General features: G+C 34.1%; 17 protein-coding genes and 1 long non-coding RNA gene across 24 annotated transcripts; 11 read left to right on the plus strand and 7 right to left on the minus strand.

The window, feature by feature from the left end:
* Positions 1-7,020: 7,020 nt before the first annotated feature.
* LOC123694190 (splicing factor 3B subunit 3) lies at positions 7,021-16,019 on the plus strand. Of its 3 annotated transcripts, XM_045639546.1 has the most exons (17): positions 7,021-7,185; positions 7,456-7,703; positions 8,008-8,178; positions 8,428-8,622; positions 8,796-9,270; positions 9,508-9,665; positions 9,763-9,939; positions 10,353-10,660; positions 10,967-11,122; positions 11,312-11,496; positions 11,680-11,846; positions 12,154-12,358; positions 12,539-12,678; positions 13,166-13,392; positions 13,846-14,293; positions 14,482-14,756; positions 15,820-16,019. In XM_045639546.1, exons 2-17 carry the CDS (start codon positions 7,478-7,480, stop codon positions 15,958-15,960), a joined length of 3,654 nt encoding a protein of 1,217 aa, XP_045495502.1. In that variant the 5' UTR covers positions 7,021-7,185; positions 7,456-7,477; the 3' UTR covers positions 15,961-16,019. The 3 variants fall into 3 exon arrangements, 2 of the variants coding, with proteins under 2 accessions (XP_045495502.1, XP_045495503.1); XR_006751781.1 differs by lacking the exons at positions 12,539-12,678; positions 13,166-13,392; positions 13,846-14,293; positions 14,482-14,756; positions 15,820-16,019 and having other exon boundaries at positions 11,688-11,846; positions 12,154-12,290; XM_045639547.1 differs by lacking the exons at positions 10,967-11,122; positions 11,312-11,496; positions 11,680-11,846; ... (4 more) ...; positions 14,482-14,756; positions 15,820-16,019 and adding an exon at positions 10,187-10,239 and having other exon boundaries at positions 10,353-10,483.
* Positions 16,020-18,352: 2,333 nt separating this feature from the next.
* LOC123694191 (myb-like protein X) lies at positions 18,353-26,856 on the plus strand. The gene is made up of 5 exons (XM_045639548.1): positions 18,353-18,434; positions 24,012-24,420; positions 24,715-24,868; positions 25,055-25,209; positions 25,297-26,856. Exons 1-5 carry the CDS (start codon positions 18,368-18,370, stop codon positions 26,813-26,815), a joined length of 2,304 nt encoding a protein of 767 aa, XP_045495504.1. The 5' UTR covers positions 18,353-18,367; the 3' UTR covers positions 26,816-26,856.
* A 254-nt stretch (positions 26,857-27,110) lies between these two features.
* On the plus strand, positions 27,111-28,909 carry LOC123694195. Its single transcript, XM_045639553.1, has 4 exons — positions 27,111-27,257; positions 27,346-27,596; positions 27,819-27,973; positions 28,633-28,909. The coding sequence occupies exons 1-4, from the start codon at positions 27,117-27,119 to the stop codon at positions 28,848-28,850; spliced, it is 765 nt and encodes a 254-aa protein (XP_045495509.1). The 5' UTR covers positions 27,111-27,116; the 3' UTR covers positions 28,851-28,909.
* Positions 28,910-35,995: 7,086 nt separating this feature from the next.
* On the minus strand, positions 35,996-39,955 carry LOC123694194 (neurofilament heavy polypeptide-like). The gene is made up of 5 exons (XM_045639551.1): positions 39,613-39,955; positions 38,798-39,262; positions 38,100-38,228; positions 37,653-37,752; positions 35,996-37,256 (listed from the first exon to the last, which is right to left on the minus strand). The coding sequence occupies exons 1-5, from the start codon at positions 39,802-39,804 to the stop codon at positions 37,195-37,197; spliced, it is 948 nt and encodes a 315-aa protein (XP_045495507.1). The 5' UTR covers positions 39,805-39,955; the 3' UTR covers positions 35,996-37,194.
* Positions 39,956-42,897: 2,942 nt separating this feature from the next.
* Positions 42,898-43,677, plus strand: LOC123694196 (uncharacterized protein C7orf50 homolog). Its single transcript, XM_045639554.1, has one exon. It carries the CDS (start codon positions 42,995-42,997, stop codon positions 43,673-43,675), a length of 681 nt encoding a protein of 226 aa, XP_045495510.1. The 5' UTR covers positions 42,898-42,994; the 3' UTR covers positions 43,676-43,677.
* On the minus strand, positions 43,258-44,545 carry LOC123694197 (thioredoxin, mitochondrial). The gene is made up of 2 exons (XM_045639555.1): positions 44,202-44,545; positions 43,258-44,043 (listed from the first exon to the last, which is right to left on the minus strand). The coding sequence occupies exons 1-2, from the start codon at positions 44,384-44,386 to the stop codon at positions 43,785-43,787; spliced, it is 444 nt and encodes a 147-aa protein (XP_045495511.1). The 5' UTR covers positions 44,387-44,545; the 3' UTR covers positions 43,258-43,784.
* Positions 44,546-48,163: 3,618 nt separating this feature from the next.
* LOC123694193 (eukaryotic translation initiation factor 3 subunit L) lies at positions 48,164-52,829 on the plus strand. Its single transcript, XM_045639550.1, has 10 exons — positions 48,164-48,332; positions 49,053-49,151; positions 49,323-49,487; positions 49,711-49,934; positions 50,279-50,411; positions 50,501-50,641; positions 50,878-51,165; positions 51,611-51,796; positions 52,133-52,366; positions 52,645-52,829. Exons 1-10 carry the CDS (start codon positions 48,306-48,308, stop codon positions 52,777-52,779), a joined length of 1,632 nt encoding a protein of 543 aa, XP_045495506.1. The 5' UTR covers positions 48,164-48,305; the 3' UTR covers positions 52,780-52,829.
* LOC123694192 (pentatricopeptide repeat-containing protein 1, mitochondrial) lies at positions 52,825-55,601 on the minus strand. The gene is made up of 4 exons (XM_045639549.1): positions 53,915-55,601; positions 53,483-53,652; positions 53,177-53,348; positions 52,825-53,081 (listed from the first exon to the last, which is right to left on the minus strand). The coding sequence occupies exons 1-4, from the start codon at positions 55,466-55,468 to the stop codon at positions 52,845-52,847; spliced, it is 2,133 nt and encodes a 710-aa protein (XP_045495505.1). The 5' UTR covers positions 55,469-55,601; the 3' UTR covers positions 52,825-52,844.
* Positions 55,602-66,769: 11,168 nt separating this feature from the next.
* On the plus strand, positions 66,770-70,421 carry LOC123694438 (glutamate-rich WD repeat-containing protein 1). Its single transcript, XM_045639879.1, has 7 exons — positions 66,770-67,091; positions 67,540-67,708; positions 67,900-68,118; positions 68,303-68,439; positions 68,558-68,712; positions 69,810-70,024; positions 70,258-70,421. The coding sequence occupies exons 1-7, from the start codon at positions 66,778-66,780 to the stop codon at positions 70,393-70,395; spliced, it is 1,347 nt and encodes a 448-aa protein (XP_045495835.1). The 5' UTR covers positions 66,770-66,777; the 3' UTR covers positions 70,396-70,421.
* LOC123694437 (mismatch repair endonuclease PMS2) lies at positions 70,412-74,231 on the minus strand. Its single transcript, XM_045639878.1, has 8 exons — positions 74,099-74,231; positions 73,862-74,021; positions 73,621-73,764; positions 73,335-73,536; positions 71,454-73,163; positions 71,179-71,377; positions 70,816-70,968; positions 70,412-70,577 (listed from the first exon to the last, which is right to left on the minus strand). The coding sequence occupies exons 1-8, from the start codon at positions 74,180-74,182 to the stop codon at positions 70,509-70,511; spliced, it is 2,721 nt and encodes a 906-aa protein (XP_045495834.1). The 5' UTR covers positions 74,183-74,231; the 3' UTR covers positions 70,412-70,508.
* Positions 74,232-74,412: 181 nt separating this feature from the next.
* LOC123694464 (WW domain-binding protein 2) lies at positions 74,413-81,728 on the plus strand. The gene is made up of 9 exons (XM_045639911.1): positions 74,413-74,477; positions 74,562-74,697; positions 75,191-75,365; positions 76,359-76,518; positions 77,727-77,857; positions 78,085-78,340; positions 79,014-79,096; positions 79,765-80,481; positions 81,083-81,728. The coding sequence occupies exons 2-8, from the start codon at positions 74,642-74,644 to the stop codon at positions 79,810-79,812; spliced, it is 909 nt and encodes a 302-aa protein (XP_045495867.1). The 5' UTR covers positions 74,413-74,477; positions 74,562-74,641; the 3' UTR covers positions 79,813-80,481; positions 81,083-81,728.
* A 2,140-nt stretch (positions 81,729-83,868) lies between these two features.
* LOC123694547 lies at positions 83,869-85,906 on the plus strand. Its single transcript, XM_045640011.1, has 3 exons — positions 83,869-84,663; positions 85,178-85,390; positions 85,815-85,906. The coding sequence occupies exons 1-3, from the start codon at positions 84,618-84,620 to the stop codon at positions 85,904-85,906; spliced, it is 351 nt and encodes a 116-aa protein (XP_045495967.1). The 5' UTR covers positions 83,869-84,617.
* Positions 85,907-86,309: 403 nt separating this feature from the next.
* On the plus strand, positions 86,310-131,086 carry LOC123694520. 4 transcript variants are annotated; one of them, XM_045639976.1, is made up of 23 exons: positions 86,310-86,715; positions 94,844-94,938; positions 102,483-104,007; positions 107,199-107,422; positions 107,985-108,181; positions 108,853-108,873; positions 109,659-109,784; positions 110,292-110,502; positions 110,768-110,856; positions 113,945-114,123; positions 114,447-114,583; positions 114,998-115,149; positions 115,425-115,551; positions 115,890-116,045; positions 116,426-116,581; positions 117,608-117,719; positions 117,833-118,097; positions 118,369-118,576; positions 127,406-127,498; positions 127,902-127,992; positions 128,658-128,912; positions 129,461-129,588; positions 130,242-131,086. In XM_045639976.1, exons 3-23 carry the CDS (start codon positions 102,513-102,515, stop codon positions 130,476-130,478), a joined length of 4,659 nt encoding a protein of 1,552 aa, XP_045495932.1. In that variant the 5' UTR covers positions 86,310-86,715; positions 94,844-94,938; positions 102,483-102,512; the 3' UTR covers positions 130,479-131,086. The 4 variants fall into 4 exon arrangements, with proteins under 4 accessions (XP_045495932.1, XP_045495935.1, XP_045495936.1 ...); XM_045639979.1 differs by having other exon boundaries at positions 129,485-129,588; XM_045639980.1 differs by lacking the exon at positions 128,658-128,912.
* On the minus strand, positions 97,466-102,061 carry LOC123694521. The gene is made up of 7 exons (XM_045639981.1): positions 101,647-102,061; positions 101,371-101,455; positions 100,854-100,930; positions 100,282-100,464; positions 99,580-99,751; positions 99,107-99,186; positions 97,466-97,804 (listed from the first exon to the last, which is right to left on the minus strand). Exons 1-7 carry the CDS (start codon positions 101,870-101,872, stop codon positions 97,611-97,613), a joined length of 1,017 nt encoding a protein of 338 aa, XP_045495937.1. The 5' UTR covers positions 101,873-102,061; the 3' UTR covers positions 97,466-97,610.
* LOC123694522 lies at positions 120,518-126,555 on the plus strand. Its single transcript, XR_006751820.1, has 2 exons — positions 120,518-120,710; positions 126,357-126,555. It is a non-coding gene; the product is annotated as an uncharacterized LOC123694522 (long non-coding RNA).
* Positions 131,087-134,997: 3,911 nt separating the features above from the next.
* On the minus strand, positions 134,998-136,456 carry LOC123694232 (p21-activated protein kinase-interacting protein 1-like). The gene is made up of 3 exons (XM_045639607.1): positions 136,282-136,456; positions 135,900-136,191; positions 134,998-135,787 (listed from the first exon to the last, which is right to left on the minus strand). The coding sequence occupies exons 1-3, from the start codon at positions 136,348-136,350 to the stop codon at positions 135,003-135,005; spliced, it is 1,146 nt and encodes a 381-aa protein (XP_045495563.1). The 5' UTR covers positions 136,351-136,456; the 3' UTR covers positions 134,998-135,002.
* A 6,046-nt stretch (positions 136,457-142,502) lies between these two features.
* LOC123694428 lies at positions 142,503-150,172 on the plus strand. Of its 2 annotated transcripts, none has more exons than XM_045639863.1 (9): positions 142,503-142,642; positions 142,740-143,014; positions 143,290-143,452; positions 143,540-143,711; positions 144,031-144,153; positions 144,450-144,651; positions 144,938-145,143; positions 147,878-147,974; positions 148,446-150,172. In XM_045639863.1, exons 2-9 carry the CDS (start codon positions 142,776-142,778, stop codon positions 148,495-148,497), a joined length of 1,254 nt encoding a protein of 417 aa, XP_045495819.1. In that variant the 5' UTR covers positions 142,503-142,642; positions 142,740-142,775; the 3' UTR covers positions 148,498-150,172. The 2 variants fall into 2 exon arrangements, with proteins under 2 accessions (XP_045495819.1, XP_045495820.1); XM_045639864.1 differs by having other exon boundaries at positions 144,031-144,141.
* A 4,519-nt stretch (positions 150,173-154,691) lies between these two features.
* On the minus strand, positions 154,692-200,142 carry LOC123694461 (protein-L-histidine N-pros-methyltransferase). Its single transcript, XM_045639907.1, has 5 exons — positions 199,804-200,142; positions 184,038-184,228; positions 156,593-156,823; positions 156,118-156,293; positions 154,692-155,646 (listed from the first exon to the last, which is right to left on the minus strand). Exons 1-5 carry the CDS (start codon positions 200,119-200,121, stop codon positions 155,435-155,437), a joined length of 1,128 nt encoding a protein of 375 aa, XP_045495863.1. The 5' UTR covers positions 200,122-200,142; the 3' UTR covers positions 154,692-155,434.
* Between the last annotated feature and the right edge of the window lie 17,126 nt (positions 200,143-217,268).

Consider the following 217,268-nt stretch of genomic DNA (forward strand, 5'->3'; position numbering starts at 1 on the left):
AAAACAGAAAACTACGACTTTGTACCTAGTTATTTTAAATAAATTATTTTAGAGTAGCAAATATTGTAGTTGTAATTGAACTTATTTAACAATTGAAATAAATTCGTTGTTGGTATATTGGGATAAGTTTTAATGTTATAACTAGGAATCATACCGGCCTGTCTATTATTGTAAACTTATATCTTTGTTACACATTTCAACATTACACGGAATCAGTAGTCATTATTTCATAGTTGTATAGAAGATAGTATGTTATGTAAATTGCGTAATGAAATTCGAAAGTTTATGACTAATTGTCCGTAGATATCTTTAATGTATTCAATACCGTATATTATATTATATTCCTGGAAACATACCATATTTTTTTTATCCTGCAGATTTAAGTTTGAATACAATTGTTTAAAGTTTTTATATTCATATCATCCAAACATAAGATCGAACTATTTCTTAATATACATTCCAACACATGTTTAGTTATGTAAGCCACAACCCTGTAGCGGCTTAATATTCAACTAAAGTTTAAAAAACTACATGAAATGTGTAAATTCATCTTTTAATAGGATTAGATGGTACGTTAAAAAAATTAATGGTCATTCCTAAATATTTAAGCCTAATTTAAATTCCGAAATAATCCAGAAAATTATAATGACTTTGAATGACTGTTCAAAAGAAACGACGACCGAATCGACAATCAATAGAAAAGGTTCCGGATAAAATGATACATATTGGAGAATATGAGGTTGAATTGTGAAATTGTTAGGTAAGTAAGTACTATTTAATTGAAACATAACTTAGGAATGGATATCTATAATACCTAGGTGTTTTATAGCTATCATGACATGAAATAAGAAAGCACATAGAAGGTATCTTACATTAGACAGGTACTGAGAGAACTGAAATGGTTTCTTTAAAAAAATGGGAATACTTATATAATTTTCTTAATATTGACATCATATTGAGCAATTTTTTATTTAAAAATATATTCTACATTACAATACCTATAAATACAAACCAATTACCAACACTCGACTGCCTTAGTTACCCGAAAAGCATAAATCTTAAAAATCAACAATACACTAATAAACGGAACCCTAAAATGACTTATTATCAAATCTTGGGAAAAGTCTTGACATTGTGAAGGCTTTTAAAACACAATAAAAAACATACAAGTTTCTTCAATACAAAAATGCACCTGAGAATGAAGGCGGACCCACTTGACTAATACTTCGATTAATATACATCAAAGTGTATCCACCAAATACTAGTGTCACGTATACATTGAAGGTAAAGTTAGGAGCTCTTAAATGTGTTGGTTCGTCAACAAAGCAATGAAAAATAAACCAGGTAAAGAATCCTCAAATTCTAACGTAGAACGAAAGGAAGTCGCAGGTAGTGGTTAATAATTCGTTTAGTTGAAGGTGCGCCCACATTTTTTTCTGAATGTTGGGCCACACAGGTGCACTCACATCCTAATTTACTATTCTTCAAACGGTACGGGATCCATGAGATTCGAAGGATTTAATAGCTCTTTGTAACTAGACGTGATAAGATTTTATCATCGTATATTTTAATATTAATGTGTTTGAAGGATATAATTTGTCAAGTTTAAGTAATTTTTATATTTATATGCCCAGTTTGTTTGGTAAATTTTGGATAGTGTACCTATGTTGCGTTATGTGTAGTAACTAGTAATGAATTATGAGAAGACCTAATTTAATTCAAAAAGACAATTTTTTGAGACTAGATAAATAAAAGTCTTACTGGGTAAGAAACATGAAATGATGCAAATCTGATGAATCTAAATCAAATCTCTGTTTGAATTCGTGAAGTGTTAATGTTTTAACGAAGCTGAAGACTTGAAACTTGAGAACTTGAACTTGCATAGCTTCGTGCCATATTGGTTATTTTAACAGCATACAAAAAATTCCGAACGACTAAAATAATATAAAACCAATTAACACTGTCGATTGACCGCACAGATATGCAGCAATTAATTCCACTGCGGACACCCGGTAGATGACATCAGAGTGAAGAAAAGTTAATTGAGCAAATTGCTAGACAGAATTCGTGAGCAATCTTAATGGATCAGCATCTGATCAATTAGTTTTGATAAGGTCGTTATCTAATCACTTTACGGCTCTCCTGAGGTTTTTGACGCCGAATACAGTATTCTTAAATATTTCCAATCACCTCGACTAATTTTGAAGACCGATTTAAAGCTTTTGATGATTGAATTCCCATGTTAGCTAGATTAATTTGTGCGGATTTTATAGCTATAGCTTTAGATAACTCAAAATCGATGTTATTTTTATCTTGCGTCTACTAAAATGACTTTCAGATAATAACAAATATAGGTAATGACCTTTATTACCGGGTCTAATGAGACTTAAAACGTGCGGGTCGGTCATGGACCTTCAATCAAACGATTTGGAACGTTTGAAACGTGATATAATTACGCTATGGAATTGTTTAGTAAAACGTTTTTGCGACATTTCCTTAACTAACCTATAAAGATAAATATAATTAACTATAGTACATGCAGGTCCTTTATAGAAATGGACCCTGTCCACTTTCGACTCTTGTCTACAACTTAATATTCATTATAAGCTGCAGCATTAATAACAGCATTGTAAAGGAAGTAGTTGAAATAAAGCCTCCTTAGCACGTCTGTTAAGTAATAAAGCAAAGAGGCGCCATTTTGAATTCGATTCGATGCAATCGTCGCGTCGCTGGGAGGTCTATATCCGGCGCCGGCCATTTGCATCGAACGCGACAAGAATCAATTAAGTATTTTAGTGAAAATGTCTTTACTATTTCATTAATGGAATATAACAGTACTGTTCAGTCCAGCTCAGACTTGATTAATTTAGCGCATTGACAGTGCTTAGGATTTGCATAATCAATCCTTGGGACCTTCAGCCTTCTTTTACAACAATACAACATTGGACAAAGTTAAATGCCTATGAAATAATGAGCACTGACTTAACAGGAGGTCGTTTTAAATTTATAACATGGATGACTATAATTAATAGCCACAGGTTTGAGTTAATCCAGCAACCAGTTCATATAAACAACTTTTAATAATAATAAGAAATTAAATCGATGCAAATATAACAAGATTGTAAAGCCAATTATTTCCTAGCTACAATAATTGCTGGCTCTGTATTCATTAATGCTACACGACTTGTAAGTGCAGAATCTACGACAGGTGGCCACGCACGTGCCGCCTCAAATAAAACGCAATGAATGTCAAACGTAGGCATAATCCATTTTCCCAAAAAACCTAAGTCTGCGCATAATTATACAAAAATATACCCTCAAAGATGATAAACAAATTGCACTTTCCATCATCCGACTATCTGACTTACGACCGTTTTCATTGTGACGTCGGGAGATACTTTCTGATTCCATATCATTAAGATATTTATTGCAATCTGTGGGCCTGGTATCGTTTAATTTTGAAAATTGTGCTAGAGGTCATAAAACTTAGTTTCGCATAGCGGAGGGGCCATTTCTCTCCGAGGGCAATTCGCCACCCTCTCTGACTGCCTGACTTTTCATTATCGAGATGTTTTATTAAGGAAGGGCTGGGTGCGCTGTCTGGAGGGGCACTATAGGGCTATCTCTGAAAATTTTCAAATAATTAAACCAATGATCTAGGTTATTTTTCTGCGTTGTAATATTATTTCTAATCGCAGCATCACTTTCTATAACTAAATTCTGACATTAGGAGTTAGGACCAATCCTTTTTCATTTATTTTAATTACATAGTTTATTAACTAGACTTTTTATTAAATTAAGAAAAGTATGTTGGTCTATACAATTTTTAAAAAATTTCTATCATTGACTTTCATAATAATTGTTATGTTTTATCACAGCCCTATATGAGATCAATGCAAAATATTGAGTTACTTGTTCGCGGGGTGTGGGTGGAATATTTACATTGGGATTTAGGGTTGGCAATATTGCATTCCTGTACACAATAACGGTTTAAACATTGGCGTAATGCCTTATCCTTCATGTTTTTAATTTTTCATTTAAAATGGTAATAAATGCAGTCGCAAGATTATAAAATCATGCAGTGTAGCGAGTTTTGTAACAATAATAAAGCATATAGGTATGTAAAGGTTTATAAATTAGTACCTATAGATAAGATTATGTACTTACTTAGCCTTCATAAAATTTAATAAAGCTTTTATAAACCTACAATTTGAGGCTAAATGTATATAAATCCTGATGATTATGAATCTTTTAAATCTCAACAGGTACCTTTCGAATGAATCACTCGGACTTTTACAATATTTGCTTTACAAGTACATTAAAATATACATATTATGCTCATTTATTAAATACATGACAATTAGGTCACATTACAATTATTCTTACTTGTAAATTTTACATTAGACAATATTATTCAACGCATGTAGTACTTACTTATAGTTATATAGAAAGAAAATAATTTCAAATATAATCCCTTTATTTAATACCAGACTGAAAGAGAGATATCAATGTAAGCATATTTTGTTATCTATTTATTAAGAAATTTAAGTTTAAAATATCCACGTACTAGGTACAATCAGTCATCTAGCTGTATTTGCATTGATGAATCAATCAGTCAATCGGTCATCAATCAAGACAAGTTTTCTTGTTAAAATCACATCATAGAGGAAATATATATAGATTATAGAGTTATTGATGAATATATTTTAATGTGATGATGTCAAATAACGCCTTATTAAATTTGAGACAGAAAATAGTAGCATTACGGCTCTACCATATTTTTGTTACCTCAGGCGCCAACGCCATTTTAATGTATTCGTAATTAGGTTGTAGGTATTTACTAATTACCTACCCACACTTTATGCTTTGTAGGTACATAACTCTATCTATTGTGATACTTTATCATCGTATATAACATAGTCTATATCTACTGTTACTTTTCTTAGACAATACGGATTCATTGCCAATTCAATTTTATAAATAAATCAAATCAATACGATTGTTATAGCTCTATGTCATACGCACGAGTTGACATTAGCCTGCATTCGGTAATAAAACAAGCTATTATAATTTATAATGGAAGTAATTTCTCGAAAGTGTTTTACAAAACGTTTGAGACAATGCCACGCGCCAAGTATAAACATAATACATTGCTCATCTTCTTTGATTGAATTTGTATTAAACATAACACGATTTATGTCTTATTATGATAATGACAATTGAACGTAAGTACGTCGTACTCGATTTTCCGTTTATACATAAGTGATTTGTGATTATTTTTTTTTAAATGCATGAACCATGTCAACATTGATTTAAGTTTAACATACATGGCAATTGGCATATAAATAAAAGTCTAAATACAAGAAGTACTATTAAAGGTATGCAAAAAATCGTACCTAAATCACATGATCTGACGTTTCATTTAAAAAAAAAGAGGCTTATGTTTACTGAAAGTCTGAAACGCTATATACCTAACTCTATAAGCCCTGTTATTTTGTATTTACTGTAGCTCATAAACTATAGTAGTAGCATTAGGTATCAGTATGTTACCTTTTATAAAACAGATAGAGCTTTTTTTATAGAATATAATGGGTAGGTAGTAGGTACAGGGTTGCCTGGAAGAGATTGCTTTAAAGCAATAAGGCCGCCTTTTCGTACGTTGAATTATTATATATATCTTGTTATTCTCTGTCTGGTATATATGTACAATAAATTAATAAATAAAGTAAAGTAGGTATTTTAAATTTTTTTTTTTTTTTTAATTTATACATACGGTGGTCCGGTTACGGTCCATGCAATAAGATAATATACCTAATACGTTCATAAAACCTTTTCTCATTTTCGCTAAGAATACAGAACACACGTGCACGATGAACATCGGAGTCCGGAGAACATGATTCATGATTGTCAGGTAAACGCAATTCAATGTAATAACTTCCCTATAAGTAAGTAGGTATATTGTTAAACTGTACATTACCTCAAATAATTTATTTTTTATTTTTATATTATTTATATTTTCTTTATTATCGGAATAAGTAGTTATAAACCAATTGTATAAGTATATCAATTGTTAACTAGGTACTATATACTTAATATTATGTATTATAATTATATTCAATCAAAAAAACAAATTTCTATTTAGACTAGAAAAACAATAGGTACCTACCAATTGAAATCATAAACATTTCTTCCGCAATATAACACAGAAAAAATCATAATAAAATTAGATTCAAATCAACCGTGGGTATCCAGCCCACCGTAACTTGTATTCATCGTCCAGAGGCACGGTATACCAAAAAATATATTCAGTTTCTTGTCGACTGATGATCCAATAAAGAACGCGGCGTCTCAAAGTAAAATGGGTCCAAATACTCAGGTGCGCTTGCGTCTGAAGAGATACATTGTGAAGGCGCGCCGCGCCGCGCAGCCAGAAAATAGAATTAAAAGACACACCACAATGGACCAAAGCCCTTTTTATGAATACAAATACGTGCGACGGCAATAATCCACAGAAATATTTTGTATTTTCTTGTACAAGTCTCATGACATACCTACCTATATAGTATATTGATAAAATAATTTTTTTACTAAAAAAATTACTAAGTAATCTATGTAGATATTTATTTTTCAAAGTTTGTATATTATTCCGAATCACGTTTATCGTAAGGTTTATTGTGGTTTTCAATAAGCAACCGCCTTCTATAAATAATTAATTATATTATATCGACGACGACCACAGAGCACGACGACGACGTCGTTCCAATAATATAGTCCCGAAAAGCCTACAGCGACATCTCTATTTTATTGTTTGAAAATCAGTTCATTAATTCAACACTAGGTGCCATTGCAAGCAACAACTAGAAGAGCCATCTAGTATCCAGTAGAATATGCAAAATTGTTTTCCACGCCATCTAGCGTAATAGTTTTGTAAATTATTTTAGTTTTATAAATTATTTTTCTGAGTATGGCAATACCATATCTATATAAATCGCCGCCATTGCGTCAAATGCTCTATTTTGATTGGTCAGATTCAGGCGCCGGTCCAAACCTCAACAATCAACATGCATATTGAAGAAGCGTCAATTCTTTCGCGAGCCGCCATTTTGAGCTACGCTCATAGGCGCTTTAATTTATCGGCAAATTTATCTAGCCGCATCGCGGCAATCCCTCGTTTAATTTACTCAGGTATGTGAAATAATTAATTCTTATAATATTTTGAGTAATGTGATTATTGTATTTGCACTAGGTATCTCCACGATAGATTTTAAGTATTTGTCGTGGTCGTTTTTAAGGTGCGAAATTATACGTATGCTCACCCATTCGGAAGCACAATATTTTTCTGCTTTCGTTAGTTACGAGCTTCACATTTTACTACTACTAGACTAACTTCAATGTAAGTTGTTAAGATAAATGGTGTCCGACCACTCCCATATTAATTTTGTTTCCTATTTTTAGGGACTGATGAGATAAGTTCAAAATGTTCCTGTACAACTTGACTCTCCAAGGCTCAACAGCCATTACTCATGCGGTGCATGGTAATTTCTCTGGAACAAAACAACAAGAGATAGTAATATCTCGTGGGAAAACATTAGAGCTTCTTCGCCCAGATCCTAACACCGGGAAAGTGCATACCTTGATGAAAGTAGAAATATTCGGTGTCATAAGATCTATGATGGCGTTTCGACTCACTGGCGGCACAAAAGGTAAATAACCTCTAGAACCACGTGCGATAATGTCCATGAAGGAGATTGTTGAAAACCGGCGATCGGCCGGTTACTTTATAACCTTAAATTCTTTACATATTGCATTGTCTTGCTCCATGGCTCTTATTATTGAAGGGTGCATGGTATAACTAGATGCATAGATAGAACACCCATCACGTCGCACTTGGCAATTACAGTGATTGCTGGGATGTATCATGTTCATGGGACAGTTAAAATTACAATAAATATGCCACTAAATCTTTACATGACCGCATGCAAGATCTAACAAAACAATTATTTCCAGATTACATTGTCATTGGTTCAGATTCTGGTCGAATAGTGATATTAGAGTATATACCAGCTAAAAATATACTGGAGAAGGTGCATCAAGAAACCTTTGGCAAATCGGGATGTAGACGAATTGTACCAGGACAGTATCTAGCTATTGATCCCAAAGGAAGAGCAGTTATGATTGGTAAGATTTTCTTTTTAATATTCATTGATATTGTCATAGTTTGTGATCAAATGTAGAAAGAGGGTTTTTTATTTTAGGAGCAATCCAAAATACTACTTTCTTCTATCTATATATTTCTATCTTTTTATTAAATCCATATTTTCTTATGACTATTTTGCAAATGAATACCAAATGAAATATTTTTTTTCAACTTACAATTATTATAAAAATTCAACAGTATTAGTTAATTATAAATTATTATTATTTTAGGTGCTATCGAAAAACAAAAATTAGTTTACATTTTGAACAGAGATGCTGAAGCGAGATTAACTATATCTTCTCCTTTGGAAGCACACAAGTCTAACACATTAGTATATCACATGGTTGGAGTTGATGTTGGATTTGAAAATCCAATGTTTGCATGCTTGGAAATTGATTATGAAGAAGCTGATTCCGATCCTACTGGTATGTATATACAAACTATTTTTAAATGTTTCCATATTCCAAAGTAAATGATTAACTTGAGGTCCGTGTTTCTGACTGACAGTGACGCTAAATCCTCCCTGTATGATATAAGATTTAATTTAAATAAAGTGTTTCTTATTCTTTAAGATTCTAATCTTTTCTTTTATTTATAGGTGAAGCAGCTCAAAAAACACAACAAACATTAACATTCTACGAACTTGACTTGGGTCTCAACCATGTAGTAAGAAAATATTCTGAACCCTTGGAAGAACATGCAAACTTCCTTATCACAGTTCCCGGTGGCAATGATGGACCTTCAGGAGTATTGATTTGTTCAGAAAATTATTTGACTTACAAGAATTTGGGAGACCAGCATGATATCAGATGCCCTATTCCGAGAAGACGTAATGATTTAGATGACCCAGAGAGGGGAATGATTTTTGTGTGTTCGGCAACACACAAGACAAAATCCATGTTTTTCTTTTTGGCACAGACTGAACAGGGTGATATTTTTAAAATCACCATAGAAACTGATGAAGACATGGTCACTGAAATCAAACTCAAATATTTTGATACAGTACCAGTAGCCACATCTATGTGTGTCTTGAAAACTGGGTTCTTGTTTGTTGCATGTGAATTTGGCAACCAGTAAGTATTTTATAATATTTTCACTTTCATAGATCTATGCATGTGAGCCTGTGTCATAAGGCTATCCCAATGACACATTTATATAACTCGTGCTATATTAAATATCTCAGAACCAAGGTCCTGCCTTATTAATGGGGCAGGTGCACACTGATGTGAGATAAACATTTAAAATTATAAAAACATTATATTAAAAAAAAAAAAAAAAATATACATATTAATATAATTTGTGCTTTTCAGTTACTTGTACCAAATTGCACATTTGGGTGATGAAGATGATGAGCCAGAGTTCAGCTCTGCAATGCCTTTGGAAGAGGGCGATACATTTTTCTTTGCCCCAAGACCACTAAGAAATTTAGTGCTTGTTGATGAATTGGATTCACTTTCACCCATATTAGGTAAATGTCAGAGTATCTAGCTTTCGTAAAAGTTCTTTAGTCTGAAACTGTTATTTGTCTCATAAACCCCATAATTAAATTAAAATTTTCATTTTAGCTTCTCAAGTGGCAGACCTAACTGGTGAAGATACTCCTCAAGTATATCTTGCGTGTGGAAGAGGCCCCAGATCATCTTTAAGGGCCTTAAGACATGGATTAGAAGTTGCAGAAATGGCTGTTTCAGAATTGCCGGGTTCACCCAATGCAGTATGGACTGTCCGCAGGCATAAAGATGGTGAGTAAATATATTTTTATTCACTTTCCTGCATTTAATTCAAGTAAAATAAAAGTCAAGCCCATAAAACAACAATTCACAGGAAAGTAGTCTCTACAGGAGCTAATGATTATATTTATTGGTCCGTGTTACTGAAATACCGTGACGCTACCTAATAACCACTTATGAATGCTCCTTATTATCAACAAGTTACTAATAAAACCCTGGTTGTTTGTCATACATAAACACCAGTGGTTTTTCTTTTCAGAATCGACTATCGGGCGATGAGCAAATGAGATGGATTCCTCAAAACATGCAAAGGTAGGCATCATGGAATCCATTTTCGTCATTGGAGGCTGCTGTCAAGAGGAATTTTCTTTATTCAAAATTTACGAAATTTCTCTATCCTATTAGTGTTTTTCTTTTGGTTGCAGACGAATATGACTCTTACATCATTGTATCGTTCGTTAATGCTACGCTTGTGCTCTCTATTGGTGAAACAGTTGAAGAAGTGACAGATTCTGGCTTTCTCGGAACAACCCCCACATTGAGTTGCCATGCTCTAGGCAGCGATGCCTTAGTGCAAGTGTACCCTGATGGTATTCGTCACATACGCGCAGACAAGCGTGTGAACGAATGGAAGGCGCCTGGCAAAAAGTCGATCGTAAAATGTGCCGTAAATCAAAGACAAGTAGTAATCGCTTTAACTGGCGGTGAATTGGTTTACTTTGAAATGGACCCCGTAAGTTGCTATTGTATTATGAAAAATATTTTTCGACGTGTTTGCAAAGTGCGGCTTTCGGGCTGCGCTTTGTGAGAGTGGTGCGTAGCTGTAGCATGCAGTGATAAGCCCACAACGTCGTAGAGCATATCCAAACTCCTGCTTGCAGTTGAGTGCGGAACTCGGCATATTCCATAGCCTAACTGGAGTCGCTCAGGTGATGAAGGTGGCAAAACCATGCCGTGGACAAATTCATAAAAACTACTATGAAATTGTACATTAAATAATGTTGGTTGACAATTTTCTGACCTTTACCTTGCATTTTAGACTGGACAACTCAATGAATATACTGAAAGAAAGAAGTTATCATCAGATGTATCTTGTATGGCACTGGGATCTGTTGCAACTGGCGAGCAAAGAGCTTGGTTCTTGGCTGTGGGCTTGAGTGATAACACTGTCAGAATTATTTCATTGGATCCAGCTGTAAGTATAAATAGATGTATTAAAGATTTTTTACTTAAAATAACTTATTATGATGATACTAGGACACCACTGAATGTATGTGATTACAACAACCTAAAATGCGTTATTCAATAAACTTCTGAATTAGTACTAATAAAATTATTTATGTAGTCTCTTGGAATATCAATTAATCATATTTCTTTATTTCAGGATTGTCTTTCACCAAGATCTATGCAAGCTTTGCCAGCCAGTCCAGAGTCACTATGTATTGTAGATCAGCCTTTTGAATCGGGCGCTAAATCTGCATTACATTTGAACATTGGACTGAGCAATGGTGTATTGTTAAGAACAACGTTGGATTCTGTTAGTGGCGATTTAGCAGACACTAGAACGAGGTAATTATAATTTATGTTGAGTCCTTTATTATTTATTTTTTAAAATTACCAATGATGTCAACTTTTTCGCTCCCGTGTTTCATCTGAAATTCATTGACGAGTCTTAACCAGATCTGAGATAATTCAATGTTATTTTGTAAATTATTGCTTTTTCTTTGATTTTAACAAAGTATAATGTTTAAGGTACTTAGGATCACGGCCAGTAAAACTGTTCAAAGTGAGAGTACAGTCTGCAGAAGCTGTACTTGCTGTATCATCAAGAACATGGCTTGGATATCAATATCAAAATAGATTTCATCTCACACCACTTTCCTATGAATGCTTGGAATATGCAGCAGGATTCAGTTCAGGTATAATAGTTTAGTCTTTTCGAACCATATTTCGATCGACGTGTTTGCAAAGTGCGGCTTTCGGGCTGCGCTTTGTAAGAGTGGTGCGTAGCTGTAGCATGCAGTGATAAGCCCACAACGTCGTAGAGCATATCCAAACTCCTGCTTGCAGTTGAGTGCGGAACTCGGCATATTCCATAGCCTAACTGGAGCCGCTCAGGTGATGAAGGTGGCAAAACCATGCCGTGGACAAATTTACCTCCATAAATATTTTTAGCAAGTATAACAGTTTGTGTATGAAAGTTCTAAAGATTTCATTCTCTTACAGAACAGTGTACGGAGGGTATTGTAGCGATTTCATCTAACACTTTGAGAATTTTGGCCCTGGAAAAGTTGGGTGCAGTTTTCAATCAGAACTATGTACCCCTTGAGTATACGCCGAGAAAATTCATTGTCAACCCGGACACAAATCACATCATAATCTTGGAGACTGATCACAATTCATATACAGAAGAAATGAAAAAGCAAAGAAGGTAAATAATAAAAATATATTTGTATTTGATTTTCAACAAAAAAATATATTTAACTGATGACAATAACACACTTCACTGAATTAACTGTGGATACTCCTGCAGTACTGATTTTATCAATAACTATTATTTTTCTTCAAATTTATAAAACACAAGTTAACAGTAGGTATATTTATTTATCAGGGTACAAATGGCGCAAGAAATGCGAGAAGCAGCTGCTGGCGGTGGTCCTGAAGAACAACAGCTAGCTAATGAAATGGCAGATGCATTTTTATCTGATGTTTTGCCAGAAAACATATTTTCATCACCTAAAGCTGGAGCAGGTGTGTAAAAAAATAAAATAATTTTATTCTGCCACATTCTCTGGGCAAGAGTGGTTTGCATACAAGCAAACATGCTCTAATCGATTGTGGCTACATTAAATCTATGCGTTAATCCCAGATGATTTCTGTAAATCATTTGATTCAAGCATTAGATACAAACATATTCTAGAATTAGTAAATTACTAAGCATTGTCTAGAAAAAATAATTTTATGTTTATTCCAAGTAACTGGATGTATAATCTCTAGAATAATAGTTTACATAAACTCGGATATTTATTAATCAATTAAGACTTCTTGTAGAAGCCCATTTGAATTCTCTTAACATAGTTTTACCATTTACCACAGATACCATAGGCATTGAACTAATAATTTAATAAAACTAAATTGAAACAGGTGTTTAAAAGTTTCTAACATACTTTTTAGTTTATAGTACTGAACTACAACTTTAAAGCATACAACAAAGGTAATAATAACGTCTGACAAACAGGTATGTGGGCGTCCCAAATCCGCGTGGTGGACATGGGCACGAGCGGCGGCGGCGCGAGCACGCTGTGCCGCGTGCCGCTGGAGCAGAACGAGGCGGCCGTGTCGCTGTGCGCGCTGCGCTGGGCCGCGCACGGCGACCACGCGCTCACGCACCTCGTGGTGGGCGTGGCGCGGGACGCCGTGCTCTCGCCGCGCTCCTGCACCGAGGGCAGCCTGCACGTGTATAAGGTGAGGGTTGGAACTAAATGTAGTGTGTGGTCTTTAACATTTTTAGCACTAATTTATTAGATTTACTTAATTTTTGTATGTAAGTCTAGAGTTAGACTCTATTTTAACACACTTTAAATGGACAGATTACAATACAATAATTTCATGATTTTATCTTATTTGTAAGCACCATTTATTAGCCAAATGCAAAAAACAGTAGCTTATTTATTAGTCTGAATTGAAATTTTAGTAAAGTTACTTAAAAATTTAAGTGCTGGTAGGTCTCCTGATGCATTATTTATGTATTTTAATTAATGTTTGAAAATATCAATGATGTTACCTATTCCGTGTTTCATCTGAAATACATTGACGATTATTTAACTAGATCTGAGATTGTTTTCATACAAGTTTCACATTACCCATTTAATTATTACGAAATTATTTTACGTATACTACATTTTCATTTTTTTTCAGATGTACAACACAGGAAAATTAGAATTGGTCCACAAAACTCCAATTGATGAATATCCTGGAGCACTGGCCGCATTCAACGGTCGTCTCTTAGCTGGTGTCGGTCGCATGCTCCGACTGTACGACATTGGCAGGAGAAAGCTATTGCGGAAATGCGAAAACAGACACATTCCAAACCTCATTGCAGACATCAAAACTATAAGACATAGGATTTTCGTGTCTGATGTTCAAGAATCTATATTCTGTGTGAAATACAAAAAGAGAGAGAACCAACTGATTATATTTGCAGATGATACAAATCCTAGATGGATCACAAATACGTGTATTTTAGATTACGACACAATAGCTATGTCTGACAAGTTTGGAAATATTGCTATTATGAGACTGCCCCAATCTGTAACAGATGATGTTGATGAAGACCCTACAGGCAACAAAGCATTATGGGACAGAGGTGAGTTATACAATGAAGTTTAAATATAATTATTTTCCAACAACAGTTTATTTTAAATGATGATACCATTTCAATTCACACATGCTAGACTAATGATTTCAAGTGATTACTATCCTTTATCTGAAGATCCATTCAAAATATAATTAAACCTCTTTTATTAGCACCATTATAACTAAATTAATTTCCAGGTCTATTAAACGGAGCATCACAAAAAGGAGACATGGTGGTCAACTTCCATGTTGGAGAAACAATAACTTCATTACAAAGAGCCACTTTGATTCCTGGAGGTTCTGAAGCATTATTATATGCAACTGTTAGTGGATCTTTGGGAGTCTTGTTACCATTCACGTCGAGGGAAGACCACGACTTCTTCCAACACTTGGAGATGCACATGAGAAGCGAGAATCCGCCGCTGTGTGGCAGAGATCACTTGTCATTCAGGAGCTATTATTATCCGGTTAAGGTGAGGTTCTTTGTCAGACCATCTATTTAGATATTTATGTTTTAATCGCCTTTCTTGTTAGTTAAATTCATTCAAAATTTTATGTAAGTTTTCACTTTTCAATCATAATTGTTACACTACACATTCTACTGTTAGTTGTAGGATTTAGAAACCACACATAATTAACTCATCATATTTACAGATAACACAAATTACACTAAAATTATAAAGCTATATAACTTTATGATGTTGAATGTATTAATTAATACAATTCGAAAGTTATGTCATGTTATAAAAAGTCTGATTGAAAGAAAGAAGAAATCTTTGAGTTTAGTAGTTATACAAAATTCAAATTCTGTTAGTTTGCAAGAATGCTGTTACAAATATAGGTGTAGGTGTACACATTTACCATTTGAAAATATTTAAAACAAATGGCACTTTACACATTATCCAAACGTGCAAGTCAGCAAGCGCGTGCCTACGCGGTTGTGTTACACGGTTGGTAGAGCGAGCGCGGCGTGCGGCCCCGCGCGCCCCGCCGTGCTGGCGCCGCGCGGGGCCCGCACACCGCGCGCGTCCCCGAGAGTCGGACGTGCTGTGTATAGTACTGCCGTAGTGTGTGGAACGAACATATCAACTAATTCATTAGGCACTTCTGTAGTGTGTGGAACGAATAGTTTTATTTCCATCTTTGATTATGATTGATTGATCCTGCGGCGTCATTGGTGTGATACTCGGGTAGCCGTTCTTGTTAACTAACAAATATAGTGCATTTGCCATTCGGTAGTTTTTTAGCTAAAGGATAACAAAGATCTGTGTCCTTATATTATTAATCTATAAACATCTATCCTTGAATAATTTATGAATATATTTCAATATATTATAACGACTAGTTAATTGTAGCTGCACTATAGAGTAGTCTGGATGGATTAACATGAAATTCTATTCTTCCATGTACCACACGTACACGAGCGAAGCTACGGGATGAACCTTGCATTACACACATAACATTTAAACCTAGCATGCTAAGATGAAACTAGTCTTGATGTCATTTCTAACTTTCTAAAACGTTTAATTGTTACAGAACGTAATTGACGGCGATTTATGTGAGCAATTCAACTCGCTCGAGACGGCCAAGCAAAAGGCGATAGCGGGCGACTTGGAGAGAACTCCCGCAGAAGTGTCTAAGAAACTAGAAGATATTAGAACTAGATACGCCTTTTAAGTATTTCTGTGTGGTTATTTAAGGTTATTTCATAAGAAAATAAAAATAAGACCAAGTAATTTTTGTTTGTTTTAATTGCCTCCTTTAAATTTTCTAGCAATACTTATTCTAATATCACTCATATTCAGTAGATTTTGTAACACAAATGGATGATAATTAAAATGAGTGGTTCAACATAAATTGATTTCACAGAGTACACAACCAAAATTCAACCCTTATTCAATAATTAAGTATACATACTTCTAATTAAAGTGAGGCACTAAAATATTAATTTCCATATAATATTTAAGTATGTTAGAGTAGAACTCGCGTGTCAGATTAGTAATTGAACTTCTCGGAAACGACTTCACCAATTTTTATCAACTTATTTTATTAGGGTAGGTCTAAGAACGGGTCGTTATGTAGCCCTAAATGACACGTCCTAGTAATCAACATGTGTGGGGTCGGGTATAGACTACATAATATTATTATAATATGTAATTATATGTTCTACAAAGGAAAGATAGTTTGTTACAATTTAATAAACTCAAATAAAATAACTGCACATAGATCATTTTTATCCAAACATCCGAATAACTGATGATTTTTGACAACTTTTTTTATGTACATGAAAACGCAAATGACTGTCATACATTAGAAAATCCTACTACTATTATAAAGGCGAAGGTTTGCAAGTATAGATGTTTGTTACTCTTTCACGTAAAAAACTACTGAACCGATTACAATGAAATTTAGCACACATATAGAGGGTAACTTGGAGTAACACATAGGATAGTTTTTATCCCGGAAATCCCACGGGAACGGGAGCTATGCGGGTTTTCCTTTGCAAACGCGGGCGGAAATCTAGTTTACTATAATTACATAACTCAAAGGAAGTACATATATATGTAAATGAGCCTAACTAATTATGCTACGCAAGTGACAGCTGAGTAATTATTATTTCATTCGTATAATAAAATGACCACGTTCGCATGAAGTGCTGAACAGCCTCTGGAGTATTATTGGCAAACAATACCTACGTAGTAAAAGCAGTGAAAATTGATCATTTGTTGATAAGTCCAGAATATTCAGATATTCTATTTCAAGGCTTATTTTGACTTAATTTAATGAAATGAATTAAATAAGACCTTATATTTTGACCAAACAAATCTATACATATAATAAATCTGTAGAAGGGTCAATTCTGTACATTGAAAATATTGAAAAAATAAATAGCAGGGGGTGTTACTGGATCGATACCAAACCCAAATATGTGATTAAAAAATTTTTTGTCTGTCTGTCTGTCTGTATGTGAAGGCATCACGTGAAAACTAACGGTTCGATTTCGATGAAACTTGGTATATACCTTATTATCCTGGGCATAAAATAGGATACTTTTTATCCCGGAAAAATACGTAGAAAAAAAATAAATCTTAATTTTTCTTAATTTTACCGCGCGGACGGAGTCGCGGGCGGAAGCTAGTACATAATATGTATGTTAATATTCGTCTCTTTTTCTTTCCTTTACTATGTTAGGAAGATTCATGGGGAAGAAAAGACTACTCACACTTTCGTATTTATTGTAGGATTTATGTTCCTATGTAATCAGTATTTCTCTTAAAAATATTTCAAAATGTAAAGCGCGTGCGTGAATACGCGCAATTTTTACGAGCATTTAACCTCATTTATAGATGGTAACTTTCGATATGTTTTGATTTCGTTTTCTAAGAGAAAAGTCAGTTTCATAACTGTAAATCATGAGTTTAGACCTCGTTATTATTATTTACTTTAGGTTTACTATTATGAAGTAATTTACTTTCCCCGAGGTGTTTCTACCATACATACACTGATTTATTGTATCGTTCGTGCATATATCTCTCGGAATGAGAATTCCAACAACACGCTACGTTAGTAGGTTAAAGTTAAATTTTATAACAATTTGCTGGCGAGACACGGTGGCCTAAATGCAAATGAGAAAAAAGCCACACTTCCTTCGAGCACGTGAAACAAACGTTTCTATGACTACCATATCGATTGGCGGCTTTTCCGAGGCTTTCGTTCACATTTACGTGACACGCTGAAACAATGAGCTGAAACGTATTTGCACGCATAACGCCCTTACCCTACCGACGCGCCGTCTGGGCGCTCCACGAGCATATCATTTGCATTTTGTTAGAGTCGCAGATTTGTACTAGTCTTATTTAGCGAAATGCTATTTGTTCGAATCGTGCAAGCGCATCAGTCCAGAAGATACGAACAATGAATGCACGCGCGAAACGAACCGCGACGCGCGACCGTCGATGCGCAAGAGTCCATTTTTAAAAAGCACTCGGGAGCGCTCATTAGCCGGTGCACCGTAACTCCGCTGCGGTTGGAGGAAACGTGTGCAATACGGGGCATTAGAAAGTGTAATGTATAGTGAGGTGCGATGCTGTCAGTTAGCAAGCCGGTGTCATTAGTTCAGCAGAAGAAACAGCAGTGGGCGCGAGAGAGAGGTAAGTGCCGGATCCATCTCTTGTCTCCAACTGCCTGCTTTCCTCTGTAAACAAACAGAACGACACTAGTTTTTTTCAATCAATTCATGAATATTCCACTTATAAGTGCTCCTTTCCTCTCATGTTTCATAGCATTTAGAATTTATAAAATCGGTCTAACTAGATAACAATAATTCCGGATCTCCTTAAAAACTGGATAGCTGATGGAATTACCAATCAAGATAACAATTATTTTTAAATGTAATAGGTACCTATACCTAGTTGATGTGGACCCATTTGTGCAATTCTTCAATTGCATATTGGGATATAGTAGGAAGTTATACCTACTTTGGAATTTAAATGTGTATTATAATGATATCATATATCACAATAAAATAACGGCAGTCGTATGAGGAGAAAGGAATCTGTCGTAAAAAATATATATATATGCTAAATCTTGCTTGTGAAGAAACTGCATTATAATTGGGTAGAAATTAAATACCTACTTTAGATAAACATAAAAATATTCATTCATAACTTATTAATATTATGTAACTAAGTACTTACCTATATTATCAATATTTAATTTGATAATAAAAAAGGATAAATTATATCCGAAATTGTGTTAAAAAAAATAGATTTATTCAGGAAAATCATATCATCTGAATAATTAGGTATCAAATTAAATTTCGTAGAATTTAACAGTATCAAGTAGGTATTTAAGCTAAGCAGATGCCTATTAACAATCTATTTGTGGTAGGCGAGTAGATAATTTCTAACTAAGTAATGGTATATTTTTATTGTAACGCTCTCATGCGCTTTAAATCACTGACCGTAGTGTTTTTGTTATATTATGTTAACGGTACGGTGAGTCCTTTACGTAACGAACGTAAAATTTTATCCAATAGGTATTTTAAGTCTAACAAAAATTTACGAAACTTGCTTATGACCGATATTATTTACAAAAATTGTATCTAAACGTTTCCGGTCGAAAAAGTACTTATTCGCCACGAAAATTATTTTCTTTTTATTTAGGTGGTATTTTACCACCCTTTATCCGACTTGAGGTATAGCGTATGTGCAGACCATGCAAATTGGACTATCTTGTTTTGTAGAAAATATGATCCACACATGACAAATCCATACTAATATTATAAATTCGAAAGTAACTCTGTCTGTCTGTTACTCATTCACGCCTAAACTACTGAACCAATTTTCATGAAATTTGGTATGGAGATATTTTGATACCCGAGAAAGGACATAGGCTACTTTTTATCCCGGAAAAATGACGCAATCCCGTAAAATCCCACGGGAACGGGAACTATGCGGGGTTTTTCTTTGACTGCGCGGGCGGAAACCTAGTCATTTATAATTTTATAAACGTTTATTAATTTATTTGATAGCCAGCGGTAGTAGTGCTATCAATGGCCACCTGACATAAACGGCTTCGATTGATTTCACGGCTATTCAGCGAATTTCTAAAAGCGCAAGGCGGATCCGTGAAATGCTGTGAAATGTCTTAATTCGATAAATCATTTTTTCTTCGCAAACGTGAACTTGTCATTGAAAAAAAAAATATTTTTAGAGAGGCTGTTACTATATTAAAGGCCAGACGATAAATCACTATTTTAGAATACTTAGTCACTTATTTACATATAGGTACATACACAGAACTATATTAGTTCTGTGGGTACATAGACCCCTCTTTATAGAAGAAGTAGGTATTTAATAATATAAGCTACAATAATTTATGGAACCTATCACGCAAACGATACTGTCGGTTTAAATTTCATCGGCAGCTAAGCAATAGCTCAATTATTAATAGAATCCAAAATAAAAATAATAAAGCTTTACACTAATAACTATACCTAAGGAAAAATTCAAGAAAGACTCATTTTGAATTATCAGAAATCAAAATCATTGATCCCCGAAAATATTGATTTTTATGGCGGTCATTGCCTTCAATGTCAACCTTGTGGACGAACTGTCTGGCACTTTAACCATATCGATCGTATTTCGTAAATATATTATATTCATTGTCTACACACTGCTACTTCTACTAAAATAGGCGCCGTGAATATAGCGTAAGAGTTAATGGTATAGGGCAGGTGACCCGGTTTTGGCCATTTTAAGAATTTTGTAGACTTTGAGGCTATATAATTTTACAGTTTTTGTTATGACGGACATATTTCTTGTAAAAAGTGATTAAATATGTATAAATCTAGCCTAAAGATATTTTTTTTTTCATAAAGATTCAATGGAAAAATAATCCTGTAGGAAAGAAAAATAAATGGGAGTTTGTGCCATTTTTGGCCAGATTTACCCTATTTCTGGCCATGTCATGTGCCAGTTCTGGCCATCATCAAATTCATCAAAAATAAAAAGCAGATAATTCAAAGTAATGAAAAATGTATTCGAAAATCGCATATTTTACGACCAACAATATATAAAATAGCTAACATAATATTGACGACATAATTATATGAAATATAATATCTCAGCTTGAATTAAAATTACAATTAAGGAGATCAACATTAATCTATACGAGGTAGATATCTATAATCTAACACAAGAGATCCTTTTGGAGCTAGAAAAAAAGCTGTTTCATCACAGTTCCAAACTCTCGCAGGGTTTTCTAGAATTTTTAAATTTTCGTCACCGAGCAATGAAGAAATTTCTTGGAACCAGTTCCGAATTTTCTCTTCAGTTATTAAGGCACGAGCTTTATTAATATACTCGGTATGTTTTTGGCTCAAATCAGGATGTCTCGCCATAAATCCATCGAACCAGGATCTTGAAGTCTATCGCATTTATAAAAGGTGTAGCAATTTTGCCCTTCACAACAATTTTCTTAACAGAATCCAGTAAACCTTCCTTAATAATAGGAAATCCAGCGCGAGCGCAATCTTTGATCCATATGACAAGTTCGTTTTCTATTTGTATTCCAAGAACTGACTGGGGCCCTACATGTCCAGAAGTTTCAGGTGCTTTTCCAGAAATTTTGTGACGCAATGTCGTTCGAGGTACATTAAAATCTCTACTTGCAGTGGCAACGGGCATTCCATTCTTTATTGTAACTCTGAAAATGAATAGATTACTTGTATCAAAATAGTTTAGTAATTTAGTTGAAAAATCACGATAAAAACTAAATGGCCAAAAGTGGGGTTCTACGTGCACCACTTTTGGCCAATCATGTGGCCAAAGATGGGAAAATTGATTCATTTTGGCTCCATTAGTGGCCACCTCTCATAACCTCACTTAATAAACAAATAGCGATAAAATAACATTAGTGTGTTATTAGACAGTGTATTCTTTATGAAGAATTAACATAAACATTTAAAAAATAAGAAGGATTTAAAGAATAATTATTTATTACTCACCCGCTCGCCTTACCCGTTTTGCTAAGGCTTAGAACAATTGACGCTCTTCAAAAACTAACGACTTGTTGGATTGAAGTGAAGTTTGAAACATCAGAGCTTTCAACGCTATCAGTGCTGCCAATAATAGATCTTTTTATTCCCGTAAACAATAGAGTAAAATATTTGTCTTTGCCTTAGTTATAACGATTTGAAGTTCTAAATGGCCACAAAGGGGTCGGTGGCCACAACCGGGTCACTTGCCCTATATTTAATTATTTACTGAAGTAACACAATTTTTCTAGCTCAGTCCCGAAAGGTAGTTACTATGTACCTACTACCAAAAGTTGTTTACGACAAAACAAAAATATCACGGTCCAGCCGTTTCAGAAGCTTTAGGTTGCAAACATAATTCAAACTGTTTTTATTTTAATATAATATAATACTAGCGGTCCGCCCCGGCTTCGCCCGTGGTACATTTTTACGTTTTCTCTCCATAAGAACCATCCTCGTACTTCAAGAAATGTAATAAAAAAAGAATTAACGAAATCGGTTCAGTTGTTCCCGAGTTATGCGCCTACCAACACATTTTGCGATTCATTTTTATATTATAGATTATCTGCAATGAAAAATTTTTATGCGTGGCATGTGTGACGGTATATAATGATCTATTAGGACCTAAGGACCTCAACGTAATTAGGTACTTACAATTTTTTATATGTATGAGGTATGAAAAATAGAGATAATAGTATAAAAGTAGAGAGAATAAAAGTAGGTATTACTTGAAACGTTATTTTACTTTTTGAAAACTACAATATAACCACCGAATAATAATAATTGTAGATTGAGTAGGCACTTGATTTTTTGTTAGACAAAGGAAGTCCGCCATTGTCAATTCTGTTTGCCAGGAAATAATACAATCGTAAGCTTGCCTATTGACGATTATTGAATAGTAAATTATTTTTTATATGCCAAATGTTAGCGCAATAAGTAGGTATGTCCCTATGGTATGTCCGTACTAACATACTTACCTTACTTGGTTATCTTACTTTTAAACGGGAGTAAAAGCAATTTAATTTCCTACGGTTTATAATTTTGATTTATTTCAATGACTGAAAAAATGGATGGTGGGATTTCCGGGATAAAAAGTACACAATCGTTGTAGGTAATCGGTGCAGTAACTAGTTCGTGAAAGAATAACAAACATCCATCCATCCATCCTTACAAACTTTCGCGTTTATAATATTAGTAGGTACCTAGTAACTATATGGGTCCATATAAATACAGAGATCCTGCTTTTTTATTCCAAATCTTCCACAACAACATATATTCACTAGATCCGATAGTAAATAAATACTTACGTTATACGTTTGCAATATCTTAATTCTTAATATAAATCTCGTGTCACAATGTTTGTCCTCAATGGACTCCTAAACCACTTAAACGATTATAATAAAATTCGCACACCATGTGCAGTTCGATCCAACTTGAGAGATAGGATAGTTTAAACATGTAGGTACCACGGGCGAAGCCGGAGCGGACCACTAGTCTAATATATATATAAATCTCGTGTCACAATGTTTGTCCTCAATGGACTCCTAAACCACTTAACCGATTATAAAAAAATTCGCACACCATGTGCAATTCGATCCAACTTGAGAGATAGGATAGGTTTTATCCCGGAAATCCCTCGGGAACGGGAACTATGCTGGTTTTTCTTTGTAAACGCGGGCGAAGCTGCGGGCGGAAAGCTAGTAACTTATAGATTTCTATAGCAAAGGTAGGCAAAAAAAGACAAATAAGTAAGTAGGTTACATAATTAAAAATGTGTATGAATGACAAAAACAGTGTAAGTTTATGGACTGGGACTTTAGTCTAAAGTCCCAGTCCATAAGTTTCCTAAAGTCCATAGGAAACTTCATACTTAACTATGCTATAAAATATTCTTATAACTAGGTAATTACGTACCAATAAATTTATAAAGACTAAGTATCTACGTACCTATTCTTAACAACGCTGTAATTCACAACGTGCATGTTCACAATATAGGTTATCGACAAAACTAAAAAACCCTCGAGTACCTAATCGCATAAAGGGGAAAATCTTTTACATTTTTCCGTTACCGAAAACTAAACTTAGCTCATTATTATTCCACTTGCAGTCATGGCAGGTACTGTTATTCCCATTTTAGAAAAATATTTTAAATTGTGTTAGTTAGCTAATTCAACTCAATTTGTTTTAGAGGAAATGTCACATCTGTATCTACCTTGGGGGTCCGGTGAGCGATACACAAATCGCTTAACGGTACGGAATCAATTTGCGAGTTCACTTGAACTGCATAAGCAGGCTTATGAATACACAGAACCTATACAGAGACAGAGAAGCCCCAGTTTGCCGCCAATTCATCACATCGACGTGAACAAAACTATTCTAGATGACAACAAGAGATCTAAGGAAACTGTAAACAGGAATATTCCGAGTGCGAAGAGATTCGCTTTTTACGACGAGGATGCGGAAGGTGATACGTCTGGCTACGGCAGCGAGACGGTGAACCACATGAACACAAGAAGCCAACACAAAAGCATGCAAGACGTACATAATCATAACCCAGATATTGTAGTCGCGTGGCAGCAAGATGGAAAAGATAATAGGTAAATTACGTGTTAATATTATAATTTGCCGTTTTTAAAATTTAGCTAAGTAGGTACTTAGTTACTTAGTTACCTTTAAATTATGTCATCTAATTTATGATTGTTTGATATTTTTAAATTAAATCATTTTGTTCATTGAAATTAGAATTTAATTAGTTATTTGTAGATCATCGTGACATACGGTAAAAAAAACAACTTATTGATTGTTATGTTAAGTATATCCATGGACGAATAGTATATCTATCGCTAATAGGTTATTCGAATATTATATTTAAAATTAAATTTATTTCAAAGGAAACAGTCATCTAGTGATCGTTCAGGCGGGGCGGAAGGCGCCTGGTCTGCAAGGAGCTCGGGAGCTGATGAAGGGCGGCCGAGGTGGGGGGACCGCGGGGTTGCTACGGGTCGTTTGTGGGAGCCCACCCTGCCCACTGCTAGACTACCACAGGTATGTTTCATAGTTTAGGAAACTAACATCTGTACTTTAAACCGGGAAACTAAGTAAGTATACTTAATTAAAATGAGGGGAATGTTGTGTACTTATACATAAAATACAGTGATTATTATGTTTACGATTCATTTTTTTAGTTGAGTAAAATTGTGCATAGATGAAAAAAATGCTTCCTTCTTTTAGATGCCGAATCAAAAGAAAGGTACACCGGCATGGGTAGAGCGCGGATTAAATATGATAGAAAGTGCCTCAGATGTATTATTGATAGACCAAAGAAGTTCGACTCATTCTGGTTTAGATTTTGATAAGTCGTCGTATAATGGCAGCGATGAAGGAAGGTGCGTGTGTATTTTTTTTTATTATTACCTATATAAATTTGTCATATTATTAAAACTGTATTTTATGATACTTCATAATTTCAGCAGATCTTATCTCAGGGGGCAAAATGTCCCTATAGAACCTGAAATAAAAGCCCAAAGAGAAACTAAGAGGTTAAAAGCATTAGAGTTACAAACAGTTATTTTAAACCAGTTGGAAGAACGCGAAAAACGGAAACAAGAGGAGAGAGAGAAAAAATTAAGAGATGAACGATTGGAAGAGTTGAGAATTCAAAGACAACAAGAAGAAGATAGAATACGTTTAGAAGAAGAAAAACGACATACTGAAGAAAAGCAAAGGCTAGAGCAACGGAAATTGGACGCTTTAAAAAAAGCTCTTGAGGATGCTGAAAAAAAGGCAAGACAAGAAAAAGAGAAAAGGTTCCAATATCATAAACAAGCTGCTAGTTCAAATGTATGCAACGAAAATAAAACTTGTATAGAGGATAAAGCTTCATTGGAATCTGTTAGAATAAGTCCAACGAAAACAGTCAGCCCGGCAAAAACTTGCAGAACGTATAATATTAATTCAGCACATAGTCAAAAGAAAGATAATATTTCTTCACAGCAGACTTCTACGTTTAATTCGCCACGATCCGTCGCAAATGGAAGTGTAAATTTATACATACATAATGTACCGCCCCTAAAATTAGCTGATAATCAATATAATATAGTTCCCATCGGAATTAATGGGTCGGGTGAAATCGTTACAGGCCAATCAAATAGTATACAATTAGCTGTATTAGTTCCACAAAATCTCAATAATAACTATTATAGTGTTTCCGTTAACTCTAACTGTGGAAATGATACTTCTGATTTGGGAAAAATTTTAACACCCCGTAAGTATCGAGAGTTAAGAACAAAAGATGTTGCTACACAAACTGATAACGAGACGTGCATAAGCGCAAAAACCAATAAAACAGAGTCTCTAAACGAAACTCAACGATGTTTAGACAAAGATTACTCCAATATTGATGAAAATGCTCCTCAAGAAGACCATAGAAATAGCATGAAAAAAGATAGACGTTTGCGGTCCGAAGAAAGATATAAAAAGGATATAGAAAATCGTCCAAAGTGGGGAGCAAACCGACCTCAAGCACAATACAAAAAGCAAAGTGAAAAAGATCCGTTTTATACTCAAAAGAGAAAATTACGCCATAAACATAGGCCCCCAATTAGACAATATTTATCTCAATCGAGTGACGATAGTAGATCTCCGAGCCCACCGACAAGGTCGGATAAAATTTCGGAATCTAGTAGCAAACAACGGAATTCGCTTAGTCAGTCTTACTGGAGGAATAAACAAACAGGTCAAGATGCATCAAGAATAAACAATGAATGTGAAAACGAAAACGATTCACGAGAATTTATTTCTCTGTCACAAATAACTAAACCAGATAAAATTGATAATAAAAACTCCAGCAAATTTTCGCCAACAAAGCGGATAACACTCTCTCAAAAATTTATTAATGATAAATATGGTAGTAGGAAGTTGTGGCAAGAAGAAAGCATTGAAAGAAATCCGAAATACGTAATTGATACGGAAATATCGAAAAAAACTTTATAATAATTAAAAGTTAAGTTATTAAATCGACTGATATAAATTATACATATCAAATTATTCTTATTAAGAAATTTTAAATGTAGGTAAATATTATTCATAAAATTAGTCAAAAAAATATTTAAGGCCAACAAACCATACTGTTAGGTACTTACAGTGAAATCGTATTGTTCATCAAGTACCTAATGTTATTTTGTATTGATCTAAATTCTAACGGTTTCCATGGGACGTAAGGGGTTGAATCAATACTACAAACTGATAACTAGTAACAGTTAGTCTTGAAGATATATCTTAAATTTATTTAAATATGTCAAAATTAGACGATTTGTTTGATAAAAAGAAAGATGAAGCTCCTATGTTAGACCTGTCTAAAGTAGTAATAAACACCGCGGAAGAGTATAGAGCTGTTTTGGACAAAGTGCCGGATTTTAAAACACGCCCAGAAAAGGTAACAAAAAACTGATTATAAGTCATACTAAACAAAAAAAAACATTCTTGGTTTATACTGCTTTCTTTGTACTTTTGATGTTCAATAGGTGAGAAGTGATGACATAAAAATAAAAGATAGAAAAGAGGACCATAAAACTAAAACATCGAAAAAAGAAATTCGTGCATATGAAAAGTTGGGGACTCGTGGTTACGAAGAAAAACAGTTTACGTTTATGGATCCTATACCAGTGGAAATGCAAGGATTGAAGTTCGATGAATTGTGTGCTGTGCCGATAGAATGGAGGATGCTTACTTCTATTCGCCCTAAATCAAAATTAGATGAAGAATATTTTAACAGGTAATTTTAAACATACATTGACATTATTTAGTAAACCATTTATTAAAAAATAATGCGTTATAGTCATGTTACCTACTAAACTGTTTTAACAAATTTAGCAGCAGTTTCCAAGTTTACACCAAAATCTCGATCTTCTAGCTATTGTAAATATAATTCTTGGCTCAGATGTAATTACTAATTACGAGAATCATATGTTAGATATAGGTTTGTACGTACTTTCAGGTTGATAGAACTAGGCAAGTCAGAGTTAAGGACCAAAGCCAAAGAAAAAAGGGAAAACGTAAAAAATAATATGGTTAGAAGAATTAAAAATCGTTCAGGAGTTACAGAGACTCGTATTGTGTCGTGTGCAGAGTGTGGAGAGGAATATTGCAACGGTAATAAACTTTTTGCTAAATTAAGACAGATGAAGGTCGTTAGATTAATTTCAAGACAAAAAGTGTCGCTTCGGTTACTGAGAACATTCAAGGTGACGATGTTGTAAACGAATTTTTTTTAGTATCCTACGTATAAAAAGAAATATTTGCAGTATCTAAACTACCTATACTATCTACTTATCTAGGTACTAATACAATAATCTATACTTATAAATAAAACTGAAGAATTTGATTCAAACACGAATCTCATGAACTACTGGACCGATTTCAAAAATTATTTCAACATTGGATATGTTTATTTGTTAGGATTACCTGAAGGAGTACCTTTGCGGAAAAACTGCTGAACCGATTTTTATGAAATTTGGCACACACATAGAGGGTATCCTGGATTAAGGCCGGTTGCAGAGCTTCACCGACCATCAGTGCGTACGTCAGTTGCGCTTGTCACACGCTTATCATATGTACCTATGGAAATACGCGTGCGTATGGTCGGTCTAGCTATGAACGGTTTTATGAATTTCCATACATAATATGACAAGCGCGACTGACGTACGCACTCATAGTCGGTGAAGCTCTGCAACCTCTGCTAATAACATACTATCTAATATACACATATCTACGAAATGTTTATGCTTAATACTATTTTAACATTTTTTCAGGTAAAATGTGCACAATAACAAATTACGACATGTTCGCACGTATAAAAGTGGAAGTCGAACAGAAGCCGCGTCGAGCGCAAGCCGCCCCGGTGCAAGCTAACAAACTCCGTCGAATGCGCCGCCGCCCCCGCCGCAAGCCCCGTAGCAAGAGCGCTGCGCCATCTTACCAAAAACCAGCTGCTGGCAAACATGGCGCCAAAAGTGATTCGGAGCTTTAGATTATCTGTATCATTCCAAAAGGCAATAATCTCATTAGAGCTTTAGGCTGGTTGCAGAGCTTGACCGACCGTCAGTGCGTACGTCAGTCGCGCTTGTCATATGTATGGAAATTCATAAAACCTTTCATAGCTAGACCGACCATACGCACGCGTATTGTCATGCGCATTAGTGTCATGTTGATGCGTATCGTCAGGACCGACGGTAAGCACTGACGGTCGGTCAAGCTCTGCAACCAGCCTTAGATATTATCTGTATGATTCCAAATGCAATATTCTCATTTGAGATTACCCTACTAATATTTCATTGTACACGTTGTACAATTGTAGATTGCTGATTAATGATAATTGATAATGTTTACACACAACCGAATTCAAATTCCTTTGTAAACTTATGTAGTAATTTCATTGACGTACAAAAAATAACTACTCACAATCACGCTCAAAAATTGTCCGAAACAAAACTTTGCCTAGACCCCATAGAACAGCCGTTAAATTCAAACGTTACTTCCACGAAATAATGTGTTTTATTTACCTAATGTGAATGTGACATTTTTGGCGACCTTTTATTAGATGATTGCAATGAGTGAATCTATTTTTTAGTACCTCAATTTAAAAACAAGGCGTTCAATTTTTTAGCAAACTACTTAATCCCCAAAATCAGGTTGTGCATTTACACGATAATTACTGTACCTAATAAGATATTATCACTTCCTTAATATTATCATAAAATTAATCTCTAGTCGATATTGATGCAATTTATTAAATACAAATTTTGTACTATTTGAATTATTAATAAAGTTCCTTTTAGAAAATATTGGTGTTTTCATACTGTATTATTATGAGTGCAATATCCCTCTCCTTACATATAAGGCATATTATTTACAAACTGCGCTCCGCGGTTTCACCCGCGTAGCTCCGATTCTGTTGTTCTTAGCATGATGATATTATATAGCCTTCCTCGATAAATGGGATATCCCGACACTACCACCAAAATATTTTTTCAAATCGGGCCAGTAGTTCCTGAGATTAACTTCAGCTTTATAATATTTGTATAGATAAGTAAAGGTGTAGACAGAATAAAACACTTCTATATCAATATCACTCTTTATTGGATTTTAAAAAAATATTTATATTATTACACATTCAATGTTTAGAACGTATGAACAGTAACATTATTATGATACGACATCGTCTACTTCCGGTAATTCTGTTTGCATTGGGATGTCCACCCAATATCTACTAAACTAAGAATATGAAAGCGAAAGTCAATTTCCACGTACTTACATTCTTTCCCCCAATATAAGGTAAAGATGTGAGCACATCGTTCAAATACTTAGCCTACATTATATAAAAAAAACTTAGGCCCTAAGTACCCACGTCTATTAAATAACTGAGCACAAAATAGCAGAAACAAACTGGAAAATAAATTTTTAAATCTCTTTATATAAACTCAATGAGGAATAACAATAAAAATGGTAAATTGTAGAAGTACAAGCTGAAGAAATTCGTAATATTATTAAAGATAGACTAACCTTAATACTATTGCAACATTCCTAAAAGTAACCCCGTTGGAGCAGATAAGAATAAAATAATAAGAAATATTTTAAATAGAGCCGCGATGTAGTTACATACATGTTTCATTTCATAGTAGTAGAAACAGTATTTTAAAACGTCATAGCGACAAACGTCTTAACGAACTTCAAAAGGTAGAAACCATACAGATATACACCTCTATTACACTCTAGAACGCCTCTATCTATGTATTGTTTTCTTAATTGCTTTTAATTTGCTGTCACTCAAATCAATGATTGCTCATGGTAAATTACGTTGCCATACTTACGTTGATCTAAATATATACCCACTCATAGTATTACTTAATGTTAAACTGTATTATCTATTGATAACCTCGCCACTGAACATTCTATTTCATTTGATTTTCAAAAACCTAAGTCGTTATGTAAATTCTAAAAAAAGAAATTTATTATGCAATATTGATACCTCTACTTTGCACAATTACTTTTATAATGGATAAAGTTGATTCATTAAATACAATTACAGAATTGGATCAGACTGAATTTTTTACGCAAGTAAGTTGTGATATTCAGGATTTAGAAAAAAACATATGTATTAAAAAGAATGACCTGACTATAATATGTCAAAACATAAGAAGTATTTATCGTAATATAAATGATTTCCTAGTTACAATGTCGCTTCTGAATTTTGACTGCGATGTATTAGTGCTGACGGAATGTAGACTGGACAAAGATAAACCTATACCTCAAATACCTAATTATGTTGCTTTGGAATCAACCAAATATTTTAACCAAAATGATGGTGTTGTAATTTACGCTAAATCTCATCTTAAACCAGAATTAAAAGAAGTTAAACTTCAACATGCCTCTTGCATACAATTAATGATTACTGATTTTACCTTATTGGGAATTTATCGCTCTCCATCGATTCAAAATGCGTCGGCTTTCATTGAGTCCCTAAATGATTACTTAGAAAATATAAATTCATCTAACATAATTATCACCGGAGACATAAATATTAATCTTATCCAGAGTGCTAACGAACAAACATATGACCGGAATAATAAAAATTACTATTTAAATATGCTAGCTACTCATGGCCTAGTTGCTGGCCATAAGCTTCCCACGAGGGAAACCAGCTGCTTAGACCACATCATATTGAAGGTAAACAAAGAAGTGTTTCTTGCTAATATTGCCGTATTAAATACTACCGTAACTGATCATTTATCTGTATTTATGAGTGTCTCAAAAATTATTAAAAATTCAAAAATAAAGAAAAAAAATTGTTGAATATATCGACTACGACGACGCTTATAATAGCCTTCTTAATAAAAATTTAAAATCATTGCTTTTTTGTGATGATCCTAATATAGTAACAGAACGTCTACTAAAGTACCTTTCAGAATCATTAGAAGAAAGTAAAATTTCTAAACATCTTCCGAGGAACCAACGCACTGTAAAGCCTTGGATAACAAAGGGCATTCTTAGATGTATCCGTAACAGAAACAAAATGCAGCTTAAACTTCGATCTGATCCACACAATGAAATTTTGAAACTTACCTTTAGACGATATAGAAATCACTGTAACAATTTAATAAAAAAATTAAAACGTAAATATGATAGACAATTACTTGCAAAATCCGCTAAGAACTCGAAGAAATTATGGAAATCTATTAAAGAAATAACTCACTTTAAGACAAATAAATCGCATTGTAAAGACCTACTTAACTTAGAGCAAACGTCTATCGATTCTCTTAACTCTGTAAATTACTTTTTTGCGAATATTGGTAAAACTCTGGCAGATGAACTTTTGAATAATCCTCCATCCGTCTCTCCCGATAATAACAGTTTTTGCTTGCCTGCTCAGCAAAGCACATCTTTTGTACTTTTAGAAACAGACCCTGGCGAAGTTATAAGTGTAGTTATGTCTCTTAAATCTGACAGTGCCCCTGGCTGGGACAACATACCAACAAAATTTTTGAAATTATGTATAACTGCTATTGCCCCTCATATTAGCCATCTTGCAAACTTGTGTTTCAGGCAGGGCGTTTTTCCACTATTGTTAAAAAAATCAATTGTTACCCCCGTGCACAAGGGTGGGGATAGGGACGATATCAATAATTATCGGCCAATCTCAGTTTTACCTGCTATATCTAAAGTTATTGAGAGACTTTTAAATAATAGATTGTTAAACTACTTTGAAAAAAACTGTATAATCTCGAATTCACAGTACGGATTTAGACATGGGTTATCCACTGAGGATGCAGTTTTGGCTCTCACATCTTCTATCATAGACCAACTTGACCTAGGAAACAAGTGTTTAACTGTCTTTCTGGACCTAAAAAAGGCCTTCGATACCGTCTCTTTTCCCACTCTTGTTCAGAAATTAGAGCGTGTAGGAATTCGGGGAACACCTCTCAAATTGTTAACGGATTATTTATTAAACCGCACCCAAAGAGTTAAAATTGATAATCAAGTGAGTCGGGATATGGACATTACTTTTGGTGTACCCCAGGGTAGTGTCCTTGGCCCGACTCTGTTTCTAATTTATATTAACGATCTTACTAACCTTGCTATTGATGGTGGTAAAATCATTTCGTACGCAGATGACACCGCTATAGTGTTTTCTGGGCGCTCATGGAATATAGTGTACTCTATTGCTCAACTGGGTCTCTCAAAGATTTATAATTGGCTTAAATTGAATTTACTTACATTAAACGTTAAAAAAACGAATTATATTTGTTTCTCAATTAACAATAGAACTCAACCTAATAATAACTTTACTTTAAAACTACATGAATGTAATAATACAAATGATTTGAATTGTAATTGTAATTTAATTGAAAAAGTATCTTTTACTAAATATTTAGGTATAATTTTAGATTATCGCCTCTCTTGGTATTGCCATCTAGACTATATTAATGAAAGAACCCGAAAATTTATATGGATTTTTAAAATGTTAAGACATATTACAACTCCTGAACTCATTAACCAAATTTATAAATCTCTTGTACAATCTGTAATTAGCTATTGCATCCCTATCTGGGGTGGAGCAAATAAAACTAAACTCTTGGACGTGGAACGTGCCCATCGTTGTCTACTTAAAGTGATGCACTTTAAACCGCGAAGGTTTTCAACTTCGGAGCTATATAAAGTCTGCGATGTTCTAACAGTTAGACAGTTGTACATTTTTTCGGTTACTACTAAAATTCGTAAAATATCTCCTTTAGACAAATTAACTGAAAATAAAAGGAGAAAGAAAGACGTTTTTAACACCATATGTACTAAAACAGTTTTTGCTAAACACCAATTTAAAGCTAGGTCCATCTACCTCTATAATCGTCTTAATAATATTTTAGATATACATAGACTTAATCATCGTGATTTTAAAAAAACGGTTATTCAATATTTGAAAACACTCTCCTATGAGGATACTGAGGCGCTTCTACACTACATTTTATAATTTTTAATAGCTCAAACATACCCAAACATAGACACACACACACACACACACGCGCACACACACACACACACACACACACACACACACACACACACTCACACACACACACACACACACACACACACTCACAGACATACATCTGCACACGTTTTATATTTGTAATATTAGTTAAGGAAGAGCGGGTCCTCCTGACACAGGTTTTTGTAAACTTACTAGGAGGACTCATCCATTTTCTGTATATGTAAACTGTGTGTATGAAAATAAATATATTTTTCATTTTTTCATTTTCAGAAACCAAGAAGCTTATATCTAATACACTGGAGATTGCACTATGACCAATAACTTGTAACAAGAAAATATGACCTAGAATGACGTCAGTCATGTTTTTTGTCTCTTTCTGTTGAGTGACCACGCTGGTTTGTAAATTCAGGATTTTTCAAAATAGAAAAAACTAAAAATCATGGTCTATAAATAATAACGACATAGGTATATTTTTAACAGTATTTATATTATAATATTATGGTCATACTTTATAGGTACATACAATTTTAATTGGTATAGAATGATAGTTTTAAATAACTTTTGGCTACAAAGCTTGGATATGAACCGATATATAGCATTAACATCCTTTGTAAATAGGGGAAAGTTGTGATTTGCATCAGATGCTGTTTACCAAATTGTAAGCTACTCAGATCTTCTTTTTAAACGCATTGCTTCGACTGGTCAATTTCAAGCCAAAATCATCAAAGAAAAACTGTTTAGCGGCCTTGCACAAATTTCAGCTAACTTTACAAAGTTTATTTTTCAAAAGGTATTTTTTTTTCTGGGTCGTAATCCTCAGTAACCTTGATGGGCACATATATTTCTTTTTATTTTACTTTTTGGAAAGCTGAAATACGTAAAACAAAAAAATATAAGGTAAGTTAAAAAAGTATAAATTTCAATGTAAAAACGAACAATCTTATAACTACATGTGAGTGCAATACCGATGTCGTGTGTTGTTTCATTACTAGTAACAATCTTTAAAATGGTGTTCTAAATTTTCATCATAATATTGTTATTACAATATATTATTCTCCTCGCTATCCATAAAAACTCGTCATCATGGTTACCTTACTTGTTAAATTTGTTTATTGAAAACTTGTTGAAAAATGATAAAGTATTGGGGAAATAACAAATTTAACATGACTGCTTACTAAAATGATGCTAAATTAGACAATTTTTGCCATTGAAATGTTTCTAAACAGGTAAATGCAGGAGTATTGAGGAATATTGTAAATAACGTAAATATACACTTGCCTGTGAAATTCTATGCCAGAATTTGGTGTCCAAACACTTCTGCAATTTTGCACAATACATTGCATTCTTTATATTCGGAAAATATTCATTAAATAAGCAACAATATTAACTTAAATATGTGAGAGTTGCTACAATTTTATTATGGTGACTACCCATAATCAGGGAGTATCGCTTTGTAATAATTGGTTCAGATACTTATTTTATTTAGCATAAATAATAATTGTCTCATCCAACAATGCTTCTGAATGACGTTTTTGGCAATTTATCAACAAACTCATGTACAAAAACTAACCTCGTATTAACAGTGGCAATACCAAGTTAGGTGTGAAAGTGATAAAAAACATGAACTGGGCAATATTTTTTTGTTACACGTCAATGTTCATACCGAAATCTCCAGTGTACTAGATATAAGCTTCTTGGTAGAAACTGTGGTAGAAATAACATTACAATTTACAAAAGGATAAACAGTTTTCTATTATTATTGTACTTAACATAGGTATGAGTAATGAGACGATACAGAACTGTTATCAGATAAAAAAAGTTTAAGCGATCATAGTCCAAATTTTCAATCGCGACTCTAAAACTGGGTTAAATACACAAAATATAACAAATAAACAAAATCATCTGATCCAACTATAAGCGCGTGCATATAGTACAATGTATTTATGTACTGTATTCTTAAATACTATTATTGGCTCAGACAATTCGTATATTATAAACTTTTTGCCACAAGTGGATATCAGCGAACCGGTTTAGAAATATTATACCAGTTCTCATTTCTCGTTTCGTTAATAATATGTAATATTAATTATGATTACAGAAAATGTCAATAATGCGAACTGGCATACAACTCCCAAAAGGCACCGTTAAAACTTAGAAGGGTATATCGAAAATATTATCTCCCTCTTTAACCCAGTTTAACTCTAAAAACTTACAATAAAAATTCGTAATTTTTAAGCTATTATATATTATTACTCTTTCTATCGATCTCACTCAATCTATTTCAGGTATTTCGAAATAAGAGTGTACAGAACATTTTATATTAATTACAAATATACTTCTTGATCATTCATTTCTCTTACATCTAAATATACAAAATAGGAATCTGCAATAAAACATGGTCTCTTAATCATGCATGCAACACCTTTCTATTACGATAGTATAAGAAGAACTTTAAGATATGTATCAACACTTAAGATTTCCAGCAGAGAAAGATTTAATGTTATCTGGATGGACGGCAAATATCCTTTGAAGTTGTTTTTTCGCTTTTTTGAGATCTGCATTAATGACATTATTATTATGAAAATTTGGTCCAAATTATCATATTTTGTTGTCTACTACTAAGAGATCTGTAAAGGCTAGATTGAAAAATACAAGTTTTACACTACATTGGCTACAATTAAAAATCTGAATGGAATGAATTAAGGATAATATTACACTTACTACTAGAAGCACCAAAAATTCTCCAACATTTAATATTATGTTAGTATTATGAGGTGATATATTAACTACAGAGGTACTGTACATAAGCAACTATCGTTTATTACTACAATACCTTTTACATACGAGCGTCGCACAAGAATACGAATTTTTTAGTAATATCAAATTTAATTTTTAAACGTCTCACCAAAATATTGCAGATTCCACAAACTTATGGAAATATAGTGACTCTTATAACAAAATTAAAAAAAAAATCATTATGCTCAAGGGAAAACAATAATTAAATTATTAAAAAAAAACAAAGTCATAACATAAAATATGTAACTAAAACATGGACGAATGAAGTATGAATATTATGCAATGTTAGGTAAGTTACTTAAGATAAACCACGCCTTATAAATCCACGAATCAAGAGTATCACTGAGATAATGTCAATAATAAATATGTTGTTTTTTTTTTTTATTTTCGTAAGTATTCCTTTATCAACTAAAGAAAACATAATTATAATTAAATGTCATGATAAATATGAAATGAGTAGTTTTATAAGTGTGGTGAAAGGCATTGAGCTAAGTTGGGGCGGTGCCCACACTCTGTGTGCTAACGTCACACCTCACTGGTCTTTGCGTGCTTTCTTTTTGCTCTTCTTGGATACTTTAGCTTCGGTCCAAGTATCTGGAAGAAAGCATGGAAATACTTTTAGTGTTAAAAAAATCTACTATTGTAATCTAAATTTATATAAACGTAAAATTGATGCAACAACCTTATTTTTAATGACACCTCAAAGGACTGATGTGTTGGTTAATCATTATTGTAATTTGCAATTGAATTATTTATATTGTAGTGTAATATTCAGAAATTGCAGTACAGGCAGAAATTTAAAAATGCAATGCAAACTAAATACAAAAACTAGACACAAATAAGTTCACACATTAATTGTGTAGTTAGGCATTAAAAACTAGGTTATATGCCTTTTTTACCTACACAAAGAAAAATATTTTGAAATTTTAATACAAAAGCAATGCTTAATCTTTGTTAATATATTAAACTTGTTTGAAAAAGAAAACTTACCACCAAGTTCATCGAATACAGGGGCAGAAGTTTTTTCTTCTTGTTTATCGGAATCTGAATTCTCTTCAGATTTAGACACGCTCTTGGCAACAGCTGCGGCCTGTAATCAATTGTTGTTATTACATATTACTATCTTTAATACATTTAAAATAAAGTTATGTCAGTTACGCTATTTATAGCTCAAGACAAGCTTAACTGATTTTGCTGAAGTTGAGCTTAGGGAAAACTCAAGTATAACGTAATGCAATTTTTGAAGAATTTTGACCCCACCTCCCTCCCCTTGTAGCATACCTAAACATTTTTTCTCTAACCTAGTAACGCATCGTAACCCCCCTTCCCCCAAATTGCGTTACGTAATGCCCCCTTAGGGAAATTTATCAATTACTTTCTATTTCACACAAAAAAATTCAATTAAGTATTTAATCTCTTGTTACGTATGAAACTTACCTCCTTCTTCTTATTTTGTTTTTCCTTATTTTCCTTCTTCTTGTTGCTCCTCAAATCTTTCACTTCAGTCAATTCCTTTTCAGGTGCCTCTTCTTCTTCAGGAGCCAAACCTTGGTCACGGCGTTCAGCCTGATATGAAACAAATGAAACCATAGATAAAATAAAATAAAAATTGTGTCAGTTTACAAATACTTCAGCATTTTTTACATAGAAACAAAAAAAAAGCTTTTAAAAGATAAAATCATTATAAAGACCAGCTTTAGTGAATGTTTTGTGTCTTCAGTTGAATTCAAGAATTATTTTCAATATGAGTGTGATTCAAAGAGGCGAGTAAAAGCTAAAATATAAAATAAAAATCAAATCTAAATATAAACAGGAATCAATATAAGTAATTATACTTCAATATTTCTAGTTTTGAAGGTTAAACAGACTGGCTTAGAATCCTTAAATAGGATTGAAACTGACAGGTTTCATAATAGGTATTTTAAAAAGATTATCTTGAACCTTTACATTCAATGAAAAAATTAACACTAAATGTACCATAAGATTTATTTATACTTAAAATATTTACTTTCTATTTTTTAAACTTAAGTATTTGTAAATAGATATTTTGTTAAATTAATATGTATCATAAGAGTAAAACAATGCACTAATATTGTCAAGTCGTCTATAACTTTCAGATAAACCATAGATCATACCTCCTTAAGAACTCGTTGCAGCTCTTCCACCTGAGCCTGCAGAGCCCTTGCAGCCTCCTCATCAACTTCTGGACCAACAGCGCTAATTACTTTGAATGTCTCCTCTGGGGCATCATCCTTAGCAACCACTGAAGCTGCTTCTACAACACTCTCTTTTCCCTTCTTCTTATTCTTCTTAACAGGGCTCTCTTTCTCATTGCCCTTCACTTTCTTCTTATCACTTTTCTTTGGCACTTCTTCCCAAAGTCCATCATCAAAATCAGCAGGCTTCTCAACTTCAACTGCCTTGTTTTTCTTGGATTTCTTAGGTTCAGCGGCAACTTCCTTCTTAACAACTTTCTCAACCTTGGGTTTTGGCTTCTCTACTTCCTTTTTCTCCTCTTTCTTCTCCTTAGCAGGAGATTTCTTGGAGCTCTCATTTTTTGATTTACTCTCATCATTAGATGAACGGTTGGGTGATGATTTCTATAAAAATTTAAGGTAGGATTAAATTATTAAATCTAAATGGGCATTTATAAAATTTTGTCTTGCTATTAAACACAGCTACAGATTTAATTATACCGTTATATATTTTAGATCTTTTCCTATTAGAAATGTGCTAAGCTAGCAGTAATTATGATTAAGTATACTTGATTTTATGAGAAATGATTGAAATGAATTTAAAAACATACATTAAAATCGAAATTGTTAAAGGTAAAGAAAATTAATTGAACTAAATGTCTTAATGAGTTAAAAATAAAACTAGCTAACTAGCGCTTCGGTCTTCGACATACTTATGAGCCCTGTGATTGTAAATAGACTAAAAGTGGACCCACCTTCTCCTTTAATTTCTTTTTCTTTTGTGTTGACTTTCTTTCATCTAAGACTAGAGGCAGCTTGTCGAATTGTGGCTGCTCTGCCGTGTGGAAACCGAACATAAATACGAGAGCCGCACATACTAACACTACCGCAACAGCTGCCGCGGGAAAGAAAAACTGTGTGCTAGACACTTGCCTTAACAGCTCCATATTTTTTTAAATATATATTTGCAACAGTCTTTACTTTACAGCCCGCATATAATGTAACGATAAGGTATGATAATGTCGAGTAAATTAATTCCACAGTGATAAAAGCAGACACGGTGACACGATGACGCGGCTGTGACGTGCCAAAAATCGCGATCAAATATTACCATCAAACAAAATTTTATAAATTTTCATTATTTTTTTCACATATTATATAATTAAATTTAATTAATAATACTAAACATTCAGTAAAATTGTAGTAATTAAATATTTATTTTATAATAAGAACTATTATTAGTTTTAGATACATAAAGTAAGTATATTAGACTTGTGATTAGACTACACTTATGAGACTACATATTAAAAGATTTTAATTGCGTAATATTATAAAGAAATGATCTTGCTTTTATATGTAAGGACAAAGTACGTTTATTACCCTTATTTTCATTATTCAATTACTATTTAAAAAATCAAAATAAATATGAACAAATTATATGCGGCGAGAATGTCCTCTGACAGGTCAATTTTTAGGTTAGAATTTAGATTTTTACATGACGTAAACAGTGTGACCAGATTCAGTATTTTAATACTTTTTCAGTATATTTCATCGATTTTTCCGAACATCGGTATATTTTCAGGTATATTGCTGGAAGTCAGTATTTTTGGGTATATTTTGGTTGACGTTATGGCAACACCGTCGTGAGTGATCGTCTTTGCCTCGTCTTTGTAGTACGAGATCCGGCTGCAGGATTAGTGCGTTCATCGGTTTTTTGCTGAAAACCGAATTTTTATGTATATTTATAATTAGGAGAATATATATCGACTAGGTTGCCAGTCAAAATTTGGCCGCAAGCATGTTTAATTAAAATTTTTCTAATCGATTTTTGGGAAAAAAATTCGTTCACTTGTTTTTTGAATAAAATGTAGTCTACATCACGGCAAATGATATAAAGATTCAAAAAAATCACGGTTGCCGTTTTTCACCTGGCCGCAACATCTTGGCAGCCTGGTGCAAACAGGTATGATTTCGATTAATTTTTACGTTCATAACGTACATTTATGAATCATATATCAAATTAAAGCTAATTTTTTTCTATTTATTATCATATATGGTTGCCTAATTAAATCCGGCCGCAAATAAGGGTTGCCGGCTGTTAAAAATTATACACCGACGCATTCGCGTGCGGCAGCGAAACAACGAGAAAAAGAGAGGATCGGCTGTTAATTATATTAAATCAATATTACTTTTTAAATTTGTCATTTTGAAAAGGACGACATATTTTCTTTCACTCAACCTTAAATATTCAACATCTTTAACAGCCGGCAACCCTTATTTGCGGCCGGATTTAATTAGGCAACCGTATATGATAATAAATAGAAAAAAATTAGCTTTAATTTGATATATGATTCATAAATGTACGTTATGAACGTAAAAATGAATCGAAATCATACCTGTTTGCACCAGGCTGCCAAGATGTTGCGGCCAGGTGAAAAGCGGCAACCGTGATTTTTTAGAATCTTTATATCATTTGCCGTGATGTAGACTTCATTTTATTCAAAAAACAAGTGAACGAATTTTTTTCCCAAAAATCGATTAGAAAAATTTTAATTAAACATGCTTGCGGCCAAGTTTTGACTGGCAACCTAGTCGATATATATTCTCCTAATTATAAATATACATAAAAAGAATGCGTCGGTGTACTAATAGGCGTAAATATTTATAATTTTTAACAGCCGGCAACCCTTATTTGCGGCCGGATTTAATTAGGCAACCATATATGATAATAAATAGAAAAAAATTAGCTTTAATTTGATATATGATTCATAAATGTACGTTAAGAACGTAAAAATGAATCGAAATCATACCTGTTTGCACCAGGCTGCCAAGATGTTGCGGCCAGGTGAAAAGCGGCAACCGTGATTTTTTTGAATCTTTATATCATTTGCCGTGATGTAGACTACATTTTATTCAAAAAAACAAGTGAACGAATTTTTTTCCCAAAAATCGATTAGAAAAATTTTAATTAAACATGCTTGCGGCCAAATTTTGACTGGCAACCTAGTCGATATATATTCTCCTAATTATAAATATACATAAAAATTCGGTTTTCAGCAAAAAACCGATGAACGCACTAATCCTGCAGCCGGATCTTAGACTATTGCGACAATGTTTGCGGAATTCCCCGGAATTCGTTATCTATGAGCAAAGATGAGTAAGTTACAGATATGACAAGAAAGACGGCCGTCGCCGCGCCGGCGTTGTAGTATTGTCATACTACCTATACAATTAACAATCAATACATAGTATAAAATATCAGAGTTGCAGAATGTATGTTCGCCTAAAACTTTACAACTGCTGGACCGATTTTAATGCGGTTTGCACCATTAGATAGAGCGTAATTTCCAGATTGCATACATTGAAATCCGTTGTGTTTCATGAATATCAGTTTACCCGGACGAATTCGGGACGGACCGCTAGTTTATCTATAATTTTCAAAACAACGTCTAGTTTTTAAGTTTTCAGTTGGATGAATAGGTAGTAGTTAAACATATAAGATATTTTATTACTAGTATAAAATCGTCTAATACGGTTCAAGTGAAATTATTGTCTCTTCTGCACTCGACTTAATCTTTGAGGACTTTCTTTCGATTTCCCCAAAATAGGAGGTGTTTTTGTCATCATTTAAATAGAACGCGATTTTCCTTGTTTTTATTTACTCAGTTGCATCCGGTGTCGAATGCTGCATGCGAGCGCATATTTTCACAGATAAATTTAATAAAAACGGACCAAAGAAACTTGCAAAGAAACATCTAAGAGAAACAGATTTATAAACAAAAATGTGTCAGCAATTTTAAAAACAAAGCAAGGTGTTAAGGATGAAGGAGGTTGTGTAAATTTTAATCCTTCGAAAAGGATGTTAAAATATAACTCTAACATTTATTGTGAGGATGAATAAATAAAACACAGAAATAAAACGTGTTAAGAAAATCAGTATTTTTATTGGTATATCTGTCCTATGTAAGTCGGTATATTTCAGTATTTTTTTGAGGTGCCTCGGTATTTTTGTAAAATTTAATCTGGTCACACTGGACGTAAAGTTAGAGGTTATGTTTACAAAATTTGTGTGGCCACCTTGCGCGTCTATAGAATCAATATAGCTTCATATTATAATATAGACCTCTTACAATAAAAATGGGAAAACGTAATAAGAAAAGGGATAAGAATACCAAGGATACTACTGAATCAAATTCAGACATAAGTCACAACATTGAAATTGAAGAGGAAGATAAATCTAACATTACTGATGAAAGTTTGTCGAACAAAAGGCCACTAGAAGAAAGTGACGGCGACAGTGATACGGAAACGAAGCCCAAGAAACCTAAAAAGAAAAAGAAACAGCCTGTGCCTTCAGAAGAAACTGAACCTACAAGTAAGAAAAATAAAAAGTCCATTCGTCAAATGAAGAAAGAAAAGTTTATTCAACGCCAAACAGAAGCAGCCGCAGCAGCAAAAGATCAGTTAAAGTCACAATGTCTCAATTACTTATCACAGTGGAAACATGACAAACAAAATTGGAAGTTTATGAAAGCTAGACAAGTTTGGCTTTACAAAAATAAATTTTCAAAACTTCTTATACCTGAAACTTCATGGCCTTTATTGTTAGAATATTTTGAGTCAGCACAAGGCAATATTCGAAAAATGTTATTAGATGACGCCAACAAAATAATTAAACAAATGGATGAATGGACAGAATCACAAGATAAAAACGATAATGACAATGAAAATGAAGAATTAGAAGAGACGGACCAGGCAAAACCGGATGATGTCATATATAATAGGGCCCGAAGTTTAATACAATGCTTACAGGAATAAAACAATGTCTTTTTTTTCTTTGCTCTATTAATCCCAACTAGTAAAACATTTCAACAAGAGTAATATTATTATGGTTATGTATTATAACATATAAATAAAATTATTATTGTTAAGCTTGAACTTTAACTTCTTCAGAAGTAAGCTGTCCAATCCACTTTCTAAGCTTGTCTGTGTCTTGTAAGCCGACCAAACGCTGCTGTACTTTTCCATTCTTTATGGCTACTAGCACTGGGACTGAACTAATATCATAGTCCAGAGCGAGGTCAGTTTGCTCATCAATATCCACTTTAGCCAATACAACTTTACCCTTATTTTCAGATATAATTGACTCAAGGCGTGGAGTTAAAAGTCTGCATGGATTACACCATCTAAAAATAAACAATTTGCCTTTTTATAAAAAAAAATATTAAAACTTTTATGAAGATAATATAACATTTAAAAAAATCATGTTTTCTAGTAGAACAAATAATGGCATAGAGTTATCTACAAATTATCACTGATTAAAAAGTATGTAATAAGATCTTACGTCGCAAAAAAATCGACCACAACTGGCACTTTGCTATTAATAACTTTATCTTTGAAATCCTCCGGGCTTTGAATTTTTACAATTTCCCGATTTACTGGGCTAATCGAAATCTGCCTAATAATTGGAGTAGTTTTATTAAAATAACCACTGCGGGAAATTAATGATTTAGTATGACGGGTAAACATTTTTAATCAAAAAATTATAAATTATTCACAGCTAAATACTCTTGCAGTTATAGCAAATTAATTTTGTTGCTTTATTTTTTTATTCTTTTCTAGAAGTTTATCGGTCTTCAGTCTTCGAAGTCCGAATACGATTTTCTTCTGCCAATAAATTGTCAAACTCAAATTTCAAAATTTCGCAAAATTTTCAAACTTCAATGTCAATATTATGCCAATTTAATTTTCGGCATTGACAAATTTATGGTGTTCTGTGACGATTAACTTGCGATTAACAAAATAGGACAATTATTTTGGATCTCCATTAACCGGGATCTTAAAAAATTGGTCTTGGAATTTTGGGTTGAAAATGACCTTGATCGATAGGTCTCTGTTAGGTCCTTTAAGGTACCACAATTTTTTCGTTAGGTCCCCTTTAGTTTTTTTTTTTAATAATTTTTTAAATTTTGGGTATAAAAAAATACACTTTAGCACCCCATCCATAGAATTTTGGGTCAAAAATGACCTTAATCGATAGGTCTCCGTTAGGTCCTATAAGGTCCTACAATTTCTTTGTTAGGTCCCCTTTAGTTTTTTATAAATATTTTTTTTTAAATTTTGGGTATAAAAAAAGTTGCACTTTAGCACCTCATCCATAGCAAAATTGGCGAATTTTATCAAAATCGTATTCTTTACCGTTAGGTCCGTATAGGTCCACCATTGAAATTGTTAAATTATTTATTTTATTAAAATTATAAAATAATTAAAACCTGCGCATATCGATCTGCGAATCGTCGATGTATCGTTTAGCGACTTCAATCATTAAGTAATGGATGGAGTACGCTGGCAAATGTTCTAACTAAACTTTCTGCTGATTTTGGTGCGGGGAGGGTAACTCACACTATTGAAACACCATCACACATTCACAAAAATAATTTGTGTCACGAAAGTCGTAAAAATTTACGACCTTTTAAGCGACGAGTTTTTAAAATCAACTCTATCCCTAAGTTCATAAAGATTAAATTTTTATTTCATTCCAAGTTGTCTTGTGGGGAGTGCGGTTCAATATCGCGTTCTAAATTCAACTTTATAACTTACGACATAAAGATTAAATTTGTATTTCTTTAAAAAATAGTTTCGTTAGGAATGCAGTTCATTATCGCGTTTTAAATTCAATTTTATCTCTTAGATCATAAAGATTAAATTTGTATATTTTCTTTCCATGATGTGAACTTAGTGATAGAGTTGAATTTAAAAACTCGTCACTTAAAAGGTCGTAAATTTTTACGACTTTCTTAGTGACGGACTACTTCTAACTATCGTTGTCGTTAAAAAATATTTTTACAAGTATAGGGTTGATGTACCACTAGTTGACCATTTAAGCGGTTTTATCTTTAGCTAGGTATATATAAAAAACGGGTTATTTGTTTTACGTTCAATGTTATTTTTGGGACGCAGATAATTGAATAGTCACTGCAACTATTGTACTTAGTATCAATTTGATAACCTTTAAAGGTTTTATGAAAACTACTCTGAAAGTTACTTCTGCTAAAAGTACCATTACCTGACCACTGATCACCAATATCTGACCATCATTGCTCTAAAAGTTGACCATTTTCAAAATGGACAAAATGTCCTTCTTCGAACATTAGTTTTGTTTAATAAATAAAAAAAGTCTGTATTTAAATTGAAGTTTTTTTTATTAAATGTTATAAATCATTCTTACAATACTTTTTAGCAACAAGCGTAGTCTTTGATAAACTTTGGGAAGACGTACCTGCCTCTTGCAACCGTTAAAGGACGTATTTTCAACACAACGTTTTCTGGTCTTATTAACTGTTCATCTTGTTTTCTGTTCTGTTCAACTTGAGGGAACACAAAAGTGTTTTTCTACTTTAGGAGATTTCCTCATGAATTTTACTAACACGTGAGACCCTTCGAGAGCTTCAATAACTTGGCCTATGTTTTTTTTTTTTTTTTTTGAAGTTCTACTTCTTTTGGCGCGATGGAGAAAAATGATGAGAGTGAATTTTAACGATGCGCGAGATGCATTGTTGGTGTTGGAATAGGACTTAGACGGCTTATATAGTTTGTTAAATTAGGGATAAGCACAAAACAAAGCAAGCCTTTCTTAGCAAAATATAAAGAACCAAGAGCTGACCATACTGGTCAACAATAGGCAAAAAATTGTTTTTGTTGCTCCAAAAGATAACCAGGCCGCTAAAAATCATGAAAAACTGTTCATGCTAAAAATGAAGCCGAAAGTCTATAACAGAATGGTTCAACATTATGCCTTTAACAAGAGATATAAAAAGTAATCGATTGCATTCAAGATTAATTAAGATTTCCCAATCAACTCCCGATAAAAAGCTCTTAGTAAAAAATGTGATTACTTACGAATCGATAAAAAATGTGATTAATTACACGAAGATCGTGTTAAAAAAATGTCAATATTTCTGACCAATGGCAGCAAGGTTTTTTTTTAATAGGTAGATGATGTTGCTATACAGAAAAAACAATAAACTATCATCTGGGGCTGCCGTATTTTATTAATTGGCGCGTATATTTGAATTTTGGTCATGTATTGGTGCTTGGTCAGCTAGTGGTACACTGACCCTAATTTGAAATGAGATGAGAATTAATAATCTTTATTATATTAAAATTTTACACAACTGCACAAAAAGGAGAATAATGTTTATTTTGTAAGTATACATTTATTAAAATTTTCGCTCGGTTACTTTTAACTGGCAGAACATTTAATGGTACGGAACCCTTCGTGCGCGAGTCCGACTCGCATTTAGCCGTTTTTTTGTAATGTTAATCTTGTAACCTTTCTATTATGTAATTTGTTTATGTGTATGTATTAATATTGCGTATGTTTCAGATTATATATTTATGTCATTTCGTTCAGACTGTCATAAACTTTTAGTACTACTTTTGATAATGTTCTTGAATGAATACATATTCAAATACAAATAAAATGGCTTTTTATTGTTTTTTCGTATGAATATAATAATGATGAAAACGTTACTAATGACCTGTAGTAGTTTTTATGAATATAATAAGTATTATGTTATTTCTAATTTCAAGTAAATTATTATTTTTGTAATATCGATATGGTTACATCCCTTTAGAGCGATGGTATTAATAGGTATATGTACAGAGATTTTTCTGTGTGATCGATGTATGTGTGCAAAAACATGCTAGTGTGTCAATAATTTTGTAATAGTTTGAGTTTGTAAAGACACAAATTATTTTTGTGAATGTGTGATTGTGTTTCATAGTGTGAGTTACAGTTAAAAAAACTAAAGGGGACCTAACGAAAAAATTGTGGGACCTTAAAGGACCTAACGGAGACCTATCGATTAAGGTCATTATTGACCCAAAATTCTATGGATGGGGTGCTAAAGGGTATTTTTTTATACGCAAAAATTTAAAAAATTATAAAAAAAAAAACTAAAGGGGACCTAACGATAAAATTGTGGGACCTTAAAGGACCTAACGGAGACCTATCGATCAAGGTCATTTTCGACCCAAAATTCCATTGATGGGGTGCTAAGTTTGCATTGGTACTGTTAATAAACTTATATAAAAGTAAATTTGGACGAATTAATAATATTAACCATAACCACACCATAACAGTAGGAAAATTCAAAATATATGTAAATTAATTATTAGTTGTTTCTAGCTAACTTTATCGAAAAAGAAACCATTAATAATTTGCAGAGAAATCATAGAGAAATGCTGTTTCTTGACGTGTGAAAATTTGACAACTTTTGAAACTTGATTCCGATTTCTGATTTCTGGAATCTTTGTCTATGACTCTCCTTAAGGTTGGCATTTTAGCACCGTGGATTCTTTTTCATATTATTTCACTGCAAATTGTTAGTTTATCTTATATTCATATGAGTTTTTGAAAAAAGTGCAGTGAAAATAGTTTAACATCATGTACTCCAGTGACGATTACAACGAGGTCAGTAACTAATGCAATATTCTTTAACTACACATAACCTTTTAAAAACAAGTTTGGTTCTTATATATTTTGTGAAAATAAAACACCCCCTCTGTACACTTTAGAAGTAGTTGTACTGAATATTATGTGCTTCCATGTCATATTTAGTAACAAAAAAATCCTGCCTGCCTGTGTCTTGGATCTCAGAAACGGTATACATTTATGTTGAATTACATAGGAACACATCGTCATTAGAATAGGAAAAACGTAATTATCTAACAAATGTGGAGTTGAGTGTAATAGGGTTGTGTGTGAGGGTGAGTGTTGTAGTGTGTGTGTGTGTGTGGAAGTGTGTGTGTGAGTGGTAGTGAGTGTGTTTATGTTTGTGTGTGATCAATACTTTAATCTTATATTATAGTAAATGAGTACCTTTTATATTCTGAAAAGTAACCAGAATAAAATTTATCCTTATTGTATTAGTTTAAATTATTATATTAAACCAGATCTTCGGTATCGCTGTAGGATACTTCATGAAGCCAAGATTTCATTATTTTGTTACAATATTTCAGTGATTTCGTTTTGCAGACATTATTGTATGTATGGATAAGTGAGTACGATGGACTTCATCTAGCTATTTTTGAGTTATAGTTGTGTTTAAGCGCAGTACAGTAACAAGGACAATGATTTTATTAGTTGTATTTTATAGCGCTTCATGAGTTTTTATAAAAACATTTCTTGCAGGGTGGATATGAATCCTATGGTGACTATGAGCCTCACACTGGTGATCCACAGTATGATCTTGATTATGATAATAGATCATACTACCAAATGCCGGACATGGTAAACTATTATAATATTTTAATTTTTAGTTACAATAAAATATAATCATCATCAATAAAATACAATATTGAAAAACTCCTAAACATTTTCTAAATCTTTTAAAATATAATTATAGCAAATCAAGATATAGAAAAAATACAAATATCATACAATACTTTTTAAAAATTTCAGGTTAAGAAGTTTCTAATTTACTTCCGTAACATGATCAATGAAGGTGTAACATATGAGATTCTTAACCTTTACGAGAACACCTTCCCAAAATTGACTGAACAATACTTTGAAAACACACCATGGCCCGATGAGAAAGAAGTGGCTCCAATTGTTGATAATGACAATGTAAGTATAATTTTGACCTATCCTATTTACATGATTGTATAATTCTAAAAAGCTATTTTGTTTTAATAATAATAATAATTATTGCATTTTATATAGACTCTATAAACTTAATCAGACAACATTTTCTTCTATTCTTGATTGATGAAGTTATTCTGCAATAGTTTGTTAATAATAGAGGCATAATAAAATTATTTGTTTGTTAAGTAATAAAATTCTGTTACAGGTTTTTATGATTCTCTACAAAGAGTTATACTTCCGCGACATTTATGCCCGTGTGCCTGGCGGGCCGAAACCAGAGCAAAGGTTCCTCTCATTCTACAACTATTGTGATCTTTTCAACTATATACTATCAGCGGAAACCCCAGTGCCTTTGGAGTTACCTGACCAGTGGCTCTGGGAGCTTATTGATGAGTTTGTGTACCAGTTCCAATCTTTTGCACAGTACAGGTAAATATAGCAAAATAAAATAGATGTTATAACTAATTTTTGTAATAAAATAATTTACTCAGACAGATAATTTTGTAAGGATTAATTTAACCCAACTTAGAGCCAGCGCGCACGAGAAACTTTGTCTCCGCAACTATTTTGTCTCTCCCACCCATGGGCTAGTATGAAAGTGCGCGCACGTAGCGACGCAACTCCCCATACAAATTGATGGGAGAGACAAAATAGTTGCGGAGACAAAGTTGCTCGTGCACGCTGGCTCTTACAGCTGTGATATTTTTGTTATTGACTTTTGTTGCATAAATTTACACTATTTCTTTAGCTATTCATAACTTTTCTGATTTCAGGTCTCGCACATCTAAGTTGAGCACTGCTGAAATTGAAGCCTTAAATACTGACAATAAGGCTTGGAATGTGCTCTGCATTCTCAATGTTCTGCATTCCCTTGTGGACAAGTCTAATATTAAACGCCAACTTGAGGTAACAAAAATATTTTTTTTCACATAAACTTTACAAGTTTTTATCAATTGGTATTTTTACCGCTTCGTTTTCTTTATTTTGTATTACAGGTGTACGCTGCAGGTGGTGACCCTGACTCAGTCGCTGGTGAATTTGGTCGCCATTCCCTTTACAAAATGTTGGGTTACTTTTCCCTTGTGGGATTATTACGCCTACACTCTCTACTTGGAGATTACTACCAAGCAATTAAGGTCAGTGTATTTACACTACCTACACTATCTATTTAGATATACTTTGCTGACAATAAAGACTACTGTTTTTATTGTATCTAGTGTAAATATTAAAAGTATTTCTTAAATGTAGTGTTAAAGTTCTCTAGTAGCTATTATGTGAATAATACATTTTTTATTTTTTTTTATTTCATTTTCCATATCACATTATACTTCTATTTCCCTTCTGTAAATTTTCACGAAAAAAACAATTTCAGGTGCTCGAAAACATCGAGTTGCACAAGAAGTCCCAGTATTCTCACGTGCCGGCGTGTCAAATCTCCACGTCATACTATGTAGGCTTCGCGTACATGATGATGCGTCGTTACGCGGACGCTATCCGTACTCTATCTTCCGCGCTCTTGTACATGCAGCGCACGAAACAGCTGTTCTCGTCCCGGTCGTACCAGAATGACCAGATCAATAAGCAGACGGAACAGATGTACCATCTGCTTGCTATATGCTTGGTGCTGCACCCGCAGTGCGTTGATGAGTCTATCCAACAGGTACATTATTGAACAATAATGTAATATAAATGAAGTTTTTACTAATATAATATTCTTGGTTATACTTTATATTTGACTAGCGGTCTGCCCCGGCTTCGCCCGTGGTACATATTTCGCAATAAAAGGTAGCCTATGTTTTCTCAGGGTCTAAAGATTGTCTGTGCCAAATTTCATCAAAATCGGTCCAGTAGTTTATGAGCCTATTCATTACAATCAAACAAACCTCGTTATAATATTAGTGTAGATTTATACTTCCCTTAAGTCTTAAATTTATATTTGTTAAATATCCAAACAAATTTAAGCTTGTAAAAATATAATATAAAGTCAACTTTATTTAAAAAAGTTAAAGCGACTTTTTCTTAAAATATTATGAAAGTAAGCTTTTGTATTGTTGTAGGAAGATAGATGTGTGAATAATATTAATTAAATAAAAAAATATTTACAGGTCCTCCGTGAAAAGAACTACCATGAGAAGATGTTCAAGATGCAGTATGGAGATCTCGGAGAGTTCGAGAGCTGCTTTACCTTGGCTTGTCCCAAGTTCCTCTCCGCATGCCCGCCGCCCATTGAACCCGGCTCCAACTATGGAAGGGATGCTGTTAAGCATCAGACCCAAGTGTTTATGGATGAGGTATTTCTTAAGTTTCATAATAAATTATTAATACATAGCTCTTCTCTATGTAACACACAATTTGGATTCTCCTAAAATCATCTATAAAAATATAACACCAGGTTCTTGGGATATCTGGACATTTGTGACAAATGTTCATTATCACTGACAAATATCTTGGGTTTGTTTTGAACTTTTTAATTTATTAGTTAAGATATAATATGTGATTTAATAGTTACACACTGCCATTATTCCTTACTTTATTTTGAATGCTTCATTTCAAGTCACATCAAAATAATCATTTATTGCCTATCTTTTTTTATAACAACATATAACTTTACGCTTTTCACCCACCAGGTGCGTCAACAAAAGATGTTGCCAACTATCCGTTTGTACCTGAAACTGTACACAACGCTACCGATGGCGAAGTTAGCCGCGTTCATGTCAGCGGCCCGGGGTGGGGACAGGGACGCGGTGAGGGAACACGCGGCGCTGGCCATACACCTGCTGTGCTTCAAGCACAAGATGAAGAACGTCGTGTGGACGAAGGGACCGAGCGGACTGGACGGAAAGTTCCAGAGCGGTTCTGAGGTGGGGGCTTACACTGTAGTCTGTAGTACATAATGTACACAAGCTCAAAATGCGTCTTGAAAAGCATCCTTCTTCTGTATCTCAACAAGCAATAAAATTATGTATCATCAATTACAATCCGTTACGATACAATCTTTTTTACGTGTCACGCGCATTCCCTACAGCTCGTAACCATTTGCTAACGTCTTAAGTTTTTTTTTTTTTTTTCGAATATAATTAAACCTATCTTATATTTTTGTCAAAATGAAAAGAATTAATACCTTGATATTTATTTTCAGTTGGACTTCTACATCGACAATGACATGATCCACATTGCTGACACCAAGGTTGCACACCGCTATGGTGATTTCTTCATCCGCAAGCTTCTCAAGTTTGAAGAACTCAATCGCAAATTACACCACATCAAGATATAATTAGTTGTGAATACATTTTGTAATGTGAAAAATAAAAACAAGTAACTCATTGAATGCCTTTTATTTTATACCTTTGGTGTATATGGTACATATTTACGAGATCTTTTGTAAAACCTTTTAGGTTCAACAATATCAATGTTTTCATTTTGTATAGGTTTAGGATATGATTCTTTAAATTGTTGCCATGGGTCTTCTGGTTTTGTAACGTCTTCAATATTTACATTTCTTAACCACTTATTATAAATCATAATATACCTATTGAAAGCTAAAATCAAGACGCTGTCTTTTTGGTCTTCTTTATACTGTAAATAAATTAATTATGTAAATATTAACTTAACATCAAGCTTAAAATATTCAAAAATCTAATTTGAAATCAATATAATCAATTATTTCTTACCTTCTCAATAATTTTTTCACATTTCTCATTGAATGATTCCAAATGTCTTAAAAATATATCATTTACTTTCAAATTTTCTTGTTTGACCATTTCTAGTATATATAAAATATATCCAAATTGCATTTGAGTAGTACCGTGTCTAAGCAGTGTTCCCAATATAGTTATGTTAACTCTAAAAACATATTAAAATAATATTTAAAAACTTGTATACAATAAAGAGTTATACAATTTAAAAATTTGCATAGAATAAAGACCATTTTCCTCTAAGCTACATACTGATAAAAAAAATTAATTAAAATTTCATACTTTAACTGCTTTTCCTTCATCTCATTTAATAATTTTTCAGCAAGCTCTTTAGTGTTGCAGGCCATAGCAAGAGTTCCATATGTCATTATATTAGCCTTTAATTTAAGTTTCTTATTAAATGGGTGTTTCTTAATTCTTGCAGCTTCATTTTCAATCATATCTTTAACATCCTACAAGACAAAAAATATAATTTCAAGTACATCCTACTAATATTATAAATGCGAAAGTTTGTATGGATGTTTGTTACTCTTTCACGTAAAAACTACTGAACCGATTACAATGAAATTTAGCACACATATAGAGAGTATCTTAGATTAACACATAGGATAGTTTAAATCCCACGAGAACGGGAACTATGCAGGTTTTCCTTTGCAAACGCGGGCGGGAATCTATTAATAATAATAAAAACAATTTCAAATAAAGACTACTCACAAAAGCACTTTTATAATCTGATCTAAGGCATCTCTTTTTAATTAACATGTTAAAGAATGCTATGTCCATTTTAATATTTTTAGACTTCATGGTTTCTATCAATTTGATCTCTGCTTCTGTGTTATCTTCTATAACATCTAGTATTTGGGTAAAAGTTTTGATATTTGGTGTAACAGAATAGGTTGCCATCTGCTGTAGGAAGTCATCCTGACCACCCAAAATAGCAAATTTATCTTGAACTGTGTGCACTTCCTGGAGATCACATACTTGTTCTAAATTTAATGTTTTTGAAAGTAGATTTGGCACTATTTGTTGGGGTATTGAAGGTAAATTTTTGTTATCCACAAAAGTTAGAGAAACTTTGTCATCTGTTTGTATTGTAAGATCTTTTGTTGTTATATTGTCTTCTGTTTGAATTTCAAGGAGAGAATTATTTGTGTTTGAATCCTTGTTTTCTTCAGGTAGATGAATATTTGTATTTGAATCCTTGTTTTCTTCAGGTAGATGAATTTTCGATCCACCATTAGTTGAAGTATGTTGTGGTAAAAATTTCATGTCCTTTGATTCTTCGAGATATAAATTCTTTTTTAATTTATTGTCATTTAAAAGTATATTTTCTTGAATTATGCATATCATTTCTTGTATATCTTCTTTACTACCTAGATTACACTCTTTAACACATTTCAGCATAAGATTAAAGGAATATATATTTGGTTTTTCCCGCAATTTTAACATTTTCCTCCATACAATAAGAGCATGTCTTAATCCAGAATCTTTATCTGAGATACATGCATGTAAGAGATGATTTAAAGTATGGACTCTGATTTTTATACCCTTAGAGATCATTTCATCGACTATTTTAAAGGCCATTGGCAAGTCACCACATCTACCAAAAGTTTTTACCATAACATTATAATTTGTTAGATTTGGTTCAATTCCTTTTTCTATCATAAGATTTCTAAGATGTTTTGCATGTTTGAGACCATTCTCTTTGTAAGGACTATTAATACAAGCTTCAAACAAACAAGTATATGTGTCTCCTGTTGGTTTCAAAGCCCTCTTTTTCATATCATTATATAGTTTAAAGGCTTTCTTTGTATAGCCAACATCTGCACAGGCACCAATTAATATGTTGTAAATATAATTTCCAGGCTTTACTAAATCCTCTTTTAACATTCTTACTTCTAAAATATCAAGTGCTTCTTTTAATCTTTTGTGTTTCAAATATTGTTTAATGATATCTGCATATTGTTTTATTGTTAGCTGTCGTGATTTTAATGGGCGATTTTTCAAAAAATCCTCTTCTTGAATGTCACCTTTGTCTTCAAATACATTATTGTTTGCGGAAGGTAAACTTGAAAGGGTTCCGAACGTATCAGGATCTTCTAAGTAGGTCAAATTATTTTCAGTTTTATATTCTTTACCTTTTTTTTGCTGTGCAGTAAAATTAACTGCGGGTATATTCACTGAAGAGAAATTATGACGAACTAAGTTCATTGAATAAGTATGGCGCTGGGTTATATTTTTTATCAAGTGAAAACAACGCGACGCCATGGTTCTTTTCTATGTACCGTTATTTTTATGCTTTAATATTGAAAATAAATTTCACGGTAATATAATATAAATTGTTTTTAACTTATAAATTATTACGTTCTTGTTCATAACCTTATTTTTAACTTTGTTTTGACTTTTTGGGAGCAGACTACAGTCTACAGTTGACAGCTTTAAGTTGTAGTTATTTGACGTTGACTGAAGGAAAATTGCCATTTGATAAAAATTGCAATTCAGAATTGTCTGATTTTTGACATATAAAGCCGGTCACTCACTTTCGCACGAATACAATTGAGTCGATACATATCAAACTCCGGTAAGTCCATTCTAACAGAAATGTGGGAATCGAGGTATTTTTAATAACTTAAAAAATCAATATGTTTGGACCTTTATAATTTATGACGGATATAATATAATACATTAGAATTATTTTTACGAAGAAAAAGAAATGTATTACTTGATGATTATGCCACAAAATTAGATTTAAATCTGGACATACAGGCGTTTGATAAATACCAGCAAAACTTACCGGGTTTTGAAAAACATCGTCTTGGACTTACAGGAATTTGAAAAATCTCTAATGGACTTACAGGGATTTGATAGAACTCAGTTTTGGGACGTACTGAGGTGGTGGAAATGGGTAGATAGTTTGTCGCGTTGTAAGTATTGGACGTTAAAATAAAATATGTAAATTAAAAGATACAAATTATTATTATTATGTGTATCTCATTCCATAATACTCGGGTACCATTATTATTATTATTATTAACCTTTATCATCCCACTGCTGGGCAAAGAGAGGGGTCAATAAATCAAAACGGTTGAAAAAATCTCAGTACGGCCCTGGGCTTCATGGCTGGGAATAACTACTGTGCGTGTGCTGTGCGTCAAGTTTCATTTATCTTTTAGCTGTTTTCTGAGCCTTGTCGGTTTTAGCTTTTGGTATTGTTTTTTTCCTTGCTTTGTCTAGAACCACCACCTCTATAGTAAAACTGTTTTCTTCCATCATTTATCAATTAAAACGATTTATAAGCATTGGTAACACGTGTTAGCTTCAACAAAATTGAGAGAAATGGCAGCCATTTTAGTGCTATACTGCGCTGTGATTGGTCGAAATGGACTTACCTGAGTTTGATAAACCACTGTCGACGGACATACCGGAGTTTGAAAAAAAACATTTACTTTAAACCTTATTTTAATAAAGATACGATTGACTTACCTAACTTTGAAAAGTACAGACTTGTTTAGTTTTACAATTCAAAATTGGCGCCATTGTTATCTCAATTTTGGCAGGGAGTGGACTTACCGGAGTTTGATATGTATCGACTCAATTAATATCCTCTCTGACGTGTAAAGACGTGTACAAGATGCTGTACGATATGCAGCGAAAGTATGACAATTTTAAGCCATTTAAAACTGGTTATTTCGAAACAGGCTCATATGATCATCGTTACATTTCAAATTTCAACTAAATCAGTGTGGTTTAAGTAAATAAACCGCGACACAAACGAAAAAAATTCTCTGTTACATCTCTACTCACAGAACAGTAAAACATAATAGAAGTGCGATGTGGGCGTGGCCCACGTGTCACTAGTAAGGTAAGATCACCTAACTCGCTCTCAGTTGTGCGCAGAAAAATATTCGAGTCGGTTGTCAGCTGTCAAACCTTATTTCCATATTTATTCATTATTTAGAGCGTGTTGTTCGGTATTAGAGTGGAAAAATGATAGCAGACGAAATAATATCAGCAATCGAGGCATTTCATACCATCGGTAAGTCTTATTTTAATTTATTTTAAATATATTTTATGTTACAACTTTGCTTGTCGTAATTTGTCAAAAATTTATAAAAATATTAAGTCAAAATAAACCTTAAGCCATAAGAAATAAGTACTAATATAGATTGAACAGCAAACAAGACTTTCTGGAATATTATTGCAATAAACAAACGAATGTCGGATTAGTGATGCATGTGGCGCATATCGACAGTATCGATACTTTAGAAAAGACAAACATTATAAATATTAAATTTTATTCTATTTTTCCTTAGCTTTCATTTGTCCTATTTATTTATAGATTTTCGAAAGAGCCTAATTTAAAAGAGAAATGGATAATAAATGCAACGTGACGAGTTAACTGGATGCCGAACAGCAATAAGCAGTCTAACAAAGGCCACCGATACATCAAACCTACGGCAGTTCCAAGATTTTTAAATAATGCATATTTTCTGTTTGTTTTGTAAATATAGATTTATACTATTCTATTCCGTTTTTTATTTAAATATAATAATATGAAAAGACGTACTTAGTAGTAATAAACATACTCCAAAATGTGACACATTATCCTATACTCATATAATAGAAAGAAAAAAAAATGCACAAAAATATATTTATTTGTGAATTATCGATAACAAGGCTGACATCCCTTAGAGCATAGCATCAGGTTAATGTCAAGTTAATGTCATTAATTTAGAGTGACACAAATTTCAACCTTATCTTTATGTGTTGAGGTTCAAAGTTATATGTATTGAAAACCAACGCCCTCTGTTGTGGAATAGCTGAATGTTTTCGAATTTGGAATTTCTGAGCAAAGAGAAACAAAACAGCTAATATACCTAGTTACGCATCCAGAACCCGCTGAATCGATATTTTAACAGTTTACATAAATATTAATACGTGCAAGAATGTATTTACTTTGTTGCAGTTGTTATGAAATGTAAGGGAATGATTACGGAGAATCGCCCACTCAACCGTCGCGACGACATCCTTAATCGTTCCTAGAAGACGAGATCTTTATTCCATTGTATTGTCTTAGTCTAAGTTTCATCAGTTACACTTAAGTCATCTCACTGTACAGTCACTAATTAAATATTAATAAAGTAAATTAAATCTTTTTTTTAAAAAGTTATCACACGGTCGCTCAAACTTGACTGGCGCAGCCGGTAGGATTTTCACGTGGAAATCCTTATCGAAGTAATCCTTATATTACTGTTTTCGCGTGAAATTCAAAAATCAGTTTCTGCGAATAATTAAGTAAAAGGAAAGTCGATAGGATTCCGCAATCCTTTATTACTGTCTTCGTGAAAAACTCGAAAATCAGTTTACGCGAACAACTAAGTAGAAAGGAACTGTCTTTACGCAGAAGTGAAAATCTCGAATCCAATAAATATATGTCAAAGTGATCGTGCGAAAGTGTAGTGCAGTGAAGTGTAACTCAGGGAGAATGCAGATGAGCAGCTTGTGAGTAAACCTTTTCACTTCCCTGTTTTGTCTCATTTCCCATTTCCAATCAACATCATTGGAACATATATGTTAATCTGATTTTGTTAAGCACAAAAATAGGCTCGCATAATTAGGTTACATATAATAGCTACATCGCGTAGTATTAGGTTAAGAATAATATATTGTCTTTTGAAATTATAAATATAAAATTAAAAATGGAATCTTTCAAATTAATTCCACAAGAAATACTTAATATAATACCAAAATATGATGGTAGTGAAAGTTTATTAAATTTATTTATATCAAAGAGTGAGTACGTTATAAGAAATTTTAAAGTGGAAGGGAATCGAAATCAGAACGAGTACCTTTTTCATGCGATTACAAGTAGGCTAGTTAGTAAAGCAGCCAGTTTACTAAGCGAACACCAAGATATTGTGTCTTGGGAGGAGTTAAAAACTCTTCTTTCCCAACATTTCGGTGATACAAGATCCGAAGAATGCATAGCGTTAGAACTAGAATCACTAAAAATAAGAAATGGCGAATCGTATAATCAATTTTGCCAGAGAATTCAAAGTATTAGGAGTAGTCTAGCAGCTAAAGTCAATAGGCTAACGGACACGGGTATAAAATCCGCGAAAAACATAATTTACGATAACGCCGCATTAAATGTATTTTTGTATAATTTACCGGAAGATTTAATTAGGATAGTCCGCTTGAAAGGATGTACTAATTTAGAAAATGCCTTAAGCACCGTCACTGAAGAGGTGAACTTCATTAGCCAATATAATGCAAAAAATAAAATAGTTAAAGGCAACGCACATAATCAAATGCGTCCGATGCAACCTAACTTTATACCTAACTTTAAACCAATTTCAAATAATAAATTTAATCAGCCAGTAGGTAATAATAATTTTAAATTCGGTATTCCTAACCAATCGCAGGGATACAGACCAAATTTTAATCAAAATAAGGGATATAAACCTCCTACATTAAATCAATTACCACCGAACCGAAGTTTTGGCCAATTCACAAATCAATTGCGTCCACAAACGAGTAATTTTAATAATAACTTTAAATATGGTATTCCGAATACAGGAAATTTTAAATTTGGTATACCTAACCAATTCAAACAGAATCCATTACAAGATTCTGATGTATCTATGCGCACCGCGCCGCCAATAAGACAAAATATGCTGAAAGACGAAAGTTATGAAGATGAAGCAAGTTTCTATATAAATCCGCCACCCGAAATGTGCAGGGATAACGAAAATAAATATTATGAGGTTGAACTATTAAATTTTAGCGAGGAAAATATTCCCGAAAATGCCTCAGACAACCAAATAAATTTAAACTATTGCAATAGCATTCTTAAATTACCGCATATCGTAATACCGGAATTAAATTCACGTTTCTTAATAGATACTGGTAGCGACAGGTCTTTTATTAGCCCCGAAAAGGCAAAACAATTTTATTCTAAGCAAAGATTTTATGAACCATTTACTGTAATAAGTACACACGCACAAAGTGTACATTACGAAGTAATAAAAACAAATTTACCTGAAACATTTAAAAGTTCAGATTCACATAAGTTTTATATATATAATGTAGACAAGAGATACGATGGTCTCGTAGGCTCGGATTTATTAACAAAATTAGAAGCGAAAATTGACATGAAAAACCAAGTTTTAATTACTAAAACATCTAAAATTCCAATCGTTTATGTGGAAGATTTTGAAAAGTGTAAACAATTATTAGTTAAAACACCGATTTTACAATCTCCTGATTGTTCAAAGCCAATTAGGATTAACGCATTAGGCGAACAGGATAATATATCAATGATCGTAAACGTCGATAAAAGTAATCATAGTCCTCGACGTAATTTAAATGTACCATTAGATTCAAATAGGAATTTAGAAAATATAAATCAAACTCCAATGGAAATTTCTCCAAATTCAGAGAAAACGAATAGTGTATTATCTATAGGAAGTAGCACCATAACCGCATCTGAAAAATCAAAAAATGATATTAGTAGTACTATACATTCTGCTGAAGATATAGACACAGAAGGTATACTTATTTTACAAGAAGCCGTGGACACGAAGCCCAATCAGGTTCTCGTATTTCCCTGGAATAGAAATGAATTGTCAGTTAAAATCACAAATAGAATTAGACAAAAAATAATGCAAGTACACTTACCTTTAGATAATGTAGACCTTGTTAAACAATTTCTTAAAGAGTATACTAAACCAAAAATAAAATACTTTTTCTTTTTCGAAAATGAAACGCATACCTAGGAAACATTTTACCGCAGCTACAATTAATCTCTTTAAAAAGGGAACAGTTAAATTTTATGAATGTACAAAACGCGTTATCTATGTTAGTAACGAACAGGAACAACGCGAAATAGTTTTAAAATATCATGAAGGTAAAAATAGTCATAGAGGTATTAAAGAAACATTAATTCATTTAAAACGAACGTATTATTGGAATAACATGGATCAAACAGTAGCGAGTGTGATAAATTCGTGTGAAACTTGCAAAAGAATGAAATACGACAGAAATCCATTGAAACCCGAATTGCAATTATCACAAACACAGGAATACCCTTTTCAGGAATTATTCATCGACACCTTTACTATAGAGGGAAAGTACTACCTTACTATAGTTGATGCGTTTAGTAAACTAGGTCAAGCTTTCGAAATTGATACGAGATCAACCCCAGAAGTTGTAAGAGCACTGATAAAATACTTTTCATTATACGGTGTACCATTAAAAATAAGCGCAGACCCAGGCGCCGAATTCAACAACACTTTATTAAAAGAATTATTAGCATTCTATAAGATTAAAATACATATAGGGACACCGCATAACCCAAATTCGATGGGAATAGTAGAACGTTTTCATTCAACTATCATAGAGATATATAGAATCGCGAAATATGAGCGAAAGATTACCGACGCAGCATCAGTAATGACATATGCAATAATGTCATACAACCATACTATACATAGCGCAACGGGATTAACACCATTCGAGGTAGTTTTCGGTCATACAGAGTCAAATGACGCATTTCACGTAGATTTTAATAAACAGTATACTCAACATTTAGTTAAAGATCATGTTAGAAAAACAAGATACCTTTATAAGTATTTAACAAATAAAATAGTTAATCAAAAGCAGCAAACCATCGATAAACGAGGTGGTGAAAAAGAAATCGACATTGATTTGGGCGATACTATATTTATAAAAGGCGTAAATACACGTCGCAGTAAAGATAAACCCCGCTATCAAAAAGCTCAGGTAGCAGGACCAGTTCATAGGAACGTGGTACCTATCGTTACTCAAAAACGAAAGACTACAGTTCCGATTAAAGATATAAAACGCCCTTCGCAGGTGTGTACTGCTGGTAGCTCAGGCGATCCTCAGCCAGGCCCTTCACGTGCAGCAGATTAGAGACAATCCAGGCCTTCTACCCTTAAAGGAAGGAAATGCCGTAATTACGTACGACACTTGGATAGTTATTAAGATATTAGATTTAGAACCTATATACGAGGATTTAGAATTAAATTTAAATAATTATATAGAATTAAAGAAAAACGTAAATAGTTGTTTTAATATTAAGAATTTTGATTTAGATTTTAAAGAGGCACAAATTCAAACAGATTTTATAATGAATATTACTATTAATAAATATAAGCAATTAGTGCCATCAGTTAGAATAAAACGTGGTTTACTTAATCCAATTGGTTCTTTTATTAAAGCAATTACTGGTAATATGGATAATGACGATGCCATAAAATATGAACAGTTAATTAGTAAATTAAATAACAAGCAAAACGCTATGGATTACAAGGTGACTGTCATTACAGAAATGATGGGAAAACTTAACAATATTATAAATGTTACAGGAAGCAATTTCATTCAAATTAAAGAAAAACTCGATGAAATCGATATGAATTTAAATAAAACGGAAACATTATTATTAAGTCATAAGTTAATTCATTTTTATAATATTTTTACACATAATTTTCAAATAATTTATACTAAGTTGAATGAGATTGAAACCGCATTATCTTTTGCAAAAATTAAACTTTTGCATCAATCGATTATTGATACCGATGAACTTGTGTATATCCTTAAAGAAATAGAAATTACGAATAAATTAGTATATCCTGTAAACTTAGAAAATATTGTTAAAATAGAGCAAAGTATTGAGCTTAAAGCGTATGTAAAGCAAAATCAGATTAAATTCATAATGCATATACCTTTAATTAATAATGAAACTTATAATTACTATAAATTGATACCGTTACCTGTCCATAGTGATGTTGATAACCTTACTTCCGTCATCCTTCCTAAATATCCCTATATCTTAGTGAAAGGATTGAAAATAAGCATGCTCACGCAGCCCTGTGCAGAACTAGATGAGGCACGATTCCTATGTCCTGAAACGGAAAGCACACCCCTACTGCAGGACAAATGCATTATAGATCTATTTAATTTCTCAACAAATATAAGTACATGCCTTTCATTACCTGTTAGCATCGGAGATCTAAAGATTGAATTTTTACAACTGGATCGTTGGCTCGTCTACGCTAGAACCGAAATAATTATGTCAAAATTTTGCAACAATGAGGTAAACCATGAGAAAATTCGTGGTACTTACCTGATCACTATACATAATAATTGCTATGTCAAAATACAAGACCACACCTTGAGGAAGAAGCAATCCCGAGGAAAAGACATTGTTTCCACCAATATACCGATTGTTAATTTACCACACATAAGGAAAGCAGCATCAGCCGGTGTACGAAAACCGTTAAACTTGAAGGAAATCGACCTCGCTGATATCCAACTCTTAAACTTACTAATGAAGAAAGGTGAAGTTATGAGTGAAAGGACAATCAGTGAAAATAGTGAAAGTAGTGTTTTAGTTTTTAAAGGTATAAGTTTAGGAAACATAGTTCTAACAATTTTAATTATAATTTTAATATGTCTTGTATTCATAGTTTATAGGAAATCATATATGAAGTTAACGCGAAACAGTAATGTTCGAAACCATCCCCATCCCCTTGAGGATAATTTCGAACGTATGGAGGGAGGAGTTACGCATCCAGAACCCGCTGAATCGATATTTTAACAGTTTACATAAATATTAATACGTGCAAGAATGTATTTACTTTGTTGCAGTTGTTATGAAATGTAAGGGAATGATTACGGAGAATCGCCCACTCAACCGTCGCGACGACATCCTTAATCGTTCCTAGAAGACGAGATCTTTATTCCATTGTATTGTCTTAGTCTAAGTTTCATCAGTTACACTTAAGTCATCTCACTGTACAGTCACTAATTAAATATTAATAAAGTAAATTAAATCTTTTTTTTAAAAAGTTATCACACGGTCGCTCAAACTTGACTACCTAGGGATGTTATACTAAAATAAACCGTAACTTGGTTCGTTAGGGTACATATTGAAATGCTGAATTTATAACCTAAGTTAGTTTTTACTCAAATTAAGCTGTCCAATCAAAGGCATAGTTTACTTGTAGTGTACTGTATAACTATCGGTTTAAATGTGTGGGTTTGGCGACACTGGTTTTCATACTAATTATGACATTATAGCACTTCTATTATGTTCTTACTGTTCTGTGTCTCTACTATTATTATTAATCTGTAACTACAAACTCCACTAATCTATCTACCTACGTATTATATTAGGTACGGTCTGTACAATGACTAAGGAATCCTATGGACAGGGCATAATGTTCTATACAAACAACTGATTATACAAATATCATGCATTTCGATACCGAAATAATAAAACGAATACTGTCTCTTTCTAACTAATGAATATTCTGTTAAGTGAAAATATATGACTATACGTCAGTCAGTGCTAATTCTATACCTTTTGACATTTGAAGTTAGCTCAAATACCTACTGTGGCCGGGCGCCATTTTATGTTCTCGTTATTCAGATGTACATGCTCTGTCATTCCTCCGTAGTAAACATTGAAAAATATTGAATATTTTTGTGATTGTGACAAACATTTGTGTCTAAAACATATAGAGTGGTCAAGGACAAATAGTGGCATAATACCAAAGCGCAGTATTGTGGGATGTGGCTCCGGAAAGAATGAAAACTAGAAAAGTTTATCTTTGCACCGGTATGTATACGTTTTGACTGAAATATTAGTTATTACTTTGCTGATTTACTTATTTTCATGTATATTGAATTGAGGAGTATTCACAGACTATGTTCAGTGTAAAATTGTTACCAAATATAGCTTTATTTTGTATATTTTCGTTCTAGTAAAATAATGAATTTGGGTGCTAGTGATGACTTATAATATCGACATCAGCAAAATGTTCGATGAAGACGTGCGTCTCCCAAGGCTGTGTCATTAATCTTAAGAATAGTTGCTTTGGTGAATACACTTCCAAAATAACAAATTAATTTTGCCAAGAGCAGCAGAAGGAAAAATAAAACACTTAAATTTACCTAATATGAATTTTAACTTAAGTAAGATTAATCGCTTTTATAGTAGGTACTTTAAAAGTGTATTTACAAATAAGTCAGGTCAGGACTAAAATTATAATAACCTAAAAATTCATTTTTGAAGGTTACCAAGATGTGAAAATAGAAAAGGAGAATGTTTAGAAGCAATTGAAACTGAAAATATCAAGCCAAATGTAAAGGATATAGTTAATATCATAGTATGTTCCCTACATTTCCCCGAAAGTGCTTTCAATAGAACAATGGATGTGATTAGTCTGCACGATGATGCTATACCAGTATGTCTGCCGCTGCATTCACACAGGGTGAGGTTTTTATCTGTAGACACGTGATGTCTTCCAATTTACTTTTGGTCTTTTTATTTAGATTTAGGGCTGTCATTTATAATCTAACGTTTCTCCTATTTTGAAGGAGGCCTGTGAACAAACTGAGATGGTTTTATATGATTTTTTGAGTACAAACTTGGGTGATATTTGGTTGTTGAAATGTTATTGACTGAGGGAAAGTGCAATTTACTTTAAATACATGGGGTGTTTTAAGTTATTTTTCTATTCTTTATAAATTTATATTTATGAAGCATTTCAATGCCATAAAACCAAAAATATAAATTCAAGTTCCGCTATTGTAAGCCCTAATGTTGATATTAATTTCAAACCATCAGCATTGCCCTTTTAATTAAAATGTATTGCATTTTAGTTTAAATGTAAAGTGAACAATGCTAGTTAATGTAAACTGTGACATTCCATTTCCAGGTACCAGTTGAGCCCAAAGAGTATAGGTTGAGCCTCAAATCCCGAACTCAAAAATGAACAGAGTGTATCCGAGTGCATTCCAGGCTGCACAAAATAGTTTAGCTCTATAATTTTCTCTATTATTATATATTATTGTTTTTTTTGTCTATTATTTATAAATAAATAAATACAATTACTGTATATTGTGTTGTTCATCGTAATAAAATACTATTATATACCTATATTAGTATATATTATGTTGTTTCATTATATTACATTCCTCAAAACTGAAATTACCAAATTGTAAGTCTACCGTAATCCTTATATCGAAGTCATACCTGTGGTCATACTTAATTTTATTAATTGGCATTGTCATTTTTTCCACTTGTAATTTTACTTCTATGTTTTGTACAATAAAGTTAAAATAAATAAAAAAGAGTGTGTGTTTATGTACACGCGTTAGAAGTTACGCGCCAAAAGAAGTATAACTTCAAAAAAAATATATTAATATTATTTTTATATCGATAAACATAATAATGTTTATCGATATATTCTCGGCACTAAACACCGCCATGTTTTGTTACAAGCAATATGGCGCCGGCCACACTTTTTTTGTAGGTATGTCACTTCCATGTGATTCCTTATTCATTGGGTCTGTACCGTAGACTGAGAAACTAACTAAACTGTCTACGGTCTGTACTCTGTGGTAAATGGTAATTGTGTCATTAATAGATTGTCAAAATCCACGCATGTCACATTTCACAATAATTATCCGTTCACGTGTTAAAAATATATTTATAGGGTTATTTTAAAATTAATATTTATTAATTCACATTTCACACCTCCACTATGTCAATGGAAAACGAAGAACCCATGGAAGCGAGTTCATCAGAAAGCGATGACGATGATATGGAAGAAAGGGAAGAAGAAGGCGAAGAAAATGATGATCGTCCAAAAACATTCCTTCCAGGTCAAGAATTAAAAGAAGACGAACATCTTGTGTGCGACCAATCGGCGTATGTTATGTTGCATCAAGCCCAGACTGGAGCTCCTTGTTTAAGCTTCGATATTATACAAGATAATCTGGGGAATAATCGACAACAATTTCCGATGACAGCGTACCTTGTAGCCGGCACGCAAGCATCAAGCGCACATTTGAATAAGTATGTAACTAACAAACTATAAATATTTATTTATTTATTTAATTATAGAACATGTGGCTTACAGACATGCCAAAGCACCTCAATGCTATACAGTACAAAAAATTATTATACACATTACAATAATTATATGTGATAAAAAACACAAGAACATTGAAATGAAAATACTTATAACTACACTTCATTTAACATTATGAGAATACAAACAATAATAATATTATATACGAATATGATAGTTCAACGATAAAAAAATTAATAGAAATCAATAGAAATATAAGAAATTATACAGATTACAAATACATTTAATTAGATTACTAATAAGAATTGCCATCGAGATAATAAATGGAGATCGAGATAAGAAAATTAATACTAATATCAAAAGGAGTAGGTTCCGTAATGCAGTTATTGTTAAGTTCTACTTGCATCTCAGTGCTTAATTTTATTATTGCAGTATTTTAGTATTCAAAATGTCAAACTTACATCAAACTTCAAAACCAGAAAATGAAGAGGAATCAGAAAGTGAGGATGATGATGACGATGATGATGATGAAGATGAGGAAAAAAAACCTGAAATGACATTTGCAATCATTAAACATCAAGGCTGTGTAAATAGAATAAGAGTATGTATGAAAATAATTATTTTGAAATTTGAATACATAACTACCTGAACTATATTACATTTGATTAGCCTATAATTCCACTAGAAAGTGGTCATATAAAGACTACTGACCTATTTTTAATAATTATTTTTCAGTTTATTTCCATAAATTTTTACCAGAATAGCTTAATTATTCACATATTTATCCCACAGACAACAAACTTTAAAAACTCAGTATTAGCAGCCAGCTGGTCTGAGTTAGGAAGAGTTGATGTTTGGAATATAACACAACAATTGCAAGCTGTGGACGAGCCAGCACTATTAGAACGATACAACCTTGATACTGTTACTAATCCAGCTAAGCCTTTATATTCTTTTAATGGCCATCAGCAAGAAGGCTTTGGTATGGATTGGTGTCCAACTGAACCTGGTGTAAGTTTTTTTTTTTTTTGATAATAATAAGCAAAACTGGAGAATTCATCTCAAAAGAATATTAAAGCTACTTTTTCGTTTGTTACATTATATTAAGTATTTTAGGGATAGGGAAGTTAAACCATTTGTTTCTTTCATTGGTATCAAATTACAATTTTTATATGTTATTACTCAATAATTTTAGGTCTTAGCAACAGGTGATTGTAGAAGAGATATTCACATATGGAAACCAAATGAAGCAGGTACTTGGACAGTGGACCAAAGGCCTTTAGTTGGACACACCAGCTCAGTTGAAGATATACAATGGTCTCCTAATGAAAGGTTAATTGTACTTTGAAAAATATATTTTAAATAGTGATTTCAATATGGATGGATGAATCACCTTTATAATATGTATTTATTGTATACCAAATTAAAATTGAATCTGTTTTTCTTACAGAAATGTATTAGCAACATGTTCAGTTGACAAAACAATAAGAATTTGGGACACAAGAGCTGCACCACAAAAGGCCTGCATGTTGACTAAAGAAAATGCACATCAAAATGATATTAATGTAATATCATGGAATTGTAATGAACCATTTATAGCAAGTGGTAAGTTATTTAACATTTATTAGCAAATCTCTATTGGCTATGTGCAAAGTGGGTGGTAGGGAACGGCAAATCGACCGTAGCGCACGACGTGGCAGAAATGTGAATTAATTCTGGGCTGTCATGTGTCAAATTGCTTTATTTTCATAACTTCCTTTATAATTTTAAGTAAAAACATAAAAATTAGCGATATGGGTCATAGTACATGCTGTGTCGTAAATTGTAAAAACAATGGGAAAAACAGTTCCTGCAAGTTTAATTCATTTCCAACATCAAAGTGGACATTACAGCAAAGACAAAAATGGATAGCTGCTGTGAAGAGAAAAAATTATTTTTCACCAGGAAGAAAATGGCTAGGTATAATATACACACTCACTTTTTTACACTATTTTTTTCAAATTCGTTAAAAAACTAGTCGAAAATCAATATCACAAAAATATCTTATCATCTAGTTGACATCAGTTGAAATGATTTGACAGATGACAAGTCCTGAATAGTTGCGGCCACTAGGGGCGATGTCATCGCGCACACAACGAATAGCTTATTCTTTTTTCCATTGTTTAAAATAATCGATTTTTGAGTGAGTGTGTTTTAAAATTAATTTATTTCTACCTTCAATCTATGTTTCACACACACACGCTAACACACATCCACTCACGCTCACACACACACACACACACACACTCACGCTCACGCTCTCACATACATATTATGCATATTATATATTTTTTTTAATTTAAACTTTTTGTAATCAAACCGAATTTTTGTTTTGCTTTAAAAAATGTACTTATGTAGTTGTATTTATAAGGAGGAACGCTGGCTCTTGAAACACAGAGTTACTCTAGTTCAAGAGTCAGCGCACATATTTTTGTAAAGTTAATGTTTTTGGCAAAATAAAGATTTATTTTATTTATTTATTTATTTATGTTTCCAAATTTTTTATTTTTAGCTTTCTGATATTAAGTTATGTAGCCTACATTGGCTTTTAGGAAGTCTCTGTGTCATGAGCTCCTGATTTTTTATATTATTTATTATTATCCGTTTTTGTAAATCAACAATTATCAATCACCATGAAGAAACTAACCTTACCTTTATTACAGGTGGTGACGATGGATTCCTTCATATATGGGACTTGAGACAGTTTACCAATGCAGCAGTGGGAACATTTAAACACCATACAGCACCAATCACATCAGTTGAATGGCATTGGACCGAGCCTAGTGTACTTGCATCTGCTGGGGAAGACAACCAGGTCGCTCTTTGGGACTTAGCTGTTGAAAGGGATGATGAAGAAATTGTTGATGACGAATTAAAGGTAAATGGAGTATAATATGAAGTATTAAGAATATTAAATACATATAAAGAATATACTTACATGGCTATAAAAAACCGAAAAACAAAACAAGTGTATATGTTGTTAAAATAATAAGATTTGTGAAAACTAATATTTTAAGCAACTTTTACCTAAATGTGCATGAAAACCTCCTAATTTTCATAATTATTATATTTTGTGTTATGTCATTGAAAAGGTGATTTTTTTGTTTCCAGAACCTTCCACCACAGCTGTTGTTCATTCATCAAGGACAAACAGATATTAAAGAACTGCATTGGCATAAACAAATTCCTGGTGTGATGGTGACAACAGCACACACTGGATTTAATATATTCAAAACTATAAGTGTATGAAATAAAAAATATCAAAAATCATAAAATACTTTTATTATTATTATCACAGTAAACAATATATCATGATTATTGATTAGGATTAGATTTAATTCAAAACATTTCTAAAATATATTTTAATCACTTGTATGCACCATAGCTAAATTAACCAAGTGGCGTATTGTGGGTCTTCCATGAGGACAATTCTGAAAAAATAAACTTTTAGTATTTTGTATCATTATTATAAAAAAATACGTGTGGCACTCGGGGACTGCCGCGGTAAAGCTATTGCATAGCATGCCTTCAAGCCACACCTCCGTGCCTGTCGGAGTGGGGAGCGTGAGGTTTGTCGTTACGCAATTTCTGGATTCGGTCCCCGCGCTCAAGGCCCTCGATAGAAGCTATGCAATAGCCTTAAAAAAATGTTAATGTTGAAATTATTACCCAGGGCTTGTCTATTTCGGCCATATGGTCGACAAGTTGTCTCATATCTGATTTGCTTAAAGCCATACCTATCATGACTGACTTGCGACAAGCTCTTGATGCAAACATGGCTCTTACTCGACTCGGTCTGTAGTATTCTGATGTAGAAGATTCCTGTTATAAAAAATGAAATTGTACTGTTAACACCCATACCTTAAAAAGTTGTGATGAATATGTGTAGTACGATTATTAAGGTCCGATCGCACTAGGGAAAACTCGCGGTTACATTTGCCGATTGGTCAAATTAAAGAATACTTTGCTACGCTGCCGCGCAGTTACGCCTAGTGCGGTCGGACTTTATTATTAATAACAACGCAATTTTACCTTTAACATGAATAAAAGCTCTTCTATATCATCCTTTCCAAATATCCAGTTCTTAGACATTGGTATAGTTAATAATTTCACTCTTTTAGTTGGCGGGGCATGTTCATCTATTTGAAAAGTGAATCCATTCTTCTTAAAAACATCCAAATTATCCATTAATATTTGTTCGTTCACACCTGTCAGCTCCAGTTGCTGTGGACTACAATTTTTTTTATATATGAACACTAAATAATAAAAATTTTAAGTAACTTTTATAATTAGATATTTGCACTTACATAACTAATTTTTGATTTGTAAGTTCAGTGGTTTTTTGTAAAGTTTCAAAGTTATAAATTTCATCAGTTGCATGTTGATCAATGATGAATAGATCATCCTCCAAACGTGTAATGATAAAGCCTAAATTAAATTGACCTATAATTGTCATTTGTTTAAAGGAGTCTTTAGATATTTCTCTATTAAGTTCTTCTTCACACTTCTTGTTAAACACTGGATCAATAGCACTTCGAAATTTTATTCTATCTGGCATACATTTGCTTTTTCCATTATTGTATATTTCAACTTGTGCTTTTACTTCTTCTAAAGTTGTTTTAAAACTAACAGTTTTTCTTACATGAAATTGACCAAGTTCTTTTTGATCAGTTACAGTCTTCTCAACTTTGGATTTTGGTGGTGATATTTTATTTGAATTTTCTTTTTCTGCAATTTTATCTTTGATCACCTTTTGATAATTACTTTTTGTTTTACAGTAAATTGTGGAAGATTTTTGACAGACTACATCAGAGATTGATCTTATTTGTGTGTCAGGCAATGAATCAGTATTTTCTAAATACATAATTTCAGATCCCACTTTTTTGTCTTCTTTACTTGATCCTATTGGATTGTCACACTTCGTTTCACAAGTTTTATTATTGATGTCAGTATCATTCATATTTTCAAATAACAGATTTGTTTCTATTTGATCTAATATGTTATTTTCTTTTTTAACATCTGACTTAGATAAATGAATTACCTCATTTTTTACAGTAACATCATCTTCAACCATATTATCCTCTTGTTCACTAAAAATATTATTGTCATCCCTTACACTATTATCTTCCTTTAAAGTATTATCACCATTTACTAATGAATTTTGTTGAATTCTTTTTGATTTTGATATAAAATAATCAAGGTTGGTAGTAGATTTCCTTTTTAAGTCCCCTATATTTTTTCCATCATCTTTTGAATTTTTTTCCTCTTTACTACTAAATTGTTGCATGAATGAGTTAAAAATCCTTGGCTGATATAAATTTGGGACAGTATCATTATTTTTAACATCTGTGATTGATGAATTAACTTTTAATGTTCTTGGAACATTTTCAAATAGTTTTGTTAGTGATGCTTTTATTACATCTAAAATATTTTTCTCCTTTATTAGAAAAACTTTTCTCTTATCTGGAGTTACATTTACATCTACAGACAATCTATCCATGTTTATGTTAAGAAATATGAAAGGATATTGATTAGGATTATATTGTTTATAAGTTTCATTCACTATCTTCATAACTTTGGTAGGTTCACAGGGTCTTGAATTCACATAATAAAACTGTCTATCTGTGCTTGATCTGCCACTACCATGTTCACAAGAAGAAATATAACCTTCAAGTTCCACAGGGTTAGGACAATTCTTGTATCCCTGTGATTTCTGAGACAATGTAAAACTCTCATTTTGAGTGTCCTGTTTTTGTTCAGCATCATTTGAGTCTTCAGACAAATCAATTTCAACATCATCAATTTCAATAGTTTCATTATTTTCCTTAACTTCTCCTGAAAGCCCTTTAAATATGTTTTCTTTTATACTAGAAACTAATTCAGTTTTAATTTCTACAATGCTCTGCAATTGTTTCAATCCAAAAACTGATGCAATATTATCTTTATATGACTGTGAACCAGTTGTGGCCACAACTACTGCTTTTGAATTTGAGTTTGTTTGGTTACTACAAGTTATTCTGAAAGGAGGAATAAATATAATCATACAATTGCCATATTAATTGACAAAATCTCAAACAGTAATAAAAAGATTAATTGTTTCTATGTTCATAACTTTCATACCCAAAAACCTACACTTCAATAGTTAGATTAACTGTATAAATATTAATAGGCATAAGAAATATTCATACCTCACTCCTCTTGATATTAAACAATATGCATATAACAAATGAGTCATCTTATTAAATTCCCTCTTTGAATTTTTGTGGAACTCTTTCTGCCTTACAGGTAGAGAATAAAATAAATTACTCAGTGTAACAGTTGTTCCCACTTGTCTAGAGCATGGTGTTTTGCTAATTATATTTCCTTTCTGATCATATTGAATTTTAGTAGCTGAAATCCAATAACAAACATAAAGACACAAAAAAATGAAGAATTATAAGAAATAAGTGGCTATATACATAGATCTATTTTTACCATAATTACAGTTTTGATGTCTTGTAGTCACAACCAGGTGAGCAAGTGAACAAAGTGAGCTCAATGCCTCACCTCGGAACCCAAAACTCGAGACTCCGAGTAAGTCAGAATACTCATTTATTTTAGACGTGTGATATTTCAGAGCTGAAATAATTAGATTTAAAGTAAGTACATAAAGACTGTGTGATTAAGTATAAATAATGGGTAATAAAATTGTATTGTCTTTTCAGTTAAGACTTACTTAAAGCAGCAAAGTTGTCTTCTGTTACTCCAGAACCATTATCAGAAACTTCTATCAAATCTATTCCATAATTCTTTAATCGGATGTCAATATTCGTTGCACCCGCATCAAGGGCATTCTCTAATAATTCCTTTACTGCTACTGCTAAACTTAAAACAACCTGTAGTAGAATAGAAATCATAAATAAATGATAGTATTTATCAGTTACCTAAGCAATTGTTATTTTTTTATTTATACCTGACCGGAACATATTTTGTGGACTGTATTAGTATCTATTGGTTTTATATTAGAACTCTGATTTTTAAGAATATTATGTTCCATAATTTATTTGATTTTTAGAAGATTATTTATAAAAACTCAGTAGGTAAGCCAAAATATTGTATAAAATTCAAATAGCTGTCATAGCACGTCAAAGCTCCAAATTGACAAATTGAATTTGACAGTAACCACAGAGTAAAAATAACTTAGATCATCTATATATTATGTCACAGAGCAAGTAATGATACTGTCTTTATATTATAATCTGTATTGTGTGTCGTCGTAAATTTCTTGTTTGTCAATAATGTGAAATGTCACTTGTCAGAAAAGTCGAGACTGTTTTGGACTTTATCTTGGTCTAGTAACTCAGCCCCCGGAATCACAGACACAATAGAAAATCTATTGTGTCGTGGACTGATCGGGCCGCTCGGGGCTCAATGGGCTAGATATTTTCTGCTCTGTTATTATAGTTTATTTTAAAGAAAATACGTTTTGAGTCTGCAATATATGATATAATTGAAGATGTCTCTTAATACAGCTCATGCTGATCATGGAGTATTGATACACGCTGGAGAGTGGTGAGTTGTGTTTATGATCAGTAAGGTCGTACCGTCGTAGAGATTACTACAAGTTATAGAAGTTATTTAGAGTATAGCTCTAAAATATTGCCATAATTCTCATGCCTCCTTCATTGTTTTTAAATGAAAAAGTTGGCTTTAAAATGGAGTTGTCAACAAGCCAAACAATCAATAAAAATGGTGCAATCATGACTCATCTCTCACAATATGTTAAAGAGATAGGTAATAAAAACCTCATCAAATGCAGGAATATGTTAAACAGTGCTCTATTACAAAATGTCAAAATTGTTCTTTATGATTCAAAGTACAATTATTTGAAGTCTTAATATGCTTTTTATTGGTAGGTTCATTTAAGTTTTTTCAAAATTGGTCTATAGAAAACTTGTTTTCTTCAACAAAAGTTTCAACTGTAATTCTAATTGTAGACCTATTCTGGAAATAATATAAGTAGTTTAATTTGTTTGATCTGTCTAATGATTTTATTTATTTTTAGTATCATACTGTTTTCCGATAATGTCACGGTGGAATTTTATGGAAATGATACGCCAGAGTTTAAAGGTGCAAAAAATGGTCGTATGTATCTCACCACCCACAGGATGATTTATAACTCTAAAAAGAATACAGAGACATTGAGGTCATTCAGTTTCCCATTTGTGGCTTTGCAAGATGTAAGTATGTTAATCTATACATATAATAAATCTGTAGAAGGGTCAATTCTGTACATTGAAAATATTGAAAAAATAACTAGCAGGCGGTGTTACTGGATCGATACCAAACCCAAATATGTGATTAAAAAAATTTTTGTCTGTCTGTCTGTCTGTCTGTCTGTCTGTCTGTCTGTATGTGAAGACATCACGTGAAAACTACCGGTTCGATTTCGATGAAACTTGATATAATTATACCTTATTATCCTGGGCGTAAAATAGGATACTTTTTATCCTGGAAAAATACGTAGAAAAAAAATTAATCTCAATTTTTCAGTTATCCATAGACGTTGTTCTGTAGTAGGTACCGCGAACACACGTTGCGTATTATTATAGACCTAGCCGTATTTGGGTCCAATAGATATTTATAAGATGTCATTGTCCGAGTTACTCAAAATGGAGAAATAAACAATCCACGCAAAGACCAACAACCGCGCGCACGGAGTCGCGGGCGGAAGCTAGTCTATACATATAATAAATCTGTAGAAGGGTCAGTTCTGTACATTGAAAATATTGAAAAAATAAATAGCAGGGGGTGTTACTGGATCGATACCAAACCCAAATATGTGATTAAAAAAATTTTTGTCTGTCTGTCTGTCTGTCTGTATGTTCAGGCATCACGTGAAAACTAACGGTTCGATTTCGATGAAACTTGGTATAATTATACCTTATTATCCTGGGCATAAAATAGGATACTTTTTATCTCGGAAAAATACGTAGAAAAAAATAAATCTTCATTTTTCCGCGCGGACGGAGTCGCGGGCGGAAGCTAGTATAATATAGTTATGTTAATATTTAGGACATTTTTAAATCTAAATCACTTCCTTTTCCATTTCCATTAATGAACAGAATATATCTCAATATGTATTGATATACCATCCTGCACAATATTATGTTCTTTTCTGAAATTGAGTGTACTATTTTTGAAAAGTAATTATTCCTGTTTATAATTTATAGGTGACTGTTGAACAGCCAATGTTTGGTGCAAACTTTATCAAAGGAAAAATCCATGCACAGCCCAATGGAAATTTCATAGGAGAAGTGAAGTTTAAACTTACATTTAAATCAGGAGGGGCAATTGAATTTGGTCAAGCTATGTTAAAGGCTGCCCACCTTGGTATGTATTGAATTATCTGTATAAAAAGTTATAGATTAGTATCATGATAATAGGTATTTATTACAGTAAAAACTAAAAAACATCTATGCATTACAATGTGTTTTTACTAGATGTTACTAAATACATTTGTTACAGCTAGTTGTATCTATGTTTAAAATATTTGAAAATGTGTTTTTAAATAGAATGACCTAGCTGAAGATTTATTTTGGTCCATATTGGTTTCTGTTTGAGTAGGATACACCCTAAAGTTGATTCTGTCTCTCGCCATCTGCTGCCATGCTATTCTCAGAAAAATTGGATCAAAATATATTGTATATCTATTTCCTTTTAAACATTATAAAATTTAGAACTTCTGATGCTTCAAAATGGTCTTTGTAAATATGACTTCTTTATTTCATATGCACCTTATCAGTCAACGTAAGATATGATAAACAATTGTTGACTTGCCTGTGTAATTGTTTATCTATGTTGTTTGCTTGACTTAATAACTCAGCCCCCAGAATCACAGACACAATAGAAAATCTATAGTGTCGTGGCCCGATCAGACCGCTTGGGGCTCAATGGGTAAAGCATGCATAGCTTGGTAATATCATACAGGTAGAATTACCTTTTAATTAATGCAATATACCAATAAGATATGAACTGCAAGAAATAAAAGCATATTAATTACTTATTTATAGAAATCCACAAAGAAAATCAATCAGTGAAAGATATATAATTTATGCATCTGCCCCTTACCCCACTAGGAACACAGAACTTCATTTTACTTTCTTGAAAGTTCTATAGAAAAACAAGTGTATGTACATTGCACTTATTTAATGGTACAGTGCAAGTGCACTCCTGTTTATCTGAAATGATTGAGTCAAGGGCCATTTTTGATAATTAAAATTTCAGATATAAAACCAATCTATTCTATAATTTTACACAACTTTTATTGAACACCTCTACGTTTTAACTGCATCAATATTGAATAGCACAAATTTTTTTTTCATATTACATACAAACATTATATTCATATTTTTTTAATTGTTAAAATACTTAATTTCTGCCCTCATAGTCAAGTGCATGGAAATTGTTGCCATTTTGTGTCTCTTTGAATGGAGTTATTATACCTGTATTTGAATGTTGGTGACCTTTTTTGGGTACAAGATTAATTATTTAACGTTGTTATTTCGTAATTTATTACTCAATGTACGTATCTATTTTAGCATCCCGTCACACGACTCCAAATGCCCCGCCTCCAGCGTACACGCCGCCAAGCGGGCCGTGGTACGCGGCCCCACCACCGGCATACGCGCCACCACCGCAGGGCTATTATGGATGGGTCCCACCATACTCTGTGAGTATAAAAACTCGATGTTAGTAGAAATTATGTTCACATAATCCAATTATGTATAAGTTAATTAGTATTGTATGATTTACATTTTTAGGATTTTTGTAAGATTTAAATGGTCTGAAATCTTGTTTACAGTTTTTTATGCTACAAAAAAAAACTCATGGATATTAATAACTATCAGTTGATTTCGAAATTAACATTAAATATATCACCTGTTTGTTAACTTACAGGCGTTCCCCGATCAGCCGGCGCCGAACTCGGTGTTCGTGTCGAACAGCCCGCCTCCATACCCGGGCGTGATGGGCGCCGCGTACCCGCCGGGCGCGGGCTTCTCAGGCGCAGGTGGGAACACCGCGGGCTACCCGAACGCGCCCCCCGGTTACCCGGGCAACGCCAGCCTGCCGCCGGGTTACCCGGGCAACGCGAACCCGCCCGCCGCCGGGTTTGCGGGCGGCTTCGTGCCCCCACCCGGGATGTCGGCTAACGGTAAGTACATGGCACGTGGCATATGTGAATCTATGCAAAGCAATTAAAAGTAGATCTATTCTCTTGTGTCAGTTTTTTCTTAATATTATATAAAATACAGAAGGTACCATTTGTATTCCTTATGAAGAATATGAAAGATGATATTGTATGGACAACAATTATTATCTTGCTAAATAAATTAGTACCGCCTTTACATGATTCATGTGTGCCCGTTTTGTTAATACTTAATTGATTGAATAGATAAAAGATATTGAAGTAAATTCTATTATATTATCTACTATCTGTATAATGATTACAGGTCTATATGTGTATTATCCCTTATGGTGTTATATGTGGTAAAACTTTAACTATAATTACTTTTGTGTTGGTTTTATAATTCTTTTAACTAATGAAAACATTATATTTATTTCACTGAACCATAGTAACATTTTATTTTAATAATAATAATTCATTAGTAATATCGCTAAAAGCATCCTCTGTACTAAAACTAGTTAGTGTATTTATATGTAAAATAACACAAGTAAATGATGTTCTTTTCATAACACTATCTGTAGTTTGAATAGGCTTGTGATATTATTGTTTATAATAATAACATATTACATAATATATGTATTTATATATTATTGTACTAAGTAGTGTATAGATGTTGCAGTAGTTTGAAAATCGTTTACAGATGCGAAAGCAGCGGAGGCTGCACAAAGTGCATACTACGATCCTAACAAGCCGCAGACCGCGTATGTGCCACCATCTTACAATGTGAGTTTTAGTTCTAGACACTTCTAAGCAAGGAGGATACATTATTTCATTTACAAACGGTTTCTATTTAGAAAGTTAATTAACAGTTGTATTATTGCTTGGGCAGTGGGCATCACTTTCTATCAGACCCGTCTGCTCGTTTTACTGCTTATGGGGCTGACAAGACCAAATTGAGCATGTATTTGAGCAGTTTTTTAAGAAAACATATTTATTCTAGCCCATCAAAAAAAATGTATGTTAATATTCATCATAATATTTCGAAGACCGTGGACTGACTCGATACATAATTTCACAAAATCGGAAATCATCATTAAACGATTCTATGTGTTTATTTTCTTGACGTACGGGCAATTTCAAACACGAAGTCAGCATATACCTGAACCTCTAACGAGTCATATTAATTCTCAAATGACCCACACTTTTCCTTAAATCACATATTTTCTTCTACGACCTGGCCCCGTCCAGTAACAGTGAAATTGCGCTCTCGTTTGCGCACACTGTCCAATTGTATGGGAGAAAACGAGAGCGCAATCACTGTTAAATTGGGTCTTGTTAGCCTCTTAAGCAATAATAAAGAACCTATATTTTATTAGGTCCAGTTTCTTGAGGATTTACACAGGATATAAAATTCTTATGATATAAATAAAAAAAGAATGTGTTAATTACAGGATCAGCCACCGACGTATCAGGAATCAACGTCGAAAAAAGAGAATTAAAACATTGTCCACATTTTCATATGAATCCACCAAGCCATGAAAACCCACTGATGGGAATGTTGGAGAAGAAAAAATATTATGTATGATTGTTGTATCGTTTCACATCACTATCATATTTAATCGCGCTTTATGAAATTCAATATTATATAAAGACGGCTGTGTTAAAATTACAATATGTTACAGTATTAATCACTATCACAAAGCATCTGCATATTCTTGTAGAACATTCCACATTATATTATGTACATATTTTCTTAACATCGCTTTCTTATAACAATGTAATTAAAATTGTTAAATTGTAAAATTATTTATGTAGATGTTTTAATAAATGTAATATTTATGAAACTGATTTTCATTTACGTATAATTAGACAGCTCGTAATACAGAAATACACACAGGAAAAACACAAAAATATATTATTTGTGAAATCAATGTTTATGTTGAAGTTCTTCGAATACTACCAATCTCTTTACTATTCGTTATTTAGCTGTCCATTCAGTCAAAGAAGATTAAATGTGTCATCATTGAAAATAGAAAATCAGTTGTTAACAATATCTGTCAGAAATGCAAAATTTTTGTAACATAATATGAAATTCAAAATAAATTTAATTAAATAATTACACTATCATGATATAAATAAATATTTTAAATTTCGTCTGCATAGTATGGGTAAGTTTATTTATATAAGAAATTGATTAGATATTAGCATTATAAAAAATAGAAGTAATAATATGGAACAGCTTTGTACAAAAAGCCTTTTCGATAAGTAGTCAACAAGCACCTACACAACATAACTTGCCACAAACCATTTTCTCTTAAAATACAAAAGTTCAATAGTGAATCCATTTGCTGATATAAATATTTTGTTATTGAAAATAAAATAATTCCTGAATTCAAAAACCATTACTGAGGGTGTTGAACTTTTGTACAAAGTTGTAAATAGTATTTTATTTTTTCTGTATTCAAAATAACGAAAAAAATATTTCTTCTTTTAACTTTAGACAAAAAATTGAAGCTGGAGAGCTAGGCAGCCAGGTGTTAAATATGAGTCAGTACTGTGAGTAAGAATTTTTAAATTTTAGTGCCGTACATAACACTTTATTACGCGTTTTTTTATATTTTATACTTGTTTGATTTGTGGCAGTGAAAATCCAGAATACACAGGAGGTAAGCCCCTAATGAATTAATCAGTGGCAAGTTATTTGTAGTGTGCTTGAGAGATTTTTAAAATTTCCAATTGGAAAAGTACTGAATACTATTTTTTTTTCAGATTAACATAAGCTTTTACCACGATGGCTCCTATGGCACATCCGCCCTGCACGCCTTCGGCATCATGTATCCCAATCAGATGTCATCCAACTCCTCCACCATGTCAAAATCCAGAAAAATGCCTCAAGAAAACTACCTCGAAAGGCATAAAGCCGTGTCGAAGCGCGGTTTCTATCATGGCAACTCGTTCTAAAGCAAAATGTGGAAGTTGCGGCAAAATGAAGGGATCCTCTGACCCAAGGAATGTGAAAGCAGTAGAAAAATTTCTTAAGGAAAAATCCAAAGAGGCCAAATTGCGAAAAAAGGACAGTTTAACGGGAAGTCGTTCTTATGTTAATTACGCCAAAAAGAAAGGTCATCCTCGGCAAGAAAGTGATTGCTGTTACGGAAAGGGACATAGAGGAAGAGTAACAAAGGGCAAAAAATGTTGTACTATTCTGTGACATTTAAAATACCTACCCTAATCCTAATCCTTTATCCGTTCCTAATCCGTTTACCGTTGGATATTATCTATCTAGTAAATTCTTTTAACTTGGGATTTTAAACGAAAAATGGTTTGATTTGATAAAAAATGTGTTAAATTTGACTATAATTATCATTTTATAATTAATGATTGACATGTGCAACAATAAATGGATTATCGTACATAATTGAGTTTATTTTTTTATTACTACATACCTATTTTATGATACCTACTTACAGAAGGTATACTTTAAGAAAATTTGAATCGTAACTGAAAATAATTTAAGTCGGCTGTTATAATTAATAATAACCGTTCATAAAACGTAGGTATTAACATATTTTATTATTTTTCATATAACATATTTTTCCAGCTACAAAGAGTGTAAAACCATGCATATCCGCCCCTACATGTAGTGTACACAGACACAGACCTCGACCGCCACCATGTCCTGACCCTGAAAAATGTTACAAAAAGTCAAAAACTACAAAAAAATGCCCTAGTGCAGTAGAGACTATCAGCAGACTTGGATCCCCATGCGAATGTGCCCGAGTTCAGTCAAAAGACTCTAGGCTTAGCAACAAACGAACGTATAAAACCCACCGAAAACGAATACAAAAAGTGTATAAGCAACGATCAATGGAATCCCGCTGGAGAAGAAAGAAGAAATGTTGCACAATCTTGTAAATTAATGAGCTATCAACTTTTTACAATTCAATATTTTTTATTGTACAGCAATTGTAATTTAAAATAAATTAAAGATACGATACCTACTAGTTGTTTTATTCCTAGTTTATTAATTTTGTTTTAGATATTCTACTCTTTGAATGCACTTACTGTTTTCACACATAAGTACTTATAGGTACTCATGTACTTACTAAAAAGAAATAATCGGTAATATCTACTATCTTCTAATATTGTCTCATTTACAAAGTTGGCACTGTGGTTGGCACCAGTGGCTAAGGTATAGTCAGGAGAACTATTATAGATTAGATCAATTTTCAAAAAAATATTAGGAACTATCCTTAGCAATAACTAAAAGAAAAATATCAATTATCAAACTTAGAAAAAAAACATGTAGACCCTGTACATACAATAATAAAGAGAATTGAACCCGACATTCATAATATCGATTCCGGTTTTTAGGGATCCGTGCCGAAATTAATGTAAAAACGGGGTCACATTACTAGGACCACACTTCGTAGTGTTCGTTTGTATGTTCGTCCGTTTGTCACCAAGGGGCAAGCCCTTAGATCATTAAATATGGATAATATTGGACCCAAATACGGCTAGGCCTATAATAATACGCAACGTGTGTTCGCGGTTCTACAGAACAACGTCTATGGAGAAAACTGAAAAATTAAGATTATTTTTTTTCCTATGTATTTTTCCAGGATAAAAAGTATCCTATTTTACGCCCAGGATAATAAGGTATAATTATACTAAGTTTCATCGAAATCGAACCGTTAGTTTTCACGTGATGTCTTCACATACAGACAGACAGACAAAAATTTTTTTAATCACATATTTGGGTTTGGTATCGATCCAGTAACACCCCCTGCTATTTATTTTTTCAATATTTTCAATGTACAGAATTGACCCTTCTACAGATTTATTATAATATTCTTATAATATCTAATATATAAAAATCAATGCCACTTTTCGTTGTAATTCCATAACTCGAGAACGGCTGAACCGATTTCGATAATTCTTTTTTTATTATATTCCTTGAAGTACGAGGATGGTTCTTATGTAGAGAAAATGTTAATATGTACCACGGGCGAAGCCGGGGCGGACCGCTAGTTATGTATAGACACGGAACAGTAAAAACTAAAAACTGTATAGATCAGTGAAACAATACTACATTAAGTTACATCAAAACTGAATAAAGGCAATTTGTTACAAGATAATATCCATACTAATATTATAAATGCGAAAGTAACTCTGTCTGTCTGTCTGTCTGTTACTCAATCACGCCTAAACTACTGAACCAATTTGCATGGAATTTGGTATAGAGGTATTTTGATACCCGAGAAAGGACATAGGCTACTTTTTATTGCGAAATATGTACCACGGGCGAAGCCGGGGCGGACCGCTAGTTTATTATAAAAATCCTCGAACATTGCTTTTCTTTTCTGTAAAAATCTAATAAATAAAAATAATTGGTATTTTAAAACCACAGTTTAAAATCTTGTAAAAAAAATGCACAAGCAAATTTATAAATTTTTTACACTAGCAACATTATCACAAGTCATTAATCGACAATGATTCAAGTGATTTGATGTGAAGTGCCACTAGGTTTGCGAGTTGCGACCGAGTCCCAGGCTGTGCAATCTTAGAACATTTTACCGTGCAACTGGGCGAAAGTAATGATACCAAATTGAAAGAGCACCGTCATCTAGTGACAAGTCCTACAGTGAATGCCTTTTTAATTTTGTTGTATTATAAAACCATGTATTTCCGGTTTGTAGATACAGATGGCGCTTGTTGCTGTTAGCCGACTAAGTTGAAAGTACGGTTTTAGTTCATTACAGCTGTAGTGACGAAGTGACCATTTTATTCTTGAATCATTATAATCCGTATGGTGGATGCTAAATGTTACCATTCAAAAAAAAAAAAAATTTTAGTAGTTTTATGTTATCATCATTGTATATATTTTGAGATATAGTTTAAACAAATAAATTATAAAAACTGCCATAATTTTAATTTAATTTAAAACAGTAAAAACTTGATCTAAATAATTAACAAAATTCGCGTCGTAGTAGTTATTTTGTACTTTTTACTTGCAGTAATGAAACAAGCTGTCAACAATCAATGGCGGTCTGTCTGTCGTTAGTGCCGGTTGTTTTTGTTGATAAATTCATCAATTTATAACCTAGTGCTTCTCCGAATCTCCGTAATTCTTCAAGTTGAGCCACTGCTCCTTGGGTTTACGTCGAGTGTTTTCATCAAACTAGTGCTTCTCCGTGAATTCGTTGAGTTGAGCCCTTGCTCCTCACGATTAGCGTCGAGTGTTTGTTCTAGTATTTTTCGAGATAGAGACTCTGAGACTATAGTGCTTCTAAGTGACATTACCATGTCTAGTAAACGTTGTTGTGTTCCTCAGTGTGTGGAAGTCGAAGGTACGTAACCAGACTGTTTCAAACCTGATACCAAACCAGTTCATACGCCCTGTCTTTGCACTGGTGCAATTTGAAAGTAAAACATGGCCTTTTGAAAGTAATGCGCGTACAGACAGGCTTATTTCAATACTCAATACATTTATTGCATTCCACAATGTGAACATGAGGTGTGGCCCTGACGAGCATAACAACCCACTGACCAAGGGCTCTTATAAATATTTGTTTCAAGCTCATGTATTATTATTTTTGCATTACATGAGCTTGAAACTTCTCTGGACGTCATTATTTTTTATTAAGAAAGGGGGTTTATTAAGAAAGTGGGGTATGTACATAGAAATATGCCTGCAACATAATATAATGAAAAGTACACAAATAGTCTATGCATTTAAACTGTCTTAAAGATAAATATAATGGAGAAGATGCTCTTAAAAATAATAATTGAAGTAATTCTATATCATAGGTCTGTCACAAGTTTTTTTTCTATAAATGTAATGCTTAAACTCCTTTTTTGCAGGCTCTTACAGAGTTCTTCATTGGTTTCCAAACCCTGATAAGGACATTGCTCGTTTCCGAACATGGGTTCATGCTATTGGAGGAGAAATTTTGAGTCTGAGCAATGAAAATATTTATAAACTTCGTCGAGTTTGTCATGCTCATTTCGAAGAGAAATATTGTTGCCGTTACAACAAAATTTCTAACATAGCTGTTCCAACATTACATATGCCAGGTTGGTAAACTATGTAGCTATATAATTGTCTATTAAATCTATAGTAGCTAAGTATATATTTTAGTAGCTATAGGCTTTTAATGTGTCATAATAATTATGGCACCTTATGTTATTGTCATAATATAACATTAAATTGAAAATAAATGTTGCATGTATTGTATCTAGTAAAACATTACTATAATTTAGAAAGTTTCATCAGAATTAACCTGTTCATTTCAGGAAATTTGAATTAGAATTTGGAATGGAAGATAATATTTATTACCCTTAGGATTTAGAGATATTATTCAGTTTGTTCTTGAATTAATTCAATGTGTTATTCAACATTATTTTTTACAACAGAGAGGTTGTTTCTTTCGTTTCTACACTTTGGTAGAAACAAAACGAGATTTTGAACTTATTAAAATTGTCTATATTATTTTTGCAGGACCTTTATCAAAATTTATCTGCACTGATAGAAAACCATTGAGGGAAGTTGAAAATTTACCTTCTACTTCAAAACATAAGATTAATGTATGACCAAAATTGTATCCAAAATTTTTAATTAGTTTTAATCATGTAACTGTTTGTGGTGAGAAATAAACTATTTTGATTATCATAATATATGGTTTTATTTTCTGCATCCTAATTTGAATACAGTTGAGTTTTGTTAATTTATTTATTAATCCGTTAGGTAATTTACTCAGTCAATTTAGTAAACGTATTCTCCATTGACTATGAGTAAATTACGGGATTAATAAATAAATTAACAAAACTTAGTACAAACAAGGCTCAAAGCAGGAATGATAGTAGATCTATAGTTATATACATCGCAGGAAAGTTGCAAGTTTGTAGATACAGATGGCGCTGTCAATCACTTTCCTCCTGAACCCGCCGAGTAAAGCCTCTATACCTATATATATAAAAGTACTCTGTGCCGAGTCCGAAAAAGACAGGGGAGCGTGAGAGAGCGGCTTCAGTGATGTGTATAGAATTTTATAAAATTTTATAAGATATAGGTACCTACTAAGCATAGGGATAGTCTGCAATATACACAAAAGTGTTTGTTTATCGAGTGTTTACTGTTTTGGAAAAGTATTTAAACGCAAATTTCTGTATTGACTTATCCTATGAGGAGTTCATAGGCCTTCGAATACTGTTTGTGTTGGACCGCTTTAAAGGTGTGTTTGGTAGATAAAAAAAATATATCTGTACCCAATAGAAGTACCTTTTATCACGAGTGAAAAGTGTAGTATTGTGATAAATTTATATTGTTATGTGGATTAAACTAGCATTGATGTGGCAAACCGGATTGCACCAAGGTGGAGAAAACGTGACGCTGTTATAAGGTCAGCATCGCTTTTCTATTTAATTGTTTACTTTTATTATACATATATGATTCGATATGTGTATAATCAATTATAATTTCAATGTAGTTAGGCTATAATCCCCTACACATTAATCGATAAAAAAGGCGTATAGTCAGGAGAAATTTACTTAGACGCATTTATAAACACGTACATAGGTACATTCTATGTTCTAAAGATAGATTTCTTTTCTTACAAAATGTAAGTACAGTAAAAATTGTCTCAATTCTTATGATTTGTTTTAAATTATTATACTGATATTAAATAAAACTGAATTTTATAATTAATAAAAGCCAGCGTATTTCAAATAAAGTATAAACCTTAATTTATCATACTATTTTATTAATTAAGTACCAATTAACACCAGCTTAAATATTTACTGTAATATTAATTTGTGAAATACCTTTTCTATGTAAACAATAATCCAAAATTAACAGTTAAGGTACATTACTTAATGATTAATAAAACCTGAATGATACATAATATATGCCTATGAGCCCTCTGAAACTATATAATGATCTTGGCTGCTTATTTGTTTTTGGCTGCAATATTTATATGCTATGGTGAATTGAATAATATCATATATCTAGGTACTAACCTAGATATTATTCAAGCCTTGAATTAGCAATATAAACACTTGAATAACAAAACACTAATACACATGATTTTACAATGTGTTCACAGGATGAAAAGTAAAAAAAAATGGTCGTTACTCTTTAGTGGATGTATGAAAATTTAATAAGTTTATTCATAATGTTATGGATAAGACATCATCCATAACTCAAAATTTGTATTTCCATGTTAAAGGAATGGAATATTACTTGCGTCTAAGTAATATTAATTACTAGCTTACCACCCGCGGCTTCACCTGCTTTGTCTATAACCTAATATTTTATATACTAAAACCTTCCTCTTGAATCACTATCTATTTAAAAAAACTGCATCAAAATCCGTTGCATAGTTTTAAAGTTTTAAGCATACAAAGGGACAGAAAAAGCGACTTTGTTATAGTTATACTATGTAGTGATTTGTTTGGTCTTTCTTTAATAGAAGCTCTGTATGATGCAGTTTATTTGACTTGTGTTTTATGCAAATATAGAGATAAGATACACTTACCTATTATATTATACTGATTATTATCAAATTCATTCCAGTTGTTTCTGAGAAAATAGAATTAAAAGGGAACTATATTTTCTATCACCAAAATTTATATTTGTCATCAAGTTGTATCACCTATAGTAGAGCCATTTTAATAGGCAACATTTGACGTCTATCAATTTTATCTTCGAAGAGATGTAACTTGCATAAAAACATCGATTAAAGTGAATTAATCGATACGGATTTGAAACATTTGTCAATCGAATTTATTAATTTATAATGATTTTTATTTACAAGTAATCAATGCATTCGATTCTAGATGTCAGATTTCGATTTTTAGAGTAACATCTCTGGTATTTAAAAAGAAAAAAGGTTTATTGACACAAAATTGTAGCGACGTCAGTTCTTCAATTCAGAAATTGATTATTATGTTTAGAATGGTTTATCAGTAAAATGAAATCTTAAAATTACTTGTATTGGTCATTATTATTATAAATATGTAATCGTAATTTAAAAAAGTTAAGCAAACGTGCAGTCATCGTGCAGTTCTAACAAAACGAAATATCATGTTATTCTACGTCGTCGTTACTAGGTTACGTTGTTGAATTTTGTTGAACTGTCAAATGTTGCCTATTAAAATGGCTCTACTATAATAAATAGATCTATCACCACAAAATATTTTCGTTCTCAGATAAACAAAAATTGTTCCCAGGTATGAATTATCAAATTAATGTTAATATATGTGTAAAATAAGAGATCGATAACCAATAAAATTATATTGCATTACATGAATATAAACTTCGTTCTTATAATAACAGTTTTGTTACTTAAATAATAGCTCTGTGCTCAGAATGGTAGATCTGTCACCGAATAAATCGATTATCGATCCCTGACTGCGACTCCTTTTTATTTGAAATTTTGTCACCTATACAGTAGTAACATTTTATTTTGTTCAGATAATTCATTAATAGTATTCGTTATCAATTTAATACATCAATTTATAATTTTAATGAAAAAATGATCAAAGGGGCGGAGACAAATTGGCGCACTTTAAAAATTGACATGTGCAAACATATTATCGGATTAGCCATACGCTTAAAGCTGGCCAATCCCCCACCAGAAGCAAAAAAATGTGCTTATCAGCCAGAAAAAAAAGGGGCGCCCTTCGAAATCCAAACCAGTAACAGTAACATAATATGATTTATTGGTGATCTCTTTAAATTAGTTTGCTTAAAAACTTATTAGGACACACCTATTATAATACATACAAAAACATTTATTTGGTACTAGACCTTATATCTCAGGATTTTAGGTGATTTATTGTGGAACTGATTTTGCATTGTTTGGTGACTACTATTTTGAGGACAAACCCTATTATTTAAGAAACACAAAACTAATTAAATTGGTGCTTAAATGATACCCGAATTAAAACAGCTCATGTGAGTGTGTATAATTCTTTAAATGTCTCGGGATACAAATAGTTAGTGGAATTTTATCATTCAGAGATCCTTGTTTTTTTCTTCCAATGAAAACAGGTACATAGGTAATGCATATGTGTAGCATTTGAATTCTAAATCTAAACTATTCTCAAATGAACTTTTAAAATGTTGTTAAAATCTTATCAGCTATTAAGGAAGAGTTAAGTTATAGACACATGCCTAGAAGAAATATCTTCTCTTGTATAAATATGAAATTGGGATTGACTGGCAGAAATCACTTACAGCAATAAGATCACTCTCTGTACATACAGATGCTTATACATATATCATTTTTATATTGTTATGCTGTATTAAGAATTTTTTTCATACCTTCATTCATTCAAATTTCTCGTACATCACAATGTTAGTTAGCATACTCCTCCAGAAGAGCTGGACCAATTCTCATGAAATATTGTATTGGCCAACATCTATTTTTCATACCCGTAAGTGGCAAGGGAATGGCTGAACAATGTTTGCTGGGACAGCTAGTATGTACATAAAGATGTTGATAGTAATGACCTACATAATCCTAATGAATAAAAATATTTTTTTTTGGCAAACGCTTGATCACAAGCTCGCCTGATATAAAGCTAAGATATGGCCTAAGATGGAACGCGCTTCCCTTGTATAGCCTAAGTAGGCTTGAATTAGAAAATAAGATAATTAATTAATGAGAAAAAAACATGTTTCATTATCAAATAGGTAACTATTACATTTTCATATCTCCATTAGGTATTTAAATGATGATTTGGGTGAATTTTGTTGTAAAGATTAAAAGATATTTAAATGTGGATGACAAAAAGTATTTTCTTCTTATTACCATGAAAACAAAACTCGTAAAATGGCGTGAGTGATTAATTGTATGGACAAAGGTTACCCCGCGACAATTTTAAGTTCATGCAAGTGAAATTGCGGCCATGAAGCAGATACCTACCAAATGTATATTATACATACCTATTATAGAATGAACATAATGTAGTTATTTATTCAATTAAAAAAATATATATACTTACGAGTTTAATTATGTAATAAAGGTCTCTTACCACAAGGGTTACGGTTTGCTATAGCTAAACAAACTGTGTGGACATGTGGACAAACAAATAACATAATTGAAAAATATTATTTTATAACCAGATAATGAATTAGCCTATTAACGTGAATTATTGATAGTTATATATTTGTCCGTGTGATATCTATAGAGAGGTAACGTGTTCAAGTGGCCAATGAGTCCACCCTCCGCCCTCGATCTAGCACCCTCCACTCGATGGAACCAGTAACTCGTTTGTGAGCGACGAGCCGTGTCGATGGAACGCGTGCGATCTCAATTTTCAATACTTTGCGATATCACAGCCTCAAATTTTCAACTAATTTGCCAATTTGATAACGTTCCTACACACTATACCTACCTACCTACCTACATATGATTTATTTTTCAAAACAACCAATCTTTGCCTGTGATAGGTAAAAGATTGCTCTAGTTAATTTGGAATTTATCGCAACTACGTAGTCATATTCCTTGAAAGATTCAAAGTATTTAGGAATTTGCTAATTTGAACCCTAATTTTATTATTTCATCATGACTAGATACCTGCTACAATATATTACCCTTCGATATCACCAATAACACTATCAACAACCTTTTTTTTATTATTGCGATTAGTTTTATTTGGAAACTGTATCCTCAAAGAGAAATAGTAATCATACAATATATTATTGTGTTTGTTATATTGCGACTTACAGTTTTCAACATAAGAATACGTAGTATATTACTATTAGTCTGTGATAAGACCAAATGTCGCAAGCTCGCTCGCTTATAAGGGTGAAAGACAAGGTAGGCTGTTCATGTATGTTGTAGTAGTGCACTTAGACATAAAAGAAAGGAACGTGCCGCAGGGGATAAAAAGTTAGTCTTATTTTTACACCACTAAAGCTGTATTGTTTTTTTTTAACAACTCAAGGTTCCGGGAATACAATGGAAATCATTAGGAATCTATTTACTCTTTACAAAAATAGATTTTTTCAAGGCGTATGATTTGCTAACATTTCTTCGGCAAGTAATTATCGACGTAGGCATCTCTTCATTTCTAAAAAGTACATGAAACAAATCACTAGATCATACCTATCGCTAATAGTTGGCCATAAGATATTGAGATTACAAGGTAATAACAGAATAATATTATCATAACACAGTTTTATTTGTAAACAATTGTTTGAAGAAAAATAAAATATTTGTAGTGTTTGAAATTGTTTCACGATTGAGTTAAAAATTGTGTAGGTAGGTATTTACTATTTATCGCAATTAAACATACGCTCGATAAATTATAATCCTTTGAAACTGGCAATAATTATTATCAAAATAATGCTTTTCTCATCTCTAACCACATGCCATTTGTACATGTACTTTAATATCTATAAAAGAAAAAAAGAATGTACACGTGTAGATATAAACTAAAAAATACTTAAAAAGGACATCGACTATTTTTCAGTTATTTCACGGCAGATACGAAGCGAGAGGCTAGTGATGTTGCTAGTGATTTATCCTCAGGATTTATCACATGATTTATAAAAGTATCCAACATCAGAATTGACGTAGATAAACAAACGATGACTTTACGTCGCGCCTTCGTCTCTACGTCGTTTTCATAAATCCTATTACCTCCCTAGCTCCTTCATATTTTGCCCTTGTGAAGCCTAACTACAATCTAACATAAGTAACAAATGTATCAAATATATTGATTGTTTAAAATTTAAATGCATAAGCTAGTTTTTCGCTAAGTAGTACCTAGTAATTATCAAGTTATAGGGTAATTGCGCTGGTTTGCCGTCCAGCTTCAGTTTTCGTCCATTTGACTGACCTGCTACAATCACGTGCGTAAAACTTGAATACAAACCTACCTTCCCGCCCAAGTTTGCACTTTTTACGGTCCATAATGTTTAAGCAACAGTACTATCAACATGAAAATTTGATTTGACAAGAAGAGAGTTCAAAAAATTAACGTAAAAGTGGCCGCTTCGCATCCGTGCCTTGCAGATGTCATCGCGCGAGAGAAAAATTTGCCGGCGAGAAAAGTTCATGGTAAGGTAAATCACTGTTTTAGCTAGTTTACGTAATGTTTTTGGTACGTATGTTTATTTAGAAGCATAATAAACGCAATTATAAGTGTTTATCATACTTTTTTTATAATACTCTTCTAAATATTAAGTGGACGGATACTAGGTTACCAAATTCTCAAAATATTTGGTTTTCGTCCAAGTGGGCGGAAACTCAAACAGCTACGTGAATATTTGTTAGGGTCATTTTACTTTATCGGACCTTTAAAATACTGAATAGTTTCTCCCGAAGTGATCTTTATTGCTATTAGTTTAGATTTTTTGGTTTCCGTCCACTGCTTTGTCAGTGCTGCCAAAATAAAAAAATATTTAAAGAAGTGGACGAAAACTAAATTTAGCTTTAAATGTTTTAGTTTTCGTCCATGAATGAGTATTGGAGTAGACAAAAATTAAATATAGCTATTCTTTTGCATTACTTTTCGTCTATTTTTACGTATTGAAAAGTTTTCTATTCAGTATCTTCCTTATAAATAATTGGTGAGGGCCAGAGTGTTGTAGGTACCTAATATTATCATTCATTCAGTCATGTATCATTCTCCTTATGTGAAGTAGAGTCAATTATTCGTAGCATAAATGGGGGTAGGTCAGACATAATACACTGTATTTTTCTTGATTATCATTCACTTGAGTATCATCTTTTATTCTAGGTCTGTTTTGCCAATGCAGTATTTTTTTATTATACTTAGGTACTCAACGTATCCTCAGAAAGATCTTATTGTTTTTAGATGGCCTCGAAGGAGTCTAAGAAATCTAGAAAAAAAAAGACGCTGCGTACACTGAAGAATCTTTAGTAAAGGCTTTAACGGCAATTCGGAAAAATAAGGCATCAGTAAGACAAGTCTGTAGAGATTAAGGGATTCCTAAATCTATGGTCCTCGATAGAATACACGGCAAAACAACGTGGGCCAGATCTCGCGATTATTAATGCCAAATAAGAATCAGTAAGGCAGCATAGTTTATTTTAGTAGCTAAAACTTATTATTATATGGCTGTGTGTGTATAGTACGTTTCATTTGATAAACAAAGTATTAGAATGAAAATTTTTGTTGTTAGAATGAATATTTCTGTTTTTTGATGTTATTTCTTAGTCCTGTAATTATTACTTGATTCATTTACATTGTAAGGAAGGCATTCCTTTCTTTATTACGAATGATTATACAGTCATCACTAACGCCTATAAGGACTGCCAAGTGCTACATAGATCTCAGTGTTGACTAGTTATATTGATTATTATTAGTAAAACCACAAGTAAAACTAAACCTGTAAGGTAGTGAGAAATTAATGTGATGTTAATTAAATAAAAGTATATATTTACCTGTAATTGATTTTTAACTAAATAGTTGACCTACCCTCCTTTTTCTACACGGTGGTCGAAAACTAGCTTACACTAGGACGAAAACTAGCATTTACCCTACTTTTGCAGAAAATAATTTAAATTAAAAGATACATCAAAATGATTTATTTTCACTTAATATTATCTTAAAGAAGACTATATAAGGACTTAAAAAAAATTTAATATGTTTAAGGAAGGGTGCTCCAAAATATTTATTTCGTATCACAAAGTTGGCAACTCCTATAATTGGACGAAAACCAGCGCAATGACCCTACTACTACTACATACTTATTACTTACCGAAAAAGTTATAGGTATATTTAGTATTATATTCACAAGTAACAAATATTTGTACGTCCTTTTTTCAGATTTTCATTGAACGTTAAACGTTATGAAATAAAATCAATAACTCGCATAGGTACGTAATCATAATTTATACATAGGTACATACCGCGTTTTATTAACCATTAAGGTCATTTTTTGTGTAATTTTATGCGGAAGGATATTGATCGTGCCCGTACTTATTTTTAGTGTTGTAATTTGATAGCGAATTTCAATCAACACGTTTTCCTGTAATACAATATATGTATATTAGGCATTAGCAAGGTAGAAGATTCAGTTACTACTTACCTACTAAGTATTTTAGGGAAATTTATGGAGGAAACAAGCACGATATCCTTCCAATGCAAAAAGAGGATAGTCGAGCAATTCGAAACTGGTAAAACATAATTTAAGTAGGTTTGTAATAGATTTGATTGAGAATTTACACATAAATGAACGTTTTTACAGAAAAACTGACAGTTAAATAAACTTCTTTTTTTACTCTACTACGAAAGTCCATCTCATGTAGATACCGATATAACTGATAATAATAGATTCTCTCATTATAAAATATCTAATGTAGTTCGAAGTCTTAGAGACATGTACCTACATAGTTTAACTAGGTTCATGTAGGCTTTCTTTCACTCGGGTACTTTTGCTATCCGATCAAGAGACAAAGCAGTATCGTCAAACGTCGTGTATACGAGTGACCTTGTATCATAAGCTGGTAAAGGTGAAGTGTGGTTGCAGTAATCCGATCTTTGTTGCAGATGGCAGGACTAGCGCGGCGGATCGGCGGCCGCGCGGCGTCGGGTGACACGCGTTGCGCGACGCTTATGCCTTGCGACACGCGAGCATTTGTTATGTATGTATTACTTTGAACTAATCTAATAATCCTCATGCATCTAGTAAATAATATTTTTTACAAGATGATAAAATTCTTCAAATTACCAGAATTCGACTTAAATTAAATTGGACCACACTCGGGATTCGTGAAGGAATTCTTTCAAATACTTAATAAAAGAACCATCAAAATCGGTTTCCCAAATCGAAAGGCCTGAGGTAATAAACACAAAAAACAGCCGAATCTAGATCTTTTTCTTTTTTTTAAATTTGATTGTTTTTTTATTTGAGTGTTTAACTTTTGAATTATTATTAATTATAGTCGAGCCAATTTAATAGGCAACATTTACAATGCCATAATATTGCGATTGAAAAGGAATTTCAATCAACGAATTAAAAGAAATGTAGCTTTTATTTGTATTGAGCAACTAAAGTATCGCGAGTCCGACTCGCACTTAACCGATTTTTTATCAGTAGAACAATGCGCTCAACATAATATATTTTATTGAAGAAGTATGCAATCGATCGTCATAATCATATCCTTGCTTGGTATATCTGATAAGATCTAATATATTCGTATTTATTGATTTGAATTTTGAGCAAAATGAGGGAAATTCCAGAGACAACGCAAACAGAACAGAGTTAGAGGTATGAAACAATACAATTACAATTTCAAATTATTTATTGCATCAATACATACATTTAGAAAACGTATTATGATTTTTTGTTGTGTTCGTCAGACGTACTCAACCTACCTAAATTATTAAGCTCTTTAGATTTTTATTTTCAATACAAAATAGTTACCCATATACAGGGTGTCCCAGAAGTCGACGTCAAGCCGAAATTTTCTGAAAGGTAATGCCACACCATTTATCAGAAAAATTGAAAAAAAAATTTAAGTCATGTATTTTTGAAGTTATGGATTTTTTTATTTAATTCCAGAAAATGTACACCATGTGACAGTTTTTTCATTCCTGTTGTTACAAATATTTAATTTTTGCCAATTTTTTTCTCTTCCGTCATCCCGAATAGTGATTTATGTAACCTGTGATCCTAAACCCTGTGTTGATCACTCCAACTTGTAGGAAAATGTCATTTTATACCGTACCAAGTTTTCAAAATTAATTTTTCGCACTACTTCAACTGATCGTCATGAAAAAAAAATGTACTACTCCAGTTTGGCAAGTAGCTTTAAAAGTTAGGGCATTTAATAAGGATTCTAACGTGGTATAACACTTACTCCATTGTATCTTAGATCGGCCATAAAAAATTTTTTTGTTAAACAAAGTCTGTTTTTAACAATTTCTTTGAAATTACAAAAACTATTCTAGTGTACCCAAAGCGTTCCTAATGACCACAGTGTGGTTTAAATAAGATGGAGAGAGACATTCCATAAAGTGTGAGCGAGACAGATAGACTACTTATGACATACGGACGCAAATAAGTGAACGAGACAGATAAGCATTACAGCCACTTAGTTCGAGAACACCTTAATGAGGAATATCCAGACAGATGGATAGGGCGGGCTGGTACAATCTCGTGGCCCGCCCGATTTTTAAATCCTCTAGATTTTTTTCCTGGGGAGCAGTAAAGGAAAAAGTCTATTCCAAATCAATTGAAAATGTAGAAGAGCTTAGATAGAGAACAGCGGAAGTAGAAGAATTTTTAAATAATGGAAGATTTGGCCGCCTGATTTCACGATCTTTTTTAAGGAGATGTCGAGCTTGTATTGCAGCTGAAGAACGGAAATTTGAACATATTTTGTAAAAAAAAGTAATCAATTTAATCATAAAAAGAAACTGTCTTTATTTTACTCTAATTCACTTATTTGCGTCCGTATGTCATAAGTAGTCTATCTGTCTCGCTCACACTTTATGGAATGTCTCTCTCCATCTTATTTAAACCACACTGTGGTCATTAGGAACGCTTTGGGTACACTAGAATAGTTTTTTGGAATTTCAAAGAAATTGTTAAAAACAGACTTTGTTTAACAAAAAATTTTTTTATGGCCGATCTAAGATACAATGGAGTAAGTGTTATACCACGTTAGAATCCTTATTAAATGCGCTAACTTTTAAAGCTACTTGCCAAACTGGAGTAGTACATTTTTTTTTCAGGATGATCAGTTGAAGTAGTGCAAAAAATTAATTTTGAAAACTTGGTACGGTATAAAATGACATTTTCCTACAAGTTGGAGTGATCAGCACAGGGTTTAGGATCACAGGTTACATAAAGCACTATTCGGGATGACGGAAGAGAAAAAAAATTGGCAAAAAGTAAATATTTGTAACAACAGGAATGAAAAAACTGTCACATGGTATACATTTTCTGGAATTAAATAAAAAAATCCATAACTTCAAAAATACATGACTTAAATTTTTTTTTCAATTTTTCTGATAACTGGTGTGGCATTACCTTTCAGAAAATTTCGGCTTGACGTCGACTTCTGGGACACCCTGTATGTACCTAGATTAATTATTATCAATAGTGAATAAATGAAAATACAAGCAAATAATATAGATTAGGATTTAGGTAGTAAGAACTAAGAACATTCATAAACACAGAATTATAATATTTTGCGAAGTTATGCGCTACAATTGATGCGCTAAAGAGTCAACTATTGTGTAGAAACATAGCTCTCTATAATATGTTGCTATTTCAACTTTCTCAACGGTAGGGACTTAATTTGTAAAGCTACGACGATGGAAGAGCATTCGTGCAAGCGGGTGGCCAATCATCTTGATTCTCGATGGCGTACCCGTCGGAGTCCACGCAGTAAGTTATGTCGTTCGCGACCTGGTTGGGGCGGTAGTTACCGTTCGGCTGGCAAACCTCGGATACTGTCATACCTCGCTCCGGGAAATGTATTGATGAATCGCGGGCACAGTCTGAAAATATTTGATACAATTATCAGATAAAAAAGTCATTTCCAACATGTCTAATAGTTAGATGACTGTTTTCGCACTTCATGGCACTGAAAAGATATAATAAACTTTTTAAACTATTTTTAAAATCTGATCGAGGTGGGTTAATAAATTTAGGTCGTATTTACGTCATCTAATGTTTAATGTTTTGTTGACAACAATGACTATTTTTGTCTTTTTAAAGTGAGCTACTTACCGCAATTTAACTGCGTCTATATGTTACATAAATAACGTTTGCTATTGTTAAATTAAATTATAATAAATAAACTGTGACCTGTGTTTACACAATTATAAAGGGAGTGCCTGAACCCTGAGTTATTATCACTAATACACACTTTATTAATTTCACTAATTGTAATTACTATTAGTAGTAAATATTTATTTAGGTCCGTTATGAAAGAGTCAAACTTTTTATATTAAATTATTTTGTAAAATTACATATTTTTATTGCTTAATCGGTTGGGACAAAACAATTCATCAACCTACCTGTCGAGTAAAAGTTAATCATGTGATAAAATTAATATAATTCTACATTTTAAAGTGGCTTAAGTCTTTAAACCATATTGAGCCGTGGCGCCAGTTATATAATTTACGCCTACAATATCTTGTCTTTTATGGGAAAAGCCTCGCACTTTGACATTGATTTGATTAAATATACAAAGAAATCAATGCATCGGAATGCTTTTAATTTTATATAACAAAAAAGAGACTCTCCCATGTGTTTGGTGCAAAATGAAAGCATCGCACCTATCAAACATACATGTATATTATGTCCGATTCGTTGCCGTTGTGATAGCGCAACTACTTTCGTTTTCTGAGAACTGGTTCAACAGTTATGTTTTGGTAAAAGATCCTATACATGACTCCCACATTCCAGCAGAGCGTCAAGAATGAATGGAGTCACACAACATGTCGGGAATAGGGTCACGGTCGCAAACCGGTCGCCGTGAATTCGCTCCGCAATGCGTGTGCACTGTGCACTAACTGTACTGATATACGTTTCCGCGTATCTTGCGCCGACATGACACATGAACGATAACCATTGATAATCAAGACTCGAGATACTGTAACGAAGACTAAAGTCCTGTTACAATTTCCCTAACAGAAATACTTCCCTAACTAAATGGATTTCTATTTATAGGCACCTATTTTGTGGGGACTGTTTGAAATTCTATTTCAGTCGACTTTCTTTTGTATTTTACCTAGGGTACGTTGGGTTAGGTGTTTTACGAATAAATGTGAAAACACATGATACAAGGTACTTACTACAATTAATTCCAGCCATTTCACTGACAACAACCTGCCAAGATCCAAGAATTTTACCATCACGGCCGGTACAATAGGCACTGGAAAATATGTTTGAAGAGTATTATTGATTGTCTAAAAGTTGCTTTTCTACTTACCATATAACAAATTATTCAAGTGAAAGTTAAGTCTAATGAATCGAGCTTTAGTCACGGTGTTGCTAAACATTGGTATTGGCATTCTATTGTGTGATCGTTTTGGATATTAATATTATGTCCTGGTATAATATAAAAATGTATACCGCGTATGACCAAACACATTGAAATGGTGTACAACACGCAAAAATTGTATTTGAAAAAATGTACAAAATAGTATACCAAGGATAATACAATAAATTGAAAATATTATGTAAAATGTTTAAAATTTATGATTCATAGGTTTTTACAAAATATGTAAAATAACTCAACGCCTCATGTAAAATACCTCACACTTACATTCCATTCTGAATTTGATATGGTCCATAACTTCCGTCGTAATCACAGAACGTTGTTGGATTTCCATAAAAATTAGTTCCATGTTCCGATTGTTCCTTATGTATTGTTGCCAATGCGAATGCTATACTTTCGCACCTTCGCAAGTACTGTTCGCCGACCGTCGAGGCACTATCTTAATTGTTAATAGTAATAAAATAAATTATAAATATAATTAAATGTAAGCAAATCGAGTATTCATTGAAAAGTATATGTATTGGCTGTTGTGGCCGTGGCTGTCTGTTTTCGGTGAAAATTAAAATTCTGCGTAGGCTGAGAGCACAGCTTCAGAAGTAGACCGTATGTAATTATATCAATATTAATCTAATTGGCAATAATTGATTGTTGTTGTGAAAAATTGACAACATCCTACTCCTGCTCCGTGCTTGATAAATCCGTCAAATGGAAATAAGGGGCCCACTTCTACATTTTTAATATAAATTAGTTCCATGTACCTATGAGCTTTATATATAAAACTAGCTTTCTGTCCGCGGCTTCACCCGCCTCCTCGAGAATAACTCTATCTAGTATCTCTTAAAAAAAAACCGCATCAAAATCTGTTGCGTAGTTTTAAAGATTAGGGAATAGAGACAGAGAAAGCGACTTTGTTTTATACTATTAAAAAATTAAAAATTATAAAAGAAACTTTAATATCGTGATACTCACAACAAGGCAACATCTTCATGTCATTTTCTGGCACAGGGATGACGCTGGGTTGGCCAGTTTTTGTTTCCACACACCAACACATGCCATTGCTACATTGCAATGGCTCGTAATCACCATTGGATGAACAGTGTAGTGAAACAACTTGCCCTTCCTCCTCTAGTTCATGCCTACTTCTGCTACATGCTATAGAATTATAAATATTTTAAAAGATTTGATCGTTTGTGTCTTGATTCTTGAAGCAAATGCTTATTAGGTACATATGAATTTTGAAGTAGGATTGTGACCTAAAATAAGATTTGCTCTTATCTATAATATTTCAATTGATTATATACCTCATCTGTAAATGTGTATTTGACAAGAATATTTGACATTGAATTGAATTAATGTCTTTCTATCTTTCAATTTTTAATCCACGGGACAGTTAAATATTAAGGATAATTTTTATTTTATTACTTTGCTGTGAAATCCTTTGCGTATTAAATATATTTTTTGTATTACTTTGACGTTTTTGCTCTTATTTTATCATGTCGCAGGTAAGAAATTTTAATCATCTCAGATACAAAGATGCTTACCACAAGTCATCTCGCTCGCTTGGTTCCTCCACATTTGTCCAAATATTCTGTTACCGTTTTTATCCGTGCAGAAACATCTGTGATGTATAAACATTTAATGTCAATAGAAATGAATTGGTGCAGTGAAACGTTCGAGGCTTTGTTTGCTCTGACATCACGTGAAATAATAAATGTGTACCTATTCTTTTAATTGTAGGCTGTAGCTATGGTTTTAGTTTATACGACGATGAACACATGAAAATTGTATTGTAGAAAACTGTCTGAAAACTTTATTATTGTATTAATATGTAATGCCACTCTTTCTTACTTTAACTTTAATAATAAATAGATAGTAAAATCCACGAATTACTAGAAAAAATTAATAGCATAATTAGTATTTAATCGATATCCTTTAAATTATTAATGATTTTGCTATTCCTTTTTGTTGCGTAAGTACGAATAGAAATCGTTTTCATGTTTCGGATGTTCGAAAAAGGACTTCTTGTCTGATTTCATAATTGTTGTAATTATTACTTACCTGCCAGTAAAAACATCGCCTTTGCATTGCACAGGCGCATACCATCCGTTCGCTAAGCAGTTGGCCGGAGGGCGGCATTGATGATCTAACAATTAATTGAACGTTTATAAATATCTATTTAATAAACACTAAAAAAATACATTGATAAATTTAGGAAAGGTTTAACGTTACACTTACAGACAATGAAAATCAAAGAAGACACTATTGTCATTAATAATAATTTTAGGTTGTTTCTTTAATGTATAGTTATATTATTTAGTTTCTGGGAACACTTACCAAAATTATGATCATCATCGTCATTGTCTCCCTCACCGATTTCACCTGTCGGTGTACAGCCAGGACAACAACCGAATATGTGGCTATTTTGTGTTAAAGTGAAACCTACACCACATTCTGTTTGAGACAAATCGGTAATACACACTTGAGCCTTTTCACATCTTTGCGCGTCTAACACTTGTACTAATGTAAAGCTTAAAACCAACATAAACGTAGAAAAATACATATTTTCAAAAATTATATGGAACAAATAACTATTTGCATTAACAATTTCTGATTAATTAGTGATTGAATTATTATCAAGTTTTATCGAAATAATCTAATCATGAAATCCATTTCAAAAACACACAGTGTAGTCTGTCGGTAGATAAAGTTTTATTAAGTGAACATAACATTTGTGTGCATTATTATTTTTAAATAATACAATTTTAATTTTTAAGGATATATTTTTGTTATATCATTATTGAAATAATGGAACTAACAGGCTCACCACGTAAGTCAATACATTCGATAGAAATAATAATTACTTGTTTAATGAAGTGAATTCCTAACACAATAAAACAACACAATGCCAACTCCGTACACAATCGTTTAATATGAGTAAGGACCTTATCAGTGGTATCGCTATCTCAAGTTAAATTATACGGCACACGGCAGAGTCAGGTCGTGAGTGATAGCACCGCGCGCTAGTGTTTGCATCGAGCGCCAACAACCTGCGCTCTTTTGCTTATCTTTCATATCAGTTTTACATTGAAAGAAATGGCCTATTTCTTTTATTATTAGGAAAGTCATGAGAAAGTACACAATTTGTTCATACTGGATTATCTCTTTTCCAGATTCGATTGAAGCGGCCGTACCCGGCTAGTATGGAGGATTGCAAGAAACGTGTACACGGCACTAAAGTTTCAAAAATAGCAAATATATTCCAAGGAATGCCGTCAAGAGACGACGAAGATATGCGTGGAAGTGATGTGTCGGTTGTTAGAACTGAAAGTCATTTGGCTAGGTTCAACAACGCCCGAGCGTTGTTTGAAAAATTAGGAGAAGAAAATCGTGGTTTTCGTATTGAGAAGTCCCCGTCGGCAGCTGCGAGTTTTGCTGGAACGCGTGGTGTTTCACCCGGAGTACCTTCTCGGTCGAGATCTAGTTCCGCAGGTTCTGTAAGTCCCCCCAGGTGTAGTGTTACACCGACTGCAGTATATCCTCCTGCAGTAAATGGAGACAAGTTATCTAATGGTGCTTCACAACCTCCCCCTAAGCCTGTTAAACCTAGTGTACTTCCAAAACCAGAAAAACCTGATAGACGATTTAACAAGGAACTCATTGAAAAGCAAAGGAATTGGACGTCTCATTTTAATAAATCCAGACCTCGAAATGAAAATGAACAAAAAGTAGAAAATAAATATATAGCACAGGAAAGAAAGTCGCCAGAAGCTACGGATAGATATGTTGTACCATCGCGTGTGTACTCTCCACCCCTTTCACCGGGCGCTGGAGACACGCACTTGGAACGTCCTTCAACTCTGCCTTCTGCTTTAGTCAATCGAAGTGTACATGCTGCGAAATCACCTAGTCCTGTAAAAAATATCGCACCTGTATTACCTTCCCCTAGATCCAATAATGGTATATCTCCCACCGCCAGGTCTGAAACTTCGCCTATCGTTAAAGGTGAAATTTATTCAACAGTGATTCAAAAAACGGAAACAAGGACTTCTGTATCGCCTGATGTTCAAGATGTGCTTGATAAAGAAATTAAACCATTACCTCGCACTGATATGTATTCACACTCGCCAAAAATTGTGGAACGTGTATCTACAATTACCACGTCAACTACTATAGTGGGCGAAGGAAGTGTTTCTCCTGTCAAATTTCACAAAATCTTACCATCTCCACCTGTTCGAATGCCAAGGTCTCCACCACCACCAATACCCGAGGACAAAAGCTTACATACCGACAGCATATCCCCTGTCACTTCCTTAACTGAAGAGTCTTCACCTCCTTTGGAGACAGACGCCGATAACAATGACATAAAACCAATCTCATATGATAGACCATTAAGGTCTCCGATACCGTCTCCTCAAGAAGTGACAGAGGAAAACGTACCTGCATCTTCAGTGCCACAGCGCCCGGATGTGTGTGATGTTGTTCCAAGATCTCCGACGGAATTTGAAGAGGAAAAGTATGAACGGAACAATTATAGCGCGGATTGGGAGGAAAAGGATAAACGTCGATCCTCAACACCGGAGTCACCGGTGAACATAATTGATGAGGGTCATCGGTCACCGCTAACGTCACCTTTAGCATCTCCAGTGCACAGTCTTCCGCGTTCCACCTCTCCAACACCAGTTTCACCATCACAATGTAAGTATTTATTATTTTAGATGTTTTCCTAAAAATATATAGATAATATTTATCTCGTTATCGATAAGCTATCATAACATTTTTTTGTTTAACTACGCTAGTAAAGTACTCGTAAATGTATTACAATAAAATTATTTATATAGATAATAACGTCATTCAAATGTTTTAATCGGTTTATCAGTGGCGCTGCCACCTTTTTATTAACATTAATTTAATAAACTCATCTCTCTCATATTGAGTGTATAAACTTCGCTCGCACTAAATAAACAAATTGAAATAGGAAAATAAACGGATAACAATCTTAAATCATATGAAGAAGTGTATCAAACACTTGCAAATTAGCGTCAGAGGTTGGAATAAGTGGGTGTGGATTGACGTTAGTTTGGCGGTCTCGTGCTCAGCGGGTTCAATGTAATATTGAGGAAGTCAAGGTATTTGAGTTGCGAGACTTGCGAGTCGATCCCGATTTAGATGCTCCGGCGCCGCCTCCGCCGCGACGACGCAGTAACTCGACCGACGTCGTCCTGTACGCCCCTACCTATTTATTTTGCATTTAACTGGGACACTTAATATAATCTCAATTGTTCGCTTGTGTCGTGAAGCTAATTTTATAAGTTAATATAATATACGGTTCTGTTTGTGAAGTACACTTTGAATTCAACCGTGAATAAGTGCATTCATCTCACAAAACGTTAGAGATAAATATCTAAAAACAACTGCGGCTAAATTTTCGCAACTCATTTACGGGAAACGGACTCGATTCCATCTTTGTAGTTTTTTGTGATTTTCTTTCATTTTTGATAGGTTTTTGCCAAAGATTTTATTTAAAGTGAATGCTCATATTACAAGCATTAACTTACAAAATTATCTTACATCAAAATATACATCGTTTCATGTTTATTTTGTTTCAATGGTGTATCAAGCAATTTAACACAAATTTTTTTAGAGATGTCTGACACCAAACACGTTATTTAAAAAAAATGCTTGAATGACTAAAAAAAATTCTTCCGAGAGTTCTGAAAATTGTGTGTTTTACAAGTGAGTTACAATGATATGCAAAATCCAAACCGCGCGCGCAGTACTATATAGAATATTATCGGGCAGTTGATTGAAATCATACAAAATACGGCGTTTTGAGTTAAATGTGCGGGTGAGTGTGCGTAGTGCGGACACAGAGGATTCGCGATGGCGTGGGGATGAAGTGAGGCAAGTCTGCCTGCACCGGCCGTGCGATATGCGCCTCTGCGGGTGTTGCATTGGTTTGTTACCTTTGTTCACTTTAACACACGTATATGTATTATCAGAGACAGATGTATGAATGATGGTTGTTGGTGATGATAAATAAAATTGGCCTGCGGCGTTCCTCGCTTCAGGAAAATAGTTGCCTATATTCTGGATCATAATATAAAATAATGGGTAAATCTGTTTAGACGTTTTCCGGGTAAAACTTACGTTTGTAATGTTAGGTACATTTTGATATTTTCCTATAAATGCAATATAAAAATCTATTTATTTATAAAATGACTAGCGGTCCGCCCCGGCTTCGCCCGTGGTACCTACATGTTTAAACTATCCTATCTCTCAAGTTGGATCGAACTGCACATGGTGTGCGAATTTTATTATAATCGGTTAAGTGGTTTAGGAGTCCATTGAGGACAAACATTGTGACACGAGATTTATATATATTAGAATGCAATATAAAAATCTATTTATTTATAAAATGATTGTGTTGGTTATGACCTTGACTTATTAGTTTATATTTGCTATAATCATTAATCATAATATTATGTCTGCTTGAATTAGTAAATAATAGCATAAGGATTGAAATAAATATAGGAATAAAATGTAATGTTTAACAAGTTCTTATCTTTCGCACGTCTCGAGTGGTATGATTTCAATTATCCTAGTTCTTAATTTTTTTTCTTCAAAATCATTGAATTCTCTATTATTATAGCTTTAGGCCTCATATAGATAGCTATTGCGTAGGAAGGGATCTTGTTTTAAGATACAAATCACGAGTTAAAAAGATACTATTTTTTATGATGGCACCCTATTAGGAAACTTGACCTAATAAAATTTCAGAACGATGACTTATTCACAAAGCCGTGGTATGAATAAGAAAAGAAGTAGCTATTGAGCTCAAGTATGTACTTATACAAAAGAAAAATGAGAAAATGTTTTTATTAGATCATCAGTTGCCGTATTGCCTCAAGTTTGTACAACCGTTTCTTATCTGAGAAACAATAAAGTTTTTCATAGCGGTGCGCTGGCGTAGTAGTTAGTTTCTTTCAACGATAGGTCTAATCTTAGCGTAGCTATGGCAGAAAATTAATAGAAAACAAAGCTCCCATTGAACGTACACTGGTGTTAATTAATACGAAGCTCGCCAGCCGCTCAATGTACTACATTAGCCAATAACGACTAAATGATTGTCATTTTATTTACCTATCGCTTATTAAACTACTACTTACTTTATTAGTTTCATTGGCATTAACGTATACGTTGCGTTTTTAATATGATGTTGCTATTTAGATTTTTTTTATAACGCTAAAATTTTTATATGAATGAAATTTTGTAAATTGGAACAAAATTTTTCTTTTGTGAAAATATCTTCATGACCAAATAGTTGAATCAATGGAATATCGAAATAGCATTCTGTGAGATGTATGTTTATTGTACCGGATACTTGCACGCTAATGACCTAATGCGAGTACCTGTGGTCGATCTCGTTTCAAAATTAGAAGTATTAACCTAATTTCTTCTTAACCTAAATACATCACGTGTTAGCAATAACATCGTTACATTGAAAAATATTATTATAACACTATTATACTCTATCTTCATTTTATTAACCCATTGAGCCCCGAGCGGCCCGATCTGACCACGACACAATAGATTTTCTATTGTGTCTGTGATTCCTCGGGCTGAATTATTAAAAAATGTGATCTTGTTATTGTGACGATCTCTAAAATGATCCCTGAAAAGTGACGGTCAGAATTGTAGCAAATTTTTAGCGATCGCTTTTTACTTTAAATGAATCGTCGAATAATGAATGGAACACATGTACCTATACATGATTTGTTTGTATTGATATTAAGTAATAGTGCTGATAGAATATTAGCTATCCTACTTCTCATTTCATTCGCATTAGTTGCATGTAACTTACAGTCTAAAAAATTCGCACATTCCAGTAGGCGGCGGTCGCAAATCATCAGAGGCGGATGAGGTCACGGGTCGGACCCGCTCCCGCACGCCCAGCGTGTCGGACGAGGGCGGGTTCAATGAGCCCTCCCCAGAGGTGGTGGCCAGGCTCCGACCCGCTGAGTACAGGGAACCACCGCCGCCTCTCACCCGCGATATACGCGATGCGGAACGCGCGAGATCCGACCCGGATACGCTGTCAGTTTTACAGCAGGTCAGTAGCAACGGAATGGTATGTGTGGGTGGTTATTGAATGGGGTGGTGAGAAATATAGTAACTTATGATCGTTCGAATGTGTGTATGAAAAGAAAATTGGCGGAGAACTTTTTGGGTTAGGTACTCTCTTAAACAAGTAATTATAATTTATCTAAGTACTTATATTGAATTTAATAATGTACCTAGCTATTGAATATATAAGAATATTATGTTAAAGAGCATTGTGTATGAGGCTTAGTAAGTTCATCATAAGCCGATTAATTCTTTCTTTGCTAGGATTATAAACCACTTTACCTATATTAGAACTGTACATGGTCAACTAAGCTGCAAGGGCTTCGTATAGTTGCTCGTATTAAAACATGATTTTTTTTAATCATCTCTTACATAAGTAAGTAGTAATGATATGGGTTAAAAAGTGTCCTAAAATTTGTTGATATTTATATTGTAAAGCCATTACCCTCTCAGTCTACCTCGTTTCGCGACTTTTCTGACACATTACCTTTTGACTTTTGTAAAAAATGCTAATAAAGTTACCTAAACATTACTCGCCTCCGTACCAGGATTCGGGCGTAGTAGTGAGCGAAGCGAGTCAAGGCTCCATAGAGGTGCTCGACAAATCGACCACCAGCCAATGGAGCGTGTCAGAAGACAACCCGGCGGAGGCGCGCGGCGACGCGGCGGACAGCTACGACGACGCGGACGCCAAGCAGCCGGACAGCATGACGCCGGACGAGGCCGAGATATTATTGAGCTCCAGGTGCGACTCACATAGGGAACATAAATGAGATGAATGAATAAAACTAAATTAATATTATTTATCATGCTTTTACAGCCGTAATGTGCCGGTTTTGCGCAGTTAAGGCGAATTGAATGACGTTTATGTGTTACAGTTTTGAACACTGATTAACTCGCTTTTCTTTGTAACCTTTTTTGTTTACAGCAAGAGATAATCAGTACGATTTATTGTTTACATTAATAACTAAGTGTTGCTAATAATCGCACGACGGCTGACCGACTCTTAAGCCTTATAATGTTCAATGGTGTAATATGTTTAATACAATATGAGTTTATGAATTATTGCAATTATGATACACCGCGTTTTACTGCTTTATAGTAATTATGTAATGTACTTTTTTCTATTGTCTTTTAATGTTGCTTCACTGTTTCTATGAGACTTATTTTATTATACGCTACTTTCTATCTCGTTCAATACTTTCTTGTGTTGATGTAGCTAGGAAATGTTATTATATTATAATAATATTATTTTTGTTGCACGCTATTTCTTTATTTACAATCTATTATACATGTAAGTATACTATTTGCGAATCATAAGTTCTACTGCCAGCTTCATACATGAATTAAACGTCGTATTTTTATCATTTGCATGCTGCCTGCACAACGCTTCATTCTTGCCCGATCACATTGCAGTATTCTGGAGAAAAAACTTAGGTAAGCTTGGTTAGTTCTCGTCAACTGTTACTTTCATGTATGTGCCATTTTCTAGTCCTGTAATTTCTCCTTATTCTAATGTTGCTTTGATTGCGGACATTATTTCTTTGTATGTCTTTCGATTTGTGTTTTTGATTTCGCAACAATGTAGGTAATTATTTTCGAATTAAAAAGGTATTCGTGATTTTATATGGTTGTTCTCAGTATGAAGGAAAGTTTACATAATTAAGACTGCAGTAACAATTGGCCCTAATGTAGTGTAAAGGCAGTGTTCCAAATCACTAATTTTATTAATTCGTTTTTAAGATTAAATTCAAAACAATATTTAAGCTGATAATAATGTTTAATTCTATTCTTCTTCAATACTACCTATTATGCTTTAGATAAGATATTTTTATAAATTGGAAACTAGGCGATAATCATTTGGGTATTCTATTATTTTTTGATACATACATGCTATTGTATATTGTTGAAAAAAATTTTACGTGGGTGATGGATAAATTAAAAAAAAATGTCAGTTTAAAGTAAGAAAATATTTATTAGCTAAGAATTTTAAATGCCGAGTGAAACGTTAAGATCGATCAGTATGGGAAAGCCTGAAAGTATAATATATATCGAAGATTACGTGATAAGAATTCTTACTTTTAAGACATCTATAGAATATATTGTAACTCATAAATTTTCAGATTTTCCTGCATTGGACGATTAAAGTTTTGCACCCTGTATGGAATGATTTTAACAAATAATAACATTTACTACATAATGAATCTTCTATCACGATACAGGCAAGAAGCTCTGCTGTCGGATGAGCAGGCGCAAGAGATAGTGGCGATGCTGTCGCCGCACGCGTTGCCGCACGACAACGGCGTCTCGCTCAACGACAGCTACCAGTCTGTGCTCTCGTACGAGAGGTGATTGTGCATTGATATAAACTATTTTATAGTATGCTTGAAATGTTAAATGTTAATACATATTTTCTAGGAGTAATTGCTTTCCTTGATTGTATTTTATGTGACACAGAAGCGTGTTAACCGCAATTATATAGCATTTGTTATTGAACTTCTACGCAAATCTCAATCTATGATTTTTCTCTTTTGCTTTTCCTAATTTTAAATACATGTTTAGAAACTTTACCCAGTTTAAAATTTATCTACACTATTATATAATATTATAAAGCTGAAAAGTTTGTTTGTTTGAACGCGCTAATCTCAGGAACAACACAAGTCTGATTTGAAAAAGATAGCCCATTCATCGAGTAAGGCTATAGGCTATATATCATCACGCTGAGATCAGCAGGGGTGGAGCCACGAGGATGAAACCGAGGGGCGCAGCTAGTAATAATCTAAATTACAACATCGTTGCATGGCGAGAAATTTACCCCAAAAAAATTTAAATAAATATTATGGTTGTCCCACCAGCATGCAGTCAGTGGACGAGAGCTACGAGTTCGTCTCGCTGGAGGCGGACACGGGCGCGGGCGGGGACCGAGCGCGTGACGTCACACGCGAGCCCCCCCCCGCGCCGCCCGAACCCGAGGGCGTGTTCGAGTCGTACCCGCCGAGAGCACTGCGGGAACTCGCGGAGGAGAACGGCATACATTACTTTGAAGATGGACACTTTTATACAGAAGTGAGTGGATGCGTAGATGAATAGTGCGTTTGAAATGGGAATGTGTTTAGCTGAATTCGGTGTGGCTATTAGATTACAAGTAAAAGAATTGATTAATCCCATCTCCTATTAGTACTTTATGGCTCAAGTATCTAGATTTCAGACAGAGGTGATATGGACACATAATTTATTAATGTTTTATATAGCTATCACACCAATATATTATAACTTTAATTGTTATAATATACTCACTTTTATTTACTAAAACGATTATGTTAAATTGCAGGTTGCCGGTCTGCCTCCTATAGAAGAGGATGATGATGACGATTATTACCCACCAGTATTTGTTAAGAAAAGCAGTAAAGTTAAATTCAGGTATGTTACTTAATATTTGCCAATTTTAGATATACATAGGCTTTTTTTAAAATTTGTGTGATAATTTGCATACATGAATAAACTAGATTTCCGCCCGCGGCTTCGCCCGCGTTTGCAAAGGAAAACCCGCATAGTTCCCGTTCCCGTGGGATTTCCGGGATAAAAACTATCCTATGTGTTAATCCAAGTTACCCTCTATATGTGTGCTAAATTTCATTGTAATCGGTTCAGTAGTTTTTACGTGAAAGAGTAACAAACATCCATACATCCATACAAACTTTCGCTTTTATAATATATATCTATAACTATATATCTATATATATTAGATTAGTTTTTACCATTTTCCAATTCAAACACATTTTTTGCACGATATTAATTTTAATGATTTCGAAAAACGTTAGTCGTACATTTGAGAAAAAATCTTAATCAACTCATGGACCCAATAAATATCTAGAGGACTTATCATAGCCATAGTAAACAGCGTAATTCGTTTCTCAGTTCCCAATTTAGTCGATAGATGTTACTCGCAGTATCATTTGGCATTTTTTTATAATTGAATGGTTCTTGTCTCAACTAGATGTCGCTTCTAAAAAAATCAATGTGCCAAATAGTATCTTGACGTAAAATATAATACGCAAAAAACGTAAACTATAACGTAAAATATAAAACGTAAAATATTATAAAGGCAAGAGGCGGCTCGTGACAAAATTGTACGGGTGTTCAATTATTGAACTAAAACAAAGAAAATACATTAGCGTAGTAAATTCATAACAAAAAAAAATGAGCACCACATTATAAATGTCTATTTAAACACTAAAAATTATAAAGTACAGGCCATTTCAAAACGAATTCAATGATTATCAATTAATAATTAGAAAATCCCCGAATTTGCTTTCGCGAGCGTATTTTTATTGTTTGTTTATAATAATATAGGAGTGGCAACTGGCAACGTCGCGCGCTTGTCGCGCGCAATTGCTGCTGTCATGCGATGCGGCAACATCGCGGTTTCGCGCAGGACCTCCGCAGGACTGTCGCAAAATTTCTCTTTCACTCTTATTGGATTATCTTTCACTCTCATTTGATATTCGTATTGGAGTTTAGGTATACGATAAATTTAATTTTAAATTATAGATATATTAATTGTTAAATGAATGAGCACAACTTTATTATAATAATTATTTATGAGAGTTCACTGCCCCAGCGCTCCTTAGGATGAACCGCCTATTTTTTCAGTTTTCACTTCGATCATCGCTGTTCGAGAGTGACTTCGTGACCACCATCATGGACCACGCTGCTATGAACTGTTTTTATCTAAGAACTACTCGAACAATTAGAGCATAAATTTCAACGTAAGACGTATAAGTGTCTGTAGCTGTATTGACTCAGTCTCGTACTTATAAACTAATGGACGCTGGTTCAAATCATCGCCGTACATCTAGATTTTTTTTTCTTTTCCCGTATTTTTTGCTCATATAAATATGTAATACTGTTTACAAGGGAATAATTAAGAAGAAAAAAGATAGGTATAGACATTTTTTTTTCACAAAAAATAAAGAATATATATACACTACTCTGATCACTATGTCGAATGTTTGTACTTTGTAGTTGGTGTCGAAACCTTATTAAAGGTACTCACTTCCTTAGATGCTCCCTATGTTCTTTAGCGTATGACTTGCAGTGCGCTGGAACCAACGATAAGAGATTTTATGCCATTTTACCTGAAAAGAAGTCTTCTTGGAAATGTCCAGCATGTCTTAGCCAGCGACCCAAACTTGATAACACCAACACAGTCAGTCGCTTACGTCAGTATGAAGCGTACGTGTTTGATCAAGCGGGTTACAAATTAAATTCAAATCTAATTGAAATAGTATATCTTGTTGGAAGTTTTTATTAGTGGTGCTTAAGTTATCAAAAACAATCTGATTTGTGGACGAATACGCGTTATACATCATGATTTATTATTAAAATTAACATTGGAAACTTTTTGCGTAAAAGTGATAAAAGTGGTTGACGGTATATTAAAAACAAAAGTTACAAATTAACATTGTCATCTATCGTGACGATTTACCAGATACAATAAGAAACATAATTTCGTTGAAAATTACAAGACACTCGTAGCTTTGTACAAAGTGAACTGGACTTAAAACAGTTAGTAGGAAGATCGATCCTGACACGGGTCATATTATCAGAAATTTATTACTATATTTTTTTTTCTTAATTACTTAAATTTTCCAATCATTATGAAGTTTGCCTGTTGCAAAGCTACAACAGAAGGCAGCGCTGGGATTTTATCTTGCCCTCATTGTAAACGAAATTATCATATTGCATGTTTGTTCCCAACTGACAAAAAGAAACAATTGACAAGCGAATTTAAAAAAAAATGGTTTTGCCCTGAATGTTCCACTCATCAGTCAAGATCTCTGAATACTGAAAATACCCCAGTACGCTCATGCGCTCAATTGTTACAACGAAGTCCTGATAACATTACAACACGTAGAGGTGGCACATCTTCTTTTAAATCCCCTATCGCTGTGAATAATAATGCATTATCAGCTGACTCTATTCGAGAGATTATATCCGAAGAGATGGAAAAGCTGCGGCGCTCACTGGAATCATCAATTATGAATAGGATTTCGTCAGATTTAAATTGTATAAAGCAAGAAATTATTAGTTTAAAAGACAGTATCACATTTATAAACAGCAGATATGATGATTTCAGCAAAACTATTTCAACGCTTGAAAAAATTAATAATAATTCTAATTCGTAATTCTGCACTAAGCCCTGTGAAGAGCATGAACGCTCTTAGCTAAAAACTAAAATAATTCAAAAACACCGGAGTTTTTAAAACAACGCCCTCTAGATGTAATAATTGAAAATCGATAGTTTGCTGTTTCCATAGTTCTAAAATTGGTCACTAGTGGTGCTTTTAAAGCTGCAAATTAAATAATAAGCTCAAATTAGAGCGCCATCTAGTAATAGTCTGAAATTACGGGGTACGATCTCTAGTATGACCATTACCAGTCCACTAGATTATATTCGTCCATGATCAACTCTAGATTTCACTTCGGTCTTATTTTATAATTCCAGTACGGACCCGATGCGGGTGTTCTCAACCCACTCGGTGCGCGAGTACGACCGCCGCAACGAGGACGTGGACCCGGTGGCCGCCTCCGCTGAGTATGAGCTGGAGAAGAGAGTGGAGAAGATGCACGTGTTCCCCGTCGACCTGGTCAAGGGCGCTGACGGGCTCGGACTGTCCATTATCGGTATGTTTTATAACTTTATTGCTGTAATGTGCTGTAAAGTATAGGGTTTATACCCAATAATCAGGTCAACTGTCTCTTGAAGCCGTGTAAAAATCAAACTTCCAAGCCACTACAACCGTTTATGCTGTAAATTTTCGACATTCGCTAAGGAATCAAAACCTACGAAGCAACGTCTTATAGCACAGATAAAGGAAAATTTGAGAAAAGTATAAATTTTAAGTTACAATAATATTAAAAAAAAAACAGGTTTGTGCGGGAACCTCAGTGCATGAGTCCGACTCGCGCTGGGCCAGTTTTATTAACAAGTTATCTTACTGTTACAGGTATGGGTGTTGGCGCCGACGCGGGCTTAGAGAAACTGGGCATTTTTGTGAAGACGATCACTGAGAGCGGGGCCGCCGCGCGAGACGGTCGCATACAAGTCAACGATCAGATCATTGAGGTCGATGGGAAGAGTTTGGTTAGTGATAATTTATTATTATTCATAAAATTGGGTAAAAAAATTAATGATCGGACGAAAATATAATTTAACAAGCTTCTACCCGCGGCTTCGCCCGCGCAGTCAAAGAAAAACCCGCATAGTTCCCGTTCCCGTGGGATTTCCGGGATAAAAAGTAGCCTATGTCCTTTTTCGGGTATCAAAATATCTCTATACCAAATTTCATGCAAATTGGTTCAGTAGTTAAGGCGTGATTGACAGACAGACAGAGTTACTTTCGCATTTATAATATTAGTATGGATGTAAGTACAGTAGAAACTTGACCAAGACTACTAGAAATTGTAATAAAATGCATTAACATGCACAAATTTATAATCGCTTCACAAAAACAGTCTATAATTTTGATTTAAAATATATAACTATGTATTTGCATAGGTCGGTGTAACACAAGCTTACGCGGCATCAGTACTGAGAAACACGTCCGGTCCGGTTAAATTTCTCATCGGTAGAGAGAAGGATCCAGAGAATAGCGAAGTGGCGCATCTTATACGACAGTCGTTAGCCGCTGATAAAGAAAGAGAAGAAAGGTAAACAAATTGTCGTACTAAAAATTATATCAAACAATGTTTTATTTTTGATATGAGAAATTGTAAAGTGTGTAGACTTATAATTTTTAATTATTTTTACGAGACAAATGTGAATTAGTATAATCTTAAAATCCTTTAAATAAGTTTAAAGGATTCTTGAAATGAAACTTCTTTAGTTATGCGCGTTATGGCAAAGAAGTTTCACTTCTGTCACGTGTGCTCAGCATACACACTTCTTTTAATCTAACGAGACATTTTTTAAATTGTTATTATAGAGCATCTCGAGAACGTCAGCGGCGACAACAGGTGGAGGAAGAGGATTCGCAGCAGGCGGCCGCTGAGACAGCTGCAGCGGCCGTGCGACATCCGGACATCTTGCAGCTAAAGGCGCTAGTCAATGAGGTATACGAGTGTTTTATTGACGGTATAGTGTATTTTTCATGGTAATATAAGGTGTTTTTATTTGCAATTTGTGATTAATAAATTAAGAATTACTGGACAGACTGAAAATTAATATACGCATAACTATAGTATATTATTCCTCTGGAAGATTGTATTTCGCTTATTTTACACATTCTTGTTTCCTAAATTTTTTGATAACATTAAAAAATAAAGAAATTTGGTAATTTTTACTCTACGGTTATCAACTATAAGTGAACCCAATTGTTAAAGGAGATATAAATTTTTAAAATTCCATTCCTATTTTTGCAACCTTATTTAACCATAAATGTATTCATCAGCTGGTGGGCATGGAAGCGGGCGGTGGTAGCGGTGCAGAAATTACAGCGCGCATGCGCGAGTGGTGGGCGCAGCGGGCACCGCCCGACGATGCGCTGAGAGACTCGTTAGCACGCGCTACGCACGCGGCTAGGCGCGCTACGGACAAGTATGAGAAGGTCGGTTATGAAGATATTTGATCTTTAATTTTCTTTTTCATAATAATGTTTTAATATTCAAAGAAATTTGAAATAACAATAAAACACTGCGGTATTTTGCTGTAATGCGGATTCCAATGCGTAATAAGTAACTGATAATTGTTGTACATAGTATATAGAAATTATTTATTATCATCTCTGAAAATTTCCATTTTTTTTAAGTACAAATTACTTTGATATTTTTTTTTTATATTAAGATAAGATTTTGTAGAATGATAATTTGATTAATTCTACACCATTGTTTTAAATTTAAACGACACGAATATTCTATTTTCTTTAGGTTAATTTAAATTTATAAGATTTTTGTCGAAAGTTTATGTAATATTTCAATATATATACAGGCCCGTCGCGCGCTCCGCGAGTGGCGTCGCACGCGGTCCATGGTGCGCGCGCGCGAGGAGTGGTGGAGCAGCACGCTGCGCGACGCGCACCGCGAGTACGCCGCCGCGCTCTCCGCGCTGCACGAGCGTGTCGCGCGCCTTGAGGTGCTGCTGCTGGTGCGTATATGTGTGGGATAGACGAATGTGTCTATGTCAAACTCTGTCAAAAACAAAATCTGTCATCGTAAATTTGTTCTCTTCTGCCTTTTCCCTTTGTGCTACGCATATAGAGATAAAGAATCTCAAGTCTATTTAACAATCTTCACTTTTTCCTGCCTAAAACCCTTCAAGGGAACACAGCCCCCTTGGTGTGTTGTCCAGACGGTTTGTCAAATAGAAGGCTGTAACGTGAAACAGAGCGCTAACATGACGCTGCGCAATGATAACCACGCGATGTTTTGTACTAAGCCCTAACATGCACACTTAGTACGCGTGACAAACTACCATATAATATGTGCATTAACGCCGTTAGTACACCGACGCATTCGACGCGGCAGCGAATCTCTGCGAAACTACAGCATAGCGAAATATCTGCGGAACGTTAATAAACAGCAATGTTTTCGCAACTCTTTCGCAATGCGTCTGTGTAATAGCCATTTCGCAGTTCCTTGACAAACAATAATGACAAGGACGCAACTATTTCATCTATCTTTGTGCTAGAGTGAGACATATCATATGCGAAAACCTGCCATACTACTGACAGATTTTTCGTTGTTTCGCTGCCGCACGCGAATGCGTCGGTGTACTAACGGCGTTATTTATCAGATGTTCGTAACGCGTGTCAGAGCGTGGGCCTGACGCGGCGCTATGACACCGATATGTACGTAGTATTATGCGCTTAGTACGCGTTCTATCTAGCGAGAATGCGTACAAGGGAAAACGTAAACAGTGTAGTACAGACTTAGAAACTTACAATTTCGCATGTCTATGTTTTATATCCTTTTATAGGGTGGAATTTTGTAATACAACCTGAAGGGACAGAATTCAAATTAATACTGAAGTAGATATTTTACTCAAAGAAAAGATTCCAATATTTTTGAAAAGATGGAAAATATAAAATAACTGTTTTTAAACTTAAAATTGCCTAGTTAACCATTGGTATTGAGAAAATATTACATTTTAGTAACTCATGTCTGTGAACAGGAGACGCAGAAGAAGGCTGGTCTCCCAGTGATGTTGCCGCACGAGCCCTCCGCGCGAAGAGAAACACCGCCATTACCTAGGAAGCCGGATCCAGATCCACTGCTTATCAACGGTAATTATTTTATTAAAATAAAAAAAATAACTCCATATACACAATATTAAACAATAAAATAGAATCGATTGGGCTTTCTGTGTTCTCTATTTCATCAATAATATTTTTCACAGATCCATGGAGTTCAGACAGCGATCTATCTGATTTATCACCTATAGAGGATGAGTACGCGAAAGTGGATAAGTCAGAGAAAAGGCAGCGAGAGCCTCCCGATCTCGGCGATGTGACTGTAACTACAGCGAGCGAGGTGAAGCCCGTGAACGTGCCTGTGACGTCAGCGCCGGTGACGTCACCGCCCGTCGCACACCCGCCCGTGCCTGTGACGTCACACGCGCCTGTGACAAGCACACCGAACAATGCTGGACTAACGGATACAATGTAAGTTATACTTTGCAATATGGTCAATGGTGGTATTGAATAGTGGAAATATTGAAGTTCGAATGATAACTGTCTATAAAAAGTAACATAACTGACAGAACAATTTATTTTTGTAGATGTTTTTAGAAGCTGCTTCATATTGAAAATGCTGAAGGACATTCATTCTATATAATAATACTTTTAAATAATAAATCTTTTGATATGAAGAAAGAAAAGTGTGTCGCTAAAATAACCTTACCTACCGTCCTATATGTATTATCTAACGTTCCAGGAGCAGCGGTGGCGGCGGCGGCAGCGTGTCCTCTGAAGGCGGTCCGCCCTGCAGCGGGCTGTCCCGCGAGCTGGACGCGGCCGTGCCCCGCTCGTCGCTGCTGGACACGTCGGCGCACCGCGCGCGCACGGACCTGGCGCGGCACCGCCACCACGCGCCGCACTCGCACGCCTCGCACTCGCCGCACTCGCTCAGCAACGCGAGCTCGGTGAGTCACACGGAACTTAGTAATAAATGCCTTATTACATTCATGAGTTACGCTCGCCACACTCACTCAGCAACGCGAGCTCGGTGAGTCACACGGAACTTAGTAATAAATGCCTTATTACATTCATGAGTTACGCTCGCCACACTCGCTCAGCAACGCGAGCTCGGTGAGTCACACGGAACTTAGTAATAAATGCCTTATTACATTCATGAGTTACGCTCGCCACACTCGCTCAGCAACGCGAGCTCGGTGAGTCACACGGAACTTAGTAATAAATGCCTTATTACATTCATGAGTTACGCTCGCCACACTCGCTCAGCAACGCGAGCTCGGTGAGTCACACGGAACTTAGTAATAAATGCCTCATTAACCTTATTACTTTACGAGTACTTAGCACATTCATGAGTTACGCTCGCCGCACTCGCTCAGCAACACGAGCTCGGTGAGTCACACCGAACTTAGTAATAAATGCCTTATTACATTCATGAGTTACGCTCGCCACACTCGCTCAGCAACGCGAGCTCGGTGAGTCACACGGAACTTAGTAATAAATGCCTTATTAACCTTATTACTTTACGAGTACTTAGCACATTCATGAGTTACGCTCGCCACACTCGCTCAGCAACGCGAGCTCGGTGAGTCACACGGAACTTAGTAATAAATGCCTTATTACATTCATGAGTTACGCTCGCCACACTCGCTCAGCAACGCGAGCTCGGTGAGTCACACGGAACTTAGTAATAAATGCCTTATTAACCTTATTACTTTACGAGTACTTAGCACATTCATGAGTTACGCTCGCCGCACTCGCTCAGCAACACGAGCTCGGTTAGTCACACGGAACTAAGTAATAAATGCCTTATTAACCTTATTACTTTACGAGTACTTAGCACATTCATGAGTTACGCTCGCCGCACACGCTCAGCAACACGAGCTCGGTTAGTCACACGGAACTAAGTAATAAATGCCTTATTAACCTTATTACTTTACGAGTACTAAGCACATTCATGAGTTACGCTCGCCGCAGTCGCTCAGCAACACGAGCTCGGTTAGTCACACGGAACAAAGTAATAAATGCCTTATTAACCTTATTACTTTACGAGTACTTAGCACATTCATGAGTTACGCTCGCCGCACTCGCTCAGCAACACGAGCTCGGTTAGTCACACGGAACTAAGTAATAAATGCCTTATTAACCTTATTACTTTACGAGTACTTAGCACATTCATGAGTTTCGCTCGCCGCACTCGCTCAGCAACACGAGCTCGGTTAGTCACACGGAACTAAGTAATAAATGCCTTATTAACCTTATTACTTTACGAGTACTTAGCACATTCATGAGTTACGCTCGCCGCAGTCGCTCAGCAACACGAGCTCGGTTAGTCACACGGAACTAAGTAATAAATGCCTTATTAACCTTATTACTTTACGAGTACTTAGCACATTCATGAGTTACGCTCGCCGCACACGCTCAGCAACACGAGCTCGGTTAGTCACACGGAACTAAGTAATAAATGCCTTATTAACCTTATTACTTTACGAGTACTTAGCACATTCATGAGTTACGCTCGCCGCAGTCGCTCAGCAACACGAGCTCGGTTAGTCACACGGAACTAAGTAATAAATGCCTTATTAACCTTATTACTTTACGAGTACTTAGCACATTCATGAGTTACGCTCGCCGCACACGCTCAGCAACACGAGCTCGGTTAGTCACACGGAACTAAGTAATAAATGCCTTATTAACCTTATTACTTTACGAGTACTAAGCACATTCATGAGTTACGCTCGCCGCAGTCACTCATCAACGCGAGCTTGGTGAGTGACACGAGTACAAATTATAACAACCTACTACTATATGTATACTACCTATATGTATATATCCTATTAATAACTACATTTAGCCATACCTAGCCAATGATATTATATATAGAAACGTTACCAACGCACCAAAACGTAAACCGTGAATTGGTCCTAATTGGGACCAGTGGAATCAGTCAGATTGTGACTTGTGACAGCGAACGCACATGCTGATATAAACGTTAAAATTATCAATAATGCCTTCTTGTGTGTTCAGAAAGTGCAAAAATTACGATAGTAAAATAAAGAAAGATAGAGGAATATCATATCACAGGTAAATGTATTAAAATATTATAATTTTAGAGCAAAAATAACAATTTGCAATTATTAATGAATGACACTTGCTTGACACTTGTATTGAAATAATGAAAGGGATAAAACATTGCTTCAATCACTAGTGTGAAACTCAAACTCAAACTCAAACATTCATTTATTCAATTAGACTACTATTTAGTAGCACTTTCGAATCGTCATTACATAATTATTTTAACATTTACCACCGATTCGGAAAGCAGTGATCTATGGAGAAGAATCGGCAAGAAACTCCATAGTTGCTCTTTTAAAATCATGTAAATATTACAATATATGAAACTTATATCTAACTACATAATATGCCAATGAACTGTCTTGTGGTTTTTACGCGACAACCCTCCATGGGTTTTTATCGTCCATATATTCCTGAATACTGTAGTACGCTCTCTGAACTAATACATTTTTTATATAAGTTTTAAATTTAGAACTACTAAACTCTTTAATATTGTGAGGAATTCTATTGTAAAAGCGTATACCTTGACCCATAAATGAATTTTTAACTTTAGCTAATCGGAAAAATGGCATTTCAATTCTATTCCTGTTCCTTGTGCCATAATCGTGTCTATCTCCTACTCTTGTGTGTAAGTCGGAGCTTTTGTGTACATGCAAAATATTATTAAATATATACTGTGATGGTACAGTAAGGATACCAGTATTCTTAAAATGATCTCTTAGTGAATCCCGAGCACGTAAATTATATATAGAGCGAATGGCTCTTTTCTGTAAGATAAATATAGTTTCTATATCTGCAGCCCTGCCCCACAGTAGAATTCCATAGGACATAATGCTATGAAAGTAGCTGAAATAAACCAGTCTAGCCGTATCTTCATCGGTGAGTTGCCTTATTTTTCGGACTGCATATGCAGCTGAACTGAGCTTACCTGCAGCGGTGTTGACATGGGCTCCCCACTGTAGTTTCTCGTCCAATGTTAACCCTAGAAATACAGTAGACTCAGTAGGATGCAATACCTCCCCGTTCAAGGTAATATCTCTGTTCAACTTTTTTACGTTAGGAAGTAGAAATTCAACACAAGTGGTTTTTTTGGCATTTAATAATAAATTATTGGCATTAAACCATTCAGATATGTGTAAAAGAGCACTGTTCACTTCGTCAACATTTGGGTCATGCCTATCCACATTAAAAATTAATGAGGTATCATCTGCAAACAGAACTATTTCACACCTATCCTGCAAATAATAGGGAAGATCATTGATATATACCAAGAACAAGAAGGGACCTAAAATTGACCCCTGTGGAACACCAATGTTAATTGACGCACCGCTAGAACGTTCTCCATTAACAACTACAGTCTGTATCCTATCATGCAGGTATGACGCTATGAGGTTCTGTGCTTTTCCTTTAATTCCATAGTGATTAAGTTTACGTAACAAAGTACAATGTTCAACGCAGTCAAATGCCTTGGAGAGGTCACAAAATATCCCCAGAGCATTTTTTGAGTTTTCCCATGCTTTATATATATGTGTTAGAAGTGCAACCCCAGCATCTGTGGTTGAGCGCCCCTTTGTGAAACCAAACTGTTTGGTGTGCAGTAAATCATTAGATGCAAAATGACTACTCAGTTGGTTTAATATTAACTTCTCGAATACCTTACTTAATGTTGGTAAAATAGAGATAGGTCTATAATTGTTACAGTCTTCTTGATCGCCCTTCTTAAATAGAGGTATAACTTTACTAAGCTTTAGTAAATTAGGAAATGTACCATAGTCACAACACTTATTAAATATAAAAGCTAAATTTTTCGCAATATTTTCTATGATATTATTAACTAAATTTACGGACATTCCCCAAAGATCACAAGTATTTTTTAGATTAAGCGTCTTAAAGGCAGTAACAATATCACTAGCAGTTACGTGTCGTAATTCAAATAATGTACTGCACCCCGCAACATGGTCCCTCAAAAAGGTTTCTGCAAGTGCTGAAGACGAATTTAAACTATTAGTAATAGTAACAGGGACACTACAGAAGAATTCTTCAAAAGCAAGAGCAACATCAGCACTTTTGTCAATAACCCTGTCATTATTTACAAGTTTTATAGTATTACTTGATTTGCTTTTACCCATTTCACCATTAATAATAGACCAAACTGTTTTAACTTTATTATCCGATTCGCGTATTTTATCTCTGATATACAATCGCTTCGCAGTAAAACAAACAATTTTAAAAGTTTTTGAGTAATTTCTAACATAACTAAGAAAAGATGGGTCTTTATTATATTGCTTCATACCATATAACTCATAAAGAACGATCCTACACCTATGTATGCTAGGTGTCGCCCATTTACTAAATGGTAAATCCTTGGTAATATTTAAAGATTTAACTTTAAATATTTTTTCAAATTCATTATGAACTAAATTGAAAAGATTTTTAAACATTTCACAAGGATTATTATTACAGGATTGATCATTCAGTACGGGCAGGTTTTTATTAATATTATCTCTAAATTTATTAATGCCTTTTTTACTTATAGGCCTAACATTAATTCTTTTAAATTCAGGTAAGCAATCCCATTCAAAAACTACTTTCTGGCCACAGTGATCCGAAGTGAGTGTATTGAGAATATTTTTCTCTAAACAGAAGCAGTCGCAGTATATATTATCAATACAGGTTGCAGAAGTAGGTGTAATTCGTGTGGGTTCATTAAAAAGTTTATACAGATTAAATGACTGAAACAAATTAACAATTCGTGTAGCCGTTTGTGTTTGTAAAAGTATATCAATATTAAAATCACCACATACTATAACTTTTTTTTTACTCCTACTTAAACGCTTTAATATTTCTTCCATGACTGTCTCAAACATATTATAGTCACTGGAAGGGGGTCTATAAACGCAAACAATAATGTAACGCTCCAGTTCAACACAGGACAGTTCAATGGTCCGTTCTACAGAAAGACTAACAATGTCAGTTCGTTCTTTACATTTTACACTATTGTGTACAAAAATAAGAGAACCTCCATGAATAGCATATGTCCTGAAGTATATACTTTTTAATGTATAATTATCAATATTTATTACCAACTGACATTGTTTAAGCCAATGTTCTGTTACACAAAAAACCTTAATTCTATTATGATTTAAAAATAATTCTATTTCTAATAATTTGCTAGCCAAGCCTTGAATGTTTTGATGTACAATAGAAAAAGTCTGCTTAGCTGTTGTCTTATATACTAGTTTAAATCTAGCTTAGGGCTAGATTTTCTGTCAACACAAGGTTGGTGTATATAATTATTATTACTACTACATAAAATTATAGTAGATCCAGGGTCTGATAACAAGCATGTACCAGACTGGTTAATATTATATGCTATTAACATAGCAAGTTCTCGCTTATATCTAGATGGCAGATACACTGTATTCTTTGTCAAAGTAAAAGATTTAATACACAAATTAATGTCAAAGTAAAGAAATGCATCACGATGATGATTTGTTACATTGTACAATTTTAAATTCATATTATGAATTAATCTATTTTGTTCTTGTGTCAAACCAGGTAGGTACGGCAATGTACACAACATAAATTTACATTTAGTCTGACTACTAATTTCCAACATTTTTTGAAATCCTACATCAATATCCTTATTTTTTATATTTAAACTATCTCCATATAGTATAATTACAATATTATTCTTATTAAAGCTAAAATGATCAAGTGATTTGATTATATAATTAAATGAACTGTTAGGAGTGCAAATATTAGTGACTTTAAGCCCTAAATTGTTGAGCATAGCGCCAAAACCCTGACCAATACTATCTGACAACACAATAATTTCCTGCTCGGAAAGGTGTTTAGTTTTACTAGTTGAAATTGTTGTCACGGGTTTAACACTATGTATGTCTGTGCAGTCAAGCTTATGGGGCGACGTTTGCTCATTGTCACTTTTTGAACACTGACATACATATTTATTGGTCAGCGACTCAAAGCGATCCATATTTTCATTACTCAACTTAATTAAGTCATCTGCCTGTTGTATATGCTCGTTTATTTGCATTTGGGCAGCAGAATACTTCTGGTTGACATCATTTAACATTTGACTTAAAGAGTCTATCTTCTCCTTTAATTCATTTGTTTCTACATCATACAAGATTTTATAATATTCTAGATCCCTATGATATTTGTCTAACTCTTGAACCAGATTTTTATTGACTTTCTCTAATTGAACTACATTTTTAAAAGAACTCTTTCTAACAATTGATTGGGTACGCTTGATAAACTTACTTAATCTAAGGTATTTTTTCAACTTCTTATGTGAAGAGAAATTGATTTTTTTAAAGTTTACAGAGCCACTTAACTGTCCACATTCAACTAATTCATCATGAAGACTACTTGGTGTGTTGCATTGCCGCTTGGGATTGTCCTCTTGCACTTCCATTAGGCTACATTCCAACTTAGCGATACGGCTAAGAGCCATCTCATGGTCACTAGAGCACTGCTGGAAGCTGTCCACAATGTCTTGGAGGGCTTTGCACTTGTCTTCACTATAAATGTATTTCATGTGTAGTTCTGCCAGCTCGGCCTTTAGAAGAGAGTTCTTTTTAATTATTTCTTGAATCTCTAATTCACTTTCATCCCGCTCTTGTATGAGTTTTTCACATAAAGATTGTGATGTTTTCAAATCATGGAGTGTAGCTTTTAATTTATTCTCCATGTCCTTAGCTACTGCCTTGCGGGTCAGCATATTGTATTTTGTAGTTGCTGAAACAGATGAAAGAAAATGTATGAGATAATTATATTTGAATACTATTATGGTAGTACTGAATGTTGATAAGTGATTAACGGTATGATGTAGTAAAGAGTAAAGAATAATATTGTCTGGGGCGATAAGTTTTTGTCTTCTAAATTGCTTCCAACTTGTCAAGCAAAGTGAGACGGTAACTTTTGTGCCAATGTATTTATTGTGACGTAGCTCATTAAATATGAGCGGTGTTGGTAATACAAATGAATATAGGTGTTGTTTATAATTAAATATGAAATTATAAAACTAGTACTCCCCTGGTTTATCGAAGATATTTGAATTGGGATAACCGTTGACACGTTGACCTCCGCGTTAAAAAGTTAAACGTTGCGTAGATCCCATAGAAGGTGTGTTTCACAATAATTTTCACTTGTACATCAATGTAATGGTTAATAATTAATAATATTTTCTATTTAAGCACTATATACAATTAGTTTTAAATAATTTTATATTTTAAAATCTAACAGCTGATGTTAACTTTGCTGTTGACACCTGTGTGTGACAAAGATTATTCAAAGATTATCATGTAGATACGATTATTGAAAATAGAACGGCTATTTTATTAATTTCGATTTGGGTAAATACTTGATTATTTTTATATTTAAATCCACACAGTGCATGTAATTAACAAATATATCTATTTATTATATACAATGAAATCGTGATGGCAAAAATGTTTGTTTGCAAAAATGATGTTGAATATACGTATACATTAAAGAAAAGATTATCGCTACTGACGAAAAATGCTATTTGCTTTTCTGTAAATAGCTATTGAACATACATTTTATTTGTGTTTTAGATAAAAAAGGCTTATACTTCATCCTTTCTTTTATTTCATACTTTTTTTCATCTAGGCACCACTATTATTATATCCTACAAGTTGGAGTGATGACCTTGTACGGGTTCCGGGAACCGGGCCTTGAAACGAATAGCGTAAGATCGGTCCGTATGGAGTTCTATAAGGAGGACTATGCTCAGCAGTGGGTGTTTATCGGGTGAAATGATGATGACCGAAAACGAACACCACAGCTAGTAATAAATGCTTAATACAGTTATATCTCCAAAAAAGTTTTTTTCATTGTAATACAACTTCATAATAATAATTAAATAGTAAATGAAATTGTCACATTTGTTTACGTGTGCAGGAAACGTAACATCTATAACATTGAACCTTCTGTGTCGTTAGTCTATGCCAATTGCCATGGCAACTATTTGTTTATTTATATTTAATTGGTGAATTCTTGTGACTTTTGCTTACACCTGCGCGGAAGTGACAAACTATCTTTGTCTTTTTTGTTTATATCATTTTATTAGAGCCATCTCTCTTATACAGTCTGTCAATGTAATAAATTAAGTAAAATGAAACTTGTATTTGTGTGTGCCTGACACTGCATAGGAAGCATTTTTTTTGGATATCTTGTGAGTATATAACGTATCTATACATAAAATATCATTGTACCTAGCACGTTCACGCGTCACGCACGCCGTACTCGCTCGATGAGTGACACTCAAACTCAAACATTTGTTTATTTCAATTAGACTTCTCCTAGAAGCAATTTTGAATCCTCATATAATCATAACATGTCATGTTTACCCGACGATAAATACAAACGATAAAATAGTGACCTTATCAATCTTCACAGTTAGTAATCTACATGGTTATTGGTTAAGAGAATTGGTAGAGAGGCGCCACCAATATCTATCAAGTCAAGATAAAACTTGTACATAATAAAAACAAAATTTTATTACTTCTAAGGAAATACCCTGAATATTCACGAATTTTATTTTTATCACTGTGTTTATAAAAGAGAAATATCGATTTCCTTAAACTTTAAGTAAAAGTCACCTATAAGTTTAAAATATTCCATTCCCCATAATATTTCACACATGTTATTTATTACAGTATGATGGACTTGATGACTCGTACAATGATTCGGCGGATGAATCTTTAAGCGAATCGACTTCTGGTGCACCACCACACGCTTCTCAAATGTCGGTAAGTAACGTTACGTTAAATAAGAATTTAATAAATCAATTTAGCAAAATAATAAGAAAACAAATGGAGATTGTTTTTTTGAAGGGAAACTTCTTTATCGGGGTTGGAAAAAAATTTAGTTTAACATTTTTTCGTTACGCGTGACATTTTTCCGTTTCGCGCTTTTTTTTTCTTATCCCTACCACGCGTGATTCGACGTATTGCTGTAAAGTTGCATATATGTAGTAAATTATTTTTTGAAAAATAAGGTCATAAAGAAGTTTCATTTCTTACTTGTGTACACTAGTACACGCACACATTTTTCTATCACATTAGGTTTTACATAGAGTTCGTCCTATACTAATATTATTGTGTGACGAATTTCATAAACATTTTTTTATATCAATTATTGAATATTTTATAGCGCGAAACACGGCAAAGTTGCGGCAGTTCAGTTGGATCCGTGGCGGACGACGCTCTTTACTCGCGAGACCCGAGACATCATCCGCTATCTGGTAACATTGCTTGTTAGCCGAAAATATATTATTAATAATCTGTGGCAATATGTTGCTTTTGCTCGATACTCGCTAAAAAGTTTGCAAATAATTCAAACAAAAAGATACATTATTGAAAACATAATATCTGTCGTTTACAGCTTTATTCTGCAAACTTACTAGCGAGTGATATTGTAATTGTTCCTGCTTCTGTACATTCAAAAACTGCTTTCGAGTGATTGATCTAATTTGTGTCGCGATCAATCGTGAATTCATAAGTTACACATTATTTTCCAATCTAATTTCATATTATAATATTTAGATTTGTGCAGTAATAGGATATTTATTTGGTGTGCTTTTGTAAACACATCTTTTACATATTTATCACTTTTCAATTACATATGTGATTTTTAACAATTGATGTGAATTACTAACAAAATGCACTATAAAATATTTAAATATCACAATTATTATATGCTGCATTATATTTTACTGACCGTACAAACCATGAAGTAGCATTATTTATTATCGTTAGGCCGTTGCATTCAATTCTAAATAATAAATTTGTCCAAGAGGGTTTATTTTACTCATTTTTTTAATAATAAGTAGGGTATAAAAATAAAGTATTAGTGCATGCACTTTACATAAGAATTAGGAGGAGGTTAGTAAATACGTAGACCCGTTAGGACCGGCCGCGTCACTCGCAGAGCAGCTCAAGCAAGTGCTGGCGGAGCGCGAGCGGCGGCTGGCGGGCTCCTCGCCCAACCCGCCGCACGCGTCACACGCGTCACACGCGTCACATGCGTCACATGCGTCACATGCGTCACACGCGTCACACGTGCCGACCACGGCGCCACACTCGGCCCACCCGGACCCGGTACAGCTAACCAACGAGCTGGTGGATGAAATACGGCAGGCGGTCAGCGAGGCGAACGCGAGAGGTATATGAATATAGCGTGATAGTTTTCGATTTGGAATGTTTAGGGTAGCCATGGTTTTTTGAAATATTTTATATATTTTATATTGAAACTTTTATTCAGGTTAGGGCCAATTTTAATATTAATTTGATTATTTAACAAAATTTAATTGTGTTTATAGATGTTTTCAGGGAAAAGACTATAGTATATATTTACTTTTATCGATACATTATATCGTTGTGCAGTCATAATTTTATGTGCTTATTTTTGTTTTTGTGTTAATAAAGCAAAGCAAATTGTGTTAACGCTTTGAATTTGTTCGCTTTTATTTTGGGAGATGGGTATTATTTTAGCTCTATTATTATTATTTTCTTTTTTTATTGATTGTTTGCTTAATATTAAATTATTTATCTAATTCACTGAATATTGGACTTCCCTATAAACTCTTTTAAATTTCGAAACTTTTAATTTGGAACAAAATTGACTTTCCTTATGTTTTACTTTGCCGTTATCGTGTATGTACGTATGCAACAATAGTCATATAACACGTCACTTAATGGTGTGGTGCGCAGTGAAGAAAGCTCCGACTTGTGTAGTGGACGGCGAGGTGCCGTGGGAGCCGCTGTCGGCGGCGCCCAGCGAGCCGAGCCTGTCGCCGCAGCCGCACGGCCGCGCCGTCACACTGTGGACCAAGCAGCAGGTGACCATGCGTTACGATTTATAACGACATGTAGAGTGTTTCAGAAAATCAGAAAATTAGACTTAAATTTGTTTTATATGTGTTGTAAAAATTATTAAATTGATGAAAACTATAGCTTGTGAAGTGATAATCTTAGATTTATGAATGTAAAAGTTTAATAGCAAAAAAATTATTTTATATAGTATTTATCTTGAATATTTTATCATATCACTAAAGATATAAAGTTTTATTGTGAATATTGATTTTGACAAGTTTCACAAAAAGCAAACAAACACACACACACACACACACATACATCCTCATAAACTTATAATATTAGTATATATAGTCAATTGTATAGACAAACTTTACCAATTATGTAGTATTAAGTTTCACAAAAAGCAATACTACATAATTGGTAAAGTTTGTCTATACAATTGACTGTATATATACTAATATTATAAGTTTGTGGGGATGTGTGTGTGTGTGTGTTTGTTACTCTTCACACATACTACTGAACCGATTACAATTAAACTTAGCACACATATAGAGGGTAACTTGGATTAAAACATAGGATAGGTATTATCCCGGAATTCCCACGGGAGCGGGAACAAGGCGGGTTTTCCTTTGAAAACGCGGGCGAAATCTAGTCGCTAATATACATAAATATCCAGGTGTGGCAGTGGGTGTCCGGGCTGGGCGAGGGACTGGAGCGGTACGCGGGCGCGTTCGCGGCGCGCGGGGTGGACGGGCCGCTGCTGCTGGCGCTGGCGTCGTCCGACCTCAAGCTGCTCGGCCTCAGCGGGGACGAGCGCCGCCGCATGAAGCGCCGCCTCAAGGAGCTGAGGAACGCGCACGATAAACACGTCAAGGCGCTGAAGAAGGCCGAGAAGAAGGCTAAGAAGAAGTAGACGACCCCCCTCCATATGCATTACGCGCCGCCTAACAAGCAGTTGAGGCGTTGAGGCCAAGTAGATACCCATCTCCCTAACTCCATCCATAACAAACAGGTATACGCCGTCTCATACGAACGTTAATACTTGAAAGTCACAGAAAAGTAGACCACACCCTCCCTATACACGTGTGCTGTTCCGCAACGTCACGTGAACGGGAAGGCCGAGAAACCTCCCCTCTATTAATTCCATATACACATACGCTCGCACGCATATGCTTATAACATTGGGCGTTCAATAAGAACGAAAATGTCAGGGAGAAGTAGACAAACCATCTGTCTTCGTATACACAAACGCGTGCGTATTCAAGTCTACTGAGATTATTGAGGCTCACGGCTCACCGACTTAAACAATTACTTTAGTGGCGCATTAACTTCAGGTATAATAGCCCCGCAAACGAATATGCGCAATCGGTGCTACGTATGTTCAATATATTTGGCGGCGACATTAATTATTTGCGATTCCCTAATTAACAGTTATGATCTAGTTCGACGTTATGGGTTTAGTGCACTACTAGTTTTTTCTCCACAGAGCTATACCGCTAAAATACATTTTTTATTATTGCACATGCTTTATGACAAACTTATAAAGTGTAGGCAAAGTAATAGAAAATTTTATTTACGAAGCTCTTTCTTGCCATCCAATGAAAACCTTGAAAACTAGTAGTGAACGAATATCCTTTAGTTGGTTAAGGAGTCAAAATCGCTGTTAACATTCTATTAAATTTAAATTATAAAATAAATCGTAAATTGTAACTGTTTTCAAATAATATGTGTAAAACAGTGTATTGTCGTGTGAACTGTCTCCTAAATTAATGTCTTAGATTAAGATATAGTCAAATATACATCGTCAGAGCTAATGGAAATAAAACTATGAATTCGATGTCGATTGATATTACTCGATATTTGTTTTACGTTTAACTTTTTAAATCATTATACACGAGTAATCATTGTTATAGTTATAGTGAATATGACTGACATTTAACAATGATGGTAAATCAAACGGCTGGCCAATAGCGGTGCCATCTGACTAGCTTGTAGTGAATTAGTGACGTTACGTAGCCTACTCACGATTCAATTTCAGTAACAATCTGCTGACACAATCTGCAGTGAGCTGACAGATTGTGTCGTGAATAGTATAGTTGAGGGCACGTTGGGGGCGTAACCCAACATGTTGTGTATTGGATCGGCGCGGAAGCAACCCGACAAATTGTCTCAGCAGATTGTGTGCGTGTTGGAACGTGAGTATTGTGATTGCTCCAATCTCGCAGTGTTACCAACTCTCAAAAATATTTATCCCTAAAGTTTGTGTCAAAAACTCCTAAAAACGCCTAAATTATTCAGTTGTCCCCCTAAAAAAACATACAAATATAAATTCATGATGATTTAGAAATAATATGCTGTAATATGTTTCAAAAGTCTTTTTATTACAAGTTATTTAATACATAAAATATTTCGTCTTCATCTGAAGATTCAGCGTTTTTGAAATCATACATGTTGAATAAATTTAACATTTTATTGGATGGATTAAAATATGTTGTACAAGATCCACCATTTCGATTTAATGTAAATCGGACCATCATGATGCTTTGCAAAATTTTATTTAATTACGTACTGGATGTCGCTATGAGTCGCTAGGTCAAGAAATAAATATTAAAACTAGTTATGTAATTATCAATTTAAAAATATTAAACAGTCAAAAAAAAATCCCTAAAAATACCCCTAAAAATTTCAGACCCCTAAAAAATTCCTATCTCACTTATTTACCCCCTAAATCTGGGGGGAAAACCCCTAAGTTGGGAACCGTGCAATCTCGGCTCAATCGCGCAGCCGCGTTGCGGCTGGGAGTCACTTATGAAAAAGTGTAACGCTCGGTAACGTTACGATGAGTCACCGAAAGAGGCACGCGGGCATGGTTAGCCCGCCTAAGAGCGAGAGAGACAGACATAAAAAGTCGTTGTCACGTAAAACTTTCGCCCGTATACCGACTTTACAGGCAACCAATTATTTTTATTTTTGTTACATTTAAAGATCATCTAGAAAAATCTGCTTCTTCTAGAGTTTCAGTACCTATGTGAAGAATAAATTTCTGTGATAGAAATTTTGGTGTGCATTGTGGTTTGGGCATATTTAATGTAAAACCATATTACTTCACAAAATTAATTAAAATACGTCAAGCTAGAAGCTACCCGCCGCGGCCGCAGCGTAAAGCGTTGCCAATACTGGTAGGTACTGACAATTATTGTTTTTGTACACAAATACAGAATAAACATATAACCTTTTGAATCATCAAATCATACTTTATATCAATAGTAATAAAGTTTATAATCAAAAATATTCAAGAAATAGACAAACAACGGAGAATTCCCGAATGTTCGTTGAAACAACATGACACAAAATAAATCTTCCTAGTGGTGGAATGTCGTACCTTACCACTAATTGAACTCATCTAAACCACTGGGAAAATCCACCAGCCACTAAAACCAATATTTGTCCGCTAAATGGGGGAGCTAAACCACCCAGATCTAGTGGAAATTCCACTGAGTTGGCAACACTGGTCATCAGATTGAGGGTTGGATGAATCGTGAGTAGAGAACGCTCAATCGCGACTGCAACAAATTGTTTCAGCAGATTGTTGGTTGTGTTGAACCGTGAGTAGGGCCTTTTAGACTCACTTGATCGATAAAACGAATGTAAAACGAAAATAAATAAAATAATATATTGTAATCAAACACCCATTGATGGAAATAGATAACATTACCAAAGCTACATAATATAAATAAATAAAACACCCTAATATATTTTCAATACTGAACTTCTTTGTTGTTCCTACATTTTGTATTAATTGTGTCAGTTTCTCTGATTTCGGTGTGAGTTGAATTGTGTGAAGGATACTGGCTCAATCTAGTCATAAGATCAACTTGTAAGATTAACGCAAATTATGAAATATACAATATTAGAATTTCTCTCGATGAATTTTCAAATCTCTAGGATTGTATGTAACTTTCATTGTGTATTAGTATAATTATTATCTGTGTATTCATCAATCGATTACGACTATACTTACTCATTAGTGATTACACGCAAATTGATTTCAGTACAGCATTTATTTTTAAATTGTATTGCACAAAATGTACTTAGTAGTCAGGTGACTGTATGTGACGGAAGTGTCACTAATATTAATAATAATTAATGTATGTAAAATTAAACGTGTAGTAATGGATAATTCATAAAATTTGGTGATCTCATGAAGTAAAGATTGTAACTGTCACCCACACTACGTTCAATGCCATATATGCCAAACCTTTTTTACGCCGACTGCTAGAAATATACGATAAATTTACACATATTCTAAAAACCTGAAAATAAAAATATGATTACATTGCATGCTATAAAATAGATAATTATTACTTTAATTATATTATCTTATGACATTCAACTTTGGAAAAAAAAAACTAGTCGATTTACTATTTGGCGTAGAAAAGGCTTTTTAGACTTCGTAATCTTCATGATTGTGTTACATTCCAGCTATTATATTTATGTACTAGATAAATCTTTTCACTCTTTGTAGCTAGACTTCTTTTTACTACTGCTTTTTCTTATACGGCATTTCTTTTCTTATAAGCTAATCGTACTTATTTATTATTGGACTAGCTTCAAAGAGATTGTTTTTTTCCGTGTGATTTTATTGATTTGACAAGCTTTACTATTTTCCTAGACAACTAGTTTATGTATTCGATTTGTCTGCGTATAAAATGAGCGTGTTTGGTTTCGTAGCAATTACAATGTAAATATAGTCCCAATGTCGACTGAATGAAGACATCTAGAGTGCTTGTTATCCTCAGTTTAAGTATTGATTAAGATTTAACATTCATGTATCGATTTAGTTAAAACCATTAACAATTGCCAAAATTATGTGTACTTTTTTTTATTAATGTTGTTGTTTTTTTTTTCTTAATATAATTTTCTTAAATTATTGAAATATTTATTTTGGGACCAAATTAATTTATTATGTACCTACTTGCAATTTATTTATGTATTTGGGTGTGTTCAGATAAAAGATTTTTTATTTATAAATAATAAAGAAACCAAAGTCGAAATCAATTTGCCTTTTATTTTTCTACCCAACATGTTCGGGAAAAAATCAAACATCGAATTTGTTAAAAATGTATAAAATCTTGTTTAACTCTTCTTATTATTATTATGCCTTTTTGGCATTTGTAACACATTTTGTACATTTATCTTTACAAATGGGAATCAATAGCATTCAACTTTTAATACATTTATTCCTAATTTCTCATAAGCAAACCAAGATTATTATTTTTGTAACAATAATTGAAAAAAATATTTCTATGCTGCAGTGTAAGCTGTTGATTGTTGAATAAAAAATTGCCTAGCTTTTTTAAAGCCATAAATTAAAATGTTTCTTTCATTTCATGATAATCATAAATAAAGGTATTAGAAAATAAAAAACACTGTTCAATTAACCATTATTTTTAATCTTGGATTTCTTATTTTTTCGCTTTTTCTTTGCCTTCTTAGCTGGAGGTTGCTGTTCAGTTTTATTGTCCTCATCTTCACCATAGCTGACTGTAACAAAAGCACCAACTTTCCTTTTTGGAGGTTTTGGAGTATCTTCATTATTTGAGTCTTCACTGTTACTATCTTCATTCTCAACTTCTTCCTTCTCATTGTCATTTTCTTCATCTGTTTCTTCTTTTTTTATTAAATGACTTTGCCTATTTAGTGCAACACATGTGATTCGACATGCTGCATTGGCACAACAGATTTCTTTCAATTTTTTATCATCAACTGACCAAGCCTTTATTTCACCAGCACTTGATGCAGTGTACAGCATGTTGTTTTCAAAATGTACGCATTTTACTCGTTTTCTATGGGCAGGATATGTCTGTGCTTGTGTTTCAGATACACTTACACTTAAAATATTGCCATTTTCTAGTCCTACAAAGACTTGTTCATCAGTGGTCCATTGTACTGTTGTTGGTTTGGAATTGCATGTTATACGCTTTTCCAATCCTGCTTCACTTATTTTCCATAGGTCAACAGTTTGCTGCGAGACAAGGGAAAATCTATCCCCGCCTGGTGAGAACTTAATTTCTGTTGGTAATGTTATACCTTTACTAGCTAAATTGATGGTAAAAGCTGGTCTCCCTTTAATAAGATTCCATGTTCTTAAAGTTTTGTCTCCTCCTAAGCTAAGGACTAATTTGTCTGATGGATGAACTGCTATGGCTGTTACGGGTTGCCCTTAAAATAAAACAAAATAATTAAATGTGTTTAAAACAAACAAAAAAACCTTATTTGTACTGTACATTGTATAGTTTTACTAATTACAGTAAAATAAAGAATTAGTTTTTACCTCCATGGGCTTTTTTCCAAACTTTTTCGAGTTGCCAATTACCAGTTCTTGTCACAATTATAGAGCCATCATCACTCCCAGTTAGCAAGTGTGTACCACCATGTGTGAATGCTACTGCGTTTATTGTTCCATCGTGGTTCATAAGAACAGTATGCTCTTTTCGCGTTTTCAAATCTATGACGACAACTTTGTCATCAGTGCCACCAGATGCTAAAAATTTCCCGGCAATAGAAATACACCTTACAGAGGCAGTGTGTGAATGAGTGGCGAATGTTTGTTTTAATTTTGTTGCCTAGAAAAGATAATAAGATAATAATTAAAGAGTAAAATAAACATTACAACTGTTTTGGAACTTGAGGAGATTATTAAAGATACATCTTACCTCATCTTCAGGCCGTAAAGAGTAACCTAACAAAAATCCTTCATATGTTCCAACAATTAATTCATCCATTGCTGCTATTTTTAATATGTATTCAATTGATTAATTCTTTTTATAATTCAAATGTAATTCACACGCCTGAACCATGTTAAATGACAACATAACCTCGAAAGAGAATGACAATTGACATGACACAGGAGAATGACATTCTGTCAAACTCATTTTTTTTTTTTTTTTTTTAATATTTAATGGCCTGGTTACGAGACCTTTAAGCCAATTCTTATTTTTAATCACAAATGTTCAAGATATTTTTCCTTCATTTGTCCGTAATTAGATCGTTCCCACAGTGTTTTTTATGTATTTGTATAACGCACTATAACACTTTTTGTTTTTTAACAAATCACACAACTGGCGGCGGGAGGAATCACTTACGTACTCTACTATTTCACTTGCCAATACTAGTCTATGAAATATGAACATATGGTTTTGACAGTTGAAGAAAATATGGTTCATATCGGCGATCTTCTCATTACAGAAAGTGCATATATTGCTGTTAATTATGTTCAGTCTTGCAAGGTGTGCGGGTGCTTTATTGTGGCCAAATCTTAATCTATTGATTGTGGTGATAAACTCACGACTAGCTATATCCAGCTCATCATACCAAGGTCTTCTCTGTAAATCCTCTTGAATATTTCCATACCATTTTCCTTTAAATTTCTGATCCTCCTTCCAGAATTGTAACCACATACTATTTAACGAAACATTTACATCGTAATAATAATCAGTCATAGGAACATGTATCACATTTCTGACGTCAATAGCATTGACCCCTACATAAGCAGTTTTGTCCGCTATTTCGTTGCCCAGAATACCTTTATGCGAGGGAACCCACATAAATGCAACTGTAGCTCCTTTATTATGCAACCGCCATACAAAATCCTTAATAAAATAGATAATATAATTAGTTTTAAAATTAAGATTTACAAGTTTCAGACTATTTATAAGACTTAAAGAATCTGTTAAGATTAGAAAATATTTACAATTATTTACACAACTAATCAATTTTAAAGCTTCAAAAACTGCATATGCCTCTGCCGTATAAATAGAGCACTGTTGATGTAGAACAAAGCTTTGAGCAGTACCCCTTTGGGGATCATACACCGCACTTCTCACATAATCTGTACCTTTACTACCATCAGTGTAGATTGTATAATAGTTTTGGTTCTCTTCTAAGAATGCTAGAAAATCAGAATTGTTATCAATTGACCTAGATAAAATTGACATTGGATGTATAATACTATTGAATGAATGAGTGTAACATGACCAGTGAGATTGTTTTTTGACATTTGAACATTGAGATTTTATTTCCAGGAAAATATGGCACAAAGTTGGGCATATACCTTTTAGCAGATCATTAGGTGAAGTCAGTGGACCATCTGTGTTTATTAAATGAGGTGAGGTGATTTTATTTATAATAAGGAGATTATTTGATGATAGTAGTTTTAAACAATATCTTTTTGCAAGTTTGATTCGTCTCAATAACAGAGGCATAATATTTGTTTCAACTTCCATGGCCCTTATGGGAGTCGAACACATTGCCCCTGATATGATCCTCAAAGCTTTGTTCTGTATTATATCCAGTTTATGAGTATGAGTGCTATTTAAGTATGCCAAAGAACTATAATCAAAATGACTTCTGACTATGGATTTATATAAAATTGAAAGTATTTTGGGATCAGCACCCCATGCTACACCTGCTAGACATCTCAAAATGTTAACACCTTTTAATGCATTTCTAGATATATGTTTAATATGTTCTTCAAATGTGAGCTTGTGATCAATTATGATACCCAAGAATTTGTGGGACATTACTCTTGGAATAATATCACCATTAAAAACAACATTAATTAGTGGTGAATCCTTACCAAATAGCATAACACTACTTTTAGCAGCATTTATTTTTAAATTTAATTCGTGCTGATAGTAGTTACTCAACTGCCTTAAAGCAATGTTAACATTTTTAATGGCTGTGGTTAAATTCACATCTGAACTGTACAATGCTAAATCATCTGCGAACTGAAGTATATTTACATTTTTAGTATTTACATATTTACATATCTCACAAGTATACAAATTATATAATAAGGGTGATAAAGTTGCACCCTGCATAGTACCCTTTGACACAGTTCTGGGTCCATGTAAGATATTGTTATGCTTTACATATAATATTCTATTATTAAGAAAATCATAAATCCATTTACACAATTGTCCAGGTACACCTGCATTGCTTAAAACCTTCACCAGTATGCCAGGATCTACATTATCAAATGCACCTTGCACATCTAGAAATACACAAACTGTGTGTAATCTCTTGTCTTTTGCATTTTTCAGATCACTTATAAGAGAAACGAAACTGTCAGCACAACTTCGTCCTCTGCGGAATCCATATTGAACATGAGGGATAACACTATTTGATTCTGCATACCAATCAAGGCGAGTTTTCACCATGTTTTCAAATATCTTTCCAAGACATGACGACAGTGAAATTGGGCGATAGGAACTAGCCTGTTCAGGTGGTTTATCTTGTTTAAGTATAGGTAGAACACATTGAGTTTTCCATGAACTTGGTATTAACTTTTTATGCCAAAGATTATTAAGAACATTCAAAAATAAATTTTGTATTGATTCAGGTAGATGTTTAATCAATAAATATGGAAAATCGTCTAAACCAGGACTAGTATTTCTCCTAGATTGTAAACTCATTAGGAATTCAGACCATGAAAAAGGATCCAATAAAAATCGTGATTGCGGATTTTCATTATTAATATTAAAATAATTGTCTAATTGAACCCGGCCAGTCAAATTGGTGCTATCTGATAGTCTATCCAGTAGTGGTTGCACAAATTCATCTTTATATGACTTATTACTAATTCTGATATTCTTAAATCTTTTAATCAGATTCCAGATTTGACTGATGGGAGTAGTTCTATTGAAATTGTTACAGAAACTATTCCAGCTAATTCTTTTTTGTTCCTTGATAGTCCTTTTTTTTAAAGCATCTAATTTTTTATAGTTAATGTAATTATTAATGGTTGGATCATTTCTGTACAATTTCAATGCTTCATAAGATTTAATAACAGATTGTTCACAGATGCTGTTCCACCAGGGAGCTGGTGGTCTACTCCTGAAGTTGGTCCTGGTAAATCTAGGAATTACAATTTCTTTGAGTTTATCAAGCCGATTACAGAACTCCTCATAAGATTTCATCGGGTTCTCTGCACTGACTATCATGTCTTGGAAGACTGAATGTGAGGTTTCTGCATAATGAGTCCAATCAGTTTTGTTATATAAAAATTTGTCAACATGTTTATTGATTGTGTATCTTTCAATGCACATAGTAATGTCTGTGATGGTTGGGTAATGATAACTACCCATAGGATCATCATACACAGACCACTCACAAAGTGGGGCCAATTCGGGGCTAATAAAACTGACATCTATTGCTGAAGGATTGCGTGTAGGATAATTTACAGTAGTGAAGCTACCATTATTCAAAATACACAAATCATATTCATCAATTATATCATACAAGTTTTGACCACGAGTTTTAGTAGATAGACATCCAAAAGCAATATGGTGTGCATTGAAATCACCACTCACAAAAAGAGGTTTTGGTAAATCTCTTATAATATTGCGCAATCTATTCATTCTTATATGTCTGCTTGAGGGAGGGCAATACACACAGAGAATAGATAGTGTAGTATTTTCTGTATATAAACTTATTGCTATATTTTGTATATCTTCATAAAAAGAGGTATTTAAAACATTGTATTTCAAATGTTCCTTAACTAATATTCCCACACCATTACGAGCATTTTTAGAATTTCTGTTGTAAAAATTGTAATTAGAAATATGAAATGATTGATGATCTTTCAACCATGTCTCATTCAATAAACATATATCAATATCTTTTTCATTTAAAAATTTTATAAGAAGAGGTTTTTTGTGATTTGCACCTTGGACATTGAATTGCGCAATACGTAAAGAGGGAGTTCTATGAGTACTTGTATCCATTATGTTGACAAATTTTTAATGAGGACATCTTTAATTAATGAAGAAGTAATTGGTTCGTTATCACTTTTATTGCCTATTTGGACCAGTGTGTGTACTAGGGCCATAAGCACATCACTGTTTCCAATGATTTGGGATTTTATATCGTGAATATTTACATTCTTTAATACAGGTTTAATATTTACAGACTTATTTACAGGTTTTTGTACAATATTTACATTTTTATTTACAGGGATGCCACGTGATGGCAGAGAAGGGAAGTCAGAACTTTCTTTTGTTTTAGCAACACTAGCATAGGTAATTTTATTTTTCTTCTCTAATATTTTATTCATTTTAATAGGACATACTTTAGAAATAGCTAAATGAGGTCCACTGCAATTCACACAGCAAATCTCATCTGGTCTATTGCATTCTTTATATGAGTGATCACCTGAACAGATTGAACACCGCTGTTTGCCATTACATATATTAGCAGAATGATTAAATTTAAAACATTTGTAACATTGTTGAAGAGGAGGAATATAATCAAAAACTCTATATGAGAATAAATCATATTGTACGTTCTCCGGTAAGGAATTTGTCAGAAATGTGATACTGACAGTTTGTGTTCCTACTAACTCGTGTCCTACTTTTTTCATAAATCGCCTAACTGCAATTATTTCATATACTGAGGTTAACTTTGTAAACAATTCTTTATTTGATAGATTAGTTGGTACGAATCTGATTATACCGGTCTTTTCTATTTGCGCTGCTGGAATGTATGCTTTGATGTTGTATTTTTGCAGAAAGTTGCCGTGGTTGAGAAAATTGTTAGCAGTGTTGTGCTGGTTGAAAATCACAACTATTTTATTGGCGCTAATACGCCTCAGTGCCACCACACCTTTTATATTGTTAAATATATGATTTAAATAAACTGGACTTTTATTTCCTATTCTTTCTTCTTTGTTGTTACTTTCCACATATACTTTGAATTGCATGTTAATGTTACTTTCCGGATAAAGTCTTTTATAATTTGGTTTACGGAAAGGTAGAAAAGAAGAGTCACTCTCACCACCGCCGCCAGTACCCGAAACATCTCGATCTTCAGGATGTCGTGGTCTCTTCTTAGAGGTGGGCGGGTTATCGCCGCCCCCCTCATTTCCATCCATTTTTTATGAATACACTATATTAATGTTATAATTTTAAACTTATTTACACTTATTTATAAAGAAATCGTATTTAATTTAATTTAAAGTTCAAAACTATGAACCGCGCTTTTTCAAATTCCCGCCAGAATCTGTCAAACTCAAACTCGTACCTATGTGACATCAATCAACCTGTACAAAAATCCACAGGTAAGTAATACATCTAGGTAAGAAAATCTTTTGTCGCATAAACATTCGTGCACACGCGCATTTTACGTAATGCTCGTCAATCATCTCGAATTTTTATGTAAGCAGCATTCAAATCTATAGTTCAGAGGTAATTTTCACTACGTAATTTATGTACAGAATGCGCATGGTTGTTTTAGAATAATTATGTCTAATGTGTTAATTTATACAATAAAATTAAATTATAAACCACTTGTTTACAATTATTAAATAAATTCAATTCGGGAAGATTTAGACTAAATAACATATAGGTAATAAATTCAATTCTAAGGTAGACCGTAGCTCTTTTTCTAGAATTAATTCGTAGAATCACTACATACCTAGTTTAAAACAAAGTCGCTTTCCATGTTCCTATGTCCCTTTGTTTACTTAAAAGTTAAATCTTTCAAACTACGCTACGGATTTTGATGCGGTTTTTTATAGGTAATAGACAGAGTCACAGAGAGTAATTCAAGAGGAAGGTGTATATAATTTATTAGGTTTTAGGCCGCGTTTCCACCTGCAAGAAAACTTCCGCGAGAAATGTCCGACAGTCTGTATGACAGCAACTTACAAGTCTTCTTGCAGGTGGAAACGCGGAATTAGACTTGCAAGTTGCTGTCGGACATTTCTCGCGGAAGTTTTCTTGCAGGTGGACAGGCGGCCTTAGACAAAGTGGGCGAAGCCCGCGGTCGCGCCCGGGCGGTGAGCTAGTTAATTATAATTATATAATATCTGCATTATATTATATAGTCTACAATAATGCTACAGACAATAAATAAAAAACAGTTTTGACAACGTCAAGAGAAGAAGCTTTGATTTGATTCCTGTTTTTCAGAGAAAGTTCTTATTTTTATCCAATTAAACATAAATTACAATATTTTAAAGGAGATATTTAAATTAAAAACATTTGCTGTGGTGGGCGAAAAGATATTTCCATTCTGGTGAGCGATTATATACTTAATCACAGTGTTGATTATGAAGTAATATTCTTAGCAGCTATCGATCTTTATAGTTTTCGTTTATCATTTTACTGTATAGGATTCCCAAAAGAGGACTTATTTAGACATTTACAAGATGGATTTGGCGGAGACAATGAAGAACGTATTGGCTAAGAGTAGCGGGAGTGGAACCACTGCAGCGAGCGGATCGAGCTCGGCGGCGCCACACGGTGCTGAGGGCTACGTAACCGAAAAGCTTTACATGCTTTTGCAACTTTATTTACAAAATAAAGGATGGAGCCCCAGTATAGAGTTATTACAGTGTTTCAGTGATCTCAAAGAGTCTTCCATGCTTCCAAGTGCAACTTATTTACAGTGGGTTCACATTTTTATTACATTTTTAAAATTAAATTCATTAACTTTGATCAGATAGCTGATAAAAAATATTTCAATAGATTATTACTATTAACTATGTTTTTTTGAATCCCTCAGTTGTTCTCATGCTTTTTACTTTTTTAGATGTGATGTATATTTTAGCTAAGCTTGTCATCAGTAAATTTCCAATAAGAAAGATTTTGGATAAATCTAAACAAAAATACACATATGAAATATTTTTAATACAAAATCTGTGTTATAAATATTATTTTCAGAATGATGGCCTCAAGGGTAGGATTAGATGCCCAGGGGCGTCTCATATATAGAGAAAATGGCAAGATAATCTTACCATATGAGCATTTTGCTAATGCTGTGATGTTAAAACACATGAATGGTCCACATGGCTTGCATCTTGGATTAGAAGCCACTGTACGAGCTGTAAGTTACAACCTATACTTTTTAATAAATAAAAAAAAAAAAACATTAAACCTATATACAACTTAAAATAAATAACTTATTTTCAAGGTGGTAGAATCATATACAATTGGCAGAGAACAATTTGGTATGGAAAAAGAATTTATAGTTGAAGTGGTACAAAATTGTCCAAACCCAGCTTGCCGGTACTATAAGAATCAGTTGGAAATGACACAGAAATCGATACAACAACATTTATCTCAGCAACCCACTTACATACCAGGTATTTATACATTGTTTATTAATTTTTGCATGTATCACTTATGCATTTAGATGGTCTATTGATGAATATTACTTTAGAAATTCTAATAGGCATCACATTAAAAAAAAAATGTGTAAACTTTTAATAAGTTAATTATAAACCAATTCAGTATTCAATAATAGTTAGTACCTAATTAAGTTTAAAGACACACTCATACTGAATATTACTTAAAAAAGATGCCTGAAAAGAAAATTATTTAAAATCTGCTCTTTTGTAATGTGAAAGAAACACAAATACACAATCAAACACACGTCACATTTTCAAAAATATTCCATTCCAGACGCAGGCAGTTCAAACCTATCAGACAGCCAGGCGGTGGAGCGGCTGCTGCGCGGCGCGGCGCTGCCGCAGGACTACCAGCTGCCGCTCGCGCCGCACCTCGCCGCTCTCAGTGAGTTGTTAAGTAAAAATCGCTTTTATTACTATTATATTATTGTGTATATAATATTATGTATGTTTGTTTTAGATAATATAGGAAAATTATTGTCATAATGTTGCTGATTTCTTTATATTGTTTTTGGTTAATGTATGAATTAATGATACTTTTAAAACAAAGGACAATACATTTACACTTAAAATTGTTGACTTATGAATAGAATTGTAATTTGAGTTGAAAAAGAAATTTCGATGTATAATAATTGCATTTTTACTTTTGAAATGCTAATGTTGATAGTAATCAGAAATTATTATTCGTTGTAGCAAATTTGGCGGGTGACAAGTCAGATAGACGTACAGCAGACAAGTTGTCGCAGCATCAGCAAATGTTGCTGCAACATCAGAACAGGTCCCTGGGCCATCAGTCCTCTATCGACAAATATTCTACGCGTTCTTCTCAGTCCAGTTTGGATTCAAAGTCCAAGCACCATTACAGTGATGATCATAAGCTCACAGATTTTCTAAGGTAAGAGTTGGTAACGGAGAATGTAATATAGTTTGGAATTTTTGATATTGTTGAGATCGTTTTTTTTGTATTTATACGTTTGCCAGCTGAATCATGTACAATGTACATATTTAAATGAACAGAGCAGACATAGAAATCGTTCGTATTTTTTTTTTTTTAATATACAGGGTGTTTTTTCAAACAGTATTAATATTTTTACAGAAGGTTCAGAATCGATAACATAATCGAATATTGAATAAAAAATGAGTATTATAAATTGTAATTTTTATACATTTTAATTCGACAGAGCAAATCTGGAAAGTCTCGAGTCGCTCTCCGGCAGCGAGCGCAGTGGTGGTGCAACAGGCTCGAGTGGTGCGGGGTCGGCGGGCGGGCAGGAGCGCGTGGTGCGCGCGTTCGCGGAGCTGGCGCGCAACCTGCAGCGCATGCGGCCCTGCGTGCGCCCCGCCATGTGCAAGCCGTACGGCAAGCAGAGCGAGCAGCTGCAGAAGAGTGAGTGTGACACACACACAGCGCGGAGCTGCACGTACAGTCACGAGCAATAATATATGCCTAGGGGGCGATGTGCAAAAATATCTGTCACTAGAATAAATTCAATAATATCTGTCTGCCCGTATACAGCAAAAATATCTGACATTAGTAGGCAACATAATAAAGTGGCATCACAATAATGTGACGAAAATGTACAGCAAATAATTGTGACAACCTCTCACGGCATAAATATGTGACATCAACTAGGTGGCAATAATATCTGACACTATTTCATATTTCTGTATTTTGCATCGATTCCTCACGAAAAGCATAAATATGTGACATCAACTAGGAAGCAATAATATCTGACACAATTTCATATTTCTGTATTTTGCATCGATTCCTCACACAAAGCATAAATATGTGACACAAACTAGGTGGCAATAATATCTGACACAATTTCATATTTCTGTATTTTGCATCGATTCCTCACGAAAAGCATAAATATGTGACATCAACTAGGAAGCAATAATATCTGACACAATTTCATATTTCTGTATTTTGCATCGATTCCTGACACAAAGCATAAATATGTGACACAAACTAGGTGGCAATAATATCTGACACAATTTCATATTTCTGTATTTTGCATCGATTCCTCACACAAAGCATAAATATGTGACACCAACTAGGTGGCAATAATATCTGACACAATTTTATATTTCTGTATTTTGCGTTGATTTCACACAAAAAGCATAAATATGTGACATAAACTAGGAAGCAATAATATCTGACACAATTTTATTTTCAATTTAATATTGAATTAATACAAAATATAAATTTTATTTTAACTACGTTGTTTTAAAACATTATTACCATATTAATTAATATGTGCCGTCGTTGTATACTACATATTGTATGTCTAGATATTATATCCTACTAGCTTAACACCCGCGGCTTCGCCCGCGTTTTCAAAGAAAAACCCGCATAGTTTCCGTTCCTGTGGGATTTCCAGGATAAAAGCTCTCATAAGCGTTAATCCAAGTTACCTTCTATGTGTGTGCCAAATTCCATTGTTTTGCCTTTTATTTGTGTGAAAGAGGAACAAACATCCTTACATGATACGAACTTTCGCATTTATAATATTAGAAGGATATCATATCATGACAAAATTAAAGTATTCATATACTTATATGAATACCCACTTGGGTAGATCTATTTTATTTGAAGGTTCAGTGTAACCTTCGTGTATTATTTAGAAATTGTTTTGTTATATTTGACGTTAGCGGCGTTTGACACCTTTGACACGATTGCTCCGTTATTCATTTTCTTTTACCTATAATATTGCTATTATTTTATTGAGTATCGAAAATTATGGCAAGTTAACATATTTCATTTAAATAAATTATCGTAATTTCATTTAAATAAAAAATATTTACAAAATATAATGTGTCTTTTCTTCATATTCTTACCCCAGCAAAATACAAAACACTAATTCAATAAAAAACGTTTCGCCTTTTTAAAATCCTATCCAATTTTATCCTACTAGTCCTACTATAATCCTACTTCCTATCCTACTAATCTATTATTATAAATGCGAAAGTTTGTGAGGATGTGTATGTGTGTGTCTGTTACTCTTTCACGCAAATACTACTGAACCGATTACAATGAAATTTAGCAGACATATAAAGAGTAACTTGGGTTAACAAATAGGATAGGTTTTATCCCAAAAATCCCACGGGAACGGATACTATGCGGTATTTCTGTGAAAACGCAGGCGAAGCAGCGGGCGGAAAGCTAGTGTCACATATTTATGCTTTTTGTGAGGAATCAATTATATTTTACAATACAGAAATATAAAATTGTGTCAGATATTATTGCCTCCTAGGTGACGTCACATATTTATGTTTCGAGAGGTTATCACAATTATTTGCTGTAACATTTTCGTCACATAATTTTGATGCCACTTTATTATGTTGCCTACTAATGTCAGATATTTTTGCTGTATACGGGCAGACAGATATTATTGAACCCGTTCTTATGACAGATATTTTTGCTAATCTGCAAATGGTAATATATTTATGCTTCTGACTGTACATACATATACCGGCATTTTACACAGCGGCAGCAGCGCGTGGTACACACATACCGGCACTTTTTTAAAAGTGGAACATACTTTTGCAAATACTCAAGGACATTGATTTATTATTGGACACCTATTGCATCAGTGGTAGATATCAGTTGGTATTGAACAAACTCTACTAGTTGCTGTCGAAACGCTTTCAGTAATAGTGGATTAATGCACAACAACATTCGCGAGGGAACCCCTCGTCTCCGAGCCAAGTGCAACCTAGAGCGGCACGGCGGTCTGCCATCTCTACGCTCCTGGGGGCGACGTGATTGGAACACGTCTTACGCCGCCTATTTTTATTATAGACCCCTATTTTTATTTTTATTTTATTTTATTTGTATAAGAACATAACAGTCATACATGATTTAATATAATTATTTTTATTCTATTCTTCGCCCTGCGCCTTCGACATATACAGGCATATATACATAAACAACACATGCGCAAACATACACAATACACATACACTTATACAGGCTGTCCCACCGTCGGTGAACTAAGCTCAATGGGACTTTCAGTTTTACATATACATACTCAATATGTGAAAGTATTTTTAATAAAATTCCAGACGCATTTTTTTCCTTTAAGTAAAGTATAAGTATTTTTATTTATATTTATTTTCAGTTCTTCTGGACACAATTCAACTAGTTCAGTCACTTCGGAGCTATTTGCCGCCACCACATATCCAAGTTACGTCTTGGAAGAACGACGACAAGTTACGGTGAGCTTTATTTTCTTTTACATTTAAAATTAATAGCCATCACACTAACATGAATATACTTACATGTTTAAATTTATTATTTTTATGTAAATGTTTTTAAATGTACGGTACATAATACATATGTCTGATCAAAAAATTGTAATCAAATAATGATTTTAATAATGATTATTCAAAGTCATTAGATATTAAAATATAAGAATGAATTCTATAGATATCTAATTTAAAAAAATATTATATAATTATTAGGGTGCTTTTCCACCAGTAATACGCGAGAATGTGTAGTAAGGAATGTGTTTGTAAATAACCAATCATATCGCTTCATTTAATTTGAAGTTATAGCGATAGTTTTGGTTATTTACAAACACAATTATCTCTTCACATCCTCGCACATTATTTGTGGATAAGCACTCTTATAAATTTTATTCTATCGAAACAACGTACAGTAATTTAAATATGATTTTCTATTTTCAGCTCGAATAACATGGATGAATTGGAGAGTCGTAAAATAGTGAGTGGCAACTAGCAGTCGGACGGTGATTGAAGTGTTCCCAGTACATGACAATGCTTTATATTGTGTATCTTGTGTTTTATTTCTACTTTTGGCCACTGTGGAGTTTTTGTCGTTTCTCGAAATTAGTATTATTCGTATAACCTTTCGGCCAGTTATACATGTATTCCTATTGTATCGACGTTATGTGTTAATTATATCATCCAAATTATTTTATGTTATCAATATAGATAATTAAGATTTATTTGAGTATTCTCATTGTTTATGGTTATTTTATTATTTCAATTATATTGTATAGCGATACAAATATTATTGTATGCTTGTCTATGTTTTGTTATAATCTGTTTTACGCGGGAATCCGTATCTGATCATTTACATTTTGTATTTTTTATGTTGTGTTGGTGTTTATATGTTTAGATACTTTCTTAATATTTAAGTATTTATTTATTTGCTTCTATATATTTTATGAAGCTTTTGTGTATGTAGTATATTCAAATACACTTTTATATAAAGCTATTTTACTTGCGTAAAAGTAATCTCATTAAAGTATCTTATGTGCATTATTTACACTGTGATAGAAGTGTAATAGTTATAGTGTGGTAGTATTGTGTAAGGTTTTCTTAACTTTAAGTATTTTTAGGTTAATAATACCTATATAACAGACGAGCGAAAGTTTTAAATTATATGTGTGCGAAGGATTTGTGTTCGTGTTTTGGACTGATTTTGACAAAATTTCTCTGGTAAATTTTACAGTGAAAGACAAAATCTGTATTGTATTAGAAACAAAATTATTGTAACAATATTGTTTAAAACTTTCGCTTCTGTTCTATATATCTATTGAGAATATTTAAAATTATATTTGGCGAATTTTTTTTATAGGAATTCAAAGATGTGCTTTTACACAAGTTTTAAATTGATGTCGTCGCTTTCATATGTTAATAACACTACGAAAACTCACAATATGAAGGATGTAGGTGTTATTGAAACTGATATTTTAATGATTTTCGTCAATTTTTTACAAATAGGTTAGCCTGGTTCATGACTATGTATTTGTTTAAACTTTAAAGTATTACGATGTGTTAAGATCGGTGGGTGTTTGATGAAATTTAGTCAGTAAAATGGAAATTTGCCATGTCTTGTCTCGTGATGTATTGAATAGTATCGTATTGAAGACTGCAAGTAAACACGCGTAGGTTAGAAGGCTAACGCTGTATATAATAAAGTTGTGTGTATGTATAATACATGTTTATCGTGTAAAATATTTAGGAGAGATATTTTTAATTAATTTACAATTCGAAACGGTTTATTTGTAATTCACAAAAATGTATTTTATTTAGCTATTTTGTTTTTTTACTGTACATTTATCTTTATTCAAACCCTATATTATTGTTTGGTTTATATTTTATTACCCGATTTTACAGCGATATATCATGTATGTTAATGATAAGTAATTACTAGTTGTAACGCTTGCGTCTTGCTTTTATCTTCCAAAACATCACGTTATATGAAAATATCGTGAGCTCGTTAGTGCAATAATAAGGCAAAGCCTAAATAAATTTTTTGTATCTTAGGAATGTAAGTCATGAATCGAAAGTAAGAGAAACGAGTGCATTGGTGAGGTTGTAACTGTTAAATATTGGTCTCGGTATGTGTATTTGATAATTTTACCATCACATATATTATTCGTCACATTTTATAGTTCAGGATACATCGCCCATTTTCGCCCATATTTGAGAACCATCAAATCAAAAAATTTTATCCTTGTTATCTCTGTTAGCTACCACAATCGAGAGTTTCGTACACGAAAATTATTCGGTGTCTCATCAAAATAAAGCTACAAACGGAAAATCAGCTTGAGAGTAGTCACTTGCAAAAATGGGCGATGTATCATGAACTATTATTAGTTAAGTTAATTTTTTGTACATTTTAGAAAATTTATAATAACCACGGGGCAAATGTTCGATTATTGTAGCCAAATAAATAAGGAGGCTTTAGTAATCTAACACTAACCGCCTAGATTAAGGTACTATCAGTAACTTGAAGTATTATTATGAAAAATCACACGAATCTCTCTGTATTAATATGAATATTTCTAGTCAAAATTTCGTTTTTATTTGAATTGGCATTTTTAACGTATTATATATTGAACATATCAGTTGTATAGAAACTGTGTCATTTGTAGATATGATTTAACTTGATCTCGCACAAAGTATCATTTCCGAACCGAATATATGTTGAGTTTTTTTCTTTAGCCAGTGTACATGTGCTATAATTTGGTGTAGCGATCATAAATATATACATTATCATTAGTGATGCAACGAATACTACTTTTACGAATACGAATACGAATACGAATATCAAACATACTATTCGGCGAATACGAATACGAATACGAATATCTCGCCTTGGTAATAAAAGACTTATTTATTTAATGAATGCTTACTCTTCTAATAATTAAAATTTACAAAAGGCAAATTTTTATTTAAAAAACTTAAAATTCGTAGATTTTCTGGTTTTAGGCGATTTTTTTTAGTCTGAATGTTTCCAGCCGTTGAAAAAAGTCTTTCCGAAGCGACTGTACATGGTTTCAGTGAAAAATATTTTTGGGCGAGTTTTTTCTGACTTGGAAAATGGACATCTTCTCGCCAAAAGGCCAGTGGATCAGCAGTCTCTGCACACGTCATATTTTAACGCGCGATTTTTAAATCTGTAGTAAATAGAGTTGCATACAAAAATATTCGTTTTTAAATATTCGTATATTCGCCGAATACGAATATTCGGTAAATGACTACTACTATTCAGCGAATACGAATATTCATATTCGTATTCGTTGCATCACTAATTATCATCCATTGGATATTTGTTTTAGTACGTTTGTATTTAGCTTTTATATAAGTTCTGTTCTGTTATCAGTTAGGTAACAAAGCCTAGTGTTGTATTCAACATTTTATTTCTTAGGTCTCTAAACAGTGTGTTCTTCCCTATAAATCTTATATGATCTGGCATCTGGAAACACTAAAACTGTGATAAATTGTAATTAGTACACTTTATTGGCTTTATTTTTGGTCTTAATTTTTATGTCAAAATTATTCATGTATTATATTTTAGATGTAACTTTAATTGTATTTGGCCTTGCCATGTAATTTATGTCGTTTAAATTTAAAAATGTAAAACAGTGAAAGCAGCGCTTAAAATAAATAAATGGATTGATTTCATTACTTCTTTTATTTCTGTGTTCAAACCTTTTTTGTCCTTCCTTGGTAAATTGAACGAAAACTGCATGATCATTTTTAGGAACGATGCATAACCAACAATAAGAATATACAAAGATAAGGAGAAAAATAAAAATTTGTTTACTCGGTAAAATTTTCCACCTATACGTTCGCTCGCTCGGTGGTTATAAAATCACTCAATCGATATGTTCTGTCCTGTGGTTCTATCATTTGACCAAACATTCAGACCAAACGAACATAGAGCTAGAGCATTCTTTCGTAATCTGTATCCGAAAAATCGTATTCAGTGTTGTTTAGTATAAGAAGATTGCAGTCTCTTCGAAAGCATTAAAAACCACGATGAATGCTCTACGCCTGTTTACACTAAAAGAATTTGACGTAGTGGGGTTAGAATGAACATTCGCTCGTTTGATCTAAATCACAGAATAATAACTAGTAGTACTATCTAAATGTACCGTGATGCAAATCTTTCGCTGCTCGGCACACGCGCACTGCAGGTTTACGAACAACGTACACACTGCGCGTTTTTCGTAACAATACTTGCAACGCTTACAGTTACGGCCCGCTATTGAGTCTATGGGTCAGCTGATACCGATACGCGACGATACTGGAAGAGGCCAGAGATTTCGGGATGCGCCAACGTCGCAAGGTGCATAGTAAAATCCCAGTATTACAATTAAAATCGTTGGCAACGCACCGCAGCGCCGCGCGGCGTCTCGAGGCGGAGCTCTGCGTGGTGCGACGTATTCTAAATTCTCAAAATGAAATGTGCATATTTTCGTGTAGAAAAAAAATGTTGTGTATTGAGTCGCTCATAGCGTCGTGTCTCGCTGTGAGCTGACCCTAAGAGCACGCTATTCACTTATAAACACTGTTTGATTGGAGCGTAGAATTCATGCACTCTGTCGCTTAGTAGCAAGAGTCGCTATCTCTATTACATACATATTTGTTAAACTGTTCTTGGTGCTTGAATATCAAAGCCTGAGTACTATTTTATAGGACATTCATATGAAGGAGAATTTGAAATCATCGTTGTTTTAAGACATTTAAAAATTTCGATACCATCTCAAACTTTCATTAAGTAGTCTACATTTTTAATGGGCAACAGCAATATTATAATACATAATATTTTGAATAAAGGTAATAATTTGAAACTTTAATGATTTTTTTACTTGTTACGTGTTACAGAATTACAGATTAAGGTAACTTGCTCTATTTGCCCCACATTGAGTTAGCTCATGATGTCCGTATATACATAGTAGTCTTTGCTCATGATAAAATGTTATGTAAAAAGGGAAAAATAACAGGAAATAATACACAATGTTCATTTTGATATTTTTTATTACACTTAAACATAATTGAAAAGTACAAAGATAGACAAATAACATCATGATAAAATTACAACATACACTTAAGTAGAAATTTAATCTATTATGAAAAATTAAAAGGAGATGTTTCATTTTGAACACACTGAAATGCAAATGACTTATAAATATTGTATGTATAAAACAAATGCATATATGAACTTAAATAATAATTATTTTAAATAAATATAATTATGTATAGGATAGGAACAAATTTAAAATTATAGGTACGTATTGCATTATTTAAAATAACGAGGTATAAACTGAAACATCCCCTTTGCACACATTTTCTGTTACATTTTCAAAAATTGCTATAACCGTAAACCGAATCATTTCACATTTTACAGTTTTTACAACATCAAAAGCATAAATTCATAAGATCAACCAAATGGAATTACCCACGCTAATATAGACAAAGATAAATTGCAAGCATTTTAAAACAATACTATTTTGGAAAATTTCGTTGTCATATAGAAGCGATGAGATATTTAATAGTTATAAAATTTATGATCTAAGGAATGATTATAAAGTTACGTATAAAGTAATTTTCATAATAAACCGCATACATCGTTTATGGGAATTCAAAATTCCCTTAAACATTTGGATAATATTCCAAATAGCAAACGACACTTAGATACATTTAAAAAACAGATATACACTTTAAAAGACACATAAGTACACTAGACATTAATAAAATACTAATTTAGCCACCAGTGTCACAATTGACGATTATTTTTAATTAAAAATGATTGAATCATTATTAAGTATAACCTTTTAAAGTTCAAAAATTCAAGTTATGTATTGTTATGAGAAACAAATCTTTGTTTTAGGTTTTCGTGAAAAAAGTTTAAACATACCTAGGTATTTGAATTCTTCTAAGTAATTTCAGGTATTGATGAAAAAAATATAGATATTTTTAAGATGCGTCAATCGAATAGATGATATTGAGGTAGAATTCATTAGATTTCTATAGGGAACTTTATGAAAAAGGTTTTCAATTGCTTTTTATTTTTGTGAGTAAAATACTGTTGACATGGAATGTGATCTACAAATTGGAAAATTATAATTATTTATGGGGAAAATACATTAATATTGTATTTTATTAATTTCTTATTGATCGTATCTACATAATATAAGGTTTATTTTAGAATAAGTGCCTTGGCTGTAGATTTTAAACAGGTTTTCTATGAAAAGCTGGTAAGTTTTATTCAATTTGTGACCTAGTTTATGTATCTATTTAATAATTTATGAAGTCAGTTACTTTATAAAGTATATGAGTATTGAAATATGCATGACTTATTCACAGAATACGTTTGTACATAATATATTATATTAAATTGTATGTATAATTGGTCTTAATTACTTTAATAAATCTTCAAATCTCAATATCTTAAAATAATAAGAACCATAAGCCTGTGCGTTGTACACCATTTAGTGTTTAAACACACTCCTTCACGAGTTCACAACATTTAAGTAAAATTTATGAACATTAATCCTATTAATCCATAAATAGTTCTGTATTGTGGCGTGACGTCATCAGATAAACTAGTTTATTTCCGTTTTATTCATTGAATTATAAACAAATGTTTCGATCTATAAGGTACTCTCTTGTAACACTATATTCAAACAAAAGGGAATGTCATTTCTCGAATTATATGACATAACGAAAGTGAACAAACAATCAAGAGCAAATGAGAGAGACGTAAAATCTTGTTAAAAACACCGGTAACCAATTTTTGCGAAACTAGGCGCGTTGAGAGTAAAATTTCCAGGCGTCATATCAATAGCAGGTCATGGAGTAAGGCGACGATTTAGGAATCTTTGAATCTTGTCAAAAAAGTTTCACTTCTGACAAGTTTGCTCGGCACACACTTTTTTTGTATAATATTATAATTAATTATAAATTAGAAAAGCAAAAGGTAAACTTCCTGAATCTTTTTCTGACCTATACATGGGATTATTTTACAAAACGTAGATGGAAGGGTGTGCGCTACTAGGCGGCCAGCTCGAAGGGCATTTCGGATTCTTAATTTGATTAACAGTACATTGTTTAATATTAACTTTGACTAGCTCTTTCTTCTCTAGCGTTAGTATTGTTCTAATACAGGATCTGATGACGTCACACCCCAAATCCCCCCACTTTACTCAGGCATAGGACGAAAAACGTATACAGAGTCATCTAGCCAATAGTACGCTTGTGCAAAGTCCCCTTCACACAAGTACGGAACCCGAGACCAGCTCGAAGCGTATCTCATATATCGTAACATAGCCAAAAGGTAGAAAGGGAAGTAATTTTTCGTCTAGCATAAAAAGTAATTGATACGATGACGTCACACTTCAAACAAGTTGGAAACTTTACTCGGGCGTAGGTCTAAAAACGTATACAGAGTCATCTAGCCAATAGTACGCTTGTGCAAAGTCCCCTTCACACAAGTACGGAACCCGAGACCAGGCAGCTAATTCGAAGCGCATCTCTTCCTTCATAAATGTGATGAAAGAAGCCGCTTGTTCTTCAAAAGTTGCACCTTGGATTGGGAGCCTCTCTTCCGGCTTGTGGTCTGAATTCGCTGGAAAAAGTCGAAATACAATTTTAATTAGATATTTTTTATAGACCCTATGATGAATATTGATTGTGTGTGTGATTTAAATATGTATTAAGAAATTGTATAGTTTGACAAATTATAAGAAAGACAATAGACAGCATTTTGCATGGCTTTTTGCAGCAGTCGAAAACATATAACCCACCTCCCGACATTTCTACCACTTTTTCCACCTCTAATTGTTCCCATACTTAAATCCTACTAAACCCCCATGTTGAATTATAAACTTACCTTCCACATACGGCTTGTAGGGCAGCACAAGAGCCAGCATTAGATGACCGTTGGGCGCCAAAGCAGTTCTCGCTTGTCGTAGCATGGTGCGCTTGCTGCAGCGGTCGATCATATCTAACCCACCTCATAGCTTTTCTGACACCTTTCCACAATAAATTGCTCCCATACTCCAACCCTGTTAAACGCATAATTTCTTTTACTACTGACCTTCTACATACGGCTTGTAAGGCAGCACAAGAGCCAGCATTAGATGACCGTTGGGAGCTAAAGCAGTTCTCGCTTGCCGCAGCATGGTGCGCGGCTTGCTGCAGCGGTCGATCAGGTTGAGCATGCACACGCAGTCGAACCGCTGCTCTTGCCACCATGTGTCCGCGTCTAGCACGCTACGATGTAATTTTTTATTTATTTATTTAACTTATTTGATAAAAACTAAAATCTGTTGGATACAATACGAGAATTTTTAATATTTTGGAAGGTACTACCCGCGGTCTGTAAAATTGAAAGCTGTGAGTTTACATAATTTAAATATTTCAACAAGAACTAATTGAATTATGAACCTTCATAGAACTAAATTGAAACTCTGCTATTTTAACCATCTTATCAACAGGGCTCTATAATTTAAATTTAACAGCATATTATAGCTACTAAGTACATAAGTATAGTAGAAGATAAATCTACTCACGTGAACCCCTTCCCGCTCAACACTTTCCTCATAGACGCGGATATCTCCGTAGCATACTTCACAGTGAACAGATCGGCGAACCGCTTGCTCACTTCCCCGTCTCCAGCGCCCACATCCACGAGCGCTGACAGCTTGTCCGGGCTCGAGCTGCCCTGGCCGGAGCGCGCGGCCTTCAGTAGTAACCGGGTTTGAGCTGATGATAGCACGAACATTGACCCTCGTCCCAGCCAGCTAGAATTAAAGATACTGGGTTTTAATATCGATAGGCGATAGCCACCTTATGGTATGTATAGAGTAAAGCGTATGTTAATCCAACAAAATGCTAAAGCAAATTAATTGATAGATTAGAAAGTTTTGGTGTGAACTAAATTGCATTAAAATACATTTCAGATAGAGTTACATTTACAAGTTACATCGAAATGTAAACAGTTCATATTCAAAAGTAAAATAAACAGCAGTGGTAATATGGTGGTGAGAACAAATCTTGCACTCTATAAACATTCCGTGCTAATAATGTGCTGAATATCATCAACCACATTATTAATACATCAACAGGTCGGAATGTATGAAAGGGGTAATTTCGTGGAGGAAGATAACAAACCGCTGAGAGCAGGGTGTGCGGTTTCACTGCACGACCTGCCAGTATTACCGACGCGATGAAAGCTATTCCATTGCAACTATCAATCTTCTCGGCCAACTTAATTGTTCAAACAGCAAAATTGGCTCGACTTTCCTATTAATTTAAACTAGAATAACTCGAACGCTATTTTCTGCCAAAGAAAACGGCATCTAAACCATGCGACCATTATACTTCACTGACAATTGTAGCGTTGTGGCTAAGTTATCGGCGATGGAGTAGCAATTACTGAGGATAAAACACAAAGCTCGAAGTAAAGGGTTCAAGTATTAAAGCGCAGCAAATTAAATGCCTTCGGCGGCGAGGACTCGCCCTGCAGGCCGCGACGTCTTCATCCAGCCCCGGGCTAGCGTCGAAAGTGGATAATGACTAGCGAATCCTCTACTCATTAGTTGAGATCGAACGTCGCAGCGATCGATACCGATCGCTTCGGCCAGGTAAAGCAGTAATCGGCTAAGAGCCGAGCTCTGTTATTAGTGAATGGAGCATATATCACGCCCGGCATTACCAGGGCCTCTGGCGTTCGCGCCGCAATTACTATCGCGCGAATTGCAAACTGTTTTAGACGTTCTACATTCGCATATTGTAACACCGCAGATTTATTATTTATAAATCGAATACATGTAAGTGAAAATCGCCCGACAATTCCACGAGCGAAGGAAATTGCTCCCTTTGTGCCCGGCAGATCTTGTAATTTTAAGCTGGAGGTATCATTTAAAACGTTATTTATTTCGGTCGTGAGCGTAATAAATGTGAGAATGTATGTACATCATCGGTAACATGGAGTCGGTTGGCTCGTTTGCGACAGTGGACGGCGGTAGTGAAGCTGCGAATTGATTGCTTTATTGTCCCGTTTCGTGGCGTTCAGTGCTCACAACGTGCTATACATGATACATGAGGCATCCGCGTCTGAGACTTATAGACATGGACACTGTGTAATTGTCACCGAACGACCACACTCAACATCGTCAATTGTATGTGAACGCGCAGCTACACTTGTCGTTTACTGATTAACTAACATGTTAACACTCCGTTCACGGATAGATATCTAATTAATTTATAAGGATGATATCTACCTCTCTTAGAACAGATTGTATTGATTGAGGTGTAAAAAACGTAGCATCAAAATCGTTTGCATCGTTTACAACAAGAAATTCTAAAACTAATTGAAATTGAATACTCCAAAAGTTGAGAAAAGTGTAAAGTTCTTAGTACCAAAATTTTCGTATTAAAGTACATACGACGGTTCACAGAAAAAAGTTATTTTAGGACCTTCGTCTTCAGTTCACACGTAGCGTACATTTGTTCTTTTCCCGTTCCGCGCAAAAAGTATGCAAACTAAGAGCGGCAACAAAGTAGCTCGCGGCAAGCATCGCATCTAGGTGTCTAGGTCTGTATCTCCAATAGAATAGTGGCCTGCAACAGTGAATCCGATGCGGTTATTGAGGAGGCGAGAGATGTACAGGGCGCAGGGCGGGGGCCGTATCGCGATTGCATCGGAGAGCAAACAAGCGGGCGGGGTGTCGCCGGGGCCGCTCAAATCATATTACCCCCGGTCTCACACCCGCGCCGTGCCACACACGTCATTTGAGTGTGCGTCGCTATGGCGACGGCCCGGGTCGTGCATGATATTAGTACGTGTGCTCATCTCCGTTTAAACTTAACGCCCGCCTCGCGCGGGAAATTAAAACCGGGTCCGAAGCGGAAGCGGCTCGACCCTCGGTCCTCCTCCATCCGTCTCCCCGTTCCACCGCTCCACGGAACATCAACTATTATCAGGATCCGCACGACTTTGCGAATGTAAAATGTATCCGCTATATGCTAATGCATGATAATAAAAGTAATTAAGAATAAAGACTGTAGAGATAATCTTAATTGTAGTATGTATTATTATTTTTGCATCCCATTAAAAATATGACAAGCTTAAGTTTAAGAAAGCTCTATGGCGACAATTGCTAATTAATTGATTATTTTTATTCATGGAAGAAAAATTAAGGCTGTATAAAACAAAGAATATCGCTGCAAGCACACTCTTCGAATATATTGTTCATAATCATGTTATGTAAAAATATTTACACATTTCTACCGCACCGTCGAGGTCACGAACGAAACGATCCAATATATTAACCGTTTAAACTTGCGTAAACAAGACATAAACAAGTGTCTTTAAAAATAAGAATATATATTAATTTGCAAACAGTGTATAAGTTAACGTCGTCATACGAAACGAGCACCTATCTCTACGTCTCTGAAATAGGAGGAACTCCACCCCTCCGTATGTAGATACCTACACATTTGCTTTGCTCAAAGACATTGTCGCTTTCAGGCACCTCATTAGAGCGCGTCCCATGTGAGCCTACCCACCTCCCCCCACCCGACCCCCTTCACCCCTCACATACAAAGGAGAGCAATTCTTTTCCTGAGCTCGCAAACTTGGATGGATAATTACAGTTAGGTAGCTACGAACCCATTCGTCCTTAATGTCTTTCAAGACATTTTGTATATATAAATTAAGTATATGACACGCTTTTTCAGCGTCTCCGTTGTTTAATGCGATGGAAAATTACCAAGACTCGTTTTATCGTTTATATTTTACCACGAATTTGAGATGTAATTTTTCTTTATAACTCGATAACATATTTCAATTATGTCTACTATAAAACGTATTAAACAAACGGTATAATAAAACAATTTCGACGTACTTAAAAGTTTTGGGTTCGATTAAATATGATTCGTAAAAATTATACTTTATAAGTGAACCCGTTATTCTATAAACCCGTATACAAAACATTCAAATTTCGAGAGCTATTAGGGTTCAATAAAAATCAAATTGACATAATCGGTCGCTCAAACAGTTATACGTGCCATAACAGTGAATGGCACTCGAACAGTCGATAAACTATAAAAAAATTGGACAGTAAAAATTTATAAACAATGAAAGCACGGCGAAAACGTTTTAGTGTTAAGAGTGGGCCCATAAAGCGTTGACACGCACCCGTAAAATATTAACGATAGTGAGTAGAAAAATGACGACTATCAATGCGGGTAGCGATTTTCGGTCGCGACGACGCGCTACAAATAATGGCCGGCCCGAATTTATACGCGGACCCGAATTGCCTCGATTGAATATTTTACCACGCCACGAATGCTTTCCACGATATTTTTCTATTTCGTTGCCCATTTCTACTATCAATTGCTTAGTTTTCCCCTTTAATGTTATTCGGGCGACACGACCGAGGGATGCGAGGAAAGAGTTGAGTCCGTAGCTTTCGTTTTTGATTACTCACTCGAACCATTCCAATAATTAAATTGTAATAGTTATAGAGACTTATACGGAAAATAAATTAGCATTTCTCACGGAACCTACAATTGAAGCACAAATTGAATAACAAAGCTATTTACGAGTGGAAATCTTTACATATTTTTTCTAGATTCGTTCAATTATAATGAAAATCGAAACGATCTCATAATAAGAATAAAATACTCGAAGGAAATGTGGTCTAGAGTATCCAGCATTTCTTGTAACGAGGGAATCATGAATCATGTTAGTTACTCGTTACTACGGTCTCGAGTGCTTCATTCTTCGTATAATAAGGATTTATTTTTATCACCGTCTCATGTAGGTATAATATAATAATCTTAGGTATATGTATTTAAAATAAATAATGCGACGAGATGCGGTCGTCGATTATGACGGGCACAATGAACGTTTAAACACAATAACCTTTAAAACGTGTAAAGTTGACTCGAAATAACTTCTCGGAGGTGGATGGTTTATAGCTTATTGAGCGGCTCCGACGCGTCGTCTGAATATTTTCTTAGAGGAATCTCAGTCAATATCACAATGTGGTGACATTGAAATTATCGCTCGGTGGGAGGCGCACGCGGTGAGATGGACCGGAGTAAAACAAAATGAGAATAGTTTAAAACAATGAGCATTGTCGCGCTGTGCGCTCGCGCGGGCGACGTCTCGTTAGCGGGCGGCGCGCGATTGGCCGCCGCGCGGTGGGCGGGGCGAGCGACAAACTGCGCACACGCAAATAGCACCACCGCACACAAATTAAAACAATAAAATGAAAGTGATAAAACAAAGTAAGCAATGAAGAGCATTCGTTATTGAACTTTAATGGCTGAGCGGAGGTGACGGTGTATCGATTTATTGAACGCTCCTACCGGCTCATCGTCATCAGCGTTCAAAAAGAATAAGAAAAAAGCGCTGTTTACTTAATGTGTGGAAAAATAAATTGTACTTATTGGAATAACAAAACAGTTAAATATGATAATTTAATCTACCTATACCTATAATAAAAATGAATCGCCAAATATGTTGCTAAGCGCAAAACTAGAGAACGGCTGAACCGATTTCGTTAATTATTTTTGTATGATATTCGTTGTAGTACGAAGATGGTTCATATGGAGAGACAACTTAAACACGTACCAAGGGCGAAGCCGGGGCAGACCGTTAGTTTTTTATAAATTATTTTAATACCTATGTCATTCGTGGGTTGAGATCGAGATATTGATTTGAGTTATGCAGTAGGTAATTCCCGAATGTGTAAATTAATTATTAATGCTACTACTACTTACTATTGTTTTATATATTTATTCAAACATGAATATTTCTTATCAATAAAACATGTAATAAAACCCACAATTGAATAGCACAAGTTATCCGTAAACATATTTAGTATTGTAAGAAGCGTCTCTCGAGCTAGGAAGGCTTTCAATGAGAATGCTCCACGCTTGTAACGAATGTCGTCTCATTTACTAATGTGTCACATACAGGCGGTGTTGTTTCACAAGCTGCCCCCTCTGGGGTGAACGGGGAGACTCAATGACCAATAAGAATGCTTCTACTCTATACATATTATGTCATCTTAATTATAGGTACTCGACATTAATAATACAAGTTAAGAAAAACGAAATACGAAGAAAATACTTATACATGTTTCTTATCGGTATACGTCGCGTCGCTCTTGCTACGCCAATTACGTTTACAATCGAAATTTTGCAAGTCGCTGGCTGATATCATTAAGGAAAATAAACGTAATGTTTTCCTCAAAAGAGGCGAATCGCAGAGAGCTAGTTAGCTGGCTAGGAGCAAACATTCGACGTCAAAGCGTGATTGTGAAAAGGACCGTGATTATTACAGTAGCCGTAGTTAGCGGAGGCTTCATTAGAGCGGGGTGGGGGGTCGCGAGAGGATGGGAGCTCATCTCGACGGGTGCATCGTAGCTGCGCGCGCAAACAAATTAAAAACGTAAGACGCGCCCTAATCAATAGCTGACTACGCCGCGAAGCCGAATTAACTCGCCCGAATGAAAAAATGAACAAAATTATATTCGCGCGAGACCCCACACCCCTCGGCCGTCCCCCGCCCGAGGAAATTGCTTTTCTTTCAGCGGGCGCACACACGGTCGCCGGGGTAAGGCGACGCGAGAGGGTTAGCGCCGGCTCCGGCACACACAATATTATAATTTACGTTTCCTCGTATATCGCGCTGTAAGTAGGTAGGTACTTTACCTGGGCGGTTCGCGCCCGCTCAGCCCTCGGCTCTCGCTAAATCTGAGCTTTATACGTTCACTTGACGCGACGAGAGCGATATTAGTTTCCAGCCAACTCCTCTCCAACAACGATATTTATTAACGCCATTCTGCCTGAGCAATATACTAGCTGCTGCTAACACAACAGATATCTTGCTGCCTATGAAAACGGTTATCGCGATGAACTTTCAACAAAATCTTACTCATAACATTAACATTTATATCATGCTTAAATTGAGACATAAAGCTCTAGTAGGTACCTAATCCTACATTGTTGTAGGTATCATATACTAGTAATTACTAAAAAGGTTTCTTGCCTATGTACTCTATTTTGCAGTACATAAACATAGCCTTTGTATACGAGGTGGAATAAGACGGTGCTCATTAATCGCAGCGCTGTAATCCTGGCTCCTCCGCCCAATTAACGCGTGGGCGAAGTTCCACCGCCCCGGCCGGCCAATGGCGTCCGCTCGGGGATTAATTAAGTAACTTCCCGTCAGCTAGCCTCCCCCGCGCCCGCCGCGTCACCCTGCAGCCCTGAGTCTGCGGACACGCCCGGAAAACTAACCACCTAATGAGGGGAGATGACCTCATGTTTGTGTGCTTTGTCTGCTGTATACAAACTGTGTCCGGTCGCTCCGTCGGTGTCGCCATTTGTATTCCCATTATGTAATACACAGCGCTCGTGCTAGTTAAATTTTTCATAAGCTTCCATTATTGTGGAAGCGACTTGTTCAACTGCATAGTGGCTCGTAGAGCGAAGTCGCAGTCTTGTTTTGTTCGCGAGAAAAATGAGAAAACTTTTCGTAGCGCGCAATTCCTTACATATTCATGAGTCATTACTCATTACATGTCCACATGCACATAATTAACGTACACGAAATAGGATTAGAATAAGATGAGAGTATCTTCTTTTGATACATTAAGTACGAAAAGAAACTACATAATTCATGTATTGATGATGTTCGACAAATATCAAATATCAATCGCAATTAATCAGACTCGACATTGCGATCTAGCGTAGGTATATTACTGAAACTCGGAACAACGGGACACATAAATGTAACAAAGCCATTATTGCTATTAGTAATCGAAAAAACGTCTAAAATAAACCATATCCCACGTACGTTGGGCCACGGGGGTGCCGAAATAACTAATAGTTTTCGCGGGGGCGTTAGCATTTTTCTTCTGCCAGTGACGGCTCGGGGAGGCCGAGGAGGCTCGGTTTCAGAAGCCTCCGATCATTTACACTTCATCTATTCCCTTAATAAACTATTGTTATGGATTGCTTGCATAAGGAATTTGAATTAGGTACTATGGATTATATGGAGTATAAGGTTCTTTATTGAATGCTTGACATATGTTTATTTCTTTTATAGATGTATTATTATTTATTATAATTAATCATAGGTACCTAGATGCTGAAGCTATTTTCAACCCTATTGGGTTGAAAATAGCATCTAATATTTCGTATTGGGGACTGGAATATGGATCATAAAAATAGATATATCACAAAAATATTATAGCCTAATTATTATTAGATAAATACTTACAAAATTCTATACTGTAATTTGACATTCCCAGAAAGACTTAGGTAATCCTAAAATTCCACTAGACCACAATATGAAATAACAGTTTTAAATGTAAATATTTCAATATAAATTGTATAACGTAATAAATTAAAACATTACATCACGGTGTGCAAATAAAGAAAAATCAATATCCCGAATTGGGGAAACGTCTGGAACGATCGTCAATACGCATAACACTTAAATAAAACTATATTCGCTTAATCCTTGCTCGAATACGAATTGAATGTTGAGTGGGAGAGAATAAAAACATCTCGTTTAGGCAAATAGTGGCGCATTTAGATCCGTAGTGAGGTGCGTGAAAAGCCCATTTACAACGCGGGGGAAGCGACGCGGACGTAAACTCAATTCTTTCCACCTACATCTGTTTTACGTTCCGATGAATAGCTGCATGCAAATAAACCTGCGTTATTGTTTCTTTGAAGGGCGTATACTGCGATGGATTGAGTCGCGCGTTTTTGTGACGGATGCGCGTTTTTGTTTACGCGTCTATTGTAATTATTTCTAACAATTTATGAGGAGAAATAATCGAATTACTTTATTCTTGAGTGGATTGTTATGGAATATTACGTCATGATATTGTGTTAAGATATACGAGGACATAAAAAAAAAATAATGGACCCACCCAAATTAGGAAAGCGTCAATGACACAAAAATTTGATGTTTAACACTTTTATTATTTTGCAAAATTTTTCACGAATTCAATATCTATATCTTTTATCAATATTTAGATACCTAGTTAGGTAAGTAACTACATAAAGTGTCAAAAGTGCAAATAGGTAGGTATCTCATCTAAATCAGTAGGGAGTGATTAATCAAACGCCCTTCGTCGGGCACGCCCGGAAAATCTCAACCCTTTCGTCTTAATTACTACTCCTCACTTCAGCGGCGGGCTCCCATTGGCCGGCTGGTGTGCCGCTCTGTCGCGCCCCGTTTTAATTGGTCGAAAGTAATTAACGCTGCGTAATCACCAACCACGTCTCGAGGGGAACTCTGTACTAATTTGAATTTTTAATTACGCTAGCTAGCCCGACGTTTCAGCGGCGGCTATTGGACGACGCTTCTCTCATTTACATAGAGACAATACCTATTGTCTTTAATGGGAGGTTCTATTTCGCGCCTTCTTCTATTTAAATGAAATATTGCTTGGCATTTGATAATTTATACGTTTACGCCTCGCAAGGTATTGAAGGATGAATGGGATTGTGAAGAATTTCATTTTGTAAACCTTATTTAGTATTTATACTATGAATATGAAAAATTTATTCTAGAATATAATTTACATAATGTGAATTAGACATATTATGTAATAACTAATATCACATACACGATAATTTATAACACGTGTTTTAACACGAAAATCTTGTAGAAACCAACCCGAATGTACCTACCTCCTAGCACTTCGTATATTCGCTGAGTCGTTTTTTATCCTCCCAACCAAACAAGGATAATCTGTCCGTACCGCACAATGCATAGGGAATTAACTGTATTACAATGGAACAAGCTATGCGACAATATACGCGCTGAATTGTAATCACTTTCAGACTATGTTTACAGCTACTTAGCGTAAAAAGTAGCAAACAAATAACCACGTTGGCTGTATTATACAGAGTAGGCACTTACAGGTTGATTTTGTAGAAGATTGAATTAATCTGCACTAATATTATAAAGAGGAAAACTTTGTTTGTTTGATTGTAATGAATAGGCTCATAAACTACTGGACCGATTTTAAAAATTCTTTCACCACTCGAAAGCTACATTATCCACGAGTAATATAGGTAGGCTAGGTTTTATCCAGGAAATCCCACGGGAACGGGAACTATGCGGGTTTTTCTTTGAAAACGCGGGCGAAGCCGCAGGCTGAAATCAAGTTTTAGATATTTTGTTTTATGTTAGGTATAGAACTACAGAAAATATTCATGTCCTTTCTCGGGTATCAAAATATCTCTATACCAAATTTCATGCAAATTGGTTCAGTAGTTAAGGCGTGATTGAGTAATAGACAGACAGACAGAGTTACTTTCGCATTTATAATATTAGTATGGATTAGTTTCCATTTTCAGAAATGAGAAACGAAATGGCATCGAACTTCAAATGTTTCCTAATTTCCAGTCAAAAACTTCAGACTAGTTAAAATATATTTGCGAAAAATTAAAAAAAAATAACAACATGGCAGGTCCTAAATCCTACTAGACGTTTTCCGAGTGTAAAAATGAAAACTGTAGTGTGTGTAAAATTTTGTGTACCTACTGAAAATATTTAAAAATAATGACCTTTAACATCCCTTGTGTAAAACACAATAATTGTAGGTACATTTGTTAAGGCATAGCTATCGTAGTTACCTACTACAAATGTACCGAATTAGCTCATTACAGTGCACCCAGAGGCTCCTCTAGATTTCAAACTATATTCGAGTGCGGCCTGAGCCTCTCTGTGGCGTGCAATTTGAATGCGAGGCTCGAGTGTTCCAGCATCAGACGATAATGACTCGACCAAGTTATTATATACCTAGCTCTCGAAATATATTCGGTTGTTACCGTTTTTCATGAATCTATGATACGTTAGGATGTACGTGTCTTACTCCAAAATTGAGCCCCAAGCAGTTTATTATGTGAATTTGTATCTCGAATACTTTTTATCAGAGTAATAACATCGTTTCAAACATGCTTACGCTAAGCCTAGCTTACTGGTTTGTTTAAACAAGAAACAGCGTCTCGCAAAAATGAATATTAATACACTAATATGAGGTCTCATTTAAGTAATAAATTAATGAATTATTGAAATTTTGTCAAGATCAAAAATGGTTGTGCGCTGATATTTTAAAATTAGGTATTTTGTCTGACACGTTCACATTTGTTAGTGACGCACACGGAACTACACGTTGGCTCGATCATTGCGTTGTGACCGAGGCCGCTTGGCGTTCTGTTTCTGATGTTAATGTTCATTACAATTCCACATGGTCTGATCATCTACCTCTTGAGATTAATTGTAACATTAATGTACTGCAACCTGTATCTAGTGTTAATTTATCCAGCCTAAGCAAGGTGTTGTGGGGTGATCGTAATTGTAGCCAAATAAATCATTACCACAGCCTATGTCAATCGCACTTTAAGAATGTTAATTTGCCAATTGAATTGAGTGACTGTTATGATAAAATGTGTAAAGATATACAACACACGATAATTATAGATAAAATGTATTCTAATATTATAAGTATTATGTCAGAAGCCGCGGTGGCCAGTCATATCTGTACGTCTGGTCATCGTCATCATAGGAAGCGAGTGGTTGGCTGGAACAAACATGTGCATCCTCTGCATCAAAAAGCCCGTTCTTTCTTTAAGGAATGGTTGATCTGTGGCCGGCCTAATACCGGGCCTATCTACAATAACATGGTTGAATCACGTAAAGAGTTTAAGAAAAAACTGAAATGGTGCCAAAATAACGAGCAAATGATGAAAATGGATGTTCTGGCCTCACTACACGCTAAAAGGGATTTCAAAAATTTCTGGAAGCAAACTAACAAGTTGAACCATAGAGCAGGAATTCCTCTCAGTGTCGGTGACGCTACTGACGCCATGAGCATAGCTAACTTGTTTAGGGATCATTTTAGAGTTGAACCGTTAAGCCAGCGGCGGCAGGTGTCCAGCACTGAGAACCATCCGTCTGTTTGTAATCCGGTCCAAATCACGGCGATAGAAGTGGCGTCGGTAATTAAAAACATGGTAAGAGGTAAATCCCCTGGATATGACGGGCTCAGTGTTGAGCATCTGGTCAATGCTGGCTCTCATTTACCGCGAATTTTAGCTGTGTTTTTCACACTATGCATTAGACACTCATATTTGCCGAAAGATTGTATTAAAACTGTGGTCGTGCCGATACTTAAAAATAAAACAGGCGACTCTTCGGATAAGTCGAACTATAGACCCATCTCGTTGGCCACGATATTGGCGAAAGTGTTGGACGGTTTGCTGGACAGATATTTATGCAAGCACCTAAAGTTGGACGAGGCACAGTTTGGCTTTAGAGCCGGTTCGTCTACCGAAACTGCTGTTTTTTGTCTAAAGCAAACGGTCCAATACTACACAAAGAGGAAAACCCCCGTATATGCCTGTTTTCTGGACCTATCAAAGGCCTTCGAGATGGTGTCGTATAATCTCCTTTGGCAGAAGTTAAGGAATAAAACGGAGCTTCCAGAGGAGTTAATTGGTCTTTTTGAGTATTGGTATGGCCACCAGATTAATGCGGTGAGGTGGAATAACGTGTTCTCTGAACCGTATGGGTTGGAGTGCGGAGTGAGACAGGGGGGGTTGACGTCTCCTCGGCTCTTTAACCTTTATGTGGATGAGCTGATTGGGGGGCTCAATAGAACTGGTGTCGGCTGCTCGATTGACGGTAAATTTGTCAACAATTTAAGTTACGCGGACGACATGGTTTTGTTGGCTCCCTCAATCAGTGCGTTACGGAAACTTTTAGAAAAGTGTGAAGAATTTGCTGTGGCCCACGGGCTCAGATATAATGTTAAGAAGAGTAACCTTTTAGTGTTTCAATCTCGTGGTTTTAGAGTTGACACAGTACCGCCGGTGTTTCTCGACCATACACCATTACAGAGGGTCTCTCAATACAAGTATCTGGGCCACTGGGTCACGGATGAACTCGTGGATGACGCCGACATTGAGAGGGAGAGGAGGGCGTTGGCCGTCAGGGGTAACATGCTGGCCCGTAGGTTTGCACGCTGCTCTCGCGAAGTAAAGGTGAGTCTTTTTAAAGCATTTTGCCAATCCTTTTACACGTGCAGCCTATGGGTTAGTTACACCCAGAGGGCGATCAATACCCTCCGGGTTCAGTATAATAATATGTTTAGGATGTTGCTGGGGTTGCCGAGATACTGCAGTGCGTCAGGAATGTTTGCGGAGGCGCGCACTGACGGATTCCACGCAATCATGCGAAAAAAAGCAGCATCCATGATGCGCCGTGTCCGGCAATCGTCCAGCAGCATCCTAGCTGTCTTCGTGGACAGATGGGACAGCAATGTCTTGAGACATTGGGTCAAAATCCATGTCTCAAGCAGGTTGTAAATGGAAATAAGATTGTTTTTAATATTAAATAGAACTATAATACTAACATAGTTTTTAAGGCCATTTTACTAACAAATATATGGATATTAATCTGAAATAAATGAAATAAATAAATAAATAAATAATCGATACAATACATTAATACAATACATATGCAACGACATAATTACCACCAACAAAAACCTTATTTTCAACGTTCATTAATTTTTGATCGTCAGACAGGTTTGCATTTATTCAACTTTATTCAACTAGGAATGCTTGGCCGACGTTGAGTGACACGGCCGGCCGCGGCGCGCCACCTTAATAAGGTAAATGAGATGCGGTCTGCGCCTGCGCATCGTGAGCTTAAATTAGCACCGAACGAACCCTCCGCCGAGCTAGCGTTAACAAATACCTCGTTACTGAGCTACGATGCTAACGGGATATAAATGAGAAACTATTGTCAGATTTTTCAGGTATTGTTTACCTTAAAATTTAAAGGGGAGAAAAAATGATTGATTTTTAAAGATTCCGTTTGTTGATTTTTTTAAAGATGCTTTCTACTGCAGTTAAAAAAGTTTTACACAGCCTGTACAATGATATGTATTTTTTCAGAACGCCTCAACATTATTGTTAGTCTAGCTATACAAAAGCGTCTCATTCGCAGTCAACGACACCGTTACAGAATAAGAGCAAGAGCGGTGTTCGATTAGGTTTTTTACAATTATCGCTTCAGTTATTAGTTTCGTTTTTGCCCGGGGCACGGGTCAAGTCGATGAGACAAAGCCGCTGCGTGGCGCTCGTGACGCGCGTTCGGTTCCGCGTGCCGGTCCACCATTCAGCGGTAATCGCTTCATTCAGCGCTGACCGAACGCTTTTTCCTGCTCGCATCGGTCATGCATTCCGACTGCCGTTGTTTGTGTACGCGGATTGAGACTTGTCATGTGGGATATTTGAATGTTGGTAGTATTGCTCATCTATGTAATATGAAGAGCATGTAGATTTAGACACTAACATCCATAACCAGTAAGTTAATAATGACTTGCAATAGAATATATAAAACCAGTTTAAATTCTGTGTACCTTGAATCTTGATTGTTTAATTTTACCCAGAAAATCATGTACCTAAATGTTTGAATATTTTTTGCGTAACCATCTTAACCAAGATGAAAATTAACCCAGAGAAACCACATTTTTTTTCAGTCCATTACTTTCACACTTTAACCAACACTATAATGACAGTTAATAGAGACGCCCTTAAAATATATTATAAAGCGAGTACACACAGCCACCGTGCGCTAATCCAGCGTGAAATGAGAGTCCACAATGAGCCTCTGTTCCGTCTTGAATAATAACTTGTTTTATCTCGCTGTCATCGCTTTTAGCACTATCATTCGTCATTAGTCAAGTGTGTTTTTTCCTTAATTCATGCAAGCTTTAAGATTCACCTTTTTACGTGCACAACCGCTTATGTTTTCGTGTGGGAAGCAAAAAGCTCTCGTTGAACGCCGTTTAAGCTTAAGGGCAATGTGTCCTGTACTCTATAATTATAAAAATATCTTGCTGTTAATTGGTAAAGCAATTGCATATAACCGGTTTGTATGTATAATTTCGAGTCGATTTTAACTTTTTTATATGAATTTGGGTAAAATAGCAAGCAATTATCATATAATTAATCAAAGTAAACTTTATATTTTAATTTAATATTACTTACATACCTACATGGGTTTTTAAATCATATATTGGGACCAATATTATTAAAAAAAAAATACATATTGAAAAGTTGAATAACCAACTTGAATATTGAGGTAATTAAATAGACAAACTGTATTTATTTCATATTATAATTACTGCATTAAAATATATTACTACATAATAATTTATTATGGTTTCCAAAACTTTACAAAGTAACTTCCATATGGGAACACAATATGGATGTGTTATGTCCTGAAATAAAACAATTTTATTTATTTTTTATTTTATTTAGGTATTAGGTACATCCTTCCTAAAACCTCACAACAACAAAACCAACAATTTTTTACCTTAACCATAATTAATTTACCAATAACTTAATTACAATGACTACACTCGAGTTATCCAAAGGTATTACCCGAAGATATCGTAGCTGGCGGTCAGACACGTAGGTGGCGTGTGACGGCGCGACTCCTGCGCATTGCACACCGCGAGTGTAACCTAACCCTTACGCATTGTGGTAAGCGCACATTTGGATGTATCGTGCTGCGGGGAGTTTGAAGTTGGGTGTTGTGATTACATACTTTTGTTTACTTATAATGAGAGAGATTTTATTTTTTTGTTTGTTTAAATATAGATAAAAAAATCTAAACTGATTTTTTTCTGATCTGATTTGATTATTTTACCAATAAAAGCTACGTTATTCCTGAGTGACATAGGCAAGTTGTTTATGTTTTGATCCCTGTTTAATATTGGCGGTAACTATTAGGGCAAAATTGTATTAGTGATATGTCTAGACATTTAAGAACGCTTAATATTTTTTACAGCGTTTGTTCACTAATTATTATTGAAAACCAATAACCATTTCATTAAAATTTTTGGTAAAAATATCGGAGAGTCACCATCGTCACTTATCTGTCTTATTTTTATTTTATTTTTTTATTTTTATTTTATTTTATTTGTTTAAGAACATAACAGTCATAAGTACATGATAATATAATATAAAAAGTTCTAAAATTCATAAAGACCACACAACATGTTCTATTATTAAAAAAAAGAAAAACTGCATATAAAAATGAAAACAAGCCTCACGCAAATGGACTAACTAATCTTAATCTTAAAATAATAAATAAAGCCCACATTTCATTACAAAACTTAGAATACTTAATAATTTAAATTATACCAAGTTACACATTAGCTACATACCTAAAATGATATTTCTTAATTGATTTTTATAACTATTACAAGAACATTGAAAAATATCGATCTCTAATAATTCATCATTATAAAATTTGGCTGCTCTTTTTAAAAAGGCATTCTTGGCGTAATTTGTATTAGAGGGAGTGACTTCGAAAATCGTCTTATGTGGTAGATCACCATTCTTTTCCTATTTAAATGTTTCCAAATGCTATAACAGTATGCCGTGGAAACTGACGCGACATAGTCCCACATAAATGTGCGATAACCTTAACACCGCACGCCATAACATAATTAAAAATGATTTAAGGCATTCGCTCCGGCTGCTTTGTTTCACGCATTATGTTTCACTTGTTCGCGTCGCCTTCGCGCACCGCAATTTTTAACGCGACGGCTCTTAATTCTGTCACAGTTTTTTTATAATCCTTTTGTGTTTATTAATCCCTGTCGGCTCCGGTAGCGCTATGCTTCTTGGAAGGCGATTTAGACCCATTTCTTTGGCTCGCCAATTCTTGTGTTAATCAAGGGTCCTATTTCCAGTGCCAGAATCGGATACGGTTATATCATTTTAATAATTTTGTATTAATTAGGTTTTGAATTTTGATGCATATGAAAATTATAACAAAGTATTTTAAAAGCTTTTTATGGAATTACCCACTCATGAAGTTCAGTCTCGAAGTGCAGAACTCTTTACTGCTCATTCGCCCAGACTTTCAATTTTTAGCAATGGCATTGGATTTCTTAATCCTTCATAGATGAGATAGAAAGTAAGATTTTCTTAATACGAGGAAACAAAAACAAAAAAAATATTGAAAGTTTTCCATCAAGTTTGTTGTTTGTGCTCCTATAATATTTATAATCAATTGATCACAACCATCGATCGACGTCAGATTTCATCCACGGGGATCACAATCGCGATATAATAAAGAGTTAAATACGGTGAGTGTTAAAAGTATCAAAGTTTGAGTAATAAAATTTTAATAGGCCCCGTAAACAATAGCAGTGGATGCATAAAGTTGGGGCGTTTAAATAAGTATGAAAAGGATTAACCTCGGCTTGTTGACGCTACGCCAGCGATCGGGTTTCGCGGACCGTGTCCACACCGCCGAAATGTAATTCGCTACGGATCATACATCTCAACTGATGACTTTCCACACTTAACACGGGAACGACGTTTTAAGCTGCTTTTAGATCGTTACTGAGCTTTGACTCGTATAAAAAAATATTGTTAAAGTCCATTATTGTTGACAGTTCAATGGACGTGCTACGACGACTATGATGGACAAACATTTCAAATGAATCACTCTTTTGGGGTAGATTCGGTTTACATCACTCATGTGCACATTCATTCTAGTATTAAATTGTCATTCCAATTTTAATCTTTTCCAACTGCATAACTAGAGATAAGTGCGCTTGAAAGTTTATTAAGTTCTTTAAACGTTTGAAGACTAAAAATTTTCTCTTCTCTTTTGTCCGTAATAATAGGTTATTGCGCTGCAAATTTCGCCTTTAAAGAACCATTCCGTTTCATAAAGGTAGCTTTATGCAATTTTCGATATCCGCGAACAGTAAAATAAACACTTCTAGCTAGCATCTCATACATATAGGATCAAGTATCTAGTGTCGCGTGTTTCTATACGCTATTAATCTCGCTGACAATCTGTCGTTGCGCTTTCCAATGCATTCTTGATACGAGCCATTGTTATTAGAGCTTTGTTGTACGTTTTAACGTACAATCAGTCTAGTAATGGAATTCGTGTTTATCGGGATGTAGTCAAATAAATTAGAAAGTACGTGATTGGATTTTGAATAGCTGTTTTAATCGTGTGTGTGCTGAATTTTGCATTGGCCGTCATCATCCTAAAGTTTTCGGGCTTGGACCAAACGTTGTTAAATTAGTATACGTGTTTTTACATTGTACTCTTTAAATATTCATTCCACAAAGGTTGAATGTAAATCTGAAGAGGGTTTTTAAGAAATATTATTTAAATTGCAATCTATTGATTACATTAATGATTTGAACGTCTTAGTACGAACTAATGTAACAACGGGCAAGATGCTATGCTTATGAAAAGTGGGCACTTGCTTCATATCAGGTACCAAAGACGGAATAAATTAGATTCTATCGACTTGTGAGGATCTATAATTAACTATTATGGAAATTCTTAGAACCTACCCAACTCTTGTGTACATGCCTCCATAAAAAGTTAGAAAAGAAAAATGACTGAGCTAATGCCTATACTGTATGATTATTATTTAGTTAATGTGAAACTTTTTTTTCAGCAAGAAAAACCTACAGCCTACTCTTGTTTTACATTTACAGAATAAGGCACGATAATATATTGTATAATCAAAATTATCTTATCTGAGATAGTGTTAATTAAAAAAATCTCGTTCTCTATAATTCGAAATCTGACTCATTATTTCCCACAATTCGTGAAACAAAATCAATGGAGCACAAAAAGAGTTGCGTGTACGGCGATTATTTAGTTGTATTAATTTATACGTCGAATGCATCAGTAAGTGGTCAGCCGAGGCCGATCTCCATCTCCGTTAATTAGTTTTTTGTCGGCGGCGGGGCGGGGCGGTCGTCGGCATCAAATTACGATGAGTCGGCCTTTCGGCTACCGGCGGCGCCGCACTGTTCATAATTATACACTCGTTACTACCGTGCTGCTGCCTCTGCCTCTGCGACGCTTCTCTCTACGCTACGTGACCGACAATCACGACCCGAGCTATTCGCCCCAAATTGTTTTGACATCTTTTACCGAGATTACGATTTCAAATTAATTATATATCGAGATTAGGAAATTGCTTTTTGTTAAATTTCCGAGCGAGGAAATTAATGCCGGTTCTATGAAACGATTAATTTCTTATTGTCATTTTTTGTGCGTCAGCCGAAATCAAATGAAATGAATGAAGCAATGTTGCATGCATATCTACTACCTATCTGTGTAGCTATTTCGTTGAAGATAGTTCATTGAGCTCCATGTCTTTGCACGTTTGAATTTTTGCGTGAAGAATTTAGTTAGCGAACTCTACAAAACGAAAATAAATAAATCCAAATAGTTAACAAACTGATTAAAGCTCGATCGTATAATGCTATCTACGAGTGCGATAACATCGATATTATTGCTCCTACACTAGGTACAAGAGTGCTCTAGTGTGGATAGGGAAGGGCGTGTGCGCGGCTAAGTGCGCTCGATAAATTCCATCGATAAAATCGGCGACGTCGACGCGGTAATTTCTTAACGACAGCGTAACTTGGTAGCTACGCGTGCGCGTACGCATTTCATTCCTCTCGAATCGAGATGCCGCTCGGAAATAATCGTCAGCCACTCAATATAGATGGTAATCAACTCGACTATTATTATTGTTAATGTAATTTTTTTGAACGTGAATCGGAGATCGATGTTTCTTGGATTACACGTGTGCTTTCTTTTTCAATTTGTCGGAAACGGGCTACTGGATTGATACAGAGCTTGGTTTAGAAAATATTAGTTACATTATTCAATAAAATACGTTTGGTCCATGTCATTAACACATAATTTCTAAATTTGAGTTTTAGGAATTTACAATTAATCTTATGAGAATTTATATACTAGGTATTTAAGTCTAGGTAGTCTTTCATACTTTTCGTATATTATCTAGAGTCTACAGTCTACACAGTACACTGTATGTGTCGCAATAAGTCATGAAATTAAGATATTTTTATTATTTGCTTCTACATGAAAGGATACTGATGAACGTGAAAAAGTAAACACAGCACAAATGAGTACGCTCAAATTAAAAGTTATAAAAACACAGTTATACCTGTTGCATACAGCAATGTTCGACGCCATTAAAACACTTTACAATTTTCAAGGTTTAATGATTAAATTACTAACGTATGCGTCGGCTACCGGCTTCATTGTTGCGGGTATTCATACGGCCAGATTGGGCTTCTAACTAATTACTGTACGCTGTGAACGTAGGGTTGTCCAAAAATTATTTTTTGGATGAATGTTTCAATGTAACTTCGAAAATATCTAAGATAATATTTTTTGATAAAAATTATATGTGTGTCTATAAGTCTTTGTAGAGTTCAATAAGAGAATAAAGGAATACCTACTAGCAGAGCGCCACTTATCGTGTGTCTTTTTCTCTAGTGTCTCCATGAAGTGCTCCGATGGTGGAAACATGTTTGTATATTAAGTTCTCTCGATATATGGAGTGTACTTACAAATCGGTCATCAGTCATCACTCATCAGTAGATTATAAGACTAATGAGTTTCAAGTATTCTATGCTCACTGCAGTAGAAGAAAATAATATATTGCTTTGCTCGTTTATATACACAAAATAGACTGGAACACGCGACTTTCATGATTTTAATAAGTATTGTAGTATGTTCTGTGGACAGTTTTGGTCCAAGAACATGTTGATTACATCACAATGTGTTTACGTTTTGACAAGTGATTAATTGTAAACGATAATTTTAATTACAGATTCTTAATAAATGTCGAACTCTCAACCTATAGATTTAAGTCAAGGCCTGTGTAGCGGCTGACGTGCGTTAATTATCAAAAAGATAAATTTAATAAATTTGATTTGAGTAGCCTTTTTATATCGAATAATGTTAAAATGTGTTAATTTAGTTTGACTCAAAAAAAACCTGATTGTCATAATAGTATCTCTCTAGACGATATTAATTCTAGCAAGTGAATTATTTTAATAAAATCTTATACAATTTAATTGAATACTAAAATGTGAGCTGTATGTTCCTATGAAAACTGAAAGACTGAAAAATGAAAATATTAATTAAACTTTAATTTGGGTAAATTTTGAGCATATTGCTATGCTATATATTTCAAACGAATAACACGAACATGACAGCCCTATGTTCATAATGCGAAGTGACTATACGTACGTGAGGCTATGTAACATGATCGTCAATTAAAACTCGGAGGCCATCACTAGATTAGTTGACGCGGTCACAAAAAGGCTCCGGCGAAACACCTCGATTCGTCACGTGGGAGCTTTATTTTTATTTGAACGACCCCTTTGTTAGACTTAACCGAATTTGCTGTACAATAAAAAGTGGCTAATTAAGAAATGTTCGGCCTGCCGTTAAAAGTTTTAGCGTTCTTATGGCCCCGACGCGGACGGTTGTCCGAATTCAAATTTTATTGCGACTAAAGATATTTCATTAGGCGCATTCTTTTGAACGTTTGAAGGATCTTTTGTGTTTTATTGATAATATCGGGTAGCCAGCATTCATGTAATTTTACCAATTAATGATCTTGATTCACCTTCAATCCTTCATCTGATGGCATTACTGTACTGTCATGCTATAATAATTAATTAAAAATCTTATCAATCAAATATATCTATTTCTTTTTATATATATAACAAGCTTAATTACCTATCTAAAAAAGAAACAGAATTTACAGACATAATATCTCAGTTGAAAAATACCTAAGTTAGTTGCTCCGGGAAGACCCATTGTATCTTATATGAAAAATTACGTAAGCAAAACTTCTAGTCAGTTCTAAGTCGCATTCTTTACAATTATTTTCTGACAAATGCAGGTATCGGGTGTAATAAAAACGTGTACATGAGGAGTGTCATTTGCAGAGGCGGTGTCGTAATCGATTAGCTTACGGAGAAAGAGTTCCGAAGAAATACTTGGTGAAATATTTGTAACAGATTTATGAACTCTGAATGTTTTAGGAAGCTTAAAATTTGCAATATCTGATAAAGGAAACAAGGGAAACATAAACAATCTAAAAGCTTACGTTTGATAGTAATGCGTGAAGAAACTAAGAACACTGTGTAACTCAACTTGGTAAGTATAATGAATAATCTAATCTGTATTCTTGGGATAGTATTTTACAATCAAGACGAAGTTTTTAATATTTATAACAAAATTATAGCCGCAGACTAATGTGCATTATACTATGTGTTACGTTAAGGAGACTCCAGCGATGTGCCAACAAATCCATAAAGTAGGCTTTAGCCACAACATCCGGCCCATGGTTTATTTTTCAGCAAACCTATTTGCGGTATTAGCAATATTACCCTGAAAATAAAAGCAGCTTGAAGTCTTCATTCGAGTCTACAATATCATTAGCACAAAGGAATCGCGAGCCGTAATGTGGAATGTACGCTTCCGTTACACGATGCGGTAAATCAAAATAATAACAAAGTTAAAAGACGGAGGATAGAAAAATCAGCCTATCCTTGCGCACTCGGCTGATTTATGTGGGTAATTTTCCAGACCGTTACGAAAAGTAACCTACGATTTTTCCTCGAACACACGTAATTAGATAATTTTCACAGAGTTTTACATTTCTCCGTCGCGCAACCCACGCGAACCAATTTATTGTCCTGTCAAGCTTAATTATTTTTAACGAACGGTATTACTCAACCTCTTCATTGCCTCCATATTGTTCACTTATTCGAGGGAGCGACCCGAGATTAATCAACTTATTAAAAATTCAAGTTCGATTGTAAGCCGTAATTAATTATTATTAAAAATGTTTTAAACAAATAAAACGAGCACAGGTCGGTTGAATATCGGATAAGGACCGGTCGCAGCACCCCGGTGTTCCGTATTAATTTCTGTCACGGCTTTAATTGCTCAGCTCGCGCTAAGCTTTTTAATAAATTCGAGGACGGACGACTAAGCTCGGCGCGGCCAAAAAATGCTCGAACGGGTCGCGCCCGACACAAAAAGAACGGATTTTAATTTATAAGAGACAGGACAAACGATTAATAATTTATTTGTATCCTCGGTTCCTTGCGAGAGGGACCGAGCGTTAAAAACAACCGTTAAAACCGGTGACTTTGTATAGCTCGCGTTTAGTCCGAAATGCCAATTGCGGGTAGACACAAGTATACAGCGAGTCGGAATGTCGTTTTAAAAAACCCCGCAAATAAATAAATCGCGTCGCACGCACCGGGTAACCTAAAAAAACGTCCTCTATATTCGATTCTTTAATGTGATTTTAAAAAAATAGAAGCAAACGGAGCCTGGCTTCGATTGAAAATGAATGAGGGTGAGCGCGATAGTGGAAATTAGCATTGAGGTAGGAAGGAGCGGCCTTTGTGCGATCATATCGAGGTGTATTCTTTGCGCTTTTTACTGCGGCGACGCGACCGGCGCGTCTTTTCAGGCCTTATTACGCTTCTGTCGCTTTTTTGTTGTAAATAATTACGCGCGCGCACGGCAATCACATGTCGATGATTCTTGGACCGCGATGCTGCTCCTTTACAAGTGTATACAAGCATTATTCTAACGAATACCTAAAGAAACAACCGAACATTCAACGTTCTGTCCTAATGGCTAGAGACAAACTAAATAACGACCTTTATGATTTGATCGTTGGCCTTAATAAGTTACATGCATACTTTGGTTATTTAAAAGTTTGCCTTATTATTATAAATACAAACACACAAAGCTAAAATTATCCTGGTCTTGGTCGCTTTAATCCAATGTAAGACTGATTAAGTTTTACAATTACATCTTTTTATTTAATTACTCTTTTCGATCCTAAAGCATAATTAAGATGAATTCAAATCATAAAAGTTTTAATATGGTAACTTATATGGTCTTAGGGAGCAATCTTAACAGCTTACACGTACGTAATTTAAGTACCTCAGTAATGCTGGCAAAAGTGACCATTAGCGAGATCGAATCACAAGTAGAGTGATTCATAAATTAACGATTACGCACATATCCAATAATAAAGGCAACAATGGGATTGAATGCAGATGAGGGCAGAGGGGCGCGGGCCTCGCGAAGCCGATCGACATTTGTATGCGATATCTAAGCGCACAATTGGATGCCGGCGCGACTCTTGGCGCTAATGGTACATTATCGAACGATCGCGAGCCTTGAAAAGTGGAGACCGCCTCGGAATAGGGACCACACTGTAGTTTACTACCCGCAATAAATAAATACGATCCAATATTTAGCTACCTAACACATCTTTAACACAATGCCCATATCATTTTCCTATTGTTTCTGTATGTTTAATGTAAAGGTTAAGATGCTACGACACTTTTTAAACAGATTCAAACTTATTTATCTAAAAAACTCGTAAATATTAAATGGGGAATTATTCTGATACGGTACAGTTGAAAGTTGTAATTAAAAATATTCAATATGTTAAAAGACATGACATGTTTGGAACACTTTAATAAATTTTGCATTTTGGGAACATTAATTTTACATGTTAAAATAAAAACAAGATCGACATAATCGCATCGTAATTGATGTAAGATGCAATTATAAAACTTAAACGGCCTGATTTTTATGCCGTCGAGAACGCAATTAAAAAGATATTTGCGAGTATGCGTGCAATTAAAAAAGGTCACTGTAATTAGTTTGTCGAAATGGAGATTTAAGGATACCCTTTGTATACTGTTTCATTGCACAAACACGTATACTTTATAGCCTTTATATAATGCCTTTGTATTGGCTTAATATTTCGTAAAATTATCCGATATAATGAATAATTATCTTCCTTTACTGTGATTTAATGTACAGCTTGACTCGTAAAACGGCATATTGCTCAGAAATAACGACCATCGTTTAATGGTTTTATACAAGAAAATGTTCAAGATCTAGTCTGGAACTTTTAAATCTCTTCAGCAATTAAGTGCATAAAGTCATAAGACATGCTTTATGAGTTTGGTTTAGCCATTTGATGAGGAATCAAAGCAAGTAGGTATACATTTTGCTTATTATTATTGCTTAGAAACATGTAAAAACAACATTTATACTATTAAGTAAGTATTAATTCTTAGTTACTAAGTATTAATTCTTAGTTACAAGTTCTCAGTAAAAAAATTACAGCAGCATGACGATTATGCACGTGACTTTATCAAAGGCTCTTGAAGGGAGCAGAGAAAACAGATAAGAAGTACCAGGTTTTACTGTATTGATCGATTAAAATAACAACACAAATGAAACCACTGCAGAGCCAGATCTAAATGCCTAGCAAAATGCCCTGAAAGTAAGACTATTTTATATTTAATTATACATGAGACCAAGTACATAATATGTTGCAAGTGTAATCGAATGGCCACTCTTGATTGGTGTTTGTCCAGGAAGCCGCTATGACGTCGTTATTAGCTCCCCTTAAGCAAAATATCCGGGATATTAATCATTGCGCCTATAGTTACGATAAATGACTCAATGAACTCTCGCTTCGGACGCTATTGACTTTTCCGGTGTAAATGTTCAAATTAATTTATTCTCAATTTGTATGTTCGTTATTTGATTTATGGTATTTCTAATGGTTGAAATTCTGAATATGCAGATGAAATATTATCAGTACTATAGGTTTAACAATTATAGTCTGGTAGTATGCAGTCTTAAAATTAAAATTGTCAAGTAAGATTTGATAAACAAATTAAAGGCTGCAATAAATGCACAAATTGTGAGAGGTAAATTCATAGCAGAATTACAAAACTTCGTACAACCAGCTCAATTCAAAGTGTCATCCACTTATTAATCTCCTCTAGACGTGTGATTTAATCGCAGTGTTGGTATCGTCCAAGCCTACAGATATGACTAAATCTAATTATCTGACAAATGTAACGCTAATAAACTCTAGTTAATCAATTATCTCGAGCACAGTTTAAATTGCTTTAGTGTTCGAATAATGAGGCCAACGTAATACTATAGACCTACATAGTAATATGGTTTGGATCAAATTGGTTTACTATCTAACGTTGGGTTTAATGGCTGAAGATAGCAAAAGGTTACACAGATAGAAATGCCGGTTAATTGGAAAACTCTATTTCGATATGGCATTCTTTGTCTTTATCTATCCAGTAACTGTATTTTTAAACTTTTTTAGAACTTTCCTTTTCTACCTTACTTGAAAATTGTGTTTCTTTCATTTAGTTATATATGTTTAGTACTTTGTTAAGATTATCTTTCATTTTCGTATGAATACTTCGTACATTTCATTTATGTTCACGCAACTGGCTCTTAATTTAAACACAATTAACTCATTGATTGTCAATCTTCACTTCAATTGGGTTTTACGTGCACAGAATATCAGCATTTATAAATTAATTACCGTCAGTAATGATCGCATTTGATCACTTCGCAATGATTGGCTCGGGGTAGTTTCATTGCTCCTGCGCATCGAGTCTCTCGATCAGTAGCAAGTGATAAATAAAGCGTAGGTAATTGAGAGACGGAAGCAGTCAATGAGTAAATCTCATCCGTCAATTTGTTTAAATTATTTATTAGTGGCCGGCTATAGACACCCGCACGGCGATCTGCTCAGTGTTCACAGGCCGCCCCGGACGCTAGTGTTGTGTGGACGATTGTAATTAAATATCGATATCGAGGAACATGTGGTAACCGCTCGATGAAGATTTCTAGATATTATTGATACATGGATATAAACAATTTTTGTTGAGAATTTGGACGGCAAAATTGGTATGACGAAATCGGTACGAAAGTCTTGGCAAGTTAGAAGTAGGATCAGACAGACATTAATTGTCTTTTGAGTTGTTATACGCTATTTAAATTATTTGGATAAATAAATAAATATATCATTAAATTTTTTAATACATCCTAGCTTGTAGAAATCTACAAATTCTTTGGGTCATGTTTAGCTGATTGATATCGATAAGTCATCGCAAAGATTTTATCGATATTCCCATAAGGCAACACTAGTGTGGATACGAATTAGTTAATTTGTGCAGATACGACACAATGGATGAGGAAATAATACACTCGTACATACATAAATATCTACAGGGATATTGTAATTGGCGTAATTGGACGAATCTGGACGAACTTAATAATGCCCCATTGTAGTGATTCAAATGGCAATTCATCGTTTGTAAAAGAAATCATTCGTTAGTTTTAAATTCAATTCATTTTATCTGATTAGATTTGTACGGATAGGCTAGTTACCTTGGTATCGTTTACTTATTTGTAACTGTATGTATAATTTGCTTCATCAATATTTAATGGTGTTGTAGTATGGGATATTGAAATCATGAAAATTTAAAATACAGTACACATTTAATTTGTGCGTTGTGAATAAGGCATTTCGTTAACCCATATTTTATACATTTCATTTTAGAAGTAATATCAAATCTATTTTTTTTTAATATTCGACTTTTTTCCCTGTCCACATTTACTATTTAGCCTATTTTATACCTCGTACTAATCAAGTCAATAAAATCAATGTATTGATAAATGTCTTCTCGTTCACACTAAATGTTATTAAAAACATAAATTATTATGTTGTCATCATACAATTAAGTTTTGACAAATAAAGCATAGAGATATAAGATTCACGATATAATCGCAGCTACCTTAATACCGAGCTGCAAAGTAGCACGTCTGCATATTTGTCATTTCACATTTGTTCTATAAATAGTCCGAGCCAGGTTTACATATTTGCTATAACAGCGCATATTTTTACATTTGTATGTTTTCCTACTTTGTATGATGTTGAAATCTTGTTGGAAAGTTATAGATATCGTTTCTCATAGACAATAATTATTAATTTTGTACCCAGGCTAAAATTACGCATAGAAATTTCTGTTTACGTAATATTATTTGAACCTTTGACTGTTTCCATACCGATTCCCAGATAAGTAACCTATTTTTCAAAGACTTGATCGAAAACCTTACGTTTTAAAGAAGATTACGAAATTAACCAATCAGGAATAAAATATGCAAATATACATTAGGTACTCTAAGTAGGTACTCACCCATTGATATCAGTAGTTGTCCAGAAGTGTCTCAAGAAGGACTTGGCCAGGATGTACCAGAGCTGCGTCCAGACCCAGGATGACTTGTCCACGGAGGCCGTGAGGAACTCTTGAGTCTCTTTATCGGGGTGCAGCTGAATGAACTTCTCTTGCGCTTCTGGTGGTAGCTGGTTTTTGTCCACTTGGTACCACTGTAATAGAGGGTGTTGTTAGGGCGTTTGGAAATGTGTATACTTATCTACGTATAAGGTTATTTGAATGAGCATCATTCTCATAGTCTTCTTCATTCCTTCTTGTATGCATGTGAAAAAATTGACAGCTATTTGCAGTCAAAGAACTTTAAAAACAATCAAAACAATATTGATTGAGCACGTTGAAATATACAGCAATCTACTCGACGTCTTTAAAAATGAAACAATACAAACGTTAAATAGACAATCTCGCATTATAAATGATCGCACAACGTAATATGCAAGATTGCTTCATTAGCGCATCGAACGCGACAAATAAGCGCACGTAACGCACAATCACAAATTGATGTTCCAGCAGCGTTCGCTTCGAGAATCTAATATAAAAAGCCGTAATGAAGTGCAAATTATAAGAGTCGTATGAAAGCTCGTCACTCGTTGTGTGTTTAAGTCAGCCGCCGACTCCACAAAGGGCAATGCGGCGGCTGTTAATTTCACGCCGCCTCGAATTAACATTTCTTTACGCCAGAGAATAATAACGAATTAAAAAAACTTCTCGCCTCTACATGTAGCCGTAATGACGGCGGGCGAGGGACGCCACGAACTCATCAAGCCGACTTAATTAATGCCCGATCTGTCTTTATATTAAAATCAAATCGAAGCTGGCTTCTGAATATAAGAAAAAATTGATAAGACGTTCCACTTTTCTCGGAGTTGTAAATTAATGACCATTGACGCGGCTACTGTTATTTTATCTTGAGTTAATCTACGTAAAGGTAATTACAAATAATTTAATTAAATTTATGTTCATTAATATAATGACCGTGCGAGCTTGATCTATTCTACATGTTATTTTTAAATTGATTCGGCATTTCCATCGTACGACAAAATTGTAGATTAGTTCTATTTTGTTTTCGGTTCCCATTGTTGTATATAAATATATTTAAAAATTATTCATATGAACAAGTATACCCTACGTGCATTTGGCGGATGTTTAAGTAGGAGATACAGTTACTAAAAATGGAGTAAAATAAATGTTTAATAAGAAGTAAATACCGATGGAGAATCACATCGGTGATTATGCAATGCGCCGTCTTTGCATTTAAAATGACTTGCATCGGGAACTACGGGACCCGACGAGGGGAATACTCCAGATAGAATACAAATTGTGGAAAATTTTGAATGCCGAAGTTATTCATAATATTCCACTGTTTAGACTTGTCGTGAAGACTGATCTAATTTTTTATTATTCCTAGCGCAGTCGATCGCTAATGTAACGCTAAAGATTCTGCGTCCTTTTAGCTTTCTATGATTTATTAAAAAGGACACGGATTTTCTTATGACAGACGACTTGTTTGTTTAGCTTGCATAGTTTTAGTTATGAAGATAGCTTTAGTTATTATAGCTAATGACTTGAAAAAGGTACTCCAAAAAAAGTATTAATTTATTTAAACCAGGATATTTGGATCTACATCTTTCCACGAAAATCAAAATGAGAGACAATGGCGGTGAAACTATAAATGTTAATTAGTCACACTTATTCTTTAGCATCAACGTTAATGCAATTATGGTCACAGTCCATTTAAAGGCATACCAATGCAGATCATTGTCAGCTAAAGCCAATACCTAAATCCTACATTTATACAAATATAGATGACGATCTATTACGAATATGACTTCCGTGTTTTTGTTTTTGAGCGAAATTTATGTAGAACAGAGGCTCCCGTCTCTATTATTTATGAGAATCGTGTTTAGCATTCAATTTCAGCTCGTGTAAAGGTAGATTTGCATGAATAACAATTTCCACATTTTAAAAATCTACCTGTTAAGGAAGACAAATCGCGGATGATTTATTCGACCCGCCGACTTATCGAGGACGAATGATTCTTATTTATGTTATGTGGGTTAGCGATTTTTGCGAATTGGTCAACGGGTCATTTAAAGGAAACATGATACACACAGACATGATATATTAGTAATTTCTACGAAATCAACCCTGATAGACTTTCTACAAAAATATGCTATTTAATTTTATGATTAACAGAGACAGAGTCATCTTTCACCACAGATTGTTGTGTCCTTCTTACAAATATGCGGTCTAATAGAATCAATAGCAAAAGAAAATATAAATGGCTTTATGCCTGTGTTTATTTCCTTGTCATTCGTAGTCTTTTGAGTGTGATCATTATCCTAAGATGACTCGTTAGCGCGAAGGTCAACGGAGGTGCATTGACGGAACGAATGGATGGATGCAGATCCTTTATGCAGCGGTCGTTCGCCTCGCTACTAATGAATCAAAGACCGAGCATATTGTCAATACGAAGCGGAGTATTAACTTTGAGCACAATGCCGGATTAATTCTCATTTAAATGTGCGAAATAAATGACGGTGTTCGAACCGCTAATGACTACCGCCGACATATTGTGACTCAATTCTGAATGCAAGTCATATTTCTTTTAAAGGCCAATTTTACAATTTGTCACGTCAATTTATTGGCATTTTTACACTGCAATCGCAACCTCTTATTCTGTAGGAATTCATTTGATACCGAGTTCAACGTGTTATTGTTGCTGTACGACGGAAATAAAAAAATATAAAATTGATGATCAAGAGTCACTTTTCAGAAACCAGCTCATAAAATATGTTTCGGAAGTCATCTAACGTAGCAATAGAATACCAAAGTTAGCGACTCCACATACATAAATTACATAAGAACGCAGAACCTATCTTGGCTCTGCGTGATCGCTGGGTCCAGGCAATCTGCATCCGACTGATCCCATTTTAATGGAGCGCCGAGCAAACAAGCTCCGAGCCGCTTACGGCCAAATCCACCGGGATCCTATGCGCCACTTAGCTTGAACACACTATGTTGTATAGCTTCAATGACGTGACTAGAACATGTTAACATTAAATCGAGTTTAGTCTAAATACTACACTATAAAAATTATTATAGTTTTAGAAAAGTTACGTGTTCTACCACACTATAAAACTTAATTTTAATTTTCTGAAAACAAAAGTTCGTGAAAAATGTGTAAGCAATCAATGTTTTTATAATGCATTTATCTAAGTTTAAATAATAATAGTTTACTGAGAATTTACAAATAAATCAAACCGATCGATTGTGACTTGGTTATTCATAAACATCCTTCTAGCCCGAAGCCTCAACGTCTGCCATCTCAATTAAGAATTGCAAAGGCTTATAGCCATAAAACAATTGAATTCTAATATAACTCGACAATGCTACCACGAGATAAAATACTCTTGCTTTATAAATACATACATAATTGATTTCTGTTTCGACACCTTGGCTGTATCAAAGATTAAACATTTTAGCAGAATGTATGATGGTGCCTATATTTTTTTAAGAAAACCAAAATCTAAACATAACGACGATGATCTCAATATATTTATAATAGCTTACTTTTTTTTATTTGGCAATTGCTTAAAATTAATATCTAACTAAATAATCAGAATACTGAAATATAACTATTTTGTAAAGTGTTATTTAAAATATATTATTAATGATAACAACAGTCAAAAAGAAGGCGAAGAAGGGTTAGAATTGAAATAAAAAGAATAGCGCGAACCTCGACTAGATTCCTAATTTATCGATGACAAATAAAAATAAATTCCATCTCGACTTGTGATGTTTGCTCTACCGCTTATTTCTTTATCTTTGTGCACCAATGTCGCGTCTGTGATTTAATCTATGGTATCACGAGGAGCCGGAGGGCTACTATTGCATAATTGTTTTATGCTCGTCTTTTAATTGTTCTATCGAGGGATACGATTTATGACGCTACGTGACCCCCACCTGAAATACCATTAGAATTCACTCCCACTATTATTTCCGCGTTTCTGACTTAGAACGTTCGAGAATTATTTTAATCAAAGATTAATCTTGTCGGCCAACAGAATTAACATTTGGGATAATTGAATCCATTGTTTTTGTTTTGTAACATCGCATTTCATCACTCGAGCGTTGTAGCAACGATCTATGTAAATTGTAAACAAAGAAATGAAATCAATTACAGTTACACAAAAACGGATTGGGGGCGAACGTATTTTTGTAAATTGTACCGTTAGCTTTGTAGTTGTTATTTTCGTGATAGAGATTTAAAAATGTATTGTTATTTTGTGCAGAAATGAAGGTATTACATAAAAAAAATGTTTCGAACATGACAATGTACTTGTTTTAGAATACAAACTTTTATATTTAGTTTGATGGCTTCGGTATATTAAAAATTAACAATAAGAACGAATATAACAAACTTAATGGAATTTACACGATAGTCTGTGTCAAATACATTGTGAAAGCATCACAGCGATATTTGAAGTCACAGGGCGTATCAAACATGCATTTTTAGACAGCTATCGACAAGTGCAAGGCGTTCAGAAGACCATGTCTCGTGCCGTATACGTGTAAGCCTGTTTTAAAGTTTATTCACATCTACATACACTTTGACATTATCAATGGGAGTTGCCAGCCTTCCCATCTTGCGTTGAATTTCATATCTGTCCGATCCAAGTAGCCGAGCGTCAAGAGGTCTTATAAGAAATTCATGCAGGCCAGTTTCATGTCGTTTAGTAGAAGAAACTACTCGAAAAGAATAGTTTGTACTTATACTAAATTACAAATTAGTTCATAAGCTGCACGTAATCTGAGACCTAATATAACTGAGTTTCTAAAAAAAATAGAAAAAAGAAAATAAACATACTAATAAATTAGTAACTGCCTCTGCGGTAGGTACACAGCACAACATCTGATAGCATAAATAATTCTGTTAATTCATTTAAAACGCACTTCCAAATCTGGATATATTGGAAAGTATCCTCCATATTTTTCCTAATAATTACCGAAGAACAGTTTGTATAATATATTGTATGGATTGAATTAAGTGAATGGTGGTCAATTAAATGGGCTCACGCTACTTTGAGAGCTCGATCCGCTCGCGATACCCATTGTCCGCTCAAATTAACGCTGCCGGCAAAAAATGAACGCCAAAATCCTTCGAAATTGCACGTTTACTTAATACTCAAACATTTAAATTAGGTTTTTTGGCCCCTTTGTATATCTATGTATAGATTCTAATGTTTAGTTTGTACTACGTTTAGAAAGTGAAGTTCTGCCTTGATTGAGCTAAAATTTGTCATGATACAAACTGAACTTCAAACATATTTTCTTTCTCATGCATGGAACCGTAATATAAGTTATCAAGTTCAAATCTGACATCTTTGACGACATAGAAATCTTTAGTAAAATATATCTCGATGGTAAAATATCGAATATCTTGCGTTATAATGAACGGCTTTACATCAGAATTTGGTGATTCATGTTAGGCAAATTATAATTTTGTTGATGATTTCATTTTCTTTAGGTGTGCTAAAGTTCGGATCACTTAACGTTCTTTTAATATTACTCAGTATTTTGCATTTCACCTTGATTTGGATGCTTTTCTAAGTCTTTTCCGCTATTATGTAAGTACTTGATAAATTACTTATGATAATATTTTAAATGTTCTGTTATTATGTTTTATTAAAAACATAAGATGAAGTTTAATTAGATTAGCATAATATATTTAGGGCACTACATGTTACGTCTTGTCTGGTACTAATTTCCTCTATCAATAGCATCTAAAATTCTTACAAACACAAAATAGCCCCAACAATTAACTTCAAACTGCACCACAATACGTGACGTCACATGAAAACTGTTGTTGATTGAATTGATTGTAAAAGAAACTGCGAGGGATAGAGGCCGGCCGCGGCCCGTCGGTATTTTTATAGTCTGTATACGTCCCAGAGCGCGTCGGTGACACATTCCGTACGATGCGATGTTTTTGCGCACCTTTCATTAGACCGATGTGAGGCGTCGCCTTAATAAATGAGTTTTGAAATCAAGATGGCGGATATCAAATTGAGATACAGATTATTAATTATTATAACTTGTCTTAATTCTTATACTGTGCGATGCAGTTTATTATTAGATTATTTACAAAAAAAAGGGTGGATTTTAAATCTGAATTTAGATAATAATCATTGGTTGTTTATATCACGTGATAATCATACACTTGAGTAAGAAAATATATTTTAAATATTGCGTATCTTGTTTATTTAAGAACAAAACACATCAACTAAGAAATGTTCTGCAGCCTGTTTCGTTTTTTAACCCAAGATTTATATTCCGTGGCTCTTAGGAAATAAAATAATCACAGCGGCGTCGATTTGCATACAATGGTAAAATAATTTTACGCGCGTTTCGCCGCGGTTAATTCTACTTTTTATACGACTTTCCGCGTCCTATCTATGAATCAAACGGACTTCGGCCATTTAAGTGTAAACATTTTTGGATAATCGTGCATATTTATGCTTTTTTTACAGCTTCTAACTAAGTTGAAATATGTTTTGTAACATGTTGTTTGCATTACGCGCGGGTTCGAGATGTTTGTATCGCAGCAGACTGCATGGCGAGGTCACCCGCTCCACAGGCACGCAGCCGTCTCAGAGCTATCTATTAACAGATAAAGGCATGTGCTTGTATTTTACTTATCTACAAAAGAATATCATCTAACGTAATACTACATAGTAATTTACATTCAGAGCGAACATCGTCTATCATAAATTCAACACAAAAGTGCGACGGGCGAGTAGCAACAAAGGGTCCACGAGTTTCCCGCAAAAAGATGATCCTTAATCTGATTAAATCTCCATCGCAGGACGTCGGACCGTGAAAGATTAATGAATATTTGTGTAAGGATCCCCGAAGCAGCGGCACGTAGCTCTGTCATAATCATATTAGCTGCGACCGGAGGCCGGTCAGGCACGCACAGGATCTCCACCGACACGACGAGGGCGCTGCGGATCGAGCGTGACACCTCGCTCCCATTCAAACTTTACGATGTGACTACACGACAACCGCCCGCACCGTACGGCATACGTTACATAACCGTTACATCCAGCTATGTTTCATTGTCATTTCGAGCTTCGAATGCATTCCAAATCGTGCTATTACGCGATATTTGCGTTTGCAAACTTGTTAAAACTGCTTGATTTATTATAAACGCAATAATATATAAACGTAAAATAGGCGCGTTATTATAATTTCTCGCTGACGCAAAATCATATATTTACTCGGCCGTTATATAAATAGTTTTCAGAAGGACATAAATAAAGGTAAATATATTACGCTTTAAATTGATTACCAAGCTTCCAAGTACCTTATTATACTTTTTAATGTATCTATAGCGACATTAAATAACGTTTACAATAGAACGAGATAGTTCTGCGTGTTAAAATAAGTGTTTCCAATATGAATTATACAACGAATCGAGTCCAGGGTATGCATTTATCTTATTTGCTTTGGGTGCATCGAACACATTATACAGAATTGTGAGATAGCAGGTAATTAATGTTCAGAAATATGGATGTTTTTTAAAAATGCTCTTTGACTAAAAATAAACTTATACAATGATATAGATGCGATATATAAAGTCAAATGTAAAAATATCGCATCACGAAAATAATAAGCAATTGGTATTTTGCATTTGCGAGAGCTCAATAAACACACTCGTAAAAGAATCAATTGAAAGCCGAAAGAAATTAAACGTGAGAATGTATTGTTTCATACAAGCGTACACAAAACGAAAATCGCTGAGTTAACCAGCTCGCAGCTCGTTTTCGACCTGCTTTTGCGAACATAAATTGCATTAAATAAAACGAATATTTACGACCGCGCATTGAAAAACTTGATTTAATATTTAAACACAATATTAGTTAATCTCGAACAATGTGTAATTATTATTTAATGTTACCGAGCGAATGCCACGAACGAAATGCGAAACAGCCAAAAGTTTCGATATTACGCAAATTATGCAGATATGTATTTATTCATTGAACTTTGGTTGTTTCGAACATTAAAACCAGATTGGAGCTTGCAATAAAAGGTATTACATAACTTTTTGCGATGGAAAATTAAAATATTTGCAACACGCCCGAGGCGAATATAAACAATGCGCGAACGTGATTACATTTCGGCCGCCTGAGACCGTGAAATAGTCATCAGCTCGAAAGAAGGTAATTAATTATTTGATGTTGCTTGTGGTAGTAATAAAGGCGGCTCATCAATGATTCAAGACAAACAACGCGTGCAGCGTGAGCATTATCCACGGCAAGATATCATAAACGGGCCACCATCATCTGCTCTTATAAAAAATTCATGCTCATCTCACATTTCGGCGCCCCTCTTAATTTCGCGTGAGCCTCTTCTAGGTTCGTGTAAAAACTTCGGGTGTCTTTTTATGACTTTTACTGCGGTATAATTGGGAGGGGCGAGCGCTATGTCCCAGAGGTGACATAAATACACCCCCCTACACTCGGAGCTTTCAACTACCCCGACTTAATCTCATGTAAGAGTATACGATGAGAAAGCATTAAACATCATGGATCAGGTTAAATTAACTAAAATCTAAGTAAATGATCAGGTAAAATATGTATTTTGTATACAAATACCAGAGTGATACATGATACTTTGTGTGTATATGAGTTAATGTATTGCAAAGCAAACGAGATAGGGTTGGCTTGTCCCAGGTGGGTGCGTCGCAAAAAGCTGTTCTATGTTATTGTTGGACTGCGCGGTTTCCACAAAACATAAATAGCATTGCACGTAATGTGAATTATGATGCTGGAATAGAGGAGGCTACAAAAGCGTTCCAAAGCAGTATTATCGATAATAGATAAGAATTCGAAAATCTATCATCGATCCTTTTAAAATGGAAATGTGCAAATTATATTCAGATAGTTTTCTATACAGGTGAAAACATATACCTTCAATTCAGTCACCAAACGCGATTTCAATTTAGAAGGTAGTAGTGATGCGCGAGGCGCGGTGGGTTTGGCGTCGTGTGCATGTATTTATTTGCAAATTCCGAATAGCTTTCAATATGTGGAGGCGCGACTTACTCCCTCCTGTCGATCTCTTCCAATATCGCACTTTGAGACGTCACGAAGGCGATGCCATTATTCGGCGCGACAATTGACAACACGGCTCTAGGACGCCATATGATAGATGGGACGTAAAAAACATATCCGTAATTGAGATTTCTATTATAAAAATTGAAGGCGACCGATCCGTTTCTTCATGTTTGTTTACATAATGTGAGTGGCGACAGTGCGCTATCACATTTCCGAAGAGTCAGCGGACGTCAATTTGTATATTGTCATTATTAAAGTCGATGCGGAAACTTTGGGTGCGTTCATCCATCATAGTGACGGGCCGGTCCGATATCGCGCCTAATATGTATTGATTTCCCACTTAGCTTTTTTCTTGGGAATCTTGCCGCTCCACCCTTCCGTCCGGCAAATGCTTAACGAGGTGTTTGTCCTTCGCTCATAACAAACCTCGGAAATAGACGTGACGGAAACTTTCTTCGACTTGTATCTACTTTTAATGACTATTAACAACGACTCGAAATCCGAGGAATTCAGTAACAAATAACAAGGCCATGTAGCGTATTCTTCAAAATATATTATTAAAATATTTTGAAAGGTATCATAATTAGGGAAGCATTAAAGTCATATTTGCCATTTCTTTGAATCATTACGTACGTTAATTATACTGCAATCAACGGTTTTTGAAAATGAACGCATACCGGCGAGATTTATTGATGAAATTTGCATGAGTGCCACTAATAAACGGTCAATTATGCACTCCGAATAGGCAAATGTAACACAATAAGTTCTTAGAGTTACCTAAATGGCGAAGAAAAAGATTGCGTCACCAAGGTCCCCGGTGGGGTCGGGTGGCGAGAACAATGGTTTCGATTCTCACACGTGTGGAGGATTATTTGCATTCGGAAATAAAGAGAGGAATGATAAAAGAAAGGCGCGAGCGAGTCCCACCGCCCCGGGGTCGGGTGTGGGAACCAGGAGGTGTGAGGAGGGGGGGCCGGGAGGGACTCGTTACGCGAACAATGGAGAAATAATGTACAGATTGCAGTGAGCGATGCGCCCAGCGACTCAGGTGTCTTGCCTGTGTAGTGACGATTGTTGATGTGCAACTTGGCTGACCAAACTTTTCTGTCGACTTCTGACTGCACTGTTACGCCATTATGTGAAATAGCATTGGCAGTAACTAGGTGTTATTTGATTTTGATATATGTAATTGCTTTTAAAATTTTTATAAGTAATCAGGTTTGCATAAAAGATTCGTACCTACGTAACCAAAATTTTGCATGAAATACATTTTTATAAAATACCTACCCCTAACTTTATCCCCTAATTATATTGTTTTTAATAATATGCATAATGATTGCAGCTCGACAAATTGTTAGCTTTTATAGAGCAAATTTCAGGAGAAAGGGTCACTTAAACAATCCCAGATCGTTTATTTATTCTTTGTTTGTGTTATTTTCAAATGCGTGCAATAGATCAATTTGTAACTGCACAAAATAAAGTGGCACATGATGAAATGGCGAGAAAATGGCACCAATTCCGATCTTAAGTGAATTTAATTAATCTATGAAATCTTCATGTTGCTAATTATTATTTAATAGGGAAATTATAATTATGCCAACATTTGTAATTCTATCAGTTATTGTGAGTTGGAAGCTTTTGTCAAGTCCTTTTTCCATTTTAACACTAGCAAAAACATGCCACCACACGCTATAATCTGTAAGTGTAAATGATTTTAATGGGCGCGCAATCGAGGCTGAATCGCTTCATAAAGGATGCCTTCATAGGAAGCGCAAGCAATCACAACACAATCACTCCATCCTCGTATGACACCGAAATCGTCCTCGTTCATAATAATAAAGTATAAATTAATCCATTTAGAGCGGCCGGCCGGCACCGACCGACCGACGATTAACGGAAGCGTCTACTTAACTAATTTAACCCCGGGTGGTTTTAACAGAATGGATAGCAGTGATTACGGGCGACGCTGACGATCGTGTGACCTGCGCGTACACTACACTGCTTTATAATTGTCTCTGGTTTTCTGCCGTTTTAACTGTCTCAGATGCTTAATTGCTATACCGCTGTCAATTGAAAACTATAGTCCTTTCCACCTAAGATGATTTCTGTGACACATCGATTTTTGACACGTGTAGAGATGTCTTTACTGAAATCATATCAATTGTTTCCGATAATCGATAATATTTTATATAGAAATGAAATCGATTTGAATAAAGTACCAAAATTAGTTTTTTCGGCATTTCGCCAACAATTAACTAGGGAAACTTAGCAAACAACAGCAAAAAAAAAGTCAACAATAACAATTAGTAACAATAACAGAATACCACGTAAAATATCAATATAAAAACTATGCAACTTGTATACAAAGCTGACGCACTCGTACAGACGATTGACTCGATTGACAAACGATCACAAGATGGGCGCCGATCAAGAAGCTTATATCTAATACACTGGAGATTGCATTATGACCATTAATTTGTAACAAGAAAATATGACGTTGAATGACGCCTGTATGTTTTTTATCCCTTTCACACCTAACTTGGCAAATTGGTTTGAAAGGGATAAAAAAACATACAGGCGTCATTCAACGTCATATTTTCTTGTTACAAGTCAATGGTCATAATGCAATCTCCAGTGTATTAGATATAAGCTTCTTGGCGCCGATTATATGTTTTCCAACTCTATGATTTTTCAACGATCCATTTCATGTACACGAATTGCGTAGGTATTATATTTTTGTGTTATTTTATTTTATTTTTCATTATATTAAACTAAACAATACTGTTTTTTATTTATAAGCTTAAGATGTTTCATTTTTATATTTTTGGTAATAATGCCGCCATAAAATAAAAATACTATGCACTAAAATTATTTTGGCGTTTTAAACATAAAATAAGTAATTCGGAACACGACGAAGTGTCACAGGAATCATCCTACGTGAAAAGGACTATAACACGAAGTAAGGAATAAAATGATTTAGGTGTAATAAAATTAAGATATTAGGTATAATTGCTTAATTCTTAATTTTGACTCCCGATCATAAATGCTACATAATTACGACAGGCAAGGTAGGAAAGAAATGCTAAAAAAAAGTCGACGATTAAGCTTAGTAGTAGCATGAAAAGATTTTTCCATAAAATCTAAACAACATTCATTGCGGACCAAAAGAGGATTTTCGAAGGAGAGGAAGTTTTCATTCTAGCGTAGCTGTAGCTTGATACTAATTACAATGTATACCTATCATTTGTAGTAAATACATTGATAACATCATGTTCCGGAAAATTAACAAAAAGTCGCGCTCTAAAATTGCAAATTCTACATATCCTGCGACAACCAGATATGTATAATCTTATAAGCCGGCGACATTTTAATAACATTGATCAAATAGAACAAAAGTATGTGGACGGAGCACTCGACTGAGATGAAAGTTAAAAGGGTCGGTGGGTGGCTAGTGTGGGAGGAGAGGGTTGAATGTCTTATTCCCTCCACAATTCAGAGGTATTTCGTGTTTTTCATACGCAAATATATCCTCGTTACTGAGCCACACGTGAGAGTATTGCGTGTGCGCCTTGTGAACCATTCGAAGACTTGCTTATATTGTCTTGCCTAGGGCTAAGACTTTTCTTTCGCTTTAAATGTTATTAAATATGCAAAGATTGAGTGTCTAAAGTAAACAACAGCTTGGTTGGTTTTCTTACAAGAATTGGTGAACAAATTCAGGTCATATTATTGACAGGGATGATACATCAGGAATTTTGGTATCTACCTACTAGTGAGGTTAAGGAAAAAGGTGATTATTTAACCTAATTTAAAGTATAAATCATTGTTTTTTTTCAAAACGATGTAATTGTAGAATATGTTAATGTTGAAATTTCAAACAATTTTTTTTAGTTTGATTATGTATTAAAATTGAAACCTTTTTGATATTAAATTAAAGAATAGCAATCTATATATTAAAAATGAATCACCAAAGGAGGTTGCTCAGTATAAACGTCGAGAACAGTTTGGCCAAATCGGCAATTTTTTTTTTAGTATTCTTGTTTAGGCACAAGGTAGGTTAGAAAAATGTGTTTTGAAATTACCAACATTACCAATTAATAGTATGCAATGCGTTTCGATCTTTAACAATTAAACTGTAATATGTAGAAAACCATTTATATAAATTCTGGAACTTTTTTTAATATTCAAGTATTCTGCAATTAGTGTTGCCCAAATGCAAGAACAAGACGAGACTGAGCCAGTCTTGGTCTTGGTCTTGCGCCAATACATCTGGTCTTGGTCTTGGTCTTGGTCTTGCGCCAATACACCTGGTCTTGGTCTTGGTCTTGGTCTTGCGCTCCCAGTCTTGGTCTTGGTCTTGGTCTTGCAGCAAGAGTCTTGCAAGTCTTGCAATTACCTATTAGTCTATTACTATTTATTAAAGTTTACTTTAAATCTTAGAAAAACGTATTAGAATTGGAACATTGTGAGCTTGAATTATCATAGCCATAGTAAAGATCAAGTAGATTAATAAATAACTAGTAATGCGCATAGGTCCAGTTTTTCATATTCTTTGATACAGTTTTTTGCGTCTCATAGAATTCCTAAGCGTACCTACCTAGTTATACACCGAACTGTTACACCTAACTACTCAGTGAAATAGCGCTAAGTCCTAGCTGCAAGACGCAAGAGTCTTGCAGGCTATGTCTTGTTCTTGCTCAAGTCTTGCACGGTCAGTCTTGGTCTTGGTCTTGCTAAAAATACGCGGTCTTGTTCTTGGTCTTGGTCTTGCAAAAACGCAAGACGCAAGACCAAGACTGCAAGACCAAGACTGAATTTGGGCAACACTATCTGCAATATAAGTTGAATTTGTTATTATTAGTTGTTTTATATTTCAAAAAAAATAGGTTGTATTATACCTATATATAACAAATATATTTTCCTTTTTAAGTTTTCAATCACTGAAGATATCTTAATATATAAAAATCAATGCCACTTTTCGTTGTAATTCCATAACTCGAGAACGGCTGAACCGATTTCGATAATTCTTTTTTTATTATATTCCTTGAAGTACGAGGATGGTTCTTATGTAGAGAAAACGTTAATATGTACCACGGGCGAAGCCGGGGCGGACCGCTAGTATAATATTTAACTTCAGTGTTAGTTAAGACTTAAGACTATAATAATCATACAAATCCTGTTGGAACGAAGAAGGGAAATGCAGAAATTTAAAATGTGCTTCAAATAACTAAGTAATATTGGCGAAAACAATTTTGAATAAATACTAATTTAATCCCTCAGCCCCCGGAATCACAGACACAATAGAAAATCTATTGTGGCGTGGTCTCATTGGGCCGCTCGGTGGTCAATGGTTAAAATAGAATTGAACACTAAAAAGATTTGGTATTTTTCCTCATATATACTCGGGAACTACTCAATCAATTATTTTATAATAATTTTAGACAAAAACTAAATGTCACATTGTTTGCCCGCTCCGCTATTGACTACTGTACAGATTCTAATAAAATTTTGCATGCTTTGTGCAATTTTATCGAATTTGAAAAATAGCAGAGTTTCTATCCCAGTTACAATAATTAGTAACAGGCCTACCTGGGTGGACCAAGTCTAACTTGCATAATAAATATTTTTTAGGTGATTAAAGTCTTTCATCAATAGGAAGCTGCATCCTTCCAAAGTGAAGCCTTCATACTGACTACTGTATGTAGCAGTGCCAGCTAATAATAATATTTTGTTTATAAAAAATTTCAAGCATGGTAAGAAGTAACATTAGTATACTGTACCCATTTCATAAGCTGAAGAGTTTGTTTGTATGAACGTGCTAATCTCGGAACTACTGGTCTGATTTGAAAAATTCTTTCGGTGTTAGATAGCTCATTTATCGAGGAGTATAATAGGTTATATATCATCACGCTACAACCAAAAGAAGAGGAGCCACGGGGGTGAAACCGCGCGCAGCAGCTAGTACAATAATAAGATTACTCTGTCTTTATTTTTAAAATCCTCGGCAATTTTCTTGTGATTTAATTTTAGTTCACGATTGATTAATTACAATTTCCTATTTCATGACTATTATGAATATTCTAGTATATAAGCATATATTACCTAGCAGTAAAACAATATAATTCAATAAATAACATATTATCTATGAATATGGGATTTAAATACATCTATTGTATGAGGTAATAGTTATACAGGAACAATGTTTAACAATAAACATTCATTATTTTTATGTATTGGTTGAATCTCTATTTATTTCAACTAATTTCAAGACAATAAAGCATAGCGAAGCAAAGGTAAAGGTAAAAAAATTACTAAAGTAATCACTGTGTATGAGACTTTCCTGACTATGTAGTTAATGCAATTTAAGTTAAATAAAATATATTTTTAATAAATATCCGAAGTAATATTTAAATATATATTTTGGGCTTATTGCCAATTCTCTTATTGCAATAGATCCTCCGCACAAAGATCATGCGTATAAAAACTGCAATATCTTATCAGAAAACGTAATTATTTTATTAAAGTCTACAAAAAGATCATCCTAAGAGTTGTTTGCTTTATTGAGGAAATGTCACTCAGTATATATCAGTATTAACTTATAACCTTACCTCATTTTGATCAAACTCTTGAAGGTATCTATCATTTCGTTGCTTTTCATACATCGCACGAGCCAGAGCACTTCTCGGTCTATACAATCCATTTAATCCAGAGTTACTTGCCATGGCCTCATATCTAACTCTCCTTTCTGATGGTAAGTTTAACTCCCAATCAATTATCTCAAAATGTTCATGTTTTGGACAGACTTCTGAGTATTCCTTTACACAATAAGAGAAGGAGAATGTTTTTAAACAATTGTAATGAAAACTTATCGAGAAGGCTTCATGAATAGTCAGTAAATATGATAAAAACAACAACAATGCTGACATTAACGAATCTGTACGAATATGCACAAATACCTTTGAAACATAACCTTAACATAATCTTAAACTTGGTCCTGATGATATTACTATTATTATCTTTTGATATTTGATTAAAAAATGTAAAAATTTAAATGTAATACCATAATATTTGGATTTTGGTTGAAAATACGATGAAAGTTGTAGATTTATTGGTATCATGTGTCAAATGTCAATGTCAGGTTCAGAATCATTCACATGCTGTTTGATAAGCATAGAGGGCGTATGTGTGCATTGAAAAGGGTATTCTGGGAGACCGGTAAAGTTCTTATTTGGAAATCTATTTTATTAATATTTTCATTTAGAATTTAATATTTTTGAGTGCAATAAAAATTTGTGAAATTTAAACTCCACTAAATACATTGGGTAGGTACTTGGATATGATATCATAGCACATAATATTATTATTTTGGCAAAATTGTTATAAAATTGTAGAGTCAAGAGTGCCCGCAATAGAGGACTTTGAATTATTTTAAAAACAAAATACTAACCCGTTTTTGTTTAGTTTCCAAAGCACCTCTTATAACAATTTCTCGAAGAACGGTACTCATCATTTTGCTTTCACTGTAGGTAATCGAGTATCACTTAAATTGTTTTAATCGTCTTCCACTGGGTGAGTAACTTTTAAATTGTATTTTTACTTAGATATTCACTTGTAAACTTTTGGAAATGCTCGGTGAAAGGATTGTAGGTAGTATCTCAATAAATAGACTAAAGTACAGGCTAATATTTAGAATTAGTTCGGCCTTGACCGTGACCGTCCGTTCACTGTCATGTAGCTAACCGATCACTCGCAGCAGTTACAATAGAAATAAGACAAAAAGTAAACAAAGCAATGAGCTATTTGAAATTTCTATTTTCGTTGATAGAATATTTTTTAAGAAATTTTTTTTCAATTTCCTTGTAATTTATGAACTAAAAGTAATTAGGTAGGTACCTAATAATATCATTAATATTAGCGTACCTTAGCATAAGTAATTTTATAAGTATATAGTTACCTAGTTAATTCTTTAAATGAATAAAATTACTAAGTACACACTAGATTTAAAAGAGAAAAAAGAACACAGGCGGGTGATTTTGAAGTACCTACCTACCTAAGTACCCGGGCCGCCCGGGCCCCAAATAAATATTTTTACGAAGGTACCTAGCTCGATATAGTTCTATGGTACCTACTACCTAGTGCTGGCAAAATGTCATACGGCATACCTATAATACGTTTATTTAATATTTTAAATACTTACTTATTAATTCAGAATATCTTCCAATAACTTTATAGTAAGTATCTAGTGTTGAATAAGGATTTATAAAATTACTTAAGAAGGTAGGTAGGTATTACCACATTATACAGATACATACAGTAAGGAAACTTTGGGAAACTTCATACAAAATGTTCGAAATGGCTCCCCCCCCATCAAGCGTGTTTACGAGGGTATTGAGGGGGATCGATAGTTATAGCGGGTGACACATCCACAGATTTTGAATATAGTATGCAAAAAAGTTTAAAGTGATGTCAATTCACATTAAATAAATATCGATTGTTTCAGTTTGTAGCCCTTTCAATAAATATATTTGTAAATACCGTATCTGACTACAAGTTAAAAAGAGACTATTTTTTAATTTCTGTAGATATGGCAGTATGAGTTTTAAATTATGTTGACATATTTTCTATCAAAATGATAGCTACAAATAGTACCTATTAGGAGTTAAAGATCGCATCTATTTTTTTCGCAATCTAGAAGAGCACGAAAATCTAAAAAAATGGAAACCTTAAAAAATCTTGTTTTTTATGTGCATAATTAACTACGTAAATATTAGGGAAAAAAAAGATAGATATTATAATTATTATATTTTTATCAATACGTGACTTTACCACTTTGTCAAGCACTAAGCCTGTCAAACTATTTTCTTTTTCATCCTAAAACAAAAAGGTGGAGGTTCTAATTTATTTTTGCATATTTTGTGTTTTTTAATTTAATTTAATTTATCGTTTTAAAAATAATTTAGTAGGTATACCTACATACAAGTATTGTAAATTCTGGTTTAAAATAATTATTGAATATGTATAATACAAATATCAAGCATTATAAATAATTTAGGTACATTAAATAGCCTTCGGCGTCCATAACAAAACAAGATTTCGAAATATAGCACTGATAAAAACGTATTTACTTTTACAAGCTGTATTAATTCGGATTGTTTCTTCTTGTAAATTCATATTTAGGCTACACCATTTTTGTATTTTAACGGGTTTTAATCTCAAAATTATCACTAAATCAACTGTGAAAAAAAGCAAACAGAAATATACAGGCCGAATTGATAACCTCCTCCTTTATTTTTGAAGTCGGTTAAATACCAAAAAGTAACAGCCCTATAGCTATACGTCATAATTTCATCGCAGGGGCTTAGTTTCCTAACTGTATGTACGTAGTATACATATATCTGTCAACTGTGGTATTACCTACCTAATTCACTAAAAAAAAAACAAAATGAATTCGTTCGTAATTATTTGAATTCTTGAAACGTATTTTTATGATGTAAATAGTTAGGTTAAATTATTAATTAACCTACAGTCTACTTTATTATATTAATATGACGACGAATCTTAAATAGATACTAGATTTATTAGAAAGTATTTTCACAGTATTACCTAGTTACAATATTGTTTCCTAGTTGATATTTAAATTAAAACATGTACCAAAATTATTTAATTTGATATTAGGTATTACTTTTATTCGTAAATATTTTTTAAATCTTGCAATCGTCTCTTCACTACTTGTATAATTTTAAATTCTTCATAGAATTCATATATTTTGTGTAGCGACGGATTCGTAACTGTAACAGCACCTAGATAAATATTTAAAAATAAATGGCTGTCAACCTCGGAGCAATTAACAAGCCTTGTTAATTATTGCTCCGAGCTGTCAACACAGAAAAAAAAAACAAAAATTACTTACTGATCGTTCTACGTTTGGAATTTTGAGTCGATGGAACGCGTAAGCCGGTCTTGCCAATTCCATTTTTAAAAATCTTAATAAAAATGCTTTTTTATAACACGAGAATGAATGTGAAGTGAGTAAAATGAGCCGTGAATATCATGAAGATAGCAAGATATACAAGATAATGTGAGTTGATAAGTGGTTTGATAACACGAGACTTAATTCTCGTTTGTAATGATTACAGCCAAATAAGGAAAATAACGTCAGTATTTGCTAACTATCCTTAATTATTTCAATTTTGGTATTTTCATTTTGTGAAACATTTGACTAGGTACGCTGCTTACTATAATAAAAAAAAAAGATTAATTGAAAACTGCTTGCTGTTTGGTATGTAAATATATAAAGATGGCTTTTGCACTTGTAATGAGCAATTACCTGAAAAACAAACATCAATATAATGTTTAATTTATATAATTCAGTTCAATATGGTTTTCGATCACGCGCCAGTCGCCCGAAGCGGTGCTCTTGCGATGGCGCGCCGGCCGCGGCGCACGCGGGACATTTAAAATAATTACAAGCCATCGGAGAAACGTAACAGCCAGTGTTTTGAGACCATTACTTATTTTTAATTCCAAAAAATGCCTTAAAAGCACACACTTAGAGGCTTTTGGTGTATAGTGACTAATGAGACTCCAATGTAATGCTCATGTAATTTCATTATATTATGGGCATACACGATAAACGGTTAATAGTTTCGAATTTTACAGGTACCTGCAAATCATTTAGGTATTAATCGTTGAATTGGTCTGGAATTAAACACACTCCAGACGTGTACGCCAGTTGGCTCCAAGGCATACTAATTATTATTGTATAATTGTACATATCGCTGTACCAGCGAGGTGTTTTAAAACAAAAGCAAACGATCGGTTTAATTTAAATCCGTGCTCGTAGTTTTTGCACCCTCAACCGCATTCTCACAGCGGCGAGACTTGATGCACTTCACTTCTGATTGGATCATTACCGAGTTCATCATACCCCGTGCGATCCTCGGGCGACGACAGAGACGGACGTACTGCGCTGTACCGCGCAGAAAGAGCCCGCTGCAACACAAGCACATCACCCAGGAATTATTTCATATCATGATTATTGGAACTTTATTGCACTCCGTAACTAACAATTGACATTAGGAAATGCAATTTTATATTGATTTCGTAATCTCGCCCGTCGTTTATTTTTATCAATGCAGCAAATCTTTCTATGATTTGCGGCTAACCATCGTGCAGGTCGGCCGTTTTCTCGCGGTGTGCGTTCTGAGAAAATGTCATTAAAAGCTCGATAGGGGATTAAACCGGCTTAAATTTTCACGTAGCTCGGCAGGAAATCGGTTTATCAGTCACAAAGGGTGAGAGAAACCGAGAAATTATCTTTTCGTCGGATTCGAAACCGCTAAATGGGGCAATTACACGTTACAGATTGAATTATTGAGATATCAAAAAGTAATGATTTTTCACACCGGCCGGAAGGTGTCGTCGTGATCACGTACGACCGAGGCGTTCTACGATCATCAGTGATTTCGGCGTGATTACAGTCATCACGTTTCTAATAAAAATCCCTCAGCTGGACATCTGCTTCGCTGCGTAACCACATTTATAAATCTAAATGGTCAAGTCTACTAACTTAATTGCAAATATGTAAGATGTTCATAATTTCGGCTACGGCGCACATATTTCGTGAGTATCGAGTTCGCAAAATACATCACCCTGAGTACTTAATGCCCCAATTATCTGTAATTATCTCGCACACTGGCATAACATTTTTGCTTTGAGTTAAGTGTAGAAAATTGCTCTAATTAAAATAATTAAGCTTAACAATAATAATTATCCCTTTCCGATCTGCATAGTACTTGTACGTGCCAGCTATTGTAGGAATGTGAACTGTTAATTGTGCTTTAATTATTCCTTAATAATACTACTAAGATTAAACTATTACTATTACTACTACTACTACTACTACTAGGTATTAACCTACGTAGACTTTTTCCAAAATCAAATTGGACTTTAGAAGAAGACTAGAAGTTACTGCTTTAGGTATCGTTTTATCATTGAAGTCACACTAGGTAATCCACTTTTTTATAGGCAGCTACATCAAAGAGATACTAAATATTAATTGCTTAAATAATAATAGGTATCTTAAAGTTAAATTTTGTTTACTTGCGTAAAAGTATGAATATATTGATAGAAATCTGATGCAAGTATGCAAATCAAAATACAAGAATAATTACCATAAAATGCAGAATATACATAAACATTAAACTATAGTGTTCCAACGCATTAAGAAATCCATACCACAATTTCTATTAAATCCGAACCGTGGTATCGTGATGGAAATGAATTAAATATAATTCGAATAATTGAAGCTTGAGTACAATAAGACAAAGGGATAAGCGGCCAATGTGGCTATGAAGGATTCAATTTAGAACGTGATGGGATGTTTCACTTCAATATTGCTATTCAATTGTACCTATGTATTGTTGAGCAATTTTAACATTTAACCACTTTTATATTAAGGCAGAATTATTTGCTTCAATATCATTTCTTCTTAATGTAAAATATATGTAGATAAACATGATGTATTGCATTAATAACGAGGCTTTGCAAGTTGTAAGGAACTTTTTCGCTATATTACTTTTAGTTTCAGATATAATAAGATTCCTTATTAATCTGTAGAGTCTGTAATTTGCATGTGCAAATTACTGATTAATTTACTACTTGTATACACATTGCTCATTCTCATGTTTCCAAACTAAATCATTTTTTGCCATTGTAATATGTACTACAATAATTTTTATTATGTGGAAATAAGAGAAATGGCTTTACCCTATCGACGCTCAAACGGACAATGAAATTGAATTATCTTTCATAGAATAACAAAAGTAGAAAAATAAATCAAGTACCAAGTTATATTACAGAGCTAAGTAATAAGATTGTGTTAAATTTTAAATAATAAAGTAACTGAATGTCCGCTTCGTAAGATAAAATTTTCATACAGTCATTCATCTTTTAAGTAATCAGACATCTACGTTTTTAAACCTTTTAAATAAATATGCCTCAAAGCGTCTTTTAATGCAGAGTTTAGTAGAATTGCATTTGAGAATATAATAAAGGCTTAAATTCATATCTCATTACTTAAGTTAAACCACAATGATTGTAGACAGTCTGCGGGAGACGAGAAAACAAAATGTTTATCGTGCAAATTTTTTAATCGAAAATTGAACTCTATCACCACTACACACAGTGTTCAAAATAAAATCAACTTTTCTTGTACTTGCTTCTTTTTAATCGGATCGTTTTAATAACGGAGGCTTCGTTAGAGGTTCCATAATTAAAAAACAAAAGTGACGCGCGGCAACGTGCTGAAAGTCGTATTCCAAGTGTTTGAGTGATGCGCGGACGCATGCCTTTTATTTCTTTTTTAATTCCCGCTTTTTCTTTTGCCATAATACGTATAAAACGTTGTAGTTAAGTTTATTATTCTCAGCCAAAGTTGTTCCCTCAAAGAAGACCGGCGTTTGAAAGTGTGTTATTTTGGGTAACTTTGTATTACATTTTTGTTCAATAAATCTTGTCTTTATTACCTACCATGGCAACTGTTTTACTGTATTAATTTGATTGATCCATTGTCAAATTAAAGTAAGTGTGATTAGTAAATAAGTAGTAACTACCGTATAGGTAAAAAGACATGAGATGTACAACATAACTAATTGATTTTTATTTATTTATCACAAGGTATTTTAAACCACCAAAGCATTCAAATAAATATAAACAGCACGCAATACGAGGCAACCTCCACACCGTTATAAAGATAAACAAAATTGGCACTTGAATAAACATCGCATATTTTATTGATTAATTAAACCCACCTTTTCTCACCTTAAGCTGTCGTCCCCACTTATTTACTATCACATCGCCGTGCATAATTGCAATAATCTCCGCATATTTCCTTCCAACGCTTCGAGATTACAAAAACAAATTACGACGCATTCCTTGCAGATCATCGTATGCGAATAATTAAGGTTCGCTAATAATTACAGCCGGTGCTTAAAATGCAAATCTTGTCGCCCGGAGTGTCTTCAAGGCGTAATATATTCGAATTGGGATAAGGGCATGAGATTTACACCTCGCTCTGTCATGTCGAGACTTTACCGTAAGCTGACCGTTTGTTTTGCTTATTTATGTGGTGATGTATGGGCTTGCGTACGTACTGGGCCTTTTTCCTATAAAATTTAGGTATGTTGTTTATTGATATAGTTCTTTAAATGTATCCTACTAAGTTAAGAATTGCGGGTACAAAACTAGTAAGTAAAATAAATATTCAATTTATTTTTTATATGTAACTACGTCCATAAATTAAAAACACCCCTTGATAGAGTACCTACGGGTAACTTAACTAAAGAAAATGTTTGCGATTTTTTGCTGACAAATCAAAAGTAACATAATAGTGGGAAACTCGTCATTTGGGCACCATTACTTTCTTTTGTTTGCAATTAATTTTTTTCGTCAGTTTAATTTTGGAGGTGCAGGGTGATTCATAGATGATTCAATTTTGATACTTGTTCTTATAATAAGTTCTTTTAATAAGTTGTATTAGTGCATTTGCATTAACATATCTAATAAGATAAAATAAAATTCTTTGTCTGTTATGTTACTGAGGTCATTATATATTTTTTTCTAATTCACATTTCATATTTAATAGAGAAAAATAGGACAAGGATACAGACGGTAGAATAAATCGATAATGATATTGACATAGCATTCCTAGAAGTATTTAGCTACTTTATAATACCTATATCATATTTTGAACTCTCGTGCTTACGACAAATACCTACTTTAAAAACTAAACAACTTTCCTATTATCTCGTAATAGCAATAAACGCTAAATAATACCTTTCAATCTGTTATGTTAACAAGTATCAAGAAAGTAGCTTTAACAGTAGCGAATTATCGAACAAATTGCATTAAACGTCAAATGTTGTGACTGTAATTTAAAAAGGCACGACAATACACGTTACCTGTACCTTTAACGTCGCTCACAATGAATTCAAACGTGAAAGCAATTCTCCTCGAATTCCTTATTTTTACGATATCATTTCTTAGGGAAACGTTTTCCTGTGAGCCGAAGGAACGACAACAAAGATAGCAAATCCTGTTGTCCGAAGCAAGTGATTTAATACAAATTATTATTAGACGACATAAATAACGTTGTATGGGGGTAAGGCAAGCCGAGGCTTCTTAATAAGTAATAAAGGGGTCATCATTTATAGAGAAGCAGACGGAATTAACCCGTGTGGACATATGGTGTTGCGATACTGTGCATTATATTTATAGATTCTTTTAATATTGTCGAGAAAATAATAAGATTTTTTCCTTTACTCTCGTTTGATTACTTTACATTTACACTGTAAGTACCTACGAACAAATTATAATTGCGAAATATTGTACCTGTAGCTCAAAACCTTCACTTGCTGATAACTTAGGTATTCTGTTTTGATATAGAGGTAATATGATGTAGAGTTTTGTTATTATTCACATATCAGGCTGAAATATGTAAACTGAAGAAAATTTCTGAAAATATAATACGTCCGCAGTTTTAAAAGTTAATCTTTTGTTATAAGTATTTTATCGACGCACTAGACACTTCACACAATGCAGCGCCCCATTGGTGAAATATTTTTTCCCACCACTATCTACTAAATACATAATAATATCACAGTATAATAATATTACAATATCTGATATACTTATATAAAAATTACTAATAATATTTTTTTTACTAATACAAAATTGTAAATTGTAGTAAAATTTTTATTTTTGAATCTTTTGAAATAAATTATGAATGAACTGTATTCAACATAAATTAAATTTATTTATTACATCCGCTTACCTACATATACTTACTAGGTATGTGTAACAATTAATACGCCACCGTAGTTCTTATCTTCAATGAATTGTTCAATGATGAAGTCAGTATGTCAATTACCTCATTATTGTATCCCTTCTGGCCCATTGTTTATTAGGGATTCTATTCATTTATCTGTTTATTAGAAAGGCACGTGATGTTAATACTTAATGGCGAAAACGCCAAAAGCAGTAGGTAGCTATAATTTTATAAGCTTATTACTTGGTATATCGTTTATAAATCCAATTTATCTTTCGCATGTGATGGATTTATGAAAAGTCTTAATATCCGTTGCGAATTTTCCATTATTAATTTGAAATGAAATTTGTCTTTATTTAAAGCAAATTATAATACCTATACTGTCACTCGTTTGCATTTCTATAGATTGTATTTACATTAAATCTCATCATGCGGTACTTTCTCGTTACGGCAAATTAATATTTGAAACTGTTTTAAGGAGGGAATTCTATTTGTATGACCGCGACGCGGAAATAATTTTGATAGCCTCAAAGCTGAAAGGGTTGGCGCACACAGAGCTGCCGAAAGCGGCGTAATTCCGACAAAGCTCGCCGCACAGATCCCATTACAGTGCTAATCGGCAGAGTGCCGGCGCTCTAAATATCGCTTTTACGCGTATTTATCGAACCATAAATAACAACTCTATGAAAATATAAATGTTTCCCTTTTTTCTATCGTTTTTCGCGAATCGCGTTTTTTTCATAGAGTCAAAAGCTTGAACAGACCACTTTCGCATTATGGAATTGCCAAAACTCCATTTGAATTGTGGTGGTAAGTGGCTTAACGTTCACAAATCGTTTTTGTGGAATTGAAACGTTGTTCCTAGGATATAAGTCACAATTTTCCTCGTATCGGCTGTGTCTATACTTCGTTCTAATAAAAACTGTCGGCAGTGAGCGTAGAAATGAGATATTTTGGTAGTATTACGCAAATTGGATAGCTTTCAACACTCAACGGAGTAGGTTTCGAAGTTTCGCGGGGAAAATTGAATTAAAAATATCTTAAGATATGAATATGTATGGGGACCGTAATGATGTTGGTTTGCAGCGGCTCGAGCCTCACTTCTGTTACAAATTGCGATTTGCAACTGCACTACGAAACTGAATTGAATTGCCTAACTCTAAACCCTTGGTTATTTAAAGTTTTCTAGTTTACATTTTAATATAAGATCCTATGTTTATATTATGCAAAGTTAGGAATATTTGCATTTTTATATCAAACTACACAAGAATCAAGGAAAATGGTTACGATTTTAACATTTCTGAGTTCGTTTAGGCTTTTTATATTTAAACCATTTAAATATTTTTATAATGATTAATTAATAGAAAAACCGTTCAATACCTCTTAATGCAAAGACATCCCAAAAAAAAAATAACTTGAATTTACAGGTCGTAAAGAAAATAACAAATGATTATTTTGTTACTTTCAATCCAAATTTTTACTCAATTTGTACTCGTTAAAAAACTATCGTAAAAATTATATTCTTTTTAATCACACAAAACATTTATATGAATTTTGTAAAACAGAAGATAATGAGCATTATTAATTATTATCTAAATCTAAGATTTATAAAATTAGGTTTTGTGTTCTTGTATGGACAAACATCCATACAAATATAATCTTTGATCAAATATCTCGATCGTTTGAAAGCAAATCGGACTTTGATGAATGATATATTTATTACGTGTTGCCGCTCTATAGTATCTACTGCATACTGTTTGAATATAATGAAGATGCTGCTAAGAGGTAATGACGTACAAATCTCACAATCGTTATTAACAATGCGTACGCGCCTATTTAGATGTCCAGCTGATGTTTCTATGGAAAAAGGGAATGTATGGAATTCTCACTCATATTATATTCAATAGCTGAAGCTGTTTGATTATTTGCATATGTTGGTATTGTGTATAAATGATATCAAGATATTTGTTATTTTATGCAGCTCTGAGGCCTCTATTCATTAAGTTATGTTTTAATGTAAAGATGTTAAATTCTTGTGAATAAATGTTGCTGTTTTATTTCAACTATAGGTATTATCGGTTCTTGTTGTGCTATTGTTTTGTTATGATGCTAATTGCTGCTATGTAGAGTTATTTTTTATCTATGAAATATAAACATTATTTAACTTTTTGCGTAATTTGTTCTATAATTTAAACATTGTAATTTTTTGTTAACGTCATTATCAAATTAAGAAAATTTAAATCAAATTAATCCTTTAATTTCGGTACGCAACAAAAAATAAACCGGCCTCAAAAAAACGTCGTTAGCAATTTTGTTAATTACATACAAGCGAAGCGGAATTAGCCGAACCGACTACTTAAGCGTGGGATGAAGACACACATACGTAAATAATTGTTTCATATTAAAATCAAAGATAATCTTTTCGGAGCGGATTCCGGCGAACGCGCACCATCACATTATGTTTAAGAATCGACAGCTATAATTTCTGTTCAATCAAGATTTAATTGTTTTAATGAGTGTACATGCGTGAATGGCCGGCCCAATTATTGTTTATTTTTAATAGCCCCAAGTGGTTTTTATGTTCGCAACCAAGCACGCATGGCGGCCCGGAGCGATCATTTTCATTATTTTAATAATGTAAACTTCCAATAATAATTTACAGTGATTTGGGGTTAAACACGTTAAGAGATATTTATGAATTCCTCGAGAGATCCGAAACGTAGTTAGCTCTGTAATTTGATCCTCCGTCAAGGGCCACTTTTGTTTTCTTTGACCCAATCAGCCTTGATTGTGTCGAACTTTTGAATAATATAGATAATAGACACACATGCATTATATTATGTATCATAGATAAACCAAGGCTTCAATTATTTACGGTTTTTGTGTATAAAAAAAACACTATCATTAATTTCGCTTCTCGATTTTAGTTTTGCGATCCTTAATAATTATTAACCTCTGCAATTAAAACGTTTTGCAGAAATGCCATCAACTTTATGATCACAGTTTTCATTTCATAGTTCATACTATCGACTGATCGAAGAATGCCCTCGACACAAAAACAAATGAATACACATCAATGAATAGATTTTGTCTGATTGTCAATTGAAGATGTCATTATTAACGCGGCTCATAATTGGGCGTCAATTGCCATTAATTTCGAACAATTATCAACAGCTGCGTGTCGTAAATTATTCTTCTGATTTACGTTTCATTAAATATAAGAGAGATTTCGATAGGTTAAAAAGTAATTTTCTTGTTTTATCGAAAGTATATGAAAATTTTTGAAAATCTCTCTTGTTGTCTAATAACTAATTGATTGGCGGCAAGTATCACGTTGAAGACGACCTTTCTAATAATAGTTTGATAAAAGTACTTTACCTAAATAACTCTAACTCTATGTAATATTTTAAAGAAATAGATTAAAAGGTGATACAGACAATTTATTTAAAAGTTACAATACAAATTACAAATTTTCTTAATTGATAAACAATAAAAGCTTTTAGGACGCAGTAAAAATACATGCGATATAGCAAAATCACAATGTGTGTTAATGCATAAAATGATAAAAATGTATTGCTTAATATATACCGACTAATTAATATTATGGTTAAAATATAGAACTGAAACGAAACTACTTTATTTCTAACTAGCTTCCGCCCGCGACTCCGTCCGCGCGGAAAAATTAAGAAAAGTTAAGATTTATTTTTTTCTACGTATTTTTCCGTGATAAAAAGCATCCTATTTTATGCCCAGGATAATAAAGTATAATTATACCAAGTTTCATCGAAATCGAACCGTTAGTTTTTACGTGATGCCTTCACATACAGACAGACAGACAGACAGACAGACAGACAGACAGACAGACAGACAGACAGACAGACAAAAATTTTTTTAATCACATATTTGGGTTTGGTATCGATCCAGTAACACCCCCTGCTATTTATTTTTTCAATATTTTCAATGTACAGAATTGACCCTTCTACAGATTTATTATATGTATAGATGTATGAATTTTTTGCTAAAGGAACGATTACTGCAGTATCTTAAACAGTTGTAACTAACTTGATTCTTCAGAAGTATAGTAGGTAATAATAATAATGCATTCCATCTTCAATTCACATAATAGTGACGAGTGGGTATTGTAGTGTGAATTATGATCTCCAAGGGTTTAATAGTCGTGAAGTTTATAAGTTAATCTAGCTGCAGGCTGATGTAAATTTCATATCATGCTTTTGCACTATGCCTTATTAGATCAGCAATTTTCGCTCTATTTTGTTACGGTTTCATGTAGGGATGTCAGAATTGTAATTTATACAATTTAATCAAAAGCATTGGCAAGAAATTTCATTGTTATTTAAATACAGATATCTCAAAAATGTTAAATAATTTGAATAAAAATGTAACAAAAAAGATATTATACATATATATATACCTAATCTAAAATTGTTTCAAAGGCTTATATTTTTTCACTTAAACATAATAGAAAAAACTAAAGTATAATTAAATAAACATTTTTTATGCTAAGCTTAAATTTTCATGACAACCCTATAGTTCGTCACTGTAGGTAAAACAGCACGTGGCCTCAGGCGCGCGCGCACCTATTGATCGATCTCTCTAACTACCAATTAGCTCTTACCGATTGAAACGGCAATTTTCGATACTAAAATAATTTTGAATAATTAAAACAATAGCTTACTATTTTTGTGAAGTGAGGTTTATTTGCGATAGTAAATAGTTTGCCAAAATAATGATTCATCCAAAGCCGACTTTGAAATACACCTTTCAAACCTGAAAAGTATTGAAGGCTTATCTTGATTCAGTTCAAAATACAAGAAAGTACCTCTATAAATGTTTATTTATCTATTGTGTAACATAACACGAGTACACAAAATGGAGACACAAAATACATTTGAGCGCTAACACACCAAACAGCATTAAGAATGAAATTGCCCATTTTACTAAAAGCGACCAAAGTTCGATTAGGAGCAATTGTAATAGTGACGTCGTAGAAATAAATAAGAGTTGCCTCCATTAGACGAGAGTTAATCTCGATGACGGAACACATTACGAGCCGCGGTAATGAGCTGAGCGTGAACCTCTAGCAACAATTTACAAACTCCTAAAGGCATTTGGAAGTATTTTGTTGGCCCTAGCGTGGCCCTAGACCGCTCCAGTATTGAGATAATAGCAACAAACAACACGCTGCCATAGTGACGGATAGCAGTGGGAAATTGTCGAAGAATTCATATCACCATTGTGTTATTTAGGTTACGCGAAAGAGACAGGATTGGCGGTTTCTAATGTACGTGGAGGATAGAATTGTTGGTAATAATGCATATTCTGTGTAAGCTTTTGATAATGTGATATATTTTATTAGAATAAGTGTACTAAGTACCAGACCGAACTATAGTTTAATCTTATAAAAAAGTAAATCAAATAAATGCACCTAACGTATTTTATATTTTAATCATGACCCAGTGTCAGATTTTATAAGCATAAATTGTTGTGGTATTAAATTATACAGATCGCAGTTTTAATTTTCTTTGTTTATACTGAGGTAAACGGAGATAACATTTAACTTAGCCCCGAGCCGTGATTAGTGGTTTTATGAAAGTTCTAGCTGTGTTGCCATAAGTGGTACAGCGGGCAATAAATACAATACACTGACACCTCAATTTCAAAATTTAAAGGTCTATAAAGTTCGTTGATGCAGCAATGATAGAAAATTAGCAAGTCCCAGTCGAGTTGGGGTGAAGAATGAGTCGCCGGCGGCGCTTCTCGGCCCGTACAATACTGCAAGGAACCATGGCCATGTAACGTAGCGACAATTCGCAGAGGCCCTAGGCGCATGCGACGTCGCGAGTCATTCTCAATCAAGCACGTGAGCTATACCTGCGCCATTTTGATTTATCCGCCGTAATTATCGGATCTGCTTTGCATCTCTTGTTATAACATTACGATAATTTAGCTCTATTACATCAGGTTCTAAGCGGTGACCGTGCGCTAGCCGTGCAGCGATTGATAATAATCGCTCGCGAAGTATAATGGCGTACACCCACGGGTAATTATTGTTGTGCAGTCGTGAGATCGTGAGCGCTGGAATGGTGGAATGCATCTCCTTCGGGGGTTGTGCTGTAAACCAACACGGCTTCGTCGGCGTAAATAACTGATCGCTTTCCTTTACTAATGATAGTGCCAATACCGTTGATCAGCTTAATCGAGATTAAATAATTACGGTTATTTATAATCGCATGCGGAACGTTTTCGATAGGTCAGCGTTGTTCAGCTTTAAAACGGTAGATATCAGAATAAGGCTAGATATTATTTAATTAATGTAGGTTTGATTGATTTTTTAAATATTTAAGTTTTAGCACAGATAATATAATACTATTTTTAGTAATGGAAACATTATTTCCTTCTGCCGTTTACATACTTAAAAGCTCAACTATTTATGAGGTACCTAAACCTCCAATATATCGTGAATAATCTAAACAGATTGCAATAACAAACACGTATATACAATTTAACCTTTACATAATGATTCCTCCCCTCGTTTCTCTGCAATACAAAATGGAGTATGTCAAAACACACAAGACTATCAAGCCGTAGTTCAAACAGCAAATTCAGGGATCAACGTACGTGCCGCAATTATATGTAGCGAATGAGAAATGTAAATTCGACGAAGTGCAATAAAAGTTTTCCAGTCTCGAATTTGTTCGGAGTTACAATGAAGTCATTCCTTTGTCTGGAGATCCGAAGATCCAGCCCGAGGGTTCCATCTTACGTTGCATTGACGTTTGGTCACGGGGAATAGATGCTACACTCTTGCAAAGTTTAATAGGCCATCGTGGCCGAGGGCTCCGTTATTCCTCACAGCTAATGATTGGCCAGCATTAGCTCTCGTCTGTTCCGTGCGATTATTGGATCTAACAGATAATTTTATATCGTATTGTCCTGGAGCGTAAAATTTTCCGTTGTTATTACGAGAGACGAGTGCTGTATCTTGGTTCCGAGAAAGGGCCGTGATTATGGGCCAATTAGCAACCAAGTATTAGTAATTACAAGTCGGCAGTTTTCCAGGAACGGTGGCTTAGAAGCTCTAGATCTTAATCTTAATAAGCTTTTACAATTTATATGATATCTAAGAATAAATCTTTTATGTACAGTGAGTAAGTGTGAACAAATTTTACACTTTACGTAATTCCAAATTTCAAAAAAAGCGTTTCAGATTTAGTTTGTTTGTCCGACAGCATAGATAATCCATACTATCCATAGGTACTAGTTAATATTATAAATGCGAAAGTAACTCTGTTTGTCTGTTTGTTACTCAATCACGCCTAAACTACTGAACCAATTTGCATGAAATTTGGTATGGAGATATTTTGATACGTATAGACATAGGCTACCTTTTATTGCGAAATACTTACCACGGGCAAAGCCGGGGCGGACCACTAGTATCTAATAAGTACTATCTATAGATATTAAAACCTTGAAAATAATAATGAACAAATACCAACTATCATTAGCGAATTCCCACCGTCTAACAGTACATTTACAAATTATGAATAGTATAATCGTTAGGTGTTAGGTTAGCTCGGATCACGAGCGCCATTCTTCCCGCGATCGTAATGAGCCCTCTAAATCAAACAATGGCATTAAAGTGTCAATGCGACCTCGATAACAGCCGTTTTCTTTTACGTAGAATTATGGTTGTAGACGAATAAGGTCCTTTAGATTCAACGGCCGCTCGATAGTTACATTTGTGTATTGTTATCTGACAAGGTGTCGCTTATTGCTATTAATGCGACGCCTGAAGCTATTCATAAGCATTTTATTTTTAGCCGCGCTCATTGTGTACAACGCGTAGTCTTTTTGCGAATTAAGTCATTGTTTAAATGTTTATACTGGGATGGCGAATAATGCCCGCGAATGTGAGTAGGGTTGTGTTCTTGTGTTATACGTAATTATCGATGAATGTAGAGCTGCAATAAATAAATGCACTTACGCCATCTTGCATTCTGTAGGCTATGTGTATGTTTTTTATAGGGTAGCAAAGACAATAAATTTAGTTGGTATATTGTCATACCTATTCATATTACGTAAACTTTTTCTTTTTTATGTTGATCAAAATTATTGATGAATGCACTATATTATAATCAAAGATTTGAATAGAAAAATTATCACCGTTAGAAAGTTCCCTACAGCTACTAGTTATATTATTCTGTGCTACAGGGAATGTCAACATTT

The sequence above is a fragment of the Colias croceus genome, chromosome 9, assembly GCF_905220415.1.
Source record: "Colias croceus chromosome 9, ilColCroc2.1".
NCBI lineage: Eukaryota > Metazoa > Arthropoda > Insecta > Lepidoptera > Pieridae > Colias > Colias croceus.

Bases quoted from the DNA above. Each gene is read 5' to 3' on its own strand.
- LOC123694190 (XM_045639546.1), top strand. From the start codon at position 7,478: ATGTTCCTGTACAACTTGACTCTCCAAGGCTCAACAGCCATTACTCAT. The intron at 11,123-11,311 runs GTAAGTATAAAT...TCTTTATTTCAG, and splicing joins TTATTTCATTGGATCCAGCT to GATTGTCTTTCACCAAGATC. The intron at 11,847-12,153 runs GTATAATAGTTT...ATTCTCTTACAG, and splicing joins TGCAGCAGGATTCAGTTCAG to AACAGTGTACGGAGGGTATT.
- LOC123694547 (XM_045640011.1), top strand. From the start codon at position 84,618: ATGTCTAGTAAACGTTGTTGTGTTCCTCAGTGTGTGGAAGTCGAAG. The intron at 84,664-85,177 runs GTACGTAACCAG...CCTTTTTTGCAG, and splicing joins TCAGTGTGTGGAAGTCGAAG to GCTCTTACAGAGTTCTTCAT. The intron at 85,391-85,814 runs GTTGGTAAACTA...TTATTTTTGCAG, and splicing joins TCCAACATTACATATGCCAG to GACCTTTATCAAAATTTATC.
- LOC123694520 (XM_045639976.1), top strand. From the start codon at position 102,513: ATGGAGGATTGCAAGAAACGTGTACACGGCACTAAAGTTTCAAAAATA. The intron at 109,785-110,291 runs GTGATTGTGCAT...TTGTCCCACCAG, and splicing joins TCTGTGCTCTCGTACGAGAG to CATGCAGTCAGTGGACGAGA. The intron at 117,720-117,832 runs GTAATTATTTTA...TATTTTTCACAG, and splicing joins AGATCCACTGCTTATCAACG to ATCCATGGAGTTCAGACAGC.
- LOC123694521 (XM_045639981.1), bottom strand. From the start codon at position 101,872: ATGTATTTTTCTACGTTTATGTTGGTTTTAAGCTTTACATTAGTACAA. The intron at 99,187-99,579 runs GTAAGTGTGAGG...CATATTTTCCAG, and splicing joins TATCAAATTCAGAATGGAAT to TGCCTATTGTACCGGCCGTG. The intron at 97,805-99,106 runs GTAAGTACCTTG...AAATATTTTCAG, and splicing joins AATGGCTGGAATTAATTGTA to ACTGTGCCCGCGATTCATCA.
- LOC123694437 (XM_045639878.1), bottom strand. From the start codon at position 74,182: ATGGAACATAATATTCTTAAAAATCAGAGTTCTAATATAAAACCAATA. The intron at 73,537-73,620 runs GTAAAAATAGAT...ATTGGATTTCAG, and splicing joins ACATCAAAACTGTAATTATG to CTACTAAAATTCAATATGAT. The intron at 70,578-70,815 runs GTAATAATTTCA...TTATTTTTTCAG, and splicing joins CCGAAATAGACAAGCCCTGG to AATTGTCCTCATGGAAGACC.
- LOC123694193 (XM_045639550.1), top strand. From the start codon at position 48,306: ATGTACTCCAGTGACGATTACAACGAG. The intron at 50,642-50,877 runs GTCAGTGTATTT...AAACAATTTCAG, and splicing joins ATTACTACCAAGCAATTAAG to GTGCTCGAAAACATCGAGTT. The intron at 51,797-52,132 runs GTATTTCTTAAG...TTCACCCACCAG, and splicing joins CCCAAGTGTTTATGGATGAG to GTGCGTCAACAAAAGATGTT.
- LOC123694196 (XM_045639554.1), top strand. From the start codon at position 42,995: ATGGGAAAACGTAATAAGAAAAGGGATAAGAATACCAAGGATACTACT.
- LOC123694191 (XM_045639548.1), top strand. From the start codon at position 18,368: ATGCTGTCAGTTAGCAAGCCGGTGTCATTAGTTCAGCAGAAGAAACAG. The intron at 24,421-24,714 runs GTAAATTACGTG...TTTATTTCAAAG, and splicing joins CAAGATGGAAAAGATAATAG to GAAACAGTCATCTAGTGATC. The intron at 24,869-25,054 runs GTATGTTTCATA...TCCTTCTTTTAG, and splicing joins CCACTGCTAGACTACCACAG to ATGCCGAATCAAAAGAAAGG.
- LOC123694197 (XM_045639555.1), bottom strand. From the start codon at position 44,386: ATGTTTACCCGTCATACTAAATCATTAATTTCCCGCAGTGGTTATTTT. The intron at 44,044-44,201 runs GTAAGATCTTAT...GTTTATTTTTAG, and splicing joins GTGGTCGATTTTTTTGCGAC to ATGGTGTAATCCATGCAGAC.
- LOC123694464 (XM_045639911.1), top strand. From the start codon at position 74,642: ATGTCTCTTAATACAGCTCATGCTGATCATGGAGTATTGATACACGCT. The intron at 76,519-77,726 runs GTATGTATTGAA...TATCTATTTTAG, and splicing joins GTTAAAGGCTGCCCACCTTG to CATCCCGTCACACGACTCCA. The intron at 78,341-79,013 runs GTAAGTACATGG...AATCGTTTACAG, and splicing joins ACCCGGGATGTCGGCTAACG to ATGCGAAAGCAGCGGAGGCT.
- LOC123694438 (XM_045639879.1), top strand. From the start codon at position 66,778: ATGTCAATGGAAAACGAAGAACCCATGGAAGCGAGTTCATCAGAAAGC. The intron at 67,092-67,539 runs GTATGTAACTAA...TTATTATTGCAG, and splicing joins TCAAGCGCACATTTGAATAA to TATTTTAGTATTCAAAATGT. The intron at 68,713-69,809 runs GTAAGTTATTTA...CCTTTATTACAG, and splicing joins TGAACCATTTATAGCAAGTG to GTGGTGACGATGGATTCCTT.
- LOC123694428 (XM_045639863.1), top strand. From the start codon at position 142,776: ATGGATTTGGCGGAGACAATGAAGAACGTATTGGCTAAGAGTAGCGGG. The intron at 143,015-143,289 runs GTGGGTTCACAT...TATTATTTTCAG, and splicing joins CCAAGTGCAACTTATTTACA to AATGATGGCCTCAAGGGTAG. The intron at 145,144-147,877 runs GTGAGTGTGACA...ATTTATTTTCAG, and splicing joins GAGCGAGCAGCTGCAGAAGA to TTCTTCTGGACACAATTCAA.
- LOC123694195 (XM_045639553.1), top strand. From the start codon at position 27,117: ATGTCAAAATTAGACGATTTGTTTGATAAAAAGAAAGATGAAGCTCCT. The intron at 27,597-27,818 runs GTAATTTTAAAC...ACGTACTTTCAG, and splicing joins GATGAAGAATATTTTAACAG to GTTGATAGAACTAGGCAAGT. The intron at 27,974-28,632 runs GTAATAAACTTT...ACATTTTTTCAG, and splicing joins TGGAGAGGAATATTGCAACG to GTAAAATGTGCACAATAACA.
- LOC123694232 (XM_045639607.1), bottom strand. From the start codon at position 136,350: ATGGATGAATTAATTGTTGGAACATATGAAGGATTTTTGTTAGGTTAC. The intron at 136,192-136,281 runs GTAAGATGTATC...TATCTTTTCTAG, and splicing joins CTTTACGGCCTGAAGATGAG to GCAACAAAATTAAAACAAAC. The intron at 135,788-135,899 runs GTAAAAACTAAT...TTTTATTTTAAG, and splicing joins TTGGAAAAAAGCCCATGGAG to GGCAACCCGTAACAGCCATA.
- LOC123694461 (XM_045639907.1), bottom strand. From the start codon at position 200,121: ATGTCAGCATTGTTGTTGTTTTTATCATATTTACTGACTATTCATGAA. The intron at 156,824-184,037 runs GTGAGTACCTAC...CTTTAATTCTAG, and splicing joins ACAACTACTGATATCAATGG to CTGGCTGGGACGAGGGTCAA. The intron at 155,647-156,117 runs GTCAGTAGTAAA...GACTTTTTCCAG, and splicing joins TTACAAGCCGTATGTAGAAG to CGAATTCAGACCACAAGCCG.
- LOC123694194 (XM_045639551.1), bottom strand. From the start codon at position 39,804: ATGGAGCTGTTAAGGCAAGTGTCTAGCACACAGTTTTTCTTTCCCGCG. The intron at 37,753-38,099 runs GTAAGTTTCATA...AATTGATTACAG, and splicing joins AACAAAATAAGAAGAAGGAG to GCCGCAGCTGTTGCCAAGAG. The intron at 37,257-37,652 runs GTAAGTTTTCTT...GCTTTCTTCCAG, and splicing joins TGTATTCGATGAACTTGGTG to ATACTTGGACCGAAGCTAAA.
- LOC123694192 (XM_045639549.1), bottom strand. From the start codon at position 55,468: ATGGCGTCGCGTTGTTTTCACTTGATAAAAAATATAACCCAGCGCCAT. The intron at 53,349-53,482 runs GTATGAAATTTT...ATATGTTTTTAG, and splicing joins ATGAAGGAAAAGCAGTTAAA to AGTTAACATAACTATATTGG. The intron at 53,082-53,176 runs GTAAGAAATAAT...ATTTATTTACAG, and splicing joins GTGAAAAAATTATTGAGAAG to TATAAAGAAGACCAAAAAGA.